General features: G+C 33.0%; 5 protein-coding genes across 10 annotated transcripts; 4 read left to right on the top strand and 1 right to left on the bottom strand.

The window, feature by feature from the left end:
• Positions 1 to 244: 244 nt before the first annotated feature.
• LOC143244086 (LHFPL tetraspan subfamily member 6 protein-like) lies at positions 245 to 46,555 on the top strand. 4 transcript variants are annotated; one of them, XM_076488138.1, is made up of 3 exons: positions 245 to 1,124; positions 42,940 to 43,038; positions 44,948 to 46,555. In XM_076488138.1, the coding sequence occupies exons 1-3, from the start codon at positions 731 to 733 to the stop codon at positions 45,064 to 45,066; spliced, it is 612 nt and encodes a 203-aa protein (XP_076344253.1). In that variant the 5' UTR covers positions 245 to 730; the 3' UTR covers positions 45,067 to 46,555. The 4 variants fall into 4 exon arrangements, with proteins under 4 accessions (XP_076344253.1, XP_076344255.1, XP_076344256.1 ...); XM_076488140.1 differs by having other exon boundaries at positions 262 to 1,124; positions 42,940 to 43,088; XM_076488141.1 differs by having other exon boundaries at positions 262 to 1,124; positions 42,958 to 43,088.
• Positions 46,556 to 55,370: 8,815 nt separating this feature from the next.
• LOC143244089 (uncharacterized) lies at positions 55,371 to 65,327 on the top strand. The gene is made up of 5 exons (XM_076488143.1): positions 55,371 to 55,549; positions 56,748 to 56,906; positions 59,480 to 59,609; positions 61,288 to 61,456; positions 64,035 to 65,327. The coding sequence occupies exons 1-5, from the start codon at positions 55,536 to 55,538 to the stop codon at positions 65,159 to 65,161; spliced, it is 1,599 nt and encodes a 532-aa protein (XP_076344258.1). The 5' UTR covers positions 55,371 to 55,535; the 3' UTR covers positions 65,162 to 65,327.
• A 1,235-nt stretch (positions 65,328 to 66,562) lies between these two features.
• Positions 66,563 to 149,367, bottom strand: na (sodium leak channel non-selective protein na). The gene is given in 44 exon segments (XM_076488142.1): positions 66,563 to 68,243; positions 69,072 to 69,168; positions 69,491 to 69,556; positions 69,559 to 69,687; positions 71,143 to 71,293; positions 72,136 to 72,245; positions 72,780 to 72,827; positions 75,776 to 75,891; positions 76,370 to 76,499; positions 78,341 to 78,434; positions 78,933 to 79,081; positions 81,991 to 82,059; positions 83,280 to 83,399; positions 84,951 to 85,025; positions 87,093 to 87,293; positions 92,556 to 92,654; positions 101,278 to 101,398; positions 104,247 to 104,350; positions 106,043 to 106,147; positions 107,121 to 107,288; positions 108,266 to 108,397; positions 110,488 to 110,608; positions 111,820 to 111,999; positions 112,378 to 112,548; positions 114,447 to 114,554; positions 118,957 to 119,150; positions 122,396 to 122,527; positions 122,890 to 122,916; positions 123,740 to 123,814; positions 125,029 to 125,166; positions 127,082 to 127,219; positions 129,393 to 129,452; positions 132,433 to 132,600; positions 134,169 to 134,387; positions 134,507 to 134,611; positions 135,832 to 135,974; positions 137,126 to 137,271; positions 138,246 to 138,374; positions 139,553 to 139,692; positions 140,773 to 140,856; positions 142,753 to 142,938; positions 143,907 to 144,016; positions 144,752 to 144,829; positions 149,211 to 149,367. Coding segments are annotated over 43 exon segments (5,244 nt in total). The 5' UTR covers positions 144,762 to 144,829; positions 149,211 to 149,367; the 3' UTR covers positions 66,563 to 68,067.
• A 2,731-nt stretch (positions 149,368 to 152,098) lies between these two features.
• LOC143244090 (activating molecule in BECN1-regulated autophagy protein 1-like) lies at positions 152,099 to 211,920 on the top strand. Of its 3 annotated transcripts, none has more exons than XM_076488147.1 (17): positions 152,099 to 152,182; positions 161,127 to 161,329; positions 164,683 to 164,741; positions 167,558 to 167,741; positions 169,366 to 169,538; positions 178,814 to 179,015; positions 180,633 to 180,758; positions 183,584 to 183,906; positions 184,425 to 184,578; positions 184,842 to 184,935; positions 185,688 to 185,768; positions 187,027 to 188,136; positions 193,325 to 193,423; positions 203,408 to 203,691; positions 204,603 to 204,656; positions 205,175 to 205,302; positions 207,016 to 211,920. In XM_076488147.1, exons 2-17 carry the CDS (start codon positions 161,186 to 161,188, stop codon positions 207,272 to 207,274), a joined length of 3,474 nt encoding a protein of 1,157 aa, XP_076344262.1. In that variant the 5' UTR covers positions 152,099 to 152,182; positions 161,127 to 161,185; the 3' UTR covers positions 207,275 to 211,920. The 3 variants fall into 3 exon arrangements, with proteins under 3 accessions (XP_076344262.1, XP_076344259.1, XP_076344260.1); XM_076488144.1 differs by lacking the exon at positions 152,099 to 152,182 and adding an exon at positions 153,339 to 153,429; XM_076488145.1 differs by lacking the exon at positions 152,099 to 152,182 and adding an exon at positions 153,544 to 153,839.
• Positions 211,921 to 218,397: 6,477 nt separating this feature from the next.
• On the top strand, positions 218,398 to 237,618 carry LOC143244092 (bcl-2-related ovarian killer protein homolog B-like). The gene is made up of 2 exons (XM_076488151.1): positions 218,398 to 219,287; positions 233,321 to 237,618. Exons 1-2 carry the CDS (start codon positions 218,514 to 218,516, stop codon positions 233,432 to 233,434), a joined length of 888 nt encoding a protein of 295 aa, XP_076344266.1. The 5' UTR covers positions 218,398 to 218,513; the 3' UTR covers positions 233,435 to 237,618.
• Positions 237,619 to 243,685: the final 6,067 nt, after the last annotated feature.

Raw genomic sequence — 243,685 nt, forward strand, 5'->3', positions numbered from 1 at the left:
TCAATAAATGAAGAGGTATATCACCTTCTGCTCGAGTGGTTGAGTGGTGAAAATAAATCAGTTTTGTTTTTTGTAAAACGGCTTCGTTGTGGCATTTATTTACCGTCTTCTCACAAATTTTTCAAGAGCGAAGAATTTTTTTTGTCCTTTGTATCCAATCTATGCGTTTTAAAAAAAAATCCTACCTTTTCCTTTGGGAGGACAACCAAAACGTATAAAAATATAAGCTCAGCTGATCTTCGTCATCGCCCTCAAGGGGCCATTAAAGGAAGTACGCGCAACAAACTACCAACGGGGGATAAACGTACGTACCAGCGGCGTTAACACTAATCTTCGTGGCTTGCTGATAAGAAGACGTGCGGGTCTCAACGAATCGAGACGTTAAACTCCCTTCTCTACAGCGAGCGTGTTGTACTTGCCTGTCAGAAATGTCATGCCTAGACTGAAAAACTGTACTCCCGGTATTTTCTAGAGACACTGTTGTCGTTGAAATGAATATTGCACGCTAGTATTTCCACTAACAAACAAACTTTGATGTGGATGAAGTTTTGCTGAAATAATAGTTTGTATTTTCAAAAAAACTAATTATTTTGTGTACAACTTGTGAGTTACAGACGAACTTCATGCAAAGCGTTCAAAGGAACCGTGACGGTTATCACTGACAAAAGGTAAAACGGAAAGAGTCGAAGTTTGGGAATTTCGTTGTCACTGGACAAAGAGTTATTTCGCTATGCCAGTCTTCGCTAGTAGCCTTACAGCCACTGGGGTTTTTTGGGCTTGTCTGTCTCTGGCTGCTGCCATTCTGAGCTGTTCTGGCTTCTACCTACCCTTCTGGATACAGGGTGCCTTGTTTAACTCCACAGAGGTTTCGTTTGGCTCGTTCCGCCGCTGTAGCTATCCAAGAATGAAAGATGATGGAGGAGTCCAAATCGTCCATGAGTGTGGACGCTACACAACCTTCCGCGATATTCCTAGTGTCTCGTGGCAAGTCACGACGGTCACCGTGGGGATCGGGGCCGCCACTTCTCTCCTGATGGCTTTTACCGCCCTGGCGGCATGCTGTGTAGCGGACGTAGTGACCAAACGCGCGGCACGTATCCTGGGTCTGGTTCAAGTTGTAACAGGTGAGTCAGTAGATGCGTCAGAATTATTTACATTGTCCGAAAAGACTGGAACCATGGACGATTTGCAGCTGTTTCAAACACCTGAATGATTATAGCGCTGTCAACACGAGAATGTTGAGTTAGTCCAAACATGTTTCGAATTACGAGGACAGCACGTGTAACACATTATATAAAGTCCCTTGGTTCCAGAATTTTTTTGGGGTGGGGGGAGGACACCATTATATAACTAATGAAGTCATCGCATGAAACAATCATGTTGCTTCCTACAACCTGTAATTAATTAAACTGTGGACCATGTCACTTCTGTACAGCATAAAGGAGCTTCCAGCAGCTTGTCTGAATAAATTGATCACTTCATTATATAACCTGCAATGTTAGTAAGCGATCCAAGGCAGAGGCGTATATAGGTAATGGTTAGAGGGGTCTCAGCCCCAGGGTCCATGGTCTTAATGGGGGCCCATTGATAATTTTATTTTATATAAAATTGTATGGGATGTACGGCCCACAAAAATTATTAGCCCCTGGACCTACACAACCTTAAGTTCGCTACTGACCTAAGGACCTTCTGAGGAGGATCTTAAGCCGGTGGCTCAGTAGCAAGGCTGATAACTTAAAACGCTAAAAATCGGGTTTTAATACTCGCGGCAAGCGCAGCACAAATAGCCAATTATGTAGCTTTGCGCGTAACAACAAATCAACCTTAATCACGTGCAGAGCTGGCTTCGAAACTGTGCCGCCCACTTTGGTCTTGTCATGACCTGAAAAATTATGGTATCTTATATTAAGCGCTTTGAACATATACTGTGAGTTTAAAAAAAAATCCAACAGAGACTTGGACCGTTGAACTTAACATATAGGGGTCACTTGCCATGGAATGTCGGCAAGAACGTATGTATCACTTTACTATAAAGCTAGAGTGCACGCGCACGTAGATACATATCACATTTACACATTCAGGAACCCAGCGTCTTCCCAATGTGACCTCTTTCGAGCGCTGTTTGTTATTAAAAGAGCGCTGGTGTATTTTACTGCGTACTTATCTAAGACAGTAAGTAAAGCGCAACTGACTCTCGTTAATGTTACACCAATCTGTATCGTGTTTTATTATTTGTTCTATGTGTGTATAAACCACAAATAAAATTCCATGTTGTTTTTCTTAAACCAAGTAACTTAAACTTCATACTTTTACAGTTCTAAAATAGTAGAACTTGATGGTTTCATCTACTTCAAAACTAGAGTTACATTTAATTTTTGAAAGAACAAAAAACCTCCCAGTCTAATCAAGTAACAAATAAACGGAAATATTATTCACAAATAAAATGAAGTTTCCAGCCGTGGTGGTTAGAGCACTCTACTCGTAACCTGCGGATTCGATTACCCGTCAGTGAAACATGCTCACTCTTTTGGCCGTGGGGACGGTATAATGTAACAGTCAATCCCACCATTCGTTAGTAAAATAGTAGCCCAAGAGTTGGCGGTGAATGGTGTTGACTAGCTGCCTCACCTCTGGTCTATCGCTACTAAATTACAGATGGCTCGATAGCCCTCGAGTAGTTTTGCGCGAAATTCGAAACAAAAGTTATACAGAAGTTTTCAAAGGACAACTCGGGAATGATAAGTTGTTGGCCTTACAGTACAAACGTGTGGGGTTTTTAGAGTAATGTTTCTTTGTCTACTTTGTTGAAACATTTTTCTAAACTACTTACGTACCAAACTTGACGTTAACCCATAACTGTGATTGGTTACGAAGTCGCTAACAGCATACAACAATCCCCTACCAACACAGGTATATGCAATCAACAATTATATCAATATAGTTGTTATTTAATGCTGGGAATCCACTATGTATTTTACACAGAAAATGAATGATTTTTTACCCAGTCGTCTAGGCCAGTTTCTTACACTGACTGCCGTAGAAAAGAACACAAAAGTACCCCACTCAACATAATGTAATATGCGAGCCATTTAACACTACGCAAAGTTCGGTTAAAAGACGTTTCATTTACATGTCTGTATTTACCTTCTTTAAGAAGTCTATTCATTATGAAAACACATTTTCAATGTTCAGTACATATCGAAATGTTGAAATGTCCTTTTTATCTCCATTTAGACATCAAACTGATTTTACTAACATTTTATTCATTCATGTTTTCGTATCTCTTGCAAACGGTTCGAATGCACGTTGTACTTGTCTGAGAATACCCGACTACGTCGTGTTTTTCAACACACGAGACAACTTAACATACTGTTTAGCCAGCATTACCACATAGACTTGATGCGCAGAATGTGTTATGGTAGGTGTACAGTGTGGGGAGGGGTGTTAGTTGGTTCAGTCGGCCGTTCTAAAGAATATAAACATCGTGGGAAAATGACAAAAGAAGTGGGCTGGTAAGAAAGCAACAAACGAGGGAGGATGAAGCTGGAGGATAGTCAATTACACTGTCTGATCTTTGGGGGTCGTCAACGGTAAAAACGTTTAAGTGTCAGCTCTCAACGTACGGTAGGCTTAGCATATTATACTTGCAAAGAGCGTGCAAACGAGTATAGCACTTACTTCAAAGTGTTGGATGTTATACTCTTATGTTCTGTTTTCATACTTTCCACACACACACACACCAACCTCTCAGAAAGCTATTGCTTTCGGACTGTCTTAATTTTTACCTCTCTCTATCTCATGGAATCCTTAAATTCTCATTTTGGCTTTTCAGTTGTCGAAGTTGGCCCAGCATGACCAGGTGGATAAGACACTCGACTCGTAATCCGAGGGTCGTGGGTTCGAATCCCCGTCACACCAACCATGCTCGCCCTTTCAGCCTTGGGGCGTTATAAAATACGGTCAATCCCACTACTCGTTGGTAAAAGAGTAGCTCAAGAGTTGGCGGTGGGTGGTGATGACTAGCTGCCTTCCCTCTAGTCTTACACTGCAAAATTAGTACGGCTAGCGCAGATAGCCCTCGTGTAACTTTGCAAGAAATTCAAAACAAACCAAACCACTATTGGAGATCAAATTCTAAAGAACTAGTAAAGAAATGGACGGTGGTCATGTCATCCAAAAAATAATTGCTTTTACAATTTTGTACCTGAACCACATTTAACATCTATGATGTTGAAAGGTAAACAGTGTACGTTTACGAATCCCAAGCATTCTTTTGGACTCAGTTTTCCTTATCTAAGTTATTCAATTCACGTAAGATTGACGAAATATTAAAAAATATCCATATAGGCTCAGACTTTACGTTTAATTTTTTTTTCATGTGTGTGTATATAATATAATTTATTGAGCAGTTTCGTGTCACTTTTACAGACATACGTGACCTCTATCACGCCTTTTTATTTCTGAAATTGCGCACAGCACTTAAAAATAAGTAATTTATCTGATGAGACTTTGTAGAATGGACGTCAACTGCCTATTGTGAAGACACTTGAAGGCGAAAGGCGGAAGACTTTCGAAATGTTGTACTCTACACTTGTGTCTACACAACAGACAGATGCCTTCAATTCTACAGAGTTTTATCATGAATATCTTGCCTAAACAATCTATCAAAGAGTAATTTATCTGTCTACACTCACTGTAGCACTCTCTTGTGGGTGAGTCTTAACTAACACAACAAACAATATTTTAATTTCCGATTCTTGGTTCGTTTTTAGTTTCAAATGAAAAGTTTCTATTCAGCAACGCGACAATACAGCAAAAATAAATGTATTATTATTAGCTTACTGCCATAATGAATCAAGTCTGTTCCTCATGTGGTCTCAACCCGTAAGTCACAGCAACATGTAACACATTCTACGTTAAAAACAATAATGTCATTTCCACTTTCGCTGAAAACATTCATAATAACTCTTAGCGTTCAAAGTTAAAGTTGGCATACTTTTGAAAGTGCAGACGTTACAAACTGTCACCGGCTTTACAAACTGAAAACGTTGATGTTTGTCTAGGTAATCATCTTATTTCACAAACTTGTCATCCAAAATTCTATAACAAACAATAAGTCGTTTACAGTTTTGATGGAAGCGACAACGGTTAGTTGGTTGAATACTGTTGTAATAGGAGTAACAGTATATAAGGCATACTGAAGATGATACGACTATAGTTGGAGTTGTGTATGAGAGTACGGCTGGGACCAAATAAGTTACTAAGAAGTCTTAGCTCGTGCGCACACCCATTGTCTAAAACTACCTAATAAGTCTTTCTTTTTATTAAGTTTTCTAAGTTTACATTGTATTAAAATATTTCATAAGCTGAGAATGTAGCATATGGTTATAAAGTAAAATATTACTAAATGGGCCTAGTTTGTTTGTTATTTCAAGTACTATGATAATTTATATATGTTTTTAGCGCTCCTGGACTATACAATGGGTGAAAAGGTGTTCCTTAAAAAAATGCATTCCATGTATGGCAATCACGTGCTCGATGATGTACTGCTTTGCGATGCCTTTCATCACAAATCGTACAAAAATAAAACCTATATGAAGTTATGGTTCAACCCTACACTTTATTTGTAGTATCACTGAACTTAGTTTTGTTGTATGGTTACAATGGAACCCCAGGACTTTCTAGGGCGTGGGTTGGCCCTGCGGTAGAGCTGTGTATCTTGGAGCTGGCTATCCAAGTTCGAATCCGTGCGATACTAAAGTTGTAAAATCAATGTAAAAAAATATCGGTAGTAAAAACCAACAACGTGACGCTAGTATGGCATGTAAAGGGCACAGCAAATAATACGATCATCGATGATCCTGTTACCACTGGGTTACGATCATCGGATTACCCTGTTACCACTGGGTTACGATCATCGAATTACCCTGTTATCAATGGGTTACGATCATCGGATTACCCTGTTATCAATGGATTACAAATCGTGTAAAAGTGTATCCTAGGACGGCTGGTATGGGCAACCTGAACATGACCTAGGAATTTCAAAATATTGTTCTCTGCTTTAATAGTAAAAGTTTTAATACCCATACCAGCAGTCCTGAGATACATTTTTATTTCAAGTGTGTTTCTCGTCATCACGAACGGGTTAGAAGTTCGTATATTCGTACTAGATGACCACTTTCTTCTCGGGAAGCTAGTAAAAAAAAATTCTGGTCATACGGCAGAGTAAGGACCGAACCGGTTCAGGGAGGTTATGTCACGTCTTCAATACCCTTATAAATGTCTGATTTTAACAGAATTTAATGTGTTTTAACGGTCTCTAAAAGATAAGAACATGGAAACAAGTAAGTAGAAAAAATGCAACAGATTAACTGCGAACTGTTTTCGTGCACTGCATTGAATACAGTTATAACACGTTTTACTAATAAAGAATGATTTACACATACCGTGGTAACAATAACTTCAACAAATAGTTTTTTTCACTTCGACCGGCGGTTCTCAAACTTTAGTAGCACGGGGAACCTTTTTAATGTAAATTTATTTTTTCGAGGACCACCAAAACCTATCGATTTTTTTTATTTAAAAAAGGTAAAGTGCACGTGAAAAGCTGTATTGTGAAATTAAATGGTTTAATTGATGTAAACTTTAAATTTACGATAATATGTTTTTATTCTATAAATTGTACTTCTTTAAATATTTTGTTATGAAATTTTGAATATGACTGTTGCAAAATTCCTGCACGGAACCAATAGAGATAGCGAGAGGTACAGGAATCGACTACTTTTGTTATTCTCTGTTGTAGCAGTAGTAAAAAAACACAATAACAATACAATACTAAACTAATAATTTTATATTTATATGTAAAATAATGCCAAATTTTAAAGAAAATTTTCAAAAATGGGATGTGTATATAACATGTGTATATAACAAAAACCAGTCATGTTTTATATCTAATTCTCTGGTAAACAAGTACTTGCAAGTTAAGTTTCCAACTTTACAAAAGGGCCCGTCATGGCCAAGCGTGTTAAGGCGTGCGACTCGTAATCTGAGGGTCGCGGGTTCGCATCCCGGTCGCGCCAAACATGCTCGCCCTTTCAGCCGTGGGGGCGTTACAACGTTACGGTCAATCCCACTATTCGTTGGTAGAAGAGTTGGCGGTGGGTGGTGATGACTAGCTGCCTTCCCTCTAGTCTTACACTGCTAAATTAGGGACGGCTAGCACAGATAGCCCTCGAGTAGCTTTGTGCGAAATTCCAAAAAACAAACAAACAATCTTTACAAAAATCATCAGCTTGTATTTTTATCTCCAGGTGGAGCAGTGGTAAGTCTACGGATTTACCAAGCTAAAATCAGAGGCTCGATTCCCCTTGGTGGAGTTGGCAGATAGCCCGATGTGGTTTTGCTATATAACACACATTATCTATCTACACGTTAGCCTAAAGTTTTCTGATTAGATCCCAGAAAATGATCTTTATCAATATTCCTGTCCTGATAATTGGACTTCTCTTTCTTCTTCTTGTATGTAATGTATGTATGCATTTTTTTTCTACAATCTCATCAGTAGTTTTTGTTGGTTGGTTGTCTTCTAATGCTTGTTTCGGAGGTGTCTTCTCCCCTTCAAAAAGTGTTTTTATAGTGGGGAATTAGTTTTTCTCTCTCCATTACCGAAAGAAGCTCGGCATGGCCAAGTGATTAAGGTCGCAGGTTCGAATCCTTGTTTCATCAAACATGCTCGCCCTTTCATTCGTGGAGGGCGTTGTAATCTGTCGGTTACAACTCCATTATTCGTTGGTAAAGGAGTAAGTAGCCCAAGAGTTGGCAATAGCGAGCGATGACTAGCTGCCTTTCCTCTAGTCTTACACTGCTAAATTAGGGACGACCAGTGCGGATAACCCTCGTGTAGCTTTTCTTGAAATTCCAAACAAATAAACAAACCATTACTGAAAGTAAACTGTTATTTACTTTTAAGTTTGCACCACATCTCGATCGTAAAACTGACTGCGCATGTGTACCAGGCAAAGGTGAAATCGTTAACTTTCGAATTACAGACTGGTTCTCTTTATGTTTTGCCAATACCTTTCACTGTTGGTGTATTTGTGTGTGTGTGTGTTTGCGCGCGCGATCTAAATACTGCATGATATTTAGAGTAACTATGTGTTACAGCACTCGATATAAAGAACTAAAAATGTTAATTGCTGGAGACTGCGCAGTAATTAGATGCAATATTGGTGGTATCGGTTTTGTTTTACATTTCTCTTTTACCGATTAATATGTCACTAGGGACCCTATAACCACCAAATATATATGGATCCACGATCACAATGGTAAGTAATAAGAAAATATGTTTGCTAAACCTTTCGGATATATGCGTGCTTTTATATAAAGAAAACTTTTGTTAGGCCTTACGCAGCAAACGAACTTACAGGCGGTACGACGAATTATTGAAGTTTTGCAGTGATCATGTGATACTATCACGTGCCAAATGTGATTCATTTACGAGGAAACCAACCGTCTGATCAGTCTGCCGTTATGGATTTATCCATTCAGAATACATTGTATATTATCAGTTGTTCCGGCCAGGCGTGGTCTAGTGGTTAATGTAAATCTGGAGGTTTATGGTTCACGACCCTTGTGGTAATATAAAAAAAACCAAAACAAACACGCCTGTCATTTTGGAAGCATGAGTGCGCTACAGGAATGATGGTCAATTCCCACTATTCGATCAGAGAAGAGTAAGCGGTGGATGCTGTCAACTAGTGCCCCCCCACCCTCACAAAGTTGTCAGTTTAAAATTAGGGACTGCTAAGGATAGTTAGTCCTCCAGGGAAAATAATATTTATATTTTCTTGGCTCATAGTTAATAATAGTAAAACTTATTCTTTTTCTGTGTTGAAAATTTTTTTCTATTTATTTATTAATTTACTTTATTTTCACTTTAAAATGTTTCCCAGTGGGTCAGCATAAGTTTATGGTCTTATAACGTCAAATGGGAGGGAAAATCGATTCTCTGCTGTGGACTAAGTATAAATAGCCCTTTGTGTAGCTTTTGAACTGTACAGTACTTTAGGTGAAAAAAATGAACGATGTAGGGTAATTTTAAGAACAGTCTCCATGTAAAAAAAATATGTATGTTGGATAATGAAAAAAGTATATATTTTGTTAAAACTCAACAGCCAAGTCTTCCAAGTACCAGATTATATTTTTACAACCTTTTCTTTGCTTGATCTATCTTTAATTTTGTATCTATAAATTGGATAACATAATCTTTTATGACGTGTATTCGTATCAATATGAAAGAGGCAATAAAATGTCGGTAAGGCTCTACTCATAAGCGTGCGCAAACGTATGTGTGTGTGAGGGGAGTGTCTTAGTGATTGTATTGATATATGTATGGAAATAAACATGTGCGTAATATCCAAATTATAAACGACTTAGTTTTACTAAAGCAGCCATCTATTTCAACACGTAACTGATACAATCAAACCATGTGCAAACAGTAATATATAAAACCCCAGCCATTCGAAAATATCCGGGGGTTATACCCCTGTCTTTCTGTCCTAATGATCTCAAAGCATCATCAACTACGAAAACATACATCTCATTTTACACCATCCTTATTTATGAGTTGTTACAAAAAGATATTTAAGCGTTATAATGAATGGTTCGCATGGACACGATGGCTATTTGCGATAGTCATCCATAATTTAGAAGTGAATGTCCGGAGGGAAGGCAGCTAGTCATCGCTACTTACTGCCAACTCTTTGGCTACTCTTTTGCCAAAGAATAATGGGTTTGACCGTCACATGTTTGTTGATACGGGGACTCGAACCTGGGACATGTATATCGCGAGTCGAGTTCCCTAACCACTTGACGATGGTAAGCATTTCCATTAAGACATAAGGTACTTCGCTTTCTTTTCCCTTATTATTAAAATCCAACAACAACAACAACAAAAAAGGGGCGAAAAAGCCCCCCAAAAGTTGTATTTTTTTTCAAAGCAACCCTTAGATTTTAAAGTAAAGTCAGGTGTGTGGTGGGGGTGTATAGGTCTAAAAAAATAAACATTCTGTATTTTTACTAATGAAGGGCTGGTAATACTTTGCACAGTTATTATATTTGGTTTTCCTTGTGGGCGATAAAATACTTTTAGCTTCCAACTAACAAATATGTTTTCAAACAGGAAATTTCTGCTCTCTTTCCTGTTTTTGTCACTGAACTGGTTCGTTCTGTCAGCTGTGGGGGTGTTTTAAAAATGTGACAGTCATTTGTTGATAAAGAATAGTCAAGGAGTTTGTGGTAGGTGGTGTTAATTAGCTGCCTGTCTTCCATCTGGTCTGTCACTTCGGGCGAAATTCAATTTAAAAAAACACTCCAGGTTTATTCTACACACATTTATGTCACTTATATACCACTCATCTACTGAAATAGTTCGAGTAGTTAGAGAAAAATGTATTATTAGCAAGTGTTAGAGGGCTAATCCTCTTAATAGAACGCTTGTCTAAAATGCGACGAGTCGAGAGAATGTGTACCATTAAAATATATCGTACTAACGCCATCTTTAGTCAGAATAATTATTAGAAGAACATGTAAAGAATGTAACGCGACGAAAATCTGAACACGTACGTTGATCTAAGACACATTATAGTAGTTTAAAACTTTTAAAAGCTGTACAAGTAATAAAAATCCAGATATATATGTTTATAGAAATTAGAAGAGAAAAAATGATTACCCAGAAAAGTGAATTTAACAGCATAACGGGACATCTTCCCCATTAATAATTGCCTTAAAATAGAGTGGGTGGGTGAGTGGATGTTTTCTTATAGCAAAGCCACATCGGGCTATCTGCTGAGTCCACCGAGAGGAATCGAACCCCTAATTTTAGCGTTGTAAATCTGTAAACTTACCGCTGTACAGAGTAAATTTATTATAGTATGTTTGCGAATATAAAATTAGTTTTTTCTGGCGAAACTACAAATTGACATGAACTGCTTTTGTTTTCGCCACACAAGATAACACCTGTAGTTAAGCGTTGAAATAATTTTTTTTTAATAATTTGGCGATTAATCATATTATCAGGTGACTTTCCCGATTGTTCTCGATTGCTCAGCATCTTGTTTACGCTGAACAAATAGGTTTGTCTATATAGATTAAGCAAAAAGCTACGCAATGGGCTATCTTTAATCTGTCCACCACGAGTATCGAAACTCGGTTTTTAGCGGTGGGAGTCCGCAGACATACCGCTATGCCATTGGGGGAAGCAACAAATATATTGATTTATTTTGAAATTAAGGACAAATCCACACAATGGGCTATTTATGTTCAGCCCACCACGGGTATCGAAATCCGGTTTGTAGCGGTGGGAATCCGTAGACATATTGCTGTGCCACGAGGGTGTCTGAACAAACAACTAAACACTTTTAATTCAACATAAATTAACTGCGTCGCTAAATCTTTGCTTTTATTCACATTTCTTTGTAGAACGTAACACATTATTTTGACATTGAAAATGTAAGCATAAAATCTTATAAGCTGATTTGTTTCGTTTTCAACTTAAGCGCAAAGTTACACAATCTGCTATCGTACTGTTCACATCGCAGATACCAATAACTCTTCCGCATCGTTACTTAGATCTTGAAGACTTGGGATGGTCAGATACCTGGTAGACTTCTTCCTTCTCCTTGTAGTACTTGTGTTGTTAGATGTTTCATTCTTGGGTTTGTTTCAGTGAGCTGGTTTAGATGGGTATCTATTGGTTTCAGATTGCTACTATCCTTTTCTGTGTTATAGTCGTTTATGTTATCGGGTCATGTCTATTTATGAGATTATATTTACTATATGGTTGTGTTTTGAAGTGTTAATGGGATATCGAGTAATTGTATGATATCAGGTAGTAAGGGTGTAAGCCTTACAGGGGTTCCCAACCTTTTGGCACTCGCGACTTGAAAATGTAATTGATGAAATAAAATTAATGTTATCCCAAGCTACTTCTAACAAGGCTACGCGACTCCCCTGCCATAGCTTCGCGACCCCCTGGGGGGTCGCGACCCACCGGTTGGGAACTGTAAGGTGTTTAATGGGTGTGTTTAATGAATATTTTGACGCTGTTTTCTGGTTTTGAGGATTTCTGTGTTCTAATAAAAATTAGAAAGAAATAGTTTTAAGCTAGTTCCGTTATTTTAGTTATGGTTCAGTTTTGTTGTGCTTATGTTCGTATTTTGTTTTGGGCGTATCGTGAATTTGAGAGAGTGCTTTTGTTGTTTGTTCGTAAGCACGTGTTTTAGGTTGTTGTTTTGTGATGATTTTGTTAGATCTGGGTGCAGGCAACAGCGGTCTTTTTGTGTTCTGTCTGATTTCTGGTTTCGTACGTGTGTATCTTTGATAGTTGTGTTATTTAGTGTGCTTGTTATGTGTGTTTTGATGTTCTTATAGCTTGCCGTGTGTTGCTGTTAGCAGTTATAGCAGTGTAGTTGGTGTGTTAATTCTGGAACAGTTTGCGTTTCCATGTTACCGCGGGTATCGAAACTCTGTATTTAGCATTCAGACTTGCCGCCGAGCCATTGAAGATCTCGTTGTTTGTTTGTAAACCTAACGTAATCGCTCGATCCAGTTTGCTGTGTTTTTATAAGAAACATAACAAACCATAGCAACAGTCAGGGGGCCTGGCATGGCCTAGCGCGTTAAGGCGTGCGCTTTGTAATCTGAGGGTCGCGGGTTCGCGCCCGCGTCGCGCTAAACATGCTCGCCCTCCCAGCCGTGGCGGTGTATAATGTAACGGTCAATCCCACTATTCGTTGGTAAAAGAGTAGCCCAAGAGTTGGCGGTGGGTGGTGATGACTAGCTGCCTTCCCTCTAGTCTTACACTGCTAAATTAGGGACGGCTAGCACAGATAGCCCTTGAGTAGCTTTGTGCGAAATTCCAAAACAAACAAACAAGCAACAGTCAGATTTCATTGTTGGGTTTTATTCAGCTATTACCTAAACCAGCACAAGTTATATGTAAATTGTTAAAAAAAAAAACATGGACATTTACATGTATTAAGGAGAAAAACGTTTCTACGAGTACTTTTGGTTGTTAGCACTTCTTGGTGTTAACAGCGTTGACGTTTGTGCACGTGCTGTGCCAACAGCCAATAAGACAAAACCACTGATACTTGATAGTCGCAACTCCGTTTTGCGAAGTTAGGCTTAACCAGTATATTGTTTCGTCAAATGACCTAAGAGGACTTTTATGTGTTTCAGTGAGGTTATAATAAAAGTCCTCATTGTCTTAGCAAAGACTACATTTTGTCAGTTAATGTCACCGAAGTATCATGAACGTTCTGATACTTAAATGAAATACCACACTTTATCTAAATTACTATATTTAATATTCAATTTGCATATTCTGTGCTAATGGTAAAATTGCAGTAAGGAAAAAACAAACAAACATTTAGTTTGAAGACAAAAAACATTAATTTCTCCGCATGGTTGGAATGCACCGGATTGTTTAACGTAATCCTTTCTACAAATTTATAAAAATTTGGTAAAAACTAACAAAGCATTGGAAATATGCTAGAATGCATGTGTCACATACACGCTATATTTAATCACGAGATATCATTCAGTATTTTCTGTCAATTTTTTTCTTCTAAAATAAACTGAGAATAAAACGTTACGGATAACTTGGCACGCTACGAAAAACGAAGTGTGTGTTTGTGTAATATATATAACGAAGAAACGGGATGTTGCTTCAATTATTTGAGGTCTGTGAGAATACTGTTTAGTTCTGCCTTCCTCTGTGGTTCGTGCTGTGAACGATTAGCCAATATTAACGCTAGACAAGTCAGTATATGGCATGCAGGCAGAATCTGTGATCGTTTACAGAGGGCTCGTGCACAACTTCCTGTTTGGCATGTGCTATTTTATCTCATCGCGAACCCCTACACTGGCACACACATTAGCACATTCATGTTTACGTAGTTCAATGTATAATATTGATAGAAATACAGCTGCTAACGAGCCTCTGTTCGTGCTCAGATAATGACAAGTATATCATTAGTTTTCTGGGGTGCGTGTTTTAGCGTAGTTTGTTAAATGTACTGACGTACGATCCATAATAAAAGATCTTGCAGTTAGTCCAAATTATATAGTAAAGGCAAGCGTTTTAAAATATGTTTTAATACATTATTTAATGTTGATACTATGTTCTGTATATGAATATCTTTAGGAACAGTTTCTGTTCACAAAATAAATATACACTTTTGGTACTCGATGGTTAAACGAATATGACGTGAAAGCAACTAATCACTTCTGGATTATGTTGCGTACTGTATCAACAAGCATGTATGTGGCTTTTGCCACTGACCATTGCTCTTGTATGTTATTCGTTGTTAAGAAATTCCGCACTTTGCTTACAATGGCTGGGGTGCGACTTTTTTTTAACGTTCCAAACTTCTCAAGCTGATCTACATTCCTTTATTTTCCAGTTTTAATCACATTAAATACAAAATATATCCTTCTCTTGTAAATTCTAATTCCCTGATATGAACATATTTTTGTGATAAGAGTGTATAAATATTTTGCGTCTAAAAAGAAACATTACATACCCGTCATAAAACCAAATACGATCAGTTTCAGGTGGAATAACAATAGCTGCCAAACGCCAAACGATTTCAAGTGTAGTTCTTATACACACCATTTCACTGCTGCTTTATATCGAATGTCGTTGTCATATGGCTTTCCGACGTATTTATAATCCACATTATTTTCATATAACGTATTCAGCTCTGCGTATTCAGCATATGAGGTGTTGCTTGTACATAAAGACAGTCTTTGATTAAAAACATTATTAAATATATTCTACAAAAATATTCGTAGTTTGATGGCATTGCCAGATTATTTCTAATTTAGCAAGGTAAAGCTAGAGGGAAGGCAGCTAGTAATCACCACTCACCGCCAACTCTTGGGCTACTCTTTTACCAACGAAGTGGGATTGACCGTAACATTATAACACTTCCATGGCTGAAAGGACAAGCATATTTGGTGTGACGGAGATTCGAACCTGCGACACTCGACTCGTAATCCGGGCCTCTAGACAGTCGTTGCTCACTAAATATCACGTTATACTCGCTACTGATGCGAAATTTTCCAACGGTATTTCCAACGAGAACGATTTATTATTTTTTCCTTAACTTGCTTCGATTACTCGGTTCATCATTGTTTTATTTTTAAAGAATTTTAAACATTGTCTGTTTTACAAACGTTATTTCCTTTCATCGTCTTGAAATGAAGAATTACTAAGGAAATAAAAGAAGACTTTATAGTAAAAAAACGAGACAAAATATAATATATTATTTTTATTCGTTAACGGTATATCGGTGATATTGGAATTCACTGTTAAGTATTGGTTTGAGTCCCTTTTTTTTATAACAGGGTTAGGTGTCTTGCTCGTAACCTGAGGGTTGCAGGTTCGAATCCCCGTTTCACCAAACATGCTCGCCCTTTCAGCCGTGGGGAGGTGGCGTTATAATGTGACGTTCAATCCCATTATTCTTTGGTAAAAGAGTAGCCCAGGAGTTGGCGGTAGCTGGCAGTGACTGGCTGTATTCCCTCTAGTCTTACACTGCTAAATTGGGGACGGCTGACACACATATCCTTCGTGTAACTTTGCGCGAAATTCCAAACAAACATGCGGCACCTGTCCCCCCCCCGGAAAAAAAGGGGTAGGCTTTGCTCCCCCATATGAATTTGAAGAATACTGAAGAAGTAAATATGCAAAGCCTGTTGTTTAAAATGTGAAAATATTTTATTTTTAACGAGACTCAATTTTGGGTTACTACTCCATCTCGATAAAAGTTTTGAGACAAATAGTCCCTCCAAACATAAATAAGATTTGCCCTCCCAGGAGGCTTTGTCCCTCCAAGTGAGAGAAATCTGGTGCTTTCACTGGTCTCACTGTTCAAATAGCTCAAACTCTGATGGTTGACTAAGCTGTCTTTTTACTAGTCTATCGTTTCAAAATTAGGCATGACTAGCTTAGGTAATTGTTGAGTAAGTGTGCATGAAATTCAAAAATAAAAACCTTCATTTTAATCGGCCATCCTCTTAGATTTCTTAATTTATTATTATTTTTAGATATTTTCAAAACCAGTACTTAATTTATGTTAAATTCGTATAATCCAATGACGGGGTTTACAAAACAGTAATAAAAACGAACCAGACGATGTCTATAAATTCAGTGTAAATAAAAACTGAGTAACAATACTGCCCCATCACGGCAAACATGCTCGCTCTTTCAGCCGTAGGGGCGTTATAAGTCACGGTTAATCCTACTATTCGTTGGTAAAAGAGTAGTCCAACAGTCAGTGGTGGGTGGTGATAACTAGCTGCCTTCCTTCCAGTATTACACTGCTAAATTAGGGACGGCTAGTGCAGAGAGCCCTCGTGTAGCTTTGCGCGAAATTCAAAACAAACCAAACCAATAATCACTTTCTACCGCGGCGATTACCACTTGGTATTTCATAATACATAATACGTAAGAAGATATATAATAAATATATAAAATTAAACTTCAGTTTAGTGAACTTTGCAACATACGTTGGAGAATCTTTTTAACGTGGAAACCAGAAAGACTGCGAAAGCGTGGAAGGGGTGGGGTAGGATATTTTGGGTCATCTGGCCATGTTTTATTCAGTCCAGTACAATCCATAAGTATTATAAATGAAATAAAATCGGTAATACTGTTTTGTAATTGGCAACCATATATTTTATTGAAACGTTTTGTGTTCCGGTCTGGATATAGAAACTCACCCCTCTTATTTTTACTATTGTGGTATCTGTTTTCTTCGCAAAGATTTCAGAAATATTAAATTGGGCCAATAATACTGTTAGGGGATTTTACAGTTCTACACTATTTAAGACTTTAATAACTGTTCGTATTAAATTTTGTAACATATTAACAACATACAATCCACCAGAGTTCGAGTTTATTAAAAGGGGGACGTGTTTCCCTTATTACAAACGTAGTGGACGTTAGGGTTCTAGGTAGAAATATATCAAGAGCGGTGCTATTTGTTTTAGGGGGGAAGTGAGTGACGAATTCATTGCTCTAAGGGGGACATGCCCTCTCGGTGATTTTTGCAGTTTCCTCCGTAAATGACACATTTTAGTGTTACTGCTGCTTTTTCCTACCCTTCAATCATCTTTTATACATACATAGTCCATGTTCAATCCTGCTCCCTTCTAGCGAGTGAACCCTGGTCAGTGAAGTCTTTCAATGAATGGAGAATTTCAGTTAATTTCGTCACATTTTGATCGAACATTGGAACTTTATTTAAACTGCTGTTTTTTACACGATTCTACAAGCGTGTAGCAGATAGACATGCAACTTGTCCTACATGTTTAACTTTCTTCCCGGTTTTCAGAGAAATAGGGGCGAGTAATTCTTCCAGTTTTACCCCTATCATCCTCGTCCCCTTAACGTGACGAAACTAGTAGTTACATAAGGTTGCCATCCACATGACAAGAAATGATTATCACAATTTTGAAAGGAAAGAATAGAACAACAATTAAGTCATTATAACCAGTCTCCATGCCTTATCTGTCAAGGCGAACTGGGACGCACGTGCACGCTTCTGCTGCTGTTACAGCAACGCACGTGATGATGGGTGTGTTCAAGGTGGACAGTTGGAATGTAAAGATCTCTGCTCTCCCTCCTGTATATTCGTGGTGTCCAGAGGCTCGTTTTAGAAAATTGGGCTCTGTGATAAATCGGGAAACGTTAGTTATTTGCGACCAGATCCATGTAGTTGAGTATGGGATTTTTAAAACGATTCCAGTCCGCTATTTAAGACTCCAGAAATTACTTCGTATCGCGAACGGTTTTCCTAACTATCCAAAAATCAGAAAAGGAATGTCATAGTTCTAGCATTTGGTAAAAAGATGTTCATTGTGTTAACGCAAAGCCAAACAATGGGCTGTCTGTATTTTGTCCACCGAGAGGAATCGAACCTTGGATTTTGTAAAAAACATATTTCTACGATTTTCAAAATTAACAGGAACTAAATAATTTGCCAATATTTTTAATCTCACTCTTTAAAATGTTTTATTCACTTTTATTAAAAGATCACGCAGGATGAGAACAAACAGGAAACCCAATCTCCCAAACCTTCAAAGAGCTCTCGTGTTAATAGATATTTTGTATTATGAAGTGTTTTCAGTTTTTAATGCTTTATTGTGTTGTGCATAACACGTGCTAAAGTTTAAGGTTCAAATCCTACACGCTCCATCCAGTGGCACAGCGGTATTTCTGCAGACTTCCAACATTAGAAACTGGATTTCAACACCCTTGGTAGGCAGTGTGCAGATATCCCATTGTGTAGTTTTCCGCTTTCGTTACTTCAAAGAAGACCTCCAAGTATATAAACGAACTAAAAAAAAACTTATGCTTAAATGTCGAGTGCAAATACATAGTTATTAAAGTCATTGCCATGACAACATCGGATAGACATCATTTGCTGTTCAAATTACTAGCCTCGTTAGAGAATAGCGTTATTTGTGATTACTGCGGATGTGACGTCACAACTTATAACTTAAAGTACTTCTTCGCTATTTATGTACACTTTAAGCTCTAGAATTAGCGATTTAATTTAGTTAAACAGAACCATCGTTTTTCAAACTGTAGTTTGCAGGGCAAGACAAGACACATTAAACATTCATCATTTCATTTTATTTTGGAGTATTTAGAATCTAATGATTCCACAATGTCTCGAACAACAAATAATAATAAAAAAAACAAGAAACACAGTGCTACTAAACCTTATTTAAATATATATAAAAATAGCGATATATGCGCGCGCACACGCACATCAAATGTCTGGCTACTTGTGTGGGTTGGGAGCTCCGAATGCTTGGAAGCCCCTGAAATAAATGACCAAGAGTTATTATAAAGAAAAACCTGTGAACATTAATGTCACAATGGTGGCCTTCATTAAAACCCTACAACTGAAATCAAGGGGGAGCCTAACCTTATTTGCTTATCCACCAGATGAATTGTTTTTTTCATGTCGAGGTGGTGGGTATGTGGGGGTGAGTAAGATAATAAAGTTTTCGGTCCTTAAAATAAAAACATAAATACTATTTTCTTTTTTTAAGTGGGCCCGGTATGGCCAAGCGTTTTAAGGCGTGCGACTCGTAATATGAGGGTCGGGGTCGCATTCCCGTCTCGCCAAACATGCTCGCCCTTTCAGCCGTGGGGGCGTTATAATGTTACGGTCAATCCCACTATTCGTTGGTAAAAGAGTAGCTCAAGAGTTGGCGGTGGGTGGTGATGAATAGCTGCCTTCCATCTAGTCTTACACTGCTAAATTAGGGACGACTAGCACAGATAGCCCTCGAGTAGCTTTGTGCGAAATTCAAAAACAAACAAACAAACTTTTTTTAAGATTTCGTAAGTACACCGAAATGAATGGATTCAAATTTATTACTTCAAATTGTCAGTAGGTGACATGTTAAATTTTTAATGATGTTTACAAGGCAAACAATGGTGAAATAATTTTCTAAATATTTGTTTGCAAGCACATACCGTGTTTCTCCGAAAATAAGACAGGGCTTATATTAATTTTCACTCCAAAATATGACACTAGGGCTTATTTTCAGGGGATGTCTTATTTTGATATATTAAAAAAATGAAGTTATAAAGTAAAACTATTAAACTAACCATTTAAAATAAACTATTATTAAACTATTAAACTAACTTATTAATATTTAAAAACTAATTAACTAACTATTAAACTAATTAATAAATTTTTTTTTTATTTCTTTCCTCTTCCTGCCACTCTTAACTAGGGCTTATTTTAAGGGTAGGGCTTATATTAAAACTATCCCCAAAAATCACACTAGGTCTTATTATCGGAGAAACACGGTAGTTACACAATGGCCTATTGGTACTGTGCCCACCATCGAAACTTCAGTTTTAGTGCTGTAAGCCTCCAGACTTACCACTGAGAGCTATTCTAAATAAGAAAAATTGATTATATTTCTTTTATTAATATCACTTTACTGCACTATTCCTCCTCACACTAAGCATCGTTTTTGCAGAATCCCCGTTATTGATAAATGAAATATTAGAAAAGTATATTTATTTATAACGATTATATGGCCGTTATGTAAAGGAACGCATAATTAATGTTAGTTAATTCAACATATTAGGTTTTATTATGCCGTTCATAAAAATGAGGGTTTTAATGTGAACTTCGGGAATTGAGTCTTAATACACATTGGTTAAGTTGTAGCAGTCGATTCAGTTTGATAACTACGTCATTAGGAACAATCAACATACGTATTTGATCGAAAACGATGAATAGTAATTTCAAGCGTTGTAAGCGTCAGTAACCATTCGTCCCCCTCTCTACCACGTGTGTGACTTGTGGTAACCGGTGCAGATATGCACCCCTCAGATACAGTTTTTCTCGTTTCAACATTGTAGTTTCTATCAGGGTTTTATCAGTCCTTTACGTGCAAAAATTCACACAAACACGTGTCGACCGTGGGAATATATATTCCACTGTTTTATATTGTAGATATTTTGTGTTTAATGTAGCGAAAACACTAGAAATGAGATTATTTTAAAAACCATTAAAACAATACAGAACCACAAGCGTGCACGTAACGAACTGAAATTTTCTTTACTATAACAGCCACTTGCAAACGAAATGAAATATTGTTTATTTCTGTTTTCAAAGCGTTTGACAAGTAAACTTAAAAATAAGTAAACAATGCTTGGAAGCAGAAAAACGTTAAAACTGAACTCGTACAACTGTAACATTGATGTTTTTTTTCATAGAATATGTGAAATTAAACGAATTAGGCTTTGTTACTAAACGGAAACAATAAAAAAACTGAAATTCCGCAGCTGAAAGCTTGCAATATTAAAACCAGCTACTTACCAATCGGCACTCGAATTTTTATACGGGATCATGCCATACAGTGGTTGGTATACCAACTTCTCTGTAATGAAGCGTAGAACTACAGAAATTAATTGGGCCTAGCGAACGGCAGGCAAGTTTCTTTTCTATTTTTTTTTAGCTTTTATTTTTTAAAACTACTTAACAGTTAATTTTGTCTTTATAGATTTCTTCTAATTTAATATTTGTGAGATTGTTTTATGGAAAAGAATGAACATTAACTAGTTTGTCGATACTTGCTCTGTTAATCAATAATAAAATTGCCTTGTTTCTTTCAGTCAAAATAAATACGTCAGAAGTTTTCAAACAATGCTCATCAGGAAATTATTTTCGTTACTTAATTACGTAGCCCGGCATGACCAGGTGGTTAAGGCACTCGACTCGTAATCTGAGGGTCGTGGGTTCGAATCGCCGTCACACCAAACATGCCTGCCCTTTCAACCGTAGGGGTGTTATAATGTGACGGTCAATCCCACTTCGTTGGTAAAAGGGTAGCCCAAGAGTTAGCGGTGGGTGGTCATGACTAGCTGTCTTCCCTCTAGTCTTACACTGCTAATTTAGGGACGGCTAGAGCAGATAGCCCTTGAGTAGCTTTGCGTGAAATTCAAAAAACAAACAAAAAATAAATCACGTGCGCACTGTATTTGTGCAACACGGGCCTGCGAATTTAAGCTTTATAAAAATTTTGATTTTAATAATGATTTTCCATAATTATTTACGTAGATTTCGTAAATAATATATATATATATATATATATATTCTATTACGTAAGAATGTTTTACAGATCGAGAATAAAAGAAAAACATATTGTCATTTTGTTTATTACAACGATAGTTTTTTATTATTATGCTTTTTATATTGGAATTCTAGAACTATCGATAAGACTCTCGTGTCGCGATTGGTCCAGAGAAATATCTTGATGACGAGAAACCTACTTGAAATAAAAATTTATCTCAAAACGGCTAGTATAGGTATTACCACTTTTATTAATAAAGCAGAGAACAACGTTTCGACCTCACTAGGTCATCTTCAGGTTTTTTTGTTTTTTTTTGTTTTGGAATTTCGCACAAAGCTACTCGAGGGCTATCTGTGCTAGCCGTTCCTAATTTAGCAGTGTAAGACTAGAGGGAAGGCAGCTAGTCATCACCACCCACCGCCAACTCTTGGGCTACTCTTTTACCAACGAATAGTGGGATTGACCGTCACATTATACACCCCAACGGCTGGGAGGGCGAGCATGTTTAGCGCGACGCGGGCGCGGACCCGCGACCCTCGGATTACGAGTCACACGCCTTACGCGCTTGGCCATGCCAAATCTTCAGGTTAACAAAGAGAGTTTGCAACTGACTGTTGCCGGGCGCAAGCCTTAGGGACGAGAGTATAAACGGGTACGGGAATGTAGGGGGCGTTGCAGTTGGATGTTAGGTTATTAATTAATATAGGTATAAAGGTCTTCCTTTATATTGGTTTAAATTTGGACTTAGTTGTTGTATAAGTAGGGCTTCTTTCTTTTCGCATTTGCTTATATTTGTTTCCCTACTTAGTATCTAGTGTTTTCTATGATTATGTTGTGTTTATTTGATTTGCAGCATTCAAAAACGTGTGAAGGTGTTTTTTTTTTTGTGTGTATGTTCTTTGAATCTAGTTTCCATTTTTCTGCTCGTTTCTCTAATATAGAAGTCGTGGCAGTTGTTGCATTGTATTCTGTAAATAATGTTGTGTTTGTCAATGTAGTTTTTACATAGTATGAACTTTAGTTTTGCACCTGTTTTTTGAATAAATATGGTGTTTACTGAAATTTTGTGTTTTGTTCTAAGTTTTTTCCAAATGTTGGCTATTTTTTCACTGATGTCGGGAACATATGGTATGCAGCAGTATAAGGTTTTGTAGTATCTGGGGGTTTATTATTGTATGTTATTGATCTAGGTGTGTGCAAATAATTTTGTCCATGTTTTTTGGAGGAAATTTGTTGATGTTGATAAAGTGTTCGTTTTATATTCATCGTTAAGTTTATCAGATGAGCATAGTTTTGTGGCTGTGTTTATTTAGTTTCTTTATATGTTGACTTTCTGTTTTGTTTCATGTGCGATTTTTCTGTGGATTTCTGTTTTGAATTGTGTATTAGTTTTTGTGATCTTAAAGTTTAGAAATGTTATTTGGTTACTTTTTTCCTGTTCACAGGTGAACTTAATTTTGGGGTTATGGCGTTTGTTTTTTAGTTTGTTTTTGAATTTCGCACAAAGCTACTCGAGGGCTATCTGTGCTAGCCGTCCCTAATTTAGCAGTGGAAGACTAGAGGGAAGGCAGATAGTCATCACCACCCATCGCCAGCTCTTGGGCTACTCTTTTTACCAACGCCCCCACGGCTGAAAGGGTGAACATTTTTTTGGGACGGGGATTCGAACCCGCGACCCTCGGATTACGAGTCGTGTGCCTTAACCACCTGGCCATGCAGGGCCGTATGTGAAAAAACTAAGCGTGTGTTCTGTACACGTGAATCCAGCAGTTGTAATGTCAACATACCTGTACCAGTGTAGTGGTGGGTGTAAGACTGAATTAATCGCTTGAGATTCAATGTGGCATAAAAATGTTGGCTAGAACTGGTGACAGGATTCCCCATACTTAGACCATTTATTTGTAGGTAGTTTTGGTCATTGAACATACAATTAATTTGGGTGGTAGTGATTTTTATAAGGGTGCTAACTGGTTGTTTCGGATGTGTATCAATGGGTTGGGGTCTTAGATATAAAGTTCTAAAGCTATCTTGCGGGCTTCGGTGGTTGCGACTTCTGTGAAGAGGGAAATTACGTCAAAACTGGCCATTAAGGCTTTATGATTTAGTTGATTAAGAATATAATTTAAAGTTCAAAGAGTCTTTGAAAAAGTAGTCGGCTAATGTTACATATATAGAAAATGCCCACGCTATATATTTACTGAGGTTATACTTAAATGATTCATAGGTCGACATTATGGGTCGCAGTGGACAATCGGGTTTATGAGGTTTGGGGGTGCTGTGTGGTTTTGGTGTGCATGAGTCGGTCTTTCGTACGTAAGAATAAAGGTTTTTCTAAAAAAAATCTATAGGTAGTGGTTGTCAACATTTTAAGTATAACAAAATGTGACCCGATTTCAACGAAAATGATTAATTTATGTAAAGTTACGTTTTGTGAAAAAACTGTACATGATGGTGAAAAATGGAAATCATTTTTAGATTCAGCGTACAGGAATTACTGTATAACATATAAAATTTCAAGAGAGTAAAATGGTATCAAAAACACGAGTTTAACGAAAACGGATTTTATAACAATGAAATGTCTGATTGTAAAAATGAATGAAACCGGTTTTATAACAATTAAAGTCTAGCTGTAAAACGCATAAAAAGCAAAGAAAAACCAGTTTTATCATGGAAATATTTTAGTCACTGCTGTTTACGAGGTACCATTGTTCAACTACAATAGTGTACTAAGTCTTGACTGTAAAACAAACAAAAACATTATAAAAGAAAGAACAACCGAACGAGAGAACAGAAAAAAGGTATATCCTACACATGAAATTTGCCGCTGGTGTAGAAGACCTCACCGTGAAACACGTTCGTACAAGAGAGACGGGCACGTGATCAGCAATGAAGTTAATGGGATAGAAGTAGATCCTCGAACGAGTTCATTATATGACTCGGTTGTTTTTTTTTTCTTTTTTTTTTAATGACTTTACGCACAGTTTGCATGCCGTTAGCTTAGCAACAGAAAACATTCCAGCGTGATCTTGCTCTAACAGAGCTTTTCAAAGAGAATTTGTTTGAGAGTACACGCACGAGCACTTGGAAATGTTCTAGTGGTCTACGCTGAAAGATGCAGACAATAAGTTTTCTCCCAACTCAGCTATTTGTTTTTTCCTTTAGTACACTAAGTCTTAAAGATATTTGTGTTGTTACTCACGAAAGTGGCGTATGTTAAGGAGGTTCATCAATTTGGATGTTACAGGAATGTAATCATAGATTTGTTTGTTTGTTTCAACACTTTCGGGATAAGGTATAAAAAGGGCTACTTGTGCATAGATAGCATTTTCTTAATTTTAAACTGATAGACTAGATGGATAACAACTATTTAACAACACCCACAGCCAATAAATATTTCGGCTACTCTTGACAAACCTAATGTTGGGACTTTACTGTCAGCTGTTTTTACTGAAGCAAGACGAAAACCATGAATTCTTCTCTTCCCAGTCTACGCATATTATTATTATCGACAATACTTGGTGTGTGTGTTTGTGTATTTGACTTGCAATAAAACGACTATTATACAATGTTTATAATTCATAACTTAGTTTTAAAAACCCTGTTCTGTATTAACTTTGAAGTTTGTTATTATTATATCCTAGAGATAATTCATACTTATAATTAACATATATACTGAAAGTCTGTTGCTACAATATATACAATTATTGTACCAATAAAAGAATCGTGGTTTCGCTGGTTCTTAAACTTTAGTAATTCAAGAACCCTTTAAAAATTTTATTTCGTCAATCCTTAAACCAATCGATGATTTTCTTTCTTCTAAAAACAAGATTCAGTGTACCGGAAATATTGTATTCTAAAATTAAATGTTTTTATTCATATAAATTTAATTTTACGAAAGAAATTCATCCTGTAAATTATATTTTTCAAAATATTTCTTGGAAATTTCAGATATGACTTGCAAATTCCATCGAGTACCCTGGTTCGAGAAATTCTGTTATAAGTTATATCAGAAAAACTGTTTTCAATGTACGCTAAGAACATATGGTTTTAATAACTTTAGGGGCCAAATGTAATTATAAAATCAAATTTAAAGGCTTATTTTCGAATTTAGTAAAAGGAGTTTTTAAGTATTTTTGGTACGCCAGTTTAACTTACCCACACCAACAGATAGCGAAAATCTGGATATAAATATTGGTGGCTTTCGCATCTTTAAATAGCTGTTTGGTAAATGTGCTGTGCCAGCACTTTATGAGACCCAACATACACGTCGCACAAAATGTATACATATTTTAATTCTTAGAATTAATTGACTGGAAATGTATTTTATTTTTCAAAGTTCTGGGTAAAGAACAAAAGCTGATAAAGTTAGTTTAAAATTTAGTACGGGTTCAAATAACGGAAAGAATTGTGGAAATGTCACGATGTTATGGTTGTTGTACCAACTGTTGGTAATTCAAGTTTAGTTCGCCGTCTTATTCTGTACATAATTTAAATCCTCAACGAGCACTGCACTGAGTTAACGTTTTGTTGTTTGTTTTTTAAATTACGTGTTTTTTTTTGGTTTTTTTTATTGGCAACGTAAATGGAAATCGTTTTGTATGAAAGAAGACATTTTGTTTAAGGTATACATACATGAAATGTCGAGTTTACACATTAAGAAAAAATGTTTTGGTGTATCTTTGACCAATAAGTGGCGTTACATAGTGGTCAAATCATGAAAAATAAACTCTCTTAAAAATTAATAATTTGTTATTTAAGAAAATTTCGGTCGTTTTAATAAGTATGGAGGAGGTTCTTTCTTTCTGGCTTTCTTCAATTGTTTAAATGCATCTGAAATATACTCTAGAAACGGCAAGTCGTCTTAGATACCAGTAGGTTAAACATAGTCACTTCATCTTCCTGTATTTATAACGACGGTTAAAATCATGAATCCGGTCATGTGGATATTAGAACTTCCAATCACAGCAGCAGAGTATGACTTTTGTATTAGCGCTACCATTTTATGAATAATCTTCCACATTTTCCAGAATTTAACACACAGACTGCGAGGGAGTGAGACAGTTTTAGTAGAGCGATTTTCCAAATAAAGTTAAAGCTTTCTTGCATTAAAAAAAGGAAGATTTGAGCTACTTTCGATACCCGAAATCTGAATTTCCCGCCATTGTGGTGGAATTTGCACTAGATTTCAAGCTACGAGGAAGCACAACCCAATATTCCATCCAAAATCCCATAAAAAACACTGTTGTGTCAGCATCTGTAGTGCAATACAATATCAGTTTCCTCATTTCAATAAGGCCGTTTCTCCGTGGTTTTCACTAGTTTTGTCGATATAGGTGACTGAAAACGGCTCAACGAAGCCAACTTGCCACTGTAAGGTGACCTAGTATAATAGATACAGTCTAGGTAATTACTGAGAAAAATTGTTTTTGAAGTTAGCAGATCAAACCATTTATTTTATTACCTAAATTCGATTTTATTGATTCACAGACCAAATGTTTATCTTGCCAATATTTAATATAAAAACATATGTAAATATTTACGTTCTTGTTACCTTTTCGAACTTGTGAGTCAAGTGGGCTAAACACGTTCAATTAGGTCCACTAATCAGTGGCATAACAAACAATTTAGGGGCCTCGGGGCAAAAATAAAAAGACGGGGATCTCTTTCTTTTTGAGAATATAAGACCAGACCACCAGGTCTATCACGAATTCCAGAATGATGATATCTTCTGTAGGATTTAGAAACTAATTTCCCATACTGGTGACATATAACAATCTTGGGGTCTGTGATCTTTTCTTTGTGTTGATGTTACTGGTGCAATCGAAGCTTATCTGCGTCATAACAAGTAATAATACTCCATCACAAATAATATTAGCTTACAATCAGAGTAAGCTATGTAGTAAGAGCAAAACTAAGTTAAGATTAACTTAGTTAATACAGCCGTCAATACAGCTGAATAATTATAAGTGTGCTATAATGTATCCTAATCTATATAAGTAGAAACGTATCATAAGTTGAACACCCTAGCTGTTAACGATATTTTCGGTCATAATCCCAATAATAACTTATGCGTTTCGGCCATCTTAGAAGGTTTAGATTAGATTTAAATACATATTTTAAATTGACAATGTAAAACAACCTTTTACAGTAAAAATTTCAATAATTAACGACAAATTAAAATCATTGTAATTATATTTGATATAACAAGTAGATATACCAGTATTAGAAATGAAAGGAACAATAAATAAAACAATGGCATGCTTTATTTGGGGAACCCAAAAGTACTAGTTCCCATCCTAAACCACCATTATTGATGTAAAATCCGTTGGAAAGTGGCTCTTTGTCTCTAATAATAAACAATAAATAAAAAAGTATACAATGTTCACACTCCAAATAGCAGAGCGGCAAGTCTGAAGGCTTATATAACATCCAAAATTTGGTTTCGATACTCGTGGTGGGCACATCACAGATAGTTCGTTGTCTAACTAACTACTATAACCAGTACTGTTAATGAAAGTAACAATAAACATGAAAAGATTTGATTATTTCTTTTACATTTTTAAAGTGTGCATCACAGCACAGAATTTTTACTTGTTTTAAAAGATACACGGATTGACAATGATACGCTTGAGCATTATTTAAGCAAGACAACTTGTTCAAAAATCAAGTTTCGTGATTAATCGCTAGTATGCGTAAAGGAATGATTTTGCAAGTCTGAAATAAATAAACTGTATCGTAACTTTCAGCAACCAAAAATGTTATGATTGACGTTCAAACGAAAACGGTATACTGTATGAAAATTGGTTGTTATTAAATATAATAAATTTTCTTATTTTTTGTTTTATCTATTCTGAAACAATAGTTACATAGATAAAATCCAACAATCCCTTCGCCTAACATGTTGGTTGATTGGTTTGATGTTTCATGGGGTAAAGCAACTAGGCTATCTGCGCCATGCCTAACAAGTACGAAAGACTAGTGTTAAGGCTATTAACATTTAGTCGAAAGCAACCGTACATGTTCAAAACTTATGGGAACCAACGAGCCATAAGAAAAAAACGTAAATTTCTACAAAAAGGGGTATCAAACAGGAGCTGTTGGATTGGTGCGATTTGCAGCCAATCGTTAAATTTTTATTTGTATGTTGGTGATACTCTCTCTTTGCTTACTAGCGTATTTTGCCCCGTTTATTTCAGACACGTTTCCAAGGTCGATTGCTGTATGTGTGAGTGTTTAGGGCTAACATATAAAGACACTGACATTTTGACAAATATCCGTGATTTCAAAGCATAATTACAATTTGATCCATATATACCTTCACAAAAAATAAATCAAAAGTGTGGACAATAATTGAACGTCTCTTCACTAAAGGTGACGAGAGTATAAGTGAAGTTTATTAGAAACGAACTTGTATGTTATAGCTTTGTTTCAAACTTGTAAACGCGCGCATTTTTTGCATGTTCAACATGAACATGAAAAATCCTTGGTAAGGACATTCCGTGTCAAAATTCATGTTATACTTTTAAACATGGCCAGGTGGTTAGAGCGCCTGACTCGCAATTTGAAGGTCACGAGTTCGCATCCCCGTCACACAAAAGATGCTCGTATTTTTAGCCTTGGTGGTGTCATAATGTGACAGTCAATCCCACTGTTCGTTGGTAAAAGAGTAGCCCAAGAGTTGACGATGGGTGGTGATAATTATCTGCCTTCCTTCTAGTCTTTCACTGCTAAATTAGGGACGGCTAGCTCAGATAGTAACCAATAAAACATAAAAAAACAAACAAACTAGTATAAGCCACGGAGAACTCGCTGTGCTATTTGTCTTTTTATATTATTCGTTTATTGTTATTCAGTCTAGAGTTACAAAAATGCAATTATATACATTTGATTTTTGTACAAGATGGAGCTAGGACTCGTCTTTTGCGCGTACCGTATGATGTTCTTGCAAGTTTGTAAGAAAACGTTAGATAAAAAAATAGTCAAACCTTTTGGAATTTCAAATCCTTCCCAAATCCTGTTTAGCTGTAACCAGGATAGCTCCACTTAAATATTTGTTTTCAATATTATTGCCTATTGTGCAGCAAATAATAATAATAGTAACCTGAAGTAAAGTTTTGCTAGTCGTATCTCGTAGTTGATGGTCAGTTAGATAAAGCGTTCTCTACCGTAAAATAGCAGAATTACCATTTATAACGTTGAAATGTATTTTATGTTATAAGGTATCGAGACAGTCAATACCCCCTTAAAACTGGCAACTGAAAAAAATGTTTTTACTATTTTGATAGTTAGTGTGCCAATTTTAAATTAATGGTATTTGGTAATAATCTGCTCTGCGCATTAAGACCGTATGTGCGTAATAAATGCGATTGTCAAATCCCACTATTCGATCTTGCAAGGGTAGCGCCAATTGCCGTTGACAAGCTGCGTGGCCTTCATATGAATTATTACTTTAAAATCTAAGGAAGTTCTAGCAAGTAACTCTCCTGTGCTGTAGCTTTGTGCAAAGTTCGACATATGTCTCTATGTTTTAGTCGCGGCAAAACGGCTCACACAAATGGCTCAGAGTTTGTTTTTATCTTTTATTTTTTTGAAGTACAAATCTCTAGGATTGCTTTCTTTTTTCTTCTGTTAGATTCAGTGTTCTAGAATTATCTTCTAAAATTTCACACGAAGAAATGAAAGTTTCATGGTTAATTTCGTTTCAAGATTCAACAAGTGACAAATATATAAAGTTTAAGGCAAGAGAGCATCCAGAATTTTCAAAAAAATAATGAATGTTTTAGCTTTGTTTTTGACAGTCACTCTAATCCGCCAGGTGGTTAAGGCACTCGACTCGTAATCTGAAGATTGCGAGTTTGAATTTTTATCATACCAAACATGCTAGCCCTTTCAGCCGTGGGAGTCTTATAATATGACAGCCAATCCCACTGTTCGTTGGTAAAAGAGTAGCCCAAGAATTGGCGGTGGGTGGTGATGACTAGCTGCTTTCCCTCTAGTCTTACACTGCTAAATTAGGGACGGCTAGCGTAGATAGCTTCGCGCGAAATTCAAAACATACCAAACAAACCAAACCGCAAATTAGCAACAATAAATCCGAAAGATAAATTATTTCTGTACCGTCAAAAACACAGCATTTTCTGTAGTACGTACGTATAAATAAAACCTATATATTCGTATTGAAAGTTTTTTACTAGTGTCACTTAAGGTGTAAGGACAGTGACGGCAAAGAAAACTTGAGTAATCTAGTTAGCCCAAACCTGGCCTTTGGCAGTTTGTTTGTTTTGAATTTCGCGCAAAGCTACACGACGGCTATATGCGCTAGCCGTTCCTAATTTAGCAGTGTAAAACTAGAAGGAAAGCAGCCTTTGCCAGACTGGGGCTAAAATATTTCGGAAAAGTTCTCTTCTACGGTGGGTGTTAAATCGACCACATCTTGAAAGAAAGGACCCTTTAAGAGTGTAAAGCTATTTTAAATATTTTGCACACTACAGGTGATTCATACACCCGTTTTCATATGAGAATACGAGTGTGAAAGATTCCAGAAAACAAATAAATGATCTGACATTTACATCTCTACTTTACAGCTGCGGCATAACGGTTCATACAAATGGATCCCAATTTCTCTCTCTCTTCCTTTTTTTCAAAGTACAAACTTTTAGCTCATAACTTCGCCATCTCTTGACCGATTTGAGATATAATTGCAGTTTTCGACTCAGGAGATGTAACTCCTTCGTTTAATATACTTGACCACAACCAATGTCTCATAGTTTAATTTACTCTAATCGTGACTAAAATAATATCAGTTTCAGGGTAGTGTGGTAGAAATCCTGACGAGGAATAAAATCGAATCGGAGAATATTTAGTTTAATCCTGTCCAAAAACATTCGCGGCTATTAATGATTTCCTACTCTTTCCCTAATTTTCTACTCTTTTCTTTTCTGCTGTGGAACGGGAGGTTCGGTTTATTTGTTTGGTGTGTTATTAAGCATAAAGTTACACAAAAGGCTATCAGGAATCGAGACCCAGTTTATAGCAGCATAAGTCCGAAAACGTACCACTGAGGGGAAAGAGAGGGTTTGGACGCCCTTGATCAGTTGTAGTAAGGATTATTCTTCCTGAAATAATAGTTTTAGAATTCTTTTCCCTAGATTCCATGTGTTAAACCACCACTAGCATAGACGTATATTTACTGACTCACAACACTAGAATCCGGAATTCGATACCCGTGGTAGACAGAGTACAGATAGCCCGTTGTGTTGCTTTATGTTGAACTTCCAACAAACAAACAAAAATATGTGTGTGATGATCATGTTTTACGGTGTGTTTCATTAATTTTTGTTTTGCAATAATCTTGATACAGAATATGACTGAACTACGTCCTTAATACATTTCTTAGTTTAATACAATTTTTAAAAGTCTTAAGCACTTACGGTTACTATATGCACTAACAGAAACTGAAACACTCACATAAGTACACGGCCTCGCATGACCAGGTGGTTAAAGTACTCGACTCGTAATCCAAGTGTTGCAGGTTCGAATCCCTGTCACACCAAACATGCTCACCCTTTCAACCGTGGGGGCGATATAAATATTGACGGTCAATCCCACTATTTGTTAATAAAAGAGTAGCCCAAGAGTTGGCGGTGGGTGGTGATGACTAGTTGTCTTCCCTCTAGTCTTACTCTGCTAAATTAGGGACGGCTAGCGCGGATAGCCTTCGTGTAGCTTTGCGCGAAATTCAAATCACATAAATACACAGCCCCTTCGTACGATATTTGTAGTAAATATTGTTCTATAACAGTTAACTCATTCACTGAACGCAGAAGAAAATATTTTATCAAAAAACCTTTTTTCAGTCAATCACGCATAACATGTATATAAAATAAATTAATGATAAAGATGAATATTTATTCATCCTCCGTTAAGATAAAAATACATTAATTACATAATTTTTACATAAGTTTCGATAAGCCTACCTATATCTATAACTTACAAGCAAATATTGTACTTACTAGAGTTGGATTTCAATATATTGTACACTTAGTATAAACAAAATAATTATAAATTCTTAATTTAGAAATAGGGATCGTCAAAAATACATGAACAAATGAGACCAAAAATTCATAAATTATTATTTCAAATTTACAGTTAGGGACTCAGAAATAGGGATTTATAGCATGAGTTTCGAGTCTAGCTGGTTTACTTTGTTTAGAGTTCCAAGTTGTGGATTTAAAAATATAATATTTCATTTTTATTAAACGTGTTTTTTGTACTTCTTTTACGATCCCTGTTCCTCTTTTTAAATTAACAATTTTTAATTATTATGTTTCTTAAATTTTTATGTCCATTTTTGGAAAATAAATTTTAAGCTACATCCGTGCATGTGCATTCAATTGAATGTTGTATGTTTTTCAACAGTTTACCGCTCAATGACTTTTTTTTCACCCATCAAGTATTTATTGAGTCAGGTGTTTTTTGATACCTGAGGCTTAAACAAGCGTCGAGTACAAAGGAAACCACCTTCAACAACATCACATATTTTATGTATTTATAGTCATGTAAATCAATTTTCCATGAAAAATAGGTCAGATATTCACAGTGTTTCATAGAGTACACCTGTCTAGGTTTTTGTTGCAAAATACTCAGCGGATTTTGCTACAGGCTTGTGAAACAAAAATATGAATAATAGTAAAAAATAATTCTAAAATATGCTTTGAAAATATCAGTGGAGTATGAAAACTACTAGCATAAATCGCGCCTACCATGGTAATCGTCTACTGTTAGAATACTTGCTGAAATAGCCACATAAACCCACGTAGAGACAAAGTGCAACAGAAAACTCAAGATATGGTGAATTGTTCATGTAGCAGTTTCCAACTAATGTACTATAAAGTACACAAATTATTTTCTAATTTACATGAATTAACACAGTTTTTCAATGATGTAAAGTGAAGGTCTTAGAGAACTTCTACAGAGTGAAAAAAATGAAGAACGTCTAACTATTTTATACAGAAGAGAGCATTTCCAATTATCATAACAACATTCAAATAATATGGAAAATCTAGAAAATTTTAGAGGATGGAAATCTTAATTTTCAACAATCAACTTAAAAATAGCCCTATAACCTTCGTAGGAGTTTGTTTAGTAGCTATGCATAGGTTTTCGCGCAGTATACATAGCTCTTTGTGCTGTATGCCGGTCGTGATGAAAAACTGATAGGATTTCTCCTTCTCTTTCAAGAATCAACATAAAAATAGCTCTGTAACCGGCGCAGGACTTAATCATAGATTCACTCAAGTTTGAATAAGATATTGATAGCCGTTTTGTTTTTTGTTTTTTTTCATAGGCTTTTGAAACAAGAAAAATATGAAAACAGTAATAATAATATGAAAAAGAAATGGAATTTTGTATAACAATTAGAAAATCAAACTTTTTGCTATTATCAATATTTTAACAGCTTTATCCATTGAGAAAGAAGGTTTCTTAGTGTTGTTTCAAGAACATGTCTGCTTTCTAAGATGGTTTTGTCAGTATGTTTTATTAGAATTTTTGTAAAATTCCTGGTCGGATGCTATTATGGATCACTATCATGGTTCGTGATAGCAGTAACTTGAATCTTCTATACTTGAATTAATCATTGAAAAATTAACTTAATTTGTTGTTGTTTTCCCCATGTTTCACACGATTCCAGAACGCAGATTTATTACATTTATAATAGCCACATTTTACCTGTCCATCGACCATTCTCTAAACAGTCCTGTACAGTACTTGTTGCGTCAGTTAATAAAGACCTTTCATTTTTTGTCTACCCCTTATGCTGAACTGTAAATTGAGTTACATAACTCGATTTACCACACATTTATAAAAGTGGTTTCGCTTTTTTTTGCTTTTAACTAAATTGGAACGAACAAGGCGTAAAAATAGACGAATAAAGGACCTGCCATGCTATTTATGGACCATTATTTAACCTTAAGAGATATTTAAGTGGCCTCACTTTGTGGCATATTTGGACACGAATGGAACAGTCTTAACGTGAGGCAAGTTTACTCTTCTATTAATGATCTGTAATCCATCAGACTGATAATTTCTCACAGCGACATTGTTAGCAAACTGTGACTCAGTTATATAAAATACGTGAAAGAAAAGCAGTAGGTATTCTTTCTTTAATAAGCATACGTAACAGTAAAACTATCAGTAGGTTTTCAAACACATTTCTTCTGAACTATTTTTACACCAACGTGCTCGTGAATTCGCAACGTTGTTGGTTCGAGAGTTAACCAATAAAACATGCATATCGCACAGAAAAAATGTAGACACAAATATTATCACCTGTTGAAATTCGTTTCAGTATTTTCTGCTGGGATGTATTTTATGTAACAAAAGTTGGTCGAAATCGCTTTTTTCACTCTGTTTATTTTAACAGATTGGAATAAAAACACAAGTCAATAACTTGAGTTTTAAACGTTATTTCTTCCTATTGTATTGGCACTTAAGCCAGAGTGGTTAATATTTCATCAGAACTAAGCTCGAATAATCTAATTGTGAACAAAATAAAATATTCAGTTACCAATCAAATTAAACAGATTAGTTCATCTTTGTAAATTTGTCATTACCCTCTTCTGTCATCCCCGGGTCTTTTTTTTCCCTTTTATGTTTGAGATGTTGTTGAGGGAGGGAATATTTCTTTTTTTTGGGGAGAAGGTTCAGATAATACGTGTAAATAGGAAAATCAGGTTGTTTAAACTTATTTCTGTGACATATTTCTCTCTAGTTGCTATTTGGTCAAACGACCTGGATCTCTGTGTACCTCCCTACCTGGCTATTGTTGGATTGCTTGGTTTTATTCGAGGAAACCTAGAAGCTAGGAGAATTCGTTTTACAACAAGCATTCATTACCCACGCGATATGGTTGTTGCCCCGTTAGGTTCTTTATTGCTATAAGACCAAAAACTCGACAAGGAGAAGCGGTTTGTTTGTTTGTTTGTTTTTGAATTTAGCACAAAGCTACTCGAGGGCTATCTGTGCTAGCCGTTCCTAATATAACAGTGTAAGACTAGAGGGAAGGCAGCTAGTCATCACCACCCACCGCCAACTCTTGGGCTACTCTTTTACCAACGAATAGTGGGATTGACCATCACATTATAACGCCCCCACGGCTGAAAGGGCGAGCATGTTTGGCGCAACGGGGATGCCAACCCGCGACCCTCAGATTACGAGGTCGCACGCCTTAACACGCTTGGCCATGCCGGGCCAGGAGAAGCGGAAAAATGCACATGGGAGTGGCTCTTTTCAGGCTATTTCTATGGGTGGTGAAAAAACATTGTTTTTTTATCTATTTTTACCAGGAAGTATTTCGCTTTCATCACTCGTTATGACCATATAGTCTTGTTCCCATAAGCAGTTTCATAGCTGTCGATGGAATATACTGTACTAGTTTTATTTTTACATAAATATTCTTTCAAAATAAAACCAATCCTATATCTAGCTACCGATATGATGGTCGTAGGTAAAATAATGAGTTACTAGATTTAATGGGGAGAGTTTGCTTTGTTTTTCGCGCAAAGCTACTCGAGGGATATCTGCTAGCCGACCTTAATTTAGGAGTCTAAGACAAGAGAGAAGGCAGCTAGTCATCACCACTCACCGCCAACTCTTAGGCTACTCTTTAACCAATGAATAGCAAGATTGAGCGTCACACTGTAACGTCCTCCCGACTGAAAGAGTGAGCATGGTTGGTGTGACGGGGATTCGAAGCCGCTACTCTCAGATTACGAGTCGATGTGCCTTAACCACTAGGCCATGCCGGGCGTAATGGAGAGAGATTTATTTATTTATAATAAAGCAAAAAGCTACACAATGGGACATCTGTGCTTTGCCAACCACGGGTATCTAAACCCGGTTTTTAACTGTGTGATTCCGTAAACATACAGCTGTGTCACTGGGGGGGGGGCACAGGGGAGAGGTACTCGGTTATATATTTATCATTTATGATAAAATTTTCGGTATGTTTGTAGCATTTTTGTTTAGACTTTTCTGGAACCAATCTATTGATCTATTAAGAAGTCTCTTTGATTACGTAACGTTCTGTAGAAATGTTGTACTTGTAATTCTGGAAACCCTGATTACTGTGTTTCGTACCTAAATGTTTTAGCTACGTTTTGAAATTATTACATTTTAATATTTATAACTTTCCATCTTTAAAATTGAAATTTACGTTTATAAAGCTGAGGACAAATTGGAGCGAAATTTGAACTAAACGGAATAACACGGTTCTAAACTGGATATGTGGGAAGGTTACATATCACATACTTAGTAAAGTAGGGTGTTGCGTAGAATCGATTAAGAACCTCTTTTGATCACAAGAAGGAAGCTTTTGAATTTCCGAATTTTCCGTTAGTAATGGATTTCATTATTTCGCTGTTGAAATATTTTGTTACATTTTAAAAGCTCTAAAGTTTTGTTTTCTTTTTCAAAAGTGTATATTTTCTTCGTTTTCCAGCACATGCAAGAATTGTGTTAAGAATTTCTGTAATAATGACCTAAATGTGAGTTTAGGTTCGAATGTAGATTGTGAACCTTAAGTACTTAACGTCTCTCTCAGCTCCACAATGATGTAGTTTTCAGTGTTTTTTCAAACCAGTTTATCTTTATTGTAACATTTCTTATATATCTTCGATAATGTTTATCAGCGACTGCTTGTGGTAGCATTAACACACTTAACAGTTAGTTAGAGCCCCAAATACATTAGAACACTTAACAAATAATTGGAGCCCCAGATACATTAGCACAATTAACAATTTCTTGGAGCCCCAGATAATTTAAAAAACAGAATGTTTTTATTGTTTTCACGAGAACATTAGTGTAGTACTTATTTGAAAAAGAAATATATAAAAACATTTTCACTAAATATGAACCAAATACACATCACTCGGTAAGGGATGGACATTTAAAAATGGCAGTAGCGGAACACGCTTCATTTATACACGCCTGAAGTGTGTACGCATGCGTTTAATTAGCTGTCAAGTGTAGTTCACGCACAGCGTACATCGTTTGAACGAGATAACGGCGTAGCGACGTTAGCATGCGAGTAGAAAGAACTCTTTGATAAGTGGATTATGCTCATGTATCGCCTGGTTTGTAGAAATAATGCAATTAGTATATTTTTAGGGAATAGGTAAGAGATAAAACATGTTCCTGCTCAGGGCCCTCTAGTGGGCTATTACCGACCCAACAACTGTTCTCACTTGGGCCGCAGTAGCAGGATGTGCCTTGTAAACATCCTTCTAATTGTGTTTTTTACATTTTAACAAAACTTGACTTGCGTGTCACCAAGTGGAAGACATATGTTTAACTAATTAACATACAGTAAACCGACTTTAATCATTTACTTCCCAGTTATTTCCCCAAAATGAGGTCGTTTGGAAGGGTCACCTCTTTTAACCACTCGCACCACTATGCAGTAGTGTGTTGTCAGTCAATTAGGCACTAGACACTAAAATGACGTTACATAAGAAAACTTAACGTTGCAATTTATACTATCGTGACGTTAGTAAAACGTGCCCATGCCACGAACCGCGAGAAGAATTATTCAAAAGCAAGGAATAAAAATATTTGTTGTTCTGAATTTTAGTTTCATTTACTCTTAGAAGACAATATTTTGTTTTTGTGCAGAGTAAATAATTTAGGTTAGGCTTTGTACAGTAATACCTTCAATAATCATACTTGGACTGGAATGCTGACTTTAAGGACTATTTTACTGTCTCCACATTAACACTCTACATTCTATTAGTCATTTCTTATTTTCGTTACCATTTATCTCATTTGGAAGTTGAGGTTAAACTGGATAGATGGGGTACTCCCAACACAGTTTGGGTTTGATTTGTTTCGAATTTCGCGAAAAACTACACGAGGGCTATCTGTGCTAGTCATTCCTGATTTAACAGTGAAAGATAAGAGGGAAGGCACCTAGTCGTCTCCACCCACCGCCAATTCTTGGTCTATTCTTTTAACAAATAGTGGAATTAATCATCACATTGTCATTATCGCGGGTGACCATGGGTTTAGTGGAAGTTGGATTCGAACCTGCAGCCCGCAGATTGCGAGTCGAGTGCCCTAATCACCAGGCCATGCCAAGGCCCCGCAGTTTGGATCTTACTTCTGCCCGTATTTCAAAAAGCCAGGGCACGTTAGATAATGACTTACCTTATCATTTGTGCCCGGATGCTGGATGTTTGTATTTTGGCTGTGAGTGTTTTGTTTTTAATATTTTTTCATCATGGAATTCAATTATTTAATTTTATTTCATTAAGTTTCTTCTAAGGTTTGGTAACGTTGCGTACAATTCACGCTATCCTTCCTTTTGACGTATTCTCTTTTTTTTTAGATTTTAACTTACCTTAACAGATATCTTTGTGTGTGTGTGTAATATATACAAATGTTTTCACACTCTCTATCGTCTGAACGGTTAGTCTTAGAAAACAAATATATATCAAAATTCTTATTTTCAAACATTCATTACAGGAAGATTATTATTATTGCAATTCCTAAAATTTCATATCGATATCACTTTGTTAGTCTTTCTTTGTGCTGAACGGTAAATCTGAGAAGAAAAAAATTGTTAAAAACAAACATGTTTTTTTTTTTTTTGTGAAAGACTTTCACTGTTCATACCTTCGAATCTAAGTAATTTGGTTGACTGCACGTTTTACATTTTTTCATTACTACTTTCAGAAAATTTCCCAAATTCTTTCGAAGGGCATCTGCTAGTCATTAATATTAAGACTTTATTTTTTGTTGTGTTTTTTTTTGCAATAGAAATATTTTACAAAATCGCATTAATTGTAGTTACTTTTCAGTTTCTGATTTAAAATAGTCTAATTTGTATGTTGTTTACATCCGTTTTTATGGTCACGAAATTTCCAAAAGTTTTTCGAAAGAAGTTCTTATATTTTGTTGCTGTTGATCGAGAGGTTCAGTTTTGTTTATTCAGTCATTTTCACCTAGGTTAATATTTGTTAATATATTTATTTTATTTTAGGATTTGTTTTGCCAATTGCAGTAGTAATCACTTTTGGCTATAAATCGTTAAAAAAAAAACACTGCAAAGACCAAAAGATTTATCAGTGGCCTCGATTCTCACTTTTCAAAATGACATTACCTTTGTTAGGCTTGCCCTCGTGATTTTTGCTAAAATATTCCTGGTCGAGATCAAATTATATCTAACAAATATAGTTATTCTTAATAAGTAAAAGAAACAACAACAAACTATTTTATGTATTTATGTTCATAAAATATGACAAACGTAAAAGTAATCCGAGAATAATGATTTAGCTCATCGGAATGTTTTTTTCCTTTGCGTAATAATACTATTCATCAAGTCTAACGAAACTCACCTGATGTCATAGAGCAATATTTATATGGCTTTAAAAAGGTATAATTCAATAAGCAAACAATTTCAGGAACAAAAAGAACGTCAAAAGAGATTCCTAAGATATTTTTCCAGATATGTGGTTTGTTCCCGAGTAACGTGAACTTCGTGAACATAAGCTTACACAACTCTGTGTAGCTAGTGTGCGAGATACAGAATTATACAGTCATTTTCTTCTGATTTCCTTAACCTTTAATTTATTCCTCTTATGGTGTATTATAACTATGAATTTTAGCTATTTATCAAAGCATTAATTCACCTTCTAGCTCGAGCACGTTGATTGTGAGTATGGTTGTGTTACAAAACGACATGAGCGACTCCTAACGGTTACGTAAAATATAATGTTGCGAAAGATTGGGCAAATTGTGGTGATAGCTAGTCAAATAAGATATAACTTCATGCCATAACTAATAAATAAAACATTTCCTTGACTTAAACATGTTAGTTCACAAGATATAATTAGCATAAATTATTTCTATTTGTTGCTCCATATTACTATCGGTCTAGATAAGTGGTTCGATTTAAAATATTGTGTTTTTATTTTTATTTCTTGTTCATAATTTCTTTATTTATTGAAATTAATAACTTTGAGACTTATGTTGTATTGTTTATTAACGTTTGTATCAAGTCCTGTGTGTCTGTGTGTGATAATTTTGTGTCCTAACTATTTAAAAGTTTTACTTTTAAATTTCTGCTGTTGTTACACTTTAATTAATTGGTTTTCGTTCGACTCTGGCTTTAGCGACATTTTGTTTTAGTTACAAATGGTTAGATAAACCATAACTTACTGTTTCATGCTTACTCTACGTTGATACACACAAGTTTAAAATCTTCTCTATCTAGTGGCACGTAGTTGTTTGGTCTGAGTTATTCCCAAACCAAGATAGAGATCACTACATTTCTAAGACAAATTCTTAACAAATATAAACAGGACCTATTATTTGGAATGAGTAATAAAGCTTACCTAAAAATATGAAGCCTAACACGGATTGATTACAGACAAGATTCATTGACACAAATTAAAGTTGAACCTTTTATTTACTTTTTTTTTTTGCAAATTACGACAAATACATATTATTTAATGACTGCATAAATATCAGTTCTAAAACACTTTTGAGTTAGAAATTCTTGAAATAAAAGTAGAATTATTATTTTTCATTAAATGAGGAAATTTGGCACAGCTGTATGTCTTTGAACTTATTCTGCTAGAAACCGGGTTTCGATACCCCTGGTAGACCCAGCATGGTCAGGTGGTTAAGGCACTCGACTCGTAATCTGAGTGTCGTGGGTTCAAATCCCCGTCACGCCAAACATGCTCGCTCTTTCATCCGTGAGTACGTTATAATATGACGGTCAATCCCACTATTCGTTGGTAAAAGAGTACCCCAAGAATTGGCGGTGGGTGGTGATGACTAGCTGTCTTTTCTCTAGTCTTACACTGCACATTTGAGGGCGGTAGCATAGATAGCCCTCCTGTAGTTTTGAGCGAAAATAAAAAACAAACAAACTATATTTTAATACTAATTTACAAAAAAGTAACATTTTACGAATGTAAATTTTGGCTCTATTTACTTTGTCAATGAGGAAGTCAGTAATATAGAGATTTTATTCTCATATAATGTTAAAACAGCTAGCTAAGCTAACCATCCCTAACATTTGTGGTTCCTTTTTTTCAAGTTCAATAGCCAGCTCCAAAGTTTGTTTTTTTGTTGTTTTAATTAAACGACAATTATTTTCCTTATACTTGTTTGCTTACTTTTTTATAAGATGGCGTCCATGGGTTACTAGGTTACAGAGTGTATTCTAAAACTTCATAAGTCAATTTTATATAAAATAATAATACAACAGGTAGTCAAAGATCGTGAAGGCTATTTTGTTCTATCAAATAATGATAAACTAAGTTATAGTTACTGCCAGAGCTGGACAGGCCTAAAGCCTGTTGATGAACAAAAGTAAAAGTCTCGGTTTTGGCTACTCACTGTTTTTTTTGTTGTTGTTTTTTACATTAGGACAATCTGTATAGCTGAAAAGCGGCATATACACCGGAGATACAGCGACTATGCCAGTAGCTCTTTATATCTATCTTCTGATGACCTGCAGATAAGAAACTCCAGATGGCTTTTGTATGGCTTTAGTGTAGCCGTTTGTGTCATCTACATATAAAGTGCTAGTGCACTCTCTGACTTCACGTTCTAAGACACTAACATCACGCGACTCTATTTAATTGTAATTAAGGACACAGTTCTTATTTTAAAACTTTGTTCTAAGGCAAAATATTTTAAGCATACGGAATTAGAACGCTAAAATCCAAGGTCCTGTTCCCCATGGTAAGCTCAGCAAATAGCCTAAAGTGTCTTTGAGCTGAAACAAACAATTCCTACAATTCCTATTGCTCGCCCCTTGTCGTGTATGTAAAATTTTGTCATTAGTTTTTATTGCTGTTTCAGCCCCCCATCCTTTAAGTAGCTCTGCGATACATACCGCTAAAAATCGAGTTTTGTTACTCGTGATAGCACAGCACAGAGAGGTTATTGTGTGTATTGGTGATTACCCAGCACAGAGAGGTTATTGTGTGTATTGGTGATTACCAGTAAACAAACTTTTATTTATAATTAATAATATAATTATGAAAGTATGCTTTTAAGCATATTCAATTCTTTTTTTTTTTACTCTTATCTAATTCCAACTATTTAAATCAATTCTATGGTGCTTAATCTTATGTCTTTTATGTCATTAAACGACAATGTAGGAAATGTTTTCTTTACACTGGAATTTGAATTTTTTTCTTATTGGTAATGCTAATATGTGTATATATATAATTTTTTTTCTCACAGGTGTTGTAATTGTCATAGGTGGCGCCATCTATCCTAATGGATGGGGAATTAGGGAAGTGCGTGAGGTGTGCGGAGGAATATCCGATTCTTACTATCTAGGTAAGATAAAACCTCGTAAACAGGAGGAAACACGAGGCGATTTGTGTTAGGTCAGTGTTGTATCTTCGTAAATTAACTGAAAGATGTATTAATAATTTCGTCTAGCTTATGCAGGCTTTTGTATTTTAAATAATGGAATAGAAGCGAATAACTTTCTTCACGAAATACTTCCTTTCAAGATATACACAACTGAGAATAAAGTTATGTTTTTCTCGATAATCTTTGCTGCTTTACTGAAGAAAGAGTAATCACGTGATAGAGGCTTGAGTTAATCCTTGCTACAGGTTTAAGTTTGGAAAAACCAAACTGAGAAGGTTGAAAAAACCAAAAGTCCGAATCCAAATAAGAAGGTATGAACTTGTTCTACAGCTTCCATTGCGAAATATTTTTAGATAGCGTGTCTCATTATAATATTTACAAGACTTAAGTTGTGTAAGACATTATTAATAATTCGTTTTAAACTATATATTTTAAAACATTTACTGCGCCTCACTGGTTCAGTGGCAGGTCGTGTTACGATATCCTTTATGGGAAAAGAACAGGCAGACCGTGACATAACTTTGCGTTTAACAACAACCAAACGGTCAATTAAATAGGGTACTTCTCGCCAGACACTTCTAATTTATATTACGTAAATCGTACTTTAGTACATCGTTATACAAATACCTGTGCCTATAAATTCTGACAAAGTTTCAGCGGATTGTAAGAAGATTTGATATTATCTTTAAGTTTGATTTCTGTTCCCCACGGCTTGGCATGGCCAGGTAGGGTAAGGCGTTCGACTCGTAATTTGAGGGTTCGTGGGTTCGAATCTCTGCCGCACCAAACATGCTCGCTCTTTTAGCCGTGGGGGCGTTATAATATGACGGTCGATCCCACTATTCGTTGGTAAAAGAGTAACCCAAGAGTTGGCGGTGGGAGTTGATAACTAGTTGTCTTTCCTCTTGTCTTACAGTGCTAAATTAGGGCTAGCGCAGATAGCTCTCATGTAGCTTTGCGCGAAATTAAAAAAAACAAAATTACCCACCTACACGCAAAAAAGTGTATATTTCAATTAATATCGTTTTGGAAGCCATTCATAACTTTTAGTTCTGAGAACAATTTAAAATGTAAGGTGATAAAAGGTGACCCAAGATGCATGTGTGTTGTTGATTTACTCGAGTAACTGATATGCACCAGTTCTAGAGAGAACAGAAGTTAGCAATTTTATGTATGTGTTTTAAGTGGCCTCTGACGGCACTTTGTAACGAACAGTTTGTGTATGTTAAGTATTTCATATTTTATATATGCATCCATAATTTTTAACGAACTAATGAATAAGTAATTTTGATAAAGAAAGAAACAGGCAAGATTTGATTCTTTGTCTCACAGGCGTTAGCGTAGCCTAATGGCGACCAAACTCTGCTAAGACTTTTGTGAGGAAAGAATCGGGCTATGACATAACCTAAGGCTGGGTAAACTAGATACATTTTTTTTAGAGATTGGCATAGCATAAGGCAGCCGAAACGGTGCTAAGATTTTCCGAGATTGTAAGGGGCAATGTTGTTTGTTATTAAGCACAAAGCTACACAAAGAGCTGTCTGTGCTCTGTGTCACCACGGGTATGGAAACCCGATTTCTAGCAGTATAAGTTCACAGATATGCCGCTGTACCTCTGGGTGGCGTGAGACGCAAAGGAGCCAATCTGGTTCCTTCCTGAAGTTTTTTTTTTTTTACGGTTTTATTAACGACTAATTTGAATCAGTTTGAAAACGCTACCTAGTTTTCAGTTCTCCTTCAATTTTTTATCACAAATTTAAAATAATACCTTACATTTAACTTTCGTTGAGTCTTAAGTAAAGCTTCTGACAGAAATGAAACCAAATAATTATACGCTTCACATCCAGTTTTCGTTTTTATTTATTTTCAGGGACTTGTCAGCTGTCGTGGTCCTTCTATTTGATGGGTGCTGGTGTTGTCATGCTGTTTCTTTGTTCTTTCCTATCTCTCTGGGCTTCGAGGATCAAACCACATTCATACCGGATATGACCTATAGGAAGGGGCTTTGCAAGCGTTTAAATTTTCTTAGGAACAGCTTTTTCGAGATATTGGAGAAGGAATAGTGGGGTAGAGAGTAGATACGTGTGGGTAACTTTAATACGGCAATTTATGTTTATAAAAAATAAATTAAAAAATCGTAGCAGTTTCATCGTTAATAAACAATAACAAATGTTGGAGATTTTGCTACCTTGAGATTTTTACAAGCAAACTTGATATATTTGATAAGTAAATTGTGGACCCGAGTCTTTTTGGTTTTAAAAGAACAAGGTTTCATTCCGTTAGGATAATATTAATATTTTTTTGTATATTTGAAGCCAGACCAAATATGAAAAAAAAAGTCCTACATACAACTGACTCTTTCATGAAATGTATTTGAAAGCAAAGGTTAATAAAGGACAGTTTAAAGATTAATTTATAAAATTGATGCCGATTGGCTGGTATTTTCAAACCGTCATGTGTATTTTGCACGTGAGTGACGTTTGTAATTAGAGAAATATATATGTATATATTAGGGATGTTTATCTATTAGAATTTCACGTTTAATAGACTAATTAGTAATTTACTATTTTGTTGTATGCTATTTTCGTTTTTATTGGAATAGAACTTTTTAAAGAACAACTATCATTAATAAAGTCTACAATATATCCAAGGTTTTAATCCCGATTTGACGGGGGAAGAATTACAAACAACTGAATATATTGACTTTTTTTCAGAATTAAACAAATTAATTCTTGCAATTTATGCATTCTCCATTTTTTATGAAACAGTAATATATAAAGGTTAAAACATTTTTAGCCAAATAGTCTCAGTATTTTGTGATTTAAAGTATAACACATTATCAAAATTTAACTTTCCACTCCACCCTCCCCTTTAGAGCAACGTATACTATTATTTTTCTGAAGACACGGGTTTAACCCTTTCTTTGTATTATTGCCTTTTATTAGGCTCCACCTACATTTGTTTATTATTCGTCTAGAACACAGTTTCCCGAAATTTAAAATTTTGTCATCCACGCCCCCTTTAATAAAATTAGTTTCCTGCACGCCCTTTCTATTTACGAACAAGTGAAAGAGCGAGCAAAGTGACGAGATCTAGAACACGGATACACATTGGAAAGAAATGTACGTTTTAGTCATTACTTATTATTTTCACTAATGAGAAAAAAATATTAAAACGTTTTTTTTTGTGTTTTTTTGTGTGTTTTTTTCATTATTGCGCTACTGGCTCTTCCCTAATCACTCGTGTCCCACCCTGTAAGATATCTTTTTGCGTCTCTCTGGAAGTGGCAAACTTTGGGAAACTCTGGGCTAGAACAGTAGAAATATGTATGCAGTCAGTATCATAACAGTTTTAGTGTAAAGTTAGCAGCACTGTACAATTTAAAGTGAGTATTATTATAAAATACTGTGTTATTTTTTAACGTTTCTATCACTATATGAATTTTATTATTCTGAAAATAAATTTGAATTCAAGCAAATAATTGTATTTTTTCTGTACTCACTGTACTCAAACTATTTTGCTTCAGTTTCCTAAATCTTATTTTTATAACTTTTTTCCTATGCCTCAGTGGTAAGCTTCAAAGTTTATAACGGTAAAATTTGGGTATTCGATCCCTGTATTTGATGATCCTTTATGTATTTTTGCGCCCAAGCTAACAATGTATTATCAACGTAGTAGGAATTGTGATAACTTATTTGATTTAAATTGAATGACAAATCAATTAACGTATAGATTATGTTAAAACAGAATTGTGGCAAAATTAAACATTTGTTATACAAATATTAGCAATATACAAATCATCGAGGCTTGGACAACTCGGAAGTGAATTGTACCCCGAGTCTCTTTTATAAGTCCACGAAGTTCGTCATCAGGCGTTTGTCATATTTACTAAATCAATTTGTTGTTTGGATACACATTAACCATCAGGGCATCAGGTTACATCCCAGTCACGTGGGCCCCACGTGTAAGAATTCATTTTTCACACTTGTACAGATAAAATATTTCACTTTATTCCATGCTACCCATAAGCTCAACCGATAAGTCTACACGCACATGACGCTAAAAATCGGGTTTCGATATATGGGAAGAACACAGATAGCCCATTATGCAGCTTTGTACTTAATAATAATCAAGATACTCTCTTTGTTATTAACTTTAACTATGTAAAATAACAAGTAAGAAGTATTAAAATCAAGATAATGTTTATCATGAGTACCACGTTGTTTTATTATTTTGCAAGGGAGAGATATAAAATTAGGAAAGTGAAATTATTAAAACTTATTGTAAGCAGCTAAAACTTTCAATATGAGCAAAAACTCAAGTAAGTTAAAGACAAAGTGACTTATCCCTAGAATTTACACCTTTGTGCAAATTAATTGAAACAAGACGGAAAATTACGATTTTTTCAATTTTTTGCGTTTTATTTCTGAGAATCCAAAAATTACTCAAATTAATACATGATATGACCGCCTTTATTTTTCAGAAGATCATTAATCCGTTTTGGCATCGAGTTCACGAGTTGACTGCAATCTTTACTAATTTTTGGATCGCGGTACCACACCTCAGTTATGGCCTCAATTAGCTTATCTTTCGTAGTACAGTCTTTTCCCCGAAGTTTCTTTACAAATCGCTCAAAGATTTTCAATAGGATTTAAGTCTGGAGAGTTTCCAGGCCAGTCCAGCACCTTTATTCGCGTTGTAGTCATAAAATTCTTCACAAGTTTCGATGTGTGGCACGGAGCCAGATCTTGCTGAAAAATGCTAGATCCATCGGGAAATTTCTTTTTCAATTCTGGAACGACTCTTCTCTGCAAAACTTCGATGTGCTGTTGCCCTCCCATCATACCTTCTACGATATGTAAGCCTCCGACGCCATAGTAGCTGAAAAAGCCCCAAAACATCTTCTTCAAAGGATGTTTTACGAACTGATTGATGTGAGATTCTCGAAGTTTCTCACCTGGAGATCTGCGAACATACAGACTTCTTTGACCCTGTACGAAGAAATGAGTCTCGTCACTGAATGACACCTTCCTCCATTGTTCTTGCGTCCAGTTCTTGTATTTCAGACCCCATTAATACCGTTTTTTCTTCATTGAGTTGGTAAGAAGTTGTTTTTTTCACTGTTCTTCTTGCCCTTCTAACGCAATTTCGAATGACGTAATATTCCTCAAAATTTCGTCATATTTCCCAAAAATAGATCGACCGTACTCCAAAACACAGCTAGTGACGCCGTCTGTGTGAAAAAAATGACTATTAAAGGAAATCAGCGGGTCCAGCGAGCCTACACCAGCCGCCATGCTGAAAATATTGTAAAATGACCATTTGTTTCAGTTAATTTGCACAAGGGTGTAAGTATATCCACCCCTTCTTATTATGGTGGAGCTTGTGATGTGTTCGTTCAAAAATAAGATCTCAGAAACTACCGCACCGATCATCACCAGTAATAACTGGGTAATATTTTTTATAACTAGGCAGTATTTTTATAGCTGAAGAATAAATAAAACAGTTGAAATTTCCATTACAAAATGATATGTTTCAGATTTAACCGGTAAGAATTGTAAACAAGAAGTTTTAAATATAATACAATCAAACAACGAACTTAAAAAAATTATTTGCTTTTCTTTAGTGAAAGTCTCGTGAGTGTTGCAACAGAAAAGTTAGACACTTTCATTGAAAATTGATTTACAAAAAAAACACTTCAACAAGACCCACTCTGTGATATACTACTGTAATGACAGCTCATTTTTAAACTAACAATTTCAATAAGATAATTTTTCTCATGGATGACGGACAGTATTGAATGTCATGTACGAGTAAGTTGTCATATAATTGTCAGACAATTCCAGAAAAAGCCTCAGATCCAATAACCTTCCACAGGAGCTAGCAGTTATACCTATCCAGAGGTCGGATATTTCTGCTAGTATTTTATTAAACTGCACCCTAGGGCTCCAGTGGCACAGCGGAATGACTGTGGACTTACAACACTAGAAATTAAGTTTCGATACACGCGTGAAGCAGAGCACGGATAGCTCATTGTGTAGCTCTGTGATTAACTTTAAACAAGCAAACAAAAATCACAGACCAGAGAGAAGATAGCCAGCCAGTTGGTCTCTCCACCGCTATGGCTGTATTCGCCTATAGCTACTGTATAACGTCAGTTTTATAACGCGCTCACAACAGAAAGACTTTCACTACCAGGACGAAACGCAGCATTAGTAGACTTCGTAATTTCTCCGAAAGGGGGCCTAATGCTACCCGGAGGGATCGCCTGCTTTTACCAATCGCACCAACAAACAGAGTAACGTATTGTCTGTCAGGGAATCAGCAAACATTAAATTTGCACAGTTCTTGTATTTTAATATAGACAGAAATGCAATCTAGCAGTTCTTAGTGCCACATAAGAGACACTTAACGTTCAATCTGTTCTACCGTGACGTCAGTTTAACGTGCGCAAACCATGATTCGCAAGAAGAATTATACATTCTGTTAGGCTGTAACGCAGTATGACATACGAACTTTAAAAGCAAGAATAACATTTGCCACCCTTAATATTGGTTTTGTTTGCTCCCGAAAGAGAAAAATTTTGGAGACCTTGCAGAAGAAAATCTGGGATGTATTTCATGGATCGAAGCAGACTCGATGAGTGAATCTAAGATACTGAACAAAATATAAACCTTTAAAGAAACGTTGTCGAAAGAAGTTACTATGTTTTTAATAGGGGCCTGGCATGGCCTAGCGCGTTAAGGCGTGCGCTTCGTAATCTGAGGGTCGCGCCAAACATGCTCGCCCTCCCAGCCGTGGGGGCGTTATAATGTGACAGTCAATCCCACTATTCGTTGGTAAAAGAGTAGCCCATGAGTTGGCGGTGGGTGGTGATGACTAGCTGCCTTCCCTCTAGTCTTACACTGCTAAATTAGGGACGGCTAGCACAGATAGCCCTCGAGTAGCTTTGTGCGAAATTCCAAAAAAAAAAAATGTTTTTAATAATATATTTTTAACTCAGTATTCTGTAGCAAGCTTTATGAGATCTGATAATCGTACAATGTAAATAATAAAATAAAAAACGTCTAAATATTCATTCATAAATGTTGTCCTTCTTTTTCTTTCTTAGATTTAAAACAAGCGTATGTTCAAAAGACGTATAACACACAGAGCGCAAACCATAAGTCCAGTAATAATAAATATATAATACGGGCCTGTGTAGCTGACGTTAGCGACAATAATATCCATAATACAAATATTTCTCTCAGCACTTTGAAGTCATTAGTGTATTATAAGGGTTCGGTAAAATTTCATTTTTTTTTCAGTCTGACAAATGTAGCCCAAAAAGTTGCGATAGGCGATGTTGACTATTCAACTGCCTTCCTTTGCAGACCAGTCAAATGTTTTAGACTGTTTGAATTGCGCGGCTCCAGTTGGTTCCAGGGAAATCCGCTTGGTGTCGCTAGGTTCGCACAGATCAGCTGATTACGACGCCATTTTCCGATTGCAGATATCTTCATTTGTGTATTAGCTACGCGGTTTTAAGTGAAGTGCGATTTTTTCGTTTGGCGGATTTCAGAATGAATGACCTGAAGGAGCAACGACTTGCTGTGAAATTTTGTGTTAAACTTGGAAAATCTGCGACTGAAACTTTTGCTATGCTTAACACGGTTTACGGTGATGTTGCTATGAAGCGTACGGCATGTTTCAAGTGGCATGAACGTTTTAAGGATGGTCGACAGTCCATTGAAGATGATGAGCGTCCTGGACGTCCTTCCACGTCAATTGACGACCCACACGTCGACACAATCAAACCCTGGTGCGGGCAAATCGACGTCTGACTGTCAGGGAGCTTGCTGAAAAGTGTGGGATATCAGTTGGATCTTGTTACGAGATTTTGACCGAAAAATTGAAGATGCACCGCGTTGCTGCGAAATTCAGCCCTCAGAACTCGTGAGTTTTTGGCCAAACACTGAATCACTGTTCTTCTTCCCCCCTACTCACCTGACCTTGCTCCTTGCGATTTTTTCTTGTTCCCCAAACTCAAAAGACCCTTGAAAGGAAGAAGATTTGAGACAATTCCCGAGATTAAGGCAAATGCGACGAAGGAGCTGGAGGACATTACAAAAGAAGCGTACCAGGACTGTTTCAACAAGTGGAAACACCGTTGGGATAAGTGTGTTCGTTGGGGAGGAGAGTACTTTGAAGGGGTCCCAGACCTGTAACTTCTAAATAAAGTACATTTTGTTTTATGACGTCAGTCCGCGTATTTTTTGAACAGACCTCGTAACATGAAGTTTTGATTGAAAGTTAAGAAAAACGACCTTTACGCTCTAGAGAAATATAAAATAAAATATATATCTTTTATTTAAAGCAACGTTTCGTCTTTGCTTCATTTTCAGAATTAATACACATAACCGTTATATATATATAAACCCTAAAGGAGTTACAAAGGTGAAACGTTGGTTTAAATAAAAAAAAAATATATATATATTACTCTATATTTATCTGGAGTGTAAAGGTCCTTTATTTCTTAATCTTATCAAAATATGTGAATCTCTCCAGTGTGCACGACAAATTTTGAAAGACAACTTCATGTTCTAGGCTTTTGTGATAAACTACAACAAAATACAATTTAAAAGAAGATGATATCTTCAATAGCCGCGGCACTTGAAATTATTTTAGCCAGGATTAGGGTAGATTAATCTATAATACCTTTTCTCCCTCTTTTTTTATTATCCTTATTGTTTTGTGCACGTGGGCCGCACATGTACTCGATTCAATTTTATTACTCGTCAAAATCTCTATCAGCTTACCCTCGAATTGAAATTATTTTGGGTAGGATTAGAGTAAACTAATTTATGAAACCTTGAGCGTGGTTAAATAATTAATGGAAAAAGTTTGACTTCCGGAGTTCAAAGCTGTATGATGGGGCTATCAACTCAAAGTTTGTGTTTTAAAAACATTCGAAGCCATTCTACGAGCCTTTACCCACGACTGAAAAAAATATCATAAACCAGTCACGTATGTGTAAAAAAAAAAGAGAGACAGATTAAAAAGTTAACAAATGCTTGTCAACTAATCAATCAGTTTCTTTAGATTTACTATGAACGAATAATTACTAAAATTACACAAAACAGGTTTTTTTCAAGTATTTTTGTTTTGGTAACTTGACAATAATATCTAAAGAATTATGCTGTTTTGGTCGTTCTCCGTGAGTGATTGTACGTTACATTGTGTCGTTTGTTCCGTCAAAAAAAAAAAAGAAAGAAAAGTGTAACCTGTCAGTGTTTAAAGAAGTAAACTACTATAATTATAATTATAAAGAAGTAAAATACTATAATTTAAAACTATAAATCACTGCTTTTGTAATAATTTTCTTTCTGATGATGTCTTAGTTTACAAGTACATAAATAAAAACTGTTATTTTTCGTATTCAATTTATTTTGCGATACGCGGCCGTTTCTAATTTTGTAGCACTTTGCAGCTGTTTATGTTTATTAAGTTGCAGTAATAACTATTAACTAGGCCTCGAAAATATTTACAAACTAATATTGTTGTTCCCCGCTGGTACAGCGGTAAATCTATGGATTTATAACGCTAAAATAAGGGGTTCGATTCCATTAGGAGGACTCAGCAGATAGCCCGATGTGGCTTTGCTATAAGAAAACACACGCCAGTATTTTTCTTATAAAATATATTTTTAAGATAAAAGAAAAACAGAAATCAACACAGAAATCTATATAAAAACATCAAATAACAAATAGGCCCGGCATGGCCAGGGAATTAAGGCACTCGACTCATAATCTGAGGGTTGCGGGTTCGAATCCCGATGGAAACAAACATGCTCGCCTTTTCAGCCGTGGGGGCGTTATGATGTTACAGTTAATCCCACTCTTCGCTGGTAAAAAAAGTAGCCCAAGAGTTGGCGGTGGATGGTGATAACTAGCTGCCTTCCATCTAGTCTTACACTGCTAAACTGGGGACGGCTGGCACAGACAGCCCTCGAGTAGTTTTGTGCGAAATTCAAAAACAAACAAATAAACCACAAAGCCATCGAAATGTATCAAATATATTAGCATATAAAAGCTGTATTGCAAACCTGCCTTATATAAAAGGCTTTATTTACACATTGAACTTGTTCCATTACATGTCAGTAGCGATTGTCCTGACATCTAGGTGCGTTCTTACAGAACATACCAAAATAATCCCTAGTCCCGCAAACTTTTAAAAATAAAGTTATTATGCTGCCATCATATAAGTTGTCATGAAATGAAATTTATATTACTACATTTAAAATATAACTGGTATATCCAGTTAACTTATTCTTTAGTATATGAAACATTGTAAAAGCAGATACCAACAGAGCCACTAAACGCCAAAGTATAACCCACCATATATTTGACATTAAGGGTCCACCCATAAAAAGGGGTGACCTTGAAGGAGCTTTTAAAGTATATAAATTGTCAGTTGAATATTGTTATATTCGAAGTTTTTACCAAAAAAGAAAAGCTGAACATTATTTGTGTCAATACACGTAATTAAAATAGTTTCACGTTAATTTCAAATATACAAAAATTTACTAAAGCAAGTTTTATTTAATGTTCTGCGTTTGACGTGCTTTATCTAGTGCTCCTCAAAGGGGATATGAATGGGTTTCAAAAATATTTTACATACACGTTGGAAAGAGTAAAACACAAGGGATTGAGGGACGGAGGAAGTCGAAAGTAAATAAAAATTGTTTGACCATAAAAAAAGCCTTAAAACATTATTTTAAAGTTTCACACGATAACAAATAATATATGATGCAAACAAAACGCATATTAAATTGTTTACTGTGTACTACAAAATCCTAAGTCGAACAAATGAAAAGAACGTTTTATATAATAACCAATTTACACGAAATACAGACATTTCCTTCCATGCTCAAACGCGTACAACACTTCTGTAAACAAAGGTTTAGTAATTTTTGCTGATGAAAAATTAATAAATGTAATTAATGCAAAACTAACTGTTTTGATTATACAAATTCATAACATTTTAAAAGAAACATGATGTTTAAAAATATTCAAATAAATTCTAAGAAGTTTAGAAAAGAATGAATTATTGCGTCTTTTGATATCACGCATGACCGTTTTGGTGATTGAGCTTTGTAAAATATCATAAAACATGCTATCTTCTCTCATGTTTTTGGTAACTTTAATAAATCGTCAAAAACACAAACTTAAAATATGCATTCCTGAACTTGCTAACTGGCCTACTCAATAATTCATCAAGCACCATAAGAGACTCACTACTTAATCAAAATCCCTTCCTGATTTTGTCTATGACACATTTTGTATCAATGAGTTATTTTATAAATTTACAAGAAAGCTCTAATAATTAAGATCCGAACTTTTCGTGTAATGTTAAAACTTCCTCTAAATAAAAACAATAAGAATGTCTAAACTAAGAAACTCGGAGCATGGTTTACAGTAATGTTATTAGAACCTGTCTTTTCTTTTTTAATATGTCATTTCTCCTGTGTTCTTATTAGCGAAAACTCTTATGTTTCGAATTGAAATATTCCCTTCTAGGTTTTTAGGCTATTTTTGTGTATGGAACAGTGCTAGAAATAATCTCAGTTCGTTAAAACAGCTTTGTCAAAACGTGTCTTTATCTAGCAAACGTTGTTCACACCACAGAAGGTATCTAATCTTAATATTTCACACTTATGTTATGATGAATTATAAGTTAACTGAATCTCATTGTATGTTGCTCTGGTGTAATATTTCTTATGTTAGCCATTTTTTAGGTTCGTTCAAAATCAGCATCTCTAGAAACTAGAAATGGGTTATTTGACGTTTTATTTTTAATCACAAAGCTACACAATGGGTTATCTATACAAACCACCATGGCTATTGAAACTCAGTATTTAGCGTTATAAATCTTTAGATTGGAAGCTGACCCACTGGGGGGATCTAGAAAGGGTCTCGTGAAGCGATCATCGGAAGCTGCATACTATCACATTTACTTCTTGTTAAGTCAACGTTTAGAAAACACAAAATGTGTCCTAATATTAAGAAAATAAACAAAAATAAATATTATATATTATATGTGCGTGTGTTTTAGTGTAATTCAAAGGATGAGACAGCTGAGATGGACTAATAGGTCCCGTCTCGTTCCTAAACAGAATGTTATTTAGTATAAATTATTTATTTATTTATTTGCTTTTAACGCAAGCGTAGAAAGAAGATATTTAGCAAATGTGTTTGGTAAAACTTGAAATTTGACAAATACGTTTACGTTGGTAGACGGCGTTAAATACTAAATTTTATTTGTTAGGCTTAGGGAATGGTCTGTTGAATTGGTAAAGATTTCGTCGATTACAAAATCAATATAGAAAGACATAAAAATTAAGATTGTCGTGGACATAGTTATTACATCTTTGTAAACAAGAGATTTTGTTGTTCAACTAATTAATTACAATAAGAAATATGAATCCACTAACGTAAGTAGAAAAAGTAATTAGTTGGAAAGGAAATAACTTTTGCCATTTTTAAGTCTCATATAATTTGACGTTGAACTCTGATTTCAAGACATCAGTTTCAATGAAAATTTAAAATTTCATTTTTTAACCGAACCAGTCAGAAGATTTCTTTTATTATTATTATAGTTTTAAAATTTTAAGCCTATTTAATGGTTTTAAAGATATACTTAAGTGAATGACAGACTACTGTTTTCATTTAATCACTGTAGTTAGCAATGTAAGTTGTAACGCTAAAAATTTAAAAGTTAAGTAAACATATAATATTTTCACTGATACTTTATACATCTCAATAGAATATTTCAGTATTTCCTGCAAGTTTTATTTTAAGAGAAATTTATCTCTCTACTAGTAGTTTTGCTATTACTTTACGAAGAATAAAAACTGAAGTCTGACTTGTTAAGGTAATTAGTTATCGCTGCTACTCAGGTTTCGTTAATTGTGATGTATGTACTTTTTTTTAGCTTTATATCTCCAAATATCATACAAAAATAGTACTTATGTAGATTTAGTACATCATGAACTGTTAACTGTTCTTGATTAAACTTTGAAAAACTGGAGATATTAATGTTGTGAAAATTAAAAGAAAAAATATCTTCACAGTATGTTAGATTGAACAAATTAAATTAATTCTAAGGTAGGAAAAGTTCAATCTCTCTCAATTTAAACTTCAGTTTTGGAGCATTTAGACAGAATATTTTAAGTTCTTTTATATTATAGTAACTTTGTAAATTATATCAGTTAGTTTAAAAAAGTAGAAACTGAAAGGAATAAATATTACCTCAGCTGGCTAGGTTTAGATCCAGCTTTTATAAAATTGTGTTGAATAACCTTGTAGAAATCAGCTGGTGAAGCTAACTTTGAGGGGGATTATAAGATTGCTTAATCATAATGCATAATACATAATACTCAGTGGTTTGTATTAATACATGGATTTATTTGAATTACAGCTTTTCTGTATTTATACTTATAATGTTACGTTGTAAAGGCTAGTTTGATATTTCTGTTTTATCCATATTAAGATGGAGATTTTTTTCAGACATAAATCTTCAAAACATTTAAAAATCAGAGTTGTATTTCATTTTCTATCATGATGTAATATGTACATGTTTTATCATAATGCGTGTCAGTATAATAAATGTTAGTTTTTGTATCTCTTCAGAAATGTGAAAAATATTACCAAACTGAATGAGAAGGAACTGTCTCTTGGAATAGATAGTAAAACCTCATGGCACAATTTGTACAAACATAGTGCTTGGATTTTTCTTGGTGGTCTTTCATATGACCTGACAGAAGGAGATATTATTTGTGTATTTTCTCAGTAAGTAAGAAGGCTTGTTTACTGTATTTCTGTGTCAGTGGTATGTATAATGAACTGCTTATGATCAGATATACTTTATAAATAACAGATCAGTGACTTAATTTCTGTAAAAAAGAAGTGATAGTTTGCTCATGTTTATTTAAAAATATATAAAACTTGTCACTGAAACTTAAGAAATTCTTTAACATGGCCATTAGAATTGGGGAGTAAGTGAAATTGTCAGTTCTTTAATCGATTATGTTCAAATAAATGAATATTTTCATGAGGTTTTTGATATTTGAAATGAAAATAGTAATAATAAGAAACATTCCTTTAATTAATTTATTATTTTCTTGAGTCATGAAACTAATTTAATAAGCTAAAAAATCTTCAATTAATTGAAAATAATAATATAAAAAAATCCTGTAATCTCTGTTTCTTACACATTTGTATAGCAATTTAACCTTAGAATTACTAATGGGTCTCAGTTTACTAAATTTATTTATGCAACAAAATGCTTGTGTGCCCAAGAATTTGATGGTTACATGAACCAAAGTAGTGTATAAATAAAATAAAACAACATGCCAGCTAGTCAAGGATTAAACATGATACAATATGTAGACTCCACTGGTAGTGAAGTTAAAACAACATATGAGCCATTCACAGATTAAACTTAATACAGAATGTAGACTTCACTGGTAGTGAAGTTAAAACAACATATCAGCCATTCAAGGATTAAACTTAATACAGTATGTAGACCCCATTGGTAGTGAAGTTGAAACAACATGTCACCAAGTCAAGGATTAAACTTAATACAGTATGTAGACTCCACTGGTAGTGAAGTTAAAACAACATATCATCCATTCAAGAGTTAAATGTAATACAATATGTACACTCCACTGGTAGTGAAGTTAAAACAACATATCACCCAGCCAAGAATTAAACTTAATACAGTATGTAGACTCCACTGGTAGTGAAGTTAAAACAACATATCATCCATTCAAGAGTTAAATGTAATACAATATGTAGACTCCACTGGTAGTGAAGTTAAAACAACATTACCCAATCAAGGATTAAACTTAATACTGTATGTAGACTCCACTGGTAGTGAAGTTAAAACAACATTACCCAATCAAGGATTAAACTTAATACTGTATGTAGACTCCACTGGTAATGAAGTTAAAACAATGTTACCCAGTCAAGGATTAAATGTAATATAATATGTAGATTCCACTGGTAGTGAAGTTAAAACAACATTGCCCAGTCTAGGATTAAACTTGATAAAGTATGTAGACCCCACTGGTAATGAAGTTAAAACAACATATCAGCCATTCAAGGATTAAACTTAATACAGTATGTAGACCCCATTGGTAGTGAAGTTAAAACAACATGTCACCAAGTCAAGGATTAAACTTAATACAGTATGTAGACTCCACTGGTAGTGAAGTTAAAACAACATTGCCCAGTCAAGGATGAAACTTGATAAAGTATGTAGACCCCACTGGTATCTAAGTTAAAACAATGCATTAGCCATTCAAGGATTAAATGTAATACAGTGTGTAGACCTCACTGGTAGTGAAGTTAAAACAATATATCAGTCATTCAACGATTAAAGTTAATACAGTATGTAGACCCCACTGGTAGTGAAGTTAAAACAACATGTCGCCCAGTCAAGGATTGAAGTTAATACAGTATGTAGACTCCACTGGAAATGAGGTTAACACTCCTACAAAAAGTAGGGCCTAATAGGCCCCAGAGCAACTTGAAAGGTTATTAATATTAGGCTAATAAATTTGTATTTAAATGAAATTTCCATTTGATTTCATTTTTATGAAATGAAAATGACTGAAAACAGTCATTGATTTCATTTCATTAAATGAAATGGCAATTTCATTTAAATACAAATTTATTAGCCTAATATTAATAACCTTTCACGTTGCTCTGGGGCCTATTAGGCCCCACTTTTTGTAGGAGTGTTAAAACAACTGGTCACACACTCATGGATTAAACTTAATACAGTATGTAGACTCTGCTGGTAGTGAAGTTAAAACAACATGTCACCCAGTAGAGGATTAAACTTAATGCAGTATGTAGACCCTACTGGTAGTGAAGTTAATACAACATATCACCCAGTTAAGGATTAAACATAATACAGTATGTAGATCCTACTGGTAGTGAAGTTAAAACAACATACCACCCAGCCAAGAATTAAACTTAATACAGTATGTAGACTCCACTGGTAGTGAAATTAAAACAACATGTTTAGTTTATGCCAGTAAAGTATTATTCAACTTAATGAGGTGTGTAACTTATTGGATGTCAGCAAGGTGTCTGGACTAATCTAGTAATGAATACTCTGTGTGGTTGAGATCAATTATTTAGAGTTCTGGAACTATTTTAAGGTAACATTTGTCTGTTGGTGTATGCACCTGACTTTCTTCAAAACTACTGCTGTGTGTAATAATAATATATATATTTTTTCAGAAACTATATTTTGGTTTAAGTTCAATATTTCTGAAATAAATGCACAGTTTGTGACATAGGCTGTCACTATTGCATGTTTGAAGTAATAATACCTATTTGTTGATAAACAGATATGGTGAAGTGGTCAACATTAATCTGGTGAGAGATAAAAAAACTGGCAAGTCCAGAGGGTTCTGTTTCTTATGTTATGAAGATCAGAGGAGCACTGTTTTAGCTGTGGATAATTTAAATGGTATTAAGGTAATTATTTAATACTTTCATGTTATATCACTGTAAGACTGTATTAGTAAGTCTTAAGTAAACTGGTGTATGAAAACTATAAATATGATATAGATCTTAGTAATCATTTGTTAGCTTTCAACCACTGACCACAGTGTGTTCATAACGTCCAAAGAATGAGAAGATGTGAAATGAGTTTTACAGCTTCAGTATCATCTGATATATAAAAGTGCCATGTTTTATTTCCCTTTTTGAAACAGGTGTTAATTACATTACAGTAGACAGTAAACTAGTTAAACATGTTTTTGTTCCAACTTTCAATGTCACATTTACCAAAGCTTAAATAGCAATACATTTGTTATTGTTTTCTTAGTATAAAACAGTTTTAAGCCCAGTATTTCTCTATTTGTTTTTGCAATGGATTGTTTGGTTATCAAAATCATATAATGTTTACACAATTATACTAGGCATGAGTAGCTTTATCACCTAAATAGTTTTAGCATAATCATTCATTAATCTTAGCAGGAATTAAATTTCAAGATGTTAAAACATGTCCTGCTCTAGTTTGCAGTTACAAAAACTGCTTAAAAGGTGTTAAGTGTTCTCATACAGGCTTTAATCAGAAACAGTTTATTTGTATATACAGTCACTGCTAGAGAAGGACATAAAGTCAAGATAGGTGTGAAAATTAGTGGGGATAAGTGGACTTAAAGTTGATTGTATGCAACACGAACTAAGCTTCAAATCAAAATGATGGAAACAACTTGCCAATTATTTGTAATAGAGATTTCAATATTTATGAGATTTCAAGGAGTAAGGCAACACTTGAAGGTTTAATACTGTGATTCTAAAAATAATTCCCAAACGATTAGAGATCTGAAATGTTTTTATTGTGTGACATTTTTTCATATTACTGATTTTATTGTATTATTATTTTTTGAAACCTACATAAATATTTTTCCACTCTAGTAAATGATATAGCAGCACTTAACATGATAATGGCAACATATAGTACACTGAGGAATGATGTTGGTCTGTAAGTTGGAACTGACTGTACAGGATTTGTGGTTTTGAATGGGTTATGTAATTGCTACATGGGTTAAAAAAAATAAAAATTGAATCACAAAAGTAAAGGTGTTAATGAACATAAAACAAGTTGAAAATAGTTAGATATATGTAGTGGAACATTATTGGTCTGTAATAATGTTTAAACAAAAAGGTTTTGCTTTATGTTTGTTTTTGCTTAAAGGTTGCAATACAATTAATACATAACTTATATCAGTTCTACATTAAATCAATTGTTAAAAATAGCTTTTATTAACAAAAATTTCTCTCAGTCTATCAAAGATGTCTTTATATGAGTCATAACTCTAAAAGTATGCTATTAAATTGTTAAGTGGTATGCATATATTGTAGTCTTGCTGACATAATACATATTGTTAGCTTACATTTATGGGTGTATTAGTTTATAGTAAGTCTTTAGTTGTATGTGAAATTAGTTACTGAAATGAAAAATGAAATATTTAATACTCAAGGGCTGAATATCCATTTATCAGTTTATTTTATTCAGCAATACAATAGCTTCAATGAATAAAATATGGTGTAAAGGTGTATATATTTTTTATATTATTCATACAACAACAACAACACCGTGTTTGTATACGTATACTGAAGCTGTTCTAATTTTTCTCCTGTCTAGTTATGTGGGAAGACCATTCGTGTTGATCACATAGAAAATTTTAAAATTCCAAAAGAATGTGACAGTGATGATGCTGTGTCAAAAACATTACGTTTAGAAGGCTGTGCTCCCAAACCTCCTGAACTCCCCCCTTACCAGTTGGTGAAAGATGTTCCAAAAATAAAAAAAGGTTTGTTTCACACCAGATCCATCATTAAATAGTTTTAGTACTTTGGTTTAATCGATAATTTAAATCACTATAGCATGACGATTAACATAACTGTGACTGACAGTGTCCTGACATCTTTCTCAACTTAGAAATTTATATGTAAGATGTTAGAAATGGACAACTTAAAGTAGATAAAGTTAGCATTGCTAAAGGGAACTAGCAACATGTAATGAATGGCCAATATTAGTTAATATCATCATGCCAACTACAACACTCGGTCAGTAATGGGTAGGTTCCAATTATGGACATGCATAACTTTCATGTGAGGAAGTTTAATTTTTGTAAATAGTTCATATGTATTAATATCTTGGAAGAGTTATGTTAATTATTCTTGTAAGAATATTTAGTAAGTAGGGGCCCTACTGTTAATTAATAAATAAATACTGTGATTTCTTGGATAATTTAGTCTTTTCTTGCAGTAAAGTTGCTTTAGCTTCCAATGAAAATATTTATACAAATTTTTTCAGAAAGCTAGATGCTGGTAATTTATTAGTTTTAGTACAAATTATTGTAGTTATTTCTGTGGCATTTTAGAGGTACCCCCATTATCTTGTTATTCCAATGTCTAAAAGGGGTTTTCACTTACAAAATGGTTATAAGCTTAATAAAATTTTGTTAATATCAATTAATGTCGCATGAAATAATAGAATTAAAATCATTATCAATGTCAAAAAAATAATGAACTAATTAAAACAAGTTATTCTAATTGTTTCAGTATGCCAAGTAATCAAAACATTCATTATTATTATTTTCAATTAATTAACATTGTTCTAATATTTAATGTCAGAAATTGCAGAAATGATAATTAGTATTTTCAGTTTATCTGACTTTGTGACTCATCAGTTGGAAATTCCACTAATTACCCATCTTCACTGTTGACTTATTTTTTTATTTATTATATATTCTTTTTCATTCTACAGTCCAAAGTTATTTAAATTATTTTTATTTTCTTTCAGATATTCACAACTAAATATATCTGTATACACAAACCTAGTATGTCTTACGCTTTTCCTACCAGTTTTGACTTGTGATGTTCCTTGTAACCAAATTTATTTTTTACACAAGTCCTTTTATATTATTTTAATAGATGTAAGCTCATTTAATAACATAAACTTATGGCATCCATGATTACCAAAATTATAATTTTACTTAGTTTCATGTCATAGTTGTGAAAAGTCTTGATTTAAAAATACATTAATGTTCATTTTTATGGGAAATTTTTAGCAACAGCTCATAAAATTAATAACCCCAAGTTTGTTTTTTTTCCGTATGCAAACATTTAGTTCATAGCTCCATCATATTTTGACTGATTTGAGGTCAAACCTTTTGACTGGTGTATTTGACAATGCCCAAGGTTTGTAGATTAAGTTACTGTAGTCCTGCTTAAAAGAATTTCAGTTTTTTGGTAGGCTCTTAGAGATCCTGATGTGTAATAAAATTAAATCAGGTATATGCAAGCTCTGTGCTTGGTATTGCTGATGTACAAAAATATAGGTAATAAAAATGAAAAAAATAAAAGGTCTTGTAGATTCATTTACTCAAATCCTACATAAAATAATTTCATGTGTTGTAGCTATTGAGGATTCCCTCATCCGTAATGGAATAAGTGCGTATTTGAAACTGTTTAGGTGACAAAGATATCAAAATAAAATAATATGATGAACAACTGCTAAGGTTTTGTTACATATTTATTTAAAGGATGATGATGTTTGGATCTCTTCGTCAAATCATCCAGTTTACAAGAAACATATAACAAACTAGGTGACTGTTCAACTTAGTCCTTTAATATATAAAAAAAGGTAATTTTAATTAAAATGCATTGTGTATATCACCAAAATAAACTTTTATGTGTTATGTTAATTAAAAGTGCAAATAATTTTAAATACATTATTCCACAAAATAAGTATTGGTTTGTAAGTAGTATTTTTGTTTATTGTGGGCTGTTGCCAGCCTCATTTTTGTAACATATTAGAACTCGTTTTGTCATCCAGTTTACAAATTTTCTTTTGAGCTCATGATTTTCCAGCTTCATCATTACAGTTTGATCACCTCATATGTGTCCATTATAAATGGCATTTCAATTAAGACTTCACTGTACTGAAGATTTGTGGTATCTAGCAAACGTAACAAAGTTACTGTTGACTTACAACAGCGTGTAAGTGAAATAATGTACATACTGAAACATGTACAGGGATAGGTAAAGTTTCTAGTGCTTCACATTTTTGTAGTGCATCATAAAAATGTGAAACACTAGAAATTTTACCTATCTCTATTCCTTTAATAAGGTAAAACCAACAAGCTTTATTCTGTCACATAACAGAGTGAAGGCAAGGTAAGTATATTAGAGCCATGTAGAAATTATTATCCCAAGTTTGGTATGCTGCAGCTATGGAATTCAGTTCATGTATTGTTATTTCTCATACTTTTATACCAGTGCATATGTTTCAGGTTTTTATGGTATCTTCAGGCCAAGATAAGTTCATTCTTTTTGATAAACATACAAATACTGATATTTTGTCCCTGCTTTTTTCTACATTAGAAAAGAAAAAGAAAAGGGAAAAAAAGAAGCAGAAAGAAAGCAAAAAGCTAAGTGATAGAGACAGTAGTTCATCTAATGTTTCAACTAAAGATATTAAACCAACCAATAAGGAGAAAGAAGGCAAAAACGATTTGGGACACAACAAAGATACAAGTTTTAGTTATCATAATTCACCTCAAAAACAAAAATATGACAATCAGTCAGAAACATCAGTTCGAAGTTCAAACATTCCAGCACGCAGCAAATTACCTGGAGAAAGAAGTCGAGAAACAGAACTTAATTGTTCCAGGCACAGAAGCAGAAGTCCATTATCAGCTACACAAAACTCATCGAGAGGTTCATTGTCAAATAAAAATTTTAAAAAAGAAAGCCCATCAGATGAATGGAAACATCGTGCAAAATGTAAACCAAAGAATGGTCAGGAAAAGGGTGAAGAGAAAAGACATTTACTTAAACACATATCTTGGAACAAAGAGTACAATAAATCACAGGATGAAGGAAGGGTGGAAACTAGAAATAATGACTGGCAATCAAGTAGAGCAGACAGAAACAGAAAAGAGTATGGTATTGGAAAAAGGCAGAGAGACAACGACTTTTATAAACAAGAAAGACCTATTAACCAAGACTACAAAGGACCAAAAAGATTCCTGGATCAAAGGTCTCGATCATCACTATTACAGGGCAGGTTTGATGAACTTCACCATGGGAGGAGAGACTGCGAAATCAATTTAGGTTTTATGAATAATGACAGCAGGAGATACACAGAGCAACAGTTCAACTATGCCAACGGAAACAGCAGATACTTGGAATGTATTCAAGACACAGAAGATTTTATAGATAGAAGAAGGAGAGACTGGGAAATATGTACAAGTTACACAGAAAGAGAAAAAGAACTTGAATGGCTTAGAAAACGGGAGTTTGAAATACAGAGAGAAAGAGCTAGAGAAGGTTACAACCTGAGAGAAGAGTTTGGTGGGGATTTTAAATTGGATAGAAACTGTTATGAGGATTTTAGTCACATTCCAAGAAATAAGTCCAAAAATCGAATATCTTACAGACCGAAGGACAGAAGTAGGAGCTGGAATGACAAGAATAGTATCAGGCAGCCAAGAATACCCCAGAGATAAAAATTCATACAAGTCATGCAGGCTTTTCATTTGTACATTATAACATCATCAGTTGATATTTTTTGTGTCATTCATTTTTCGCTATAATTCACAGGCAATGTTAAATTTTGGAAATTTAGTTTGTAATATATAAGATGTTGTAAATTAAAAAAAAAAAAAGGAAAAATGTATGTTTCCAAATTAATTCCAGTGATTTGTTCTTTAAAAAATGTTTTGGTGTATTGTCTTAAAACTTGCTGGAAATGAATTAACAGGTTCATCTCATCTATCTCTCCATGCTACATAGAGTGGGGCTTTAAATGAAATCAAGCATTTGAAATTGTAAGACTGCCTATACAGTAAATTTATCTGTTACAATTGTAATTTGATAGTATAAAAAATACTTTTCAAGATGCATATATGCAGTGTTTACCCTTGGGAAAATTTAGGTGAACTTTGTATGTGGCACCCCTCAAGTTCATACGAACTACTAAATGTAACATCAATTTTGGCACTCTTGGTGGAGGCATATGTTGCCCCACTTCACAGGCTGGTTGTAAATGTGTGCGTGTGAATTTTCATGCTGTAGTAGCCTATATGTTCACCTATGTCTAATTATTAATTAGTAATACATTTTTGAAATTTTTATCTAACCTGTTATCACCTTGGAAATACTATTTCCTGTATTAGTAGTGTGTATGATTTGATTGTAGATCTTGACAGAACACCTGATGCATTATGTGCCTGACCTTACAAGAACTTGAATTAACTAAGTATTTATGTTTCAAGAAAGGTTTTGCAGACTTGTTGCTAGATTGATTGTGTTATCAGTTATGTGAATGTAGAAAGCTTCTTTTATCTATCTTTTTTGCATGTAGTTTGTAACCTGTTATTTCAATGGTATTCATATGGTCTTCTTTGGGATGATGAATTATTGCAAGTAGATCAGTGTTACCAAGTCTTAGGATGTCTATTACTAGGGGTACTTCCCCAGAGTCCCTGAAAGTGTTCTGTTTCAAGAATAAACATGACTAAAATTAAGAGTAAATATTTTTATTTCTTGATTTTCAAGTTAATATGTCATGTTGTGTTATAGCCTAGAGTGTGTATACTTCTTCTTGTGATTCATGGCACACACATTTTATTGATATTACAGCAGTAAAAAATTGCAGCATTACATAACATCATTTTAGTGTCTACTGACAGACAACACATTACTGTATGGTGGTGTGGATGGCCCTCTGTCGAGGAAATTATGTGAGTTTTAACTTCAGTCAGTTTTGGTTTTCCATTTTATTGGAATACATATTCACAATGTTGTAAATACTGTTTTTCCTCTGTTGGGATTTTAAGAGGTTTGACGTGTACTATCTATGATAGATTGTGTTTGGAGCTTTTGGATAACTGAAAACTGACACATGCTTCATTTAATTCCTGCTTTTACTGGACATATCACTTTATATACTGCACTAAACTGAGTGGGTGTTTACAAAAATATTTTGAATATTCTTCATACAAGATGGATAGTTGACCAATTCTGGAAAGCTTGTTACACATTTAATAAAAGACAAACCCAATAAATTTTCTAGCATCTATAAGAAATACATATATTAAAAAACACAAAACACTGAAACCAAGCAACTGTGTTGATCATGTGTTTACAATCAAATGAGAACTTATAATGTAATAAATAAAACTAGCAGAAAAGTAAATTTAAAGCAAGTATGAATAGTGTAGTATTTTACAAAATTCAGTGGGGTTAGCAGTAAACACATAGCATAACTGTTTACACCAACATATTATGTAGTATAAGAATTCAGTAGGCAGTAATTCTAAATTTTGTCTTTCTTCCACCAAACTGTTGCACAACTAGGTAAAATAATGGAAGTTGGCACTGTTAAACCTCATAAATGGTCAAATGTTGAATTGAACTTGTAAGATGGAAACTAAAGTTTTAAGGATAAAACAAGTAATACTTTTTTTTTAAAGTTGAGAAACAATATTGTGTTAGGTTTAACTAATTTTGTCAGATGGATACAACTGAACCAACATCTAATTCTGAACTTATGAATTTGTAATACATTTTGTATATAAGTGAATTATTAGATACAACAAAACAAACTGAAGTCATTGCATTTATCTATTGTTCCTCAAAAATTATAATTTGTGGTTTAAAGAAAAAAATAATTTTCCATTATTAGAAAAGATTAAAATTTGGTATGAATCTACAAATAACTTAATCATCAGCTATTGATAAAAACTTTGCAAGTAAACCTTGATTAATCTTCACTGCTTGAAATGTAAGAAATCCAAGCCCTGGTTCAAATATGTTGACATATCTATAATAAATCTGTTTTACATTACATAACATTGTTAAATATGTCTTGACAACTTCACAACAGAAACATTTATCTTGTAAACATGGCAAGTTACTTTGATATATATTTCAAACCTTATAAATGTGTTGATCTGGATTCATAATCTATTGTTTTTGAAACAAATGAAACTAGGTATAAAAAAATGTACGTTTAAAAATTAAAAGTAAAAACAAAATGGTAGATATGTTTCAAAACAATATGTAAATAAAATAAAAATTAATGACTAGAAAATAAACTTGTTAAAAATAATTTTGACAAAAATATACACTGGGTTAAAATAGGGAAATAATACACAAAATGGTGAGCTGAATTTTGAAATTCATTCTGACATCTCAATCATACAATATTGACTGTAAATAACAGTAAACAAACTTTTTTATCAATTTCATTAACTTATGTTAAAGAAAAACTATTTGATAAAGTAATAATTTTTATTTAGAGAGATATGGATCTCAAGTGCTACCATCATAATGTTGATGAAACTCTAAATTTTAAGAACCAATTATGAAACAGATAAGATCTCCTGTCAACAGCTTGTTTATTAAAACTTTATTCCTCACTCTCAGATTCACTATTGTAACTCAACTGAGACGTCCACCACTCTTCGACTTCACCAACAATAGCTGTCATTTTTGGCATAAAACTTCTGCTTAGTCCATGCTCCTCTTCTGATGTTGGTGATACCAATTCACTGCCTTCACTTAAATCTGGCAGCCCCTTGGATCCTGACCAGAAATTCAATACATATAAATGCTTTTATATATACACATGTGCTTCAAAAAAAAACTACACTTTTGATGTTATGTACTAATGCTTGCACAAGTTTTGTCTGAAGACTGAGTGAAAAAAATAATTAAATGAAATTAAAGTATTATGTTTCTAGACAGAATTTTTAAGGATGAGGCACAGAAATAAAAACACAGACCTGGAATGGGCCATGTACTTAAGAGATGTGAAATTAAATGTATGTAATACACTTGTTAACATATGATTAAAGATAACAAAATGTAGGTTGGTGCTATTCTATCTAACATATTTCAAACTTAACAGGAAGATAAAATGCATTCTGAAAATTAAAATGTCATTTGGAGAAAAAAAAGTGCTTTTCCTTATTACAGTTAAGGCAACCAACCCCAGAACAAAAAACATATTAGTCATGTCAAATAGTAGAATTTAAAACTGATTATAATTCTGACACCAGCTCACAAGTTTAAAGTCAGCTATTTAAAACTGACAGTAATTTTCACAGCAAACATTCAAACTTGGGTTGGTGTCATGCTGTCTAACATAGAGTACACATTGAAGAAAAATTAAACTTGGGTTGGTGCCATGCTGCCTGATGTAGGGTATACGATGAATGATATCCAAAGTGTGTTGGTATCATTTTGTTAAATATAAGTTATACCTTGAAGGAAATTAAAGTAACAGTGTATTTACACATAAAAAAAGTTTTAACCTTTTCCAAATAGGTGAATCTTTAATGATTTAACTTTTGAATTGTCAAATTAATTCATGTTTGAGGAAGCCACAGGCATAGGAAGAAGGGAACATACCAGGCTGTCTTGTGTTCCATTTCTTGATATTAAACCTTTCTTTTTCAGCCCTGGAAGCTCCATCTGATAATGAAGGAACTAAATATTTCCTTCCACTCTAGAAAAGAAAAATATTAATTTGTAACTTTTCTAAAATGTTACTCTAAAGCAAAATACCATCTAAGAGTGAGATATTAAGATATTTCTATCCATCGTAACTTTTACATTTCACGAACAATACTAATAACGAACAACACTGCAAGCACACAATCTGGTTTTTGTTGTTTTCTAAGAGAGTTATCATGTGATGCTTGGCTTTGGAATTTCATTATTTTTGCAAAGGATTACTGGAAAATATTAACAATATATTTTAAACCATCCGTACAAACACACTGTATCTCTCTTTTTTGCTACAAATATATAACGTAGAAGCACAGTACCTGAGAAGATAAGCTGTCTGATCTTCCAGGCAACCCGACAAGTTTCCTACGATGCCTCACTGAAGCCCGCTGTTCTCTTCTTTCCCTTCTTCTTTGGTTTCTGTGGCAGCAGGTTTGGCTGGAAGAATATCTGAGCCAGCAAGCAGTGCTTCGTTTGTTGCTCTTAAGCTGTTGATTAAACTGTTCTGTTGCTTTTGCTGGAACGAAGTTTTAGAAAATTTGTAAAAACAGAATTCACATATAGATGGCTGCAACTTATCTACAAGCCTTGGTTTTCCATTTCTTATACGAACAAATTATGTCTTTCTTCTACAAAAATGTTACTTAACAACACTCAAATCACATACAAATTGTACAAAAATGTAACTATACTATTGTATGTGCAATAAAATATTATACTGTGATTACAATATTTATATTGCTTACAAATACAGTATTAAGTAATGGTTATCGAAAACTTCAACTACACTCTTACTGGGCAACCTTGTCCAAACTGGACGAAGTCTGACAATTAATGTTTTTTGTATGTTAAAACAAAATTATGGGGTGACAGCTTTAGAATTTTTAACCTTAAATTTTACCTTCAAATAAGGAAATGTGTCACTTTGTGTTTGTGCCATTCACGATAAACACATAAATAATGACAGTGATGACAATAATACATAGATTGAAAAAGTGAAGTTTCAAATAGGATTCAACATAAAAAATAGACAGTATTTCTGAGAGCAGATGACTAGTTTAAAATCAGATATTACTATTCAGGAACTGTCAGTAACTCTCATAGTAGATTAGCCTTTAAAGAAAGAAAAGATTAAATATATCCTGAAAATTATAATACATTTGTATTTAAAAAAATATCTTCATTACGGTTAAGAATTACACCCACTCAAACAAAAACACAGAAATCTGTCATACGTAATTCCTGACAGTTATACATGACCATTGTGTATGACCATATTAAACAAATGGTTTGGTTTTGGCATGGTTTAAATTTCGTGCAAAGCTTCCTGAAGGCTATTTGCACTAATTGTCCGTAATTCAGCAGTGATAAACTAGAGGAAAGACAACTAGTCAATACCACCCACTGCCAATTCATGGGATTGACTGTCACATTATGACACCACCAAGGCTGAAAGGATGAGCATGCTTTGTGTGACAGGAATACGTTTAAAGGGCAAAAGTGTTTGGCGGTGGAATTCAAACCCATGACCCGCATATCGTGAGTCAATAGCCCTAACCATCAAGCCACTAAACAAGTAAAAGAATCTAAATATTTATAATAGATATTGTACTATTAATTCAATATTCATAAAGAATTTAAAGCAGGATAAGCCACCTGTTGATAAATATGTAAAATCCACATTCTATATTTTAAAATACAATTAAATTCTTATCTTCACAGTAAGATAAAAAAATAAAAAATACAGAATAGTTATAACAGTATTATACCCAGATTAAAATATCATTTTCTGTGAATACTTGATGTGAATCATATAAATTCTAAATTATTTTAACTATTTATAAATAACTCTGTAAGGAAAATTATAATCTGCATTGGAAAGTTTTCTTTGTTTTGGCATATTCTATCACATTGTTGTTCAAATCAAGGTGAATCTTATGACTTGATTTTAACAATTGACATGAACACTTACTGCCTTAATTCTGCGTAGACATTTGTCAAGCCACTGACGAATAGTTTGTTTGGCAACTTCTTCTTCAATGATGTACTCCAACTCCTCACGAACCAGTAGTTCTTCCAGTTGCAGAACTTTACGAATATCCACTGACCAATAAGATAGCATGCTAAAATCGAAACAGATATTTGTCTAAACACAACTGTTACATGGAAATTTTCAGTTCTTAAAGCTTTCTAGATCAATGTCAATTACTGAACATAATGTTTGTTCTTGATGTCCAAACTAAGAAAAAAATTAATAAAACTTAATGTTACTATCAAATTAAGCACACCTATACGTTTTCTCAAAGAACAAAATTCAACTTAACTAGTACTGTTAAGAAGCCTCAATGGTTAATTTGATGCCATCTTCACAACTTTGATATTGTTACAATTACAAACAGGCTCTGAATATAAGCTGAAAAAAATTGAAAAATACTACGGAATACAATCTAGTAATTATTAGACCAATAACAGTACAACAGTTAATTAAAGAAATAAAAAAGGTAGTAAAGCCAATTTACACAGCGTAACTTATAAATTAAATGAACAATTATTAGACATACAGACATCAAGCTTATTTCTCAGATAATACAGGTGAAGGTACTTTGATGGTAAAACAGTAGATTCTCACAGTTTAACTGAACTGAAATTATTTATTTTGTTTCCTGATAAAAACTTAAAATTACCATTAGAATAAAATTCAACTCATGGTAACCAACAGGAAAACAAAAGTAAGTCTACAACCTTAAACATATGTTTACATATTCAGAATTAACAAAACAATTACATCTGTGTGATCTATAGTATATTAACAATACTTCTGGTCCATTAATACTTGTTCAGCTGGAGCTTCTGAAATCAATTACTTCTCACACTGTCTTAAATCTAATAATCATAAGTTAAAAAGTCATCAGACTGAGTAATTAGTGTCAGACAAAGTGATAAGAGAGTGCATGTCTGGTCGTACTTGAGAACGTCATGGAAGGTAACATCTTCACCATTGTGAAGCCGTTCCATTTCATAGCACATGTGTTTGAAGAGGAGACGGTCTTTTTCTGGATCCACTTCCAGTCGACCCTATGTTTTGGATGGAAAGAAATGAGGTGGGAGGACAAATAATTGTTACAGAAGTTCTTATACAAACTGAAATTATTATGTAGTTTATTCTTTATTAGATAGAATACTTCAATACATTACAAATTATATAGCCCAATTATCAGGAAAAAAATGTTTTTAATCATATAGGAGACACAATAACTTGTAATATAGAGATCTGTGATACAATAAAAATACTAAAACTTATTTGATCTTTGAATTGGTATACCTTCAACCCAATTTGTTCTAGACAACTCACTCTGTGATACTACAGTTATAACAGTTGTGTGGTACAGTTAACAATAGAATAATCTCATTGTACTTTAAAAGTAAACTTTAAAGGTTCATTAGGCTTTTTTCTAGAAGTGAATCAATTTTGTGTAAAAAAGTCGTAAAAATAAAAGAAACATTTAGTATATTGTAATCTCACATTCATATGGATTAAAAACATGCCCAGAATCTTTTATCGCCTAGTGGCTGTTTAATTTACATTTATAAAGATTAAAACAATTTTACCTTTAAAAGTCTAAGAACAAACTTCACTCTTCTTACAGGTATCACTCCCTAAACATAAAAAGAGTATTACTACATAGTCACACTGATTAATTACTGTCCTTAAACACACAGAATATTATTACTCAGTCATACTGATTAACTATTCTTAAACACAGAGTATTACTACACAGTTACACTGATTAATTATCTGTCTTTAAACAAACAAAATATTACTACACAGTTATACTGATTAATTAATTATCCTTAAACACACAGAGTATTACTAAATAATCATACTGATTAATTACCTATCCTTAAACACACAAAATATATCACATATAGTCATACTGATTAATTAACTATTCTTAAACAGAGTATTACTACAGCCATACTATAATTCACTAAACACACAGTCATACTGATATTAACTATTCTTAAACACACAGAGTATTACTACATAGCCATACTGATTAATTAACTATCCTTAAACACACGTTATTACTACACACTCATAATAATTAATTAATCACCCACATACAAATATTATTACTGTCTGTACTTATTTTAAGTATCTTTTAACACTTAAACACATAAATGGTATTACTGTGTGTCGATATTTTAATTAGTTACTTCCATAAGATAACCAAAGTGCATGTTGGATAAATGTTTGCCCAAATATCCAAAAACATCTCATGAAGTTTGGTCAGTTTACAAGATTTAGTGGCCTGGTGGGTTAAAGTGTTTGACTCGTAATCAGAGGGTCATGGGTTCAAATCTCCATTGCACCAAACATGCTTACCCTTTCAGCAGTGGGGGCATTATAATGTGACAGTTAATCCCACTATTCATTGGTAAAAAAGTACCCAAGAGTTGGTGGTGAATGGTGATAACTAGCTGCCTTCCCTCTAGTCTTACACTGCTATTTTAAGGATGGCTAGTGCAATTTCCTCATGTGGCTTTGCACAAAATTAAAAAACAACAAGAAGATTTAGTTCAGTTTTAACTCCAGGCCCCACACCTCATTAATTTGTTCCTATGCACTAAATCCATGTACAGCAAAACCTGTCTAAGGCAGAATCGCACGCGACCAAATAAAATTTCTGGCTTAAGGGGTTTTCCAGCCTAGAGAGTGAACATGCATTTCCTCAATTATATATAATATTTTAGCAGAATGTTATACTTGCTTGATTCAAGGAAAGTAAGACGTTTGTGGATAAAGTTATTGTACTATTTATGATATATTTATTAGAATAAGAACAAAACAGACATCAAAATATATGTAAGTACACAAAATCTTAATCAAATTTATTTGAAGAAAGTGTCCAATTTCAATTGTTTCGTTTTTTTAATGGGCTTTCTCATGTGGTTAAAAGAGAATAACAGTTCTATGGCCTTTTCATGAAGTTCATTTTCCCCCTTCATTTTTACATACAATTTGATAGTGTTAATATAACTTAACACTTGCAATGAAGTAGAATTTCTATTTCCTCACTATCTCTTCCATTTTGTTCATCTTCTGAATCTCTCACACTAATACCTTCTTGTGATTCTATTATAAATTTTAAATCAATTTCATTACTTTCTGTTAAAACATTCTTGTCAATGTTCACAAAACTTTCCATGTTCACAGGATCATCTGCATCAATGTTTTCAATCAGAGATTGGATTTCACTAGAATCATCATAACAAACAACTTCTCCACAACCTCCGCCATTATTAAGAATAAATTCACAGTTTCGAAAGCAGTTTATTACATATTTAATTGAATGACTTATAAATGACTTATACATCAGTTTTCAGGGTCATTTCAGATGCTCTCTTACAGTTGTCCAAGTTTACAATAATATTCTGAAGCATCAGTTTTCTGTATTTCAATTTTATACACTGTATAATTCCATAATCTAATGGCTGTAGAACTGATGTTGTATATGAAGGTAGAAATTCTAAATGAACATTTGAAAGTTGAATTTGGGTGACAAGTTGCATTATCTAGGAAAAGTAGAATAGTCCTATTTTCTTGTTCCATTCTTTTCTTTAATTTGTTCAAAAATTCCTCAAACATAGCACTTGTCATCCATGCTTTATTTGCTTTCCATTCCACAAAGTTGATTCTTCCTTAAAATTTTGAAACAGTGTGGATTTTGACTTTTACCTATTTATTACCCATGGTAAATTTTCCCTAAATTTTAAAATTAGGGAAGATAGGATTTTTTTTTCCCATGAAAATTATTTAAAGAGTAGAAGTTTGCACTTAAAAAACAAATATATTTCTACAAATCATGATTCTAATTCAACTGCAAAGATAATGATGGCAGCAAAAAGAACAGAATATATTTAATCAACACTTACTGTAACAATATATCAGAGAATTTATTAACATTTAAAGAAATTATTAATTAAACAAGAATTTATTAATATTTCAAGAAATTATTAATTAAATGGTAAATTAATATTCAATCAAAAAAATGTTTCTGCCTTACTCAGATCCTAATCCTACTTATCGATAGATGAGGTAGGTGAAAGATAGTTTTCAGTTTGTGTTATGCAGGTTACACCATATAGAGGGCCTTTTATAAAAGAAATCTTAAGATAATGCTGCAAAGTTTTGATATTTTCAACTTGTACTGGCTTCTGCCCTATGCAGTTTCTGGTTTAGATAGGTTTGACTGTACCAGATTAACAATGCAAAATAATTTCCAGAAGAAAAACTTACATATAAAAAGTCCTAACCAGTACTGATAATGAATATAACTTTAAAGAAAAAGTGTACTCTACACTAGTTGTTGGGTCCAAATAATGTCATAGATTTAATGTTTGTTATATGATACACTGCCTGCTCAAACATCCTGTTAAAAATGAAAGTCCTTTAGACAGAAACCTGGTACAAAATGTTAAAATGAACAACACAACTGAAATATCCATCCTTTTAACTTGTATATAGACACTGAAAACTTGTTTTTTTTAGAATATGTATACCCCCCGACACACACACACACAAATAGTGCTTTTGTTATTACCCTTTGCTGAATATCTACTAAGTTCCATGTGTTCTGAAAGTTCCTGATGTCTGCATAGCTCAGCAGTGCATCCTCTTCATTGGAGTAAAACAAGGAGAAATTTTCCATAATAATGGCTGTTGGGAAAATTCATGTAAGTTTCACAGATCATGCAGCTGGACAAACAGTAGCATGAACATCTTCCATTCGTTAATTAATACAAAAGACTACAATGAATTAATGTCGGTTACAGAAGAACAACTGCTACTAATGTCCAGTGTAATTATTTTTTCACCTTCAAAGCATCAGTTAGAACTTTATAAATATTTTACACTAAATGTCATCAGATACATTAACTGTGTTCAATATACTTGCTCACTAAAGCACAGCTGTGATACAAAAACTATACGTTTTTATACATATATTACAATGATACTTGTAATGTATTGCTCAGCATCACTGGGAACTACACTGGAAAAATTTGATATTATGTTATCAGATACAATAAACATAAAACTGAATACAAATTTAAAACATAATTAACTGGTGATGGACTGTAACAAAACTTATCATACAAAAATTATTAATAGACTAAAGAGATATTGTTAAACTCACCAACCAAAAGGTTTAAGACAATGTAGGTAATAATCACATAGAAGGTACAGAAATATATCAGACTTCCAGTAAAGTTTCCACAGTCAGTTTCCCAGTAGTTCTCACCAGGTGTACAGTATGGCTGTCCAATCTGATAGAAAATAGCTAAGTTTTTAAATCATGTACTTAAAATTTCTGTCCACTTAAGTAAATGGAGTTAATCTTCAAGAGTTCATGAAGTAATAGTAGTATTGAGAACTAATTTTCTTAGAAGAGAACTTATGAGAAGTCATTACTGCAAAAATGATATCTTTAAAATTATTCTCAACAGGGCCAACTGTAGATTAAGGTATGAAAGGTGCAAGGTAACATTACAACTAAACCTGAACTATTGTTAACTATCAATGATAAGTACATCCACTCAACACCATTTGGTTGAACTATTGTTAACTACCAATGATAAATACATCCACTCAACACCATTTGGTTGAACTATTGTTAGCTACCAACGATAAATACTTCCACTCAACAACACTTGCTTGAATTATTGTTAGCTACCAATGATAAGTACTTCCACTCAACAACACTTGCTTGAACTATTGTTAGCTACCAACGATAAATACTTCCACTCAACACCACTTGCTTGCTAGGAGAGAGAAGCTGGATTATAATGCCCAAAAACTAAGACTTTGCTAAAATTTTCTCTACATGTCATTTATAAACTGTGTAATAAACAACAATTAAATATACTGATTAAATCTGAGACAAGAAGTATGAATAACCATTAAAATAACTTTCATTCATCACACTTGTTGTCATAACACCAACTATGTTTCACTAACTCTGGTATTACATACACTGTGCTAATGAGTTTTGTTTTCTATGGGATGCTGAAATAAAAAATGTATCAAATGATTATAAACCAAGAGCAAAAAGTTACTGACCAATATATATTTCAGTATTAAGTAGTTCTACTTTGAACAAAATACTTATGCCTAGATAACAATATTGAACTTAAACATGTTCCTAATTGCTTTATGTTTTTTGTTGTGTTTCTTAAACTTACATGGAAATGGGAACATTTATTACACAAAATATTACAATAACCCTTTTAAACCAACATTGATTTTTTAATTATCCTAAGAAAACTTTATTTATGATTAAAAAAAAACTAACATAATTTGACCCTACTCTAAAAATAACTAGGTTTTGGTTTGTTTTGAATTTTGAGCAAAGCTACACAAGGGCTATCTGCCCCAGCCATCCCTAATTTAACAGTGTAAGAATAGAAGTAAGGCAGCTAGTCATCACCACCCACCACCATCTCTTGGGCTACTCTTTTTCCTACAAATATTAGGATTGACCTTCATATTATAATGCCCCCACGACTGAAAGGGCAATCATGTTTGGTGTGATGGGAATTCGAACCCGTAACCCTCAGATTACGAGTCAAGTGCCTTAACCACCTGGTCATGCTGGGCCAATAACTAGGTAAGAATGTAGATTAATTCCTACTGGAACTTCATCAAATAAGTTAGGTTATTGGACTCACTTAATTATTCCATAATGTGGATGCACACTTTGTTAACATACAACCTTTATTACACTCACAATGGGAATAATGATTACATTAAAAATCAATTCTACTTTGACAAAATATTGGATCTTATTAGTACAGTTAGGTCTCCAGTAAAGTTTGGTTGTTTAGTTTTTTGAGTACAAAGCTACACAATGGGCTAGCAGTATGAGCCCTTACACGAACAGCTCAGCTACACACTTTCAGTTGAGATATATTATTACTAATTACTATTTTTCATTCAATTCAATAATTGTATAAATTCCTTTTTTTGGTACATTTGAGAATAAAATTTCATAGGATTTAGACTTCATTAATGATAGAATCTAGTATACTTATAAGAAAAACCATGGGAACATATAAAATAAATTTTTAGTGAGTAATTTGGCAACATAAAATGTATATTCTTTTCATACCATGCAGTCATGCATGATCTTGTTCCAATCTTCCCCTGTTACAATCCGAAAAAGCATGGCAATTCCACTTGGTGCTGTTCGGAAATTTGCCTGTCTACAGAATTCATGTTAGAAAATTGAAAAATGACAAGAAAAAAACTACACAAAAATATGACAGTTTATAAAATTCATATCTTAGTAATAATTACACCTATAGACAACTTTAAATGTCAAATTTATATTTAACAAATAGAGAATTTAAGATTTAATTGTGGAAGAAAAGAAATTAGTTCCTACAAATTGCCTTTTTTTGGCTATAAATAAAATGTGGTTTCTCAGTGTCATAAATACCAAATGAAAAAATAAAACCAGTAAAATATGTTTTTTTCTACACAAGCTTTAAAATCTTTGTTAATGTTTAGCTTCAAAATTTTAGAGAAACACACGAAATGATACCCATAAACAACTAGATTACTAAGGAACTAAGCAACAATGGTTCTCCAAAATTATACTAAAGTATGGGTAATCAACATAAAAGTACTGTTGCCTATATAACTGTCTTTTCTTTATTTTCTTCAAAAACTGCTCATTACACTGAAATCTCAAACCTTACCTCCCAATGTTCTCGCCAAATTTAACTGTGCCAAACAAAATAACACCAGTCAAAGCATAAAACAGGATAAGCAGGAACATCCCCATGATTATAAAGAAACTTTTGTAGACAGACACCACTACTGTTAACATCAACATCTTCAGTGTAGCCTTAGGTAAATAATGATTTAATACTGGCATTAAAACATAATTCAAATATAGTTTCAATTTTTTCAACAATATTAACACAACTAAACTATAACATCAAAAAACAATCCATTAAAAGCAACACAAATAACTAATTTTAGCTAGAATACAATGGTTTTACCAGGTTTATATTTTAATGAAAGCACGTGTTACGATGCATGGCAAAATGACTTATTTTAATGAAAGCACGTGTTAGGATGTGTGGTAAAATGACTTTAATAAAAGCACATGTTACGATGTGTGGTAAAATGATTTACTTTAATGAAAGCACATGTGTGGTAAAATGATTTGCTTTAATGAAAGCACATGTTAATGGTAAAATAACTTACTTTAATGAAAGCACATATTAGGATACATGTTAAAATGAATATTATGTTATAGGAAACACACGATGTCTCACAGTCAAATAATGAGACATGTACATTTCAAACAATTTCATTCTAAGGTTCTAGCCAGGAAGCAAAGTCAACAATTATGACAAAAATTGTATTGACCACAGGTTTCAGTGACAGGGATGGTAGGAAAACTTAACTGGCTAAGAAAAATAATTTGACATGTAACAGTAGCCACCAGAATGCATTTTAAGTTATGCTTTGCTCCCTGATTGACTTCACTCTGAAGGAAGGAGAGCAAAGGTTAAAAATGTGAGGTAAGAGAAATTTTAAGATTCTAACAAATATAAAATTAAATTCAATAAATGGTAGCTACTGGTTTGAAGCAGAAAAGTGATGCATAAATTATGTCAAAATTACATGTACCAATTTTTAGATATAGATACGAAAACAATGTCAGTAAGCTTAGCCCATCAAAGATGAAAGAATAGAGTACAATATGAAGAAAAGTCTGGATTGTAGGACACATTTGTAAACTTGTTTGTTACATCTTGTTTTCCTCTACAAAAATAAGTGTCTGAAGCTGAAGTTCTATTTGTAAATTCATGTGAAACACAACCTATCAGCTGGCACTGGTTAACCTTTCTAAAAGTCAAATTGCCAAGGCCTATTACATAATTATCTAGTATGTTTTCATGTCTACTAACAAAATGTGACCTATCAGTCCACCTAGGCTGTCCCATCCTGTAAATTGACTATCAAATAAAAAACACCTCAAAGCCAACCCTTATCATCCATACAGTCAGCAAGCTTTCTTTTTAATTCACTTAAATTAACTGTCTCCATGCCATCCAAATGTAACCTGTTCTAAAGACCAACCACCATTTTAGAAAAATTTTCTTAGCTGAAGATGACTCCTACACTGCCAAATTTTATATCTGTGCCCTCTAGCCCTACTATTCTCATCATTAAGAATAAAAATGATGCCACATCAACACCATAAGTTCCTTTAGCAGTCTTAAACACTTGAGTCAAATCTTCTCTAATTCTTAACCTCTCCTTGTATGACAACACCAGCATCTCAAGCACCATTCCAGTAGCCTAACTCTGAACACTTTCCAACAATTCAACGTCCTTTCTGAGGTAAGGAGCCCCAAACTGAACAATACAATGAAACTATTGCCTCTTTAGACTTGTATTCAATAATTCTGTACATACAACCTACTTTCCCTGCCACTAATTGCAGCATACTGATTGGATGGCTTAAGAAACTAATCAATCTCTACACCAAGGTCTCTTCCTTTCATCATGCTGTAAGGTTTTCCCATCCAAATTATATTTTAAACTATGATAGCTTGCATGCTTTGTCTTGCATTTATTATAATTAAAACCCATCTGCCATCAATTTGACCAACTCACTAGATGATCTGAATCCTTTTATAAATCAGCAACATCATCCTCTTCACAGCCAGCAATATCCAAGACCTTAATATCATCTGCAAATTTAAGTAATTTATTGGCCATTCCTTCATCTATGTCATTTATGTAAATCAAAAAAGAGCAAAGGTCCTAAGAGTGGGCCTTGAGATACTCAACTCATGACATTAATTCAATCTGACTGAATTCCATTTATAACAACCCTTTGCTTTCTTCCATCCAGCCACCTGATCTCTTCCACTCGATCAAGTAATTACTAAAGTCACACGAGAATTTGAAATGTGGGTATACTTTTTTGGGCTACCCTACATTTGGTAACACCTTCACACACACAAATATATATACACACACACATACATACACAGTCATAATGTGTATAAATATATAATATAGTTAATTAATAAAAAAAAAGTTTATGGCAAAAATATAGAGCATTTTTGAAGTATCAATTGCACACTTTCCATGTACCCCAACAGAAGGCATGACTTTTATACTAAACACACAAACATTTTAGAAAAGTAATGAGTATAGGCAAGATCAAATTTAGCTCTTGGAGAGCCCCAGGCTGAAATAGAGCAAGGTCCCCTACATATAGGTCCGTATGTACCATAGAATTAGAAATATAAAAATAGTGTTTGTATGTTTAACACTCTCAATCATACAAACAAATACAGTACAGCAACAATACAACATATTTATTCACAAAGAGTAGATATACATATTTTTAAAAGAAGTATCTCTATTTACAGAGTAAGTCAAAACTGGATCACAGAATGGAAGTTATGAATTATTAACTGCAATTATAGCCATTGCCTACTAGTAAAATTTCTGGCAACTTTTGGGAGAGGGGGAGGTTATAGTTTAGTTAGATCATTCATTAATCCAACACACAGTACAGGTATGAAAAACAACATAATGTATATTCTGGAGACAGGTACAGCTAGCTAATATACCTTGATATACATAGAGCTTCTATAAACATACATCTTTTTTCTCAACATCTTACACATTTTACAAATAGGAAAAAAAAAGAAAAGACTATTTTAAAAAGAATGGATTTAAATCCTTAAAAGGAGAACATGAAATCACTACTCAACAACTCACATGTTTTCCAGTGATAGTGAAAAACCGGAGAATGACAACCACAAATCCAAAGGAGTTACTAAAGTCATTCTGTGGGTTAAAAAGACGTTCATGAGAATTCTGGCTAGGGAATAACTTGTTAGCATTTCATACAAGAATACTACTGATAAAGGTTAGCAATTATAACCCAATTGTTTGTGTAAGGGTACAATCATGTGCCTCAAATATAATGTTGACTTATATGCATTTTATCTAAAATAACTTTTATCTGACAAGATTTTTGTTTTTTTTAATTCAATAAAGATTAGAATTTTCTACAGTTTTCATAAACAGTTACAAAATAGAATTTGATAGATCTGTTTTGATTGTATATAATTATGTCAACCTACAGAGCTTAAAAATAAAGGGTGTAGTTTTGTAATCATATTTTATTCAGTCTATTTCAAGCCAGCAATTGATAGCAGTGTTTAGAAACAAAATAAGAAGGATCCAGGCCTGAATTGATGTCAACAGGGGTTACTTTCAACATTGTTTATAATTGTCATTCATATTTACCTCCTGTGTTCTATATTGAAACATGTCTAATAATAAATATATAAGTGCACTGTGACTTTTCAAACACCCTGTACAACAGTCTATGTACAAATGTCTAAAGAAATACATAACTTAAGCTCAAGCCTATATTAAGATTTAGTTGTACACTTTGATCCTACAATTTGAACAATGAAAATTATAATGGGAAATGGCTGCTTCTAGCATATGATAAACTAGCTTTCTTGTTACCTTTTTGTGACCTAAAGTTGAGTTCACCTTTTAAAGTATATATTTAGTATTCTTGAAAGTATGAGATATCTTAGGTGCATACAACCAAAGAAAAAATAAATGGACAATATCAACAATAAGGACCAATCACACACCTCTAATATTATTATTTATAACAATATGAACAATCATATCACTTGTATTTAAATACTGATAACAAGATTATTGCTAATAAAAATCTAATTTTAATGCAACTATCAATCACAATATTACCAACAGTAGGACCAACCATAAATCTTTTATTTCCTTGAGACATAAAGAGAGCAAGTTCAATGTAATAATTAGCTATATTTCATTTAAATATAACACATAACTTTTGTGTATGATATCATAATATAATTAAATGTGACTGTGTTTGTTTTTTGTTTTGTTTTTTTACACAGAGGTTAGTGTTAATAAGTAACACTAACAATGTGCAATAAATTAATAACACAAGATTATAACCCATCCTCAAGCTAGTTTCTCTATACAATTCCTGATTTACTTACCATCAACATGAAATGCATTATCACCCAGACAACTCCCAGGCAAGTGACAAACAGGTCGTAACGATTCCGTCGACTCTGCCAGTATCCTCTTGGTGTAAAAGCGATACTTTTCATTATGACCTGGATATATGATGATACACTTTTACAGCAGTTCAACAAGAGTGAAATGTATTTTGATGGTAATTATGGTTATTTTAGGTTAAATTTTGTTTTCTCCACCTAAGTCTGACACTGTTCTTAAACTCTTCTATGAAATTCTAAGCTAAAACTAGATTTTCTTGTACAGGGCAATACAGTTATGACCTTAAATGTAATCTGCATTGATATAAATGGATATACTGTTAATTATGATATTTCAAAGACAACTATCAATTATACAAACTTGTGAATGATAGTAAAGAAGAGTATTTCATAATGTCATCTCTATTATCTGCTGATTAGGCCTTTACCAGTGTGGTTTTCAGGTTAACTGGGATTAAAGCTGGGTGATTAGTGGTACAAGCTAATGAAGGAACTAACAATCCCATTAACTGAGTGTTTCACAACTCATGGTATGTACAAACAAAGGAAGAAAAAAGAAAATTTAACTGCTGCCTTCCCCATTAGACCCTTGATTAAGGAGCTCCTCCCCCAAAAAAAACCAACAAAATTGAAAAAAATTGAAGTGAGAAAAAGTACAAAAAAGAAACATAACAGCTTTCTGGTAAAAATTACTCATTTATGAAATGTTTAGAAAAAAAAAGAAGTGAATTAGATAACAAAAATCAACAATATGCTCCATGTAAATAAATATAAATACCCTACAGATTTCAGAAATTAATCAAGTTAAAAAAAAAGACAAATTGCTTACAAACAAGTTTTCTAATTAATATATAAAAAATTTGTTGGTAGTGAAATTTCTAACATATAATCTACAACATGAAATTTTATTACCCCTATTAGATCTGGTCCTTTTTTTGATAAATGGTGAGAAAGTATCAGATACACAGAAGAAAAAAAGAAATGAATTATTAGTAATCAATAAAGTTTCAAGACAGATAACAAAACATAATACTGTTCAAACTATTGTTGTTGTATCACTTAAATTGCAGTACCTTAATTATATAGTTCCAATCAATCAAATTCAACTGTAATTTATTCACTGCTGCCACACAATTCTAATGTTATCAGATAACTTATTGGAGAACGTCATTTCATTGTTAGCAACACTTTTATTAATTAAAATTACAATAAACATTGTGAGTGCAGTTCAGTATATTTTGAATTTCGTGCAAAGCTACATTAGGGCTATCTGCGCTGACTCTTATTAATTTAGCAGTAAAAGACTAGAGGGAAGGCAAATACTCTACATCGACCACCACCAACTCTTGGGTAGCTCTTTTACTAATGAATAGTGAGGTTAACTGTCACCTTATAATGCCCCCATAGCCAAAAGAGCGAGCATATTTGGTGTGATGGGAATATGAACCAACAACTCTCAGATTGTGAATTGATCACTCTAACATTGTGAGAAAAAGGTGTAAGTTTTCCTTCTTCAAGATCACACTTTACAAGTAAACAGACTATACCAAAAACATTCTGAATACAACAATTACTACATGCAGTCTTATTAAAGACATTTTACTTAACCTAAAGTGATTGCCAAAATATATATGCAAGAAATGTTTTTACCTCAATGGCAAAAAGCACAGTAAAGGCAGCAGAAACAGTAGCCAAAGGTATTGTATGGCTTTCATCTTTCTTCCACTAATAAGAAAAACACAGTTTAAATCAAACTGATATTGTTACATTCACTTAGTCACAAACCAGTAAATCACTAAGAAAAAGCATGAGATGCTAACATATTTATAAAGGTTAAAACTTATTTTTATATGTGAACAGTGCTATTTCTTCAATGTCAAAAGGTTTTCTGCACATTTCAAACATAAAACTATGACCAAGCTTAACATACTCATATAATTAAGGGCATAAAGGGTCTTAACGGTCAATATTAAACCTTTCACCCACTAAACTAAACTTTAAAATAAAAATACAACTCTCAAAGCCAATCTTTATCATTCAAATATTTATCACACTTTCCCTTAGACATCCTTAAACTAACTGCACCCACCACAAACAGAAGACAAACCATTACAAAGATAACCTACACTGTTAGAAAAATAAAACTGATTTTAGCTGACGGTGATTCATACCTTACCAAAATGTATATACATGTTCTCTAGTCTTACCGTTCTCCCCAGTAAGTTCATCAACAATATTAATTTCCATTACAAACATCTCAATCAAATATTAAACCTAACAAAGCACAGATTCTTCAAATATGTTTATAAATAACAGTTTTTCTTTCCTGGACATGTGTTTCAAAAAATAGTTCTTTTGTATAGTGTGAACAAGTTCTATTGCATTTCAGTTCCAATACAAATAAACAAAACTTGCATATATTAAACAATGTAAAATACGAAAATTAGTTATACTGACTAGTAAAATACAAGAATTTATGTATGTATTGCAAACAGCAGCAGAGAAAAACAATTAAAACACAAAACAAAATAAATTTACAAATATATCTTACTTACGGTAGTGTAAATATAATTATGTGCAACTTTGTATGCTCCTACAGAGAAACACTTAAGTGTTTCTACAGATAGTTGATGTTTGCACACTTTGTGAAAATAAAACATATTTTTGGCAACTTTTGCCATGATTTTTTACATAAAGATTATATCAACGAAACCAACTTGGTGAACCTCTGATGTTGAGGTGATCTGGAAGGTGTCATTTTGTTTTTTAAAACATACAGTCATTTCCAAAAAACCTTGTGTCATTCAAACAAATTGATAATAAAATAATGAAAACATTTCACTATTACTAATGATAGCAACAATTCTTTTATTTAAAACATATCATGATTTAAATTATGTAACCAGTTTGCCAATTTTTCTATGCACATCACTGTTTGAATATGATGAACAAAATTAGAAATAATTATGAAGCAAGTTTTCCAACTTATCTATTTACAGTGTTTGCACATGGTTAAAAAATAAAAAACGACATTCAATAAACATTTTTGAATATAAATGTTGGAGAATCCCACACTCTACAAAATTTGAGATTCAAAAACAGCTTTTAGAAAAAGAACTTTTTGAAGTCACTTTAGGTTCTTACTAAACCTAATTATGTTTATCTAATAATTTTTCTCTGAAGAGTGTCTGTAGCTTTTAAACAGACACAATTTAATAATAATGTTCTTGAATAAAAGGCTACAAAAAGAAACTACAAAAAGCTTTCCAGCTTTATGGATTATTTATAAGACTTCAGAACATCTCAGTGAATGCTTTTGGTCAATGTTACAGGAGCTATGACTGCCAACTTTCCCACAAAATGAAAAACAACTGCTCTAACTACTTTATTTGCTCTAACATATAAAAAAAAAGAGCAGTTTTGGCTCTATCCAGTCACATTTAAATTTTTTATTGCTGTTTCCAAAGCTTGCTTACATTAGTGAATAAGGAATGTATAAAAGCCAAGTAGAAAACAACAAAGAAATGCTCAAAAATCAAGAAAATGGATGGTTAAGATGTCCTCATGAAATTATACCTTCCTAGCAAATTTGACTTGTTCTTTAGAAAAGGCAGAAAATTTTTAAAAAGCTAAACAAGTGTGTTAGTCAAAGGTGGAGCATTGTGAAGAAATGAATATATGAACAGCTTGTTGAATTATACTAAATAAATATTTTAAAACAACAAAATATCATGCATAAAATATTGCTTGATTTATATCTCCATTCTTTTCAAGAAATAAGACAAACCGTACACTGACACACAGCAAGCTACTGTTAGTCAAGACTAAAACAGCAATAACTCTCTTAAACAGTAAGTTCTGAGTAATATCATAGATGAAGGCCCTAAAGTGGTGTCCATCAGGTCTAGGTGGAAGATGAAGAGGCTGAGCAATTTTCAATCTCTTCTTCAGGTCACACCATCTTCTTTGGTCTACTGTTAGGAGAGCTGTTCCCTATGATGAAGAGTCAGCATAATGTTTAGAGCTTTCTACACATTAATTTGTTACAAACTTCATTTAATTGAATCACCATCTGTTAGACTGAACACTGAATATTCAAACTGTTAACAGTTTTCTACAACATTAGTTTGTTACAAACTTCATTTAATTGAATTACCATCAGCTAGACTGAACACTTTATGTTCAATTTGTTAAGAATTTTCTACAGAATTAATTTATATATTTAAAAATGGCTGGTATGAGTAGAGAAAGCACCAGTAGAGGAGTAAACAATGTTTCGACCTTTTTTGGTCATCATCAGGTTCACAAAGAAAGAAAGGGTTACTGACCGGCAGCTGACCATATATTTAAAGAGAGTTGTGTAATTGAGTGTAGGAATGTAGAGGGTGTGCTTAGATGTTGGATATATTTATTAATATAGATATAACGTTGTTCCTTTGTATTGGTTTATTTTGGGCGAGTTGTTGTTCAAGTAAGGCTTCTTTAATTTTGCATTTGTTTATGTTTGTGTCTTTATTTAGTATTTGGATGTTTTCTATGTTTATGTTGTGCTTATTTGAGTTGCAGTGTTTGAAAACGTGTGAAGGTGACTTTTTGCGTTCTTTGAATCTGGTTTCCATTTTTCCACTTGATTCTCCAATATAGAAGTCTATCACATTGTATTTTATAACTAATGTTGGTGTTGTGTTTGTCAGTGTAGTTTTCACACAGTATAGACTTTAGTTTTGTGCCTGATTTTTGAATAAATTTGGTAATAATGTGAACCTGACGATGACAAAAAAGGTTGAAACATTGTTCGTTTCTCTACTGGTGCTTTCTCTACCCATACCAGCCATTTTTAAATATATAATGAGCTATACTGAACAATGTATATTCAAACTGTTAAGAGCTTTCTACAACATTAACTTTCAAGAACTTTTGACATGATGTCCAAGAGGACTGAGAGATTTCTGAAGCCCTGTTTTGAACCTAACTCTTACCTGATGATAGCTCAATGATATTGATTGAAACGTTGTAGTTATTAAAATGAAAACTTGACTACTGTGAAAGTTGCTGTTACTGTAACTTGAATTAATTATTTCTGTATATTATTGATAAAGCATCTGAAACCATTTTAATAACTTCTTACAAAACATTCCTTGGAGTCCATAGGTTGTTTAGAAAGTTCTTGACCTAAAGAAAGGCTCATTAAAGAGCCCAACACATCATTCCAGTATAATAAAACAATGGAAGAAATATAATTTAAACCAACAAGCACAAAACACGGCCAAAAATACAGCTGAAAAGAAGTTCTCAAAATTAAATTCTTATCTGTTTGTTGTTCAATGGAAAAACAGTTACAAAATTCAAAGGTTCAAAAACAGCAAAATTCTATGTTTATAACACTGTGTGATCAAAGTGAACACTTTAAAAGATATGGGGGTCATTCCATGTCAAATCATCCAGGAGGCTGCAGATGACCCCCACAGAATGCCTTGAAAAAATTTACGTGCTCATCTACCCATATAATGAAAAACTGCCAAAGATTAGATCAATATATCTAATAGTTTCTGATTTACAGCTCTGTAAAATTTAGTTAATTTTTTTATTTTTGGCAAATTCATTTTTGGGCAACTTTTGCTGCTTAAAGCTGCAAGAGTAATGGTGGTAGAAGACTGGAATTTGCTTCACTGACTGAATTAATCTCACAGAATTCAAAAATGGTCTAAAGCCAAGTTTATCTCTCTTAGAATTTTCATAGTGAGGCTGTAAAATCACCTGAAAACCCAAAATTGTAAAAAACATTGGTTTTATTTAATAAGCCATAGCTCTGAGACTTAATATGATACAAAGCTGAATTTTTTTTTCAAATTTCCCATAACATATCAGTTGATAAATCAACAATTGTTGTAATTAAAAGTCTATTAGATCTCATGTAAAAAAATGTAGCTGCATGCAACTTTTTATGATTTAGCTAAAATAGCCCTACTTCAGGCCACAGTTTGACCATGTCACCAGTTATTCAGCCTTTTCAGATTTTTACCATATATTCTTACATCTCTGAATATGATCTACAAAAAAAAATCAAGATGGTGTTCAACCTACTTTTTGAGTATCGTCTGATCACACGTTTTTATTTAGAAACAAATTCAGTTCAGGTGTGTTACTGTGTGCAATTATATCCATACAATTTTGAAAAATACCTGTCAAAATTTTGTGAATCTCACTGAAATATTTTAACGAGCCTTTCACAATGTTAAATAATAAAGTTGTAAGAAACAAGAAATAATTAATTCATTTCTGAACAAGTTTATTGGCATAACTAGTTAGATCACATGGCAATGCAAATATATTGTGTATGCATTACAGTTATGCAGATATGGTTGAGTTTAAGATTCATAATATAATAAATACAAAGGTAAATCAGACACAAAAAGCGCAATGTACAACAGGGGATAACTGAGAAAGATTATAGTCACAAAAAACTTCAATAATCATGACAATGAAATGTTTCAAAAACTGCTTTGGTGATAAATTAGTCTTAACAACATCAAATAAACATTGCTTTGTTCAGACAGCTTGAATAAATTTCTGAAATTTGAGTTTGATTATGTTGAGATCACTTTGACTTAGAACAAAGTGGCGAGCACTACTGTCTTGCACGGTAGGTGCACTTACCAGACAAAGAATATATGGAAAGGAATCCAGCTTTCATCTTTAAGTGACCTTGCAGGCCATGAGAACAGTTCATTTCATGATTTCTTCATAAATGACACCAACATATTGAAATGTTCATCTGATCTATCTTTTATGTTTCCTACATACCATTCATGATTGTATATGCATGCCACATATTTCCCTGACTGATAATTGTCATTGCTATCATTAGACCCTATTTGAGCTGCTGCAGCATCACTTTCACTTCTACTACCAACAGTTACAACTGTGTACATATCATCATCTTATAGCCTTCTCATATACAATTTGTTGGTACAGTGTGGAATAAAGCTATGATGTGACCTTATACCTGCCACAGTTTTGCATTTTTCATAGCGCTCAAGTAGATCAAACTTTACACAATTCTGCAGGACTGATTCCTGATTGACAAGAAAGAACTGAATGCCCTGAATGTGGTCCTTTGCCTAATGGTACATATCAGAGACACCTAAAATTTGATTATTTTTAGGCAATTAAAGGTTTGCACGAGCCACCAGCCTCTTCACCATACCCCCAGCTACATCACATGGACTCTTCCCATGACTAGTGGCAAAACAGTGGACACTGATAATCTTCAAAATGGTAGCATAGATTTACAAGATTTTTAAATTTCTTGTATTGTGAAGCTGCACCATCGCTGAAATAAATAATTTTTTCTGTGTTTGGATATTTCTGTTTAACATGGCTTAGTACTGTGGTAATGAAAGCATGAACAGCCACTGTGTCGTGTTTCAGACAATCTGACAGAACATACATGATAACAGTGATATCTTCTGAATTTGATTCTCTGAAGTACATTACAAAAGGGTGTAGTGCTGCCTGAGAATTATCCCAGTGGTGCCCCTGCACAGCATCCTGAACTATAAAGCTATAGTTTTCAGCATGGTCTAATAACATTATAGCTGTGAAGATCATGTTCAGAGATGTAAGAATATATGGTAAAGGCTGATTAAAATATTTCAATGGGATATGTAACTTTTTTCAAAATTGTATGAATATATTTGCACACAGTAACACACCTGAATTGAAGTTTTTTTGTCAAGTAAAAAACGTATGGTCAGAGGATACTTTAAAAAATTATAACTCAAAAAGTAGGTTGAACACCATCCCAAATTTTTTTGTAGATCATATTCAAAGATGTAAGAATATATGGTAAAAATCTGAAAAGGCTGAATAACTGGTGACACAGTCAAATTGTGGCCTGAAGTAGGGCTATTTTTAGCTAAATCATAAAAAGTTGCATGCAACTATATTTTTGTACAGATCTAATAGACTTTTAATTATAACAACTGCTGATTTATCAACTGATATGTTGTGGGAAATTTGAAAACAAAATTCAGCTTTGTATCATATTAAGTCTTAGAGTTATGGCTTATTAAATAAAACCAATGTTTTTTACAATTTTGGGTTTTCAGGTGATTTTACAGCCTCACTATGAAAATTCTAAGAGAGATGAACTTGGTTTGAGACCATTTTTGAATTCTGTGAGATTAATTCAGTCAGTGTAGCAAATTTCAGCCTTCTACCACCATTACTCTTGCAGCTTTAAGCAGCTACAGTTGCCCGAAAATGAATTTGCCAAAAATAAAAAAAAATTAATTAAATTTTACAGGGCTGTAAATCAGAAACTATTATAGATATTGATCTACTCTTTGGCAATTTTTCATTATATGAGTAGACGAGCACATGTGAATCTTTTTAAGGCATTCTGAGGGGGTCACCTGAAAAATTTTCCAAAATCTGGATGATTTGACATGGAATAACCCATGGTTTAGATGCCAAAAGTTGGCAAAGCATTAGATACCAGCCAGACTAACATCTATGATAAAGATCATGTAAATTGCAGATTGTTTTTTCATTTTGTCTTTATTTGTCCACTTTGGTTCAAGAATTGGAGGGATGTAAAAACAGCATTTCAGATTTGTTTATCTCAGACAAGTCACTAGCCTGAACTGAATGGCCTCTTGGGCAGTGACTCAGAAATGACAAGGAACAGATCTGAAATGCTACATATCTCTGGTTTAGATATCTGAAATGGAGAAATTAAGACAAATGTGAAAAAAGGAAAAAAAAGAAGACCATTTTCAGTTCAGATGAATTTCACCAGAAAATTTGGACCTATAGGTTAACACTTCACTGATTATACCTCTGGCTTTGTATGCTGCATTACATTTACCAGTTCGTTGAACAATGATGGTAGCATAATATATTACAACTGATGTAATGCAGTTACTTAATAAAACAAAATAACTTTGTAACCTAACCAACTTGATAAACTGTTATTGTTTACAAATCTGAAATATTCAAGATACTCCCTGGTGAGATTTCTCACACTGGTCATTACACTTCATATTTCACAGACTCTTAGAAACTTCAAAGTTTGTAATTAAATAGATATTTATATGTCTTAGCAGTAAATAATTAAAAATAATCTAAGCTGTATAAACATGCTTCAAAACAACATATTTGGATATAAGAAATTAACTTAGTTTTAAATCTTGGTGACTGTGTTTTTATTCTAAAATAAAATTCGATACTTTTGGGTAAAGGTTAACATACCTTATTTTCACTGTAATTAGCAATAACAACACCCACGAACAATGTCAGCCCAATCATACAACCAAGAAACACGAATATATGAATATAGATGGCATGGATCTAGAGTTAAAAGAACAAATCATATTTATTTAATGACAACAATAACAACATATGGAATTCACACTGTTCCAAGTGTGAAATGTGAACATGATTATTTAAACATTTAAATAAGTGTTTCATATTTAATTTTTCTAAAATCCTCAAAAGCTAAGGTTTTATTATAGTTTATCTTCACTCCTTTACCACAAAAGGATAAGATAATTTTTTTGTATGAGAAAAACATGTCCTGTTTGATAACATCTTTAGAATGAAATTTAAAAGTTTTTCTAATGACACAAGTTCAGTACTTAATTGTTTTCTAGTATTTCAAGAAGAAAAAAACAATTTACTTTTCTAGTAAAGTACCTGAAATATAAAACCAGGTTTTACAAAAATCTTTCAACTTGTATGTTTATGTTTAGCAACATTACACGAGCATTATATTATGTCAAATATATTCTATATGTACTACTTTTTTTTGTTTTGAATTCTTCCCAAAGCTACATAAGGGCTGTCTGTGATAGCCATCTATAATTTAGCAGCATAAGACTAGAGGAAGGACAGCTAGTCATCACGACCCATCTCCAACCCTCAGGCTGCTCCTTCACCAACAAATAGTGGGATTGACCATCACATTATAATTCCCCCATGACTGAAAGGGTGAGCATGTTTGGTGTGACGGGGATTTGAACCTGTAATCCTCGGATTATGAGGTGAGTTCCTTAACCACCTGGCCATGCTGGGCCAACCACTACTGACAAACACATCTAATGTTCTAGCCTATTGATAAACTATCCCTAATTAGGCCTAGGAAATACTAACTCATTTAAAATTTTACCATTATTGAATTAACATGTTTTGAAACATAACACAGCATAAAGCACATTTCTCTTGCTTATTGAGTCTTTTATAAAAGGAATAACAGCAAAATCGTTACTTAGGTGGAAGATTTTTTTTTGTTACACATTTTATTTAAACAATAAGTGCATACGTATATACAGGGTGTCCATAAATTATTCACCCCATTATAGGCCTTTATAAATCCTTTATTATATGAGCTAACTTGAAACAGTTTGCAGCAACTAATAACACAACTAAAGACATTTTGTTTTTTATTCTGCAGAACATCCACTCAAGACATACTCTTTAATGTTTGGAACAAAATCATCTACCACCTCAATGATCTTTGTGCAACCAAAGGGATTTGCATAGAAGTTTACTGAATTATTGACTGAACTGTGATAGTTTATCTGCATCTCTGTGTATAGTGTGAGTAATATTAAAGTTACTGAACTATTTTAAATTTTTTGAAACAATTTAAAAACAATATTTGCAAACAAATACAATAACATGTGTGCATTTCGTGTTAAACAGGTATAACTTTTACATGATTATTATTCTTATATCAAAACTTTTAAGATTTATATTTTCAATTTTTTTATGATATTACATGAGGGAAGAAAAAACTTACTTAACCTGCAAACAAAACCAATCAAATATCAATGATAATGAAATGTGACTTGCATATAAATATACAAATGATTCCAGTGAAATATTTAAAAAACAAAACACAGTTGGTACACAAAAACTCATGAACACAGTTAAACACAGAGTAAATATAATCATCACACGAAGAAGCAAAAGTCACTGGTAAGTAAAACACATGCTCACAAACATCATTATGCTTTGAAAACAAGACAAAAGAATAAACTTATGAATTCGTAAAGATGTCATATAAGTCATGTATGTGTGTATATATGCACACAAATTCACAGTTATTGTAAAAGCCGCCTCTGACTTTAAACATAGCTGACCAATACCACCCTTATAAAGATGAAAGAAGGACAAAGTCATAGGTGAATTAAGTAGCAACAAATGCTGTAACCTTTATTAGAAGAAACATTAAAATAGCTTGAGCAGGGTTTGCCTAAGAAATAAAAACAGAATATAGTAACAATTAATTTTAAAATTCTTATCTGTTAAAATATGCAAATGGCTTAGTACAGTTTTCCTCAAAACAAATATGCTATTAATTCACTGTCTATCACTGACCTCATAGAATATTTATGACACTTTCATTAAGGATTAGCAGATGACCCATAAAGATTACAGCATAGCTAACTATGAATTATGTAATGTAATGATTATTCTCAGTTTTAAAATACTGAAAACATTCTATCAGTATCCTTGTCATCACATCAAATATATTTAGTTAACCAATGAAACATTGCAGTACAGCTAAAGCTCAGTATTGTGAAAAAAAGAAAAAAGTTTAGCCCCACCTACAAACAAACATTACTAAACATTATAATTCCCTCAGTTACAATTAGGCACCTCTTAGTATTGTATAGACTGTTAGATGAGGGGAAGTGTCAACTTGAATAAGACTGCACATAAAATGGGTTTCAACCCTTTTGGGTTACAAGTATTAAGACATGTTTGTAATAAAAATAAAACACCTTTTTAACAGCAATTATCGAAATGATTAGTACAAAATTATCTGAAACACTCCAGTTCCTCATTCCACTGATTTTATACACTAATACAGATCTGAATTTGTATTTTTTTTAAAGTTTAAAGCTACATGTGCTATGCCCACCATGAACACTGAACTTCACCATTATATGCTGTAAAGCTTAGCACTGAGCCAAAAGAGGGCTGAATGTTTGTTTTTTTGAATTTCACACAAAGCTACACAAGGGCTATCTGCACTAGCCATCCCTAATTTAGTAGTGTAAGACTAGAGAAAAAGTGGTTAGTCATCACCATCTACCACCAACTCTTGGGCTACTCTTTTATCTTTTACTAATGAATAGTGGGATTGGCCATCACACTATAATGCCCCCTCTTTGGCTGAAAGGGCAAGTATGTTTGGTATGATGGGGATTCAAATTTGTGATCCTCAGATTACAAGCCAAACGCCTTAACCCATCTGGCTATGCTGAGCCCAGTGGGCTGGAAGTCTAGGAAGAACTGCTACATAGTTTACATACATTCTATAATCTGTTTTCCTCTACTATTTCTCAACACTTTTAGAATTGAATTATATGCTATTTACATTTATTCTTATTTCGTTATTAAGTTCCACAAAATATATACATGTTCAGATTATTAAAAATTGACAACTACTTTCATCCAATAGCCTCTTACTTCTCATTCCCAGATATACACACATATTAACAATTTTTTCATTCACATTTTTGCATTTGTGATCATTGACAAAAATTTGCAGTTCTTTTTTTTTCTCCTATCAAATGTTTTTGCTTTATTATGCCAAACAAATTTGTTATTTATAACAGTAGTAGTTCACTTCTTCTTCTTCTTCTTCTTTCTTTCTTTTTTTTTTTTTTTTTTTACAATACAGTATATTAGTGTAGTGTACAGCTTATTGTATTACATGACTTAGTAAGCATAGTCAATATTTTAAAAAGAAATGCACATCATGGCTTAGCAGTAAGTCTGAAGGATTATAATGCTAAAAATTGGGTTTTGATACCTGTGGTAGGCACAGCACAAATTGCCCATAGTATAGCTTTACACTTAACAATAAACAAAAAATAAATGTTTTGAATCACTTTGGTAATAAACAGCAGACTATGTGTTTATAATACAGCTTAAATCACATAAATATTCATTTTAGATTACATTCAGAATATACATACATTTTTATCAGCTGAAATCTAAAAATTAATATAAAACTAAATTGATTTATTTTACATGTCAATGATATAATTGCAGGTTGATAAGGAAAGCCTTCATTAAATATTCTAATGCAATGTTAACTAAATTTATTTCTCTAAGCATTTTCTTTCACTCACAAACCTCGAATGATTATGTTACAAACAATCTTATAACAGTATCTGAAAAAAATGGCACTTTAACATTTTCATTAAAAACTAAATACAGATAATGAATGCAAGGAAAAGAAATGAAAATTATCAAGTATTTTTGTGTCATATTACTATATGCCTACATTTTCTCTCAGAATATGGCAGAGGTAATACTGAATAAATGCCCAGATCTTCTACCTTCCATATCAATTAATAGGCAAATACTAAACAGTTCCATTGTTTACACTGGTAATTTCCCAACAATACACATATTACTATTAACTGTGCTTGCTAGAGAACATTTAGTAATTATGATGGATGTTTGTACATCTGGATGAGTCTGATCTGGTAATCTTGGAACATTTCTGTGTTTTTCGATGAGCTTTATATGGTAACACTGAAGTTCCTCTGCATTAGGATAAACTTTATCTGGTATCACTAAAACACTTCTGTGCATCTGGATGTGCTTGGAGAATTTCTGTGTATCTGGATAAATATGATACAACAACCCTTGAAGCATTCTAATGATGTGTATCACCCTGATATGTTAAAACTACTATTTCTGTCCAGTTGGATGAATTTGATATAACCTTAGAGCATCTCTGTCCATTTGAATTAACCTGATATAATAGCATTGGAGCACTTCTCTTGTATCTGGATAAGTTTGATATGGTAACTTTGGATCATCCTTCTCCATCTGTATCATTCTCATGTGGTAAAATTGGAACATTTTGTTCATTTAGATGAGCCTGATAATGTGTTATGCAAACTTTCCATCTTTCCCACCAACTCAGTTAATATATAGTTTTACAAAAATTCTGTACACATTTATCATTTGTTTTTAGTATAGGAAGTCTATTAAAGGAAGCCACTAAGCTCCTCTCCATCTAGTTATTTATGGAATCACATATGCTTTCTCTCAGGAAAGATTGCTGTAACATAGATCACACTCTAAGAGAAGAGACAGTAGCCATTTCTACTTCCAAGTGAAGCAGTGCCCCAGGGATATAGCATTCCTTGTTTTGAAATGAGAGTGAAAGAGAAGTGACAGTGGTCATTTCTACTGCCAAGTGAAGCAATGCCACAAGGATATAGTATCCCTTGTTTTAGGATGAGAGTGACCATCAATTATGTGTGTTGCATTTGCATCCTTAGGAACACATCACTGTTGACCATCAAGTTTTGTTTGAACACAAAAACTGAGAAGAGAGTAATTTAAAGAAAACTACTTTGAGATGTACCCAAGTTAATGTACAGATATTAATTCAATAAAGATATTGAAAGGCATTTGTCCTCTAAAATCTTTATTATGTTTATGAGCATTGAAAATAAACATTGTTTCACTGTGTAATACACCTGTCTCTGTTTTTGCTCAAGGATAAGAAAATGCAGATTTTGCCCCATAAAATATTCTCTGGTGAGCCTCCAGGTATTTTCTGGCTCCTAAATGATTAGCCAAAAGGTAAGTAAATCAGAAAAACTGCATATCCAACAGTATGGTAACCTTAGAGCATTTCAGGAATCTGTATGAATTTCATATAGTAACTTGCTGGATGTGTCTTTTTTTTTCCCATTACCTAAGATTTAATTTTTAGCAAAGTACAAGCAAGAGGACTGGTCTATCTTTGGAACCCCATATGTTTCCAAATCAGACCAGAATTGGGGAGTTTATATTTCACTGGTAACCCTATGCACTATATGTCACATAGACCCTAACCATAATATAAACTATAGTTCTGTAAATTACAAACATCAATCAAATACTTCTCACTTCAGTATACATATCTTTTTACTTATTACAGTTTTGCTACTTGTGTTATATTTAAAGGGAAGTCAATTTGCACTGTTTGAAAAAAAAGAAAAAAAGACTTATTTCGGGTTTATTCTACTTGCTATCCATGATCATTACATACATATATATATAGATATTGCTTGTAGCCTAAGGTCAACTTGCCTTTGTTTTTCCTAGTTCTCATCTTATGTGATTTTTGAACTGCTTATGGTCTAAATTCACCTCACCTACTATAATATACTTGTTATTTATAGTTCCAAATAATCTTTACACTGTTTGATTTTTATTTAGGTTATGAATAGTTTAAGGTATAAATTCATCTTATTTGAAACATTATTTTGTTTTAAACTTATCACCTCTAAGAAAAAATTAAACAGATTTTAACAAAATAACAAAAAAATGTAAAAAATACAAAGAAAAAGTAAAGATTTTTATATCACTGGTTTTGTTTTGCTTGTAGTTATGTATGCATACATACCAAAGCTTCATGCTAATATCTGTAGCATCTATTAATTCTTTTGCAACAGGCTTGGTATAAATATACACTAGTTTGTCTTCACATTTGCATGTGTTAAGTATTTGTGCTATAACATTTGATAGAGCTTGTGTACTTTTACAAAATTTAGTAGACTTTTAATAAAGATTACAAGTTTTTAGTATACAAAAATATCAGAGTGTTTAATGAAATATTTTTACTGAAGATTTGTTTGGGAAAACAGTCTCTTTTGTTACTAGTCTGAATGCAAAGTGATTTCACGTTATGATTAAAATACTATTCTTCATCCCAAATCTCAAATATTATTTGTTTAATCTCTAAATCCTCCTAAATATATTTCAAATGTTTGTTTTCAGTAAATATTTATATTTTATATTATTTTCTATACTCTAACTACATGGTGTCTGTCAACTGACCAACCTTGTAGCCCTCATATTTAGGAATTAATTATAAATTATGCTTTTTTTGTGTTAGAATGACAACATATTATAACATGAAAATACATGTCTTGTCTAAGTAGCTTAAGTCTCATAACACTATATATTTATTTATTTTTTATTATATTGGCCTTCCAGTCATGCCTAACTAACATTACATAACTTGCACTGACATGGTGTATGTGCACTCTCACTACATATCCAATAACACTAAACTGATCTTTAGTCTTCCCTGAGTTTTTAGTGGACTATTATTTTGCAATATACAGTCTCATTTCAATTATTATACATACATATATATATATATAATTAGTATTTAGAAATAAATTATTAAACTTATTTCCCTTAAAATATAGAACAATAAATCTAGAAGTAAAGCAAACAACCATCTCTTCTCACTACGACCTTTGAACTCGATTGCTGCTGGACATAAGTTGCTAAGCCTTCTAAAACTTCACATGTGAAGGATATTATTAAAGTTTTTTGTTTTTTTTAAGTTATATATATATATATGTATGTATGTATGTTTGTATACACACACACAGAGTTGAATCATAAATAACTAAACTGATGATACTACAAAATTCCACTATAATTTATTAAGCTTAACAGTAGCTTTTTCACAAATTAAAGTGGATGAGAAAACTACTAAGACAACATTCTCAGCTGTCAATTGGCTATTCACATCATATAGTCTAGTAAGAGTATGTAAGAGACCATTTTAAAAAATGTAAAGAGGTGAATGGAGCCACCATGTTAGATTCTGTACATCAGTACATTAAGGAAGTAACTCATATATAATATTAAAGTTTGAATTATAACTTACAATTTGATTCCAAACTTACTGACATAAATTCACAAAATAGTAGTTCAATAAAATTTTGAATGCAAGTCAACAAATGCGATAACATTGCCTTTGACCCCTGACCTGTAACAAAAGGTTTAACATCTGTAAAACATCCTCACTGGGTGAGAGCTATAACAATGTTAAATATCTGGAAAACATACTTACCAGGTATCCAAAAGAGAATTAATGTCAAATTACTTCCAAACCCATTAGAGAAAAAAAGTTTAGTAAAAACAGTACAACTACAAAACATAAAAAAACAGGATTAAGATTAATATTGAAACAAATGTTAGTACTAGTAATAAAATAAGTACAATCAATGCTGCACAAACAATGGACATAATACTAAACATTAAACCATATGAGCCAACTACTGTTAAAAACAAACACACAAAAAGATAATGGGGTGTAAGCATGTCTTTATAAGCATAATACACTCCAAAAAAAGTAAAATTAGGAAGATCATTTCAAGAACTTTACATAATGGCATAACTAGATTAAACAGCACTTAGCAGTTTGCAATGCACAACTAAGACATGCACATTTCTGCTTATTTCTGTAAAATAAAAACACAACAAACAAAGTAAAACCTTGGCACATTAATGCTTTATAAAAGCATAGTTTTCATGAAGATTGCAGAAGAACAAAACCATATTTCAGTTTTATACTGTAGCATTTTTATATTAACACCACATTCTTCAATGCATATGCATCCCAATCTTCATTTTTTTTAAAAAAAACTTTCTCTGAATTTGCACTGGCAAAGAGAAAATATCCAAAAAAAGGTGTGAAAAATATTTATATATTTTCACTGATATTTAATTTTTTTATATTAATATGACAATTAAATATGTTCTTTATCTCCAACTTTTTTATTAACTACCTATTGTTTCAGATACGTTTATATATGCTGCCTTTTCTCAAAGTTACTCACTGCTTAAAGTCTGAAACCAACTACTTTTTACCATTCTTTCTTATACTTTCTTATGGATAACAGAAAATCATTTATGCTTTATTTTCTAATGGCTTGCTTATGACAGCAAAGAATCAATTTTAAAATCAAAGCTAAACTTTCATGAAATAGTTAGTATTCATGTCAGAAAAACTCAAAAACAACAACAAAAAAGATAAAAGTTTAGTAACAGATGTCTAAATTCAATTCTGTGTGGTTACAAATACTAATGTTCTGGAAAAAATTGATGCCATCTGATTTGGCAAATGTGAGGGTGGAAGCAAACTTACAGGTCCCAGTCTCTTGAGTAAGACATCACGAATGTCCAGCCAGCCCTTGAAAGAAAGAACTTCAAAGAGTGCCAGCATAGCATTGCCTATATTGTCAAAGTTGAACCTGCGAGGGTTGGCCCTACAGAAATAGGACAGCAGTTAATAGAAACAGAGAAATCAGAGAGTTAGGAAACTGGTAATGAGGAAACATAAACAGTGTTCATTACTCCAGACCGAACTGATGAGTTTCTTCTTTTTAGTTTTTGCATAGTGGTGAAGATGTCAGTATGAAAAAAAGATGTTGAAAGTACCTAGAAGACAAAAGGATTTTCTGCACTGATTAAAAATCTACAATGAGACCACAGTGCTGGGTACACGGGTAATTAAGTTTTGTATAACCTGACATTAAGGTACCTGCAAGTATATTAAGACACAAAATATGACACCAAAAGAAAAAAAATTTTTTTTTAGTTTGTTAATGATAGTTCTTTTTCCTAAAACAAGTGATACTGTTAGATGTGAACACACAAACTAAAGAAACTCAATTATTCTTTGAGCTAAGGTTAGATGAAATAGGTTCAGTTGATGAAGAGAAATGAACACAGTTCACTATGGTAGTCAACACACAAACACACACAATCTATTTTGTTATTACAGACAGTGCTATAAACCCCTTCTCTAGATGTCAGAGGTCATGTGCATCCCACAGCAACAGGAAATGTCAAACATCTAACTCACTTCTCCTGTCTGTTCTATCAGGATATCACGTACTTCAGCATAGCCCTCTAAGGATAGAACCTCAAATAGCGTTAGCATGGCCGAGCCCAAGTTGTCAAAGTTGAAGTTTCGCGGGTTAGCCCTGGGACAACAAGAAGTATATTCTATTTACTCAAGAAAAAAAAATCACTTTACCACCAGTGTTCTCCTGTTGCAGTTTTGATATCCAAAATACATATTTTTATAGAAAAGTAAATCAAAATATGAATTATAACACTTGTTATACAAAAATAATTTAATATCCTCTCGAGATGTTTCCATAACAATCACAGTGTTGTTTTCTGGTACAGCTAAATATGTATACAGAATAGTCTGTTTTACTAAAGAAAGAATAGTTTTGAAGACAATACTTAACTGAGATGTTAAAACAGGGTTTAAACCATCAAACAAGTAAAATAATCTTCATATTTTAATTATGTATTAATCTTCACATTTATATATACAAACCCTACTGATAATACGTATTTTATGGGCTTACTGAATCAAGTACATTTTTTGTTGTTTCTTTTTCTGTTTATTAATAAATGTTTAAGATTTAGTCTAACAGCTGTCTCCTTTTCAATATTAGCATTAAAAGTACTTGACAATGACATGGATTTATTTCAAAGAATTACATAAAATACTGAGACGATATACAATTCATTACAGTATGATTTGTAAATTTAGAAGCTATTATGGATCCACATGTCACCTCATTCTAGTGATACCATGAGTTTAATGGACTCATAAACACTGTCTTAACATCTTGAGCTAACACTACTTTATGAATTAAAATGCTATGACAATGACCATAAATGAACTGCTTCTACTATCCCATAGTAGACTCATAAACAGTCTTAACATCTTGAGCTAACACTACTTTATCAATTAAAATGCTATGACAATGACCATAAATGAACTGCTTCTACTATCCCATTATTGTTCCTAATTTCCAAACATAACAAGAAAGCAATTCTTCTCACTTCTCTGATTGCTGATTGCTGGTGTAAAGCAGACATCTAAACACCTATCAGCAGGATAAAGCAAACATTCTTTCAGCAATTACTTTAAAAATACTTATGTCTGAACTTGGTTATGCACAAAAAAAAATACAGAACTGAAAGGGGGTAAATACACCCACAAGTGTGAGCAGACAAATTTCCAGTACTAGCAATTTCCAATTATTCATAAATAAAACAAACAAGTTCTCTCCTCCAGTTTTCCAAACACATGGCAGTCTTCACTGGTAATAGACTTGCCGAGTAACTCAATGCTCAGCTGTGTGACTGTATTAAAAAAAATTTAAAAATCCAAGTATGAAACAAAATAGAACAGAAAATTCAAATAAGCCAGCCTTGAAATGCTGTCTTTTCCAAAACCATCACTTCCGACTTTCACCCATTAACCCATGTAAAAAAGACATGTTGAACAGAGATCCACAGGACTAGTTTATCTAAATTATAGTCACATAAGTATTCCTGAATCATTACTCACAACAAAAACAATTCTAAAACTACAAGATACTAGAAAATTAGATTTTATGACCTAAATCAGCAGAAGATTTAAAACATTTTCTTCCAAGTCTACAAAATGTAGGGATAAACTTTGAATCAACATAGTTGCATGTGGAACATAATCTGCATAAATTGACTAGATTTCCAGTGACATGGACAAAACGAGGTTTGAAAGAAGTGAACTGAACTTAACCAAAACCTCTCCAATTTCAATTCCATTTTTTTTTTTTTTTGGCATATTTATAATTTAAGGCCTAGATTTAACTTATTCCACAGGAAATGTTTACTGTAAATTTTTAAAATTTTGTTTCTAGAATTTTCACTGACTTAGGAAATATGTTTAAAACCTCCAAATATACAGAATCTTTAATCTGCATGTGGAACATAATCTGCATAAATTGACTAGATTTCCAGTGACATGGACAAAACGAGGTTTGAAAGAAGTGAACTGAACTTAACCAAAACCTCTCCAACTTCAATTCCATTTTTTTTTATTATTTTTTGGCATATTTATAATTTAAGGCCTAGATTTAACTTATTCCACAGGAAATGTTTACTGTAAATTTTTAAAATTTTGTTTCAAGAATTTTCACTGACTTAGGAAATATGTTTAAAACCTCCAAATATACAGAATCTTTAATTCTCAACTGACAGCACTACACAGTTTGACATAAGTTAAATGCCATGCCTATTAATAAATAGCATTAATTTTCTCACCAAACTCGAGGTACCAGAATGGCAGGATAAGATTCATTTACTCCAGGTTCCAGTTTCATTTTGGTAATGAACACTTTTCTCATGAACACCCCAACACACTTCTCCTAATGTATATAAAAAACAAAGGTTTGGCAATTTCAATAATGTCAAATAAAAACACAGTATTAAACTAAACCCTAAAATTCAATGCTCATTTAGGTTTAAGTAAAGAGAGCTTTCCTGAAACATTTCATCAACACTGTTGAGTTTTCCTTCTATAGTCTGATGTGATATTGCAGTGAGATGCAAAACATGACTCAAAACAAACAAAATTAATTACCAAACAATTAAGATAACTGTCATGAAAAATTACAAAAAAGGGAGCTGAAAACTGCCATAAGCGTCACATATTTTGACCACTTACACCATTATATTGTAGTACGACATCACATAATGAATGCTTACATAAATCAGATTAATATTATTGTGTTGAGTTATAACCCTATTATATATAAAATAATAAGTAAACAAACAGTCTTATACTGGAAAAGGTTAAAACAGAACCACCACAGTGAAAATGATTTATTAAAAATATAAAGTAAAATAAAAATTACACATTTTCTAGAATAACTGCAAATTGTAATAAACAATTACAATCATTTATCCTAAACAGTCTCAGGCTCATAACAGCTTATAGCTGCTTTAATTTAATTTATTTTTTGTTTGTTTTATAGTTCTCTGAAACATCTTACTAACCTAACAAAGCCACAAGTTCTTTGAACTATGTCTCACTAGCATATCAAAGCCATATGTTACCTTAAAAGAAATTATGATGAACAAAGTATTGAGTGACATGGATTCATCACATACTTTTTATCACTTACATAGTGCTCAACTTCAAATTTTCACATCATGTTTCTTATATAATCTAATTTTCACATGTTAGTTACTTTTGTTGAAAAATAATTAATAATAAACAAAAAAATTATTACAAGAAATTTACTAATTATTGTAGCTATTAGGCCTATTTATACTTCAAATACTTTAAAGATATTTTGGTAAGACTAATTTTATTTCACTCACACATTTTGTTTTGTTTAAAAATAATTCATGTGACCTTCAAATGTCTCTTCTAGAACACAACAAATACATTAAACACCAGTTAAGAATCTCCAAAAATCCAATGTAATTTATCTGGCTTTCGTCTCTAACTGAATTCAGAAATCTTAGTATCTTTTGAAACAACGTTATCTGTCTGTCACCAAGCTTTCACCGTGAACTGTCTGCTCTTATAACTCCAAAAAACCAGACAATGATATTTATGTAGTGTAGAAACCACTCTTTCTATTGGTAACAAACATATCCAATAATAATATCAGAGTATTATATACATTTTTTAAGGAAAAGAGAATATGGAAGGGGGCACAATAATGACAGTTGAACAAAAATAAAGAAATATAAATAAATAAATAAATGTGTTGAAAATTTAGATTCTGACTTGTCAATATCTATAGCATGTATATTTCATTGGTCAAACAACTTTGAAGCCAAAAAAATAAAAAGAATCTGCATATGAGAAATGACAGTGCCACCAAGTCACATGATTCTGAGTTACCCATGAGGATTTATTTAAATATTTCTTTTTGAAATTAAAATTTAGATAATATAAAATTTTGGAGCATAAAATATGTTTTTATGCCAAGTTTATTGATATACACTGATAATAGAGTTGTTTACTTAACTTTTAAAGGTCATGAATGTTCACTTAGGCTCCCACTGTTCATATACAGGGTTAAAGATTAAACAACAGCACTTACTCGAGTCTCAATTGTAGGATCATTGCATCGAGCAAGGCGACCACCAAACAGGTGCACTCCGTAACAGGCAAATACAAACATCAAGACAATAAGAAGAACGGATACCTAAATATAAGAATTTTTATGTTTACACTGGGAAAAAAAAAGAACAAAAACTTTTATAACGTATACCTATAAATCCATTGAAAGAAAATGTTTGTCATCTTTATATTAAAATGCAGTTTTGTTTGATGTTTAACAACAATTAGTTCAGAGTAAAAACGAAAATCTTTGACTTTCTATTTCATTACCATTAAACATTAAAAAAAAGGAATAATTTATACTTGTTTGTCCAGTTTATACACCACTGTTTCCTCCGTGGTGAATTAGGTGTAAACTCTGTTTAAATGTTTTATTCTGTGTGTATGCGAGTCTAAATTCCAAAGAAAAATACAACAAAAACCAAGTAACACAGAATGACTTACTTATATAGTTCAACAGAAATACACTTAAGTTAGTGCTGTGAAAAAATATCATTAGGTCTTAAGGTTTAAGTTTTGTTAGAATAATCACATTTTTCAACTAATAAAAATGTAACTATAAAGCAGGGACACGTTACTCTTACGCTGAAATACAGAGGAAAACACAAGCCATGCTACAGATAACATAACAGAAACACAAGTGTCCTGATACAGATGTTAAACAAAGCTATCATTACTTGTGACTGGGTAAGCTAAAGAAATAAGAACTAGAAACTCTAAGATTCCATGTAAAGAATCTGTATTGTTATAGGAACCTGTTAAAGTTGGATTACCATGGAAAGTTTTGAGATTACATACATTCTAAGAATCATAAATGCAGAATCTACTCTGCTAAAGAAACTAAACTGTAGTTCTAAACAGTGACCAAAAATATGCAAAATGATTCACTTTTGTATTTCAAATTGCTTCAGTTCTTTTATTTTGTCAGATGCAATTAAAAAACAAACAAACATTTTAATAACATTGAAAAATTAATTCAGTTATTTATCCAAGGATAAAAACTCTTTATATATGCTTACAAAAAAAAATAAATCTCACAAACAATGAATTCAACTCGCCAATAAAATCTCCTTAAAACCTCTTAGGAGTTCATAGACCACCTTCCGCATGTGAGGCACAAGACTAAAGATCCTTAACGGACGTACACAACGCAAAATCATCAAAAGCTGAGGTCCAGACTGAGGAGGAACTTTCTCAGGCATCCAACATAGAAAAACCAAGCTCACCTAAAAGGTGGGTTGGGAAAAAAAACTGTCCAATAAAAATGCTTAAAATGATAGAGTTTTAAACATATTACACTGCAAAATATATCTGGTACATATGTTAAAAACTTACCTGGTGTTATGCAAGTGATGATTTAGGTCTCTTTGTACGTTACACTTTTTACAAATCTACACAAGAGTTATCTGCACGAACCATCTCTAACTTCCAAGTGATAAACTTGTGGGAAAGCAGTTAGTCAACACTATCCAGCATTAGGCGACTCTTATCAGAGCAGATAATGAGATCTGATTGTCACGGTGTTAATGCACTGACAGCTGGGAAGCACAATTATTATTTTTGGTTGTAGCACAGTAATAACTGCTTGGCCTCACTAAGCCCATTTCATATAATATCATATAATAAGCACAACCTTCTATCTGTAACAGTTTGGAGAGAAAGTTTCAAACAACTACTGCAAATCATCATTGTTAACCCACTGCACTAACAGTCTGAAATATATTGAAACTACTGCAAATCATCATTGTTAACCCACTGCACTAACAGTCTGAAATATATTGAAACTACTGCAAATCATCATTGTTAACCCACTGCACTAACAGTCTGAAATATATTGAAACTACTGCAAATCATCATTGTTAACCCACTGCACTAACAGTCTGAAATATATTGAAACTACTGCAAATGGATGAAGTTCATTACATTCTGAATATTTAACTTTTCATGTCCCACCATTAACAGCAACATATCCAGCCAAAACCACAATGCCAATTCTTTGAAGCCTAATTACATTTTGTTACAAATTTGAGAAGATGGCTCATCTTAGTACTTAACTCCAAAATTCTTAACACTTGTTATGATTTATATAAACACCATATAATGTGAAAATTTCATGTTATCAATTTGACATTATTAACTCTTATTATGTAAGTTACATATTCTAACATCATAAATATATTATTTTATTCATAGTAATACTCACAGTATAAATAAAGAAATCCATGATGCCAGCAACATCTTTAATAAGAGCCTTCGGAGTAAACAAAAGTCCATCGGCAAAAGTCTTTAGAGTCAATTCAATGCTCATAGCTACAACAAATACGTATTCTGCAATCTAAAGTTTAAAAAAAACGTTACTATGTCTCTCTTTATGCCATTGCCTTACAACTCTTCAAACACAACAAACTACCTGGCATCACCCATTTCTTCCGAGAGGAAATGTGTAACAAAAATCAAAAGTCATATATAACTGATTCTAAATAAAAATACAGTAGGAAATCAAAATATATCAACACTTAATAAGAGTTTTAAACCAGATACCTTTAAAAACTGAAAATATAATTTCAATACATTATGTTGTTTGATTTCATTAACCCTACAATCACAAGGTGAGGTAATATACAAAAAAATTGTTATGTTTTAGTAGTGACTTTTAACATGAGAAAATCTCATATAGAATTCTCAACACATTTACAATTTAATATATCATTTAAAAAAGCACAATGAAAGTCCTGAAATTGTTACTGAGCTATTCATGAAAAGTCTACCCAAAGACAGACAACTTTTACTCAGAGGCATTCATTTTTAAGAATGGTTTCCAACATGATTATGGCTTCTCAAATGCTCTGTGCATTTAGCAGAAATAACAATAAATGTTATTTAAATATTTATTATGATCTTCTTTTGATGAGATCTTGTCAATAGCACCTACGCCTCTCAGTCACTGAGCAACCTAACATAGTAGAATTTGTTAAAATAAGAAAAACAAAGTATCTTATTATTATTATTGTACCTTCTACTTTGCAATTTTCTTGTCCTCTTTTGATTGGATTTTAATGAGTGTGGTCATTTTAACAAGAACCCCATCATAACAAGTATCACTAGTGCCAAACCTACACTTTGTCTAAGGTAAACGTTACTTTCGGACATTATCCTGGTGTAAATTTAGCAATGAAAACAGGACGTTAAGGGTAATTTACTTTTGCAAAAGGCAATGGTCTCTTACCATAATCTTGACACAACTCAGGAGAAATAACTCATTTCTAAATTATGTGTTTTTTGGAAGATATAAGCTGATGAGCACAGAAGTTGTATTATTGTTTGTCAGCTTTAATACAACATTATTGTTAAAAGTCAGTTTTAGTACTTTTTTATCAGTTGACAAAGACTGTGATGATTAAAATAGCTAGCCACTAATTTTTGCATGTTTGGTTTCACTTTTATGGTTAAGAAAAATCACAAAATATCATTGTATCAATCTTATAAATTTCTTTAAACCTGAACCTTTCATGGTCAGATTAGACTTTATTACTAAAAACTTTTTTATTATTTACTTTCATTACAAAACATTTACAACTCTAAATAATTTACAGAGCAATATTAAAACTCAACAAAAACCCCAAGAGTTTAAGTTTTCACAAAAAGAATTTTTAAATTAATCTACCATAAGGGAAAGTAATAGCAATAGCATTTAATTTTAAATTGGTCATCATGATATGCTGATACTTTAGCATGTTTTGTGGGACAAAGATCCTCAGACTGCGAGTTGAGTACTCAAACCACCTGACCAGGCCAGGCCCTCAAGTATAAGGCTATTCTCTTACTGCAAGGTAAGTGATTGTGAAAAACAGTTTTTAAGTACACTGTTCCAAACAGCATAAGTAAGTTACAATGGATTAAATATACGATGTTATACAACCACTTTCACATAAAATACAATTGTTTCAGATGTTAATTAAAATCCAAAAAAATAAAGAATTTAAAAACAAAAAATTATTTTGTTGGCTGTATTTGAAATAAATATAATTTTGTTACACTATTTTCTTAGGCAAGCACTGGATAAAACGTTTTTTTTCATAAATTAGTACAATTAATATACCTTTAATTATTGTACCAACTTAGGGTCTATAAAAATCAAGTAATTTACTCAACTTGCTCAAGTAGTAAAATGAAAAGACAAATCAAGTCTTTCAATACATATTTTTTTTTCACCAGAACATTAAGGGAAAGGTCTCTTGAAATTATTGTTTTTGGTAGCGCAACATAGAATAATCCCAATACTAGTACATTAGACATCAGAATTGTTTACAAAAACACAAAAAATAGCTGATGTTTAGAAATAACCTTTGGGCGGTTTTTGCATAAAAGTATTATTTGTATGAATTTTAGTAGTGTGAAATCAGAATAAAATACAAAATATAATACCTGAAGTACAGGAGTGATCATAATTCTTCTAGTTGGAGTTTCAAACATCATGGATATACAGGATACAGTTGTAATAAGGATCATTACCCAGTCCACATAGGTTACCAAACCAAGAAGATTACTGTACACACACAAGAAGACATAGTGAAATTAAGGGTGCACTTCTAACAACATTTCACATTCTCACAATTCAGGTGATTGACCAAATAGTGAGATACAATAGGCTAGTGAAATGAAAAAAATAAATAAATGGGAAAAGTAAAAATCTTAGTATTATATTTCAACATACATATAATTCAACCACTTTAAGAGCTTATACTAACAACTTAGAATTTTTTATTCAAGTAATACATGAATTTTCACAAAATTCCTCTTTGAATAGGGCACATAAAATGTTTATATGAGATACGATAAGCTCTGCTCATAGTTTTTAAAACTCAGAATTTTAAAACAAGCTTAAACTATCTTTGTCACATTTAGCCAAAGTACACTTAGTTATTGAAATCTGCACGAATTTCTAGGAAGGGGCAAAGTTTTGCAAGGAGGGTAGATAGAGATAGAGTATTGTGAAACTGTGAACTGAATCAAAAATTCATATACATGTGCCCCCCTTTTGCTTAATTGGAAATCTTAATGCCTAAAAATAAGCAATGAATACCAAATCTTTCACAATTGACTTTTAAAATGTATTTATAAAAATTATTCTGACAAAAATTAATAGACTTAATACAAACAACAGAAACTGACTTCAAGTCTCTATATCGCTAGGTATGGTTAATATTCCATTACAAATTTTGAGATATTAGAGGTAAAGTCATGAGACTCAAACAGCAGGTTATTCATAATACTGATTTTTCATAAACACCCAAAAAAAAACCAACCGAGTAACAACAAGTAAAAATAAATTGGTTAACTTTCTAAAAAAAGTCCAGAAACCAGGATCATCTATTAAGAAAACTGATCATTGATTTATTTATTTTTGATAAAAAGTTGAGATCTACAATGCTTTTGCAAAAAGAATACAAGCCTTTAATATAACATATTTGAGAGATATCCACAGTTTTGTACTAGCATTTGTTATTTTTATTTGGATGCAATATTAATACAAGAAGTTCTAAGATAACTAATATCTTATATAATTAACACACTTTTCTTTTTATCTATCTGTCTATTTATAGAAATTTAAATCATTTGCTTTTCATTAAAAATATTTTATCTTTTTGGAAATCCAGATGAATTAACACAAATTGCTCATGAGAGATTTATAATAGTTCTAGAAAAAGATTAATCTTAAAGTTTAACACAATTACTTATGCAGAAGACATGACTTACTGTAGAGTTTTGTATTTAATCTTTCTTTCTTTTCCCGTCACTGGATCCCTCACTCTAGGGTCATATCGTGCATATACGATCATCTGAGATATTTTACGAAACTGGCTCTCTCTTCCAACAATAAATAAAGGTGTGTCAAAATATGGATGGTTTTCCCTCAAATCCTCTTCTCGTTGATTTCTACATGTGGAACATAAAAGTGTCAAGGTAATTTCTATCATTATGTGTAAAATTATTTACAAAATTTATGAAATGTATTAAGTGCAGATAAATCTTTTTTGACTAAACATGCAATCATAAAAATTCATCAAATATATGTTATAATGTAATAAGAAAGCTGCTTAATAAGTACATTAGGAGTCACGATATCTAAACTAGTCTATCAGGCAAACAGTAGAAACTATTATCTAATGGAATCCTTTATTGTTCTGATTATTAAAAAAAAACGTACAAAATCTCTTTTGTTCAACTGTTTGTTCCAGAAATTATAATTTAAACAATATTTTTATTATCTTGGCTTCTTTCAGCACATATCAGAACTCATTTAATTGTTTACACCTTTTAATTTCTGCTTGTTGACGTTTCTGTTGAAGCAACTTAATGTCAAAATCATGAGGACTCCGACCTGAGCCTGTTGTGTTCACACTTCCCACATCTCCATTTTCTTTGAGATGGTCATAATTCTGTTTGATCTTTATAGAACCACCTCGCACTGAGTGGCGCATGCTCCTGCAATAACAAACTTTACTGTTTGTACATGTTCATAGGATGCCAAAAAAATGACTATTCATTGATATTAAATATATTTTTCATGATGTTGTAGTTTCTACCTCAAATAAACAATCATCAAAAATTATTTCTTTTTGCTCTACGTAAATTAAGCATGTTTATGCACAGAAGTACTTAAAAGTTGTTACTGTACCCAGTACTGGTTCAGAAAGGTCATCTAATTTAGTCACTTACACTGGCTACCTTAAAATCAGAATTAAGTTTCATCTTTTATCTACGATTCCTAATTTTCATGGCTACTTATAGTAATAATGTTTTACTTAATACTGAGAATAGCATACAGTGTAACCATATTGCTATGAGTTTGTGTATTTTAAATGACCTTAAAACCACCATGATTACATGGCAGTACAAATATTACAACCCTGAAAGTACTTTATACATCTCACAAAATTTGCCAAGTTCTCAGTAAACACATAATTTTTTATAGATAAAAATCAGAATTTTTAAGTAAGCATTTTACTAAAACTTTGTCTGTAATTATATGGTATTATAATATTATTTGCTTCGAGTACAAACTAATTTTAATGTTAAGATTAAAACAGTTTTTTCATACAGGAAATTTCAAATTTTGTTTTTATAATCCATAAAACCTCCTGAATAAATATCAAACATTTTTGTCTGAAAACCTTTACGTTGTCACAATTTTTGTACTAGGAGAAATTGTTTTTAACATTTCTTCATACAACTAAGTAGTCAATTTGATTTCTAAGACATGTTTTATACTTTATTTTAAACGTAACTCAGTTAAAGGTTGTGGCTTGTACACTGTATTTACCTCAGTCAAAATGAGTGCTCTAGTAACATAATAAAAACAGCAAAAATAACTGTTTTTAAAAATTTAATACTTAAGATGAATCATCCAAATTAATGTCATGTTCCTGTTTTCTGATGTGTCACTAAAATATAATGCAAACACATTAAACTACAATACAGCTTTGTTCTTGGTTACTAAAATAAGACATGCCATTTGATTTTAGGGAAAAAAAAAAGAATCCTCATCTCTCATACCTGTTCAAAGTTAAAAAAACAGAACCATATATTAAACTAGTTAAAGATTTATATTCTTCTCTTCACCACTAATATAACCATTAGCATTTTTGTCAAATATAAATTATTTCTATAACTACACATAAATTATGTAATCCTGTCATTGTTTATAGATGCTAGTTTTGTTTTTAACATAATCAGAATTACTTTTCAGAAGTTGTTTAATCTATTAGTAAGCAATTCAGGCAATATTTATCATTTCGTAGAAACACTGACTCAGTAAAAACCAAAACTCGATCTCTGAAAAACTAAACACAGTTTGTTACCCTGAAGATGACCTAAAAAGGTCAAAACATTGTTCTGTTTCAACAACATAAGGAGTCCAATAGTAGATACTTCTATGATTCATATGGTCTTGAACTGTAAATATTATTTTTACCTCACAAATATATACACCTTATGCTTACCACATATACAGTGCATAGCTGTAATAAAATTTGACTCAAAATTTATACCATAATTTCAAATTTTTTCATTTCTTTAAATGTACTAACTTAAAAACATTCCTTAAGGAAATCTGGACAAATATATTTCTACATAGATGAAAACACAACTTAAAACAATTTCCATAGAAGCTTAAAAATCCTCACATTTCCTAAAATCTTTGATAATTATGAAAGGTATACTTTAAATTTTTCTTTGTTTTAAGATTCAATTGTTTTATTCATTTATCTTGTATCCCAAATAGCCTTTTATCAAGATTACGAATATATCTTTTCTTATGAATGCAGTATTTTATACTTTATTGTTTTCTAGCAACCATTTATTCAAATAATAATTTCACCCACCTTCGGTCAAGTCGAACTGGTTTTTGTCCTGAACCATGCTTTTGGCTTTTTCCTTGTATTGGGATTTGACCAGAATCTCCAACCAAAAGTCTTTGGTTATTGGAATCTCTAAAGAAAAAAAGAGAAATACATTTCAAAATCACAAGAATAAGACATCCAAGTTTCTACAAACTAATTATTCATTTCAAACATGAAAGGTTTTGTTTTTGTTTCAAGACCACAGCTCTAAACACTTGTTTAGAAGATACTGTTTTGACATGTTACAACCTTAAATACCAAAAATTATCTCACAAAACAAAACACTATTGTTTCTCACTACTCTTCTTTCATTTTTAACTATAATAAAAGTTAATATTAATCTATATGCTATATTATTTATTGGAAAGAGAATTCTAAAGTTTCTGTGGTACTAATTAACCCTTTCACTGCTCTGTACATCATACAATGTTTTAAATATTTCCACCACTGTATGATATCCCAGTTGACATTTATTTGCACCAGTGATGTCATCCCCAACACTTATACATAGCAGGAAAAGCTGCATAGAGTGTAATATTGTACAATATAGTCATGTTATTCCCAACAAATGCCATGCCAGTGTGTGAGATAAGACAGATGTACAGTACCACATCTGGTATAAACAGACAAGTTCAGCTTGCACTCCCATCTTATCTCATGGTCAGTAAGGGTCATCCCAGATCTGACCAATCCCTCTTCACCACACACACCACCATGCCTATGGAGATGTCATTCATTACATGATGTTTTAGTGTTTATTCTTTTATTTTGCATACTTACAATTTCATAAGATGAAAAAGGATTTTGTTTTTATTTTACACATAGGGTGAGGGAGGTTTCCATCCAACCTAAGCAGTGAAAGGGTTAAATCAGAGAAATGCTGAATAATTAGAAAGGATACTAAGGTAAGACAATTTACTTCATTTGGATATATTTTAAGTAAAATGAGAATCACAATTTTATTTTAGAACACTCTGAAATTCTTCAGTATTCAGAGTGCACCATTAACTTGGAGAATTACCCCACACTTCTGCTCCTTATCAAAATCAGAAATTTAAGACAGCAATATCAATATTCAACATAATGTTAACGTAATATATTATATAAAAGTTAGAACATGCAGCATGATCTTACAAAATATTAAAATAGAATTTCAGTAAGTTTATTCTAGACTCAAATCAAATCTTAACTCAGATAACAAATGGTCAATCAAAATGTGTTGTTTGTACAAACTATAAAACGAATTAAACATGAAAGACTGAAGTGAAAACGTAAAGTTTGTCTGTCTTTTTAACATTTACTTTAAAGCCTCAAAGGAGAATTTGATAGATGCTTATATGATGATGAGTCTAAATGTACTTTTTTGAAGTCAGTTTTAAAACTAAATATCACTTCAAGTCACTACAAATTAACATCTTCATGACATAGCTGCATGTATATATCCTCAAGTTTTGAAAAATAGCAACATGTGCAAACACCTATGAGCACTCCTAATTTACTGAAATCATAAATAGTTTCTATTTCATTAATCTCTAAGATGCATACAAACTTCTAAAGTATCTAATGGTATCTCAAATGTCACTGATGTAGTTTTATTTAAATAAATCTCTTGTGCATTTACAGTAGGTACTGTGCTCTTGAGTTATAGAAGTGAAAGAAACTCAGTGAACTAAATGTTTATAATATGTAATATTTCCCAAACACAAGCACTGGCTGAAACAGAAACATTAACTCAAATCTATTCTATAAAGTTTTTAATTCTATTGACACAGGTATCTTTTACTGCACAAGACACAATGTTTTAATGTCTTACATTCCAGATTTATTAAACTACTTTTTATTTATGTTCTACCAATTAGAATAGCATAAAATCTTAGCAAATAAGGCAAATCTTAATAGTATTCAAGTTTTTATTTCTATAAGGCAATATTTTAAAAAACTTGAATTTCCCCTTGAGAGATACATTTGTTATTACCATATCATTTTCTCAATTTTATCCAACCATCCTTCGACAAAGTAAGAAATTAAATGTAAAGAAGTCTCTACAAAATCAACACTGCTCAGAAAAAACTTTTTTTTATAGTTTTCAATTTTGTTTGGTTGCAGAGTTATCAAATAGAAAATCAGACATCTCCTGCCACACCCACCTGTCATATCATCCCTTTCAGGATTTAATAATTCTGGTTTGTTTTGAATTTTGTGCAAAGCTACAAAAGGGATATCTGCACTAACTGTCCCTAATTTAGCAGTGTAAGACTAGAGGGAAGACAGCTAGTCATCACCACCCACCAACTCTTGGGCTACTCTTACAAATGAATAGCAGGATTGACCATCACATTAAAACATCCCCACAGTTGAAAGGGCTAGCATGTTTGGTGTGATGGGGATTCGAACCCGCAACCCTCAGATTATGAGTCCAGTGCCTTAACCATGTTTCCATGCCAAGCCATTGTTAATAGTTCTCTATTACATTTAATTATATATTACCTATGACCAATAAAAACTCAAGGTTTTCATCTGTCAAATGATGTATTGTTTAAAATGTTATTTTCTCAATGGTTAAATATTAAATTCATTCACAGTACCAATGTCATTCCCATGGGAAAGCTAATGACTAGTTTGGATGAATTTGTAACAACACTTGTCACACTGTTAAAAAGCCAAAAATTTTTGAGAGGTAAGGGAATTCATCTACTTTTTGCATGTATTAGTCTGTACTGTTTGGTGTTTTATTTAATTAAATGTTTGTTTGGAAGCTTGTTTGAAGTCAAGCCCAAAGCTGCAAAATGAGCTATCTGTGCCTTGCCCACCATGAGTATCAAAATCCACTTTCTAATGTTGTAAGTGTTTAGACATACCACTGTGTCACTGGGGCCTAGTTAATTATATAAAAATTAAGTACATTACTATCAACAGTATAAAACATTTCAGGTAAACTCTCTCTGACAATCAACAGCAAGAAAAAGAAGACTGGTTAATTATTTCATTTCTTGTTTTCAATGTTTGTTCTCCAATTATAATTATAAAAATAACTAAAATGTGAAAATAGGGGTCCTTTTAGGTTAGTTAAGATCAGATAAGGTAAAATAAATAACAATAATATTATAATAAAAATGTTTCACAAGGCACATACTTGATTAGCTTGTAGTAGATCAAGGGTAATTAATTTGTTAGTGTAATGTAAGGTGCACATTTCCATAGTGATTAACAACTTATAATGGTATAAACTGGTTATAGAATTATACATGGTTCAAAAGGCAATAAAATTTAATTATAAATAAATGAATACTGTTATGAACGTAGAGCTACTTAGGATAAAAGAATGTAGTTTCATGTTACAATCTGACATACTTCCAGAAAGAAAAAAATGGTAATATAGATTTATTTCAATTTCTTTTGTTGGCTACGAGGTACATCAAACTGGCCAATTCCATTTTAAGATAAAGTAGAAAAAATAACAAATATACCATAAAAATTGTTTGAGAAAAAAATGTTTGAAATGCATTGGGAGGTTTCAGGGAATACACAAAGGAAATTTTAGATTTTTGAGACTAGAAAAAGTATTTTTAATTTTAACATGAAAATTACTTTTTGCAAGGACTATTCAAAACAACTCAATATATTCATGGAAAAATCTTTATTTTATTTAAAATATTTCACTAATAAATGTGATTTTTTTTACATGAGAGACTTGTAATATTAACTAGAAGACTGCCAAATTTTGTGAGGATATACACCCTACATTAAAAGTTAGATGTATTAAATTTATAAAATGTACAAATGTGTACAAAGAGGTCACATGGTCAGTCAAATTGAACAAGTCCATGTTGAGAGAGTTAATGAAACTCTTATTCGCATGATGGTGCTTTCATAATGTCACCAATATGGTAAAAACAAAATAGTCTGTGCAGAGAAGAGACAAAAAATAGTTTAATTAATGTCAAATTTCCTCAATTTCTGCAATATTTTAAAAGGTATTTCCATCAACTATTAAAATATAGTGATGAACAGTTTTTAAAAAGATACATTTAACCAGTGCTTTGCAAAAATACCTGGAACTACTTAAAGTGACACACACCTAGTTGCAATGCTCACAACAAAGTGAGAATAAAGTCATGCACACAAAAACCTGATAAGCAAACAGAGGTAAATAAAATGACCAGTGATTGTCTTTTTGCTTAGTTATCAAACTGAAGTTGTTATTAGAACATGTTTTATCACAAATGGTTATTTTGTAAAATAGCTGACAGAAAGTGGAAATTTCTGTCGCACTACTCCAGTTGACTGGCAGCCCACTAATTACTAAAAAGCCTAAAATATTACTCCTAATCCTTAAACATCCAGGGAACCTTCAACGAACAGTTTAACTACTGAGATGTAGATTACAGGTTTGATAAAATCACCAATGTATCCTTGTTTAATCATCTCCATGTTCTTTCATTCGAAACTAACTTGACAAAACAGAAACAGAGATATTTGAACTTTGACTTACACGATGATGTAATTAACATTTGATTTCTTCAGCTGGGACAGAGAACTACGAACAGAGTTGGTATCTGACATTAACAACAATGGAGGTTGCTTACGATAGGTTACCAACGTGTCACCGTCTTCACTTGTCTTTTTCATAGTTGGTGTCTCTTCAGGCTGCTCTACAGCAAACTGTCTCATGAAACTTTCTCGAACCTAAACATTTTATTCTGTTAAATGCATCCTTCTTCCAGATAGATAGGGCATTTAAATAAGAGGCTACTAATCATTACTTTTCTGTATCTATGATGTAGTGAAATAGTTCCAAACCTATGATATGCATATTCTAGGAAGCTATGCAAAAGCCTTTGAAAAACATTAAAAAAGAAAATAAATCCCATGCCTAAAATCGAAGGGCAGTCTCAGTGAGTTACTAATGTATTCCATTAGTCAGCTTCCATATTTCATATACTGTTAACTTGGCCTTGAATTATTTCATTTAATTTACTCTTTTATTAATTTAACCATTAATAGTTTTATTTGGAGTTTACTTACTGACTAAGCATATTTTATTATAATCAGTGATGTCAAGAAAACCCACTTATAGAGAAATATATATGCAAAAACGGCTTGTCTGGGTTGAGAAAATATTTTACTTAGAAGAGCGAACAACGTTTCAACTTTCTTCAGTCATCGTCAGGTTCACAAAGAAAGAGGTAAATGACCGGAAGCTGACCACATGTTTGGAATGGGTTGTGTAACTGAGTGTCAGAATGTAGAGGGTGGTGTTAGATGTTTGAATATATAATTTTATTTATTTTATTATATTAATATAGGTATAAAGGCATTCCTTTATATTGGTTTATTTTGGGTTTAAGTTGTTGTATAAGTAAGGCTTCTTTAATTTTGCGTTTGTTTATGTTTGTTTCTTTATTCAGTATTTGAGTGTTTTCTATGGTTATGTTGTGTTTATTTGACTTGCAGTGTTCGAAAACGTGTGAAGGTGACTTTTTATGTTCTTTGAATCTGGTTTCCATTTTTCTACTTGTTTCTCCAATATAGAAGTCGTGGCAGTTATCACATTGTATTTTATAAGTAATGTTGGTGTAGTGTTTGTCAGTGTAGTTTTTACACAGTATAGACCTCAGTTTTGAGCCAGGTTTTTGAATAAATTTGGTATTAACTGGAATGCCATATTTTGTTACTAGTTTTTGCCAAATGTTGGTTATTTTTCTGCTGATGTTGGGAATATATGGTATGCAGCAGTATATGGTTTTGTGATTTTTGATTTGTGAGATATATTCACTTTTGTTGGTTGATTTTACTTTCTGTCTAGGTGTTTGGGTATAATGTTTTCTACGGTTTGTGGAGGAAACTTATTGATGTTGATGAAGTATTGTTTTATTTTGTCTAATTCATCATTAATTTTATCTGGTGAGCATAGTTTTATGGCTGTGTTTATTTGGTTTCTTAGTATGTTGAGTTTTTGTTTTGTTTCATGTGCTGAGTCCCAAGGAATGTATATTCCAGTATGGGTGATTTTTCGGTGAATTTCCGTTTTGAACTGTGTGTCGGTTCTTGTAATTTTGAGGTTAAGAAATGATATTTGATTGCTTTCTTCTAGTTCACATGTGAAGTTAATGTTGGGATGTATAGAGTTAATGTGATTGAAAAAATTAAGTATGTGTTCTGTAGATTTGAATCCTGCAACCGTGTCATCTACATATCTGTACCAGTATAGTGGTGGATGTAATGCTGTGTTAATTGCTTGTGTTTCAACTTGTGTCATAAAAATATTGGCTAAAACTGGTGATACTGCGTTGCCCATGCTTAGGCCATTTGTTTGTATATAGTTGTGGTTGTATAACATGAAGTTTGTCTTTATCGTGGTGAATTCTAGGAGGGTTGCTACTTGGTTGCTGGGAATGTCTATAGTTGGGTTAGGGTCTCGGATATAGAGTTCTAAGGCTATCTTGCAGGCTTCAGTGGTTGGAACTTCTGTAAATATAACATCAAAACTGGCCATTAAGGCTTTGTGATTAAGTTGATTTAGATTAGACTTGAAATTAAAAGAGTCTTTAATGAATGAGCTGGCTGATGTTACATATTTGGGGAATACCCATGCTATGTATTTACCAAGATTGTAATTAAACGATTCATATGTGGACATTATTGGTCGTAATGGACAATCTGGTTTATGAGGTTTGGGGATGCCGTATATTTGTGGTGTGTGTGAGTTGGTTTTACGTAGGTAGGAATAAAGTGTTTGTGAAATTGTGTTGGCTTTTTTCATTTGTAGTAATATTTTTAGTTGTGTTTCGTGTGTCTTTATTGGATTTGTGTGTATTGGTTTAAATTTGTTCGTGTCTGATGGGATGTTCTTCATTTTTTGGATGTATTCATTCGTGTTCATTATGACTATAGCGTTACCTTTATCTGCTTTTAGAATTTTTATGTTTTTGTCTTGTTTTAGGTTTTTAATGGAATTAATGTCTCTTTTTGTAAGATTGTTTTTTAGTTTTCTGTTTTGTGAAATTATGTTGATGGTTTTGTGAGAAAATTCTTTGAAAAAATCGTTTAAGATGTTGTTTTTAGGTGTTTCTGGAAAATATAAATTTTTAATTTTACCTGGGAAGTTTGGCTGTTACCTCTTTCTTTGTGAACCTGACGATGACCGAAGAAGGTCGAAACGTTGTTCGTTTTTTGCATGTATATTTTATTATAAGTCACAGCTTTTACAGTAAGTAAGAATGTTTTTAGAGCAGTTACAACAATTTGATCACTAGTGCAATCACTCTCAAGTACATGAGTTCCAATAGTAAAATACTAAAACCATCTTATTGTTAGACCTTGTGTACTGAAGAATGGTAACACCAGCGATCAAAACGCTGTACATGTTCTAAAACAATCTTTACTGTTAGACCTTGTGTACTGGAGAATGGTAACACCAGTAATCAAAACGTTGTACATGTTCTAAAACAATCTTTACTGTTAGACCTTGTGTACTGGAGAATAGTAACACCAACGATCAAAAAACTGTACATGTTCTAAAACAATCTTTACTGTTAAAACTGTAACTTGTAATAAAATAATTTAACAATTGTTTATTTTTTTAACAAATTATGTACATCAAGGATACATCACAGCCTCAAAGCATTGGCTGGGGGTATACAGTATAAAACTATTGGGAACTACTGATATAATATCCAAAATAATGTTACAAAAAGTGTTTTAAATTTTAAAAAAATAATCATTTAAAAAGAAAGAATCCCATATATGCTGGCATAAAAAAATTTTCACAAAAGATGTGTTTATATATAAACACATAAGCTTACATGATACTTTTTATACTAATAACAAATTACATACAAGCCATACATTAAAAAAATGTTTATCTTTAATAGAACATAAAACAATGCATTTAGAGATTTACTCAGATTTCAAACATCAAAATTACTTGCTTTAGGAATGTTGAACTCAGAAGGAGTTTTATGCAGCCTTGTCATCTGTGGACTGTCAGGAAATTTCTCAAACATGCGAAGTCGTAATGGCAGACCTTCCTTGATACCAGCACTTTCTTCTCTAGCTTTCAACTGAGGAATGAGAATTATATAATGTAAACACCTTTTACCTCTGCAAGGATTCACAAAGTGATTTTAGATCACTCATATATAACCTTTAAATTTCTTCAGAACAAATGCAACTCAAACTCCACCCAAATCTTCTTAGTAGTTTTTTGTTCAATTATTAATTATATGCAGAAATTTCTATTATCATCTCAAATGAAGACATTTATGTTATGGTGAAAAATAATTTTAATACAATTACAAAAAGTGTTAAATGATTATACTCAAATCCTTAACGAAAGGCACATTTATGGAAGTTTCAAATAAATTCTTAACTCAGCATCTCACACTACTGTACAAAAGAGCATAAAAATAAAAATAGTACTTACAGTGTGAAGTTTGAAAAACTGAAGAGGCTTTGTCAGTCAGTAAAACAAAAATAAGACAAAATAAAAAAAATTAAACAGACAAAACTAATCCAAAACAAGCACATCAAATAAATATAACAGGAAACAAAAATGGAAAAAAAGGAAAATGAACAGAAAGTTTTATACCTTGTTAAAGAACATTTTATACAACATCCAGAAAGTAAAAGACATAATAAAACATAAATTAACCCTAAAATAAAAAGAAATTAAACACAAAAAGCTGTATTAACAAACTTAAAAAGTATTTTCTCATGATTATTTCTCCATGTTATGCATGTGTCAAGTGGGGTGTATTTATATTGTTAGTATATTTATAATCAAAAGTGAGTGATTAAAACAACAAACAATAAACAAAAGAAACGTGAATGCAAAAATTAAATAAATGATAAAAATGGCATACAATAAAAGAAATAAGCATAAGTATTAAAAACAAAAAGGAAGTACAAACATAATAAAAAGTCACTAAATCATAAAAACTGATCTGTTAAATTTAACTTGTAAATGGAATAAGCAAATTTTAAGTCTTGGATCTACTTTTCACAAACTATAAATTAATTTCAATGGCTTAAAGGCTGATATAATAATTACAACTTGCTCTATGTCCTCAGCAAAGAAAAACAAATGTCACTAAATTTGTTATACTCCTCAATCCATAATTATATCCTTTTGAGTCAATAAAAAAAACTAACTTTAAATAGGAAACAATTTTTTTGGAGAAGTTAAAACATCAGCAAAATGTAACTACCAAAATAGAAAATTTTCTGATTCTCATTAGATTATTATTTTTAATGTATTCTCTCTTATTTCATACTTGTTTTAGTTTTTTGATATCTTCATCCAACTCCAAGTTGTCCAGAATGACTGCCACAAACAAGCTAAGTACAATCTACATGTGAAAAAAAAACCTTGTTAAAGTTTAATGTTACATGTATTTATCAGATGAGTCATACCAAATCTCTTTACTGATTATTTGTTTGTTTGTTTTTTGAATTTTGAGCAATGCTACTCAAGGGCTATCTGCGCTAGCCGTCCCTAATTTAGTAGTGCAAGACTAGATGGAAAGCAGCTGGTTATCAACACCCACTGCCAACTCTTGGGATAGTCTTTTACCAATGACCAATTGACCATCACATTATAACACCCCCATGGCTGAAAGGACGATCTCGTTTAGTGCAATAAGGAATTAAACCTGCGACTCTCAGGTTACGAGTTGAATGCCTTAACTCACCTGACCATGCTGGGCCTTAATGATTAAAATAAAAGTCTTTGCTATGATAAATGCATGCACAGTTGTACCTTTTCTTTTTAATAGACTCTTACAAAGCTGTGAGAGTTATCAAAACTAAATCATATTTGAATAAAGTTTATTATTTACATACAGCCACCAAATGTATTAAGAAACTAGTTAATATACACAAAGAATAGTAATATTCAAACTTTCTAATACTGTGATATTCTAACAGTATAAATATTGTAACACTTCAGTTCAGGATCTAAACAAATACACTACTTTGGTTGGTTCTAGTTCTTAAAAACTTGTTATCAATATATTTTTCTTAAAGTAACAATTATTTTTGTTTAGAAATGTTGGCAATGTTTCATCTGTAAATTTCTTTACTTTCCTTAAGTCAATAAAAATCAAAGCAAGATTTAGTTTTCATCCAGCGTACAATTCTTATTAACCACATGAAGCTTCTATTTTACAAAAATGCATATTTTAATGATTAATGTAAGTTATAAAATAAAAATTGTGTTCAAAACTCTGGATATCCAGGAGTAAAAAAAATATGTAATAAATACAAAAATCTTTATTTGAGATGTTACTAGCACAGTGATGTCGAGAAACCCACTTGTTGAGAAATTTATATGCAAAAACGGCTCGTTTGGGTTGAGAAAATATTTTACATAGAAGGTCGAAACGTTGTTCGCTCTTCTATGTAAAATATTTTCTCAACCCAAACGAGCCGTTTTTGCATATAAATGTTACTAGCACAATTCCTACAACAAGGTAAAATTAGCACCTCTTAAAAAGACTAGTTACCAGCTTTCTAAGTTCACTGACTAAGTCACTAAATATCTGGTGTTTATTTAACATCTTACCAATGTGACAAAAAGGTGATATAAGATGAAATATATAGCCACAAGTGGCCCTATTGTTTGGCTTGTTCGCAGCATTGTTTCATTCATCACATCTACCCACCCTTCCTGAGTGAGTATCTGGAACATTGACATGAAGGCCTGGAAAATATTTAATTTACTTAGTAATCAAGAACCTTACAAAAAAGGCACAATTTTTTCAACAGAAATATCAAATTTCTTGCATTTTTTGTATCTAGTTTAACATCAATTCTAGAATCACTTCCAAGAAAAAAAGCCTAAAAGTGATTGAAGAAAATGGAGGCCTATTGTAATTTTTCCTAATTTTCAAGCAATAATTTAAAAAAACCAAACATTTCCTGTAAGTACATCAGTATATCACATAAAAAATAAAAAATAAAAAAAATAAATTACTCACCCAACATAATTGCATCCTTCCTTCACAAAAGACACATACCTGAGTTGTATTTGACATATATGTTCATCATTTACCCATGCTAATATTTATTGCAGATCTGGCTACATTTTTTTACACGTTTTGTGACGTTTACTTCATGTTAGAACTAAATCTTCCAAAACTGTTCATGTTTTATCAAGACAAAGTTAAATTTATTATAAAATTAAGGGATGCCTTCTAAATTTAGCCATAGCTTACCCAGGACTGATAAAATGGATTCAATAGTTGTTATTATTTACTTTTCAGGAAAATATGACAACATTTACACCTTGATGATTTCAGATCTGTATGCATCCTGCTCACATCTGATTACTGCCAGATCTGCATCAATTTGTGTCTAATTTCTTGTTAATGTTTAACCATACACTCCACTTCTGAATCAATTCTATGTCTTTTGTAAGGGTTAACACTGTTAACTCTTTTGCTGCATAGTTCAGATATGTGTGACAAAACATTTATACTCACTGACTGCAAAATTCAGATTTACCCCATGGCTACCAAAAAAAAAAAGTTTCCCTTTATTGGAATATATGGGAATATCTCCTTATACTTGAAATAACTGCCTCTTATTGACTTATCTTGTCAATATTTATGCCATTTACTGATGAACACTTCTAATCTTTCTCAGTTTTTTTGGTTGTTTAAATATAGTTTTCAAGAAATATGTCTGTCAGGTATAGAAAACAGTTTCTTTCACTATCAAAAAAATAATACAAAGGATCAAATTCATACTTTTATTTTTTGGTAGATAACTGACATAATTTGGGAATCAGCTTGAAAATTAATTATTCAATAAAAGGGTTAAAGGTCTGATTGTACTCCATTTTAATTTATTACGACAGTGTATCTTTTCCATAGAATGCCAAACTTTAACCACAATTCTTACCATCTCCTTTGATCACACTTACTAAAGTAGTATACATATGTGAAATATTCATACTTTGCTTTATCTAATATTCTTCCTTGAAAAAATAATTGCACTAAATATAATTTTATAAATTCTGTTAATAAATGTTTTATACTTTTGAACAAAGGTGAAGGGTTCTTTATTATGTAACACTGCTGATTTAATATATATTCAGATAAACATTTATACTATCATGGACAGAAAAGTAATTTTCACAGAATATTATCAGCCTTACAAGAGAGAAAAATAACACCTAATGTTGGCAAAAGGTTTATTTCTTATTCATCAAATGACTGAAGGGATTACATACACTTATTTCACGTCTGTAAGCATAGAAATAAGTCATGGATTTTTGCATGTAAATATTCAGTGGCAAGTCCTCATTAAGCTATTTTGTCTTTAAACCACTTTAAAAATTACAAGTGATGTGAAACAAGTATGGAAAAGTAAAAAAAAAAAAAAGTAAAGCCTACACCAATATCAAAATATTATCATAACAAAAAGGATAAGAATTATAATTACCAGTAAAACACAAAACATAAATAAGACACATAGAATACTATGATAAGCTGCAGTATGCAACAATACAAAAAAACATCATGACACATATTTTATCACATGTGATGGCTAACAAATTTCACCAGCTTTAACAGTTTATGGTATGGCCCTCTAAAAAAACAAAAAACACTCACTTCAGGAAAAGCTTCAAATTTATGAAAGTTAAACTCAGCCAGACAACAGAAGAGCTGCATACTTATACTGGAAGTAATGATTAACAAGCACATGGTAAAGATAATGAGGCTTCCAAGTTTCTTTCCAGGACCAAATATCTGTTGATAATGTACCAGAATTATCTTTAAAAAAACACCATCAAAACTTCACCAGGTAAAAATACTTCAGAAGATATTCATATGCAAAATCTGAGAGTACAAGAAATGAGAAAAATAATGATTAATATAACAATTAAAACATGCATTATTACATCACACTCTATACACAGTTAACTTTAAATTCTGCTGATGTTACTTTTATAGTGTTATGTCCATTTATTTGTGCTTTTGAATACATTCCTCAACTTAAAGAGCAACAGTACACAACTGGCAACAATATTCCTTCCTTTCTTAAGGCCTCAAGAAACTTTAAAATAATTAAATGGGTGATTAACCCCTTTTCTATGTTAGGTTTTATAATTATTTTTTTTTGTTTTTCTTGAAATTTAAGTTAAAAAAAGGCAGTTTTTTGTGATTTTTTAAATTTTCCTTTCTGATAGCTTATCAGACATGGTAACATGACAAATCTGAGCAAATAATTAAAAACACAGTAAGAAAGAGTTTGCACTGAATTAACTCAGGCAAATAAGTTTTTGAAACACAGGGTCATCATAGTCAAACCATGAAAGAAGTTTACAAGTTTTATAAATAATAGGTAGACAAACAATGACTCATAACCATATGACATTTCACTAAACTCTGATAATGGCCCCAACAACATCAGCCACGTTTGAAAAGATCTATTTACCATTCATATACCTGACTTATACCCAAATCCTATCACCAGCTGACACCAGTTCAAAACACATGGTATGTTCAACCATCTATAAAACTTTTTATTATCCTTATAAATCACTGTTTACCTACCTGTTATTATATCAGTATAATATACTCCCTTAGTCAAGTTTTACAAATATATAAAACCTTGAACATATACAAGTGGTAATTAAACAAAGTACGTAACCATCTAAATCATTTCACCAATACATTTAACTGATGACTCAACTCCTACAACACTAACATAACATTATACTACATCTAAGAAACATTTATATTGCACAGCATTGATCCTTGGGATGATATGTAAATGAACATTTATTTCCAAATTTAAACATTCTCTTGAAAAGTTTTCACTTTCTCCTATAACCATTATCTGGACAATTGACCACCTAATAAATTACAGATGTTGACTTCTTGAAGTTGAGAGTATTAAGAACTAGAACAATAAATGTTTCATAAGAAGCAGGAAATACAAGTTGTTAAAGTGCATATACAAAAACATAAATCTAGGAATTTAACTAACAAACAAGGAACAAAAACTAAAATTAACTCCTACATGGTCAAATAGCTCTAATACATATCTATCAGAGTACCTAAGTAATAAAATAACAGAATACTAAGTTTCAACAACTTCCTATGTAGCTTCTGGAAAGAAAAAGTCAGTAGGAAAACCTAAGTGTTGTAGGAAAAATTGAAAACATAATAGCTTCATTATTTCATGGAGAAAAATAATTATAAATTAGGTTTAACAATAAAATATTTTATGAATATCTTAATTTTATTGTCTATAAGCCAATATCAAACACTTAGCAGTTGGCTCAGAATAACATGAAAAGGTTCAAGTAATTCAGTTAAAGGTATTTTGTTTGGATGTACAGGACCTTAGAAAAAAAAAAAAGTATGACAATATTATTTAGTTGTTTAATTAAAATTAAGCTAATTATATTGTAGAAATGCATTGTATAAACCACAATTTAGTTCCAGCTAGATCAGTGAGTTAAGTTCATAATAGGATTAACTTCTATTTAAATCAAATCACAATTTACTTATCTTATGTGTATAAAAGATCTTGCACTCAATTATAATGCACAGCTAACCTGATAAGAACACTAAAAAGAAACTGCAAGTCTGTCAGTTTTGAACACAGTAAAGACATATTTATTTGTGTGTTTTAAAAACTTCTTTCCTAGCCAAATTACTCAAATATTTTAAACAAATATATAAATAATATCATTAAAACTGTTGTTCCCAAACACCACTAAATGGATATTTCAGATGACTCACAAAACAATTTAAAAAAGGGTGTTTTTTAAAAAAAACATATTGGGAACTGCTGTGTTAAAACACTCTAGATTTTTTTAATAAACAATAAAGCCCTAAAATATTTTAGGCAATATTTTTGTCTGTAGAACATTAAATAAAAACAAACTGTAAAACTAGTTAAAGTCTTTACCTTGTAAACAAAATCTTCCAGCATTGGAGATGCCTTAATCAGCCGAACTATTCTCAACACCTAGGTAAACCAAAGAGTACATGTAAAAAAGTATTATTATTATTATCACAGACTACTCAATAAAAGTAATGTAAAAATATTGAAACCATCACCAGCTAGTTCCATACTATTTTTCTGACATATAAGCTTGCACCAGTTCAAAGTGGAATAAATTTTCTGAGCTCAAAGTGTTTTTAACACTAGTCTACAACACCAACAAATTAAAACAATGTGTGTTGAATGGGATGATGATTTGAATACAACCTACAAGTGCAATTCTTAGCCAACTGTAATATAGTGTTGATACCTAATAAGTGTTTTAATGTTTTCAAATTACAGTCTATAAAACTAAATAAAATATTGAGCCATTGCAGCTAGAGTTAGCTAGAAAACTAAGTAGTGTTAAATTTTTTTGTTTAGCATTGAAAGATAATACAAGGGAGTAAATAAAAAACAAAGCTGCAAAAACAAAATACAAAGATTTTTTTTGTTTACTTCAGCTATTGTTTCATTGTAATGTATAGAAAACTCACTTCACTAGCCTGTAGTAGATAGTACATCTGTGAAATCTAATCATAAAAAGTATAAACAAGTGGACATCTACAAACTTGTTACAATACAGTTCGGCTCAGAGAAAATTGTGATTTCCAAAAGTGAGATATGTTACATTTACCAATTAAGAGATTTTAATATTATATAACAATGTGACAGATTACCAAAAACTCTGACATTTTGTTTCCTCTTCTATATTTTCAGTATGCAGCACAAAATTTACATGAACTTACAATCTCATAGAACAAATAATGACATGTAAATACTTATTTTTCATATAAATAATGAACACTTAGTGATAAGAAGTTTTACCAGAAAGGGCAAATCTTACATTAACAGGTTCAAGAAGATTAATTGATAACATCACATTTTCTCAAATCATTTCAAGACCATGATATGTGTGTGTGTGTGTGTGTGTGTGTGTAGACATGAGACTGAAAAGCAGAATTTAAAGCAATATTATAATGCATTTCAAACATAAACAAATGATAAGAAAATTGTGATGTATTTCAAAGATAAACAATTAATGAAAAACTTTCACTTGAAGCATTATTAGCTTGAACTGTAGTAATTTTTAAAAAGTTCCCATGAATGAACAGATAATGTGATACTTTAAAAAAAAAAATTGTTTTTTGCAACTGAAATGGAAGTCAGAAAGATTAAGAATATTTATATAATCATCTACACATAAGCTTATGAAAATATTTTTTAAGAACTGTGTTTAGTTAAACAAGTGTATACTCGGCTCCTGCCTCCAAACTCTCCCATTATCAAGCTCGTTTTTAAAATGATGACCTGAAACAATTTTTTTTACACAATTAAGGTTTCTCATTTAGAGTTTGTGGCCAGCAATAATCACCAGCTACTTTGGGCCTTATTTTCACTAAAATAGTCAGTTGTTCAGCCAGTTTTTCTTAAAGAATACATACTTCTCACAAGGGATTGTACAGGTCATGAAAATCCTGGAAAGTCATGGATTTTTTAAAATAATTTTTTCAGTACTGTAAATCTTAGTGAAGTCAATAGGTTTTATCAGGAGGTTTTTCATAACTCCTTTCAAATTTAATAACATCACTCCACATCCCATTTTTACTGATGACAAGCCATATCATTCTGTTCATCAGAGTTTTGTGAAAATGATTTCTAGAAAATACAACTCATAAAATGGAAAACATGTTGACTCAGAAACAATGATTAGAAATAGGCTTTAAAATACATATCTCCTCTTGCAAAAACTACAAGTTAAATGACTATTTTCTGAAGACAATTTAACATTTCAGGTTTGTTTCTCACTAAGCTATAGTTCAAGACAGACACAGACATTCAAGGCTTATTTCCCATTAAGCTATAGTTCAAGACAGACACAGACATTCAAGGTTTGTTTCCCATTAAGCTATAGTTCAAGACAGACACAGACATTCAAAGTTTGTCTCCCGTTAAGCTATAGTTCGAGACAGACACAGGCATTCAAGGTTTCGAGACAGACACAGGCATTCAAGGTTTGTCTCCCGTTAAGCTATAATTCGAGACAGACACAGGCATTCAAGGTTTGTCTCCCGTTAAGCTATAATTCGAGACAGACACAGGCATTCAAGGTTTGTCTCCCGTTAAGCTATAATTCGAGACAGACACAGGCATTCAAGGTTTGTCTCCCGTTAAGCTATAGTTCAAGACAGACACAAACATTCAAGGTTTGTTTCCCATTAAGCTACATTTCAAGACAGACACAGACATTCAAGGTTTGTTTCCCATTAAGCTACAGTTCAAGACAGACATAAATGTTCAAGGTTTGTTTCTCATTAAGTTATAGTTCAAGGTAGACACAGACATTCAAGGTTTGTTTCCCATTAAGTTATAGTTCAAGGTAGAAACAAACATTCAGGACTATGAGAATAAAAGGCCTTTTCTATGTAAAAAATTTACTTTTTACATAACTTTAATCTTATAACTATCATTTTAAAAATTTGCCTAACCAACTTAACTTGCAATTTCTTTCTTGAAGTTGAAACACTAATGTTGAAAATTACTTGCATACAAAAACTGGAGGATTTATGCATGTACTCAAGATAAATTTTTGATTTATCTTATTGAAATAGAATATTATAATTTTAAAAATTCATAAAATTGGATAAAAACACATTTACAAAAAATGAATTGCCAGTGTTAATATGGCACCATCAGTTCACTGGCACACAAATGTAACCTTGAGCTTAGCATAAGAGTAAACCTCTTTCTTATGTTTTATTTATTAAAGGTTTGTATTTTTTAAGTAAAACAACTTTGTTTATTTTACATTTCTTAACACAAGGTTCTCATCAAATACTTTCAACAATTTTATTTTCAATGCAATGCCCTTAGCTGAAAATATCTGAAAATGAATTCACATTTCCTACAATTATTGTTTGCTTACACAATAAGTAATAAAATAAATTTTTGTCACCAATTTTACCTGAAAGTAAGCAAGTTCTGACATAAAAAGGCTTGGCATAATATGCAGAGTTGTACCTATAGCAAGAAGAAACTCAAATTTGTGCAGTGAACGACGGTAGTAGCCCTGAAAACCCAAGCACCAGATTTTGAAAAACACTTCTAGATCAAAGAAAATTGTAAATCCAACCTAAAAAAAGAAAATGAATATAAAAAAATCACCGAAAAAATTTTGTCTTCATAGGTTCTTATAAAGAACTTTTTTAACCACAACCATTACATATTCACAATTACGTACACCAGCTCAAATGCACTACAACTCATATCAAAGTAGATCTATTAATTTGATTAAACTAGCTTACACATAGAATAGTTAAGTGGGGAAACCATACCTGAATCAAATGCTCACTAGATTATATGATAACAATTAGGAGAACAAAGGTTCTATTTGCCACTTAAGCAGTCTCATCCACTAAACTATTTAAAAAAAAGCCACCCCTTATTCTCAAATTCTTATAAAGATTTCATTTAAGCTCTTTTAACTTTACTGCTCCCATCATAAATGAAAGAAATTTATTTCAAAGTCCAACTACTTCATCAGAAGATCATCCCTATCCTGTCAAACTGTATATATTTGTTGGCCCATCACAGTCAGGTGGTTAGGGAGCTTGACTTGTAATTTGAAGGTCTCAGGTTCAAATCCTTTTCCCATTAAACAAGTTTGCCCTTTCAGCTGTGGGAGTGTTATAATGTAATATTCAATCCCATTATCCTAAGAGTTGGCAATGGGCAGTGACGATTGGCTGCCTTCTCTATAGCCTTTCACTGCTAAATTAGGAATGGCTAGTGCATACAGATCTCACGTGCAATTCAAAACAAATAAACTTATGTGTCCACTAGTCTTAATAATCCCACCATTAAATACAAAAACAAAGGATGAAGCACTGACTAAATCAATTTCCTTGACAACCTTGAATAGCACAGTTAGATCCCTTGTAATTCTTCTTTTCTCAAAAGCAAACAATTTTGCAGATCAACTGTTCTTGTATGACCTTTTCATCCAAGTTGTTAACTTAGTAGCTCTCATATGAGCCCTTCTTATCCCCTGCTGGGACAGCAGTAAGTCTTTGGATTTACAATTCTAAAAACAGGGGTTTGATTTCCCTCAGTAGACACAGTAGATGGTCTGATGTGGCTTTTCTTATTAAGAAAACACACACACACACATATTGAACCCTTCTAAACAATTCAAATGTTCTCCCTAAAGTAAGGAGCCCAGGACTGAACACAATAACTCCAAATGTGGCCAAACCTATGACCTATACAATGAAATAATAACTTTTCTGGACTAGTATGCAATACTTCTGTAAATACAATTTAAAATCCTATTTTCCATAACCCTAGCACAGCATGCTTCTTGAATGGCTTAGGAGACTGATCAACCAGAACACCAAAATATTTTTCTTATTTAACACTGTTAAAGTTATTGTTATCACAATTAAATCCTTGTTCAAAGATTTTAGTCAAAACTAATTTCAAAGTACTTTAACACTTTAGAATAAATTAAGACATAAATAAAATTCAATAAAAATGTTTTATTTCTAACATAATAACAATTTCAGATATGCATACCAACTATATCATTTTACAAATTTGTATTAAGAATTTATAGCAGTTAAATTACTCAGGTCTTGAAATTAAAGAATTAATTATAGAAGAGGTATATTAAAACATAACTGTGTGCTCACACTCATTTACCTCAGCAAAGTAGTATTTCATGTAAAAGGCTTCTCGAGGACGACCGTCATGCTCAAATGAAATACTAGCACCAACAAAAGCATTGGCTACATTCACAACCATAACAATTACTTGGAAGACAGCTGAATGGAGGAAAATCTGACAACACCGTGGAGCTTTACCACCTTTATTCTCATCAAGAGTTACCAGTTTCCAGCCAGTGTCATCTCCCTTAAGAACCTGAGAAAACAAAAATGTACATCAACCTAATAAAGCACCTAATATAGCAAATATCAGTTTAAACTGTTTTGCCGAGATTAAAATATTTGAAGCAAAAGAGGATAGAATTCTTTTCCTACCTGTGGGGTAGATTCTGTGGAAATGGTTCCCCGTTCTCCCCACATCTGTTGAAACTGTACTCTAATTTCATTAAAGGTCTCAGTGATGACAGCAATGAATACATTCTATTGGAAAAACAACAGATACTTTTATCAGAGTTTCATTCTTCTTTTAACAAGCTGTAGCACATTTTGCTTCAACTCAATATTGCAGTTTTTTTTCTTTTTAGACAGAGATCATAAATGCATATGCACACTGAGTTGCATACCTATAAATTAATCAGGATTGCATTTCAGGTATCTTAAACACAAACTGTGTTTGTAGTCTTCCAATAGACAATCAAAAGACAATATGTTAAAAACAAAACCTTTCTTGATGCTGATGACAAATGCTAAAAATTGTTTAGCCTTACACAAACAGAAGCCTTAATGTTTCTTGGCTAAAATGTTATATTTGATCTACTGAGGTAAGTACAATTTATAGTTACTTCTTCAACCATTATTGCACAAGTTGGAACAATGTTTAAAAGATGCAAATCACATTAGTTACAAAGATTTATGCATAACAGATATACAGTGTTTAGTTTTAAGGCATTGCTATCAAATAATACTAATAAAAAACAAAAATAAAATAAATCAGTGTTAATGGTGATTGTTCAGTATTGCCGTGGATTATTACCTAATGATACTGGTATATACACATGATGAACAAAGCCAACCAGGTTAATAATCATACTTTACCAGTGTTAACATTCATGACTAATAGGATTTGATAAATAAAAAAAAGGTGAAAACTATTGTCTGAAGCCATCAATCAATTTTTCATTAAAATGTGAATGTTATTTACTCATATTCCAGCAGAATAGAAATGAAGAAACACTATTTTAAAAAATATTAACCATTAGAATTATGAGATATGAGACTGAAGAATAAGCATATTTCAGAGGTATGCCATGTTTGGCAGTACTTAAACCTATAGAAGCATGTGAAGCCCTTATGTTCTTTTATAACAATAAGAACACAAGGTTATTTTTATCCTGTACAAAATGCAATATTCTTCAGAAATTCACTGAACATGCTTGCCCTTTCAGCCATGGAGGCATTATAATGTGATGTTCCAGTCCACAAATCATTGGTAAAAAGAGTAGTCCAAGAGTTGGGGGTGGGCAGTTTCAATTAGCTGTCCTCCTTCTAGTCTGTCACTGTTAACTTAGGGATAGTTAATGCAAGTAGCCCTCGTATAGCTTTGCACTAAATTCAAAACAAACCAGATCCTCAGAAACACTTCAATATAATTTCTACCTGAACAGGTACACAGAAAAGAGAGAGAATGAGGACATACTCACTTTCACTAACCATGCCAAGAAAAATATCATAGTTGTGAAATAGAAGGTAGCTCTCCATGCTGGAAGACTATCAGAAGCCATGTACATCAGATGAGACCAGCCCTCCTGAGAAGCTGCTTGATAAACAGTAAAGAAACTGTGTGCTGGAAAGGCATACATATGGAAATTATTATTAAATATGCTCAGAATATTCATAGTGACTAGATTTTTTTCTTTGAGTCACCTTTACATATAATTAATATATTTAGTTATTTATACATTTATCAGTACACTTTTGTTGACAGAGTACTTGCAAGTGTTTACTAAGGATTAAATGTTTTAACTTTAATAAAGCTCTACAATCTTTTTATTGCATCAATCATATCACTTCAGTCTTATCTCACATGGTTTCAGTTTCAACCCTTCTTGCATCAGTTACACAGCTGCTAGTACAATGCTAAATCATAATAGACATTATAAGCATGAGGAAAAGTTTTATTGATGGTGGAACACATAACATATTTTGACAGAACAATGATCTGTCTTCTTACCTGAAGGAGACAGACCAGTGTTCTATTGAAACATAATACATTCCACCATCAATAAAACATTTCATTATGCTTATAAATCATTATCTACCTGTGTATAGTTACATTAGCATAATGTGCTTTCTTACTCAAGCATTTTAAGTCATAAACCTAACATTCCACATCAACTAATTCTTATTTTCTTCACATGATACACACTAAAGTATCAAAATCCTAGTGATAAATTCGGTCACTGTGTTATGCATGTGTGTCTTGAATATGTTACTATACACATAAAACAAAAGCAAGCAATAGCAGTTCTCCCCTAAAGATCAGTCCTACATTAAAAATTTAAATGTGTGTGTGTGTGTGTACATTATAGTATCATGAAACATTCATCAAAACTCACTAATTTTGAAATTATCAAACTGTTTTTGTTGTTAAAGTATTCCTTATCAATTGGTCTACATACCATGTCATAGGGTCATTGTATGTTTTTGCTTGCAAGAAATTGGCCACAAAATAGAACTAGGTAAAATTGTTTACTTTCTGTATAAAATACACAGCAGACCACATCAGTAATTAGTAGAGTTAATTAAAATAATGATAATTTGTTAGTTTATAGTTAGGGAATCCTTAATCAATGAAGCAACACAAACAATTTGGTGCATAAATAGTTTTTAAAAATGTCAAGAAAGTTTACATGGACTCTGATAAATTATTCAAGGTCCTAGAATGTTTTTGATGTTCATTATAATATATGCACTTTTATCTATTACAAATCTTACCAAAGTCATCAAAACCTTTGTATCCAGATACATTTTTGGCAAGATTCAATTCCAAACATACCATTCCTTCAGGACACTGATAACCAGAGTCTGGGTTTTTGGAACAGTAAGTATCGGGAATGGCTAGGTCATTCAAAGTGACATGGCTAGAAAAGTTATTAAAAAACTATAGCAGTACAGTACAATACCCAAACACTTCTAAAAACAAGTTATAAATTACAAGTGCACTCTCCAGATATTTCAAACACATGAAACAGATTGTTATGTTCTTTACTGTGAAAATGTATTTCCAATAACAAATATATATATATATATATACACTGGTTACCAAGCATCAACCTTTCAATACACTAAAACAAAACATTACTTCAATGCTACTGTCTCAACTTGTATAAAAATATGCTATCCACTTCATCTCGTTGTTATGTCACTCATACAACAAAAAAAGACTATTACATCTGATTTATGACACAAATTAAAACTTAATTTCTGCTTGTGGAATTTTGTTTAACAACCTGTATGTATGATTTTTAAGAAGCCAAGTCAGACAATTTGAATTATTTTAACAAACAGATTTATACACAAGCTAAAAAGTTGAATCTATCTTAATGAAAGACAATTTGCATTCAGACAATTTGAAAATCAAATTTAATGTTTACCAAAAACTACATTAATAATATGAATCAATGACTGCAACTCATACAAGATTACAAATGCATAAAACTAAGTAATTCAAATAAACAGTCTTTCAATTAGCTGAAAACATATTTAAGATATGACAGTAAATAAAGTGGGATTTCCAAAATCACAGGACTTAAAATCATCTTCAACAACAACAACAAAAGAGTGGGGGGTTATAAATAGAATCTTTAGTATAATATATTAAACTTAATATAGAAACTTAATGCATATTAAGACTTAACTAATTTTATATTAAACAAGTATGTAGAGTTTTGATACAATGAGTATTTCTTTTAGAGTTTAGACAATTAAATTTAATCAATTACGTCTTTCCAAATATAAGTGGGAACCAATTAACAAACATTACATAATCTTGAGCGATACAACTCGCAAGTGTGCATTAAAGGAAACTAGCATATCAAAGTATCAAAAATTTTACTTGGGATCTGTCCCATTGACAACACAGTGGTTGGATAAATCTCCAAAAAACTGCACCCCCAACAGTCCATACAGCGACATAAAAAACAAGAAGAACAAGGTAACATTGTAAATTTGCTGGCTTGAACGTCTGTAAACAGAATTGAAAACAAATCATGTGTGAGCTACTGAACTTGTGTCAATGTCTTACAAGTGTAACAGAAAAAAAAACATTTTAATCATTTTTTTTAAGAATGGATACTTATAAGTTATTATACAGAATTTTATTTGGAACTAACCAACAGAAATCAGTAAGTTGAGTGATAAGTTAACAGCTGTTTATAAAGCTTTAATATAACCATAATAAGAATAATGAAATATATAAATTATACTATATTTATGTCTATAGCTATAACCATAAAATCTAAATTTTCATCTCTCTCAGGTTAACATTTGATTAAACTTGGCAACACTGAACTTAAAGACTTTTACTAACAGATTCTACATTTTAAAATAAAATTCAAGACATTATTTCTAAAACAAAAACCCTTAGAAATATATTTTCAGTATTATCTTTTTATCCCCATTTCTTTCTGCAGCTGGACACATTAAGCACATACAACATCAACTGATCTGTAAACATGTTAATCATGCATTCAGAGCCACAACTGACTGCACACAGCTTGCAATGCTATATCATTCTCTATTCTCATCCCACACACAAGTCATCTAGTAATGATGTAATGTTGCAACATTCTATTTAAGTTTGAAACTTTGAACAACATAAAAGAGCATTAATTTTATATTTTAACCCTTAAATAAGATAAAATACTGTTACAAGGCTTTTTTTAAGGTATGCCATTTGAAGCACTTTGGAGACATTTCGCACAGCAACTGCCCAGATTACTTAACATCTTTATGATATGTATTGCACCAATTCTATACAATGTAAAAAACAACAACAAAAATTTGTCCATACAATACAAACAGAACCAATACAATAAAACTCAGTTATCAGTCTGAGACAAAAAAAAAAAAAGAAAGAGAAAAGCTAAGAAATTTTTACAGTAATCAAATTGTATATTAACTTCATTAAAGTCCCCTGCGATGACAGAGACAAACAATGTTCTCACATCTTACTATGGCTCTATCCTATCCTCAACACAGTCCATGTAAAAGCTGCTGTTATTTTGATAAATATAAAAAGGTATATTCAAATATAACCAGCATTTAAAAAAAAAATGTATTTATTTATTTACATACACAAATGAAATCTAAAAATTTGAATTATACTGTCAAATAAATAAAAAATCAAACATCAGGTCTTACTTGAAAATCTGGTTAATTCTTGACTTTGGCATAGAAAACTTTAAAAAAACTCTAATAAACCGTATCATTATCAAAGGCCTTGGAGCACGAAGAATGGAAAGGTACGAAAACCTTGGCACTATGTGTGTCATTTCAAATATCTACTTGGAAGAAAATTATATAGTTAGAGATAAATTCCACAAAACAATCTATCTTATCCTGTCTTCTTTTCTTTCATTACATAAGTTATTGTTTTATTTGTCCTTGCAAGAACTTGTAATATATAAAACAAACTCTCAGTAAATCTTCAATGTAAAAACATTTTGTAGCATAATTAATATTGCTTTCTTACGTAATATGTTTTACCATAAAAGCACATAAAGAGGTACTTGTCATGATTTCTGAACAGTACTAGAAATTCATCTACCATTTTATGTTTAGATTACTAAATGAGCACATTTTACAAATTTAACACTAATTTTGGTACAGTTTCAGAAAAAACTTCTTTTTTTTTGCAATTTGTAATTAATATATTTTATTAAAAACCTTATTTTACAAAATGTTATACATAATCATATAAGTCAAGTGAGAAAAAATAATTGGGTCAACAGAAAAATACTAGAGAATAGGTTTTGAGTTGGTTGCAAAATAAAAAATTTTATTAACTAGATTTTTGCTGAGTTTTTTTTTACAGAAAAAAAATGACTTTGGTTTCTCAACAAATCCTAAACCTAGATACATTTGTTAACTGGTTTTGAATTAGGACAGTTTGAAGACACATTTATGAGCTGTAGCTAATTGATGCTAAAGGAAAACATAACAGTAAGATACTGCTGAACATTAAAACTTTCTGTGAAATAGCATAAAACTGTATTTATGAAACATCCATTACATACTGATATTCAGGAAATACTACAATATTACTTGTTTAAAAGTTACTGATAATAAAATATTTTTGTCTGTATATTATGTAAACTGAACCTCAAACTAATACCAAAACACAGTACAATATGGACAGTAAATATTTCCAGTTCATTTAAATTTCAGGCAGATAATTTGAAAATATATTAGTTTACATATGAATTTCCTCTTGAAACTTTCTGGATTACTAAATAATTTTCAAGTTGAATATCTTTTTAACATTGGTTAATTCAAAACAATAATATTGAAATATATACAACCACTCCCTTTTAAATTTGGAAGTTATAATTTATAAAGAACTTTTCATGGTACGAACAAACCTGTAAAATCACAGATATCCATAGAAAAAATACCATTGTCGCATCAAACTGGCACCACCTGTCCTTCAAGTATGGAGCATCTCCCTATTCAACAAATTTGAAGACTTGTTAACAAGTCACATTTATTTTTATTACATCTAAGGATATTATTCTTGATTGTACAGAAAAAAATCAAACTGGAAACATGATACCAATGAAGCATTTTATTTTCCAATAAGTTCAATAATATCCAAAAATACAGTATAAAAAATGCAAGTACACAGAAACAAGATGGAAAATATTTTACTGGCTTCTCCATCCAGTATCATTAAGCACTTGAAATAAGTATAAATTAAAAAGAAAAGAAAGAATTGATCCTTATTATATCCTGCTTCCAACATATAATTTGTAATTTACCTTTCTCTGACTTTATTTAAAAATCAGGACCGAAGGTTATTTCTATTTCTTCTATGCAGTGATAACTATAATACTGTCAGTAATTCTTGACTCATTACCAACAATACAAGGTCTGATGGTTAGGGTGCTTGACTTACCATTTATAGGCCATGAGTTCACCCCATCACATGAAACACGTTCACCCTTTCAGCCGTGGAGGCATGAAAATGTGATGGTCAGTCCCACTGTTCATTGGTAAAAAGAGTAACTTAAGAGTTGGTAGTAGGTAATGTTGACTAGCTGCCTTTCCTCTAGTCTGTCACTGTTATATTATGGATAGCCAATACAGACAGTTGTTGTGTAGCTTTGCACAAAATACAAAAACAAAAAGCTACAATGCATAATCCAACACGTCACTAAAGACTACAAATATCCCATGGTTTTAGTTAACGACCAAGCTAAGTCATATTATTTTATCTATTTCCTGCCTATCTTTAAAAATACTTTTAATTAATAATTGGGTGAGAAAAAGTGGTGAAAACTTAATTATTTGTACATATATTTATTATATAATACTATAAAACTGTGGAATTTCACAATCAATTTTATTATCATTTGACATCTCTGATAATGTAAATAAATATTTCATTTTTTTTTCCTTCTTCATTTCAGCTTTTTTTTTTTATTATTTAATGCAAAGCTACATGAGAGCTATCTGAACTAGCCATCTTTAATATCGCAGCAAAAGAAAAACGGAAATACAGCTAGTAATCCCCACCAACTGTCAACTCTTGGGCTACTATTTTACCAATAAATAGTGGGATTGACAGTCACATTATTTTGTCCCCACAGCTGAAAAGGCAAGCATGTTTGATGGGATTTGGATATGAACCAATGATTCTCAGATTGTGAGTCAAGTGCCCTAACTAACCTGGTCATGCTAATCCTTACAGATTCATCAGATAAATAACACTTTACATTTTTCCAAGTTAAAAAAAAACTTCAGTGTTAGGCTGTAGCACTATTCATCATACTCTCTTACATAAGTCTATAATCCTTGGTAAATATATTAACTCTACAATATCTTATAAACAATGTTACAGAGCAGGCCTACTTACCTTACACATTAAGAACCATGTATTAAGCTAAAATTTAAAATTAATGAATCCTTAATTAATATCAATACACATTTAACATGAATCTTAAAACATGTAACATTCATTAGGAGTAAATTTATCATAAAACTTAACTACTATAAAATACAGCCCCATTTTAATTCTAAAAGAGTACATTAATTTCATAGGAGAGAACAAAATACATCAAAATTTTGATGTCTAAACCTTACAGTGTCATATTGTAGTTTGAAAACCTTTGAAATAGTATACAATTTCATGTCTTCTTACATCTAAATAGCCCTACATAAATAATTTATTATGAGTGAAGAAAAGAAAAAACATTTTATTTTGTTTATGCTAATTCTAATGAGGTTTATTATCAGTATGCATAGAATTTATCACAGTATAGATACTAAATATGTTACAGTTATACCAGAAATGGCAAGCGTACTGAAGTTATATATAAATAAAAACATGTACAATCACTTACCGTAAGCACACCACGAATATGCATTTTGGCAATCATTTCTGATGTGAACAACAGGGTGACAATAGCATCACTAAAGAATGTCGCATGAATTAGAACTGGATATTTATCAAAAGTGTGTGTGGTATTCAGGCTAACTGAAATCATGCTAACCAGGGCACAGACTCGAAGAAGTCGGCGAACCCATAACTGGTAAAAATGAATCACAAAAACAAATCAAGAGCTTAAAAATGTATATTTTTTGTTTCTATACCAATAATTATTGACATTCTCCATAAAAATAAAACTTGTAAAGCATTCCAAGATACAAAAAAAATTAAACTGAGTTATGCTTGTATTATATAAATCATTAGACTTAGTTTTGAATAAAGTTTCTACTGTTACGAGAAGAACTGAACATTTTATTTATGTAATAGTAATTCAGAAATAAAACAACAAAATACTACTTCAACCTTTCATCACATCATTTGAGGAAGTCTAGTAGTAACAGTAGAAAAACTGTGAAGAAATAATTCATTTTATGAATAAGAAGTTAACAAAAAATTACATTTTAGTAAATATATCTTAAGACTAACTTAAACATGTACAAAAATATACTTATTGAAAAATATATAGAAGATGTGATTACACTCCAGTAAACATGTCAAATAATGTGGGTTGTTGGTTGAATAAAAATGTGAAGTTTGGGGATATGGACCACCGTAAAAAGAAAAATATGTAGTTAACCACTAGGCAAAAAAGATATCAAAATTACAAAAATAATTTAAACAGTCACCCAGCTTTTAACAAGATATGGTGTTTCGGGCTATCACTTTTCATCAGATCATAGAGTTTAAAAGACACGATTGGAATTAAGTAAAAACCTTTATGCATAGCATTTTGAGTGCTATGGACCAATGTAAACATATCGATATGAACTCCATTTATATTTGGGACCAACCTGCAAGAGAGATTTTCATGATGTGAGAAACACTACTAGTATGGTTTCTCTAACAACAGTTATTTCCCACTGCTGTACAACAATAGCAAGAAAACAGGTGTATGAAAACAATTTATCTGATTTTTTTACTTATATCAGACAAGATACAGAAGGAATAATAAGTAATATTTTAATTTATTTTTAAGTAACTAGTAAATCTAAATTAAAATAAACCTACCATGTTTACCCATTCTATATCTGCATTCTCGTTAAGGCTTTCATCAGGTCCATAATCAGCAAGGACTTGCTCTCCTTTCACACTCTGTTTCCGTCCAAGCATCTTGAGAGCTGGAAACAGATAAAGAGACCATAAAGATTTTCAAGCCATCAGAAATAAATAATAAGTCAATAATATATACAGCAAATATTTTCCATTGATGAATAACCCAAGAAATCATACTTCAAAAATAAGCATGATTTCTGAAAAGCAATTACATTTTGTGAAAAATTAGTGTGCTATTAAACAACTTAAAATATTCAGGGCAGAAGGCAGAAGTACAAAGGTTCCAAACAATGATACATCATCACTGCAGACCAAAATCAAGAGCTGGTGTGAAAGCTGGTATCAAGATAAGAGAAATATACCATTACTTTCAAATACAACACTTCAACAGATAAAAATTAAAAGTTCTAGAACATTTAACAAATAAAATAATGTTTTGCTGGCAGAATTCCAGAACTATCTTAAAGCATCCAATGAAACCAATTTTCTTAATGCATGGTATTTTTGCATCATAACCATTACTAAGGATTCTGAAACTAACTTAATGAATTTACTTTACAACTTTTAAAGTCTATTTTACAAGTATCAAGTTATGCAATTTCACTTTCATCCAAAAGTCAAACTATTATAAAATTCTAAGTCACTTTTAGTCCACAAGTACTAGTTGTTGTTTTTTCTACAAAAAATCAACAAACATACACTAATTATAAGTAATATAATATTTCTACCAAACTTGTTATTAGTTACCTATAACTACACTAATAAGCATGACATATTGAGCACTGCTCTATAGAACTCACTTGATTTCATTCAAGTTTCTTCTTTGATCTGGATATACTTAAAAAAACATCAGCACTTGTTCAGTTACAGATCTCTATCTTCACGATGCATTTGAGAAGAAAGAAATAAAATTAGGGAAGTCTATCAGTCCTACATGTAAGAACCAGGTTTTAAATGTTTATGATAACTGAATATAAGTTTCTTTCTAAATATACCAATGATCTCTGTACCAACAACTCAGGTCAACTATCTATGACAACTTTCAATCAGGTTTTAAATTATAAATGCCTTCAAACAAATAGCTTTGAAAATGATATTCAGACAAATTAGTAGGTCATATTTATTACTGTAGGTTTGGGATGACTTTAAAACTATTAAAACTATGTTTATCAAATTACATAAAAAAATGGAAACAATCTTAACTCATTTACCATCAAAATGGTATTTATAGTAAAATTACATCATAAGTTATTCTAATCCCATGAAGTAAAATTACCTTAACTGGAGATGCATCTAACCTTTTCAAATCTTAAATTTATATCCACTTGAGATACTACCCTCAGATTCAGTACAGAAACTCTTAATGTCTCAATTACCTTAATAATTTAATGGTATGTTTTGTACAATGTTTTATGAAATTAGTAAATGGTTTTCTTTCATAGATTGTTTAGGCAGAAGATGAAAGGTGGAAGACTTTTGAAACATCGTCCTCTACACCTGTGTTTCCACAACAGGCAGTTACCGTCCATTCTACAAAGATTAATAGTAAATGGTTTATGGTTTTGCCCCTGTAAAAGTGGTTTTCATATCTACAATACTGTACAACAAAGCAGCCACACATTAAAAAAACTAGCCCTGCTTTTTAACATTATTTTGAACAGAGACAATGGGGTAGGATCTATTTACCCTAACTCTAGAACAACTTTCGTATAAATTCTTGTAATTTTGCTGTATTTGAAATATTTAGATTCATCACAGTTTAACAAACAACTTAAATTATGCTTTTAATACATTTGAAGGCTATGTCTGCGGTATCATATGTGAAAAACCTAGAACCAAATTAACCACTGACAATCCTTTCCAAACTTTACAGAAATTCTATAGATCATTAAAGTTAGAATGTTAACTGTTAACATTCTCCTGAGAATAATTTGTTTTTCCTAAGCAACAGGTAAATAGTTGATTTTCTTCAAACACATAATGCAAGAGGCACACACAATCATATTTTTTAAGCCTAATAGTAGTGAAATTTGAACTCTTCTATTATCTCCTCAAGTGGATATAAAATGATCAAAGTTGGATTTTATAAGCAACATGAAAACGAACAAATATCCTATCACCAATATTAGGCCCAGCTGTTCTCATTTCTTTGACGACCTTTAGCATTTAACACTATATCAAAGCTATTCTTGGTTCTTCCATCATTCCAAATTTACTGTTTTATATACACACAGAGCTTAACTTTCTAAATACTAAAGTACCGTCATACCTTTTATCGTTTTTAGTACATTTAAATTAACTTCCACAAATACTCATTTTGTAAAACATAAATATGTTAAATTTACTTCTGCATTACAGAATACTAAATGGACATCCGTGCGAGTGTCATCTAACTAATACAAACAACTGTGAAGTTCTAGACTACTAGGGTGATTCCAATACAAGAGATATCTTCAGGAATAGTTTAATATTTCATAACTAGGTTCGCTTCAGAAAAACCTAAAAAGTAAGGGGTTACTTTATTAAAGGTTAAAAGATATCTTAGGGACTGACAGGATAAAAATCTTTGATTTATTTATGTTATTTTCTGTAGCTATTAAAATGAAAAGGAACAAGTTAAAACTTGAGTTTGACAGACAAGGTTATGTTTCAAAGGGTTTTATTCTTCCAAAAGTGCAAATGATTTATTGAATGAGTTACCATACCTAATTTAACAGAGAAACCAATGGTTTCCTGAAAAATTAAATAATGAACTTAAGTTTACTGTTATCAAGATTTGGTTCAAAGAAACCTTGCTCCCTCTAGGTTATGTTACATGTTATCTGGATGCCAATTTGTTGTACTCTGAATTTCAAAATGCTTTTGTTAAGGTATCAAACACAAGAATGTTATGAAAATCTCATCGGTGGGGGTTGGAAAAAGTCTAATTAATTATACTCTAAGGTGGCTGTATGAAAAAAATCAAGAAATTACCAATCAAATTCAGTTAAACTAAACATATTTTATATGTGGATTACCTAACAAGTCAACACTATGCCTTGATTTTTCTTAAGTTATATTGATAGTGGTATAACTAGTACATTAATACAATTTGCATATTATATTTTTCTTAGGTATTTCTAGATGTACTGAGTTTGTTTAGGTTCTAAAGAATGACTTTGATCAACTGACAAGTTAAACAGGTATTTGGCCAATTACCTTTAATTACAGTGAGAATTATTAATGCATTTAAGATACCATAATTTAAAATCATGTTTAATACATAGAGAAACTTTTTAAAACTGATCACCTACTGAGTATCTGTTGTTAGTAGTAGAGCTAATAGACTTTTAGTGCATTTATAGACATGTTAACTACAAATACAATGAGATAGTTATTTATAAAAACTACTAGATAGCCCTCACTGGTAATACTGTGCAAACTGTTGAACAGCTTATCTAGGTTTATTTGAAAAAGATTAGAAAAGACTATTAGAATGATTGTGAAGGTGAAAGGATTTATCTTATAGAAATGTATTAAAATAATTTATCTTCTCATGTAAAAAGAAGAATAACAAGCAATCTTAGTAAAATTTAGAAGATTGTCCAGGAGATTTATAGAATAAAAGCCTCAGGCCCACCATGGTCATATGCTTGACTCATAATTTGAGGGTCAAAGGTTCAAATCCTCCTCACACCAAACATGATTGCCCTTTTAGCCATGGGACATTATAATGTGATGATCAATCACACTATTTATTGGTAAAAGAATAGCCCAAGAGTTGATGATGTGTGGTGATGACTAGTTGACTTCCCTCTAGTATTACACTGCTAAATTAGGGATGGCTAGCACCAATAGCCCTAATGTAGCTTTGTGCAAAATTCAAAACAAGCAAACAAACAAAAGCACCAAATTTCTTTGTGCTATATTCTGAAGACAAGAGCTGAAAGTCTGGAAAAAAAGAAAAAAGCTCCAGTTCATATAGTTTTGTTTTTCTAACAGGGTGATTTCAAAAATGCATTGCTATAAATAGTAATAGAGGCTGGTACTTTACAAGGGTTCATGAAAGGAATCAATAATTTCCTGAAAAATAATGGATGGTTTTAACTTTTATTTTTTCTCTCAAGAGTGGATGTACAGCGATGGCCTTTAAGGCCCAAATAATATATTATTTTCCAAAAGTGTTATGTTAAATTATCAATAAGTTTTCACAGTACTGTATAAGAAATGTTAGAGAATTGGACATCCATCTGTTTTGGTTGACTTACTTTAGCAACTAGAATAAAATAATGTTCTAATTTTTAATCCTCTGTGAGCTTTCCAAAATACTTTCCTGTTATTATCATTGGTATGACCTCTATAAAGACTTAAGGCACTGTACAATTATGACATGCTAATATAGATATGTTTTCTTGTAAAATAAACAGACCCCTAATATGAATGGCTGAATGACAGTCACTCATTTTAAAACAGCATTTCTGTTATCAAGGACAAATATATATATATATTTTCATTTATTATAATTTTTAATTCTCACTTTGATTATTGAACATTAAAAGTAAATAAAAGTTATTTCCAATATAATATTTAGAAATTTCATAAAAGAAATGGCCATAATATAAACAGCCTAGGCTAGAGCTATACAACCGATACACAGAGTTCTGTGATGATGAAATATATTTTTTTTACTGCTAGTAACTACTGTGTAGCACTAACTGGTGTTAGAATGCAATTAGCATCATTATAAACCTATGTATTCATTTGAACTGAAGGTTAGGCTTACAACATACAGGGTGGCCCGTAAATCCCTACCCACCCATATGTTATTATGTTATATTCAATAATACTATTGATGAGTTGAAGGCAGCTGTTACAGCGGCGTTTGAAACAATAACCCCTGCATGTTGAGGAAAATGTCTCACAGAACATGGCGTCGCATAATATTATGCAGCGAGAATGAGGGACAGCACACAGATACACTGGATACATAATATATATGGATGGGCCACCCTGTATATATAATGTCAAATAAACACACAAACATATATTATAGTACTATAGTATAAGCGGTATATATGACACATATTAAACTTAAGTTAATATTCACGTGGAGATAACTAACAGTCAGAATTTTGGACTAATTTCACAGCCAAATTAATTACAGAGTCTATGTAAGTTTAGAAAAATTACAAACTTGAAATTAAAACCAAACCTAAAAAGTCCAAATTTGGATGTGTCTCGTAGTAATAGTATTACTAATACAATTAATAGATAACTTACAAGTTACGTAAGCCTTAATAACTCATTAATCCTCTCAACAATATTTATATATTCCGTGGGGAGAAAACCTCCAGTTTTCCGTATAAAATAATTTATAAATGCTATGCTTCCTTAAATTTCAATTAGATGCGCAGATGCTTCTACTCTACGCAAGCGTAATTTTAATCATAAATACTCAAACGCAACAAAAACCCCTCTTCGACTCGTCTGCATCGTAAGTTTTACCCATTTTTAGCATGATTAAGTGTTGTACTTCAACCTCATATTAAAAATGTTTACTTGATACTAGTATTATAATTGTAACATGTATTTATTTATTTATAACATCACTAACATGATAATTTTGAATAAATGTTAAAATTTAATCCTTATAATTTCCCGTTTGAAATAATGTTTATAACTTCGTTACTCGAATTTTACGACACGTTTTCCAAAATATTAATATAACCTGTATTTACTGAATAACGTAAAGGTTAATGAGGTGTTTTTTTACTTTTATGAGAAGATTTGATGCCGTCGGTTTCAATATCAGAAAAGCCTGAGCTTTAATGCATCGGAATTATTATACAAATTTTAAAAAAAAGAAAAATATATGGTTTAAGCTGTTTTTAAAGTATTCCATTGTTACAACTGTATGGTTAATAAGCTCACAACTTTACGCCTCAGATAAAAACATTTTCTGATAACGGTTCCGATATTGGATACGAAATTAAGTTTATTTAAATAAACATAGTTGGACTTTTTATATTTTTTTAATAATGCTAACTGATCTACTCAAATATTTAGTTAAAATGTATTGTACACAGTATCTATTCAATTTATTTTATCATTGAAGTAACATTAGTGTAGATTGGTTTTCTTTATAGTGTCTATAATTATTACTTCGCACATGAGTCGTGGGTGTATGATATTTAAATATGCCATGTGTATTCTACCTTTTTATTTTAATATGGTACTTTAGTTCGGAATTAATAATTATTCTGTATGTTCGTAGTTTCACGTAGCACGTAATACTGACAGTGTTTAAATTTTTTTCATTCTAGCTGCTCATTGTTGTAATGCTACTAGTTTTACAAGGATGTAGACTTAGCCACTGGTAGGTCAGGTGATATCTCGCGGCTACAACCTCCTTCATGTTTGAATGACAAATACCAGTACGTGAATAACGCTAATAATAATTGCCCTGGGTAAATCCAACAGTTATTATTTAGTACAGTCAAAAGAAAGGACAACTAAGGTCTAGAAAAAATTACAATGCAGCATGTAATCAAGAGCACACACTGTAAATTGTGTCAGTTCTCTGTATTTTATTCTTACAAATCCAATCAAAGTAAGAGAATTTAGAATAACTTCACAACAAACATCTTATATAATTTCCTTTAATTCTTGACATATTATTAGTAATACAAGAAAAATAACATTGAAGATGTGATATTCCCTTGATATATAGATTTCCTTCATGGAACAGTTAGAACTATATGTTTGTTTGTTTTTTTTCATTTCGCACAAAGATACTCGAGGACTATCTGTGCTAGCCGTCCCTAATTTAGCAGTGTAAGACTAGAGGGAAGGCAGCTAGTCATCACCACCCACCGCCAACTCTTGGGCTACTCTTTTACCAACGAATAGTGTGATTGACCGTAACATTATAACGCCCCCACGGCTGAAAGGGCGAGCATGTTTGGCGCGACGGGGATGCGAACCTGCGACCCTCAGATTACGAGTCGCACGCTTGGCCAGCCCGGCCCAGAACTATATGAAAAATGCAGGACTGTGAAGTCTGTGACTGTGTGTCTCTTTGATCTCTTACTGAGAAGAAAGAGTCAAAACCAAAATGTACACGGTAATAATAATCTGTATTGACAAAAGTACATTAATGAATAAAACAAAAGTGTTTTGAATGTGATTTGGTTTGTTTCGAATTTCACGCAAAGCTACACGAGGGTTATCTGCACTAGCCGTCCCTAATTTTGCAGTGTAAGACTAGAGGGAAGGCAGCTAGTCATCATCACCCATTGCCAACTCTTGGGCCACTCTTTTACTAACGAATAATGGGATTGACCGTGACATTATAATGTTCCTACGACTGAAAAAATGATCATGTTTGGCGAAACGGGGATTCGAACCAGTGACCCTTGAATTACGAGTCGAGTGTCTCAACCATCTGGCCATGCCAGGCCACAGTAATATCGTAACAGTTGATTCTTTGTGCCCATCGCAGGAACTCGAAACAATGTTTTATCATTATAAGTCCATAAACTTACTACTGTCTCACAGGTGGACGTAAAACATATATTTTACAGTAAATCAATTAGTTTCAGTTAATCAAATTTGAAAACAATTCAGTAATCGGTGGGCAATATTAATCTTGTTGACAAATCTATTCACTGAAGAGTTATTTTTCAATTTATTCAAGGATGAGAATAAAAAGACAAAACTTACTAGACATGACTGAGACGAGAAGTCATGTTTTTCTTATAACAAAGCCACATGGGGCTTTCTACTGTGTCCACCCAAGAAAATCGAACCCCTAATTTTAGGGTTGTAAATTCAGAGACTTACCGCTGTCCAAGCGAGGAACGACGAGAATGAGTGCCAACATGCCTGTCATGACAGAAACAGATATACAAATTATTTAAGTGCTTCGGTGAAGAAAATAACGAACTAAGCTTGTTGTGAAACTAACGTCTGACATGAAAAAGTTTCAAGGAAAAATAAAATCATTTGTAAGTTATTATTAGTTGTATATAGAAATTAATACACGTAAAGACAGACTAACTAAAATCTTCATTTTCAAAATACAAAATAATAATTTTGTTAATAATTATATGACAATAATGGTGCTAATATGTCTTGTATTTTCACATAGATTTAGGCCCAGCATGGCCAGGTACTCGACTAGTAATCCGAAGGTCGCAGATTCGAATCCCCGTCAGTTTACCCTTGAAGAAGAAAGGTCCACTTTTCGAAAGGTTTTTATCTTCTTTCTATCAAGACTTCTTGAACCTATTATACCTACTTGTTTTCGTAACGTCATGAATAATACAAGTTATATCAGAATATTAGCTTGTAGGAACGTTGAGGAAGAAATAAATGAACTTGTTATCATTATGTGGACTGGGCTTCAAACTAGTTTCACTAAATAATTTAAACAACTCGATAAACGAAATAACAATGACACAGCACATTTATTTATCCACAGATTCTGTCACCAACACAAATTTAATTAATCACTTTTAATTATTTATTTCGGATAAGTGTCTCTTCAGGGGTAAATTGAAGAAGAAAGGTCCACCTTTTGAACGCGCGTGGGTTAAATGTTTTTGATTTTATAACTTGTATTATTTTAGGCCTAGTTTTACAATGACTTTCACAAGGAAATAATTTGCGTAAAGTTCAAGAACTAATGTTAAAATAAATTTATTTGTACAATATCATGGTTAACTGATTTACTGAAAGAAGGCATAATTAACACTGATCTAAACACTTCACTGAAACTCTGACCTCTGATTCTACCGACTGAAAACAACCGATTCAATGCTTCACTGATTTTTTAAAAAAATTTTCATCTACTCTTAATTCTCCTCTAATTCATGAGATTCTTGATGTCAGATTTAGAACTTTCTAGATGTTCTACGCGCAAAGTTTTATAAACTTTTCGTTGTTCATCCTATAGCTAACATATAAATTAAAGCATTGAATATATAGTTTACAACAAATGAATAATGCGATTTACAATGTCTTAAGGTACGAGTAACACCCTAATATCTTTAGCCATACTATAGTCTTCAAGAAACTCACTTGTTAATGATATTATTTTTGTAGCTCCAAGTGTACACCAATAAATTTTACAAGGTAACTTAAAATACAATATTTTTAGATAATTATAGATTTAATATTAAACCAATGGATATGCTAAAATTTATTGATTTGGGATTATTACCAATGACAACAGGATTTTATATTTGACTACTTTAAACCGTTATAGTTAAAGCGTACGATGATGTCATTTATACTTCTACCTTTAATATGTTTTGTTTTCTGACAATTCGTAAAAGAATTATTATTGTTTGTAATATGAACAGCCTCTTTGCGTTTGTATGAGATACAACTTTTACTACTCGATTTAGTTTCAATAGAGGGCACTCAAATATTTCTGTCCACGAAATTAATAGGTTGTATGACGAGTGGGGGTATCACTGGCAAAAAAAAAAAAATGGTAACTTATTTTTGTATTTTATTGCTCCAATTGAATTATATAAACACTGAATTATTAAAAAAACATTTGTAATTAAGCTTTCTTCCGTTATATTTTAACCAGCCAGCTTAAGTATTTGGGGGCAAATAATCCAATTAGGCTTAGCATAAAACGTATAAAATTAACATTATGATTAAATTACATTTAAACTGGAAATGAATTAAGAGTTTAGACTTACTCTGAGTGAATTTGAGTCTAATCGTGAAGTCTAAACAGATTTTAAGTTTAAAGTAACATAATTAGTTGTATTAGTAGTAATACTATTAGTAAAGTCTTGCCAAATTTCGTAAACTTAAAAAGTATTAATATAATATACTGCTACTATACGGTATTATTATCACTACAGTAGCGTTAGTAATACGATCATTTAGGTATGTCCATGTACAATTTACAAATAAGATCTGTAAAAATTTAACAAGAATTGTACTAAAGAATTTGATAGCATAAATTTGTTAACTTGAAGAGCATTTAAATTTGAGGATTATAATGTTGCACATACTAGAACTAGTTAAAGTTATTGCTAAATGATAGCAATAATTTTAAGATGTTTGTATCTTGTGTTTTTATATTTCATTCGATATTGCATTTGTAAATGCTGCAAAATGGTGTCATGAATGTACATTAATTTAAAATGATATATGTATATATATTGTTGGTTAAATTAATAGGTTGGTGAGGAATGGGAATTTAATTAAGAAAGTGATGATGATTAGCTTACCAATACTGGGTCTTTTAAGACAATTATAATATAAAAAAGTTCAAACAGTTTTTGTTCTGCTTTCCAGAAAAAGCAACTGTAACTAGTAAACCTCTTTGTAAGTTTTTTCTGTACATATTCCATTGGCAGGCCCCAGGAGACTTGATCTATCCTTCACAATTACTAATGTAAATGTTCTGTAAAATACAAAAATTTCATAAGAAACACGATAAACATATTGTAACATTGGTGATTACTTCATAAAGTTTGTATTCTTTTCCTCATTTTTGCATAATGTTACACTAAGTTGGTGTGTTTTTTGTTGTTTTTTATTGGAAACTCATTGGAAATGGAAAAATCTCTGCAATTTAATACTGCATTATGTAGTGAACACAAACATAAAGATGGTATAATTTCTTTGTATGGATCATTGTTGAGCCACATCTGGAGTATTGTGTAGAGTTTCAAAGGAAGGACATTGAATTGTTAGAAAAGTAGTTTTGTAAAGATACTTGAATAGGAAAGGTTGTAATATGAAGACAGCTTAAGATTTGTGAAGTTTTCTTCTGCAAAAAGAAAACTTGTAGTGGATGTGATTAGTTTGATAAAAACTGAGTTTCATTTCTTCCTGTGGACACAGTGTAATGAAGGCATTGTGTATCCTGTGGACACAGTGTAATGAAGGCATTGTGTATCCTGTGGACACAGTATAATGAAGGCATTGTGTATCCTGTGGACACAGTATAATGAAGGGATTGTGTATCCTGTGGACACAGTGTAATGAAGGCATTGTGTATCCTGTGGACACAGTATAATGAAGGCATTGTGTATCCTGTGGACACAGTATAATGAAGGGATTGTGTATCCTGTGGACACAGTGTAATGAAGGCATTGTGTATCCTGTGGACACAGTATAATGAAGGCATTGTGTATCCTGTGGACACAGTGTAATGAAGGCATTGTGTATCCTGTGGACACAGTATAATGAAGGCATTGTGTATCCTGTGGTCACAGTGTAATGAAGGCATTGTGTATCCTGTGGACACAGTATAATGAAGGCATTGTGTATCCTGTGGACACAGTGTAATGAAGGCATTGTGTATCCTGTGGACACAGTATAATGAAGGCATTGTGTATCCTGTGGACACAGTGTAATGAAGGCATTGTGTATCCTGTGGACACAGTATAATGAAGGCATTGTGTATCCTGTGGACACAGTGTAATGAAGGCATTGTGTATCCTGTGGACACAGTGTAATGAAGGCATTGTGTATCCTGTGGACACAGTGTAATGAAGGCATTGTGTATCCTGTGGACACAGTATAATGAAGGCATTGTGTATCCTGTGGACACAGTGTAATGAAGGCATTGTGTATCCTGTGGACACAGTGTAATGAAGGCATTGTGTATCCTGTGGACACAGTGTAATGAAGGCATTGTGTATCCTGTGGTCACAGTGTAATGAAGGCATTGTGTATCCTGTGGTCACAGTGTAATGAAGGCATTGTGTATCCTGTGGTCACAGTATAATGAAGGCATTGTGTATCCTGTGGTCACAGTGTAATGAAGGCATTGTGTATCCTGTGGTCGCAGTGTAATGAAGGCATTGTGTATCCTGTGGACGCAGTGTAATGAAGGCATTGTGTATCCTGTGGTCGCAGTGTAATGAAGGCATTGTGTATCCTGTGGACACAGTGTAATGAAGGCATTGTGTATCCTGTGGACACAGTGTAATGAAGGCATTGTGTATCCTGTGGTCACAGTGTAATGAAGGCATTGTGTATCCTGTGGACACAGTGTAATGAAGGCATTGTGTATCCTGTGGACACAGTGTAATGAAGGCATTGTGTATCCTGTGGACACAGTGTAATGAAGGCATTGTGTATCCTGTGGACACAGTGTAATGAAGGCATTGTGTATCCTGTGGACGCAGTGTAATGAAGGCATTGTGTATCCTGTGGAAGGCATTGTGCAGTGTAATGAAGGCATTGTGTATCCTGTGGTCGCAGTGTAATGAAGGCATTGTGTATCCTGTGGTCGCAGTGTAATGAAGGCATTGTGTATCCTGTGGTCGCAGTGTAATGAAGGCATTGTGTATCCTGTGGACGCAGTGTAATGAAGGCATTGTGTATCCTGTGGTCGCAGTGTAATGAAGGCATTGTGTACACAGTGTAATGAAGGCATTGTGTATCCTGTGGACGCAGTGTAATGAAGGCATTGTGTATCCTGTGGTCGCAGTGTAATGAAGGCATTGTGTATCCTGTGGACACAGTGTAATGAAGGCATTGTGTATCCTGTGGACACAGTGTAATGAAGGCATTGTGTATCCTGTGGACACAGTGTAATGAAGGCATTGTGTATCCTGTGGACACAGTGTAATGAAGGCATTGTGTATCCTGTGGACGAGTGTAATGAAGGCATTGTGTATCCTGTGGACACAGTGTAATGAAGGCATTGTGTATCCTGTGGACCAGTGTAATGAAGGCATTGTGTATCCTGTGGACAGTGTAATGAAGGCATTGTGTATCCTGTGGACAGTGTAATGAAGGCATTGTGTATCCTGTACAGTGTAATGAAGGCATTGTGTATCCAGTGTAATGCATTGTGTACACAGTGTAATGAAGGCATTGTGTATCCTGTGGACACAGTGTAATGAAGGCATTGTGTATCCTGTGGACACAGTGTAATGAAGGCATTGTGTATCCTGTGGACACAGTGTAATGAAGGCATTGTGTATCCTGTGGACACAGTGTAATGAAGGCATTGTGTATCCTGTGGACACAGTGTAATGAAGGCATTGTGTATTTTTGTGCTTTAACAACGAACTGTTTGAACACTTAAGATTGTTAAGGGACTTGGTGGTATGGATGCATAATTTTTTTAATACTTAATTGTGAGAATGGTAGGATTAAAGGAATATATATATATATATATTTGGTCAGTGTTAGAGCCGTCTGCAGCCAGTATAGCTTTATTTTTCCAACATTGCCTTGAGAATGGGTTTTCTCATGATATGATGAATGCAGTAATAAAGGAATTTATGGAAAGACTTTATAAATACTTGAAGATTAAGGGTTGACTTTGAATGCTTTATTTAGAATTTAGTGAATAGAATAGCTTAAATGGACCAACATTAAATTACATGTTATAAAATATACTTTGTTAACTGGAGTCTAACTTGTGTTTTATGCAACTTAAATGTTTGCCCTATTTTTAGCAGAGCACAAAATATCAAAGGCCTCCGTTTCATTATTTCTCTAGATAATCTTGTAAAATTCATTGATATTGCTTCTCACCATTCTTTTCTCAAGATAAAACAAGTTAATCTTAGCTTACGATAATAAAATAACCTTTATATTTGTGTAGTCATTCTAGCAGCCTACTCCTGAATCATTTGCAACTAGTCAACTGCTTTTTATGTAAGAATGCCAAAACTGTGCACATTAGCATGAGTGAGACCAGTTACCGTTTTAGATTTGTAATCAATATGTCTATAAAAACACTCTGAAATTCCATTGAATTTTTTCTACCAGTAAATCACGCTTCAGTTGCTTGAGTGACTTGTTAACTGCTATACACAAGATGCTTTACTGTATTTACACTGTTGAGTTGATTCAAAAAAGTATATTAAACACATAATCCAAATTATAATTCAAATGCATTACCAAGTACTTACTGTAGTTAAAGGTGATTCATCAAATGTTTCATTAATCTGCAAATTAAATTATTCTGTAATACTTCAATATTCTTAGTACAGCTGGGAATTCTCAATTCAGCAAAACTGACTAATTAACAATTATTTCTCTATTAGTATAATGTAAATTGGAAAGAGCAGATGCCAAAGTTCTGATACAGTAGATCCTGGTATTTAAGACCACCACTTCTGCAGAGCAATAGTGGTCTTAAACAGCAGGTGGTCTGTTATTGCAGGAGCCCATTTTTTGCATGTTTTTTTTTTATTTGTACATATTTTGAAGTTAACAAAGAAAAAGAAAGGCTTTTCATTTGTTTCTTCTTATATTTTTTTTTTCTTAGCAAAAACAAAACAAAACAAACTAAGAGCAATATGTACAAAAACAATTTTACAATACATGTAGACTCTATTAACTTTATTTACAGTTTGAAAAAGTCCTGAATGCACAACTGTTTTTTTCTGGTCTGCTGAGCCAACATGGTCACTGACTTCTGTCCACTCTGAACAATATTCAAAAGCTCTGCGTTGTTCTGGGCAACTGCGCGCTTTCAAAGATACTCCAGGCATCTAGCCATCTCCTTTTTTAATAAATTTTTAATAAATATATGCCTCCTATTTATACCTTAACCGAACTGATCATTTTTGGTATGATTTGGTCTACTAATCTACTAATTGGATGAGACATGTTTGTTCAGCAATTATCAATGAAAAGCTGGCGTGTGGTGTGGTTTTGTTTGTTTAGCAATATTTTATATTAGTACATTGGACAAAACTGTCAATTATCAGACGTGAGGTATTATGAAATGACTGTTAAGACCAGCATTTAAGCGACCAAATGACCGGTTTTTGATCACACACGGGCGGTCTCTGGTCGCGTCCAGCGGATGGTCGGTCACTACGGGGAAAATAATATTGAAAGCCGTCCGTTGGCAGAAATATGGTCGGAAACACCGGGTGGTCGGCGACAGCGGGGGTCGTCCAAACCAGGATCTACTGTACTTTAATTATTCAGTTAGTGATAAGGATCATTTGACTGGGGAGTCATTAATGGCAGTGTTTTGCTGTTTCACATCCATCAACTCTATAATCCAGTTAACTAGTCTTTTCCCAACTCCTGCTGTTGTGAACTTCTTTAATAGTCTATATAGTACATAATCAAAAGCTTTTTAAAAATCTAACTACAACAAATATACACCCTTTCTCTCATTGAGATAACAAGTAACATCCTTGGAAAATGGCAACAGTTTTGCCAGGTGAGATTTTCCTCTGGCAGATTCTTGTTGGTTTTTGTGTATAATATGTCTAAATGAATGACTTTATAAAGGAGCTGCTTTTACCATACTGTGAAATATTTTTCCACTACAAGGAGTAAGAATAACTGACCTATATTGTTCAGGGTAATTCATATTATCTCCTATAAAAACAGGAGTAACATAAATAACTATCCAATCAAATTTTCAGAATGAAAGAGGCTTAACTATCTGATATTAGTCACTTTAAAATCTTTAATAAATCTGGTCTGTCCATTATGCTCTATCTACTTTTAATCTTTCATGCTCTCTTTTTATCACAAAGGTCTTAATACATGTACGTGATTCAGGCCACTCCTTACGTTTCGTGTAAAATACAGTCTTCAACGCAAACCTTGCTGTCAAAAGGAGGGTTTTTAGGATGACAATCAGTTATCAAAAAAAAACCAGCTATGATGAAAAGTATAAACAGTTGTAGTGCTTTGATATGAACAGAAGAACTAAAGTTGGAGCTTTTCTTGTGTACATGGTTGTTGTTGACTTTGATCAGATAACTGTAAGATGTCACTTTCACATATGGCTATAGGATAAGATTAGAATGTTATTAAACCTAAATCTAAGATTGTGCTTATAAACATTTTTCCATTATGGAATTTAACAAGTGATGCCTTGGGATGGTAAACTTCCTGATTTATTGTCAGTTTCTCTGGAATTTGAACAATGAAATAGAGCACTTAGCACTAAAATAGAACAGCAAAAAATATTTTAAAGGATTGTTTGAAAATTACAATTTCACCTACATTTTCAGGAAAAGTTCACCCTTTTCCAGGCTGTTTTTCTCTCTTTTTTCCTTGTTCTTTTGTTTTTTCTTTTTTTCATGAACATAAATGACACTTCTTTTGCAATTTCATTGTTTTTTGGGAATAATACTTATTTTGACCTTCAAACAAGTTCAGAATTCATAATGAAACATGTCCTGTTGGAAGAAAATGGTAAAATTTTAGTAGGAACAACCTGAATTTAGCTCTGTTACATTATGAATCAATGCAAAACTTATTCAAATATTTCTGCTTTAAATAGTCCAGTGGGGCTGATAACAAATTTTTACCCTGGAGGGATGCACTACATGTTATATAAAAGGTTATAAATACATGTACAATAATTTTCTAAGGTGTGAAAATCTTTGGAAAGAGACAGAATTTTTGTGGTTTGTACTTATTTGTTAGTAGAAATTAGGGTTGTCATGGTTTGAAATTTTTCTTTTTGGTGGTTGCTAATCATGCTTGAACTAATGCATAACTGATTAATAGTTTGAATTAAGAAGTGCTGTTGTCATGCTGTAGAGCTGACAAAGTGCTGAAGGCTAATTAAAGTTGTTTTCACACGTGCTTTAGAAGACAAATTGATTTTCAAATGAGTTCTCCATTTCAGAACAAAACTGCCAAAATAATTTAAATGACAAGTTAAGATTGCTGCCTTGGATCATATGTTTAAAATCAAATAGCAAGTAGATTCTTATGTGTGTTCTGTTTACGTATTTCCTTGTGCTCTGTGATTCGTCTAGATCTGTGAACTTTCATATTTTTCACTTGCTGCATTTGGTATGGCCAGATAAGCAAACTTCAACTATAATGGAATTTTGACATTCCATTTATTAAGGTATAAATAAAGCTGCATAAAATGGAAGAAATAATGGTCTGATCAGCATTTAGAAAAATTTGGTACTAGTAAAGGCCTCAGTTTGAACCATAACTGGTTATGCCAGTAAACACGATGTCTTAATAGATGTATATATTTATTTGTTTTTCATAGCAGTCAACATAAACTTGCATATACAACATGTGTATATATATTCAACTCTTTTGTTTGTGTTTTTCCAAGGGAAAATGTCAGACATATAAATTAGTCTAAAAGGGTTGTAAGTATACACAACCTTCATTTCTCTGTGGGTTTTGTTGTTAGGGTTTATTTTAAGTTTAAAAAAATCTCATATTTTTCATATTGTAATATTTTTACAGACCTTGACCTGAGTAAAGCTTGCAGAAATTTTTGACCGTATTGTATAACTTTTATAAAGATGGTTTCAAGATTCAACTGTAAGTACAAACATAATGCTGTCTCTGTGCTGTTTCATCGAGAACATGGCAACACCGTATGTGGTGGGTCAACTCTCCAAGGAATTGCAGAAGACAAAGCTGCAACTTCAGAACAGGAGGAAATGGTATAATTTTCAGAGTTTGCTACATTTAAAAAGCATTGAAAAAACATTTGCCTAAGCCTGTATTGTTGAGATGTGGATGTTTGAAATTGTAATTCATTTAATGGTTTTCTATATTGGTAATCTTAAAAGTCAGTCTCATGAACTCTTGTACCAAATAGGAAGTCTTGCTGCAAGTAGTTTATAACTGTGTGTGTAGTTTTTTTAATAACGGTTTTCATTTTTCTGTATGTTTTTCATGCATGTTTGTTTTAAGTTATTGTAACTCATCATAGTTTAGATGTAAGAAAAAGCAGTATTTTGATTATGATTTAATTATGTTAAGGGAAAAAAAAGCTAAAAAAATGAATGAAAGACAAAAACAAGAAAATTATATTGGGAGGAGGGGCTACAAATTGGAAATGGCAATATACTCTTCTTTACTGTAATATCAGCTTATCTACATTTCTTTAATAACAATAAACTTGTTTATCAGGGCTTGCCAATACTAAAAGCAGTTCATGTTTGAATGTGGATCTACAACAGAGGAGAGTGACATCAAAAAGATGGTGCAGTGAGGTTAGGATCAAAATAAGATAATATACTGGAAAAGTAGTTTGGATGATGAAAGTATAAGGAAAACACAATGGCAGATAAGTCTATTATGAAAGAGGAAAAAGAGAGAGAATGGGACACTTGGATTCCTTGAAGATATTTTAACATTATGGAGAGCTTGAAAGAGAAGAACCATACAAAGTAGCAACTGTCTTTTACAGATCATGTTAGTTGGAAAAGGAACCAGATCTGATAGAAGAAAAATAAACTGTAGAAATTGAGAGACAATGCATAATAGAGAGATCAAACCTAGAAAGATGGGAAATGAATAAAGAAAAAAAATGATAAGTAAAAATTAAACAAAAAAAGCAGACAAGATTTTGAAATAAGTTTTGTGATAAAGAACAAGATGGACTGGAGGATGGTAAAGGTTGGATCTGGTTTTCAAGGAAAAAATAAAAAAAAACAAGAGAGGAAGACACTTTGGAGATAAGAGAAAATGAGTAATTATATTCATTACTGATGAAGATTGAAAAAGAAGAGAAAAAAAAGTGAAACGGTAAAAGAGAGAAGGAAAAAATATTGGAAGATTAAAAAAGCAAGGTACTAGCTGAATGAAATTCAAAATAAAATTGGAAGGTTGCACTAGAAGTAGTGATTACTGATGAAATTAATAAATAAAATTCAGAGAATAGAAGATGTCTTTTCATAGTAATGGAGATAATCAGTAAAATTCATAAACTGACTGATTTGGATCAGGCTTAAAATTAGAGTAATTTTGCTCTTAGCAGTGATATTAGAAATTACTAAATACTCGTGTTAAAGAGAGAGGAAAATGTCTAGGTAGTTAATATTTAATATATTGAGAGGAAGGAAGAGCTGAAAAAAAGGCTTAAATTGTATCGCAAGACCACATTTCATTCAGTAAAACAAACTATGGAATTTTAAGGAAGCAAAAAATTGGGAGAATATAAGAAGTGAATAAGGATGTGAACAATGTGGTAATATGAAAATATGTCTGCCAGCTAACTTTGATAGTATAGTTATTTTGTCAAAACAAGTAGGAGCATTAAAATCAGTCACAAGTACATATAGGAATATTCAGAAAAAAATCAGTTTACCCCAGGTTTCAAAAAAGAGGGGGAAAAGAGCAAAAAATGTTTAGATTTCCCAGAGATGGTTCAGTGTTTCATATATTTGTGTTATATCATCTGTTCAATAAAGGAAGAACAATTATTGGTATGTGGAATAAAAGAAATAAATTGTCAACATGTTTCCAACTCATAAAGGAGATGTCTCAGGAAAATGTTAGAACAACAAACTATGTATGCGACAATACTATTGAGTAAGATCAAATATGATGAAGTAGAAATAATCCACATGAAGTAGATTATGAGAGAGGTCAAGCAAGTACCAACATCTACTAGAAATGAAGAAGTAGGGATCGAAGAAGTGTAGCAGAAGACAGTAGTGGAAAAGAATGGCAAGGGAAGCAAAAGGAAGGTTGAATAAAAAAGAGAGAGAAATGGCACAAACTGGATAAGAAAATGAAAGAAACCGGATGAAAAATTGAAGTGAGAGAAATGATACAAATTTAATCTTCAGATTAAAGAGAGAGAATATTTGTAAGTATGAGATAGGAAGAAAATCATTATAAAGGAGAAAAGATATATTTGTAAACAAAAAATATAAAGTAATTAAACTATAAAAAGTGATACAAGGAAGTGGAAAGTTGTAAAATATTTACAGGAAGAGAGAGAGCAAGATTCAAATGTGGAAATAGTTTAGATACTTAGAAAATACCAGAAGAAGCAGGTTTAGGGTATGAAGAAGAAAAGAAGATACTGGTACATCAACAGAAGTGTTAAATAAAAATAGAGGAAGATTAAAGGAAAGATACAGATGTTAAAACAAGATTGGAAAGAAAAGGTAAAAAGGACACTGAAACAGGAAGAAGTAATGGAGGAGCTGTTATGTATAACGTGAATTTGTGTAATGCAGGTGACATAATAATTTTGGTGATTTATTTATTAGTTAGATATTTTTTCATTTGTTTAATAATTTATATTAACCCCTATTCTGTCTGTGGGGAAGTGAAACAGATTCTATTCTGTTCATTAGTATGTATCTGAGAACAGCTGATATGAGTATTAACACTTTTATTGATAAGCAGAGAAGTTGCAAACACTTTCTTTGTTAAACTGAAGATGACCCAGGAAGGTCAAAACATTAGTTCTCTGCTTATCAATAAAAGTGTCAAAACCTACACCAGCTGTTCTGAGATACATTTTTATTTCAAGTGCATTTCTCATCACCAAGAATTTCTCTGTTCATTATTGTGTTTCCTAAAGCTCCCCTTATGTGTTTGATAGCAGTGTAATTTAGTGTTGACTGTGGATTTTTGTTGTATGGAACAAGAGTAGCAAATTATATCAATATTTAAGAATTTTGTTGTCAGTAGTCTTATGATATTCACTATAATGTTTGTGTTAATAAAAATATTGAAAATAACTGATGTTTTAATTTATATGCATGCAGTTTATTTATACAAAGTTGGTATAAGTTGGAAAAAGTGAAACTTTATGGTTAATACTTTCTTTCATTTGTTTAAGGGGAAGGGGTTCATTTATATGTATATATATACACACACACACACACACACACACACACACAGGTGTGTTTCATGTTTTGGACAAAATGTTGCATGAAAAAACAGTTTAAAGAACAAGAATTCTGATGACATACAAATTACATGAACAAGTGAAGTTTAGATTTGTCTCAACTTGTAATACATTTTCTGATGAATATTTTTATTTTAAAAGCACTGTAAGTTGCCAGCTTCAGTACGGTCAACATTTCTCACAGCCTTTAGTCCAGATGGGTAAGTATGTTTTTTATAGATTGTTGTAGCTCTTATTAATGAATTATAAATACATAGTGATATTGTAATTGAAACACTTTTTTAGTCTGTACACTTACTAATTTAAACTGTTTCAATATTTGTCATTTATTTCAAAAACAAATTCAATAACTTTAAGCATATGTTTTTATGTAACTTACCTCTGTCCCATTGGGGATGAGGCTTTTGTATAAATCTTATAAGATATTTATTTTCCCCCTCCACCACATTATCTTTACATAGATAACTTTTGTGGGTCAGTTTTTGAACATCCAAGAGACAAGATTCTTTGAAAAAACATCTATGTATTAAACAGCATGAATTCTTGTTTGTATTTTGTATTGAAACTTGCATATCAACTTGAATGCATGGCTGAATGATTTAACTTATTGGTATCCCTTATTTTCAGAGATCGTCTTTCTTTAATTTCTTTACTTGTTTTTCTAATTCTGTTTGGATGGTGACTTGTAATAGCTTGTTTAAACAACTGAAGAGTACAGGTGTCTATGGAGACAGCTGCTAATTGTGTAAAATAATTTGTATTTGCATATTGACATGGATTTGTGGCAAGATGCTTTATTTCTATGGAGCCATACCTTATTTGACCCATATAATTACTGTACTTCCTTGCAATACAGTGTCTGATAGTATGCATAGTTAATCTTGGCATTTTTTGTAAACTCTCAGATGTGTAGTTTGCTATTATAGCTGTAACTTATAAACACCATAAATCCCTTCAGAAAAGGAGTTTCTGGTATGTTTTTTACCATTTTCTACCATTTGTATAGGTTTAGACAGTTGGTCTACCATTCAGTTTTGTATTTCGGGAGATGCTTATGAATTTGGTTCATTTGTCATTTTTATACACCACTTTTAAGGAATATCTTGCTCATAGTTTGAAAAGAGGTTGAAATTTTAGCTGCAATGAATTACTCTGCTTAAATTTTTTCTGACAAACCGGTTAATATTCTTTAATGTCTTCAGTGTGCATTTGATAGCTGGTTATGGAGGAGTTTATACCTCTTCTACAGAAATATTGACATCCCTTACTTTACTTAATGTTTATTACTGTTGGCATTCCAATATTAGAAACACTAATTTTTTTTCATTTTGTATGTTCTTTTAATTGCTAAATAAGCATATTTTGCATCATAAAATTCCTTAGTACCATTTTCCCATCAGCACTTTAAAGTTTCCACAACTTGCATGATATAAAACAGCTAGGTCAGTGATTTTAACATGTCATACACCACAAAGATGTACAAGAGTAAGGTATGCAGTTAAACAGTCTTTGGTGGTGATATCACTAATCTGTGTCTTGTATTCTGAAGACATTTGTTTTTGTTTTGCTTTAGGCAATTGTTTATCAGTATGTAGATATATTACCTGCATCTGTAAAAAAACCAACAAACTCTTTCAGCTATATTTTCTTGTACCACCATAAAACAGTTGAAACATTCATTATATTATGACTTTCATATTCTAAGAGCCTTCAGAATGTGTTATCATATGACTCTCTGTGAAGAAATCAAACACATTTATACAGTCTTCAAATGGTTAGAGTATCATTGGGCTTTATCAAAAATGTCTGTCATAAGGCAAAGAAGACATTTATAGGAACAACAGCCAACAAATTGCATCATCTACATATTAATATAAGAAGAAAATACTCAGTGTCAACTACAGTTATAATAATATGGCTCTAGAGAATTGTCTTGAGAACAATTCCAAAGTTGTTTATGAATATCCTAACACCATTAAGAACTTCCTACCCTCAAACATGGCTGCACCTCAAAATAAAGAACAAGGAGTTATATAATCCCCTCTCAGTTTTTTTGACCAAATTTGTTGATGAAATGGGTAGAAATTTAGATATGAAATTTGTAGAACATAAAAAGGATCTTAAAAATTGTCAAACAAGACTATTTCTTCATATCAGAAATCATAATCATATAATTAACTGGAAATCATCCAGAATGATACATGAAACTAGAAATTATGTAAAAAGAGGAATTGTAGAAAGTTCTTTAGTTCAAAAATTGCTTAATTTCAATATTTTAGATGGTCACTGTAAACTGAACTCCATACTGATGTCATATGCCATCAAAGGACTTGGAATGACCATTATAAAATAAAACGTATTTCTCTCACAAAAAAGTTGGACTGATGAGGACACATGAAAGTTTTGAAATGTGTTTCCACATAAACTACTTGTTCCAACAGTATTGTTGTAAACTTTATTATATATTATTTAATTGTAAGAATACAAGGTCTCAGTCATTTCTTTTACAAAAAATTGTGTCCAGAGCAAGAAGTGGCTATTTTACTCTCCTGAAATAAACTAGAATGAGCTAGTTACAGAACACCTTATGAAAACAGACTATTATCTATCCTCATTGATGTACATATTGAGTGGTAGGAAGTGCTGACAAACATTTCTTTATGAATGTGTTTTCCCAATGACTATAACCTAATATTATAAATAATTTTGTGTGAATATGATGCATTTATTTTAATCATGTTAGTTTTTTGGTCCAGTTTATTATACTATGCTTTTGCAATGTTTTAATAACAAAAGTATAAGGGATTGTTTGTATTATAAAGTATTTTTTTATTGCTTAAACCTAATAAAACATGAATTAATTGACTTGAAATATTTTTGCCTAAAAATTAAATAAATCGGCTATTCAGAACATTTTATGATTTAAATGTGTAAGGTTAATACAGTGAAGGTTTTTTGATATTTTTGTATTTCATGAATTATTTCTAAAAAATGTGTAAATTCTTAAAATGTTTAGGACTAAAGTAGCATCCACTCATGGAGACCACAAAATCTATGTATGTGATGTGAAGACAGGACATCTCTTGCATGTACTGGAAGGCCATCCTCGTACCCCTTGGTGTGTGGCCTTCCATCCTTCCTCCAATGAAATTTTGGCCTCTGGCTGTCTAGGTGGTGAAGTTAGAGTGTGGGACCTTCATGTAAGAAGTGTTTGTTTACATGTTCCAAACAGAAGGTTTTTTTTAAGTATTTCTACAGAGTTGCCTTTTTTTGTACATTTCTTGCATCTTCAAATGAGATGCAATTATAGAATTATAAAAGTAATGTCCTAAGATTGCTATAATATTATTGGCTTTATAAATAAGCTATAAGTAGGTTAAAAAGAGATTATTTTAATTCCTTTAACTGAATATCATGATGACCACAATCACAAATAATGTGACTGACTTTAAATATCTACTTATGAGCACCAAAACTAAGTAACGCATATAAGGATTCTTCAAAACAAATTTGTCTGTTGGTTATAAATAATGTAATAGCAATGTCAGAGGAGGTTATTGGCATTTTTTTGTTGTAGTAATGATAAGGAAGGCTGTGTCATATTTGTTTATATCTCAGTAAAGTAAAAAGATTCGAAGCCATAACCTGATAAACTGACTTTTCAATATCTATAGCATGTGTTTCTATTTAGTTTGACACTCAGGAAGTCATGTGAAGGTATACAATAAAAATCAAAAATGGGCAATTCAGAGCTAAAGTGTGTCAAGTGAAACAGACAAGTCAAGATTGGGAAGTTAGAAGCTACTTGAATTTATCATTTTGGAGTTGAGAAATTTGAATTTAGATAATATAAAAATGTGAATTATAAACTGGTTTGATGTCAAGTTTATTGACATAAATTGATGAAAAAAGTAGCTTAAATATCTTTTGAATATAACTTAAAAAAAAGCATGAAATGTACACTTTGATCCACCCATACACCTGGGGTTATTTTGCATTTTTTAAAGTAAAAAATGTCCCTTTTTTATTTTACTAACATATTTATGAGTTAAATAATTTCTAATTATTGTGTGATTTGCACTCAGTCTCTTGTTTTCTAAGCTGTATAATATTTTTGCATCAATTTTCAAATTATTCTTTATTATTTGCTTGAATTTTTAGTTATGTATAAATTCAGTGTATTTTGGAAATGTGGTGTGTGTGTAATATATATATAGAATATTAATACTGATAAAGTTAAGTAAACAAAATTAAAAGGAAGGAGTGCATTAAAAAACAACAAATCCAAATCTCTGATTAATTATATTAGTTTGTTATAATTTAAAAACAAGCTGAAATAAAACTCTCACAATTGTCTACAGCCAGTGAAGGGTAATATAGATGTGGAAAGTCATAGATTTGAGCACTTACATCTCGCTCTCCTATAGATTTGAGCACTTACATCTCGCTCTCCTATAGATTTGAGCACTTACATCTCGCTCTCCTATAGATTTGAGCACTTACATCTCGCTCTCCTAATTTCTATTTCTTTATCTATTGCTACCCCTTTATTTCATTTCTTTATGTGAATGGAGGTTAAGACTGGAAGATGGTGTATCCCCACTGTAAGGTAGGTTCTACTTCTTCATTCACCTACGAAACATAGTGTACATTTTATACCCCATATTATAGCTTGTACCCCAGTGTCCTTTCAATTAGTGCATCATTATTTTGTTTATTTTTGTTTCAGCTTGTTTTTAAGTTATAACAAACTAATATATATATCTGTTTGTATAATTTTACATAAAAAAAACTATAATTAATACTGTATTCAATCATTTTTAGGGAGGAAGTGAAGTGTGGGTAGCAGAACAGAACACAGTCATTACTTCACTAGCTTTTCATCCATATGACAGATTACTAGTTATAGCGACGTTCAACAAAATTTACTTCTGGGACTGGAGTCAACCATTACCTTTTGCTACATGTGCTACCTCCTCAGATAGAGAAAAAGTTCGGTAAGAGTCAGCAGTTACAAATGAATTCAAAACTTGAAAGTCCACTGCTATACTTTTCAAATTTCATCATGTATAAGGTTGATGACATTCAAAACATGATTTTATAATTGAAAGCTGAATCAGTTTTTTTACAACTGTGACTGAAGTTTCTTAGTAGTGCTCCAACAATTTCCCCTTGATGTGGATTCCTGCACGTGGTGAGGGGACCTCCCAGGAAAGGTTTTGTTCTTTCATTTTACCTCCTCTGGGATCTAAATATCCACCCACTGTGTTTGCCATGTGTGGTGACTCGTGAAGGGGAGGAGAGTATCCTGGTGGTTGAGGGGTCCAACTCTGACACACCACTTTGGCTTTGAATTCCGTGGGTCAATCGGCTAGTGTGTTGTGGACATTGTATCTGATGCTGATGTTTGGGTATAGTGCTCAAGAAACCATGGTGTTGTTGCAGTGTCCTTGTTTGACATTGTAGTGTGTCCCCTTGTAGGGCTTCATCATGGGTGGGGTCAGTAGGCACTGAAATATTCTTTTTTTTATTATGGATACTCCAATTAAAAATCTTAATAAAATAGTGAAAAAACAGTCTACAGATAAATGATGACATCTTGAAGATTCTGAGCAGCAATCCTCACCACCTGTACCACCTGTTGTACCTCATTTTCTTATATTACGTTCACTTTCAGACAAACCTTCAGAGCAAATGTTTCCCCTTTTTCATTCAGAAGGGACTAGAGGAGCTTGCTGGCTCTCAAAAATCAGTAAAGAAGCTTCAGTCTGGTGACATACTGGTGGAAACATCCACATCTCAATGCAGTGAATTCCTCTTGCATTCAAAGGCAGTTGGGGATATACCTATTGAGGTTATGTCTCATGCTACTTTCAATTCATCATGAGGAGTTATTATTGAGAGAGATTTGAAGAACATCCCAGAGTCAGAAATTCTCACTGGTTTCTCCACTCGAGTTTCTGCAGTGAGGTGTATCTCCACTCGAAAAGATGGAATAATGATGCTGACCAATATCCACGTTCTACATTTACATCACCATGTCCACCTGCCACCATCAAGGCAGGTTATCATACATTCCAAACCCTTTCTAATGTTTGCAGTGTCAGTGGTTCGGTCACTCAAAAACGTCATGTCATAGTTCTTTGAAGTGTGCTTGTTGAGGTGGCAAGGACCATGATGCCTGTGAGTGTGAAAGAGACCCTCATTGCGTCAGTTGCAATAGCTGTCACCTGACCTACTTTCATTCTTGCCCGAAATGGTTGGAAGGAAAAGATTTGCAGCATTTGAAAGAGATTCATAACATTACTTATCCTGAGGCTCGAAAGTTGCTGTCCACCACTTCATTTCAGACGTATGCTGCTGCACTTCGTTCCACTACTACAGTGGTAGTGCAGACAGATCTCTCTGTGCCTTGAAAAAAATTATTTTCAAAACAAATGAAAATTCTTTTGACCTCCATGGTTAAAAAAGTTGATGAATCAACTTTAACACCCATCTCTACCCCTTACATACATAACAACAATTCCCAAGATCCACTTCCTTTGGTTCTGGGTACAGGCATTTCTTTGGATACATCTTCTCCCACATCATGATGCACAATAATCATTCATTCACGTGCTCAGTCACTGGAATACCCTTCCAACAGAAAAGACCTGCCCAATCGATATAGGGCAGGATCCATGGAGGTCAGTAGACCTCCCTGAAATAAGAACAGTAAGGGAAAAACGTGGTCATAAATGGAAGGGTTTTCCACCCAATTTGCCTACATGTAAATAAAAATGGTCACCTTGATACAATGGAACTGTCAAGGTTTATGTTCTAATCTGGATGACATCAAAACACTAATTGCTTCTTACCATCCTGTATAACTTTCCTTACAGGAAACATTTCTGAAACCTGCCGATACAGTCACCTTTCGGCAGTTTTCTTTGTACAGAAATGATAGGCTGTGTGATGGATGAGTGCATGGATGAGTGGCACTGTTGGTTGATCAGCATGTGCCCGCCCTGTCTTTGCCATTGGAGTCTGTAGCCATCCGTGTTTCCTTGGGTCATAACATCACTGTTTGTTCTCTCTACCTGTTGCATGGAGAGACTTATGATTAATCAGACCTTGATGCTCTCATTGAACAGTTGCCATCTCCCTTTTTATTCCTGGTGGACTTTAATGGACATCATTGCCTCTGGGGAAGTGCTGATATTGATAGGAGGGGTTGCTCTGTAGAGTGCGTGCTCTCTGATCACAACCTTTCTCTTTTCAATACTGGTTCTTCTACTTATATTCATGCATCTAGTCAGTCCTTTACTGCTATTGATCTCTCAATTTACTTCCCTTCATTATTCTCCAATTTTTCATGGAGGGTTGACAATAATCCATGAGGCAGTGATTATTTTCCAATAATTTTGAGAGAGACTGGCTGTGATCAATACCACCTGACCCGTGTGCCCCAGTGGAAGGTGGATCATGCAAAATGGCCCTTTTCACTACTTTTGTAGAAGTTAATCCTGCCATCATCTGTAAACCATCAGTAGACGACTGTGTGGCAGCAGTAGCTGACTGTATTATACAAGCAGCTACTCAATGTACTCCTAAAATCTCAACACGTTTTCCACTATATCCTCATTCGTGGTGGAATCCTGCTTGCCACTTGGCACGGAAGGCTCAAAAACGAGCCTGGGATACTTTCTGTCGATTTCCCACACTCTCGAACTGTATCGCTTTCCAGTAGGCCTGCGCACATTCTCGGTGGTAAGACATCAAAGCCAGAAGGGATCTTGGATTAAGTTCATAACCAGCATATCTTCTACCACCAGTTCCAAAGTCATATGGGACAAGATTCAAAAGGTCAGTGGGCAACATAATTCTGTCCCCCTCTCGATTTTGCTCTCTGATAGCCAGGAAGTAGCTGATACCCAGAGCATCACTGATATTCTAGGTGAAAGCTTTTGTCGGGTATCTAGCACTTCTTCCTCCACCTTCTTAGCCATCAAGACTCGAGCAGAGCATTCACCTCTTTTGTTTTGAACTGACTATCTCTTTGACTATAATTGCCTCTTTACGCTGGTGGAACTGAAAATGACCCTTCATCGGTCTGGCAGTACATCTGTTGGACCTGATGATGTACACTATGACATGCTGCACCATCTATCTCCTGCTTCTCTTGATGTCCTTCTAATTGCCTTTAACCAGATCTGGCAGGAAGATGTTTTTCTTGATGTGTGGTGCCAGGCTATTGTCCTACCTTTCTCTAAGCCTGGGAAGGATCCCAAGATTCCTTCAAACTACCGTCCAATTGCTTTGACGAGCTGTCTCTGTAAGACCCTAGAGAGGATGGTTAATTCTCATGTTGTTTGATTCGAGTGTGGGTTCTGACGACAGCACTCCACCGAGGACCACCTGATTGACTTGAAATGTCAATCAGAGAAGCCTTTCTCAAATGACAACATTTTGTATCAATATTCTTTTACCCCAAGAATGCTTATGATACAACAAGGAGGTATGGCATTTTGCAAGATCTCCATACATATGGGTTACGTAGCCATTTACCTATGTTTATTAAAAATTTTAATGGACTGGAAATTCCAAGTTCATGTGGGTTTGACACTTCCCATTTCTTTTCTACAGGAACTTGGAGTCCCTCAGGGCTGTGTTTTGTGTGTGACACTTTTCAGAATAAAAAGTAATGCCATCACTGAACAACTCTCTTACTGTTGGAAATGGGCTCTATGTCTACGACATTGACGCCTCATGTCAGTCGTCGAACATGAGGTATATTTAGAGGGCAGCTACAGACTTCCCTCAATCATTTACTGAAGTGGACCACAGCAAACAGGTTTAACTTCTCTGTCTCTAAAACTATTTACTTGTACTTTTGCCACCAATGGGGTATTCATCCTGATCATTAACTCCGTATCGGTGAAGTTGTGTTACCTGTGGTCCCTGAAACAAAGATCTTGGGGCTTATCTTTATACTTCATATCAAGTAACTACGGGTTAGTTGTACAAGAGCACTGAACATCCCCCGTGTCCTCTCTTCCACCAGTTGAGGAGCAGATTGATGTTCTGTGCCAAAGATATATCGTGCTCTTATTTGATCGAAACTCGAATGTGGATCACTGGTCTATGGCTCTGCCAGACCCTTGGCTTTAAAGATGCTGGACCCCATTCATCGTCAAGGACTTCGGCTTTGCACTAGGGCTTTTCGCACTTCCCCAGTTCAGAGCTTATACAAAGAGTCTCATGAACCTTCTTTGCATCTCCATTGTTTGCAACTGTCTTTACTATATGCTTCGAAATTTCATTCCTTACCAAAGCATCTCAGCTGGGATTGTGTTTTCCTTCTTCAGAGGGCCATACTTTTTCAGAACAGATGATTTGCCATTTGGCCTTCATATCCAGGTGCAGTTGGATGAATTGGGTCTGTCCTTAGATGACATTGCTGTATCCACTGGTCAGCCCACCTGACTATGGCTTCTTATAGTCCCCAAATGTGACCTATCTTTAAGTCATCTGAGAAAAACAGACACTTCCAATTGGAAATACTGTCTGCTATTTGATGAACGTCTATTTAATCATCCTTCCATTCCTATTTATACAGATGGTTTAAAATCAGGTGACTGTGTGGATTCTGCCATGGTTTGTTGTGGTTCGGTGGTTGTGCACAGAATACCCTCTACAGCTTCTGTGTTCATTGCTGAACTGTACACCATTTCCCTTGCCCTGAATCACATAGAAGCTAAGCAGTACTCAAACTGCACTATTTATACTGACTCGTTTAGTTTTCTACTGGCCCTGGAATCGCTTCACGTTAATTTACAACCTGTTCTCGCCGATATTCAAAACCGACTAGCTCATTTCTCTTTAACATCTACTTCTATCCAGTTTTTCTGGATACCGGGTCATGTTGGTATTTGAGGGAACGAGCTAGTTGACACCGTAGCTAAATCTATCTGCTCTGGCACTCTCACTACTGTACCTGTTTTATACATGGACTATGGTTCTGTATTCAAGGCTCAGCTCCATGCCAGCTGGTAGTTGATTTGGAGAGAGCAATGCGAAAACAAGCTTTTCTAAATAAAACCCTATATTGAACTTTGCCCATCTTGCTTCCATGAGGATCAAAAAGAGGAAGTTGTTCTAACTAGACTGTGCATTGGTCACAGTTTTTAAATTCATTTTCTTTTATCTGGAACTGATGCACCAGTGTGTGGTCTGTGTAACATTCAGGTCACAATAAGCCACATTTTACTTTCTTGCCATCGTTATGACTCTTAACAGTGGCACCATTTTAAACATGTTCTGTCCCAAGGTTTGTCCATAATGTTAGTGTTATTGGTGATGGTGACACTGTCCATCTTGGAAATGCTTTTAGTTTTTTAAAGGCCATTACTCTTTTTAATGCTATTTAAGTTTTTTAATTTATACATTAGACCTTTTTTAATTTGATTCCCCTTTAAGAATCAAAGTCCATCTAGTTCGATTTGAAATTAGAAAATGTCCATAACGTTAAATAACTCTGAACCAGAACTGGAAAGGCCAACTTCAGGTGACTGACAGTGGAATTTGTACTTACCTGTTAGTCTTCCTTGCCAGTTATGATAATTACCATTTTGCTTCAGAAAGTCCTTTACAACTTGTAATACTGTAGTTTTTTCTCTTAAAGCTGTAGACTAGATTTAAACATTGGTTTTATGCTGTTTGTTTTTTTTTAAACTTTTTGTATTACCTTAATTTCCTCTTATGAATTTTACTAAATTTACTTTAACTTTTTACCAGATGTTTGGCACAAATAGCCTAGCTGTTTTGTGTCATAAAACACTAAATCAACAAACCAATCTCCAACAATTTATGGAATTTACCTATTTTGTATTCTTTTAGAGAGAAGAAATTATATACGTTTTTCCAACTGAATCTGGTTCGACACCAAAAATCCACATAAGAGCCAGTCATTAACTCCAGTTTCAATGGCAGAAATACATGACAATGGTGACTCATTTTTAACCATCTGTCTAGATGGAATTCTTGTTGTAAAAAAAAGATTTCACCCTTTGGGGACCTGGTGGGTGTACACCTGTTATCTAAGAGCAAAATTTCACCATAGAACTAAACAACTTAATGTCATTTTTTAACACATTGTTTTAAATATTCCAAGGTTTTATTCATTCATCTACATAAATTTTTTGAATTAGATGTATATGATTTTTGGATTGATTTCAGCATATTTCAAAAAACAAAACAAATAAAACTATTAGTATTTGTGAATTTGAATTTCTAGTATTTTTTACTGATGATAATATGGTATTTTTATTATCCACAAAGAGGAAAGTGAAAATTGTTTTGAAAAAAAAACTGTACCAATTTTAACTTTTCATTCTCAATATAAGTGTAGTTTTATAAACTTTAGTCACTTGCTACTTCTCAGGTTCGTATTATGGTATTATGTAAACTTCCTTTGTGTCATTTTTAAGAAGTCACAGGCTAGTGATCTAAACACAGTATGACAGCTCATTTTGTGTTCTTTTTAACTGTATAAATCAATGACATGATAAAATCTTAGCTCAGAAATGTATTTTTAGCACCATGTGCTACCTTTTGTCATATATAAAAAAAATTGAAGAAAACTTGCTTTATCATGTTCTACTTCACTTGAATTACAATGTTGCAAAAAAAAAACTACCTTTTTTAAAACAAGATCAGTTTGAGAATTGTTAGGCTATTTTCATTTAACGGTATCAAATTCTGTTTCACTGATGAGGCTGGTGCTTGTTAGGCCTTGTTTACGGTAGACCTTATCAGCCTAAGTAATTGTTTAAATGGACAAAAAAGAATCACCCCGAACAAATATATTTGGAAATGAATATGAAATAGGTTTAAAGGTTTTTAAATATATTGAAGGAAACTTTCTGGATAACCATTAAGAAAAGTTAGCATGCATATAATTTTGATATGGTTAAAAAGTGGAATTGTGTGTGTGGTCTTTTTTTAATCGAAATGAAGGCAAATTTACAATGTTATAAAATGGAAACTGTATTGGAATATCTTACATATAGATCAGTAATAAATTAAAACCTACAACAAAAGTAAACTTTTTATTTGTTTCTTAAAATGGTTTGCAAAGAAATCTTTCTGAATTACTAAAGCTGAGTATTCATAAATATATTGCATATAAAGGTAAGGTATTTTGTTTTATGAAAACTGTATAGTCTGTTCAAATTTCATCTCAGTATTTTGCAGTGTAATGAGACAAATTATACAATAGGTGCATCTATTACACTCAGGTATTTGAGGGTTAACTTTAACCACTGGGAGAGATGGTGTCAGATTGGTATCAGCACATGTAAGAAAAATATTCCTCTCGAAACTTCCCTAACACCAGACAAGGCTATATTTTTGGTGGGAATTATATTAAGTGTGCAATATTATTTATTGTTTTTGTTTGAGATTATTTTCAAATAACTTATTGCAATGAAAGTAAGGTACCTGAAGAGTGGTTATTATTTAAAAGTTCTGCTGACTCGTTAGGTTGTGTGTCTAAGGCCATGGCTGGGAGGAGCTTCTGATGTAAACTATATTCATGTCTTAACAATCAACTAGAGTATTTGTAGATTTGACTTACCAGTTCCTAGAATAATAACTTTTATACTTGAGTATACCTTATAGAGAAAGTATTTGTCTTAGTTCAAAACTAAGCCTCCTGAAAATGTCTCAGAAAAGTTGGTATGGGTATTAACACTTTTACTAATAAAGCAAGGAATGAATATTAAAGGTTTTTTTTCTTTCTAAAACTGAACTGAAATCATTAATGTACAGTGAAATGTAAAGTTGAAAAACATTAAAATCAACTGTTTGTTTTTCTCTCTTGAATCACTACAGATTGTAGTATCAGACAGTTTCAATCATTTTTCCTAACAACCTCAGATTCTAACCTTTTCACATCTGCTTTTTTTTTATTTTATTTTATTGTTTTATTGCTTTAGTTATGGGCCCTTTCTATATATTAAAAGCAATAAATCAGTGTTAGATCTTAGGGTAAACAAATGATCACATTGCAAAACAGGTAAACACTGGATTTTGTTATCAACTGACCTTCTGACTAACTAATTATTAACTCCTAATTACTTTTGTTAAAACATGCATAACAATAAAGAAAAGAAAAATATGAAAAAGAAACTTAGCATTTATTTTAACCTAGAAGTTGTTTGTACTCTTGTGTTATGCTTTGGCAATTCTCCTTTTTTTCTAATTATGTTGGTTGTTCATAAAATTAATTTATGTAGCTTTAGAATTTGAATTTAAGAATGCACAAGTGATATCAAACATTAGAATAGAATGTTCTGAAACTACTTTTCATTAACATTTTCCAAAACATTTCATTAGCTGTTCAAAGCTTAGTACCAGTAAACACAGAAAATCTAAAGTGTTTTTAGATTTGAGTAACCACCAAAAAAGGAATAACTTTAGTAAGGTAATTTTTTTCACACAAAAAGTGCTCATTATATTGGTTGTAAACATGTCTGTCAAATTAGGGCACAGGTAGATCATTATTTTGATAGTTATAATGAGATAGGAGCATATCTGGTGGGTTTGACAAACTCAATGACATCTCTAAATTGAGAATGTAGGTGATTCAAATTTCATGTACTGACATGTCATTATCTGTACACTGTATTTATTATTGGTTGGGCATTGGAACCAGTATTAAGGAGGATAGAAAAAATCTGTTAGGGAGAATTCCAACCACAGCTACATCACATGAAATAGAAACATGATGATTGACAAATTATTTAAATTTTTTTTTTAACTTGGACGATATAGATAATTTATAGATAATCAAGTTCAGTCAATTTTAAATTAACTGTTTAAGATTATGATAGACTTTAAACCAGCCTGGCATGGCCAGGGGGTTAAGGAGCTTAACTCATAATCTGCAGGTCATGGGTTCAAATTCCCGTCACTTCAAGCATGCTCGCCCTTTCAGCCATGGGAGCATTATATTGTTTAGGTCAATCCCCTTATTTGTTAGTAAAAGAGCAGCTCAAGAATTAGCAGTGGGTGGTGATGACTAGCTGCCATTCCTCTTGTCTTACACTGCTAAATTAGGAATGGGTAGCACAGATAGCCCTGATATAGCTTTGCATGAAATTCAAAACAAACAAATAGACTTTAGTCTGGTTTAAAAGCTTGTTTTAAGTGATTCTTTTAGAGATGGTGTATTAGATAGGACTACTTGTTATATGTATTTAATATTTATTCATCTGACATTTTTTTTCAGATTCGTGAAGTTTAATCCACTTGGGACCAAACTGATAACAGGCATTTCAAATCTTCCTGTTGACAGTTTTCCATCTAGGATCATGGATTCAGTCATCAGCCAAGGCAGTTCTTCCTCTTTTTCTCAAAATTTTACATCTCAAAGACGAAGCATTTTAACTCGTCTGATGGCAATGTATCGACACTTGGAAGGTTTAGAAGAGGTGTTGGTCATATACTATAAGTTCTTTTTTTAAAGTGTTAATTATTGTAATTACTTTTTAATTTTGTGAGATAGATTCTTTTCAAAAAAATAAATCATTTTTTAAAGAGCTTTGTAATGGTTTCTAATTGCAGTCAGAGATTAGAACTTACTGCCAGTTTCTCAGTGTTGCCTAGATTTTTCATGAGATTTCCAGTAATCCATGAGAATAATACTTTATTGTCCATTTTACCATTCCAGTATCTCAAAAACTAAATACCCTTAGAGTCAGTTTTGCTGAAACAGCATAGTTATGTTATAGGGGAATATTTCCTGTACAAGAATTATTTGAAAAAATTGTGTATTTTGACCAGTAGTCCACTTTATAATTTTTAATGTATCGTATTTTGCAATATTGCTTAATGTTAAAACTGTTACTAAGTCTGGTAGCAATTGCTCACAGAACCTTTGTTTCCATAATCATTATTAGCCTTGTATTGACTGAAGATTGCTTTTAGTAGTTTGATATTCTGTTGTTATAGATAAGGTCAAGCCATAAAGTTTAACTCTTTGACTGTGGCTACTTTAATCACACGTGGATTTTTTTTTATTTTATTTTTTGCTGTACACTCACTTTCAACTGCTTTTTAGTTATAAATCCTTATATTCTTCAATAAATAAATAACCAGGTTGGGTTAATTTACTGTAAAATTTAAGAGCATCATATATGTTAAAATAAGTATGTTTGCTTAATTTTTCAAATCTTAAAACTGTTAGTTATAGCATTATATGATTTAGAGCTAGCATTATTAGTTCAGGGAATTAGTAGTTGCAAGTTTTTTTCCTATTGAAAGAAAAGCCTCATTGGTTTGATCGGAAAGGGTGATGAAACTCACTGTGTGAAACCTATTGTTAACTGCTGCAGAATCAAAAAACATATTATATTAATAACACCTTCATCATTATTAAACTGTAAGCAAACAGGACAAATGGTGGTGTCTTTGCAATGATGTATCTAAGCAAATAAAAATCTGAATAAATTTAAAAAGACTTTAGAAACATAAGGTAATTATTATTAAATAATTGAAGAAAACACCTAATGAGAACCAACTACATAATTGCTCACTGTAAGAAAAATTTAAAGCTTACCTTCACTGTTATTGAAATATACCTGAGAAACTGGATAAAGGTTAATGTTAGAATAGAAGCACAAACATATATGACTTTCAATTGACAAAACTTAAAAACTAGCAAGTTTAATGTTTGAATGTTAAACTAATTGGATATTTTTAGGTGTGTAAATCTGCTCACAGTTTGATTTAGAAATTTACATTTTCTTGGTTAAATTATAAAATGTTAAATAATAGTGGAACAGAATACTGTGGTTTGGAATACTTTTTATGGTTTAAAGTGAAACTAAGTACAGTTTCTTGTAATTTTTCCATTGCTGAAGTGTTCAAAAAAGGCTAACCAATTTTGACTTTTATTCACAAAATATGTCATCACAAACTAATATAAGTCTTCATACTTTACACATAAACTGTTTTTATCCACGTGACATTTTTGACACACTTTTCTTCACACACTTATAACCTAAAGCTTACAACTAAAATATAAACCTTTTATCTGTGTTCTTCAGTTGTCCCGGTTCCAAGAACCTCAAGGAGGCTCTTCCCCAACTCAAGAGGATGCTTTAGAAAGTGCACGTGAATATGCAGAAGAAATAACAGCTCGTTTTCTAAGACATCGTTACAGACAAGATGAGGTATTTTTTGTTGTTTTTTTTATTTAATAATAGTATGTTGGTGTATTTTTTATGAAAAGCAAAAAAAATCATTGAAAAGATAAGTTGATTGAAATGTACAAACCTAGAATCAATAAATTTGTTTCTGAATTGGTTGGTATATTGCTTTGTATGCACTTTGTGTATGAAATGTTTGTGCATGAAGTATTTTTAATACAATTGTGTTATCTTGTGTTCAATCTTAATTTGTAAGTTTGTTCAATTAAAAATGATCCAGTTTATTTGAATTTGTTAGCTTACTGTAAAGATTTATATCTTACTTTCCACATAAGGTTTAGATGATTGAAAATATTAGCCAGAACTAAGTGTGTGTGTAATATAAATGTTGATACAAATCTGTTCATGATTGAATTTATTGCAATGGATTATGATGCCACTTGCAGGTTTCAAAAAAATAATATATAATATGAGACAGCCTCAAAAAAATGATGATTGTAAAGTTTGTGTTTCAGAATCTTTGTTCTTAGTGTAAAGCTAAACAATAGCCTACTTGTACTCTGTTCACCATGGGTAATTGAACCATGGCTTTTAAGAGTTGTAAGCTTGTAAATGTATTTACAACTCACTAGGGGACTTGTTCTTGAAGTATATTGATATAATCTCATATGCATCATCAAAAAGTTCACATGATTGTTCTGAGTGTCTCGTTTTGTTATTAAATACCTTTAAATGTGGGAAAGATAAAATTTATTGTAATTTCTCACAGAGGTGTTTCACTTGTGCTGCTTTGTACCAACTCTGTTAAAGAGGTTATGTGTAATTATTTGCTTCAGATACATCTGCTTTTTACTTAAATTCTGAGTATTGGTAATAAATGCTTTCTAAGAATCTGATACACCTGCATGCAGTATTTCTTTCTTTACAAATTTTCTGTAACAAACAAACTGTGGTATGTGTAGTTTGAAAAAAAAGTCTCATAGTGTGCCCCCATCCTTAATTATATATACCACATTTCATGCTGTGTTAGCACTACATATATACAATTAATGTTATGAACTGGCAAGTTAGAGAATCCTGTTATTTATATCAGCAAACCTAAATGTATAAAACTTCACTGAATTGTTGCAAAACTTTTCATTTTCTTTGTCTTTTTACTCTCTTTCTGATTACATTGGTATATTCCACACTGATCTGTCTCTGTATTGAAAGAAGCAACACAGATATTTTCACAATGGTTTTGTTGAGTGACCTACTAATAGCTCATTCTTGAAGATGGATAAATACTGTAACTATTGTGTCTCAACAGGAATTTTATTTAAATTATTATACTGCAGAATTGAACAGCCTTTTTGTTTGTTTTTGAATTTAATGCAAAGCTACATGAGGCTATCTGTGCTAGTCATCCCTAATTTAACACTCTAAGACTAGAGGAAAAGCAACTAGTCATCACCATCCACTGCCAACTCTTGGGCTACTCTTTTACAAATAATTAGTTGGATTGACTGTCACATTATAACACTCCCATGGCTGAAAGGATGAGCATGTTTGGTGTGACAGGGATTCAAACCCTCAACCCTTGCTATATGATTCAAGCACCCTGACCACCTGACCATCCCGGGCCCAGCCTACTGGTAATGCCAGCTACAATTTTAATTTCTCTTTTACTGACATTATTCAGAATTACTTATCTACATAACTTCTATTATGCCCCAGTAAAGAAACATTAACTTACAGGTGTCTACAGGCATTCCAGATTTGTCAAAATGTAATAAAATGAAAAGTTTCAAATATTACAACATTTTGTGATGTTGTGTACAATTCTGTAAGAGGTTATGTCTGTGTTTATGTCATTGCTGCTATGCATTCAAAATCATGTTTTGTAACTTAGTATTTTTGAGTGAGTTTTGATTGAATCCTCATCTTAGTCAGATGCTGCCATCACAATAGCTATTACTTGTATTAAGCTGTTACTAAAAATTATTGGTGGTTGTATTATAATATTTTGGACCATAGACTAGGCCTATTGACTGTTGTATTTATGTATCCGCAGGTAGTTTTTACATTTTGGTACGTATTCTGAATTTCTTGTTTCTAATGTACGAATAGCCTGACAAAAAGTTCAGGAATTATCAAAATTGCTGCCATGTTTGATATATATTTAGTTTCTAACAATTTCACTATATTCATATGCAGCATTGATGGTGTAAATCACATTAGGGCTGGGGTATATTAACTACAATAAAATGGTAAATGTATGTAAAGCATTCATGTCTCCCAGCCAAATAAGTGGCCCTTTAAAAAGAAAATTGAGCATGACCCACCAGTGGGTCGTGTGGCAGTCAACATGTTAATTGAGTATATTTATGGCTTTTTAAAAGAAAGACAAATTAGGGATATAGCTAGGACCATTTTCACTCTGTTTCTAATACAGCTATTCATAAAAGTTTTTACAACAATATCATTTTGTTATTTAAAAAGTAAACAATAAATTTTGAATTTGGATATTTCAAGTATCAAAAGCATTATTTGAAAAGATGAGACCTGAAAGAAATATCAGATTTGATCATTTTTATTTTTTTTAAATTCAAGTAATCTCAAGTAGTTAAAAATCTGAAGCCAGAGAATGATGCTTTTAGATTTCTTGATAAATTATGTTAACTAGTGAAGAAGGCTAGTGTTCTGTACAGAAATATTTGCACCTTTTATTTTTAATTTGACATGTGCTCTAGGTTTTTTTTCTTTTTACACACTAAATTTTAATATATAAAAGTTTGTTCCATTAAAATTTTGTTTTGTGGTTCCTGGACAAAAACCTTCAGAAATATATATGTGTATGTCTTGAATAGGTTCTAGGAGCTCATAATGAAGGAGAAGAAATTACAGTAGAATCTGCAGAACCTAGAACCACTTTCCTTCAGCAACCGAGCACTTCGAGTGGAGCAAGAGCTGACAGTAGTAGAAGCCAAACGAACGAATTTCAAGCAACTGTACAGAGGCTGTCGTCAATTTGTGCTCGATTAGAACGTCGAATGTTTGAACAGCAATTCTTACAGTTGCAAGGAACTACTGAATCTCTAGCATCTTTAAGTTCGACATCAACTGATACTTTGCGGAGGGACAGAGATGAACTCTCTCAGACTAGTCAACAGTTCTCAGCACTAGATCCCAGGTACTTGCTGCATCTGTGACTACTGCTTAATCTTATTTCATTACTAATATTGTATACAGAATGCATTATTAACTCTTTGTTGTACTGTAATTAGCTGTCTTTCTCTCTGTATCTTCTCTTTCCTAGTGATTTGGTATTTCACAAAAAGTGTTACAATGATAGCATTGTTGGAACTTTGTAGAATGGACGGCAACTGCCTGTTGTGGAGACCCAAGTTTAGAGGATGACATTTCGAAAGTCTTCCGCCTTTAGTCTTCTACGAAGTTTCATCATGAATATTCTGCCTAAACAATCTATCAATGAATAACATTGTCATTTACTTTCATCTGGTTTCATGCATGCATATGAATTTATTATAGTCTATCAATATCAGAGTATAAATTTGTATTTTGCATATTATGTGCAAACTTTTAAAAATAATGTGTAGTATTTTTTTTCAACATTTTAATTAGAATTGTACATAATCATATAATTTACTTACATAATGTTTTTCACTTAAAGAAACTATTTTATTGTAGGAGCCATCCATTACTTAATCGTGAAATGACCACACAGTTAGGTCAGGAGTTTTCTCTTTCTTTGGCTGACCTACTTAGAAGACTGCAAAACTCTCTTCAGAATTTGAGTCAAACCACTTTTGCTTCTTCTGAGGCATGGGAGCAGATACAACAGGTTTGTTTTAGATTTTTACACTAGGAAGTAAAAAACAAAACAAAAAACTAATACATTATACCTAAACATAAGAGTTATTGTTCATAGAAATCCTGAAAATTGTTTTACAATTAGTTTTTAATAGACTCAAATAGAAATTTGTGAATTCTAATTAGTTCAAAATTTTGTGATACATTCCCTTATCCCATAAATTGTGCTTTTACTGAAAAGTTACAAACAATAATATTGAACTTGAATATTGTTTTTTTATTTTTCTTTCTCAGATAAGAACTAGAATATCAGAAATTCTTGAGAGGCTTTCAAATGTCAGTGGTTATAGGGAAAGATTAACCAACTTGAGAGACCAGATATATGAAGGCAAGAATGAAAATTTATTTTTCTCCAAAATGTTGTACAGTATAGTTTTCAGTTTGGTATTTTGTTTTATAATATCAAATTGTCTTTTTTATGTTATGTTAATAGAACTAGAACAAATAATATTTCTTTAACCACTGTCCTGGTTAAAATATACAGCTACTAATGTTCACTACAAGAATGTTTGTCTTGTATACGAGGGGTGTATATGGTTTCTTTTCAATGTTAGATTTGAACAAATGAAATGTAATTTTTCAAAAGAGAAAATGCAAAAATCCATTTATAATAGATTGATTGTTATTGTTTTATCTTTTTCAAGTTGATATCTTCATTGCTTTCGTTCTTTTACCTTCCCTCACGTTTATATTTTGTTGTATGATATTTTATATCTACTGAATGTAATGATATTATGTAAACATCTTTTCTTTCATTTAAATCATTTAGCTTTTGCATTTTAATGCTTATGAGATAATTCGTTTTAGAAATTGAGAAATAGTATTTTTTTAATATTGACAACAACTGAACAATAAAACAGAAAAACATTTTGATTTTTCTGTATTGTAGAAAATACATGTATTTTATTCCACTTTAGAAAAAAAAACATTATTTAGTATTATGAAAACCAGTTAAGTATAAAACTAACATTGTACTTTTGGCTGTTTTTATTTATTTACTTATTTTACACAGATATGAACAAATACTGTTTCTTTCTTGAGACTAAAATTCAAAGTTAATTTTCTCTCTCTGTTTTTCAGCTGCAGAAAGAATGATTCAGAGAGGAGAAGAAAATTCATTAAGTCAGCATTTTGACTTAGCTCATTGTCTGTGGCTTGTTGGTAAGTTCAAGTATTGTACAGAAAGTATCTTTGTTTCAGTTTCTAACTTTTAAAGTACTAGTGAGTAGGCTTAACTACACAATTTCTTTTAAAATGTTATTTCACACATACTAGAGTGTCTACTTACTTCAAACTTTGTACATAGTTTTAAACATTTGTGAGCTACTGTACTTTAAAATATAGCATGTAAACCATGCATAGTGTTGTTTGAAGGTGCAACACTTTGTTTACAACTCATTTACTTATTGTCTTAAAGAAATATTTTTAGTGCAGTGTTTAGTTCACTGTGCTTATATGTGCTAAAAATGTTTGTAATAATACTACTAGTCAGATGTTTCTACTTATTAAAGTGACAACATCCATGGTGTTTGTGTAAGAACAAACTACTGACATAATGAAGAAAATGTTTCATTATTTGTGTATGACACAACAAGCTTGTTCAAACAAAATATTTCTATATTTATGCCAAAATAAATAAATAATAGTTACTTTAAGTGATGTTAAAGTAATGTACTTCTTTCTTTTGCAGTAGAACTAATGCAGTCTTACAATTCATAAAAATTGTTTGACTACACTTTTGGTTATAAAGCAAATTATCGATTTATTTTTACACACTGCAGATTACCAAATAAGCTGTACACTAGTTTGGGAAAGACTAAAAATTGATATTTCAGTCCAGTATTTCCTAATATTTCTCATTGCATCTACCAAGATTGTCCAAGTTTATGTAATCTGCCATAGGATCTACCAGGATTACCCTAATTTACATATCTCATAGGATCTATCATGACTTTCCTACTTCAGGAAATGCTTCAGATACCTTAGTTCCTGATACTTCTCTCTCTGCTTGTTGTAAACCTGATGACCACACCTAGAAAGTCTTAGTTTTTCTATTTTAAACTTTCAATAAGGTTAGCAAGTTCTGAATGGATTAGTAGTAGGTTTGTTTTTTCTCTTCATAAGTAGAATGAATAATTCAAATAATCTGTGTTTGTTTTTAGACCATTTCATTTAAATGGTCATCCAGAATTATATAATATTTATAGTCTTCATGTTTTATTTTCTATGACTAAGATAAATTACTAGTTATAAATATCTGCTATCTTTAGATTAACTGGGTGTAGGTTTTAGGATGTTGACACTTTTAGGAAAATTACATTGTTTTTAGTCTAATACCAACGTGAATTTGATATAACAATTTGCAGTTAAGTAGACAATAAATAATTCATTAAATTGAAGTAGATTTTCAACTTTTCAGAGTTAAGTCTTCAGTTGACACGTCAAATGCAACGCATTTTAGCAGCAAATTACCGCCTTACACGGCTTCATCTAAATGCTACCACCTCTCGAGCATCTTCCAGCACCACCAACACAACATCTGATACAACAACGTCACAACTTAGAGAGAATGACCCATCAACTAGCCATGAAAGATGGTCTGATTCAAATCTTGGCAACAGGGAACAGTTAAGTAGAGATGATTCTCACTCATCAGATATTGATCTTCATCAACCATCTAGTTCAGAACCTTCCATCAGTGATGAACATGCTGTTAATAGAAGTAGTCCTCCACCTTATTCTTTCACTGTAAATAGTGTAAATGAAACTGCAGCTAATGTTGGAGAAAGTGTTATATGGGAGCGGTTACCAAATCCCTTTTCTGGCATTGGTGAAATTGGACAAAGTGGCTGGTCCTGGCACGAAATATCCCCCTTTGTTTGCCAGAGACCACAAACAACCAGCACCAGAGATACTGGCACAGACCCTCCTCGTGAGAGAAACGCTTTAGAACAAATCTCACCAGAAAACTTTTCTTCGTTACTTGAGGAAATTCCGACTGTTTCAGAAAGTGTGGATCATGATGGAGATAACAGTGTTTCAAATCAAAATTCAAGAGGTATGGGTGAAAATAGAGATTCAAGACCATGGTCAAATATGTTCTTAACAGAGTTAGGATTAACTCCAGGTCAGCAACAGAGACAACAGGCAGAGAGGCCTTCATCTCTTGCTTTAGACACTAATGTACAAAGTGACAGTGATTCTAATAGTAGTAGTGGTGATAATGTATCCCAGAGAAACTCCACTTCAGGAAATATACCACCAAGAAGTCTAACAAGTGATGACTTGGGTATGACACGATTCAGACTTATGAGAAGGCCTAGTTTCCGAATCCCAAGAGTAAGAGTTGAGCCTACACTATCGCCACCAGTAGAAGAAGTTCCACTAGCTCCAGAGGAGAGACCACGTTCACCACCTCTTTCGACCATTCTCTCTGCAAATGTGGCAGGTCGACGGCCACGCTGGGCATCTGCACAGGCTTCTTACTTCCTTCCTGATTCAAGCTTTAGACCTCTTCCACAAAGAATAAGTAAGTGCTTTGATAAGTTATTCGCTTGATGGAAATTGTGCATTATATGTCAAGCCATAGCATGAAACATTGAAAAAGGAAATTTGTTTCAGGTGTGATTTTGTTGCACAAAAACTTTACATCACCTAGTTTTGTTTCAGTTTGTATGTTACCACTTGATCTATGTGTGCTTGGTTGTTTATTTTAAATACAGTTAAACACACCATATTATCTTATGAATCTGTTTCAGTTTAATTCCATATTTTTTTTTACTTCCAAATTGGTGTTACTATAAAGCAGTTTCTGTATTTTGAAAATTATTTTTGGACTCATCCATAAATGACAGTTAACCAGGAACTATTTGTTTTATGTAAGGTTTTCATATTTCATTTGTATAATCTCTAGAACCTCCTAAAGGAATATCAAAAGTTTTTTTAAAGTGAATTTTTATGTTTTGTTTTCCATTTTCTCAATTATATCATTAACTCCAGCTATTATCATCAATGTACAGTTCAATGAAATATTTATAGTAAAAAGATGGAAATATGTATACACTCTTTAAATTTTCATAGAGTAGGTTTTGAAACTTCTTCTTTTCTTATGCATAATTTTGCTTCTTTAATTTTCCACTTAGTTTATTTTTAATTACCTTTACCAAATTTTTTGTTTTTTATTCATGATTACAGTGCTGTCAACATGTCTCTTCTATGCTTTGTAATTACATAGGGTAAGCCTCTTGCACAAATTCGAAATGTCCAACTCCCTCATTTGAATAACACCATCTTACTTAGACATTTTGACAAGCCAAGCTGCAAGAAATTAGATTTATAAAAGCTACAAACATTTCAAATATGCATTTAAAACACATATAACACACAATTAATGTACAAATGTAAAACCTAAATGCAATCTAACTGTTTATTAAACTAATACATATAAGGTGAGAAACTTGCCAAGTACTGTACATGCCTCAAGCAAACAATGGACTTAGTGTCTTTTCAATTTCATACTAAAGATCCATACACAGTAGAGGTTTCTTCAGCTTATAACTGAATAGTGTGAAATCTGCACTTTCTGTTGGTTATACGTATACCATTCAAATTCAAACTGTCACTTGGCAACACAGCTTTGACTTCGTAAGTGGGTGTGGCCGGCCTCAAACTTAGAAATATTAGAATGTTATTTCTCACATGGAAATATTTTTGAAATCCCTCCCCACACGCTAATGAGAAACAGCTGGTAATGTACTTTGATCATTTATGCAGATGGTGTGTATATTAGCTTCTCACTGTCTCTTGTCTAAGAACCTTTAAACTTGTGATTTGTTCATCGTTAAGATTCTCATGACAGCAAAATCTGCTGTTTTAGATGTTTATTTTTAAAATAAAGGAATGAAACTTAGATAAAATAGAACTTTAATTTATACTTGACAATAGTAATTTCATTAAAATACATTGATATTAAAGTGGTTTAAATTTTAAATGCAACTAAATAAGATCTCATGGTATGTACAGAAAGGGGTTTAAAGGGTCAACTGGAGTCATAGGGTTAAGCATTATCTTTATATGTTGCTGCATGTTTTTACATAGAGAATGTAGCATAAGACTTAAAACTGAATTAGAAGTACGAACATCGGTTACTATAGTGATTTAAAAAAAAATAAAAGTGTTATTGTCAGGTGGAATTGAGTTTGTTAGTCTTTGAAATACTAATTGTGTTAAACACCTTGAGGTCTGATATTAAACTAATGTGAAATTCCCAAATCACTTTTTATGCCAATATGTTGCTTACATTATGCTTCCAGTCAGCATGTAGTTTACACTGTGTTTACAGTTAATGTTTTGTTCACACTAATAATTTGTATGTTCTTCACACCATATTTATGCTCAGTGTTTTGTTCAAATTATGTTTACAGTCTACATGTTATTTGCACTGTACATCCAATGCATCAACCCACTTTGGTAAGTTGGAAACTTGAGATGATAATTATAATATTAAACACCTGTGATGTTTATACTGTATTAGTTTTTGCAAAAGAATACCTTCAGAGAACTCTTCCAGTAACCAATGAAACTGACTTTTATGAAAGATATTGAGGTATCATGTTTAAAGAAGGAAAAAGTAATGTTGAAGCTATAAACTGCTTGTTGAATGTTTTGGTTAGTGATGTTTGTTACCAGTAGCTGATTGGCTGGTGACAGGTCAATGTTTATACTGGCTGAAGACAAGATATCTTTGAGGGGTTAGATTGTTTGGATTATGTTAACCTTCACTGCAGTTTTGTATATAATGACCAAAACCTTCTTTGATGGCAGTCATACCACAGATAAATATTTTGAACTTTCATTATTATGAAACACAATAGGGAAAAAATATAATGTTGAAACAAAACTGATATATATACTGTGCTTGCAGTATTGATCACTGTTGGATAATATACAATTATTAAGTAGCAATACACAGTATATATGTTTAATCCCTTCAAAGGCTTAGGTTGTTTGCCACCAGATTGTAGAATTTGTTTATAAAGTAGTGACTGTTATACTCATCTTTTAGAAAGATGTTTTAATGAAGTATGAGTTAATACCAGTTATTTTATTTTCTTATTTTCTAAAATCCACTTAGTTTCAGTTTTTAAACAAAAATTTAGGTGTTTCTGTCCATTAAAAGGTTAAAACATGTAGAAGCTTTTTTTTTTTTTTGGAGATAGAGATATAATAGTTTTTATGCTACCTCTTGGGGTTAATATTTTTTGAGAATGGAAGGAACAGTGAATAAAGGAAAAAGTAGCTCAAGTAATACTGGGACTGTAAATTCATGTTATTGTATTCGAGATGACTCCTAACAGAAAACAACTGTTAAGAGTATTGATCATGGACAAGAATACTGCAGTTTGTGTTGGTTGCTATGAAAGATTAAATTTAATAAAATGTTATGCAAATGTATCTTTTATAATTTGAGGTGGATAAACAACTGATGAAATATTTATATTATAGTCTTTTTTTTAAATTCTGATTTCTTTTATAGGTCTTTCTGAATTGTGAAACAAACATGTTTTACAGTGGTCAGTAAACTTTTGAACCACATATCAGCTTAGAGAAAACTCTTTTATGACTAGAAGTTTAATTTGGAAAGGAAAGTTGAAATTCTGATAGTAAAAAAACTTCTAATAAATAGATAAATCATTGACTAAACATCCACAGATGACACTTATGTACAAACTTTATACAGTGTGTTACAATAATAACAGGTTAAATGTGCTCTGTATTATTCATAGGGATGTGTTAATCCCCATATTGGGTAATGTCATTGTTATTTTGGTATAATATCACCATTTAAATATTATGAATTTTTACACAGTTATCAAAGGAAAGTATTTAGAATTAAGGTATATCAATGTTAACACTGCAAGGGGTGTGTATTTCAGATATATTATGTAACTGTTGTTTTAGCTTTGAAAAACTGATATTAACTACATTTGAGTTTAGTGTTTTGTACTATCGTGAGTGGATGGTAATCCTCCTTCAGACTCCTCAAAGTTTACCTTTGTCTAGTTTCACATAATTAATGAAACACAAAAACCTGACTTTCTCTTTTTATTATCTAAATAAAAATAAATATGACAGTGGGAGAGTTGTTTGTGTAGACTTGTAACAGAGAAAGGGTTAATATTTGAGAGGTCAACATGACTAAACATGTCTGATAACAAAGCATAGGGGTTTTAGACCAGTAATCAACCAATATTTTGTGCCTTTCTTTCAGAGGTAGGAAAAAATGACATGTGTAATAAATACCAAGCTGACTGGGATTATAATATACATAACAAAGTGAAAATCAGCACAGTAGAATGACAAGAATTAACATACAGAACAAGTTGAAAATCAGCATAGTAGAGTCATAACATTATACAGAACAAAATGAAAATCAACAGAGTCATAGAATTATACAGAACAAAGAGAAAATCAAAGTAGAGTTGCTAGAATTAAAACATACAGAAAAAAGTGAAATCAGCATAGTAGAGTGACAAGAATTATAACATACAGAACAAGTTGAAAATCAGCATAGTAGAGTCATAACATTATACAGAACAAAATGAAAATCAACAGTCATAGAATTATACAGAACAAAGAGAAAATCAAAGCAGAGTTGCTAGAATTAAAACATACAGAAAAAAGTGAAATCAGCATAGTAGAGTGACAAGAATTATAATATACAGAACAAGGTGAAAATCACTATAGTAGAGTCATAGAATTATACAGAAGAAAGTGAAAATTGGCACAGTAGAGTTGCTAGAATTTTAACATACAGAACAAGGTGAAAATCAGCACAGTAGTTGTTAAATTATAACATACAGAACAAGGTCAAAATCAACAAAGTAAAGTCATAGAATTATAAAGAACAAAGAGAAAAATAAGAAAGTAGAGTTGCTAAAATTAAAACATATAGAACAAATTGAAAATGACCACAGTAGAGTGACAAGAATTATAACATAGAGAACAAAGTGAAAATCAGCACAGTAGAGCCACTTATATTTTTATGATGTGTATGTTTTATAATGTGAAAATCAATACATGCAGAGTGAAAAAGTATTCTGAGAATGTAATTCTCTTATGCAGTTTTTAATTGTCACAATGAAAGTGTCTAATATGTGTCTCAAACAAAATTAATTTTTAAGCAGGATATATAGTTTTAAAGTTGTGTATTGTGAGATTATGTACATTAGAAATGTGACTTGATTTTGTCTTCTGTTAAGGCAATGGGCAAGATGTCACTGAAACTTTAAGGCTTTAATCTTGAGAAATTTATAAAGTTATTCATTGGTGGTGTGCATTTTCTGTATTTTTCATGTACTCCAAGGAAATTTGGAATGGGTTAGTAATAACTATTTTATCTTAATACACTGTGATACAAAGAAATGGTTCAAATTGATATAAGGTGGAAGTCTAATGTTAACACTATACTGAAAAAACAAAAACTTTCGTTTGGACCAGCAGAGGTCATTTTATAAATGTTTTCAAAACATCACTGGGAAAATGTTTCTTGTTATCCTACATTATCCATAGACCTATTGAATTGTTAAGTGAAAACTTTCTTTAATAAGGTTTGTTTCATAAAATGCACAATTTTAGCATTATAGTAGTAGTATATTTGTTTCCACATCAGAGAATACATAGTGCGTTATGTTTAACCACATTATATCCGTGTTTAGGAGCCTTTCTTGGTATTCACAATGAGCCTGGTCATAATCTAACTCATCGTATCCAGTGGTGGGACTTTTCCAAGTTTGATATTCCTGACATAAGTGATGGTAAGTACATTTTGATTTTTTTTCCCTTGCAAATAAGCATGTTAGGAACCATTATTGAATATTTTAGGGTTTGCTAAGCCTAAAACATTAAAATTCGGTGTCTGTGTTTATTACAATGGAAAAGTAGAGTTATGATGAACCTTCCTTAACCCTAACCCTCCATTGGTCTCCCAGGGTCTTGACAGACCCTCCCTTCCTCATTCTCCCTGCAATATTTTCTAAATGTTGGTGCAGACAGATGGAAGCATGTGCATGTTTGTTGTTCTCAGTAGCTTCAGTGCTTGTCTAGTTTGTGTTAAGTTGTTACACTTAGTTTTGGTGGTAAAAAGAAACAAATTGTAATATTCTGTGTTCATTTATTGGTTAATAAAGGAAAATATTTTGAATATCAGTGTTTTTGCTTACAAAATAGTAGTTTATTGTTATTTAAATATTTTAAAATCAATTTTTTTAATGTGAAATCCACTTGAACTCTGGAGGGAGTGACTTTGGGTGATTGTTTTACAAAAGATTAACCTGTTCAGTGCCATAGACGAGATAACTCGTCCAAGCTGATCGGTAACACAGTGCCATGGACGAGTTAATTCGTTATCAATAATACCTAACGTCAACACTAGATGTCAGGACCATACGTGCATTTACAAATTGTTTCACTTTCGATCCAAAATGGCATCACGAAAAAGTTACAAAATGAAGAAGCATTAGAGTTGTATTTTGAACTTGGTTAGAAGTTTGAAGATAGCAGTGGCAATTCAGAAAATTCGGATTTTGATAATTCTTTGAAAAATACGGAAATACAAGGCTCAGATGTTAGTGAAGATGATGATAACTGGCCATCAACCAGCACTGGTAAACGGGCGATAACACCAGCAACTAAATGTAAAATTGCAAGTTGTGGTAAGAACAGTTCCAAGAAAAAGTGCCCTAATGACAATGATTGGAATGCTGAATCCTTTGCTGCTCCAGTTATAAACCCCTTCTCAGGATATCATGGTGTCCAGTACAACTATTTGAGCTAAGACTCAAAGCCCTTTTATTGTTTTCAAAAGTTCTTCCCTCTCACAATTGTCAACCGTATTGTAACAGAGACCAATAAATATGCAGAAACTATGATGGTCCACTCTGATTTGAAGGAAGATTCTAGAGTAAAATCATGGAAGCCAACTAATGAAAAGGAAATTTATGAATTTATGGGTCTGACAATGCTAATGGGCATAGAAAGAAAACCAACTATTTCCATGTACTTCAGTACTGAACCTTTGTTTGCCACACCCATTTTTGGGTCAGTGCATGTCAAAAAACTGGTTTCTTTTGCTGCTATCGATGCTATACTTTGCTGACAATATCCAGGAAAATATTGTTGACCAATGACAGCACAAGATACAGCCCCTTACTGACCATTTACGGAAAAAATTTAGAACCTCATGTGTACCAAATGAACATGTTTGTTCATATCAACAAATCTTTGATACTATGGAAGGGTCGACTGGGATTTCGACACTACATTCCAATTAAAAGGGCTAAGTTTGGAGTCAAAAGTTATGAGCTATGTGAAAGTGTAACAGGCTATGTTTGGGACTTTTTTATCTACATTGGTGCTACTACACAGTACAACACTAAAGAGGGCAGACAGGGCAAAAGTGTTGTACGCACATTGATGGAACCATTGTTTGGACAAAATTATAAGCTCTATTCGGATTGTTTTTTTACAAGTCCCACTTTAGTGAAGTCATTGTTAGTCTTGACACCTATTTGTGTGGGACAGTAATGAAAACTCGAATTGGGATGCCAAAATGTTTCACAAATATCCAAAGGGGAGAAATGGAAGTGACACAAAAAGACAGCATTGGTGTTTTTTACTGGAAGGATCAGAGGGACATTTTCATGTTGAGTACAATACATGACAATACCATGCAAACCACTGGAAAGATCAATCATGCTACTGGTAGAGCTATTGTAAAACCAAAATGTGTCATTGATTACAATCATTACATGGGAGGGGTTGACTTATGTGACAGTGTGTTGCATGCTTATCTGAGTATGCAAGGCTGTCAACTGGTACAAAAAAGTATTTTTTCACATGATGGATATACCAGTGTACAATGCTTTGGTAGTTTACAAATCACTGGGAAACAACCTGTCTCTCCTGGAGTTTAGACTCGGTGTCATCCATACCCTGATTGAAGATTACTATACCCAGTGCCCAAAATCCACCAGAGGCCAGCCTTCCTTGGAAAACCCCCTTTGCCTCACAGAACATCATTTCCCAACACTTATTACCCAAACAGATAAAAAAAAAGTACCCCACTAGAAAGTGTAAAGTGTGCTCTAACAAATCCACGAGGAGGGAAAGCAGATATGAATGTACTGATTGCAAAGTGGCTCTTTGTGTTGACCCCTGCTTCAAAACATTTCACACGAAAGTGAATTATTAAATGTGTCATGTATTTCAATACCCAAAAATGACAATTTGCACATTATTGTTTCATGCTTTGTACATATTTCTTCATTTTGGCTTAGAGAAAATATAGTATTTGTTGCTTATTTCCTTTGTTTTAAAAATTACTCAATTTTGCTGAAAAAAACCCAGCATAGGAGCTGCTGTAGCAGCTGAAATACTTGGCAGTCAACAGGTTAATGCAGGGTAGAAAAATTTAGAACTCATTTTACTTAGAAATATGTAGTATAAGATAATTTTATGTAGATATAGAAAGCTAACTTTTTGTGTTTAATATGAATATGTAATACTTATCATGTTTGTTGCTGTAGACCTTATGACAGTACTTGAAGAACCAAAATAAAAAAATTTATTCATTTGAAAAGGCATAAACTGTCAATTTTTGAAAGATACCGAAACATGAGCACTTTTGAAAGGTTCGCTATTTGTCTTCAGGAAAATAATCGGTTTTATCAATGATTATTGTTCTTAGAATAATTTTATCTCTAAAAGAGAAAAAAAAAAATCCTGCAACATAGATTTGGAAGATTAATTAACAAGTTCATTTTGGGTATATTTGTAGTAGCTGTGAATGAAACCAGTAAGTTTGGATTTCTATTTATTTATTTTAGGATTAAGCTAGGTTAAACCATAAGTTAATCAAGATTGTGGTCTCTTTCTTTAAGCTACTTGTAGATTTTATCTAAGAATTATTATTATGAATTTACAGCCTGAAGATGTACCTAAATCAAAGATTGATGTTGTTTCTGTTATTGGCAGAATGAGTCCAAAATAAAAGAGCAATAATTCTGTTATTGACAGAACAATTCCCAAATAAAGAAGCAATAATTCTGTTATTAACAGAACAATTCTCAAGTAAAGGAGCAATAGCTCTGTTATTAGCAAAACAGCTCTTCAAAGAGTGGATATTGTTTCCATTATTAACAAAATAACTTCTCCATATGGATCTTTCATGCAAAAACTCCATAGAAACTTTATTCAAATTTTTGTGCATGTTGTCATGGCAACAGACATATTTCAATCCTCTAACCATATCAAAATATTCTTGTTTACATATTGTAGAGAAACATGTATAGCAAGTTAAGGGATGTAGAACAAGTGTCCTTTCTCTACTAACCATGTTGATGATTTAGTTTTTGTGTTTTTAAACTTCTAATTACCAATGAAGTGTATTCTTTCAGCTTCATAACAATTTTTAAAATTGATTATGAACCATGTTGTTGGTTTTTAGGGTTACTAGTAACATGAGGTGGCATACAAAAGAATTCAAATAAAAACACCATTAGTATTGCTGTTGGGGCTTCTGATTTCTACTAGTAACCTTATGTATCTTGAACAGAAAAGTGAATGATTTTACTCAGTTTTTGGCCATTTTTTTACCTCTTTCATTTTTATTGTTCAAGCAAAGACAAAAAATTTCTCAACATGATGCAATGTGTGGCTGCTTCCAGTACTGAATAGTATAAAAACAAGTGTGTAAGGTGATATTCTGGAAAATGTATCTCATGTTACAAAGTCTATGGTTGTGAAAATTTGCCTTCTAACCCTATTTAAAATATGGTACAGCTTTTTAATATTTTGTTGGATGTATCTTGTATGAAGGATATCTGGAATAATAAAACTATCTTCCAACCCTATTCAGGATATAATCTGGATTTTAATATTTTATGAGATTTATCTTGTAAACTTAGAGATCTAGAATAGTGAAACTATTGCATTTTAACTCATGGTAAATTGTAGTTCTTATGTTTTTAAAACTATAAGAATACATGTTTGAAAGTTCAGAGATCTAAAATTGTGACATGTGGTTTGATGTAAACCTCTTTAGATGAGCTTAAGTGTATTTGTTTTAAAGGTTACCAACCCTAAAATGCAAGTGTAGTTAGTTTAGGATGCAGGTTTAGCATGTATGTAGTTGTAATGACTCAATGTTAGCATTCCACAGTTAACATGACCTTGGTTTGGAGTGCAGAACATAAAATGGAAAATTATTTATTTTACGGGTATAAAGTATTTTCAGTGTTTGAAAGTACCATTTCCGTAGGCTTTTATTAATCTTTAAAGACTTGCTCAGTCTATTGCCTATTAATTGCAAATGTCATACAGCCCTTATGGTCAGTTGAGTGCAAGTAATTATACTGTGGTAGCCACATCTCAAAATTAGAGGGTTAAATATTGAATGATGGTAAAAAACAGTTTTAAATTTGACTGTTTTCTCTGGTGGGAAATCTCTTTCATCATCAGAAACAAACCTTTTCATTTTTCTGTGATTGAAATCATTTTTATTTGTAACATACTGAGAATTAGTTTATATAAGACAAGCTGAGGTACCTATCCTTTATCCAGGTTATGAGTTTAAAAGAATGTGGGGGTGGATGTTATGATTAATAACACAGAAGTCCAAACTTTCACTCAATTTATTTATAAAATGACATGTTTCTAGTGCTCATAACTTCACTAGAAGTTTTCTACAACCTTTGAGAAGTCAGCATGTATATACCTAAGACATGGTGTACAATGTATGATGGTCACCGTGACTTTGTAAGACGAGTTACTAGCAGTAGATGTGTTTTCTGTTACCAATTTTCAACACCCAGCTCTTTATGTCCTTCCATCACATTTTACTGATTAATTAACCCTTTCACTTATAGGCTCAGTATAACGTGCCAAGGTTGTCTACACATTTGCGTGTTAAGTATTTGCACTATAACTTTTGATACAGTGTGTGTATCGTCACAAAATTTGGTAGGCTTGTAATAAAGACTACAGATATTTTATACATAAAAAAATTAGATTTTTTAATGAACTATTTTTACTAAAGATTTATTTGTGAAAATAGTGAGTTCCATTACTAGCCAAAGTGATTTTATGTGATGATTAAAACTATTCTTCTTCTGAAAAATCTCGCATATTATTTGTATAATATTTAAAACATTCTAAATAAATTTCAAATGTTTATTTTCAGTAAGGTGTTATATTTTGTATACTATACTCAAGTGCGTGGGGTCTGTCACTTAACCAACCTTATAATCACCATAATAAAATTAGTAAATAAATATAAATTGTTTATTCATGCTAGAATGATTATGTATTATAACATGAAAATATAAGTGCTTAGTCTAAGTAGCTTAAGTCTCATAACACTGTATATTTATTATATTTTATGATATTGATCTTCCAGTCATGCTTAGCTAACATTACATAACTTGCATTGACCTGGTACATATACTCTCATGTTATGTATCCAGTAATATAAAACTGTTTCAGTGGACTCAGTATTTTGTACTATACAGTCACATTTCAATTATTATACATTGTATATATATATATAATTTGTCTATATATATAGAGAGATAATTACTATTTAGAAGTAAATTATTGAATTAATTTTCTTAAAATACAGAACAATAAATCAAGAAGTAAAGCTAACAATTGTCTCTTCTTACTATGACCTTTGAACTCAGTTGCTGCTGGATATATGCTGCTAAGCTTTTTAAAATTTTGCACTTGGATGATATCAAACAATATTTTTTAAAGGTTTTATATATACAGTAGAATAACCAATAAATCACTAATAACTATACTAATACCACAGAATTCCACTATAATTTATTAAGCTTAATAAGTATGATGTATTTAGATTAAAAAATAAAAAAATAAAAGTCAAGCAGACTAAAGACACAACCTACATTCTTGAAATCTTAGTTTAAAAGAATGTGTTAGCTTTTTTACAGATTAAAATGGCTGAGAAAATCACTAGGAGGACTTTTAAGCTGTTGACTGGTTATCAGTGATGTCGAGAAAACCACTTGTAGAGAAAAATGTGTGTAAAACAGCTCGTTTGGGTTCAGAAAATTTTTTACGTACAGGAGTGAACAACATTTTGACCTTCTTCGGTCACCATCAGGTTCACAAAGAAAGGAAGAGGTAACTGACCAGAAGCTAACCACATGTTTGAAAGGGGTTGTGTAACTGACTGTTGGAATGTAGAGGCGTGCTTAGATGTTTGAATATATAATTTTATATTATTTTTTCTATTATTATTTATTATATTATTTTTAATATAGGTATATAGGTGTTCCTTTGTATTGGTTTATTTTGGGCTTGAGTTCTTGTATAAGTAAGGCTTCTTTAATTTTGCATTTGTTTATGTTTGTTTCTTTATTTAATATTTGGGTGTTTTCTATGGTTATGTTGTGTTTATTTGATTTGCAGTGTTCAAAAACGTGTGAAGGTGACTTTTTATGTTCTTTGAATCCGGTTTCCATTTTTATACTTGTTTCTCCAATATAGGAGTTGTGGCAGTTATCACATTGTTTTTGTAAATAATGTTGGTGTGGTGTTTGTCAGTGTAGTTTTTACATAGTATAGACCTCAGTTTTATGCCTGGTTTTTGAATAAATTTGGTATTAACTGGAATGTCATATTTTGTTACTAGTTTTTGCCAAATGTTGGTTATTTTTCTGCTGATGTTGGGAATATATGGTATGCAGCAGCACATGGTTTCGTGATTTTTTAATTCGTGGGATATATTTACTTTTGTTAGATGAATTTGCTTTTTGTCTTGGTGTGTTTGTATAATGCTTTCTACAGTTTGTGGAGGAAATTTATTGATGTTGATGAAGTATTGTTTTATTTTGTCTAATTCATCGTTAATTTTATCTGATGAGCATAGTTGTATGGCTGTGTTTATTTGGTTTCTTAGTATGTTGAGTTTTTGTTTTGTTTCATGTGCTGAGTCCCAAGGAATGTATAGTCCAGTATGGGTGATGTTTCGGTGGATTTCTGTTTTAAATTGTGTATATATATTCAAAAATCTAAGCATGCCCTCTACATTCCGACACTCAGTTACACAACCTCTTTCAAACATGTGGTCAGCTTCTGGTCAGTTACCTTTACCTTTCTTTGTGAACCTGACGATGACTGAAGAAGGCCGAAACGTTGTTCACTCCTCTGCGTAAAAAATTTTGTTAACCCAAATGAGCCGTTTTTATGTATATATGTTGACTGGTTATTCATGTGTCATATATTGAATTGAGTAGATAGAAGGGACCATTTCCAAAAATGGAAAAAAAGTTAATGGAGCTCCCACGTATGATTCAGTACATAAGCCATATCTTAGCAAACTAAAAAGATATGAGGTTCTTATTTTATATTCTAGCATGTTAATATTAGTAATTTGAGTTCCTAATTTGTATGAAACTATAGACTTATTATTTTGACATCATAAACATCTAATTTTAAACAGTGCTGCATTCAATGTGCCATGTGATGCACTAAAATCCATATTTAGGTGTCTTTTAATATTTACTTCTAAATTATGGAAGTAATCCATATATAGTATTAACATTTGAATTATTTACATTTTGATTCCAAACTTGTTGACATAAATTATAAAATAGTAATGCAATAAAATTTTTAATGCAAGTCAACAAACACTATAATATGGCCTTTGACCGGTGACCCATTGTCTAAGGGTTACTTGACAGTCACTGACTGCAGAAGTATCTTGCAGGTCAAAATTGATAGGTCATGGGTAAAAAATAAGTAGTAGTTATAATTCGAGACATGGCTTTACTTTAGCTTTGTTGTGACTGTTGAAGCTGAAACTGTGGACATTGTCTTTGTTGGATTCCTCCATAGAGAGTGCCAGCACATACTCAAATATATGTCAGACATTTATGTGCCCTCTCCCTCACTGTGTGTATGTTGTCTTATAAGAAATTAAAGTTTTTTTGTGTACAAACATGGCTTCATATATGAATGTAGTTAACATTAACTTGTGTCAAAGATGAGTGCTCAGTAATAGCATTAATGTGCCCCTTGTTCCAAACTATAATCTCGCAAATAATGGTTCAGATTGGTCCAGCAACCTAGGAGTAATTAGATAACAGACATATGGATTTGTTCATGCTTTATGTATATAGACTGTTGGATAAATGTTCTGTTATTCATCTGTTTGTTAATGATGGTGGTGCTGCTCTTGGCTTAGATAGTTTATGAAATTGTGTCTTTAAAATTAGAGGTAACTAAAATGTGTTGTTTTTATCTACTGGTGAAACTTGTCTTGATTAGAATAAGGCATAAACTATAATTCACATTGACTTTGATGTTAAGCAAATTGTCAGAGGCTGAAGATATTGCAAAAGCTAGTTTATGAATGTGCTTTTTCATAACATTTTTTGCAACTATTTGATTCATAAGTGACTTATTAAAAGCCTATTATTCTTGGATTATAAATGAACAGAAAAAAATGTTAATTTTAAAAAAATCAGAATTTTAAGTACAGAAAATGGGTCTAATTTTGTAACTTGTGTCAATTTTGGTCTCAATCTAAAGACATTATATATAAAGGTAAAATATAGGGTTTTTATGGTAGAAGTGGCCAACCATTTTAACACTGTTGCCAGTTTTAGATTCCAAAACTTGGGTAAAATGCTATTGACTTGAAGCACCCCAAATCAAAGTTTATTTGAACAGAGAAAGGAACACAAGCAGTCAGATAAAATTATATAATTAATTACTAAAATGAAATGTATTTTTATAGCAATTGCAGAAAGTCTGGACAAAATTTATGCTACGTGCTACAACGTGTGATGTTTTCTAAATAAAGGGTGTGTTGTTGATTGGTCACCTTTGATCTCTTAAGTCCATCAGCATTTCTGTTTTTATGTTTTACTTGTTTTTTTGGTAGGTAAAAGATATTTGAATTTCAATGTTTAACAGTTATATTTACCTACCATCTCTTGACCTACTGTATCCTTGAATAATTTTTTTCCATTTATTTGGAAAATTTTTGTTTTTTCCTAAGTTGATTTTAAAATAACAACTTTTTTGTATGTTGAATATTTTTATATTAAAGTTTTATTTTCCAAAATTATTGAAAAAATGACAGTTGTTTAAATGGATGTCCTATTATCACTGACTATAAGTGAATTACTAATAAGTGCTTCATAATTTTGTTGATATTTCAAGGTTAGAGGTCATGTACAGTAGCAGTAGACTTTAAGATCGTTCTGTTTTGTAATTTTTACAGTGGATAAGAGTTCCAGACCTGCAAGTTTAATTTGACTTGTTGGTTTGTTATATTCTAGTAAATGCATACATAAGGTTCTCTAGCTGAAATTTACTATTACGGATACAAAAGTTATGTAATTCATGATGATGAAGAAATCACTTGAAGTAAAAATATATCTCGGGGTGACTGGTATGGGTATTAACACTTTTACTAATAAAGCAGAGAACATTTCGATCTTCTAGGTTGAAACATTGTTCTCTGCTTTATTAGTAAAAGTGTTAATACTGATACCAGCCATCCTAAGATATAAAAAATATGTAAGAAAGTAAAGTGTATTGGACTTTTGACTTTTCAGCTATTAACCTTATGGTAATGTAGTAACAACTGGTTATATTGTGTACTGTGTGATATACAAAGGTGATATCTTCATAGATATAATTGTGTTTTAATTATTACAAGACAAATTGAGTGTGAGTAAATGTTAAAATAAAAGTTATTTTTCAAATAGCTGAAGTCAATATAGTGGTACCAAAATGCAAGATACATAATGATGCCAGCATTGACATCTCATCCAGTGGAGAAGTCTTGGCTGCACTAGTCCCTAACTCCTCAGGAATTGTACATACTGCTGAGTTAGCTATTTATTCACTCAGTTCTCAAACAGTTGGGCAGTGCTTATATACATGGAGTTTTGGACCTAATGCCATTTCGGTTAGTCTCTCTCCCTTGGGTCAATACGTAGTTGTTGGACAAGGATCTTCACGTCTCTTTGTTGGAACTTCTGAGGGAGAAGTGAGTAATTTATGACTTCTGAGTCAGAGAGAAGAGATTATTTAGTTTCATGTACTTCTTTATTAGACATAGTTGAACAATCTTAGTAAATACACCTGGTGAAATGTAACATTCATGGTTTGGTATGAAAATAACTTGAATTTCTTAGGACTGATATTTGTGAAAAAACCAAAAAACATGGGTGCACATTTTGTTTTTTCCTATTCCACTTGATTTGTCCAAATTTCTCACCACAAGTCACTTTCTTTAATTCAGTACAGAAAAGTGATAACTAGGCTAAGTTTGTTCAACATGCTATCTACATACACAGTGATAAAGTTAAAATGCTGAAATACAAAAAAACATTAAAAATTTGAAAGTATAATATTCATCATAAAAGTCGCAAAAGAAAATGTTTTACTTTTGTTATACCTCTGAAAGTTAGTTCAATCCAGTCGATAAGTTCTGGGATAAAACAAAAAGGCCTAATGCTTACCATCTTGTGGTAGATGGAAGATATGACTGAAGAGATGATTTTCTTGGTTCCAAGTTGAAATCCACAAGGAAGGAAATTAAACATCCATAACCTTTATTAGTTTATCATAAATATTAGACCTGTTTATTTCAAAAGCTTTTTCAACTTTTGCTATTAAACAGCATAAAATTAATTTTTTTGGTGAGAGTTTCATTTTTTTTTACAGAATAAACTATATCTTATTACAACTTACAGCTTTTTCAGCAGTTAAGATTAGTTTTTATAACAGGGATGACGTTTCAATCACTAGTGTGATGATTTTCGAGTACACAAGTTTTAAAATTTTCTTTACTATAATAAAATATAATTTTCTTGCTGATTTTTATAAAATATATTTCTGTTTGTATACTTGTTTGTGTGTGTGTATAAAGCTGACAAAGATTTGTATTTGCCACAGGTTGTAGCTCAAATATTTCGCTTAGACCCAAGAAATGAGAAAAAATCATTGGTGGTAAGCAATTTTTAATGACTGGCATTGTAACTAAATTAATAGAATCAACATATATGTTTTTATTTAGGATTGTCTTCCAAGTTATATGTGTATTATAGTGACACTCAAAAAGTTAAGGATCTTTTAATTTAATAAGATCAAAATGTGTTGCATGTTATGTGGTATGTATGTTGTATTCTTATATATAGTATGAGCTGACTTAAATAGTGCGAGACCAGTGGATTTCATTTTAAACATACAAACCAGGGATTAATTGCATTAAGAGGATTTATTAGATGTTTGGTTAAAATCTTAAAACCAAACATTGTGTTATTAGAATCAAACTAGTATTTTTTTCTTTACAATCTTATGTTCACATTGTATTTCTAAACGTAATTTTCAATCAAACAGTTTGATGAAGAAACACCCTACATTAGTGTGTATTGACTCTTTGAAAGGTTCTAGAAATTTGTTCTTATACTGTGTTATTCAACAGTGATTAATACTTTTTGTACATGTTTTATTATTGCTTGTTGCAGCATGTATATAATCTAACCTTAAATGGTCAACCTCATGTCAGTCTTAACTCAGTCAGATGGTTACCTCAGCCAGGTCAAGGACTTGTTTATGGAACAAACAGGGGAACACTCTGCATTTGTCGTCCACTGTAAGTTGATACTAAATCAAAGGTTCATGCTCTTCAAATTTATTACATTATTTTGTGTGTATAGAGATAATTCATTTTGTTTTTGATATTAGTTTAAACTGGTTGTCCTTTAATTAAAAAAACAACAAAAAACTTAATGGTGTTCTTAATTTTGTAAACTATTTTAAGTAGTTGATAGGGGGGAGACCAAAGGAAGAAGTGAAAACTAAAACTAATATTGAAGATGTACGAGACAAAAAAGAAATGTAGCACATCAGAAAGATTCACTAATTGTAAACACATTAAGTAATATCCTGAATCATATGTTCATGTCTTTTATCTCTCATAATAAAATACAAGTGTCTTCAAGCTTATTAAAGGTCAATCACCCATGTGCACACCTTCTTGTTTTCAATGTGACTAAGTATTGAACTTTTCTCTAGATAGAAACTTAACTAAATGTGAATTATACAAAAAAAATTGTCTTCAGTTTATTTGAAGGTGTGTAATCAAGAAAGGTTCTTGATATGATAGGAAAAAGCTCACAAATTTACAGTTCATGTAAAGCAGAAAATATCTTTGAGAAACAGATTGTGAAAAAAGAAGTTATTTCAGCTTTTAAAAGGTATTTATTTAAACAAATAAAGGGAAAATTTGAAGTTTTTAAACCACCAGCCTTAAAAATTCTAATGTTACCATCAAAGTAGAAATAAACAATAAACACATACAGATATTATAGACTAACAGATCTGTTTTGTCTACAAAAGTAAGAAATACCTCCTTGATAAAGGTTACTATTTTGGGTAGAAGAGGTCTAAAGTTAAAGTTATGGTTAGTAGTTAATATTTTTGTAAATGTTATTTTACTTCAAATGAATGTTTTATTAATAAAATGGTGCTATAAGTTTTTATTCAAAACATTTCGGGTATATTTTTATTTCCTGTTGAAGTGTTTCCTTTGTTAACAGGGTGTGGAACTGAAAAGTAATAAAACCAACATCTTTCATAAGCTAGCAAAGCATGTTTATAATTAAACTTGTCACCAGTGGATATGGCAAACAGTGTGTGGTTGGAATCAATGTTCCCTCTAATTTGTTTTTCAATCCATGCATGGAATGAATTATTATGTGTGCATTAGTACCAAAGTAATGTGCAGATGTGCACTCCCAGTTTTTTTTTTTTTTTTTTTTAAGGGGGGGTGTTTTCTGATCATAGACCGTATGGCAGTGTTACCACTTGGTTATTTGGACTTAAGGCTTATCAACTGCAAAGGTCTTTAAGGCTGTCAACACAGGAGACTCCTCTCTGTTACTGAGACTGTGCATGGCACTTGATTAATTGTTGTGGAGCTGTGCAGCTGAGAGGAAACAATGGTGGGAATGCCAAAATTGTACACTCTAGTAATTCTTGAAAATCCGTAAGGAACAAGATAAAAAATGTAGTATTTATAAATATAATAGACCTAACACCATCATAATACGACAAGTGTAATTTGCATCAAGTTCTGTTTTCTTTGTGACTGTTATCTCAATGACATACCAAGATAATTCTACTTGTTTTATGAACGTTTTCATTTTTCAATTCTTCATTCAGTTGATTTAAGACCACTTCCAAGTTTTGTTTTTATCAAGGAAGGGGAAGTTGGCAAAATGATTCTTTCATAATATTCTAGTGTATTGTAATTACAGTGTTTGTTCTATCAGTAACAATACATTCATATAAATGTGTTAATTAGAATGCCATCATCAACTAACAGTGAGAGCCCTGTCCATAAGATCAGAGAATCCCAGATGGTTAACTGGAATTTGTCACAAAGAACAGGAACCCAGAGACATGAGAATGCTCAGTCTTCGGCTCTACAGACTTCATCTGCTGCTACACAGACACCTCGGCCCCTGACCAACACAACTGGAACACAGACGTTTCCTGGAAATCAAGGAGAGGCCTCTACTAGTAGTAACTGGGTTGAAGACACTAATATATGGATTGTTTAATGTATGGTATTTTGTTATCTTTGTTGAAGAACATTGGTGTGGATTCCTGTAATATTATGTGTTTACCATATTCACTTGTTTCAACTGCACATAGTTTTGGATGTTTTTGAACGTGTGCTATCAATGGAGTATCAATCTTTATTATGTGATAAATGTATTTCTGATTTAACATTGTCAGTTGTATATTGTTTTCGTTCCCTTTCCTATGCTATATATGTATAGAGCACTTCATGTAAAAATTTAAACAAGGATTTTAATCAACATTAACTGGTTATGGAGAAGTAATGCTTGTAATAATGTATTTTTGAGAAGTATCAAAGGAATTGCTTTTTTGTCTTTTGTAATTCTTGTTTGAGTAGTGTGTAATATAATAGTGTAACCCTTTTCATACCAGGCCTGGCCATGTAACTAATTCACAGAATCTCTTACGATTGAAAATAAGCAGTGGTTAAAGTTCCAGTTATGTCTTAGAAACAAATTGTTTTCCAGTCTTGCTTTAACTTATTAGTTTAATCTGAATAACACTTAATTTAATTCTACAGTTATTATTCAAGATATTTTTCATTTCCAGATGGAAGCAGCATACAATCCAAGTTTAACTAGATCAGTACTTTGTTAAGAAACTAAAAATATTTGTATTATGAGTCCCGTTTATTTTGTGGCCACGATACTTATTTGTCTTAAAACAGTTCCCTCAAGAAACACACATATAGTATTATGTTTACTTTGTGCTCTTGAAAACTTTAAGTAATGTATGCTAATGTTAATTTTTGCTACACCCATAACCAGTGGCTCATGAATTAATTCAGAATGAAATACACAAGTTTTGTATGCCTACATATATTGTCTTTAACTTTCTTCAAGAAACTCCATGAAGTTCAAACATAACATACAATAAACCAGGACTCTTCTAGGTTCCTGATTGACATCTAACCTGATGTTTCTTCAGTTGTAAATTCAATACAAGTTTCTGTTTAAGCCCAAAGCACACTGTCTTTTTACCTAGTGATCAAATAACTTCTTAACTTTCTCAGTAGTTAGATCTGGTTTTGAGGTGGTAACATCTTGCTATGACAAGGAAGAAAATTTTCATCTATGATAGTTAGAAGCTAACATGATTTCATATTGCTAGAAGTTAAACGTTTAGTTCATGGAATGTACAGGATGTGTATTAGCTAAATATATCCAAAATAAATCATGATAAATGCTTTACCATATATCAAATAAATATTTAACCTGAAGATAGCTTAATTGTTTATACAGGTTAATGTAAGGTTGTTTTATATATTTATGTACACACACACACACACACACACACACACACACATCATCATCATCATCATCATCACCATCCATTCCCAGTGATGGGATAATTTTAATTATTTCATAGACTTCAAAAGGTTGAATTGTGTTGCAGCCAAAGTTCTGAGATATTTATCCTGCCCACTATGAAAAGTGATCATTAACTGTTGAAGTAATATTAAGAGCAGTTTAACAATACCACGTGGTAAATCTACATTTTTATTATATAAGTTACATCACATTTTGGAATGTGAATGATAGTGTGGTTAATTCCTAACAGTTTAATGTAGAATATCCTGCTATGGCATCAACATTATTCTCAACTGTTATCCTGTATGCACCACAGTCTGCAATGTATGTGTGTCTATATAAGGAGGATTTTCTTCCTCCTAATTTTAATATTTCTTTTTTGTAGTAGTTTTTTTAAACTGGTAGGTTTCTTTGAGTGTTCAATTCTGGAAAGGATTAAATGATATCAAACAATTGTTCCACTGAATGAATGTGTGACTAAATATCTCATTCTCTGCATATCACATTTGTGATTTTGCTAGGTATCCTGCTTAATTAAACAGAACATGGTTGTTGTTGTTATTATACAGAACTGCAGTTTCTTGAAAAATATCAGTTTATTCAACCAAATGTACCATGGACATATTAGATGCTGAATTTATTTAAAAGCATCATGTTTGCTAGTTCAAGTCAAATAACTATTTCAACAAAAAAAAAATTGAAGTGGTTCAAATCATGAGGAACTTAACATGATGTACTTGTTAGTGGAATCGTAAACAATGCTTGGTGGAAAGAAAGTGATTTATTAGTTATTTAATTCTACAAAGTTTAATCATGAATAACTCTGCCTAAACAATCTATCAAAGAATAATTTGTATGCTATTTTGTTGTTTTTTTTATCTATATCCACATTGTGTAATATGCTACTTGGTAGAATGCTGAATTAATCATTGTACCATAGTCATCCAAGTCACAGAGCAAAAAAAAAAAAGACAAAAAAGACTTGTTTCTTTCTTTTATGTTTTTAGTACAATGTTTGAATAATGAAATATAAATAGTAAATTCTTTATGAAAGAATTTTATGATTGCAGAGATCAGTTATTGTTTTTTCCCTCTTTATTTAATTTCTAAACACCACACTAAAAGTCCTCATTAAGGTAATATAAACATTTTTTTGATTGGTCAGTTCAAAATGCATCTAGTTAATAATAAAACAAGGGACGAGAGTGGAAAAGGCTAAATTTGTTTGGTTCAAAGGTCACTTCACAACTATCATTATAAGGTTCAGGAATCCTTAACTGTTACTTATTCACTCTTAACTTTCACATCACATTTAACTGACACATCAGATCAAGGCATGATTCCTCCCATGCTAAATCTAAAATCTGTGGTGAGCTTTGGCTTAGTTTACACATTTAGCTGAATTAGATGGCATTTCACAGCAGAGTAACCTTCAGCTAACAGGTGGTATCCATCACACATCTGGGTAAATTGAAACAAAGGGGTAAAGGACACAACAGCACAGTAGGAACCAGCCTTGAACTTGCAACCAATTAGCACATGCTGATCAGTATTTGTAGATTTTATTGGAGTGTATCCTTTAATGCAAATAGATATCCACCTAGTGGGGATCTCTATATATCCTTCCTTATATGAGGGATACTGGAGCTTGTAAATAACAACCATCTATTTCCTTTCACAAACTACATCCTAAACATGAAATAAAAATTGTTTTCAGATGCATTGAATTTATATTAATTGATATTCTGTATCTTAAAACAGTTACTAATTTAACATGTTAAAAATGTTTGTTGACTAAACGACCAACAACAGTTATTTATTGGTTGAAATTAATTTGATTTTACTTTATTTTCCCAAAGATGATAAACATTGCATATGTCTCAAAATAAGCTAAAAGTTTACAATAAAATCATATGAAGATAATAAACGTTAAGATAATAAATATTGCATGTGTCTCAAAATAGGCTTAATATGTTTTTTTTGGGTGTTGAATTGTTGCAGACAAAAGATTCATTTTTTATGTTATTTTCACACACCTCTAATTCATAGTGAAATGAAAAGAAAATAAATTGAGTAAAAATGAAAAAGCAACAGCACTGAGTGATCCCCCCATCAAATGTTAGGCATAATGGTTTCCATATCAACTTTCTTTAAACTTTTATTAAATACATAAAGGAAGAAATTAAGTAATATAATAATTTTTCCATTTCTAAAACTTCATATAAATTTGTCAGCAATGTCTTCTCTTCATGTTGTGAACTTTATTTTTTAGAGTTGTCAGTCATTGGTAGTTAGTTCAGATGGTCCAGCCCTTTATATGAATAGGGCTAGCCTCTAGGGGATGTAAATATGAGAGGACTTACTGGAATTTAGCTTTCTTAATAAAATTTATTCATGAATAAAATATTTTAACATATATACTTCTGATTCATAATAGTGGAAGTGTAAACTGGGTAAATTCAGTTATAATACCTAGGTACAGGGTACAAGTTGGACTAATCTGAGTTAACTAGTTGAATTTTGTCAACTATTTTAATCTAAAGTAGTTCTGATTTAAATCTGGTATCATGTTTCTTAAATCAGCTTCTAACTTCAAAACATATTGTTTAGTTAAATTAATTTTATGATTTTTACTGCCTTAAACTTGATATATTTTTAAAAAATGTCATTGTGTATTCCATAAAATATCAGTTTTTTTGTCTAACTTTATGTAAGAGGTAGTCCTGGCTGAAAAGGGTTAATACAATCAAATCTGTAAGAATATACTAAACCATCTATAATGTATTACGGGTGGCATCCAAGTTTTGCAGATTTTTTAAACTTTGTTTTTCTTAGTTGAAATTTCCATTGTAAATTAGATCACTTTTATTGTGTTATGTTTCTTCCATCAATATAACTGTTTAAAAATTTCTTAAAGCTGACTAGCCATTAATTAAACCTCATCAAAAAATGCTGGTATGGATTTTTCAAAGTCATATCCTGTTTATGACTGAGGCCTGTAGAAGTATTTGTTTTATAAGCAATTACTGTTTACTGAAATTACTTTTATGGTTTTACTACCTTAGACATAGTTTTAAAATATTCTAATGTTTTTTCTATAAAATAAAAAATTAATTTTTATCTATATACAAGAAGTGTGTCCTGGCAGTAAAGGGTTAATACAACCAGATTTTTGAGAAAAATACTAAACCATCTAGTGTATACTACGGGTGGCATTGAAGATCTGCAGATATTTTGAGAATGTTTTTTTCTAAAGTTTCTGTTGCGAATCTGATAAGTTTAATTGATATATAATAAATCTTTTGTGCCTGAAACTGTTGTGTGTCTCATCTTTCCTGTTGACACCACACTGTTACAGGGTTAAGAATTGTAATCAATATGTATGAGAATCAGTTACATCAGGTAGAAATTGTAACTAAATCAGCAAATGTCCTGAAAAGTAATTAACTTATTTAACGTTTCTGATTAGTAACATTTTCACTTATTCCATCTCGCTTTCACTGAACTGAGCCAACTACCTAATACAATATTTCTGGTTTCTAACATCATTTAGTTTGTGTAGCAGTTTCTTAACCTAGAAGATTACTGTTTAGTATATGAACTTATACCTGTTATCATTCTGTAAATCATCTCTGTTGTGTGGTTACATTCTTGGCTAATTTTGTCAAACTTCTTAGATTTGTATTTCAAAAGTTAAAGCTGAGAATAATGGTCAAACTTAATCTGTTGTACAGATGTCGCCATGTTAAGATTATTGTTTTAATTAAAATGTTTGATAGAAACAGAGAATAACGTAGGCTGTTAATTACAACAGTAGAGCATTCTGCATTTAGTTCTGCTGGATGAAAGTACTTTAGTTGCTCAAACGATATAGGCTAAATGTGCAGCTGTGTACAGGTTGTTTACAAAACTATTGATCTGGTTTCCATGTTACTTTCTTTTGTCCAGTAGTTCTTAATGTGTTATGTGTACAGGAGGCTTTGTTGTCCTTTCTCTTTGTCCTCTGTGAGATGGACATCTGTAGTTTTTTTTGTGTCTGTACATACAGAAGAAGGTGTTGAATAGTCTTTCAGTTGGAAACAGTATAAAGGATAAGAATGAACAAAGAAAGAGTTCCATCATTTTCTGGTTACATAAGTCTTGGGTGGTATTTATGGCTAGTTGTTTCTTCCTTCACAAAAATAATCATTGACACTAATGTCAAATTATTAGTAAGAATGCAAGACCTTTGTAAATGTAATGTGTAGAAACAGTTGTAAAAGCAATGGCTTAGTTCTAGCCAGAGAGAATTAAAGCTAACTGAAGAGATGCATTTGTTATAGTGGTAATATTAACAGCTGCTACTTCAAAATATGTCTTTACAGAACTTATAAAGCTCCAACTTTAATTTGTGTAGCTTATCCAGCTGGAGATTAGTTAGTTTATGTAAATACAAAATAGGTTTGTTTACAGGAAGTCTTGTGGCTGTGGTTCTATTCTGCAATGAGATGAGTTTACACTGAATCTATAAACATAAATTTTTGAAAAGAGGGCAAATAAAACTTTGAATTTTAACACGATGGCTTCCACAGGACCCACTGGTGACTCGTAATCTTCCAGTAAGACCCATGAATCATGCTCAATTTACTTTTTAAAGGGACATTTATTGGTTGGGACACAATGGCTACATGTGAAATGAGAGTTTGACATCGGGACAACATTTCTTTTCTGGACCCTGAAAAGTATCGGCAAAATAGGCTTGGAAGCTAATGTGTTAATTAGCATGAATTTATTATAACCCATTTTATTTAATGGTATCAGGAAAATGTGTACACTGAAATATATATGAACAAATGATAAAGATACATGGGGGGTGTATAACTTAAGGGTAATTTTAGACGCTTGTTTCCTGTTTATCTGAAGTTTGCATTGAAAATATCTGACTTGCACTTTGAAAGGATTAAGGATAGCATGCCATGCAGAATATCAAGTGATAAGGTAATTTATGGCAACTTGAACTTTTTGAGTAACAAAACAGAGAATATTAGTTATGCTTTTAATAGTAATATCAGCTGTATATATTTGAAAAATGAGTGTTATAAAACTTAGAGAAACTGGTAATAATTGTAAGAATTATGTAGCACGTGACTGAAACTACTATAGAAGAGTGGAAAACTGCTAATTAATCTTAACTATGATCAGTTATTTGTTAATAAAATAAAAGAGCCGTCCAAGCATCATGAGAAGATGGACTGTATATATATATATATATATATGTGTAGTTTGTCATTTAACTCTCAGTCAAGTCAATTTTCTACATCCAAAAACCATCTTTTGTGACAGAATTTGTACTAAATCATTTGATAATACAATCAGTGAAGTGAACTACATGGTCAAGTACTTTGTACGGCAGTTTTGAAAACTGTTAAGAACACTATATATTGAAATAAAAGAAGACAAAATAAAATGCAGTGAAAATTGTATTTGCTCACACAGGCCAATTATTATCAGTGTTACTGTTTAATTTGTATCAGAATGGTAGATTTCCACTCACTTGAAAGGTTTTCTGAAATTATAAGTAGATGGAATGTGAAATACACAAGTAGTGCATGTAAGAATGATATTATTTATACTGTCTGTATGGGGCTTTATTCATATAACGTTATTGGTGATATATTACTATAAGGCTGAGTTTTTATTTCACATTTCGTTATTGAATACAAAGAAACTAGTTTTATGTCACACTTCGTTGCTGAACACAAAAAGCTGTAGTTTTATGTCATACTCCATTGCTGTTTTCGTGTAGTGTATGTATGAATGTGAAAAGAAAATGACATCTCAAAGAAATATATTTTCACAGTGTGACAAATCATATTCCAAACTTCAACTATATAAAAATGTTTGTGTTCCCATAATTTGACGAAACGTGGTATTTGCGTGATTTTACAAATGTTAACGTTATTGTTTCTCAAATGTATTTTAGCAAACAGGTTATTAGTTAATATCAGAATCTGTGTGATAAGGGTTTAAAAAAGTGGTTTTGTACGTAAATTGAAAAAGAAAAATTATCTACGTTGTCTCTGCAGAATATATGTAAATGAGCAATACTATATACATTAAGAAATATAAACAATACTATATACATTAAGAAATATAAACAAATCGTCAATAAAAGTTAAATAATGGTACCATTTGCACAACCTTCCTGTTTCCTTAACCTGCTGTTGAATAAATAAAAGTTATGAAGCTGGTATTTATTTGACTGTTTTGTTAGATCACCTGTTGAAAGTTAGTATTTTCTATTGATACATGGATCACATATGGCACATACTATTTGAACAGCGCAAACTATACATACCTGGAGCACGTCCAAGTGTGATTTGGTTTTGTTTTGAATTTTGCGCAAAGCTACACAGGCCCGGCATGGCCTAGTGCGTAAGGCGTGCGACTCGCAATCCGAGGGTCGCGAGTTCGCGCCCGCGTCGTGCTAAACATGCTCGCCCTCCCAGCCGTGGGGGTGTATAATGTTACGGTCAATCCCACTATTCGTTGGTAAAAGAGTAGCCCAAGAGTTGGCGGTGGGTGGTGATGACTAGCTGCCTTCCCTCTAGTCTTACACTGCTAAATTAGGGACGGCTAGCACAGATAGCCCTCTCTAATTTTGCAGTGTAAGACTAGAGCGAAGGCAGCTAGTCATCATGAGCTATCGCCAAATCTTGAAAATTCAACATTCTTGCTAACCAACTAACCTCATTTATCCATTCACTTTCATTTGTCTCTTATGACAACGAAAAAATCATATACCTTTTATTTTGATCTATAATTGTTAGGGCGCTCGGCTTGTAATCTGAGGGTTATAAGCTCAAATCCCCGTCACACCAAACATGCTCGCCCTTTTCAGTCGTGGCGGAGCGTTATAATGTGTCAGACAATCCCAATATTTCTCGGTAAAAGAGTAGCCAGAGAGTTGGCTATGGGTGGCGATGACTAGCTGCCTTCCATCCAGTCTTACACTGCTAAATCAAGGACGGCTAGCAGAGATAACCCTCGTGCAGGTTTTGCGTGAAATTCAAAACAAACAAACTCTAAAACTATAGAAAAAAATAAAGGATAGTAACGCATATGAGACAACTGATTTTGACAGCAAAAATAAAACTCGTTTCAGTTCTAAGCCTAAAATATTTCGTCAGTTAAAAAATAATAATTAATTATTGACCAGAGACTCGAGACACCTAAAATGCACGAGCCACACTTCACCACAAAAACCGGCGACCTATTTATCATTTTATCACAGAAAATTAACGGTTTGCACATTGATAGGAGGATAGCGTGATGCGAACGTGCTAGTCAGCTATGAATAATTTTATCAGTTCTTCATGGTGCATATGTTTCACTAGTGTAACACTGAAAAAAAAATACACATGTAATGGTAGTTTAGGGACAAAGTTCAGAAAGCGTAACAACGCATGACCGATGTCAACCGTGTTCCATGTATTTTAATTACTCTTCAAGTCTAATAAGCCGTGAATAGCTCTGCACTTCAATTTAACCATTAGGATCATCTCTGTGTGAAGACAATAAAGATTTGAGTTGAAATTAAGAGAGATCCTCCTCCTTTCCTCATGGAGTTTGAATGACTTGCGCCTCTGGAGGGCTTATAACGTTAAAAATCCGGGCTATGTACTTGCAGTGGCCTCAGTGAACACTGTCTATTGGGCAGGTTTGTGCTAGAAACAAGATACAAACAAACTACGACTCACGGAACTGAAATAGTAGGAATTCTAGCATGAATTAAAAAACAACTATAACTTGTATGGATAAACCATATAATAAATATATATTTTCCTTAGAAAATGAGGGATTTCCTCTAATTTTTTTGTAAGTCTTTACACTGTGTATTAACGAGAGAACAATATGATGCAATGTGTGAGCCCCATCGGCATTAAACGGTTTCAAACAAGTTGTTAATTCATGGTTAGACTTTCACATGAATATAATAAATACATGTATATTTACATACAGAAACATATCTCTATACGAGACTAGCATCGAAAGATTAGTTAAAATTAGATTTAAATGAATTTTAACCTGCTACAGTGACATGACGGATATTTTACTACTGGTGACGTTATGAGATCTCACAAACGCTAGAATCCGAAGTTCGATCCCCGAATAGAATGCAGCTCGAACAACCCAGTGCACAGTGTTGTGGTATAACAAACCATGACAACAAAAATATATATTGTATAAATATACTTTAACAGTTCTACCTTATTTCATCCGTGATGGCCCCTTCTGTTGTTAATGCATAGCAGGATGGCTGCAGACTTACAACGCTGGAAGCTGAGTTTCGGTAACATGCTCGCCCTTTCAGCCGTGAGAGCATTATAGTTGGTCAATCCCACTATTCGTTGGTAAAAGAGCAGCCCAAGAGTTAGGGGTGGGTGGTGATGACAAGCTGCCTTCCCTCTAGTCTTACACACCAGGGACGGCTAGCACAGATAGCCCTCGTGTAGCTCTGCGCGAAATTAAAAAACAAAACAAAATCATTAATAATATACATTATTTTTTTAATGTAAAGTTTGTTTGTAAAATGTATTTACACACACACACGTACAAATCGTTGAAAGTTATCAACCCTGGATGTCAAGCAGTTAAGTGTACGTTGAAAATTTTCACCTCCCCCCCGACACTCAGTTTATATTATTTACAATATTTTTCCCATCACATACTTGAATTTCAGACAGAACTTTGGTGACGTGTATGGACGAACTCGACACCTTTTTTATTTTAATTTTTTATTAATGGAAAATTTAAAAATTTCAGCTTTCATAAGATGATGTGTGGTTGGAATTTGTTTTGGAATTTCGCGCAAAGCTACACGGGGGAAATCTGCACTAGCCGTCCCTAATTTTTCCTTATAAGACTAGAGGGTTTGTTTGTTTTCGAATTTTGCACAAAGCTACTCGAGGGCTATCTGTGCTAGCCGTCCCTAATTTAGCAGTGTAAGACTAGAGAGAAGGCAGCTAGTCATCACCACCCACCACCAACTCTTGGGCTACTCTTTTACCAACGAATAGTGGGATTGATCGTAAATTATAACGCCCCCACGGCTGAAAGGGCGAGCCTGTTTGGCGCGAAGGGAATGCGAACCCGCGACCCTCAGATTACGAGTCGCACGCCTTAACACGCTTGGCCATGCCGGGCCAAGACTAGAGGGAAGGCAGCTAGTTTGTCACCACCCACCGCCAACTCTTGAGATACTCTTTTACCAACAAATAGTGGGATTGACTGTTACATTATAACGCTATTACGGCTGAAAGTGCGAGCATGTTTGGTGCGACGGGGATTCGAACCTACGACGCTCAGATTACGACTCGAATCCCTTAACCCACATGGCAACGCCGGGCCGATGTGTGGTTATATCCCCAATTCTTCTGTATCCGTACAGCTATTAAAAATAATTTTAAAAAGTTTAAAATAATGGAATTTTTAACGTTCCATCGTCTTCTGGCTGGCTCGTGGACATGTAATTTACATTTTGTTTTTAAGTAAACGAGAAGTTGTTTCTCTTACTTAAGCAGATGATAATATATAACAATTACTATAAAAGGAGATAAGAGTTTTTAAAATGAATTAACGCAAAATTATTTTTTCTGAAGTTTTTGGTGTATAATATGTTGTTTTTTTTCTACAGAACTAGTCCAATGTTACGAGGATGCGCTAAGTGTACAACGTGTTAGATTAATGGTCGTTGATTCCATAACGGTTCAGATGTCGCTGACTTTGAAATTAGTGTTTTCGATATCTGCTGAGAATAATGCGCGAGGCCGAATCGTCATGTAGGAGCCTCGTGGTGCACGTGTTGTCTTTCTTGCTAGCCGAGGCCTTGATAGTAGATCCTCAACCGCACATGAAATGACACTCAATGCAGTGGTTAACGTTGAATGAACTCACCACTGGCGCTGTCCATCCAGTTTTGAAGGGTTTGAGCGACATGTCAACATTAACGGGAAATGATCTTTTAGCACGCTGTGGATCGGGACAACCTTCAACAAGTTTACGTCCGAGAAAACACAGCCTCCCCGTCGTTTTCCGTCGACCTTCGCTGTCAGGTTATGCGGCAGCAGCGGAGATGGCACGGGAAGCACAGGTCTCGGGAGTTCGACTGCAGAAATTGAGTCTAGTCACGCGCCGTTTCTCGACGACAATCGGATGGCGGGTGGCGGCATCCCAAGACGAAGTGGTCTCCCAGGCCGAAACTCTTTGCTGTCGATTTCTGAGAAACAAGTTGCGCTCGTTTGGGGTCATCCATAGAAAGCTTGGGCTACAGCGACTTCGAAGCCTCAGTCAGATCGGTGGAGATCCGTTGATGGTAGAAGTGGGCGACCAGCTGCGGCAGGTGGCCGATATTCTAGAGAGACAAAACCCCCGACTATTCCAGAGCGTCATTAGCAGTGTTGGTCTACAGTCACTGTCGAACGAAGCGGCCATGGTGCACTTGTTTCAGAAAGTAGCGGACGAAATTATTCGTTCTGAGATATCCTGGGGTCGTATCGTGGCGATGTACTGTGTAGCTGGAGCCTTAGCTCTGGACTGTGTACGCCTGGGTCACCCTGAGTTTGTGTTAGGGTTAATGCGAGGAATGGGATCAGTCATAGAGGGAAATGGTGCAGCATGGATAGTTCAACAAGGAGGATGGGTAGGTATTGTGTTTTGAATATTAAACATAAACAGGAGTGGATCTAATTTCCTGCACGTTATATTTATGGGGGGTAGTAGGGGAGGAGAAAATCTTCCTATTTTTTTTTCTTAAAATACCGTATTTTATACCTTGTATGACGCTACATAGTGGAAGACGCACCCTAATTTTGGAAAGACAGTTCTAAGAAAAAAGTATTTTGACTCAGCAACCAACACATTGTTGCAGCCTTGACTTTTTTCAACCTACTAAGTAAATATAGTGAAATACGCCATATTCTTCATAGTATATCGAAAATATCAGTTAAATTGAATGTTTTATGCTATTGAAAATACTTGTAATTGGTAAGTGATGAGATTACGATCTGTATGAGAGGCCATTTTAGGTAGACTCAAAACTAACCTCTTGCTTTGACCCATCATTTCTGTCCTGGAAGACGCATGGGGAATTTTCAAGATATTTTTAAAGGAAAAGTGCATTTTACAAGACGTAAAATATGGTAATAGTTTTCCTTTGGCAGTCGATGCTTTAATTTCAATCGGTACACAAAACGAAAAAGGATCGGCGGACTGAAACTAAAGAGGGCGTGACATCATTTAACTGCCAAATATTTGAAGAAAATAATTTAAAAAAACTTCGTAGATGTCAATTTACAAAATAACTTCAGTACAAAGGTTTGTTGGCTCATTATCCCCCCCTGCGGGGATTTTCGCATTTTGGACTCCCAGTTGGCAAGAGTAGCTTGCCAGAATCGATGTTTGTTTGTTTTTTTACGTAAATCTTGCCATATATGAGGTAAAGACTGCTTTATTGCTTCTACCTGTAAGTTATGTTACACCACACAAAGGTAGATGTACATTTAATAGGAAGTTGTTAACAAAAATCTTCACTAGAATTAATACACTGGTTTCCCACGAAGCTCTGTAATTGAATGACCTTGTGTTCGGCTCTGAATTTCTAGTACTCTGTAAAAGATGAAAGTTTCCGTTAGCAACAGATTACAAAAGTTGATGAGTCGCAATAAACACTTCTGCGAAAAAAAAAAGCAATCTTTTTTCTTATCTGACCAGGTGGTTAGAGAGCTTGACTCGTAATATGAGGGTTGCGGGTTCGAATACCTTTCGCATCAAACATGCTCTCCCTTTCAGCCTTGTGAGTGTTATAATGATATACTCAATCCCACTATTTGTTGGTAAAAGAGTAGCCCAAGAGTTAGCAATGGGTAGTGATAACTAGCTGCCTTCCTTCTAGTCTTACACTGCTAAATTAGAGACGGCTAGCGAAGATAGCCCTCGTGTAGTTTTGCATGAAATTAAAAACCCTATTTTTATCGTATATATGTAAAAACGGCTGGTATAGGTAGAGAAACCACTATGTAGAAGAGCGAACAACGTTTCGACCTTCTTCAGTCATCGTCAGGTTCCCACAGCCAAACTCCCCAGAAAAAAATAGAAATTTATACTTATATTTTCCAGAAACACCTAAAAACAACATCTTAAACGATGTTTTCAAATAATTTTCTCGCAAAACCATCAACATAATTTCACAAACAGAAAACTAAAAAACAACCTTACAAAAAGAGACATTAATTCCATTGAAAACCTAAAACAAGAAAAAAAACATTAAAATTCTAAAAGCAGATAAAGGAAACGCTATAGTCATAATGAACACGAATGAATATATCCAAAAAATGAAAAACATCCTATCAGACACAAACAAATTTAAACTAACACACACAAATCCAACAAAGACACACGAAACACAACTAAAAATATTACTAAAAATGAAAAGAGCCAACACAATTTCACAAACATTTTATTCCTACCTACGCAAGACAGACTCACACAGACCACAAATATACGGCATCCCCAAACCTCATAAACCAGATTGTCCATTACGACCAATAATGTCTACATATGAATCGTTTAATTACAATCTTGGTAAATACACAGCATGGGCATTCTTCAAATATGTAACATCAACCAGTTCATTCATCAAAGACTCTTTTGATTTCAAATCCAACTTTAATCAACCTAATCATAAAGCTTTAATGGCCAGTTTCGATGTTATATTTACAGAAGTTCCAACCACTGAAGCCTGCAAGATAGCCTTAGAACTCTATATCCGAGACCCTAACCCAACTATAAACATTCCCATCAACCAATTAGCAACCCTTATAGAATTCACCATGTTGAAAACAAACTTCATGTTCAAAAAACACAACTATATAGAAACAAATGACCTAAGCATGGGCAACCCAGTATGACCAGTTCTAGCCAATATTTTTATGATACAAGTTGAAACACAAGCAATTAACACAGCATTACATCCACCACTATACTGGTACTGATATGTAGACGACACGATTGCGGGATTCAGATCTACAGAACACACACTTAATTTTTTCAATCACATTAACTCTATACATCCCAACATTACCTTCACATGTGAACAAGAAGAAAGCAATCAAATATTATTTCTTAACCTCAAAATTACAAGAACCGACACATAATTTAAAACAGAAATCCACCGAAAAACCACCCATACTGGACTATACATTACTTAAGACTCAGCACATGAAACAAAACAAAAACTCAACATACTAAGAAACCAAATAAACACAGCCATACAACTATGCTCACCAGATAAAATTAGCGATGAATCAGACAAAATAAAACAATACTTCATCAACATCAATAAGTTTCCTCCACAAACCGTAGAAAGCATTATACGAACACACCTAGACAGAAAGCAAAATCAACTAACAAAAATAAATATATCCCACGAATTAAAAAATCACGAAACCATATACTGCTGCATACCATATATTCCCAACATCAGCAGAAAAATAACCAACATTTGGCAAAAAACTAGTAACAAAATATGACATTCCAGTTAATACCAAATTTATTCAAAAACCAGGCACAAAACTGAGGTCTATACTGTGTAAAAACTACACTGACAAACACCACACCAACATTATTTATAAAACACAATGTGATAACTGCCACAACTCCTATATTGGAGAAACAAGTAGAAAAATGGAAACCAGATTCACAGATCACAAAAAGTCACCTTCACACGTTTTTGAACACTGCAAATCAAATAAACACAACATAACCATAGAAAACACCCAAATATTAAATAAAGAAACAAACATAAACAATCGCAAAATTAAAGAAGCCTTTCTTATACAAGAACTCAAGCCCAAAATAAACCAATACAAAGGAACACCTTTATACCTATATTAATAAATATAATCTAACATCTAAGCACGCCCTCTACATTCCTACACTCAATTACACAACCGCCTTCAAACATGTGGTCAGCTATCGGTCAGTTACCTCTTTCTTTCTTTGTGAACCTGACGATGACCGAAGAAGGTCGAAACGTTGTTCGCTCTTCTACATAGAGCTTTCTCTTTTCATACCAGCTGTTTTTACATATATATTTTTTCTCTACAAGTGGGTTTTTCTCGTCTTCACGAATAATCTCTTTACGAAGTTTCGAAACCCCTAGTAGACACAGTAGTAGTAATAGCAGACATCGGTAAGTCTCTGAAGACCACAAATTAGACTAAAATAAAAGTGACTTTTTTTGGCGTTTTCTTGTAAGGCTGCGTAGTTCTACTTGGAACAAGCACACGCTGTTGTAGTTTGAACAGGTGAGGATTGTTGTTGGCTATGTAAGCTGTTGAATATTTTCTAATTGTTACTCTGATTTCTTTTTTGTTTTAATTTTAAATTCTTGCCTTTCTTCACACAGTTTTTCCAAGCCTTGCTATTTTCTATTACTTCTTTTCAGTCGTCAGCAAAAAATTCGAAACGGGTGCGACGTTTCGGACACCGGCCACGATCTTTTTCAAGTACACGTTTTTCACGGTAAAGAACGTTTCAGTAAAAAAAACAAACTGTAAAAACTTTGTTTACTTCATAATGGTCGTAGCTGTTCTAAAACTGATCTTATTTACTGTAAAAACCTGTAAACTGTAATTAAATATACTTTATCACTAAGTGAACCCGAAATGAAAAAAAAATTCAAACGTTTTTAATTGTATCCCTTTTGCGAATGACCTTGTAGAGCAGATGGGACAATCAAGTGATTTTTTTCTTTCCTGTCGCCAGCTCCCTCCCCATATCTTTAGGGATTCTTAAATCTTTAATGCTCCTTATGTGTGTTTAAGTCACCTCACCCTTCTCTGACCCAATAATGAGAAGATGGACACAGCACGGGCGATCCATTGTGTAGATCTCGCTTATCGACTTCTGGTGGCTCAGCTTGAGGACATACAAAACTAAAAAACTGAGGTTCCATACAAGTGAACAGAAATTATTTTGTCTTTAAGTTGTGACAAACTAACCAACACTTAATTTGTTGTCACAAATGGAACAAGTTCCATCATAAAAAAGTTCTGGAACGTTGTAGTTCTCTCCTATTTCTTTTGAATAAATAAAGTTCATATTAGACAGACTTTACCTCGTCTCATTTACCATATTGTTTTATCTTTATCAAACTGAACGTTGAGCTTTTCCTAATAATGTAATGAAATACTGTAGATGACTATACATATTTCAGTCTGAGTGAATGTATGTTGTTACAGCAAAGCCACATCAGGCTCTACCCACCGACGGGAATCGAACCCCTCATTTTAGAGGTGTAAATCCGCTGTTCCACCGGGTACACAGCCTAAATACAGTAGTCACTCAAACAGAAAACCTTCCAGCAACGATTCCTATCCTATCAGCTGGTTACTTGTAGCTACTGATACCTTGACCCCCATATCAACTGCGAGTTAAATGTTGGAACCACCTCCTTGCTGTGATAGTAACCATGTAGTTAGCTGTGTTAAATGCTGACACAACCTGCTTGGTGTGATGGTAACCAGGTAGTCAGCCGTGTTAAGTGTTGGCACCACCTGCTTGCTGTGATGGTAACCAGGTAGTCAGCCGTGTTAACTGTTGTAACCATCTGCTTGCTGTGATGGTAACAAGTGTCTAAGTTAATAAATCTTTATACGTAAACTTTGGAGAAAATGGGCCTGGCATGGCCAAGCGCGTAAGGCGTGCCACTCGTAATCCGAGGGTCGCGGTTTCGCGCCCGCGTCGCGCCAAACATGCTCGCCCTCCCAGCCGTGGGGGCGTTATAATTTGACGGTCAATCCCACTATTCGTTGGTAAAAGAGTAGCCCAAGAGTTGGCGGTGGGTGGTGATGACTAGCTGCCTTCCCTCTAGTCTTACACTGCTAAATTAGGGACGGCTAGCACAGATAGCCCTCGAGTAGCTTTGTGCGAAATTCGAAAACAAACAAACAAATAAATTGGAGAAAATGTCATAATTTTTTACCATTATTTCATTTTGATAAAATATACGATAGTTTTAGATGAAGTATTTCCACTCCTATATAAGGAGTATAAACATGTGTTGTTTGTTGTTGTTGTTTTATTATTTTTTCATCGTCAATCCACCTGTTTTAAGGTGTGCTCACATAATTCGAAACTCCAACCCTCAAGTGACAAATACTGCCCGACGTTCCCCTTTAATGCAAGACATGGGGAGAGGGTCAGATCCGAACGCTAACCTATATATTTCATTCTTTGGAGGTTCCTAAGGGTACACGCCAAATTTAGAAAGAATCAGTTTAATGGTTTCAGTTGTAAGCGAACACAGACTTTGTCAAACGATGGTATAGATGTATCTAATATGAGCAAATGTTTTTTCATACGTTGTAAAATAACCAAGAGTGTTATTAGTAGCTAGTACCAGAAAACAAAGCTGCATTAAGCAAACCTTGAAAGCGTGGTGGATTAACAAATCGTGTCACGTCTCGTGCAAGTTCCATTGCAATGAGCTAGCAATACCTAGATTTATGATGACAGAGAAAGATGCGAAAAGCCATGGTACAAGTATTTTCTCTTTACCGTGCACAATATAACCAAATCATTATTGTAAGTGTTGAGTTAACTAGAACAAGTTAAGAGAATTTATGACCAAATAAACTTTTCTATTAAATGTGACATTTTTAGCTGTGAAGAGAAGCATTTGTCATAAAAGAATTGTTTGTTTGTTTGTATTGGAATTTCGCGCAAAGCTACACCAGGGCTATCTGCGCTAGCCGTTCCTAATTTAGCGGTGTAAGACTAGAGGGAAGACAGCTAGTCATCACCATCCACCTCCAACTCTTGGGCTACTCTTTTAGTGTGATTGATCGTAACTTTATAACGCCCTCACAGCTGAAAGGGAGAGCATGTTTGGTGTGACGGGGATTCGAGCCCGCGACCCTTAGATGACAGCTGAGTGCCTGTCATAAAAGAAAAATAAAACATATATGACTATTTTAACTAATATGTTAACCCTCGAAAATTTTATTACTTATTATGTAGGCGATTATACAGTAGGTAAAACTAGAAGGGGAATGTAATGGTGAAATTTGCATGATTTGTCATCTCGTGTAAATAACCATAACTTCACTAAGTTCTTCTTGTTTGTTTGGAATTTCGCACAAAGCTACTCGAGGGCTATCTGTGCTAGCCGTCCCTAATTTAGCAGTGTAAGACTAGAGGGAAGGCAGCTAGTCATCACCACCCACCGCCAACTCTTGGGCTACTCTTTTACCAACGAAAAGTGGGATTGACCGTCACATTATACGCCCTCACGGCTGAAAGGGAGAGCATGTTTGGTGCGACGCGGGCGCGACCCGCGGATTACGAGTCGCACGCCTTACACGCTTGGCCATGCCGAGCCCTAAGTTCTTCTTCTATTATAAGTTTCAAACTGATTATTCTTATAACTGAGGAATAAGAACCTAATGAGTAATAATTACTTATTTTTAAAATAATATGTTAGAGATATGTTCCCTCAGGAAACTTCTTTATTACTTATTATGTATGCGATTATACAGTAGGTAAAAATAGATATTATAATTACTTTCAGGATTAATTTTTTTTGGCACAAAAACAGACTATATATGTTTACAATCCGGAAAAAAAGAGAAAATGAAAAATATATAATGTATTTAAAATGTTAGATACGGGAAAATCGTTTGTTTGTTTGTTTGTTTTGGAATTTCGCACAAAGCTACTCGAGGGCTATCTGTGCTAGCCGTCCCTAATTTAGAAGTGTAAGACTAGAGGGAAGGCAGCTAGTCATCACCACCCACCGCCAGCTCTTGGGCTACTCTTTTACCAACGAATAGTGGGATTGACCGTCACATTATATACTCCCACGGCTGGGAGGGCGAGCATGTTTAGCGCGACGCGGGCGCGAACCCGCGACCCTCGGATTACGAGTCGCATGCCTTACGCGCTTGGCCATGCCAGGCCACGGGAAAATCAAATTATATGGAAGAACTGAACCCAGTGTAGCCGCCATCTTTAACCGTGTCAAGTTTTGATAAACAAATGTTGTGTTTAAATTATCGGAAATTCGTTAGTTAAAAATCTATAAAATTATATAGTATTCGACAAACGACACTCTCGACAAACCAACATGCTCGCCCTTTTAGCTGTGGAGGTGTTATAATATGACGGTCAATCCCACAATTTATTGGTAAAAGAGTAGCCCAAAAGTTGGCGGTGGGTGGTGATAACTAGCTGCCTTTCCTTTAGTCTTACCCTGCTAAATTAAGGACGGCTAGCGCAGATAGCCCTCGTGTAGCTTTGCTCGGAATTCGAAAAACAAACAAACAAATTCTTTCTCTCGCAATAAGAGTCGTAGAACTACAAGATATTCACGCGACTGGCCTAATATCAACTACAGTTCTAACATCAAAGATGTCTTTCAGTCTCCCACATACTAATTGGGATCGTACGTGAGTACAACGAAAAAAACAATATTCAATGTTAACAAGCTGTTGTCTTCATGAAACCTGAGCTTTGTTTTAGCTAGGATAAAACTATGTATTTTAACAGTACCATGTCGCCATAAAAGTTTCTATATGACAAGGACAGTTTAAATATCTGTGCTGGAAATTGAAAAATAAGTCTCGAGACGTTAAACCTACTTTAACGTATCTGCATTGTACTAACAGTTTATCATCAAAATCCTTATTGAATTATGACAAACCACTAAGGATGTTGTAATAACTTAATGAGTTTTTTTATTTTTATTTTTTTCATTTTTAACATTTCAATTGTCTATATCCAAACATTTTTCAGTCATGAATACGTAACGTTTGACTAGTCTTGGCTTCGAACATAACGTTGATACTTAGCTGGTTTAATGTAAAAATACAACTATCTCTTTGTGCGTACTAAACAGAAAACATTTTTCTCGAGAGTTTGTTTTCTCTTCCAAACTCCATACCTCTACCTCGATTCATGTTAGTTTTAACGCAGTTTTCACTACGCGTTTGTTTACAAGTAGTGTTTTACCTGGCTATAAAAAATAACCAAGTCGAATCAGCGACCATAAAAAATTAAACATTACACCAAACAACGCGTTCAAGTAAGAAATAATGTGATCATTCTACACAGCATATATACTGTTATGAACAGATGAACTTACCTAACCGCGCATGCGCCAATGTAGACTAAGTGTCATGGTGAACGAAATACTTTATTTATTGTAAAGAGCAAAGCTACACAACGGGCTATCTGTGCTGTACTCACCACGAGTACTAAAACCAAATTATTAGCGTCACCAGCTGTCAGATTTATCGCTGAGCTACTGGCAGACTATAATACTGCTAATACAAAATATTAAAATGTATTATTGGGTAAAATGTAGTATCTGCTTGTTACGTGTTATACATTATATACTAGGCATTGATACTTTGTGGGTAACGTATCGTGCACGATACATTAGGTACTGGTATTCTGTGGGTTATGTATCATACACGATACACTAGGTACTGGTACTCTATGGGTTATGTATCACGTACGATACACTAGATACTGGTACTTTGTGGGTTACGTATCATAGATGATATACTAGGCAATAGCGCTCTCTGGGTTATATATCATACACGATACACTAGGTACTGGTGCGTAGTATGTCATGTATGATATGCAATCCACGAAGTGCCAGTACCTAGTATATTATGCATGATATATAACTCAGAGAGTGCTGGTACTCAGTGTATCTGCATGATATACTAGGCACTGGTACTCTGTGGGTTTTGTATCGTGTAGAATACACATGGGCACTGATGCTTTATTTGTAAACCTCTTGATTTCAGAGACTCTGTTTCTGCTCCTGAGCTTCGTGTACTAAACGATTTTTATGTTTTATTTCTAGTGTTTGTTTCTTTAAATAATTAGACAAAGTAATATCAATGTTTAACTAAAATAGCAATTAGCCGTCAGAAGAACAAACGTCACTGGTATTTTGAAACTAAAAGACACATTATGTGCGCATGTATTAAATATACAGGTTTGAAGCCCTCATCGTCGAATCAGGTGGAAGGCAGAAAGTCAACGCCACCCGTCTTCACACAGGCTACATACTAGAACAAACGAGGTCCTTACCTTTGAATAAGAAGCTAGCTCATTGGACAGTAGTTCTCGCTGTTATTGTTAGTTCTCGTCTTATTGTGTTAATGTCTCGCTCTTCCTCATCGACTGGCTGGCCAGTAAGCCTGCAGGCTTATTACGCTGTGGTGGACAGAGCACAAATAGTCCATTATATAGTTTGCGCTTAATAACAAGCGAACCACGCCATAATCATATCAGTGTAAGGTGTTCATACCAAGTTTTATTTCGCCGCTAGGGCGCCAAATTATGATGTACTTTTTTTTATTTATTTCCTCTTGAAATTTCATCCAGATGAACAGAATGGACAACACTTGGAGGCTAAAGTGAGGTAAAACAACTGTGAATAGACACAAATTAAAAATTAATCATAGCATTGCTTAAGTCGGAATGTCACTCTGTCAGTCTTAGTGTAACATTTGTTGAAGTGTCCATTAACAATTATATTTTATACTTAGAATGATAGAAAAAATTAGAAAACACAACACAAGCTGCCGTGGTAAACTCATTCCTTACGACTGCGCACTCTCGTATGATTTTTTAAAAATATAATATCGGTGTAAATGAGAAGCAATTAACATATTTTTATTTGTTCGCGAAGGAAACGAAATAATCTAAAAACTTATTACGTATTACAATGAATTTCGTTCACAAACAGGACAACTATCTAGAAAAAAAAACACATCGTGAGTTATCCTGTTAAGATAAAAATGACGCGTTGGTTATATTACGTGACTGAAACTAAAGCTACAGAAAAATCGTTCATTAGGGGTTGGCTAGCCACGTACTCTCGTTACTAGTGCCAAAATAAAAATACTCTCTACCCTATCTGTGCATTCCCTTGCCTTGGATTACTTCCTGCGTGTAATATTTTAAGGGGTCTGTGTTTACAGTTCTCAGAAAATAATTTACTTTTGTGTAAGACCTGTAATAGTTTTCAGAGGGCTTTTTTGGTTTTCTTTTTTCTCCTGATCGAATGAACAAGCGTCATGTCTTGCTGTCAGAACTGAATAATGTTTGTTTATAACTTCATTACAAATAACAAAGAGAGCTTATTTTTTTCACAGCAGATTAAAAATGAAAACGCATGCAACTGAAAGCTAAATGTTAAAATGAATATTAACATGCCTTGTCGTCAGGAGGATACAGTCGACACTATTTATTGTCTAACCCTACACGAAGGTTGTGGGTGAGTATGTGTGTGGGAGAGGAGGGGCGTAATTTAATAAAGAATAGATATTTATTCGTGGTTATAATCTATAACCACTATTTAACAAAGTTCTGTTTGTATGTTTATGTCCACTTATAACTGGTAAATTGCTGGATCGATTATAACCAAATCATAATGCTTCTCCCGGCGGAGTGTCTTCCTTGTATTTTTCGAAGTATATTGTTTTAAGTACAGCATATGAAAATGTCATGTCAATAGAAAGGGCCAGGCTGTCCGAGGCCTAGTGGTCAGTAAGCATGGTTGCGTATTACAAGGTCCGAGGTTTAAACGTCGATAGCTGTAGGGGTGACATAACTACGAAAGTTAAACTCTGATCGACAGGTCTACGTTCGGGACAACAATTCCTGAACCTCGGGGTCTCTGACCCAGCTATTTAGTTCATGTGTCACGTAAAGTACCACCTAGGTTGAAAATACTAAATACCAATACAAATGAGCATGCGTGGGTGTTTGAGTAACACGTGGCAAGGCATGGCATAATTTATAACTTTTTTTTTTCTTGAATTCCTTCCGGTATAGTGTTTCAGTTTATTTGTCTTAATTAAAGGAAGAAGTCCATGTCTGTACGAAGTGTCCAGTTTTTGGTTCAAGGACGTTTATTTCTTCTCTGACCATTTTATTACTTTATCTGTTTATTTTAATCACACATTGTCAGTTTGCCATACAGTGACCGTCAAAAACAGTGGTTTCCAAACTATATGTCGCGAAAATTTCATGAAACAAAAATTAATTTTAAATATTTTAAAAGTTATGCAAAAAGAAATATCTCATATGGCAGCAGGGGGCGTCGTTAGTGAATAAAGTTTGGGAATCAATGGTCTAAAAATGTAATAGTTTGAAAGCGGTACACAAGAAAGAAACCCGTGAACAAGAAATGTATGACTTTAGATGAATTATGAAAATATATGCTTGAAACCACAGCTAATAAATTACAGGACAGATTTATTCACTTCTATATCAACTTCTCTGGCTCGTGTAAAGGGGGCGTTAGGTTGATGCACGTGAACTGGTACGTGATGAATATTTCTAACTGATCTATTGAAACGTGAGGAATGAGATGAAACTTTGTTCGACCTAGAACTTTCCTGAAATTAGCAACCCAATAATTTAACACGACTGCGAAGGTTAAATTACATTTCTTGTATAGGTAGATCTTATACATGGATTTAATTTTCTCTCTCTTTCTTTTACAGTAATTAACTTACTATTATAAAAGGAATAGATAAGTTCAATCAGAGTTTGGGACGTGTTATTGAGGGAAAGGGTAAATTTTAAATTTAAAACTTTCCCTCTAACGAAAGATTTTTGAGATTCAGTTCATTGTTATATGAAACTGATACCTGAAAAAAAAAGTACCAATTTAATGGACATTTGCGCGAATTTCATTTTGAATTAGTAGTTGTTATCGAGGGGACACTCTTCCACCACGGCGTACTGTCCCTGAAATTCGGTACCATCTGGTTTGTTAATACACACTCTTGAATCTGACAGATTGTCATAGGTGATAATTTCAATGGTTTACGCATTTGTTTGATATATTATATCTGTTAACTTCTCAGTTGATACAACTTAAATATTGCCTGACTTAAGTCCCACGCTGGTACAACGGTAAGTCTCCGGATTTACAACGCTAAAACCAGGAGCTCGATTCCCTTCGGTGGGCTCAGCAGATAGCCCAATGTGGCTTTGCTATAAGAAAAAAAAAAAACACACACACACAAACACTCTTGACTTAAAATCATACTGGTGATGTGAAAGTGGTTTGCCTTCTCACGTAAGGTGAGATACACTCACAGCAATATTTTTTGTGGGAGGGTAAGGTTACCATTTTTTAAACTATAAACAGCACTCATACCTCAAATGAGAAGAGTTGCATTCAAAGGGCGATAATTAGTATGGGAAGTGTTCCCCCTGATATGAGGGAAATACATCCTGGAAACATCCAGAAAAAGATCCACCCCACTGATGATGGAGTGCTAGTCTAGCGTAAGGTTTAACCTAGATTTTTGTTATTAAAACAAGATTGGAGTTTTTATAAAAACAGTTCGATATACAATTGTAGCACATCACTGTGGAAAACACATTAGCATGTTTAGAGTAGGATAAAAAAAAAGCAATTTTTTAAATTTAGGGTACTTGTAGCCTTCAGTTAACAAGGCATTAGAGGATGAACGTATGAATTAAAAGACTTTCGTCTCAATACTTTCAGGTTTAGAAACGCAACTGTTAATGACTCCGTGAGCTGTTATAACTGCGATTCAGAAACCTGTGTATCAGTCAGCATAGCTTAGTTTTGGAAACATAAACAGAAAGGGATCCAGAAACCTATGTATTAGCCAGCATAGCTTAGTTTTGACAAACACAAACAGAAAGGGATCCGGAAACCTATGTATTAGCCAGCATAGCTTAGTTTTAGTAAACATAAACAGAAAGGGATCTGGAAACCTATGTATTAGCCAGCATAGCTTAGTTTTGGTAAATATAAACAGGAACGAATCAGGAATTTTGCTATTTCAACTTCTGGATCAGCCACGTTTATGCTTGAAGTTAAACAAGTGAATTTCATACAGGACTAGCAGACGGACAATCTTGAAGTATTTTTACTACAAATGTTTCAGCAAGCAAAGCTACCTGGTTCGAGTCTCACTTAGTTGTTTATGAAGAAATATTTGTCAAGATTCTCGAGCTGTGACAGTCGGTTTTTAAAAGTCTACAATTTATTTATTGCCATCATGGCTAGAATTGAGAATTGTTTTCAAGCGCGAAACTTCTTGGAAGGGGACACGTCACCCCATGATTCTTCATATTCTCTTAATGGATTAAAAACAGAGGCCAGACAGAATATTTCAGACCATACCTCACTCGAAAGCTTTTCATTTAAACAACTGAACACATAAAATTTCAATTCCGCTTAGTTGGTTGTTAAGATCGGCAGAAAAAGTGACTTATACCTAACAAGTTTTAAATAACGGAAGCTGTTGAATGTCAGATTTATTAGACACCTTCTAAATAGATAGAAAAATTGACTATATGAGAATTAAACCCGCAACTCTGTTGGGCAGGGCAGCTCCCTCGGATTTTAGATCTCACGTCGCTAGTTGACTTTTAAAACCTCACAATCAGTTTGTTATCATTTGCCTTTGTGTTGTTAGTTAATCGTTTGGTTGCGGTTTTTACTTTTTCAAGACATTTCTAAACAGTATTTCCACCCGAAACATTAATAACCTCTTGTTTTTGCCGCTTTTGTAGATTTGCAACAAATTGTAATATTTTTAAACTTTTTTTTTAATGATGTAAACCGAACTAAGCTTTTATTTTTCATGTTTAATTTTCTAGGAGGCGCTTCTCACTTGTTTCAAGAATCCGAGTAGAATCAGCACGACTGGTCTATTGTGTTTCCTAATGATATCGGCATTTGCGGCGACGTTACTGATCTACTTCGTCACTTGACCAATCAATAGAAATAGTAGGTTCGTTTCTTGCAACGAACTTAGTTTCTTTGTAAACTATTACAAACTTATAAGAAACGGTAAAGGAAGAGATTGTTATTTTCAATAAGATGTTTCTGAGAAAACTTATGCTATATAAAGTGAAAAACTGTTGCAACGTTTATTTAAAAAAATCAAACTTGTATATAACAAAAATAGTAGTGAATTCGAACGTGAAAATGAAAGCATAACTCACAACCAAATTATATGTATGATGTTGTTCATTCTTGGTCACCTATAATCTACATTTTTATAAATATTTGAAGAATGCGTGGTATTGCTGCTACTAATCTACTCTTCTAAATTATGCAGTGGACAAGATACGTAAGATTAAAAAAATAACGTTACTTTTGACTAAATAATATTCTTTTCGTGCAAAGCTATTCAAGTGCCGTCCCTAGTTTTAAACTGGTAAATTATAGTGATGGCAGCTAGTCAGAAGAGCCCGCTGTCACTTTTTAAAACAAACCCAAGGCTCCAAAGCGCGGAGCATGATTGTTATATATTATAATCATAATTTTTAAAACCAAAACAAAACACATTAAAGTTAAACAAAATACGCCGCATTAAGAAAAGGTTCTGGGGTACAAGTTACAACGTGGGGTTATAAAATGTATTGTAGGTTTTGGAGGTGACTGAAGAAGTAGGATCCACATTGCGGTAGGGATACACCGTCTGTCAGTCTTAACTTCCAATTCGTAGTCTCACATAAGAAATAGACACAATTAGATTAGAAATTAGGAGAGCGAGATGTGCGTGCTCAAGCCCACATCTATATCACCCTTCACTACTTGCAGACAGCTGTGGGAAGGTGACTGCTCTCCAAAGTTAAAATAAGAATAAGTATCTTATGTGAGACTGGCGAATTGAAGGTTAAGACTTAGACGGTGTATCCCTACCGCAATGTGGGTCCGACTTTCTCAGTAACCTCCTAAACTTAGGATACATCTATATAATCCCACGTTGTAGCTTGTACCCTAGGATCGATTTTTTTAAAAAATGTAGCGTATTTTGTTTAATTTTAATGCGTTTTGTTTTGACTTAAAATTATGGTTATAATATAATTAATCAGAGGTTGAGATTTGCTGTTTTTAACGCAGTGATCTTGTTTACTTATTTAACTTAATTTCAATGTATTTGCTCAATATATATATTGCAGTAAGGGGACACGAACATCGAACTCACAGATCCACAGTAAGACATGAATATAAACAACAGATTTATAAAAGTGAATACAAAGTGGTCATTAATGTTTTATTTTTCGTGAAAGAAAGATACACTTCTATAACTCGTGTCCCCCAGGCTGGAAATCAAGATTCGATACCTATGGTGGGCAGAGAACAGTAAAAAGTCCACTGAGTAACTTTGTACTCAACTACAAACAAACTATAACTTGTTCCGTTTTAAAAGGTTGGGCAACATGGACATATTTTTTTCTAAGTATATGACATATGCCATTTTGAAATGCAACATTATCTGTGATAAAGCATTACGGTAAAAACTTATAATTTTGTAATAGAACTGTATGACTTTGATATTTATATTTATCAGAACCGTAACAAGTAAAAGCATGGAAAGAAACCGACTAAACTGTGGACAAATCTCGAAACGTTATTGGATTTCTAATGTTCCGGTTATGTCCGTCACGATTTTTAGTTTCCTCTCTTTATTTTTATTTTTCTGTTTATAACGGGTTGCGTTATGTTTAAGAATTCAGACTTTGGTTCAAAAAATATTCTTTGATGATTTTTGAGGCTACGTCGCAGTTCATGTTATTATGTGTTTAGTAACTCTGGTATTGCAAAGTGTTACGAATAATAAAAGATATATGACACTTATTTATATGTTTTGTTGGACTTCGCACAAAGTTACTTGAATGCTACCTGTACTAGTTGTTCCTAACTTTGAAATAATGTGCTCATGTGTGCTTTGTTAGAACAAAGCCACATTGGCCATCTGCTGTGTCCACCGAGGGGAATCAAACCTTTGATTTTAACGTTGCAAATTTGCAGACTCACCTCTGTCCCATCTGGGGACTTTGAAATAGTAGTCTGGAGGGAAGCATGTAGTTAGCATTACTAACTCTTGTAATACTCTTTTTCAGACTTAATAATGGGATTTGACCCTCACACTTGTAACGCACACACGATACAGAAGTGCGGAGCGTGATTTTATTTTGACGGTAATTAAGTGTCCTCGGCTCCTAACTACAGTCCATCATACTTGTTACAGTAATCTTATTAAAAATTCTCTGTTGGCTCCACGCTACAGTCCAATATACTTATTACAGGAACCTCATTGAAAATTCGCTGTTGGCTCCACGCTAGAGTCCAACATATTTATTACAGGAACCTCATTGAAAATTCGCTGTTGGCTCCACGCTACAGTCCAACATAATTATTACAGGTACCCAATTAAAGGTTCACTGCCTTTTCCGTTATTCGAATGACTTTTTGAGGGATCATCTCTGTCTTAGTGGCTCTCATGGGCACGTCTGTGGGCTTATAGCGCTAAAAACTGTGTTTTGATGCCCGTAATGAGCATAGCACACACAGCTCATTGTGGAACTCTGCGTTGAACAACAAACACAAACAGCGGCAAAATACGTTGGTGCTCAGCTTTGAGAACACGTTTCATGTTCCTTGTGTGTCCTTCAAATGTTATTTGTATTTCCTTCAATTAACTGTGAAGGTCAAGACAACGAAAACATCGCATAAGCCAATGATCACTTCTGGTTAGTAATTAGCTATTATTACACACGTGATTATGATGTGTTAGTAACAGTAAACTGCTTCGATAATGTACAAAAAAAAAGAAAAGAAAAGAAAGAACATTTCACACACAACAAATAAACCTCTGAACACCGTATACAACTGTCTAGAAACTGTTTTGTCATGCAATCGCCACAGGTCCTCCTAGATTATACGCTTCTGGAGGTGACGGAGGTTATGTTTACACCCCTATGTGTGTTTGTTAGCAAGATGTCTCGGAAACGGCTTAATGGATTTAGACGAAAGTTGGTATACATTTGGACTATGAACCAACATAAATGTGATTAGTTTTTGGAAGGTCAAACGCCAAGTTTACAGTGAGGTAACGCAAATAAAAAAATCCTATCTGTTAGCACATTGATTTTCACACTATTTTTGCTCTATAACTCAGTCAGAAATTATTAGGTCTGATGAAACTTAGTGGATATGTGCAGAATATTATTTCTCAATGTCCTAATAAGAATTATTCTCTTATAACGGCGGACATACAGACACATTTTTTTGTTAATAATATGATCGACGCTGCCTGGCAGAGGTGTACGTTCTACTGAGTACTTCCTCTAGGTTTTATTTATGTTTTAGTCTTGTTTAAACGCAAAGCTAGCTGTACAGAAGGCTTATCTGTGCTATGTCCACGTCAGGGATCAAACCCCGAGTTTTAGCCATATTCTTCGAGCTTTCATCTCTAAGTTTATAAAATAATTTCAACGAAGAATGTTTACTAATTTTCACGTTAAAGCATAAACTGTCTCAAAGTTTTTTGTAAAAATAATTCTATTATTTAATTTGATTGATTAGCCCGGCATGGCCAGGTGGTTAAGGCACTCGACTCGTAATCTGAGTGTCGCGGATTTGAATCCCCATCACATCAAAATATGCTCTCCCTTTCAGCCTTGGGAGCGTTATAATGTTATGGTCAATCTTACTATTCGGTGGTAAAGGAGTAGCCAAAGAGTTAGCGGTGGGTGGTGACGACTAGTTGCCTTCCCTCTAGTCTTACATTGCTAAATAAGGACGGCTAGCGCAGATAACCCTCCTGTAGTTTTGCGCGAAATTCCAAAATACAAACAAACACACAAACCAATCAAATTTATCTGTGATTACTCACCTACCTAGATTAACTTTCTTGACGTCACAGATTTTCTAAAAGACGGAATTTTACACATTGACTTCTACTAAAAACCTACAGACGGACCACCACAATACCTTCCCTATAAACCTACAGACGGACCACCACAATACCTTCCCTATAAACCTACAGACGGACCACCACAATACCTTCCCTAAAAACCTACAGACGGACCACCACAATACCTTCCCTATAAACCTACAGACGGACCACCACAATACCTTCCCTATAAACCTACAGACGGACCATCACAATACCTTCCCTATAAAACTGTCACCCCTTTCGTATTAAACGAAATATTACCTGCAGTCAAGCTCTTGTAATAAAGTCAACACGCTCAGATGAAACAGAATACAGGAAACAGACCAAGGATCTGAAACAAACCATGTTACAAAGAGAATATAAAGCTACCGAAATCGACAGACAAACTGAAAAAGCTAATAACACTCAGCAAAAAACATCTTAAATCAGAGTTATACTAAACTTTTAAACAGAATTCCTCTTATTATTACTTATCAGTTTAAACTGAGAAATATTTCATCTCCTGTAGCTTAACTATCATCTTAAACAGCTATTTCTTGAAGTTCTCGTTGTCTCCTTCCGAAAAAACAGAAGTGAATTACATCCCACCCCAAAATGGTTGTTTTCCATGATATAAAAACCTGTTGTCGAACCTGCAAGTTCATAAAAACCATCGACTAATTTTCTGACAAGTACAATCAAAGAGACTATAAAATATTCAAAGAAATCACTTGTGAAACAAAAAAACACCAGTGTAAAAAATGCAGTCACCGATACATAGGTCATAATACACAAAGAACTCTTAGAGAACGTTTCAACAACACCGAACACTTCAACCAACCCGATCATTCCATTAACGATGTTTTACTCTCATTGGTACTGAAACAAGATTCAAACAAAATAAAACCTAACAGAGAAATAAAAAGAAGCTTATTGGATTTCTAATCTACATACTGTTCAACCTTTTAGAATTAATATAGAACCTGGAATCAGTGATCTTCGTTCAGTAATTTCATATTTGTCAAAAAAATAATTTTCATTCTTTGCTTATTTCTTCATGTAATGTGAAAGCTGAATTTACTAAACATACTATTTGTTTAAGATAATTTTTACACCTGTTTTTATAAACTGATTTGTATAATATATCTTTTTCAATCAGTCGCCAGGAGTTACCTTTATTTGACTTAAACACTTAAGTTTGGGTTTAAATGTACATATATTTAGATATTTCTAGTAAAATATCCCTAACACCTTTTTAAATACACTTGCGCCATCTCTACATTTTACGGGAAATTAGACGCTTAGAGCAGTAGATAAATATATATTTCCTTGAAAACCAGATGACCTTTATGATGTCCCTTTATATATATATATATATTTCATTTATTCGATTACACCACCGTTCCTAGATTGTCTCTGAAGAAGAAAAACCCACCTTTCGAAAGCGCTCGTTTTATAGAGGTTTTATTCATTTCTACCAAGACTTCTTGAATCCACGTGTTTTTCTAACATCGCGACCAACAAAGAGTGTCCAACAAGTAGCCAACTCTTTAATTAATTAACAGAGATGTCCACTTTTGTTCTGTGTGATGCGTAGATTGTGTAAGGGTGCTATCAGTGCGGTCAATCCCATTATTTGTTGGTAAAGAGTAGCCCAAGAGTCGGGGGGGGGGTGTTGTTGACCAGCTTCTTTCCCTCTAGTTTGTCACTTCTAAGTTAGGGATGATTGACACAAATATACCTCGTGTAGCTTTGCACGAAAGTAAACATACATCAGATGATAATGAAACCAAACGTTACTTTCAAATTTTAAAATGACTTCTCTCTGTTAATGAATTAAAAAACAGCAATAAAAAAAGCTAAAAAAACAACTGAAAATGATAAGAGGTGGACAGATAGTTATCGGTTCAAAAGGATATTACATTGTCCAAAGTATATGTATGGAAAATTTTTTGCAGAATATTTTGGCGATTGACCAAAACATCCATGTTGTATTCCTTTGCAATAAAATAAATATTTCTTATATGCACACCCTCTAAGTGTTTGATCTTTTATACGTAAGCAAATATTTCCTGATAATATGTTGACGACAGGTCTGCGAATAAACAGGTACATTTATTATAATTCTTATTACTAAAAATTATAAAATGTACATACATTTTTGACACATAGGCCATTATACCTGTATTTCTTCGAATTGTCTTAAGCACGAAGCTACTCAATGACCTTTCTGTGCTCTGCCCATTGCAGGTATTTAAACCCGCTTTGTGATGTCATAAGCCCTCAGATCTACCATTATGCTACCAGAAGGCATTTTTATAAGGATGTTATTTTGACATTTGGCCAGAAAAAAATATTTGTCTTCTATTTCTTGGTGATAAAGGTTATAATATATAGTTATGTATATGATTGTATAAGTTGTTAACCTCGAGTTTAACTCAACTGTTATAAGTGAAGGGTATTTACTGAGTCGAGCAACAACTCACAACGTGTAATAAATTGAATTTTGTTTTTCATTAAATGTTAAAAATATTTCGGAAGGTAAAGGTTTATTGTTTGTATATCAAGTTTCGCATAATTGTACACTAGCAATCGCTAATTTTGAAAAGTTAGATTAGAAGGGAAACAGCTAGTTAATATCCACTTTGTAATTGTGATTAAATTATGTTTATAAACAACCAAGAGACCCCCCACACACACACACACAATGGCTTAGTAGCCAGTCTGAAGGTTTATAAGAGTGAAAACCGGACTTCAATATCCGTGTTGATCACAATGCAGATAGCCCATTGTGTAGCTTTGTGCTTAACTACATGCAAACAAAACTTATATATATAGTTACTTATTTGTTCAACTGTGTTTGTACAGCCAACCCGGTCACTAATGGACAATGGTAACAACTAATATTAGATATATTCTACCATGTTACTTCTTCTATTAACCATTAACGCGTGTTTTGGCACCAAAAGCCTTTGTTTAACCCTAACGTTTTTTGTGTGTTTTTAAAATGTAATACGTATATATTTTACTGAGTGATCCCCTGGAACAACGCGAAAATCAGGGGTTCGATTCCCATCGCTGGACACAGAAAGTAGCCGAATGTCGCTTTGCTATAAGAAAAAAACAAGCATCAAGTGATTTCTTTCGATTTTTTGTAATTAAAGATATTTTTTGTACAAGTGAAATATGCCCTCATCCAGATTCGTGGATTTATTTTTCAGTTTATTTCCTCATCGTGTCTTTGGGTAATAATTTCTTTAGTAGTTTAGTATATGAAGATAAAAATAAACTCCCACACGAGGGCAGCACTGATTACTGAAGACAATTTTAAATTAATATAATAAAGTAACTGAAATTAATGCGTGAAATCAAATGGTACGTTTTTTTATTATTATTTTACACACAAAGACACGTAATAAACTATTTGTGCTCCATCCACCACGGGGAATCTTACCCCGGATTTTAGCGTAGTAGGTCAGTTAAATTACCGTTGATCCACTGCGAACTAAATGGTACGTAAAAGCTATATCTTTCAGGTAGTTTGTGGAATTCTGCACAAAGCTGCAAGAGGACTGTATATACTACACGTTTCTAATTCAGAAATGAGTGACTCGAAGGAAGGCAGCTAGTCATCAGTTGAATTTGGTTTGGTTTGTTTTGAATTTCGCGCAAAGCTACACGAAAGCTATCTGCGCTAGCTTATTTTGCAGTGTAAGACTAGAGGGAAGACAGCTAGTCATCTCCACCCACCGCCAAACCTTGGGCTACTCTTTTACCAACGAATAGTGGGACTGACCGTCACATTATAACGCCCCCACGGCTGAAAGGGCGAGCATGTTTGGAGTTATGGGATTCAAACCCGCGACCCTCGGAGTCGAGTGCCTTAACCACTTAGCCATGCCAGGCCGTCATCAGTTGAAATACGCTTTTACGAAAGAAAGCAGGACTGACCGCGACATTTTAGCGCCTTTTAGAGCTGAAAAGGCGAACATATTCCGTTGCGGGGTTCGAAGTCGGAACACTCAGATTGCGAGATGAACGCCTGAATCACCATATCGTATATATATATATATATATATATATCTTCTTGTTCAAGAAAAATAGTTTATAGGTACGTTTTCCAATCCACATGTGCCTTTGCTGATTATAATATTTTTACTCAGTATAGCTATTTAGAATGTGTTTAAGATCTTTACCCAAACATACTTCTGTTTGTACAGAATGTATATATAATCCCAGATTAAGGCATGGGCTTACCGAGCTGAAGCCCAGGGCTTAACACTAATTAGGGGGCCTCAATCTATGACTCTAAATGTATTGCACGTAGATGTTCTGTCTCGAAGAGGCCTCGATAAGTTGAAAATCTGAGGATTAATCACTCTAAAACTCAGGTTTCGATATCCGCCGTGGGCAGATCACAATTAGCTCATCTTAAAACTTTGCGCTAAAAACTAAACAAATTACTACAATACGTGTGCAGTAATTCATTGGAATTTTAAAGAGTTTCTCTGGTATTAACCTTCGACGGCTCAATGATACGAGTAAGAGCACATGATGCGGGTTAAAATCTCGTATGTCTGAAGATTAACACAGAGTGCCATCTATGGGAAGCAATAGGTAATGTTACTCGATAAAATACGGTATCTACTCAGCAGGATTAATGTTATTTTGTACAGTATTCGTTCTGTTCCCAAGCTATATTGACTAATGTCTGTCGGAGCTGCAATAATTAATTTAAAATTATGTGTTTGAGAGAAAGGTTTTAGATAAAATATACGGATATAAATTTTTGCTTAATATCGTTCCACAAAACTGTTATAACTACAACATTTTAAACTTACCACTATTTAAAAAAAAGGACTTTGTAGAAAGCTACATAAAAATGTCCTTTTCAGGTCGACCGTCATTAGATGAACTCTACAAAATAGTTTACAAATACATTTACAGCACTTTCTACATCCACCGCCTTTTAGGCTGTTATCAGAAAAATAATTTATCTTTTCTTAAATATTCGATTACAATTTAATTTTAATACAAAATATTTTAGGCATTTATCGCACGAACTTGCGTAGCAAACTTGTCACATTGAAAATAATACAGACTATTACTCTTAAATAGTATATACTTTAAAAATACTTTTTGTTGTAATCTTATAGACATGTAGAATTATACACGGAGTTTTCACTACATTAAAATATTTTTAGTTGCAAACTTTCGGCTCTCGTACCGGAGTCTGGCCCGACACGGCAAGGTGATTAGGGCACTTGACTCGCAAGTGATCGTGGGTTCGGATCCCTTTCACACCAAACATGCTTTCCTTTTCAGCCGTGGGGGCCGTGACGGTCAATCCCACTATTCGTTGGTAAAAGAATAGCCCAAGGGTTGGCGATGAGCGGTGATGACTAGCTACCATCTTTTTGGCCTTTCACTGCTAAATTATGGACGGCTAGTGCGGATAGCCCTCCCACAGGTAAAAAAACTGATTCTACCTGTGCCACAGTAAACCTCTGTGAATCGAAACTCAAATTGCACGTATCGCTATGTTCAAAATTTCCCAAACTTTGGTTTTAGGTGTTTATATAATATAACGAGGCCTAATAAATATATAAAGTAGGTCTGACATGGCTAGGTAATTAGGACCCTCGACTCACAATCTGAGGATCATGGATTCGAATCCCAGTCACACCAAACATCCTCGCCCTTTCAGCTGTTGGGCTTTATAACGTGAGGGTCAATTCTATTACGCATTGGTAAAAGAGTAGCCCAAGAGTTGGCGGTGGGTGGTGATGACTAGCTGCCTTCCCTCTAGTCTTACACTGCTAAATTAGGGACGACTAACGCAAATAGCCCTCTAATAGTCCTAGATTTGGACTGAGTGCTGTGGTTGACTAGCTGCCTTGTCTCTGTCACTTCTAGGACCATATAGTGCAGATAACTCTTCTGTAGCTTTGCGCGATTATGAGAAAATGAACAAATTTACATCTTTGCCAACATCCTCTGCAATTTCGCTTTCGACGCCTACGTTGGTAGAAAGTTGTGTTGGGAGTTTTTAAATTATCAAAATGAATACATTTTTAGTGAATATTACGAGGAATCGTGTATTACACGAATTGTCTAGTAATTATATGAATCCATAGGAAAGAAAACTTGAAAAAGAAAAAAAGAATCGGGATTAGTATGAATTGGAAAGTTTAAAACTAAAATGTCCGTAGAACAAAATCAAAAGAAACAAAAATGACATACCCAAAGATCAGTCTCAACTTGTTGGCCTGGTAGTGACCCATCATGTTCT

This window comes from Tachypleus tridentatus, chromosome 2 (genome assembly GCF_004210375.1).
Source record: "Tachypleus tridentatus isolate NWPU-2018 chromosome 2, ASM421037v1, whole genome shotgun sequence".
Lineage (NCBI taxonomy): Eukaryota > Metazoa > Arthropoda > Merostomata > Xiphosura > Limulidae > Tachypleus > Tachypleus tridentatus.

Coding starts and splice junctions, on each gene's coding strand:
- LOC143244086 (XM_076488138.1), top strand. CDS start 731: ATGCCAGTCTTCGCTAGTAGCCTTACAGCCACTGGGGTTTTTTGGGCT. Junction 1,125..42,939: donor TCTGGTTCAAGTTGTAACAG/GTGAGTCAGTAG, acceptor TTTTTCTCACAG/GTGTTGTAATTGTCATAGGT. Junction 43,039..44,947: donor ATCCGATTCTTACTATCTAG/GTAAGATAAAAC, acceptor ATTTATTTTCAG/GGACTTGTCAGCTGTCGTGG.
- LOC143244089 (XM_076488143.1), top strand. Junction 59,610..61,287: donor ATAATTTAAATGGTATTAAG/GTAATTATTTAA, acceptor TCTCCTGTCTAG/TTATGTGGGAAGACCATTCG. Junction 61,457..64,034: donor TGTTCCAAAAATAAAAAAAG/GTTTGTTTCACA, acceptor TTTCTACATTAG/AAAAGAAAAAGAAAAGGGAA.
- LOC143244090 (XM_076488147.1), top strand. CDS start 161,186: ATGGTTTCAAGATTCAACTGTAAGTACAAACATAATGCTGTCTCTGTG. Junction 161,330..164,682: donor CTTCAGAACAGGAGGAAATG/GTATAATTTTCA, acceptor TTATTTTAAAAG/CACTGTAAGTTGCCAGCTTC. Junction 184,936..185,687: donor GAGAGACCAGATATATGAAG/GCAAGAATGAAA, acceptor TCTGTTTTTCAG/CTGCAGAAAGAATGATTCAG.
- LOC143244092 (XM_076488151.1), top strand. CDS start 218,514: ATGCAGTGGTTAACGTTGAATGAACTCACCACTGGCGCTGTCCATCCA. Junction 219,288..233,320: donor TAGTTCAACAAGGAGGATGG/GTAGGTATTGTG, acceptor TTAATTTTCTAG/GAGGCGCTTCTCACTTGTTT.